At 41.9% G+C, this 266,197-nt stretch overlaps 13 protein-coding genes and 2 long non-coding RNA genes across 23 annotated transcripts in view; 7 read left to right on the top strand and 8 right to left on the bottom strand.

The window, feature by feature from the left end:
• LOC130175245 (uncharacterized) overlaps positions 1 to 2,778 on the top strand; it is a 9,907-nt gene extending 7,129 nt beyond the window's left edge. The window contains exon 5 of the long non-coding RNA XR_008828716.1: positions 674 to 2,778. This is a non-coding gene — a long non-coding RNA (uncharacterized LOC130175245). The remainder of the gene's footprint in view (positions 1 to 673) is intronic.
• Positions 2,779 to 3,362: 584 nt separating this feature from the next.
• On the top strand, positions 3,363 to 5,987 carry selenok (selenoprotein K). The gene is made up of 5 exons (XM_056385782.1): positions 3,363 to 3,469; positions 3,939 to 4,029; positions 4,532 to 4,606; positions 5,335 to 5,430; positions 5,637 to 5,987. Exons 1-5 carry the CDS (start codon positions 3,451 to 3,453, stop codon positions 5,638 to 5,640), a joined length of 285 nt encoding a protein of 94 aa, XP_056241757.1. The 5' UTR covers positions 3,363 to 3,450; the 3' UTR covers positions 5,641 to 5,987.
• Positions 5,988 to 6,306: 319 nt separating this feature from the next.
• On the bottom strand, positions 6,307 to 12,950 carry actr8 (actin related protein 8). 2 transcript variants are annotated; one of them, XM_056385778.1, is made up of 13 exons: positions 12,701 to 12,947; positions 11,791 to 11,961; positions 11,564 to 11,674; positions 11,240 to 11,344; positions 10,959 to 11,132; positions 9,448 to 9,541; positions 9,176 to 9,308; positions 8,786 to 8,939; positions 8,488 to 8,583; positions 8,092 to 8,232; positions 7,702 to 8,011; positions 6,951 to 7,114; positions 6,307 to 6,820 (listed from the first exon to the last, which is right to left on the bottom strand). In XM_056385778.1, exons 1-13 carry the CDS (start codon positions 12,833 to 12,835, stop codon positions 6,677 to 6,679), a joined length of 1,932 nt encoding a protein of 643 aa, XP_056241753.1. In that variant the 5' UTR covers positions 12,836 to 12,947; the 3' UTR covers positions 6,307 to 6,676. The 2 variants fall into 2 exon arrangements, with proteins under 2 accessions (XP_056241753.1, XP_056241754.1); XM_056385779.1 differs by lacking the exon at positions 6,307 to 6,820 and having other exon boundaries at positions 6,962 to 7,114; positions 7,635 to 8,011; positions 12,701 to 12,950.
• Positions 12,951 to 15,682: 2,732 nt separating this feature from the next.
• Positions 15,683 to 25,380, bottom strand: trappc6b (trafficking protein particle complex subunit 6B). The gene is made up of 6 exons (XM_056385759.1): positions 25,123 to 25,380; positions 24,949 to 25,016; positions 23,862 to 23,979; positions 23,591 to 23,674; positions 19,292 to 19,385; positions 15,683 to 17,064 (listed from the first exon to the last, which is right to left on the bottom strand). Exons 1-6 carry the CDS (start codon positions 25,201 to 25,203, stop codon positions 17,033 to 17,035), a joined length of 477 nt encoding a protein of 158 aa, XP_056241734.1. The 5' UTR covers positions 25,204 to 25,380; the 3' UTR covers positions 15,683 to 17,032.
• A 1,109-nt stretch (positions 25,381 to 26,489) lies between these two features.
• foxp3b (forkhead box P3b) lies at positions 26,490 to 48,041 on the bottom strand. Of its 2 annotated transcripts, none has more exons than XM_056385243.1 (12): positions 47,968 to 48,041; positions 38,104 to 38,264; positions 36,318 to 36,408; positions 35,864 to 35,996; positions 33,229 to 33,321; positions 31,106 to 31,193; positions 29,927 to 30,001; positions 29,660 to 29,813; positions 29,141 to 29,217; positions 28,357 to 28,458; positions 27,175 to 27,296; positions 26,490 to 26,886 (listed from the first exon to the last, which is right to left on the bottom strand). In XM_056385243.1, the coding sequence occupies exons 2-12, from the start codon at positions 38,260 to 38,262 to the stop codon at positions 26,829 to 26,831; spliced, it is 1,152 nt and encodes a 383-aa protein (XP_056241218.1). In that variant the 5' UTR covers positions 38,263 to 38,264; positions 47,968 to 48,041; the 3' UTR covers positions 26,490 to 26,828. The 2 variants fall into 2 exon arrangements, with proteins under 2 accessions (XP_056241218.1, XP_056241219.1); XM_056385244.1 differs by having other exon boundaries at positions 38,104 to 38,267; positions 47,968 to 48,033.
• A 44,604-nt stretch (positions 48,042 to 92,645) lies between these two features.
• Positions 92,646 to 102,767, top strand: gpr173 (G protein-coupled receptor 173). The gene is made up of 2 exons (XM_056385783.1): positions 92,646 to 95,479; positions 99,254 to 102,767. Exon 2 carries the CDS (start codon positions 99,458 to 99,460, stop codon positions 100,640 to 100,642), a length of 1,185 nt encoding a protein of 394 aa, XP_056241758.1. The 5' UTR covers positions 92,646 to 95,479; positions 99,254 to 99,457; the 3' UTR covers positions 100,643 to 102,767.
• A 12,810-nt stretch (positions 102,768 to 115,577) lies between these two features.
• On the bottom strand, positions 115,578 to 126,655 carry LOC130175407 (histone-lysine N-methyltransferase SUV39H1-like). 2 transcript variants are annotated; one of them, XM_056385866.1, is made up of 6 exons: positions 126,481 to 126,655; positions 125,192 to 125,337; positions 122,069 to 122,728; positions 120,592 to 120,738; positions 118,124 to 118,253; positions 115,578 to 117,079 (listed from the first exon to the last, which is right to left on the bottom strand). In XM_056385866.1, exons 1-6 carry the CDS (start codon positions 126,497 to 126,499, stop codon positions 116,946 to 116,948), a joined length of 1,236 nt encoding a protein of 411 aa, XP_056241841.1. In that variant the 5' UTR covers positions 126,500 to 126,655; the 3' UTR covers positions 115,578 to 116,945. The 2 variants fall into 2 exon arrangements, with proteins under 2 accessions (XP_056241841.1, XP_056241842.1); XM_056385867.1 differs by having other exon boundaries at positions 115,578 to 117,138.
• A 763-nt stretch (positions 126,656 to 127,418) lies between these two features.
• Positions 127,419 to 133,760, bottom strand: si:dkey-16n15.6 (organic solute transporter subunit alpha). 2 transcript variants are annotated; one of them, XM_056385865.1, is made up of 7 exons: positions 132,767 to 133,760; positions 131,676 to 131,827; positions 131,509 to 131,582; positions 131,263 to 131,421; positions 130,766 to 130,874; positions 129,489 to 129,741; positions 127,419 to 128,651 (listed from the first exon to the last, which is right to left on the bottom strand). In XM_056385865.1, exons 1-7 carry the CDS (start codon positions 132,837 to 132,839, stop codon positions 128,221 to 128,223), a joined length of 1,251 nt encoding a protein of 416 aa, XP_056241840.1. In that variant the 5' UTR covers positions 132,840 to 133,760; the 3' UTR covers positions 127,419 to 128,220. The 2 variants fall into 2 exon arrangements, with proteins under 2 accessions (XP_056241840.1, XP_056241839.1); XM_056385864.1 differs by having other exon boundaries at positions 127,423 to 128,651; positions 130,766 to 130,877; positions 132,767 to 133,755.
• A 319-nt stretch (positions 133,761 to 134,079) lies between these two features.
• Positions 134,080 to 146,455, bottom strand: LOC130175412 (protein-serine O-palmitoleoyltransferase porcupine-like). Of its 4 annotated transcripts, none has more exons than XM_056385878.1 (13): positions 146,127 to 146,455; positions 145,444 to 145,583; positions 144,904 to 145,096; positions 144,275 to 144,318; positions 143,842 to 144,023; positions 143,634 to 143,764; positions 141,722 to 141,847; positions 141,209 to 141,309; positions 140,653 to 140,729; positions 138,889 to 138,952; positions 138,684 to 138,769; positions 137,559 to 137,669; positions 134,080 to 135,282 (listed from the first exon to the last, which is right to left on the bottom strand). In XM_056385878.1, the coding sequence occupies exons 2-13, from the start codon at positions 145,577 to 145,579 to the stop codon at positions 135,181 to 135,183; spliced, it is 1,353 nt and encodes a 450-aa protein (XP_056241853.1). In that variant the 5' UTR covers positions 145,580 to 145,583; positions 146,127 to 146,455; the 3' UTR covers positions 134,080 to 135,180. The 4 variants fall into 4 exon arrangements, with proteins under 4 accessions (XP_056241853.1, XP_056241852.1, XP_056241851.1 ...); XM_056385877.1 differs by having other exon boundaries at positions 145,444 to 145,630; XM_056385876.1 differs by having other exon boundaries at positions 134,081 to 135,282; positions 145,444 to 145,586.
• Positions 146,456 to 150,710: 4,255 nt separating this feature from the next.
• Positions 150,711 to 182,036, top strand: myt1a (myelin transcription factor 1a). The gene is made up of 23 exons (XM_056385880.1): positions 150,711 to 150,939; positions 152,132 to 152,218; positions 152,436 to 152,490; positions 152,706 to 152,745; positions 152,833 to 152,904; positions 154,977 to 155,227; positions 156,075 to 157,136; positions 159,688 to 159,807; positions 160,188 to 160,278; positions 160,570 to 160,683; positions 160,774 to 160,991; positions 164,383 to 164,585; positions 164,666 to 164,881; positions 167,077 to 167,225; positions 167,571 to 167,633; positions 170,048 to 170,116; positions 171,261 to 171,323; positions 171,412 to 171,495; positions 172,148 to 172,369; positions 173,176 to 173,267; positions 173,459 to 173,562; positions 173,721 to 173,864; positions 181,038 to 182,036. Exons 3-23 carry the CDS (start codon positions 152,436 to 152,438, stop codon positions 181,179 to 181,181), a joined length of 3,576 nt encoding a protein of 1,191 aa, XP_056241855.1. The 5' UTR covers positions 150,711 to 150,939; positions 152,132 to 152,218; the 3' UTR covers positions 181,182 to 182,036.
• LOC130175411 (piggyBac transposable element-derived protein 3-like) lies at positions 174,911 to 177,491 on the bottom strand. Its single transcript, XM_056385875.1, has 2 exons — positions 176,314 to 177,491; positions 174,911 to 176,104 (listed from the first exon to the last, which is right to left on the bottom strand). Exons 1-2 carry the CDS (start codon positions 177,374 to 177,376, stop codon positions 175,377 to 175,379), a joined length of 1,791 nt encoding a protein of 596 aa, XP_056241850.1. The 5' UTR covers positions 177,377 to 177,491; the 3' UTR covers positions 174,911 to 175,376.
• A 1,292-nt stretch (positions 182,037 to 183,328) lies between the features above and the next one.
• On the bottom strand, positions 183,329 to 199,326 carry asxl1 (ASXL transcriptional regulator 1). 2 transcript variants are annotated; one of them, XM_056385873.1, is made up of 11 exons: positions 198,986 to 199,326; positions 195,364 to 195,447; positions 194,153 to 194,272; positions 193,651 to 193,852; positions 190,412 to 190,581; positions 190,105 to 190,189; positions 189,186 to 189,352; positions 188,743 to 188,839; positions 188,463 to 188,568; positions 186,407 to 187,379; positions 183,329 to 186,314 (listed from the first exon to the last, which is right to left on the bottom strand). In XM_056385873.1, exons 1-11 carry the CDS (start codon positions 199,040 to 199,042, stop codon positions 183,792 to 183,794), a joined length of 4,584 nt encoding a protein of 1,527 aa, XP_056241848.1. In that variant the 5' UTR covers positions 199,043 to 199,326; the 3' UTR covers positions 183,329 to 183,791. The 2 variants fall into 2 exon arrangements, with proteins under 2 accessions (XP_056241848.1, XP_056241849.1); XM_056385874.1 differs by lacking the exons at positions 183,329 to 186,314; positions 186,407 to 187,379; positions 188,463 to 188,568; ... (1 more) ...; positions 189,186 to 189,352; positions 190,105 to 190,189 and adding an exon at positions 190,213 to 190,300.
• A 10,119-nt stretch (positions 199,327 to 209,445) lies between these two features.
• LOC130175493 (zinc finger protein PLAGL2-like) lies at positions 209,446 to 221,239 on the top strand. The gene is made up of 2 exons (XM_056386017.1): positions 209,446 to 211,452; positions 216,164 to 221,239. Exon 2 carries the CDS (start codon positions 216,602 to 216,604, stop codon positions 217,889 to 217,891), a length of 1,290 nt encoding a protein of 429 aa, XP_056241992.1. The 5' UTR covers positions 209,446 to 211,452; positions 216,164 to 216,601; the 3' UTR covers positions 217,892 to 221,239.
• Positions 221,240 to 224,618: 3,379 nt separating this feature from the next.
• Positions 224,619 to 243,093, top strand: mfn2 (mitofusin 2). The gene is made up of 18 exons (XM_056385032.1): positions 224,619 to 224,991; positions 226,470 to 226,651; positions 228,157 to 228,292; positions 228,437 to 228,599; positions 228,698 to 228,822; positions 229,920 to 230,028; positions 230,138 to 230,245; positions 233,750 to 233,903; positions 234,607 to 234,674; positions 234,891 to 235,012; positions 235,107 to 235,233; positions 235,440 to 235,544; positions 236,755 to 236,857; positions 238,042 to 238,262; positions 239,038 to 239,193; positions 239,348 to 239,544; positions 239,711 to 239,845; positions 241,545 to 243,093. Exons 2-18 carry the CDS (start codon positions 226,474 to 226,476, stop codon positions 241,612 to 241,614), a joined length of 2,277 nt encoding a protein of 758 aa, XP_056241007.1. The 5' UTR covers positions 224,619 to 224,991; positions 226,470 to 226,473; the 3' UTR covers positions 241,615 to 243,093.
• A 3,699-nt stretch (positions 243,094 to 246,792) lies between these two features.
• Positions 246,793 to 255,934, top strand: LOC130174995 (uncharacterized). The gene is made up of 4 exons (XR_008828669.1): positions 246,793 to 246,946; positions 247,542 to 247,604; positions 249,768 to 251,403; positions 253,928 to 255,934. It is a non-coding gene; the product is annotated as an uncharacterized LOC130174995 (long non-coding RNA).
• Positions 255,935 to 266,197: the final 10,263 nt, after the last annotated feature.

Below are 266,197 nucleotides of genomic sequence, written 5' to 3' on the forward strand. Positions count from 1 at the left end.
TGACTCTGAAAACCTGTGTTGTTCATGGAAGCTAATCAAGCAGCTTGCTACCTGGCTAGGCTAAATTACAGCATCGAAAATGAACGTGGCATCAAGTTGTCAACAAAAACCTAACCTAAGGCTAATGAGTGCGTTCTCTAAACGTGTGTTAAACAGGGGGTGGGGATGGGGGGATTGGACATCAGTATACACTGTTAATTGTTAATTGTAACAGTGAAAAAATTAGAAGTTTTACCCAGAGGTAATGGTGTTATATCTGCTGTTAATCGTTAATTGTTATAGTGTAAATAATCATACTAATACCCATAGATACTAGTGTTATCAATACAAATAAATAATAATGATAATAATGATAATAATGAGTGTTGTAGTGGCAGATCTGGATTCTGCTGCTCCAAAAACACATACCTGTAGAATGAGGACAGAGAGGAGAAGCACAAACTACGGGAAAGAACAAATACAAAGTTGGCATGAAGTAGTACAATATAAATTGAGATAGTGCTCAGCGCATCATGGGAATCCCCCAGCAGTCTAGGTCTATAGCAGCATAACTAATTAAGATAATTTACCTTAGCATATACCTATATGCTAAGGTAAATAAGGTAAAAGGTGTTGGCGTTTGAAACATTAATTTGATTTTTTTTCTAATTGCATCTTTTTCTATCCTGTATAGGATAGAATGCAGCTCAGCCGTTGATCAGTGGATCTTTCCTGACCCTGGATCTCTCTGCCCATGCGTACACAATAATGGAAACACTATATGACAGAGGGCTCTGGATCTCCTAGTTGCAGTCATTACAGAGCCTGCTACCTGTTGGCTCCAAAAAAACACTTTTAATAGAAGTGTTCAAAGCAATATGAGTGACTTAACAGAGTTTGAAAGATGCCAAATAGTTGCTGCACGACTTTCTGGTGCATCTGTCACAAAAACTGCACAGCTCTTTAATGTGGCCAGGGGAACAGTCTCCAGAGTTATGACTGTATATATCAAACATGGAAGAACAGCATCAGCAAAGAAGAACAGTGGGCGCAAGTCAAAGCTCACCGAAAAGGACAGACAGACACTTCTCAGGATAGTTGATGAACACCCTGAGTACACAGCCTCTAAGATAACCTCCGAGTTGAACAGACACCTGTCTCACACCGTGTCAGTAAAAACTGTTCGACGCGAGCTTCACAAAGCTGGTATTTTTAGAGGAGCAGCCAATCGGAAATCAGAGACTGAGACTGATGGAAAGAACACTAAACCTGAATGTGACACACAAAACCCCAGTGAAGAGAGCACAAGACCCGAAATGCAAACTGATGTCAAAGAGTGTGGTACACAACAGCCTGTGGGAGACAAAATAATATCTGAACCCCAGGTTTGTGTGGAAGAGTCCAACACAGAAAAATCTGAAGATAGGATACAACCTGAGCTCATGTCAGCAAAGAAGAGCACAGCACACAAGCCTGGCGAAGAAAGCACAGGAGCTGAACCTCAGACCAGGGGAAAGTAATTACATGTCTGATGTGTTGTACTTCAGCCTCTCTACAGCATCTAGATTGATCATGTGAGGGGAAAACCACAGAATGCCTTCATCCCTTAATGTCTCCAACTATGAGATATGCTCATGGATTTTTAATAACATTTGAGTTTCTAGATTTGATTATTTATTTGGCATGAATGCATCATAGTGCAGTATTGAGGTTTTTACATTTTTCCTGGTTTAAAAGCAAACATTATGACTTCACTTTAGACTGTTGTGAAATAGCCAAAATAATCGACCACAGCTCTACTGCAGATGTTTAACAGTATTTTATGTCATCGTTTAATGTGAAACACTCAAGTCTGTAAACAGAACCAATTGCAAAATTCAGGGTTCGTTTTCTAATTTGTAGACCAATGTCATACTGAGATGGCACTGCTATTTTTCACCATATCTGATTATGTGAGTGGTACTGTAAAGCAAAGCCTTTTTGAGGTTATACGTATCAGAACTTGTGTAATGGTTTGAAACCAAGTTGTAACTACAATCCCGTAAGAGCCTTAAAATATACAGTAGTTCCTCTGCTGCCTCAAAAAGTCATACTGCATTGAAGTCAACATAAAGCCCTCTGTTCACAGTTGAAAACCTTCATATTGTGTCTTCTAACAGGCTTTGGTATTCAAAAACACAATATATCATGTTTAATTATGGCGATATTAAGGCTTGAAGAGAAGTGTGTGTTTTGAGGCTTGTTTCAAGGGTTTCTCTAGATTTCAGAACGCACCTTCAGAAAACTGGGAGAGTGCAGATGTGGAACTTCTGTCTACCTTTTATAAAAAGTAAAATGCGTCATTCATCTGTACATATTTATTTTGCTGCAGTAGTATGATGATAACTGATGACTCCACCATCATGTATTGAATCTAAATGATCAAATCCCCACCAAGCTTTTCTTTGTCTACTAAGTTTATCACATTTGTATAGCTTGCATGTACATAGCTGTTGCAGGGGTGGGAGTGGGACGCAGCGCATCAGACAGCACATGTGATGATTGTACCGCATATTTAAACAATACACTAAAAACTATTAAAGGTGTCTGTACTTTCAAAACCACATCAGCTAACAAATATATGCTGTGTAATACACCATGCACTCGCTAAGTATATCTTTTTCAAAGGGTGAATACTAACAAGTGGTTTCAAATGATTTCATAAAATCCTGCTGAATCTTGTTTGAGAACTCTTGAGCCAGAGAGTTGTTCCTGTGTTTGTATGAGCATTCAATAAATCATACAGCTATAATTACCATCCACTGCAGTCCTGCAGCAGCTTCCTTGTAAACAACCTTCCTCTTTAGGTCCAATGAACTGTGGTTTAAAATGATGATGTGTTCCTGTGGGGGTCTATGGGCACTGCACAAGTGACTGGTTTGAAATAACATGTTCCCATGAACCGTATGAATTGTAACATAACATCACTCTGTAAATGGGTCTGTTGTGAATAGAGTTCCATCACATGTATTCAAGTGACTGAGGTCTTAATGATTCTAATATTTTATCCACTCCATTTATATCATTTATCTCAGTATAATACATTGCAGTTCAATCGCACCACCTGCCTCCAGAAATAACCATAAAGTTGATGAACACCTGTCTCAAAGAGTTTCAACAAAAACTGACCATTAACCTTCATGAATGTTGGATTTATTGCAGGGCTGTTTGTTTTACACACCATTAGTTTTAGCTAATATCCTGTAACTGGGTTTAAGTTATCTCTAGATAAACAGCTCTTTTATTGTGGGATCCTGTATAATGTGGCGGTTTTTTTTTTTTTTTTTTTTTTTTTTAAACACACGGTTTAACAAATCTGTCATATTTTCACATTGGCTGCGCATGCGCGTCACACAATGCTGCACCAATAACGGACCAGGAAGTACAACGCCGATGTAAACAGCCGTGAAAGCTGTTGTGACTCTCTACAAGATGGTGTACGTGTCTAATGGTGAGTGGTTTCTGCTGTTTTCAACTGTTTTCTCATTAAGAATGAATATTTAGCCGTCTTATAAATATACTCGAACATTATAGTTTAAAACACACCACACCAACAGGAGTGTGTGAGAACAGCAGCCTTTTTTACTTAGCAAACTAGCTTGTTAGCTAGCCTAGCCCGGCTGGATTTACGTGGTAGGAAGAACTGCTGAATTGATCCTGCGAGTCTGCTATAGGAGGGCATCTACTACTGTTCTCCTCATATAAATTCACTGTTAACTGTAGTAGTTTATTCACTGAACGTCGTGTTGACTTGCTGTTTTCTCTCACTGGTGGCCTGTGTGCACTGATTGCCAGTTAAAGACGGAATAGAAGGATTTCTATGAGCTGGTAAACTAAGGAGGAATGTGCACACACACTCGGTTATAGATGAAACTAACACCACACTCTGTCATCCACCAACTGACACCTGCCTCCATCAGGTCAGGTCCTGGACAGCAGGACCCAGTCACCGTGGAGACTGTCGTTACTGGTCGATCTCTTCTGGGGAGCAGTGGAGTTTATCGGCCTGTTGTAAGTCCATCAAACCAAAAGGCCAACTTATTAGCAACAGTGGATATGTGACCTTTTAAACAATGTAATCCACACGTCAGTGAAGTGTTAGAAACTATTAAGAATTAAGTGTTTTACGAGGTTCATTTATAGGTTTATAATTTTGGTGACTGTTGTGTTGTCAAGTCATAATATATATGCTGTAAGTCAGCATCCTGAATGATGAGGAGCCACATACAGTATCATTGTATTTCCTCTGTCTGATATTGTTAATAATAAAACTGATGGAAAGTTGTGGAACAGTACGAAACGTACATCAGTGGCTCTGTTAGGCACAGCGCTGCCTGGAGCTAAATGTTAAAGTCAACGTGTTGATGTTTAGCAGACATAATGTTAACCAACTTGATTTAGTGCATTAACATTGTAACATCTGGCATTTCTCTGATGGTCACGGGGATACAAGTATTTTCATGTTTTTGTCACCACAACACTGTCGTCTCTCATCTTCTTTGTCCTCTCCCAGCTTTAGGACATTGGTCCACCCGGACCTGACAAGGGAGGGAAACAGTGGGTCGTCACGCTTCACTGATGGCAGAGGGTAGGTCCCTGGGGCACAGTCATTTCTCTCTCTCTCTCTCTCTCTCTCTCTCTCTCTCTCTTACACATACACACATTTCCCTCTGTCCTGAACAATCAAGGTAATGTAATCTGATGGTCAGAGTCATACTCTCTGTGGTGGCATGTACCTGTCAGACAGGTAGGAACTAGCTAAGGGCTTTCTTTGGAATGGGGTATCATGTTTAACTGAAAGGAAAAAAGCTGCTGTATATTGTGCAAGCAGCTTTGTCTAATGCAGGGGTCTCCGACAGGTGGTTCCCAAGCTCCCAGTGGCTCCCCCTGTTTCAGAGCAGATCACCCAAAGGCTCTGAGAGCATAGTCTGTGTGATATAAGACATGAGGAGCTCTCAGAGTAAAAAAGGATGGAGACCCCTGCTGTAGTGTCTGTTCCTAGTTGTGTTGTGATTTCAGATGCATATATAAAACCTTGTTATAAAAAAAGTGATAATAAAAAAAAAACTGGTTATTATAAGCTCATTTAAAGATAGTTGAGAATCCATGGAAAGTCCTGAGAGCTGCAGAGTTAAACTTATCCAGTACTGAAGTTTACTCATAACTGCACAGTAGTGAGTTGACTGCAGTGTCTGTTTCAAATGACAAAAACAATTAAAAGGAATTAATTATTACCTCTTCAAGACTTATAAAGCCTAATTTAATTTCAGACCATTGTACCTGCTCATAATTCTCATCTGTTGCTTGCTCTTGCAGTCCTCCTGGTCCCCCTGGTGGTAGAAGGCGGATGGGAAGAGTAACCCACAATGCAGGTCCTAATGCTCCACCAATGGGTGGAGGAGGATGAGGAAGGTGGGAAATATTTTTTTTCTGAATTAAATGATGCTCCTTGTTATCTCTTACCTTCTATTTCTGGAGCCTGTACCACAAACAGGCTCCACAATATCTGGTTGAAGAAGTGAAGTTGTTGAGAATGTGAACATTTTATTTCATAAATTGTTTAATTGCCCGACATGATGTGAATACATTACTTCAATGTGTAACCCCAACTTCTTCAGGTAAACGCCTACACATCCAGTGTAGGCGTGGGGCTCAGCCTGTCCGTTTGCTAACATAAAGAGAGATGGCGATGTCACGGTGCTGAAGCCCCTCCACCTCGGCTGCCGCTGCCACAAGCAGTTCCTTGACGCCTTTCTGGGAATTCTTACTTGTAGGGGCCAGAATGGCTGATACAGCAGTCAGCTGCATCATTTCCTCCCTGTTCCTGCTTCTGTCCTTCCACAGTAGTTTCTTAGAGATGTGCATCACTGACATCTCAGTGATGGTAATCCCTCCAGTGAATCATTATTTTAGATTGTCTGTGTTTTGTATCCTTCCGTTTGAATAAAAATGTACCCTGTTATAACATATTACTGAGTTTGTCTTGTTCTGTTGTTTTCACTCTTGGTAACTCTTCTCTATGTAGAGCCGGACAATACTGACAAAATGAGATGGCATACCTTTGACTCTGTATTGATGTGAAGATACAGTGTTGTACAATGTTAAATCTAAGGAGAGGGTGATTTAGTGTCTGAAAATAATGTGAATAAAGAGTAGTGCTTTAAGACTCAACTGCGCTGAGTTACTGGGTTTGGGTTGTACCATAGACCTCTGTGTTCAAATTCAATATGCCCATAATTTCAAGAAAGGTGAATTTTTTTTGTTCCAATCAAATGCAACTATTGTGAATCTGTGTGACAGGTTTATTTACACAGCTCTCCATTACCATGAGGCAGTCAATTTACATATTTACAAACTTAACATGTTAACTCACTTTCCCATTAAAGGCTGTTCAAAAGTTACAAAACAATCACACAACAACCAGCAAACAACTACAAAGAACGAACCTTTGGTGTTAGCAGTGACACAATCAATATACTTTCCCATCATGCACACAGATGTTTAACCTCTGCGTCTGGCAAAACGCTTTCAGTCAAGACGGGTTTTTATCGTTTTTCTGGCTGTTTAACTTTGGAGCAAATTATTCCTTTTCCATGCGCCGGTGTCCGTCTCTACGTGTGTCACTGTTTGTTTGTCAAAACGAGTTTGGCTCCACCCCTCACCAGACGAAGGCAGCTCTCTCACGGAGCATTCGGACACCAAAGCGCTGCCACTCCCTCTGGTGGATCCACATCTCCTGGGTGGTGTCCAGACATGCCAGCACTGCTCCACCCTTCCACGATATCAGGCGAGGGTCCATGTCCTGGAATCAATGCACATCAATGTGAAGTATTGTTCCACCAGTCTGTCCAGGACATATGAACAGTGTGCTGCTCTGCCTGGATTGCATATCTATAACTTATTCTAAGACTGTACAATGAATTCCAGGTTACCTTTGGCCGTGTGATCACTTCCACATTGTCTACCAGCCTCCTGAAGGAGGGGGGCATCTTGTTGATTATGCGGTGCAGCAGAAACTCCTGAGCACCGTGAAATATGAGCCCCCCGCCCACGACCAGGATGGAACTGTACATCTTTCGTTTAGTTTCGTCTGATGCTGTAAACAAAAAAAAATCAGATGAGGTAAAACAAGATTGATCCTCATTCTTTATTTTATGCTTCCTTGTCAATTAAATAAAAATGGTACTGTATAAAAGATGATTATATGTTTTATACGGTATTTTTTATTTTGCTTACAGTTGAGTGCAAAAGTTACTTTGAAATGACAAAAACACTAAAACAAAGAAATTAATTTTCCTCAACTTAATATTTAATGCATGTTCAGTTATTACAAATGTTCAAAGATTGTATAAAAAGTAAGTGATAGTGAAATAATGAAAATGAAATCAGTCAAAAAGTTTGCATCCCCCTTTATGAAATCTTCTCCAATACTTTGTATGTCTCCCTTTGCCTTTCTAACCCCACACTTCCATAAACGCTTTGAGGGAATAATATTTAAATCATTATGAAAGGCTAGTTTGAAGAGGAATTGTTCAATAGATGTAGATTCTTTTGATGTTTCACCCAAGGTCTGAGGGGGATACTAACTTTTGCACTCAACTATAATTCCTCAGTACTTTTTGAGTGCTGCTGTTTTTCCCTGTCGACCACTTGGTCCTTTCTTCACCCTCTGTCCGTCCTCACCACAGCAGTCGATGCTATGCAGAATAGCCTTATCCAGGCCCAGTGCTTTGCTCTCAAACTGGCTCATGATTGCAGTCTTCCTGGAGAGGTGAGCAGACAGAGGCTCATCTACCTCTCCCGTCCCCATCAGGCACTCCCCCTGGGCAGGCCCAAGCTCCATCTCCCCCTGCATCCCTCCTCCACTGCCACCACTCCCACAGCCCCTTGGCAGGTCAGAGAGCTCTCCAATCCCTCCCTGACCGCTCATCTCACCATCCAGAGCTCCACCTGGTCTGGACACGGCCTTACGCTCTGCAGCAGATTTGGACGACTGTTGGAGAGACAATGGAAGACTAAGATAAAGAAGGACAGGAAGCAGAGAGAGAGAGAGTGTGTGTGTGTGTGTGTTACCTGGTCCTGTTTACTCTGTGTGGCCAGCAGGTAGTGTTCATCATGAGGATCCTCTGTGTCACCCTGTGAACGGTACTGGAGTGATGTCATCTTCTGACCTACAATGCCAAATGTGGTCGGATAGAAAAGTCCCATGGGTGCCTAACACACACACACACCACACACACACACACACACACACACACACACACACACACACACACACACACACACACAACACACACACACACACACACACACACACACACACACACACACACACACACACACACACACACACACACACACACACACACACACAGAATAATTCTATTCCACAAGCTGGAGACAAAATAATATAAACAGCATTTAAGCTGAGTTTGTAATTACTGTTTAATGTATGTGTAATGCATGTACCTGTAATTTCTCATCCCCAAGTCGAACCTGGTAGAGCAGAGCTGGGGCTTCTGGGAAACGTGTCTGGAATTCATGATCTTGTAGTCCTGATGTGTCCTGTTGAGAACAAGTGCAGGAAAGAGATATTTTGGAATTAATCAGAATAACAGCAGATTTCTCTCTTCCATTCTTGAGAACAACTATAGTCGTTTAACCAGAAACAAACTCATTCAAACTGATGAACATACAAGCCGTGGTTCCCCAACACCCCCTCTAAACAAAAAGACACAGACCCCACCTTCCTAACAAAAACACAAACCTGGTCTAGATGGCAGAATGTCTCTTTGAGTTGTTGCAGTAGCTGACAGTCCAGTCTGCTGGACAGCTGACAGTCTCTGTAGGGTAACCCCGCCCTCTGCAGGAGCCAGAAGAAAGTCCGGGTCACATCTGAGCCCCCGTATGCCAAACACAACCTGTGGATCCCAACAGACAGAAGGGACAGTCAGTGCAATACAGAAGCAAAGTGTTGCAATAAAAGCAGGTGGTCAACACAAATCCACCAGAAAGACATTACATTTATCAAACTCTCACTATTGTGATCTAATGTACAGTATGTCACTGTTCTGGGTTCATGTATAAAGGCATCCATTATCTGCAATTACAACCTGTATAAATACGTTTTTCATGGAGATGAATTAAACAGACCGACCTGGAGTTCCGGTGGGACACTCCGTCCTCCACACAACAGAGACTGGTCTTCTGGTCACCCACATCCACGACACAAGCACTGCTCAACCCGCTGCCAAACGTGGCACACACCGACTCCTGGTGCACAATGATTGCTATAAACACACACACACACACACACACACACACACACACACACACACAATAGGACAGTAGGTGAGTTGAAGGCAAGAGGAAAAAAAGTGTACAGTGTGTGTGTGTATGTATGTATGTGTGTGTGTGTGTGTGTAATACCTGCGAAGCCCATATTAAGCAGCAGCATGTTGACAAGCTCCTTGATATGCTGCCTGTTGTAGATGTTAGGGACCAGTAGGACACATCTGTAATACTGGCAGCCAGTGCAAAAGTAAGCATTAGTGTGAGAAGATTCACCATCAGCATTCTTTGATCTCATTTCCAAGGTTTACAGAGGAGAGTTTTTATAGTTTAAGTCTCTTTAGTTAACTCTGCAGCATGTTTGTGAGTGTTGCTGATTCATCTTTGCTCTTTAACTTACTTTGTCAGATGCTTCTTCCTCTAGATGTGCTTCTACATAACAATAAAGATTCCATATGTATTAATCTTGTACTTTTCTTGTGGTTCTGGCCTGATGATATTTCCACCACTGGTGAGACAGTGCTGAGCCTCAGTCCACTGAGCCGCTCTGGTTTCCCAGTTGCTCAGGAACTGCAGGGAAAAGGAGGAGCTCTTCCAATACACTGAGCCTCGCCTCCATTACAGCAAATAAACTACTTTCATTCCATGTATAATAATTACGGAAGGAGGCAGAGGAATAACTAAACATAAGACAAATCGAGCAGAGAGAGCAGGAGAGAGGGAGGGAGAGAGAGGAGTCATCGGTAACGAGGCTTCATACTAACGACTATGACCAACTCTACAAACAGAGGGAGTTAGACATAAAGACCTGCCTCTAATAAAAGTCTGTTACGTTCTGGAGCTGAAGTAAATAAAGACTTAACTATTACCTAAACAACATCATCATTACAATGAGGAAAGCATATATATTTAAAGCTACAACTAGGCAGCAATGAAACATGGAATGTTTCAAAATGTCTTTGAAGCATAAGTGGGTTCTTGAAAAGGATGTTACTTGAAATAACAAACAGAATTTAACCTTTGGTGGGATATTTTGAGTCAGGGCGAAGGCTGGAGTTAAAAACTACCACTTCAGTCAATTAAAATCAGTTAAAGGGATGTAAACAGTATTTTTACTTTATTTTTATCTGTATATGTATTTTTGTCTGCACGTCGAATAAACGAGTTTGAGAGCGTACAAGTATATGGATAAGAAAATGCATAAGTGTATGTCCCTGTGCAAGGCATAAGTATTTGTGTTTAGATATGTGTAAATGTTTGCAAGATAAAATGTGTCTGGATATGTACTCTTTGATGCAATAACACACTTAAGATAAAATGGGAAGCTTTCTTTTTCTTTTATTTGTTTTTTCTCTCCTAATCTCTGATATCTTTTTGCACTGTTATTGTAATTTTGTATGTAACCCTTTGACCTTTGTGTAGGAAAAGAAAAAGAAAAAAAGACTGAACTATTGTGGATCCAGGTGGAGGCTGTGCTCTGTGAGAGAGACTAAATAAGAATGATAGTCTGTCTTGGGCCCGGTGGTTCATATCAAATCTCTCTCTCTCTCTCTCTCTCTCTCTCTCTCTCTCTCTCTCTCTCTCTCTCTCTCTCTCTCTCTCTCTCTCTCTCTCTCTCTGATATGAGGAGGGGAAGAAGTTTCTCCTACCTTTAAATCTTTGAGGGGGATCTCAAGATGCTTTTGAATGACGTGGCTCCAAATGGTCTCAAGGTCAGCCATGATGGCAGTCAGTGAGCCCCCAGGACCGGGGTGCACATTGAGCTGACCTCTGACTACAGGCCAGTGGATGTTGTAAGAGTCTGATGGATTCACATACAGAGCCTGCATAGTGCCAATATGGAAAAGTGAGTGAAGAGAGAGAGAAGAAAAGTGGATAAATTTCATTTGTAATAAAGGAGAAAGAGACTCATTCAGACGTATGCACTGACCTCCTCTCCCACCAGATGAGGAGGATGGTGGGCTGTGTTGGTCCACTTCACTCTGGAGCTGCTGTCTAGTACTGCTGGACGGATCTGACAGTTATATGCTCTGGCCTGCACACAAACACATAGATTCTTCTATAAGTGTTTGAAGATGCAAGCATGTACCACAAAAGCAACAGAATCCACATTAGGTGCTGATGTAAACACTTGACTAATTGTCTAAACTTTAAATCCCCATCATTCACTGTAGCACCTTTCATACAGGAGTGAATATTTCAGTGTTACATGTGTATGTATGAGCAACAATTCTCTTTTTCATGATACACACACCTGGTCAGCAGAGACAGGAGTCCGCCGCACGCCGTTGGACATCTTCTTGGACCAGATGGCCTGGTCGACCATCTTAAGGCCATTCTGCCTCTGCTCTTTACTCTCTGGTTTCTGAGAGATAGCATAAGGAGAGAATGAGGGAATAGGAAAATGACATAAGTGAGTTAACAGTGGAAGACAGAGATTAAAGGGCTTGATTGTGACTGTATCTGGTCATGAGTGCTTACATTGAGACCTTCTCTCAACAGCCAGGCGTCTTCGTATCTGGGCTGTCCACTCTGCTTGTGTCTGCGTGCTATCACATGAGGGACTGTCACTGGAAGAGTGTCTGTTGCACGGCCAATACGGAGTGTCCTTGAGCCAGGGTGGATGACAACTACAAAATTGCTCTGTATTTGCTGTAAAAGAGGAATATGATCAGAACAAATCTAATCATGTCATGCAAAACAGATAACAGAATACGCTACATAGCCAAAAGTATGTAGAGAACTGAATATGACACTTATACGTATAACTGTTGAACATTGAGTTGTAAAACCACAGGCATTAATATGTTGCTACATAGCCTGGCTGCAGTGACTTGTTCCCATCCAGCCACATTGATGCTGGGTCATAATGCCTGGCACACAGTCTGTGTTCCAGTCCATTCCCCAGCTGTTGTTACTGGGCTGAGGTCAGGACACACACTAAATGTCTCAAATAGCATTGAGATTAAGATTAATCTCAAACTATGACAAATAGCCCAGGACTCAAAAGTACTATGAAAAACCAACATCTGGAAGAACTGTTGTTGCTTTTTACCATGTTACATAAAAGGTAAACTCTTTTCAGCCGGTGGTGAAACAAAGCATCTGAAGGCAGCACTTTGGGCCTATTCACTGGTAATCGTTGAGTGTACCATATACCAAAATAACAGTAAACAGTTTAACCAAAAATGAAAATAATACACTAAAATAAATGTGTCCCCTTTCAAGTAACAACCGCCCAGGAGGGATGTGCTAAAGCTAAATATGTTAATTTATGGATATTTATTATGAACATATGAGCGTCAGACAACAGTCAAAACAACAGACTTTCAGATAACAATAAAAACACTAGACTTTCAAACAACAGCAGAAACACAGACTTCCAGCTCACCTCTTGCAGCGGCTCGGGGATGGCCGGAGGAGCGATGGGTCTTTTCACCCCGCGCTGTTGCTCCTTCTCTTTCTCTTTCTCCCGCTCCTTTTCTTTCTCCTTCCCGCTGTCCTGCTCTTTCTCAGCCTGGGTCATGGTCACCTCTTCATTCAAACATTCACAAATAATCCGTTGTGACCTTCCGTTTGTGAAGTACCTATGAAAACCGCCACGAGCGAGGACCTTCTACCTTGAATCAAACGATATTTCTGTAGCACATTCTACTTCCGCGTTTGGTCACATGATAAAAAAAAAACCCCTGCGATTTCTATTGGTCCAAAAAGTACCAAAGTAGATTGGTGGTGAGCTCACTGGATCCGTATAAACGCTGCCTCATCAAAATAACGTTTTATAAGCTCTTGGTTGCATTACATTACCTGCAGCAGATGTGTGAAGTTGTCGTAACTTCGTAAATGACAAAGAACAAGCACTTAGGAATCTCAAGGCACAGACTGACACACCACCCAGTGTCTCTGGACTCAGCCACTCAGGACAAAGTCTTAGTCTTAGGGTACATACTGTAGCTGGGCTGGTGTGTGAAGAACTTAAGAGAAACTGCCTTTTTTTTTTTTCTTAGCACAATTTAAATGTCAACGTTATTAGTACTTAAGAACCCCCCCCACACACACACACACACACACACACACAGTACTGAGTCTATAGAGGAGTTGTGTCATGTTGGCAACACATCAATCATCATAGCGTCATAGACACCTTGTCATTATTAGGACTTTGCATTTTATCAAAGGTTATATGTGCTTAAGGCACATATAAAAAATGCCAAATAAAATATATTTCCTTTGCTCTGCTGTGAATCCTATGATATATGCTATTTGGAATATTGTCCATATAAATCTTGAATGAGTTTGAGGAGGATATACTAATCACTTTAACTGAAACTCATTCAGAGATACAACAAAATGTTTGTATGTTTAACACATTCACATTTTCTATATGCTCCAAACAGAGAAGCTATGGTCAACCTAAAACTGAAGCCTTTCTACAACAGTTTACTGGTGTAGCCATCACACACACACACAGCTGATATAAAAATGATAAAACCTTTTATGATTTATGTGAACATGCGGAAGAGTCACACTGACATTTGAGTGTTTTCATGCTGAAACCATCATGTCATGAATGCTGTACAAATACTGTAGTGTGTGTGTTTCAACATGTAAATATTTGAATATATAATCATTGTCAAACATCATCAAATGTTTGCTATTTGGCTAATGGGGAAACAAGTGTAACACCAGTAGATTATGTGTCGAGTGTGTTTCAAGTTACAACCATCAGTAGAAACAGTCTATTGAAACACCTGAAGCTGATTCAGTATTTAAGAAGCTTTATGTTAATACAATGGCACTGAGGGCATATGATCTCACAGAACACGGCATTAATTCAGATGTGATTATTTTATTGAATTCATCGTCAAATCAGTCAAACAAAGGCATTGTAGGTAAAAAAAAAGGGCATAAAATAGTACTTATCAACAAGAGGGTGGTGCAGGGGGTGGAGGGACATGGAGGTCGTAATGGTACTCACTGGGTCTTCTGTGTTGTGTGGAGGGATTCAGGCTGCTGAGAGTGGGTCAATAGTAGTGCTGTGTCTTCCTGGGATGATTGATTGGTTGACGTCCACTCTAAGCTGCTCCACACAAAATAAGTCCTGCCCCGTCAAATAGTCAAACTAGTTGTGAATCTTTTTTTTTAAATTCAGTCTTTGCTTTGAAGGCATCTATTTTTTGAATGCAGTCTATGGAATAATAATCCCATAATAAGTGTAGTCCACATACAGACTTTAATGTTAACTTTAGCTTATCGTCTTACTTTAGGTAACTAATGGCAGTTTTATTAGTGAGGGGAGCTCTTACTTAAAAACACATCCTTCTCATCTGGTGAGGAGCAAACACGGCATCTCTGAAATGATTTAATATGTATATTTATTAATATTTATTTACTCAACTACTTACATATAGTAACTATTATGTTTAATTTTACAATTCTTTTTTTATACTATTGTAACATAATGAGACCTGCTTCAGGACAGGGGTTTTTTTTCAGGCACTGGTCAGATATAATATAATTTAGCACAAACAAACATGAAATTATTTTTTACCTAAAACTGTGTTTTATTGGGCAGACATGTTTTGTCCCAGATCTCAAGAATCACTGAACTACAAACCAACCAATAAGAATAAGGTCACAAATTATACTTTATACTTAGAAATCTGACAGATGTCAATACACACCTTAAGCTAGGAAGTGAGTGTTAGCATTTGCCTACCGTTAACATGCAGGTTCATTAAATCACATATGACTGCACATAAAACTAATCAAATCACACAAGACCTTGTTCCTGTTCCAACAAGGCGCTTAATTATGAAATAATGAAGACCTTTTATTTGAAAAGTCTCATATCTGTCCTTTGTCTGTGGCCCACTCATGTACAGTATAACCACTGAACTTCAAAATAAAAGACCCATAACATAAAAAAATAGAACTAACAAAATAAAAGCTTGCGGTAAGTGGTAACCTTATTAAGCCGCCACTAAACAAACACATGTGGCTGTGGGGGCTTCAGGCCCTCTGTCCCAGTTATTTCGTCCAATCAATGAGTGAGCCAGCTGATCTTTTCTCTGGATACAGAGAACAACAAAAAAGAAAACTCTGATTGGATAACTTACCAACTTTCATGGTTCTAGGACAGGAACCTTTAATTCCTGAAGCAAACTTGATAGAAAATTATTATAATTAGGGAAATTATAATTAGAGGAGAAAAAATAGAGAGAAAAGAGATTACATATAACATTTAAAATGTTGATATGTTTTGCCTTGAAGGCAATATGAGGTTTACATGAGGTTAACAGATATGCAACTTGTAGAATGATACAAGTCAAAATACAATTTGTACAAACTAAAATGATTAAAAAAAAAAGGGAACAGATTTACAGATTTTATTGAAAGAGTCTGGAGCAGAGTTGAGGCCATCAGAAGGGAGGGGGCTCTGACATATGTCTCATCTTCATATTCTTATGTCTGATTTTCCATGTAGGCTGAAGGAGAGCTCTAGAGGCTAACCCAAAGTCCAGGACCCTCATAGCAGTTGCTTGTTGATTTACTGGAGCAGAGATGAATAATGAAAAATTAAACAAAGTAGTTTTTAATTGTTTTAACATCTTTGCAGTCATAAACAGTGGCTGTGTCTCTAGCATATTATCTAGAGCACAAAAATAACAAGGAAACTTTAACTGCATAAATTTCAAATAGAACATTTCTGTCACACACCTGTGAGTCCAAGTTCAAACAAACACCTGAAATTGAAACAGTTTGGGCATTTTCATGCTTCAACAGGATTACTGATCATCATTAGTGCTACTGTGTCTTTATACAAGGCGTAACTTTTTCACTCTGAGAGCTTCTCATGTCTTATATCACTGGTCAAATGTATTCACATACCATATCAAAACAGACTGGGGCGGGCGGGGAGGGGGCACCTATTAGAGACCCCTGCTTTAAACTGATCATTCATTCACATGTTTGGCATGTCTGAAGACAGTACTGAACTTCTGTTGTGTTCTCTGAGCTGCTTAGCTGCCCTCACTTCCTCATTTTCATGTTTCAAATTAAATCGAGTTCATTTATAAAGCACATTTAAAACATCCAGGGTTGGCAAAAGTGCTGTACAATGATATACAACCAAAAACAGCTCAAATGTATGCATTGTTCTGCATATTGTTATTTTGGCATATTATGAATTGTTTACACAGAAAACAGGTTTCTGAGAAGCAATTAAACTCTAATGATCATAGAACTAGTAGGCAATATGCATGTATTAGAATGATAAACCCAAACACAATTATTGATCATTACCAATATTTTATTTTGATATCTATAAGTATCAAAGTTATTTTTTAATGGTTTAACAGTTTCTATACTGTGCATCAATTCAAACTGACACACTGAAGTTTACTTTTTACCGGCAATACACAGTCACACATTTAGTTAGTGAGAAACATGTAGACTTTATATAAAATACATAACGTTACTATATCATCATTCTCAGAAATAATCATTATGGCATTGGAAAGTGTGATATGATAATGACAATTGGTCAGACTGTTATATGGACGCTGCAAGTTTACAGTTTAAATTTTTGCAATCATCAATGTCATCTCCAAAATGCAGAGAAGTGATTGTGCTGCTGAAGATGGGTGTAATTTCCCTTTAAAGACAAAACACAATTACATATGTAGGCAAAAGAAAGAGAGAGTGTGGCCTCTGCTGGCTGCTACATTTTCTGGATCATGACCTGGAATTTACCTACAGACACAAGAGCACAAAGATAAGAGAGTTAGAGTGTGAATAAGGTGTGTTAGTCCACACTTATTTTCAAAAAAATATGTTTCCCATGTTTTCCAATTCTAATTTTTCCACCCCAACTTAAAGACAGGGCAGAATAGGATCATTGAGATCTGTGTCTAAATACAGCAGCACCGACTCTAGCCTAAATAATGACCCAGGTTTCACAAAGGCAGTGCAGAGTTGCATGTTGGGTTCATACAGTGTGTCTGTGGTCAGACTGTGCTCTTGTTCAAATGTCCTCTTAGGTTTGAAGGCTCCATCCTGTTATTAAAAGGTAACCTGTCAAATCATTTACCTCTTAGACAGCTGGTTTCTATGTACTGCTCCCAGTTTTGTTTGTCCCATGCATGCAGACACACATGAACACCCATGTACACCCATGTGCACCCATGTGCACCCATGTGCACGTTGACAATGCGATTCCCATTCCTCTCAATGGTTTCACACTATTCCACTGATTTACATTTGCCGGTAAAAAGCCAAGATACACAGTATTGCAGCAAAGAAGGCAGGAAGTCAGTTACTGACCGAGTCAGTAATGAGGAGGACAGAGTTGAAAACTGTCGTGGAACTGCTGTGAACAACCAACATCATTGTGTCCTATTATCAGTCTGTCAGCTGGTTACAGCCTAGTGTCAGTTGGTTCCAGTCTAGTGTTAGCTAGTTTCAGCTGGTTTCAGTCTAGTGTTAGCTGGTTTCAGTCTAGTATCAACTGGTTCCAGCCTAGTGTCAGTTGGTTCCAGTCTAGTGTTAGCTGGTTTCAGCTGGTTTTAGTCTAGTATCAGCTTGTTCTAGTCTAGTGTCAGCTGGTTTCAGACTAGTGTTCGCTGGTTTCAGTCTAGTGTCAGCTGGTTTCAGCCTAGTGTCAGCTGGTTCCAGTCTAGTGTTCGCTGGTTCCAGTCTAGTGTCAGCTGGTTTCAGTGTAGTGTCAGCTGGTTTCAGCCTACTGTCACCTGGTTTTAGTCTAGTGTCAGCTACTTTCAGTTTAGTATCAGATGGTTTCAGTCTAGTGTCAGCTGGTTTCAGTCTGGTGTCAGCTGGTTTCAGTCTAGTGTCAGCTGGTTTTAGTCTGATGTTAATTGGTTTCAGGTGGTTTGAGTCTAGTGTCAGCTGGTTGCAGTCTGGTATCAGATGGTTTCAGTCTAGTGTCAGCTGGTTTCAGGCTAGTAATCTGCATATGTGTAAAGAAGTGTCATCTGCATATATCTGCAGATGTATGTTATGACACTGTCAAGGGAGATCATTAACATAAAGGTTAAACAATAATGGACTGAACACTGACCCCTGTGGAACTGTACACTTCAGGAAACTGGAGTGTGCATCACAGACCGAGACACACTGCATTCTGTTTGGTAAATACGAAGACGGGACTCTCCAGAGTCACATCATGATTGACTTTAATCTAAAAATACAGTACCAACCACTCCTCCTTTATGAAGCCTGGATTTCATGTGCTCTTTTCTATGCAACGTAAAAGTTTCAATGGAATGTTTTTTTCTAAACAGAAAGAGAGTATGAGAGCGAGAGAGAGAGCGAGGTGAAGAAGGGGTTGAAAGAACCATTGCTCTGCTCACAGTTCTACCGTGAAATCAGGTTTTATCCATTTGAAATAGTGAAATATTTTGGTTCATTATAAACTGTGTTCAGACTAATCAGATTGTGTCAGAGGACGTCAGTAGAGTAGTTGGTCCTTCAATGTGGCCCAGGACGCATTTGTGTTCACACTGCTAAAAGAAAAAAGAAAACCACCTCCGAATATGGTCTGAGTGATCAGATCTAAAATGCATCCTCAATGTGTCTCAGGTGCGTTCACACCTGAACTTAGGGCCGTCCACTTGTGATCAGATCATCTAAAACGGATATTAATACGAGGTCTGAACAGGTCTGGTCTGAACAGGTCTGGACAGGTCTGAATAGGTCTGGTTTGAGCAGGTCTGGTCTGAACAGGTCTGAACAGGTCTGAGCAGGTCTGGTCTGAACAGGTCTGAACAGGTTTTAACAGGGCCAAAAATCAAAAAAGAAATTCTACTGATGAATGATGACAGAGAGATGTGGATGAAATCTCTTGAAAAAAAGTACAAGCAAGTACAAAAGTTAAAATGTTTTTTCAAATGACTTTTTCCAAGAACAAGAATACATTTTGTGAGAATGTCTCTGAATGATAGACAAGTGATGTGCATCTTACACGCAGGCATGACGGACACCTCAGCAGTCACAATACTCCTCACTCCCAGGTTGGACAGAGCTCCTCTCACCAGACCACAGGTGAAGGACAGGTACTGCAGAAAGACAAAGAGCCATGTCACATGATGAGGAGAGCCATCCTAACACACTCCATCGTTGTGTATGTGTGTGTTTGTTGTGGGTGCAGTGTGCTGTTAGTCAGACCTCTGTTAAAGTGAAACGTTGGGTCATTTACAGAGTACAGACAGTGTTTGTGTGCGTCTGTCAATGTGTGTGTGTGTGTGTAGGTAGAAACAGCTTAAGGGGTGTGTGTGTCTTGTATTTGTACTCTTCACCGAGATCAAAGAGGCTGTTAATTAAGCAATGTCACACTGAAGTAGCTACGACTGAATCACAGCTAAGTGTGACATTTTTATTTAATAGTTGTCCGAGCGCCATATTAGTTTACAGTAATAAGAAACAACAGATTATGATTTGCTTGTTATTTCATCATTGATTTGGCTACACCAACACAAATAGTTCCGCAGCTGCACTGGTTCTGCGCTGTTGCAACACAAACATTTTCCCGACCTGCACACTAGGTGCTAGCTAGCTAGAGCTAGATAGCTAGATACTTTATTCATCCCCTAGGGGAAGTTCAAATGTCCAGCAGCTCATTAGTAATAATAATAATGACAGTTAATTATAAAAAATAATAATTAAATGAGTCCACTCCTGAACCTCTCTGTTCTGCAGCGCAGTGAGATGAGACGTTTGCTGCAGCTGTAGTTGCTTCTCTGTCCTGCCAGAATGTTGTGGAGAGGATGGTTGGTATCGTCCAAGATGGCCTCCATCTTACATTGCATGTGTCTCTCCACAACAGTCCTGAGTGAGTCCAGACTCTTGCCAAGCACAGACCCAGCCTTTTTTACCAGCTTGTCCAGTCTCCTTGTGTGTACACTGTCCACCACTGACTGATAAAACATGTGGAGCACTTCACTGCAGACGTCAAAGGACCTGAGCTTCCTGAGGACAAAGAGCCGGCTCCGCCCCTTCAGGTAGATGGCATCTGTGTTCAGGGACCAGTCCAGTTTACTGTCCAGGTGCACACCTAGGTATTTATAAGTGAGCACCACCTCAATGTCCTTCCCTTGAATGTTGACTGGCTGAAGGGTGGACCTAGACCTCCGAAAGTCCATGACCATCTCCTTGGTCTTGGAGGTGTTCAGAAGGAGGCAGTTCTTGTCGCTCCATTCACTGAAGGCCATCGTCAGATCCCTGTACTCCTTTTCCTGCACGTTCCTGATACGCGCCACAATAGCTGTGTCATCCGAGTATTTCTGGATGTGGCAGGACTCAGAGTTGTATTTAAAGTCGGCTGTATACAGGGTGAACAGGAACTGAGCCAGAACAGTCCCCTGTGGAGCCCCAGTGCTGCTCATCACTGTCCCTGAGACACAGTTACCCAGCCTGACGTACTGTGGTCCAGGATGTGAAGCAGGGATCCACCCCCCTTCCTCTCTGGTGTTGTTGTGCTGCAGCTTCCTCTCTACTTTCTTTTTGTAGTCCTCCTTCGCCTGATTTAATCTCCTCTTCAACTCATGTTGCACACCTTTGTCTACATGTTACTTCAGTATGTAAATGTATCTGTATGTTTCCATTTATCGTGAAACCAGTGAGATAAGAGTCTGGTGACACTGGCGTTGATGGGTCAACAGCTGATCAGACGCTGCTCCATCGTCACTCAGTGGACGCTTTGCAGTAAATTCTTAGCGAGCTTTTAGACCTGACTGTGATTAACAGTAAAAAGAACACCTGTGATACATTTAGTTAAAAGTCCCAGTGCTGTTATACTCTTAATCAGCAATATCAGCTGTGTGCAGCTGGAAAACACACAGCTCACACACACCTGAGTGAGAGTTTGGCTCAGCGCATTTAATATAGAACCGTACCTCATATTGGTAAAATCTTCACACATCCAGCGCTACAATACCTTCCTGCACATGTCTGTGCAGTGCGGAGTCAAAAATGTGGAAAACTGAACATGTTTCAGAAAAGGGTTTTTTCAGTTTTCCTGTTAAATTCGCTCTTAATTTGTATTGCAATCTACAGCACTGTTGAGGGGTTCTCATGTTGCTCAGGGGCAGCCCGTTGAAAAACCATATGTCCTATTGTTTAAAGAATCACACTGTGTGAAACTACACAGATTTTCCTACATTCTGGGGAAAAATGATGGGTGAAAAGTTAAATGTGTGGTCATGAGGACAAGTTAAACAGACCACTTCAACACCTTATTCTCACTCTGTGTGATGTCACTCTCCTCTGCACAACCATTTTTAAAATCTAAAACTGTAAGAAAAAAAGCAGAAAACTTGAACTGAGATAAATCAAAAACTGTACAAGATACCAAAAAGCTGAACACAAGTCTAACAGCTGAAAGTCTCTGGATCCATTTAATGCTGAAATTAAGTCTCCAGTTGAAAGTATGCTGACATAGTTGAAGTTGAAAGATTTGAACATTCCCTCCATTCATTTAAATGGCAAAATTTTTCAGAAAAAGCTGAATATTTAAAAAATTACTAAAAAAGAAAAGTAATAGCAGAAATGTTCTTGAAAGGCTGAACGTTTTGATAGTTGAGGAGTGAGAGTAGTTGGTGAGCGAAAAGCGTACCGAAGCAAAAACATGGTCATTGAGAAGAACAAAAAAATCATCATTAATGTGTTTAGAAGAAGCTAAATTCATTCTTATATCAAATTAATTCTTTAGTTTCATTAAACGGCTGAAATTTGTTTTGTTACTGAAGTGAAATAACAACAGTACATGTTAATAACCAACAGAGGTTTTCATTCTCCTCCAAACTAAATAAAAAGGTTCTGTTGGGACTCAGGACCTCTTTGTTTTGTTCCAAGGACTGGGTAACGTTAACTGACTGAGCCTAACCTCTCCTAGCACAGCACAGCACAGCACAGCACAGCACAGCACAGCACAGCACAGCACAGTTAAGCAGTAGAAGTCTTAACTTCGTTAATGTACATGTTGGTTAATGTCTTGTTGTTGAAATGTTTGCTTAGGTTGTGGTCAGCCATACAGTTAATTGAGTACTTGCATGTTCACACACATACCTGTAGTACATCTCAGTTCTAGAAACCTCCTCCTCTGACCTGGTACCTTTAGATTACACGAGCTAGGCTAACAAAGAAACTCACATCTTCCCTCCCCCCACACACCAGGTGGTCTCAGCGGCCATTTTGAATCGGCCATCTTGCCACCTGTATATACTAGATTAGACATTGTATTTTTACTCTGTTCCATTGTAAATAAATGTCTTTAAGTATAACTACTGGTGTGTTTAATGTTGCACAAGTGTGAATATTGCCAAACTCTACTCAGCATCATTTCAATCCTTTAACTTTAATTTACTGTTGATATAGTGATTTGGTTATAATTATTAAGGTAATTATTAATCTGAGTTCCAGATTAATTTGAGACTGAAACAATATTGGCTATTTTGCCTTTTAGTTTAGGCTGGTGCCCCCAATGACTTTAATTCATTTTAAAGTTATTATTAGATATTATTAATTTAAATCAATATTTTCTAAATTTATGACAGGGTTGATAAATTAAATTAAATAAATATGATAAATTGATAGACAACCAAAGGTCCAACATTTATGGTGTCCTGCCTGGAGGCAGAGCTCGGACCCAACAGTTCAACGAGGGATTTCATAAGCGGATTAGGAACTGGATTCTTATTAACTAAAATGTTATTAAACCCCGTCCCTACTGAGTCTGGAGTCATGTGAAGGCCTGCTGGTTTAGGATCAGCTACCTACAGCGGCCGTGAGAGCTTAACATACTGCAACTTAAGAAAACACATATTGCAAATAGACAAAACACAAACAAAGAAAACATCTTCATCAGTTTGACAACATCCTGCAAATACTCACGACACAATGGAAGTGTTTCCAGGGGACACTAAAAAGTGATGAACCAGCTGGGACACACTTGCATGGATGTATTAATACATCCATGTGCACCTGTTCTTTTAACTTCAAAAGTCACAAAGCATTGAACAAGTTGGTTCATCACTTTCTCTGGACAAATTGAATTGAATTGTCTATTTGGTTGTGTTGTGAGTATTTGCAGCTCATGTGTCAAACTGATGAAGATGTGTTTTGATGTTGTTTGTGTTGCGTGTATTTGCATGTGTTTTCTTAAGTCACAGAGCGTTGGGCCCTCAGGGCCACCGTAGTTGCTTCAGAGCTTTATAGAACAAATCACTACATAGTCACATAATCTGATGAAATTAAGGCAGATTACCTTTGGGGCATGTTCCAGGTGCTGTTTACCAGCTGACAGCTGACTCAGCAGTCGGAACTTGTTGTCCTGGAGAACATAGATGCCCTGAAACACATGACAGACATTAGAACAGCACACAGCAGTATGGATGCTGATAGAGGACTAGACAAAGATAAGAACTGGGATGATATTTATGTACCATGAAATGTATTACATCATATTACATAAATGAATGATTTGAGTTTGTCAGAATTCTGTTAGGATGTTCTGTTAACCATCAGCTCAGTGTTACCTGGTGATTAGTTCGAAGGTTGTATATCTGCTTCTTGAACACACAGGTCCAGAAGTCTTTACAGATGAACTTCATGACGTCCAGCTCGTCTTTGAACCGTGAAGTGTCTTTAGTCAGTCTGCAGAAAAGGAAAAGGCCAGGAGCTTTAAATCTAAGCGTTATTGCCACAAAGGAATGAGACTTGATTCAAAGTGTCATGTCAGATAACAGGTGATGTTACACTGCTGGTGGACGATACAGAGACCAGCAGACGGACTCTGAGGCAGCTGAGTGAGTCTTGAGTAAACTGGCAGGTCCACAGATCTGGACCAGCAAAGAAAAACTTGTGAGTGTCTGCAGCAGTGGGACTGTGTGTGTGTGTGTGTGTGTGTGTGTGTGTGTGTGTGTGTGTGTGTGTGTGTGTGACCGAGTCTGAATAAATTATGGTGTGTTAGTTCACGGTGATGAAGGAACATGTCGTGCAATGACACAGAGACTCACTGATGTGTTTCAAACAGTGACAGAATGTAACTACATGTTGTCCTGCATCATATTGCCTCTTCTATTCATCTACCCACAATATCTATAAAATAACTTCAGGTGGCTCCAGTTTGACAAACTACGACAATAACAACCTGACCTGCATAACACATTTAAAGAAACATTTTGAATTTGACAGGCTAATCATTTTTAGCATTTTACTTTACTACTGGTTGGTGACAGATTTGGGACAAACACTGGAACTCTGTGCCACAGAGGGAAAGGAAACATCAGACTGTGGACAAACACACCATTGTTAGGATTCATTGTTGTCTTGACTCTGCACTCAACTAATCCTTTAAATATTAGAAATGATCCTGGGAGGAACGGCTTCTCTGATGTGGTATTGTGCATGATGATTTATAAATAATAATAAATATGCTGATATTGTGACTGTCCATCTGCTCCTGTTATTCCCTTTGAAAGTGAAAGAAATCCTTCTTAATATATAGATGACTCCTCCAGGACATTTAGTCATGTCTTGAACAGAACTGTTTAACAGAGAAGGTTTTCTTAATGATCACATAGTGAGACTAAACAGCCTGAGTCGCAGCAGTTTGTTAGTTACCTCTCTATTAGTCCTTGGCCGACTCTGAAGCCCATATTCTCCAGTTTGGTGATATTTCTTCCATTTTCCTGAGAGAGTATGACAGAAGAACTAGTGAACAAACAGAACTAACGAGCACCGGCTGTTCATGTCATGAAGCCGCCGTGGAGCACCTCCTGACAGACACTTTCTCACCGTCTCTCCTTTCTCAGCGGACTTGGAAATGTACTGTATCACTTCGTTATGTAGAAACTGGAACGGAGCTTCGTCCGCCATTCTTCTTCCTCTGACGACAGCGGGTCCAACCGATTCACTTACACCGGGAGCGACACCATCATCACACACTGACGGATAAAACACAGAAACACACTCATCTGAACACTATATCAACCTTTCTGTCGCTTCCGTGTTGTTTTTGTTTACCAGCGGAGGGAGGGCTGATCAGAGAGGGCACTGTTGGTACTCTACCGCCACCAGCTGGCGAGGAGGTCGAACTTTACGGAAGCTGATGAGGGCCACGTGAATTTTCTTTTTTTTTTCTTCAGAATTTTGACTTAAAGGTCAGAATTAAAAAAAAAAAAAAAAAAAAAGTCAGAATTTTAAATCCAGCCACAACCATTAGTGCACACTGTAGAATTAGTTAATTATCAGATATATATATATATATATATATATATATATAAAAACATTATGGATTACTTGACAAGATGACCACAGTACGTCAGGCTGGGTAACTGCCCAGGAGTACAGGGATCTGACGATGGCCTTCAGTGAATGGAGCGACAAGAACTGCCTCCTTCTGAACACCTCCAAGACCAAGGAGATGGTCGTGGACTTTCGGAAGTCTAGGTCCACCCTTCAGCCAGTCAACATTAGAGGGAAGGACATTGAGGTGGTGCACACTTATAAATACCTAGGTGTGCACCTGGACAGTAAACTGGACTGGTCCCTGAACACGGATGCCATCTACCTGAAGGGGCGGAGCCGGCTCTTTGTCCTCAGGAAGCTCAGGTCCTTTGACGTCTGCAGTGAAATGCTGCACTTGTTTTATCAGTCAGTGGTGGCCAGTGTAAAAACAAGCTAGTAAAAAAGGCTGGGTCTGTGCTTGGCAGGAGCCTGGACTCACTCAGGACTGTTGTGGAGAGATGCATGCAATGTAAGATGGAGGTCATGTTGGACAACACCAATCATCCAATCTTCCAAAGGAAGTGGACTCATTTAATTATTTTTTTTAATTATTAATTGTCATTATTATTATTACTATCTATCTATCTATCTATCTATCTATCTATCTATCTATCTATCTATCTATCTATCTATCTATCTATCTATCTATCTAATATAGAATATCACCAGACTGATACTTTAAAGACATCTGTATTTTTTGTGTCACTGTCTCTGTCTCTCACTGATCACGTGACAATACTGTGCGGCAATAATATACAGTGACATTTAAACTTCTTACATAGATTATTGTTGTGTGGGAGAGGGAAAGAGTTTAGGATGTTAACGACCAATTTTCACTTTGTTATTGTGAAAGTCAACGTCATAGATCTAACAAAGTGTAGGAAGATGTTCTCTGTTCAGCAGGAAGAGGGTTTCTGTGGGATGACGTGTTTGACCTGTGACCTACTGACTGAATGGAGCTACCAGTTCATGAATGGGTAAAATCAGGCAGAAGACAGGACAGCCACAAATGTTGGTTTAATTTATTTTACACTTAACTTTAATTAAAACTCAGGAATGTGAAAAAAACACATTTATGTAACAAACAGCACAACCACGTTTAACAAGCCATTTGAAAATAACAGAAAATACAAATGTCAACAAATGTTTTCAGTTCTTCATTAGCACTTCACATGGATATGATCCAGCAACTCAGTGCTGCCCCCTGCTGGTGTTCAGTGATCCTCTGGACAGTGATGGGAGTAGGATGTGAGCCACTTGACAGGACAGTCCCTGAAAACACACACAGTTCGTGTGACAGGCAAACACACACACACACACTGACTGTACTCTCACTTCACTCTTTATTTTTATCAACAGATATTTGATACTGAATTATAGTGTGCTAAATCTAAAATGGAACTGAATTTCAAATTTCTTCTTTATCTCTGTTATACCTCCTCCTTTCCTTCTTTATCCCCTCATTCACTTTCTACTTCCTCCTCTCCTTTCCTTTGGCTGAAGGAACAGACCTGATCCACATTCAAACCTTCCTAGTGTTTGTTGTGAGGATGTTTGTACCTGTGATACTTCTGTCCTTTCCTCCTCTGGTACTCGGTTTCATCCACTGTCCACACAGCTCCCTTTCCTCCCTCCACTCGTACAAAGCACTTGTGTAGGCTGAGGTTGTGACGCACTGCATTCTGGGTAGGAGAGGAAAGTTCTGTTGTCATAGAAGGTAAAAGGTGTTCTCTTCTGATAGAAACCACATTACTTTTTTTCGTTGTTGTTTTTGGTATGTTAAATTGTCTGTAATATGACCATCATTTAAATACATTACTAGGCGACAGGACAATGGCGTGTAAGAGCGTTTAAGTCACATGGGAGATACTCTGATGACCAGTTTCTGTCCTGTCTCACACACACACAGAAAGTGAGTTGTCAGGTAATGTTAATGCTTGCAAATCATTAACAAGGAGTTTTTCCCACATCTACCATCCATTCTAACCCTTCAGCTGATCAGCACTCACCTCTCTGTAGTGAGAGCCTAATAATCAGTGAGTGCCACTTTGTTTCCCTTAACTCCTTCAGTCTGACCCATTCATGTTGGATGAGTTTTGTTTTGTTTTGTCCAATCAACAGCAAATTATGTATCATTCCCAACATTTTTGGTGGAGACAGAAGCTGTGGCAGCAGTGGTCGATTGTTCGTGTTGTTATTTATGTAAATGGATATACAACAACCTGTACAGCTGCAAACATCGCATATGTGCTCATCTCCATTTTCCTGCTGCTATTTCTAATGGCTGGAGATACAACAGGTATAGCTAACTAGCTAACTATCTATGTAGCATGATTACAACTTCATTCTTCATCCGTATCTACAAAGCTGTGATTGATCAGTTGTTTCTCTTACAGCCATCAATGAGTGCTACACAGAATCCCTTCCTCCATATTGTCCTCTGCAGAACAACTGTCCTTCAATCAGCACGACTGTCCACAAAGTCAACAAAGTCAAAGCAACGATGCTGACTAACATTTCACCAAACGTGAACATGATGCAGTTTAAGATGTTAACATAAGCAAATAAAATGGACTTAATGTACAGTGAACTGTTTCTGTCATAGTTCCAATGTGTTTAAGAGAACATGTGTCACATGTACAGTGTTCATATTGTAGATGATTTAGTCATAATTCTCCAGCAGTGTAATACATATTTTTTCATCAGGAATCAGAGTGAATGTGTATTTGAGGTAAGTCAAACCTTCCAGGTGGCAGTGTTGTGTCTGAAGTAGAAGAACATGGTGGTAAACCAGGTGTAAATCTCATTCAGAGTGCGCTGTTTGTCTGGAGACTCCAAGATAGACTGTCAACAAGTCAACAAGAAAAAAGGTCAAACAAGTCAGAAAGCAAGTCAGAAAAAAAGTCACACCACAAGTCAGACAAGTCAGAAAAAAAGTCAGACAAGTCAGGCAACAAGTGAGACAGCAAGTCAGACAACAAAGCAGACAATAAGTCAGACAGTAAGTCAGAGAACAAGTCAGGAGAAAACAAGTCAGAAAAATGTTACACCACAAGTCAGACAACAAGTCAGAGAACAAGTCAGAAAACAAATCTGACACATCAGACCACAAGTCAGATAACAATTAAGACAACAAGTAGGACAAGTTAGAAAACAAGTCAGACCACAAGTCAGAGAAGTCAGAAAACAAGTCAGATATGTCAGACTGCAAGTCCACGACAAATCAGAAAACAAGTCAGACAATAAGTCAGAAAACAACACACACACACACACACACAGACACACACACACACACACACACACACACACACACAAACACACACACACACACACACACACACACACGCACACGCACACGCACACACACACACACACACACACACACACACACACACACATACACACACACCCACACACACACACACACACACACAATAATTGATTGTCAAACTACAAGAATCATAACAGACCATCTTTGCAGATAAGTGGATGGATCTTATATAAGCCACCTCTAAATGAGACTCACCCATCTGATCAAGTAGGCGTAGGTGTACGGAGGCCTGATGTTGTTGTATTTGTAACACTCGATGCTGGGGACCAAATCTGTACAACAATAGCATTTCATCAAACACACAGGACTCAGCTGATCCTCTGCCACAGTGTGGCAGTTGGTGTGATCAAATGTTCACGAGAAGCAGCAAAATGTTCATTTGTATAAACATCAGATCACAGATGAGCAGTTCCAGTGTAAACACTGAGATGACAAATTATCATAAAACTGATAAAATTACTGGTTTTAATAAAAACCTTTTCTCTGTAATCTAATAGTTTCTATTTGTCATTTTTCATCTATTGAAAATGTCACCTTTCGGTGCAGCTTTGAGGTTGGATGAAGCTTAATGAGTGAAATGAATCAATTAATGTGATGACTAATTAATGACCTGATATGATTACGTAATTCAGTTAAGTTAAACACTAAAGTCAGCAGGTGCCTTCACACAGAGAGTGGAGTTGATTGTGTTGTTGCTCTAATATTTTGTGTTACCTGGCAGAAGGTTGGCAGAAGAAGGAGCTGTGTAGCCATGCTGGGACAACTCCTCCGCATGTCTAATGCACCATTGCTGCACTCTGTCTCCATCTGACACCTGAGGCTGTGGCAGGAACAGAGGAAGGCTGTATGGCCACTGGGAAACAGCTTTCTGCACACAATGATGAGGTGGTCCTTAACCCCACAGTTTCATTTGCTTTCTTTAAATCTGAAACGCTATATGATTTAATCAAGCTGAGAGAAAAAGTGAGAGCAGAGACATACCAGATCAATGTGTTTGTGCTGAGACAGGTGGAGGTGAAGTTGCATTGCAATGAGTTTCTGTTTTTCCAGGATGAGCTGAAAAAAGAGACGTGAATTTAAAAGCTGCGATCTCACGACTCGTTTGTTAGTCCTTAGTCCTTAGGGGGAGGTTCACCTGATGGGGTCTGTGCCCTAAAATAATGCTGCCCAGATTATCTTCAGTCAGACAGAATTCACTTCCTGTCTGGGAGTGAGATGTTCAAATGGATCTCTAGAGCGGTGCATGTACATTAAAATGTCTATCCCAAATGTTACTATCCCCTCTACACGTGTCAGTGTTGTGTTTGTCTACCAGAAGTTTACCACACACTGTTAACATCTTGGATCTTGGTTTTTAACTGTATATTTAAACCAGGTGATTTTAGTCATCGAACGACTGGATCTTAAGTTATTAGAGAAACACTGATTTTTAATTGAAACTGCTTTATTCAGTGTTACTGGTTATAACCATCTGGTCAGACCTCAGTGGATAATTCAGCTCCTGGTAAAAAAACAAAACAAACCCTGAACAACTGACACTGGAGGAATCCTGTCTTTTGTAATTGTTGAGTCCTGAAATGGCAGAAAAAGTCACATACTCTGCATTTCAGTACAAAGCTAAAGAGAAAGGCCAGCACACCTCAACCCCTGACCTCATGTATTGTTAAAATTTTTCTGTGACATGTAAAATGCTCAGGGCCTGTTTATATTTGAGCATTTCTTCCATGTAGCAGCTATCTGGTATAGATACGTAGTTATGGTTAAAGTCAGGCAACTAAATCTTAGTATGAGGCAGGATGAGCTAACCACCAGCCACCATGCTGACCTTCACACCCTGACAAACAGTATTTACTGCAGTCACTAATGCAGAGTAGTTACATGAATAAACATCATCACACATTATTTTGAATTGTATAAACTACACAAATCTGTATAAACACAGCAGTCAGTGCTGCTCCTGTCATTTCTCTATTTGTATTCATTTGGAATTCAGACTAAATACAACCCTGCATTAAAGAAACTGCACTGGGGAGGGGGGGGGGGGGGTGTCACTTCCTGTACCACTGACATGATGAAACAGTTTAGGAGGTCGAGCTGAAGTCACACTAACATGACCTTTACAGTGTGGTTGAAGACCTTCCAGGTCTTTCTGATTCCCACCTGACTCTCCATGCACTGAACAATGTCCTGCTGGACCCTCCACTGAGCAATGCTCCTGTCACCATGACTGTGTTCAGAGTGGAGATGCCTACAAAACAAAAAAGGACAAAGTTATACAGGCAATAACAGATCAACAGCCTTGATCCTGATCCCGACCAGATATCTGCCATGTCAGATGTTTTTCACTTTGCTCCCAACTGCTCACAGGACACAGGTCCCCTCTGAAACAATGCTTCGGTATTTATACTCAAGTGAAAGATAAACACTCTTTTACTCCTGCTCAGAAAAACTGATTGACTGAGAGAGATCCTCAGTGACTGCAGCAACAGCCCATCAGGCCCACAGTTTCTGTTTGATCCTAACAATAATAATAAAAAACAACAACAACAACAACAATAATAATAATAATAATGATAATAATAATAATAATAATGATAATAATAATAATAATAATACAAACTGTAGAAATTTGTTTCCACCTCCCTCCAATTTTTTCCCCCTGATTTATATATTAGTACATTATAAATAAATGAATTGCTGTACATTTCCCACAATTATTCCCACACATTTGAATATCTCACACATAAAAGTTTAAAGTTTAAAAAATGATGAGTCTACAGTTCATTCAGAAAGTCTTCACATGTTTTTATGTTGCAGTTTTATGTTAAAAGCCGGGGAGAAACTTCCAGAAGGACCAGTTCTAATATTTTCTAATATTTCCTCTAGACTATTAGAATTGAGACCAAACAGTTCAGTCCTGGTTTTATCAGACCAAAGAATCTGGTTTCCCTCATTCTCAGAGTCCTATCATGTCCCAGTCAGCTGAGTTTACCACAGGCAGACTCCAGTCAAGGTGTAGATATATCTGAGAGATGATCCAGAGAAATGGAGGAACCCAAGCTACATTTAAAGAGTCATAATAGAGTGTCTGAATACTTATGTCAATGTGAAATATCAGTTTTTACTTTTCAATACATTTGAAAAACTAGAATCACCTTCTTGTGGTTGTCTGCCTCCTTCACTCAGACTAGTTTTAAGGTTATATCCCTGTTTATCCAGTCATAGAAAATATGAACCGGTCTTATTTTTTTAGCTGCATCCACTCACTAACGTTATGAGTCTAGATTGAAGAGGAGAGCAGGGGATAAAGGAGTTTGGTGCTGACACTGCAGATGTGGAGCACTGATGAACATCAATCGTCATATTGGAATTGATGCGGAGGTCGTTCTGTAAGAGTTTGGTGTCACGTTCAGACAGAATGAACTTCATATTGGCAGGAACACTATTTCATTTAATTGTGTCACGAGGTTTTTTGATTATTGCAGCAGCTTGGTTTGGTCTTGATGCTGTGTCTTTAGTAGTTAGTTAGACAACTGTTCTTATGATGATGATGCTAACTGAGGAAATCTGTTGCTTCATGTCGACTTTTACTGCACGATTCTCTGGGATATTCAATGTAGTATATAATAGTATATTGTAGCTTGCTATTTAGCTGCTGTTGTTTTTGTTGTTCTCTCTTTCTCTCTTTTTGCTCTTTTTGTTGTCGTGGTCACAGACTCTCTATACCTTGCTGCACTTGCATCTGAGTCTGATTCATTTTTCAGAAGAGAGACAAAACTCACAATGAACAAAATTAAATATGAATTTGACTGATTCATTTTTTTTTTTTTTCAAATTTTCAAAGTGGAAAAACTTAAAGTCCAAGTACCTCAAAATTGTACTTAAGTACAGTACTTAGAGTAAATGATTTACTTTCCACCACTGCCTGCACTGAGCTTTGCACTCAGTACTGTCGTCTGCTCATTTGACTCTGGTTTAGAAGGAAAAGCATATATCCTGAAATTGTTCCTTTAGTTGAGTCAAGTAAATCTTTATTTGTATAGCACCAATTCACAAGAAATTATCTCAAGGTACTTTTCAAATAGAGTAGGTCTAGACTGTCTCTTTATAATATTATTTACAGAGACCCAACAATTCCTTTACAGAGGTAAATAATAATTATTAGGTTAATATTGGATCATTCATCTCAAGGTAAAAGTGGTTCCTTAGTAATCTGTGCTGCAACACTTTGATGATGAGTGATTAAGTGAATGCGGTCCAGTACTGTTCAGTGATCTACTTACTTTAAGAAGCTGGGGAAATCTTTAGACACTGTATCACAGCCAGGCCAGCGGCAGATGCCACTCACGAACAGAGCACTGGTCTCCTCAGGGATGCTGGAGGGAACAGAAATGTCTTGATGTAGAGGTAGATGGACCTCACCAGGTACATATACCTCACCAGGTTGATCTACCTCACCAGGCAGATCTACTTCACCAGCAGGCCTACCTCACCAGGCTGATCTACATCACTCAGATCTACATCACCCAGATCCACATCACCAGGTAGACCTACATCACCAGTAGCTCTACCTCACCAGTAAATCTAATTCACCAGCAGATCTACCTCACCAGCAGGTCTACCTCACCAGCAGGTCTACCTCACCAGCAGGTCTACCTCACCAGCAGGTCTACCTCACCAGCAGGTCTACCTCACCGTCAGGTCTACATCACAAGGTAGACCTACATCACCAGTAGCTCTACCTCACCTGTAGATCTACCTCGCCAGCAGGTCTACCTCACCAGTAAATCTAATTCACCAGCAGATCTACCTCACCAGCAGGTCTACCTCACCAGCAGGTCTACATCACCAGGTAGATTGTTAAAGTAAAAAGTCAAAATAGTGTTATTACAAACACTGGCCACATTATGGACTGTATTACTCTGAGAACATGGTACACACATGGCAGTGCTGAGACAAAATGCTGGACAGAAACGAGAAACAGCGTGATGATAAATCTGGATTTTTGCAGATAAGCTGGCACAATGTGTGTAATTAGTTTACATATGTGTAGTGGAGAAGGTCACAGGTGGAGTGGGAAAGTTTGCCGTTTATTCCAACACCTCAACTTATGTTTCAGCACATGTGCAACTGCATTGTTTCTTGTCACAGGAAATATTGGCTAAAAACGACTGATGGAACTTATGGAATTAATGGAATGATGTAACTGAACTATCAAACTAAATTGCTGAACCTTCCAAAATAAAAGTGGGAGAAATGAGAATCTGTTTGGTCATTGAGTGGAATCCAATTAAAAAGCTTTCAGGTAGATGCACCAATTTCTCCGGGGAAGCGGCACACATTCTTAAAGCATAACTTAACATTGAGAAGGATGTGAACATATGTGCACTGACAAAAAAACGTGCTCGTTATATTATCCACAGTGTAAAATCTTTATCTTAAAACTAACTAGTAACTAAAGTGGTCAAGTAAATGTAATCGAGTAGAAAAGTCAAATATTTAGGAGTGGATATATAAAGTAGTACAAGTAAGTAAAATTGTACTTGTACAAATATGTACAATACTTGAGTAAATGTATTTATATCTTGTGCGATTTTAGGAGATGTCTATTGAGCTAATTACAGAAAAAAGGTAAAAGACTAACTAAACCACCACAGCCAGACAAAAAACTATAAACACAGAATAATAAACTTAGAAATGTTTCAACCCAGAGCCACGGAATGGTAACACAAGTCTTGCCTTTAACCACAGAGCTGGCAGATCAGAAAATTGTCATGTGTCATTTTGGAGGCCATTAAGGGGGCCAGATCAGAAAGGGCCCAAATGGGTCATTGTGCACAACAGTGACAAAGGACCTTTTCAGAGGACTTGTAGCTTTAGGGACAAGGTAAGGAGCCTATATATCCAGGAGGAGATTGGAGTAGAACCACTGTTCCCTCTAGTTAAAAGAAGCCAGTTGAGTCTGCACATTTAACCAGCAAACCATGCTGATTCATGACGTGAGACTGGGAGGAGACTCAGAACACACTGGAGAGAAGTTGTGTAGTATTGGAGCATCTTGGCATCACGGAGGAGGAGGAAATGGAGGATTCACATCCCCCATCTTATCTGGGTCTTAGTTGAAGTGGCAGCAAGCTTAGCAAGGTAGCCCATGTGTCCACCTCCCTATAGTCACGTTTTCCAGGTCTTCTTGGCTGACCTTATGTTCCCAGGCCAGAGAGGTATGTAATCTGTCCAATACATTCTGGGTCTGCCATGGGGTCTCCTATAAATTGGACAGGGAAGCATCCAAGTGCACTTCAACTGACACTGTGACCTAATGTTTTTGGTAACTACCCAAACCTCATGACCATAGATGATTGTTAGAATGTACTGTAGACTGGCCAGTAAATTGAGCACTTAGTGTCACATTTCTGCTGGGGACCAATCCACCTGTGAACTGAACATTCCCTCTTATTCTCATCTCTTTCACCATGGGCAGTTACAATAAACCATTTTCAGAGCACAGTTACATGACTCTAGTGCCACAGAACCACCTCGATCCACCTTGGTCACCAAACCTGACACTATTTGAATCTCTGCTGCACCAATTCTTTACATGGAAATCCCAGATTCCCCACTGATCCAAATAAAGGAATCTTAAATCCAGTATGCAGATACATACTTTTTAGCCAACTCATTAATTTGCATAATTTATCATTTATCATTCAATTCATGAATTTCCCATAAGGGATAAATAAAGTATCTATCTATCTATCTATCTATCTATCTATCTATCTATCTATCTATCTATCTATCTATCTATCTATCTATCTATCTATCTATCTATCTATCTATCTATCTATCTATCTATCTATCTATCTATCTATCTATCTAACTATCTATCTATCTATCTATCAAGATCATTGTGACAGTCACCGATCATGGAGCCTGGCCTCGATGGAGCTCTGCTTTGGACCGTCTCCCCTCAAAGGGAGCAAGTGAAGGCTTTGCATGAGAGAGGAGCTCATCTGTGGCAGAGAGGACTGGGAAAGACGGCCTGCATCCACCTCTAGAGAAAGAAAGCATTAGTTTACTTTTGACCTGTTGGAAATATATGCAACAAATTCTGCTGCCACTGCTGATGCTCTACTGCATTTAGGTAGCAAATGGCATTAAATCCCATTCAGTTCATTTACTCAGGTAAGAAATTGAAATATCACCAAGCCTCAATGCAAGAATGGCTGTTTCTAAAGTTGCTTACTTTACATTAAGCTACCTTTGTGCAAACTAGAAAAAATACAGAATCAAACCTAAAAAAGTCAGAACATATAAAATGACTGTGATGTAGAGTAAAAGATATTGCTCATGTGGAGCTGAGGTGTCTGCATACCGTGGTGTTGTCTGGAAGCTGTTTGGGAAACTTGACGCAGCACTGACGGTCTCTCTTGCTTCTGCCTTATGTCTTCCATACTGCTCCAACACTGGGAGGAAAGACACCATGTTAACTACAGCCTGTGGATGATGTGTCAAATAAAAATGAAGGCCTCAGAACATGTTTTTTTATTAAAAAGAATGATTCACCTCTCTTAACTAAACAAACTTTCATAAATGACTTGTTTCAGTCTGGTGAATACCAGTTGTTCATTAGATTTAATCATTGTAAGGCTACCTTTTCTGCTCTGTTTGTGTTTCATTGACCAATGTTCCAAAATTAAAACAGAATTCCTGCTGTTGGAAAAGTACAAAGATAACAAATTTAGCATAGCCAGTATAGATGTATCAGAGGATCCAAAACAATCAGAGAATATAGTGGAAATAATCCAAGCAGATGTTACAGATGAGGACCAGATGAAGATGTATTGACAGATTCAAATTATGAAATTATTTTAATTCTAGGCCAAACTGTTTTTAAGTTAACTGTAAGAACATAAACTTGATTATCACAGCACCACTTTGAGGTCAATAAGTGTCATTACATGTGCCTGAATAGTGGCTGGATTTTGCAACACACCTGCCAGGTTCAACACAGTCCCCCCAGTGTTGAACCCGGGACTGTGTGGTTGACAATTTGAGGTCTATGGGAGTAATTCATCTGAAGTTAGAACATTCACTAAAATCACACATTTACAGGTAAATATCTGAAAGACTGTTCACATTATTGTTCTCAAGTTTCTAAATGGACTTTTCGATTCCCTCCCTAACCCTGCCCACTGGGTCCTGAACCTGGAAGCCAGATCAACCTCAGCAGCAGAAGGCAGAGAGAGGGATGTCACCAAACCTAAAAAAATACACAGCAATTTAACTGAGATACAATTCTGAAAAAAACATCACTCATCAAACTGCTTTTCTGGAGTGTCCTGTCAAATATTTTGGTGAAATCTGTTTAAAAATAAGATGAAATAGAAAATGATGTGCATACAAGACAATACAGCAGGTTACTGCATATCACTGCGGACTCTTTGTTTGACTGATCCAAAAACCGTTTGAAAGACTTGATATCTACCTTTTATAGAAGGTCTGTGTCAGTTTTGGCAGCATGTGAATAAAGACTCTAGATAATAGTTAATAGTTAATTGATTTTGTATATTTTGCATTGTCTGTAGATAATTTATACCAAATGTCATGAGCTTTTTAGTGAAGAAAAGGGTCGCCTGTTTCATACAATAGTATTTGATGAAACTGAACTTTCAAATCCAAGCAGACACATACACAGTCATTCTGAGCAGAAAAAGCATTTTGTACACACAATATGATTTGATGATGTGTAGAAAACAATGTGCATTTCCTCTCAGAAAAATTGGTTTGTGTTGGAAACACATTAGAATCACACTGGCAGAGTTGGATTATTGTAGGCAACAGATCAGCATCTTAAATGACACATTATACAACAGAATCACTGTAGTTCTGCAGTGACCACCTAGATCATTACATGCTGTGAATATTAAAAACACCAGTCAATTTTAATTAATAATAATCCACTAGAATTCTATACATTATATAATAATAAGTCACTTTTAAAGGGACCATTCAACATAATGAGTCTCTGAGTGTAGCTGAGAATTTGAACGCTTCTTCCACCACCACCTTCAACCCAGGAAAGTATATCATGTCTGTCTGTGTTTAGGAAGTGGTAAAGTTTGTTCAAGCCTAGCTTTGTGATGTCATTTGCTGCGTACCTGACTTCCTGAGGCAGGTGGTGATACCATGTCCCTGGTCTGACGCGGAGGAGGAGGAGGAGGAGGAGGAGGAGGAGGAGGAGGATGTTTGATCTTCTCACACTGTGGTTGAGTTTGGTTCTGTCCACATCTCACACTCTCACTGATCGTCTGTGGCATTCCTGCTGTGACAAGAGACTTCACTGTTCTACTGTAGAGACTTAAAGGTTGTGTCGCCAAATTTTTTTACTTCCACAGGAACACGAGCAACACTTACTGCTGTAAAGATCAAGAATTTAAAATGTTTTAATTGCATTGCTCAGTTCTCTCTTTTAAACTACAGCTATTAATCCACTTTTAGAAAACAATATCTCCACACGAACAATGTCAGGCTCATATCTAACCTCTGTTTGAAGTACAATCATAAGACACAGTTGTTTTCTCCAGTCAGCAGTTTGAACACACCACTGACACCGCTCCTCCCATCCACCATCAGCACAGACTGGGACGTCCTGTGAGACTTTTCAACATCTACATTCCCCGTCAGCTCATCTTAAATTATTCAGCTCAAGTGATGTAAAACAATAAAATATCTCACCATAACTATGTGGATGACACACAGATTTATACGATGTTGACTATGGTTCCATACAAGCACTGAGTGGGCGTCTTCAACAGATCAGTCACTGATGAGACGTCTCCATGTAAATCAGATTCAGAGTCAGAGAGCAGCTTCAGTCTCATTAAAGACCAGTAACCAGGCCTGCTGGAGTGCTCATGGACTCAGACCTAAAATTTATCATCCACATTAAGACAATTACAGCGAGCCACTGTCACCTGAAGAAATCAGGTTCACAACACTGCTGCTGGTCCTCAGTAAGACCAGGGAAGTGGATCACATCAGTTGAGTTCTCACATCTTTACTCTGCTTCCTGTTTGTCAGAGACAGTCGCCACTGTAGCTGCAGTGTCATTTGTATTCCACTGTTTAACCTGTTTTATTCTGATTCAGCTTATTTCTGTTTCATTTGCCTGTTTAAATCCTGCTCATGTATCTTTCTATATTGTTATTTTTTTGTTTTTTTGCTTTTTCTAAATCTAAAGTGCTAGAGCTGTGCAGAGAATGACGTCCCCTCAGTGAGACACTCACAGGCTTCAACCTTCACAACTTTAAAAGACAACAACTGCAAGTTTGGAGGAGTTTCAATTTCATACCTCTGTTCATGTTACTGTACGCACCTGGTCCCCCACTGCATCTATGTGACACCACTAATTACTAGTTACTTTGCAGATAATATTTTCCATAGAAAATATATAGGTATTGTACAATGTACATACACTTTTATTCTTTTCAAAGAAACACTACTTTGTAGTTTTAATTGCGAGTGTGGCTATTGCTGTTATGTATGATGTGCTGAGTGTGTTTGTATTCTGGCAATGCAACAAAAAGATAATATTTCAAAAAAAAACATACATTCTGAGCAGAGCAGGTATCACAGGACCTGCACTTATTATCATTCAGGCTGCTGTCAGTTAGGTGCACATGCACCACTGTGTAGCATAAAGCAACGCAACAGTGAGCTGTCACATCAACTGTCTGACTCCTATTGTGTCATGTTAGGTTTTCTCAATTTTTTCACACAGACATTTAATTTAAAGGACATATTAGTAATTAAAAGGAAATATTCTTTCATTCATGTGCCCAAATGATTAATTCATATGAACTTATTGAGTCTAGATCAGTTCATTTAGGAGCACAAATCAGTAGTTTCTTCTCACTTTATTAATTCAAGAGCACATGTTCCACCCACTAATTATGACATTTTTTATGTATTGTGTTCTCACGACACATTAAGTGAGAAGTTGTTGTTTTCTCAGTTTAAGTCTTGTTAACTTTGGACAACACGACTGTGTTACATTGTGAACATGACCTTGCTCCTGCAGGGAGCAGCAGCTGGAGGCTGTTGCCTTCCACACATGATGCAGTTAGAACACAACATCAGAGCTGTGTGGTTATCTGACAATTACACACACCCCAAATGTGAAGGCTTTCCTGTACCAAGCCCTCTGACAGAAAGGCTGTGGTTCTTCACAGCAGGTGCACTGACTCGCGTACACAACCACACAAACACACATATACACACACACTTGCTCTTCTTTTGTGCAGCGTGGTGAAATGTTTCACCTGCAACCACTGGAACTAGTGTTTGTCGAAGATGCCTGGATTGTATTTCCAGATCAGATGCTATCTTTCCTGGAGTAGTACTTCACTATGTCGTCTCTTTATCAACTGCATAGAGTTGTCATTCATCACTTGATGCTCCATCTGTTGAGAACCTCACACTTTGTATTTAAAAGTCTGTAGTCCTTCACGAACAACAAAGACTGGTCAGCTCCAGTTCATGTCAGTTACAATACGTCGCATTCCGATGGTGACAGTTAGTCATGGTGGAACGCTGCATAGAAACATTCATAAAGAAGCTCCAAGGGAAGAAATGTGTTTGAAGTTTATTAATTAGTATTTGGAGCCTTTACAGTAATAGTAGCAGCACCACACTGTAAAATTTCCATCACAAGTAAAGTCAATTTTACTTGTGTTGTCAGCAAAATGTGCTTCAGTAGTAGAGAGAGAGAGTTAGCATTAGCACAACCACTAACACTGTGCCACTGCCAGTTACAAGCTATCAACAACATAAAGAAATAAATGATGCTAACTATGCTGCCTGTTCTGATCCGTCTGCTAGTCTCTGGTTCTGGTCTCAACAGACTCCTCCTCTGAGTCTGGGTCTGACTGAGGCTCAAACATGTGGCTGAGTCTCTGATGTTTCCTCCTCTAACCATCTTAATACTCTCTGCTCTTTCACCAGTCACTGAAACCTTGTCAGTACAACGAAAGAAAGTTAGCATTAGCACATCAACAAACACCATGTCAGCCACTGGCAGGTACAAGCTAACAAACAAGATAAACAAACAGATGCTAACTACACTAAGCATTCTGATACATTCGTCTCTGGTTTTGCTCGTGTATTCCACATTATTTAAACTTATATTTTGAAAGTTGCAAGGTTTTCCACATTATTTTTTATATTTATATTTTGAAAATTACAAGGTTTTCCATATTCTTTATATCTATATTGTGAAATTCCATGGTTTTTCACATTCTTTATATTTATATTTTGAAAATTACAAGGTTTTCCATGTTCTTTATTTTTATATTTTGAAAATTCTATGGTTTTCCACATTCTTTATATTTATATTTTGGACATTACATTGTTTTTCACATGCTTTATATTTATATTTGAAAATTACAAGGTTTTCAAAATTCTTAATAGTTATATTTTGAAAATTCGACTAAGGGGAACAGTGAAACATTAAAATTTATAAAAATTTGAAAAATTGATTTTGCACATTTTTCATTTGGTGTCAGATTATTTATTAAATAATGTTGATGAACACAGATTGGAGCGAGCCCCTGGCTATTTTTTAGGGCCCCAACCGACTCTGATTCGCCACTGTGCAAGACGAGCACCTTAGTTAAAATGAGTGAAAAATAATGTTGTTGATCATGTTGAGTCAGTGTGAACTATTTCTGTAATAAACCAGACCAGGATCTTTCCCTGACCTGAACCAAGTGCTGTGAGAGTCTGAATATAAACAGAAAACAGTTTAACAGTGCTGGAGTCTGTACAAGTAGAGGTTGTGCTGTAAAAACACACGCGTTCTCAGTAGTACGTGTAATATCAATGTATTTGTGAATGAAAGCAATAAGCATTTTTAATATTTTAATATTTACATTTTTAATCAAATTGAGAAATGAGTGTAGCAATGAAATAAATATATACATTATTTTGCTTCTTTAGCTTCTGTTCCTCGTTTTATGTTTGTCAGTTGATCAGTTGGTTCATTCATTCGATCATTTTCACTTTCTAGTGTTAATGACTGTCCTAGTCTAAAACAGCCCCTGGATATATTTCCAGGACATGATATCTTTCTCAAAAGCATTCAGCTATGATGCTTAATCTTGTTTATTCATGATGGGTGTAAGTCTTCAGAGGCTCTTATGAAAGCTTATGACAGGATACATCTCTCTATGAAGCGGGTGATAGTTATTGTCATGATGTACATAATAACGTATTGTGTGAAGTCTGAGAACGGGGCCCTTTCTTTCAGCTATCTCCCTGTCACATCAGAGATTTCTTTAAAGCTTTAAAGCGTGCATCTAGACAATAAACCAGAAAGCCAATACCAAATGTGTTCTGCAGATGCACACCCACAGAAACAGGAATTCAGTGGAAAGTGAGAGCACTCATGTTTGTGGCTTCTCACTGTCATCTCTCATTTTGGCTTTCCTCCTTCACTTTGTCTCCCCTAGCAGAAGCCTCAGTGTGTCTGCTTATACACAATCAGGAGAGCTTCAGTCACAACACTGAACACTCAAATGATCTGATGTGATGGTCGATATCTGGTCGGTATTTCTGTGAGTCAACATCCGTCGGCCACAAATGGTGAGGGAAGTATTTCCTGTTTGGATCTTGTAGTCAGCCACATTACAGTGTGGAAAGTTGCAGATGCCTCATACTGGAACTACTATCAAGTGTGGGTTTATTAGTTACATATCACATCACACCGATACTCTGAAATCAAAGTGTAGGAGACTTTTGTTTTCAGGTCTTTGATCTAAAATCAGCCAACAGTCAGGTTCAGGGGTTAATTATTCAAACAGAAAGAGAAATTGTCATCACATCTCATTGTCTACACACACACACACACACACACACACACACACACTCACACACACATAATTATATATATATATATATATATATATATGTATACATATACATAGATAGATAGATAGATAGATAGAGAGAGAGAGAGAGAGAGAGAGAGAATTAAATAAAGAACAAAATCTTGAATCTTATGTTTTTTAAGGCTTGAGCACCAAATGGTGCAAGGACTCTATTGAAACTATTGTGTTTATCATTTTTCTGGATGCTAGGAAATCGCTAGTAAATCGCCTTTTTGAGCCTAAACATGCTCAAAAACTCTTGAACCTTTGCACACACATCAAGCCTGATGTCTTACACATGGGTGTGGCAAAATGGCTCAATAGTGCCCCTTAGAAAATTTCAAAGAAGCACTTCCTATCCCCTTGATTTCACCTACATGTATGAAAAGCAGTAGGCACATGAAACATGCCAAGACGTACGAAAAAGCCATAGCAACCATAGTCTGATAGGTTCCAAGAGGAAGCCGCCATTTTGAATGTAATTGTCATTTTTGCAATTTAAGGGTCACAGACTTTAAAGAACTCCTCCTAGTGAATGAATCATATTTGATCAGTATAATCTTAAACCCTTTGGGATGTTAAATTGAGAACCTTTTGAATTTTCGTTGGAGTGTGGTGGAGCAGGGAATTTCAATGTTTAGCCATGAAAAGTTAAGTCCTTAACTCAAGCACACATTATCCAAACGGTCCAGAACTCCAGTTTGGTGAGAGTCCCAGCCTGAGGACATCTACATACCAACATGCATTTATAATCATAGCACCCCCTTGTGGCAACGGGAAATGTCATGTTTGTACTTCTCCAGGAGGCTTAACCACACCCACCAAAACCTTGGTTATCAAATGCTTAAGTCTTTGATGATGAATTATTGTTGAAAGTGTGAGTTTTCGTGTAACAGCCTGCCCATGGCAGCGTGGCGACTTTTGATGTTTTGCAATGAAAAAGGAAGTTGTTGTATACAGTATCAAGCACGCATTGTCCAAACTGGCACAAACTTTATGTTTGATAAGAGTCCCAGCCTGAACACATCTGCATGCCAATATTCAGTTATATTCATAGCATTACCTAATGGCAATACAAAATAGAACGTTTTACAATTTAGTATACTCCTCTTAGCAAGTTGACCACACTCAATTCAAACTTGGTCAGAAATTACTTGATGATGCTTGATTCTCAAGATTGTGAGTTTTCATTTAAGGTGGTGTGGCGAATTTCACAACAGGAAGTTGTTATAATTCTATTATATGTTGTCGAATCTTCACTGTGAAAATTATTTTGGTTGAACCGCGTGGCTCTGGTGCTGCGGCAAATATTGATGTTTCAATCAAACTTCACATGTGTGATTACAGTCTCACACATCTGCGTACTAATATGAAGTCATAGTCATTGCTCCACCTGCTGAAAACAGCAAGTAACCCTTGGGTGACAATCATCATTTGATTTACATGAAGTTTTCATGGCCTAGTTTACACTTGATACAGGAACATAATGCAGGCCCAGAGGTGTGCAACAGAGCGAGGTGTGTTGTAGTGTGTCGTAGTATGTTTTACTGTGTTGCAGTACTTTAGTTTGTTGTAATATAATGTAGTGCGTTGTAGTATTGTAGTGTGTTGCAGTATGTTGTAGTTTGTCGTAGTATTGTACTGTGTTGTAGTATTGTAGTGTGTTGTAGTATTGTAGTGTGTTGTAGTATTGTACTGTGTTGTAGTATTGTAGTGAGTTGTAGTATTGTAGTGTATTGTAGTATTGTAGCGTGTTGAAGTACATTGTGTGTTGCAGTAATGTAATGTGTTATAGTCTTGCGTAGTGTGTCGTAGTATGTTGTCCTGTGTTGTATTACTTTAGTTTGTTGTAGTATAATGTAGTGCGTTGTAGTATGTTGTAGTTTGTCGTAGTATTGTACTGTGTTGTAGTGTGTTGTAGTGTGTCATAGTGTATCATAGTATTGTAGTGTGTTGTAGTATTGTAGCGTATTGTAGTATTGTAGTGTGTTGTAGTACATTGTATGTTGTAGTATTTTAGTGTGTTGAAGTACATTGTGTGTTGTAGTAATGTAATGTGTTATAGTGTTTCATAGTGTGTTGTAGTTTTGCAGTGTGTTTTAGTATGTTGTGTGTTGTAGTGTGCCATAGTCTATCATAGTATTGTAGTGTGTCATAGTATGTTGTACTGTGTTGTAGTATTGTAGTGTGTTGTACTGTGTTGCAGTATTGTAGTGTGCTGTAGTGTGTCGTTCAGTGTTGTAGTATGTTGTGTATTGTAGTATTGTACTGTGTCGTAGTGTGTTTTTATATATTGTAGTGTGTTGTATTATTGGAGTGTGTTGTAGTATTTTAGTGTGGCATAGTATTTTGTAGTGTGTTGTAGTGTCTTATTGTATTGTAGTGTGTTGTTAAATTGTAGTACGTTGTAGTACATTGTGTTTTCTAGTACTGTATTGTGTTGTAGTATTGTAGCGTGTCGTAGTATGTTGTAGTGTGTCGTAGTATTTGTAGTATTATAGTGTGTTGTAGTACCTTGTGTGTTGTAGTTTTGTAGTGTGTCTTAGTATGTTGTAGTTTGTTGTAGTATTGTATTGTGTTGTAGTACACTGTATGTTGTAGTTTTGTAGTTTGTTGTAGTACATTGTGTGTTTAAGTACTGTGATATGTCGTAGTAAGTTTAAGTGTGTTGTAGTATGTTGTGTGGTGTAGTATTATAGTGTGTTTTAGTACATTGTGTGTTGTAGTATTGCAGTGTGTTGAAGTACATTGTAGTATTGTAGTGTGTCGTACTGTCGTGTGTTGTATTCTTTCGTAGTGTGTTGTAGAATTGTAGTGTGTTGTAGTACATTGTGTGTTGTACTATATTGTAGTATTGCAGTGTGTCGTAGTAGTTTTGTCATTGACCAAACCAAACACTGGATCAGCCAGTAGCTGTGAGCGATACAGGTAACACTGTGATACGCTGTGTGATTGACAGTGTAAGGTCACTGCATGAGTCTGCTGAGTGGTTCCTTCTGATGCTAACATGTAGATGCTAACATGTAGATGCTAACATGTAGCTATGGTGGAATGACAGATTTTTGGGAACAACAGAGTAACTGTTGTAAAGGAGAAATAAATGATGTTGTTTTTGTAAACACTGGGAACCTATTCACTACAGTCATGGAAAAGAAACTGTGGTTTGGGGGAAAATATGTGAACAACATCTCAGTTTTGTTTCCCAGGACAGTATACTGTTGTTACCAGCAGATAAAAATACCTGACGCATGTGACCAGATATAGACATTTCCCCCCATTTATGTGTGAGATGCAGTTTAGTGGCTGGAGGAGTGAATAATACTGAACTAAAATAACACAAAAAGAAAAGAGACCAAAGAGACTGTCTAAGTTACTGTGGAAACACTTGAAGTGTTGTTTTTGGGTGAAAGACGAGTGTTTGGACTGATTTTTTCCTCTACAGCCCCACTTCCTGATTTCTGCTGAGAAGATGGCTGTAGCTCTTACAGAAGCTTCCTGAGGTCTGTCCTGTCTATAACGTCCTTAACTGCAACTTCACAACAACACACACAAGCTACACAATAACACACTTCACTAGAAACCTCTCTATATATATATGTGACCGATGTCCTGGTCCACATCAACACCAGAGCCGCTTATACTGAAAGGTGGGACATATGAGTCATCTTTTTAAATGGAAGCTCTTCTTCTTTCAGAATGGAAACTGTGCTTAATCTGACATTTCCCTTCACTGTAGAACAACCAGAAGCTTGTTAACATAGATTTTTAGTAGATGAAGTAAAACTCACTAAAATTCACCAAACCACTGACATTACATCAGCCTGTATTCTGTGTGTGTGTGTGTGTGTGTGTGTGTGTGTGTGATATATATAGTATATATACACATTAGTGTTTTTAATTAAATATTGGTCAAATATATTGTGTTAGTTTGATTTGTTATATTAGAATATGGACTTTTGAAGAGTTTACATTTGTTTTAATGTATATAATGCAATTATCACAATGACAGCATTTTATTATCATTTTCGTCTACAGCAAGTGACAGAGAGTCAGCTGATTATAAATGTACAGGTGCAGATACTGTACAATTAATACGTAGGTTAAGGCTGGGACTGGACATAATTAAAAAAAATCAGTCCACAGTCCATCTACCGCCTCACATTTACAGCTCCTGGCCCTTAAAACAAAGTCTACCGTCAAAGTCTACGATCCAGAATTATTCAACAATCCATGAGAAACAAACAAAGATTAAAGTTAAATCAGAAAAAATACATCTTGTATTAATATTATATAATCTATATTATGAACTGCTCATATTCTCATGATCAGTGTCATTTATTAGTCTTTGAAATTTGATGCATCAGGGACAAATGGGACTTAATATTTGCAGATGGTGCTGATGCTGGGTCAGAGGTCAGAGGTCAGAGGTCAAAGGATCGGACATTACTCCCTCAGGAGGGGGCTGTCTTTTACATGTTTTGGCAAATTACAGCTGACATTCAAAATGAAGAGTCAGAGGTTTTTAAAAATGTTAAACACAAACATGTTGTTCCATAAAACATGGTCAGAGTTCACTTTGACACGAGTAGATTTATAATGATGCCCAGACACAATGAGTCAGATTTCAGGGGTCAGTGTCAGTGTCTAACTGTCATCAAATACCACTGTAAAACCTTGATAAGTGTTTCACCTCTATTAAAACATATTTTGCAGATGAATAAAAAATAGAAAATGTAACTCCACTGTACTGAGCATACAGATTTACAACTTTAGAATTGTTTTTAAAAACCTCCATGTGTATGAAGATGTGTGTTAAGTTTAAATATAATCCAAAAGTGTTGTTGTGTTCTTTACTCTCAAAGCTTTCCACACTGTTGTTGTGTGTTTTGTGAAATATAGTCGTGAACTGAAATATTGGGACATACGTTGACTTCAGACAGACCACACTGACGACGTGAAAAACCCTCTCTGATCCTCTCTGACCCTCTCTGAATCTACACTCATCCTCAGGCTTCTCCATGTGGTCTGAGCTGATCTCCATCCTGATCCCAGGTGGGTTTTGAAGTTCTGATGCAAAACAGTGAATGTTGTTCTTACCGTATCACCTGCGTGCAGAACCTGCTGCCTGCCTCTGTCTTCCTTCTCTCAGGTTCTTCAGCGGAGACACTCTGCAATGATTCAGGGGAGTTATTCCACAGGAAATATGGTTTTTGACTTCAGATCACAGTCTGAAGAAGACACAAAAGAAACAAAAGAAAAAAGGAACAAAAAAAAGTCTACTGTAAAGTGCCTTGAGATAATGAAATTGGCACTATATAAATAAAATTGAATTGAAATGAATTGAGCTGCTGCACTTCACAGTGAAATCTGGACTATGCCATGAGAAAGTTTGCATTTATACCTTTAGTTTAAGTTCAGTTGTTTGAAAGAAAAACTTATTTAAATCTAAATGTGAAGATATTTCCATCTTAGAGGCTTGTTTATGGTGCTGGATGGTAGCAACAAAGATGCACACTCACCTGACGGCAGTCTCAGAGGAAGGGGACATCAGAGCTGCGAGTCATCCACTCAGTATTTATACGCATCTGGAGACGGAGCAAAACTGAAGCCTGTGAGCTCAGCAAATCACAACACAACCAGAAATTTAACACAAACACGGCTGTGGCAACCTCAACAGATGTGTCTCTTGGAAAGTACAAAGAGAATAAACACGTTATCGCTCTGAGACCTTCACACAGCTCAGAGAGGGTTTTTTAAATGTGAATATCAGGGATGTATTTAATGAGAATAAGATGCATTCTCTTCATCTGAATGAACCACTGACATTAATTAAGTTGTATCTTTACATTCACTTCTGTTCACATGAACTGACTCAGGTCAAAACTGCCTGTGATCACATTCATATAAAGGGTTGGTCCACCAACATCACAAACACATGTCTGAACTGTTCAATCCATCAGACAACAGTACGGTGGAAATACCTGTTCTAGGTCCATCTCACAAACACTGTCCCACTCACTCAGGACAATCTACTGTTTTCAGATGTGGACAGAGGGACTCTCTAGTAATCAGATTACACACACACAGATTACACTCACGTACTGTGTGTGTGTGTGTGTGTGTGTGTGTGTGTGTGTGTGTGTGTGTGTGTTGTGTGTCCATACAAGGACTTGACTTGTCGTTATTGGGACAAAAAGCATCTAAACATAAATCATTCAATTTGAAGATGTAGACATGTTTAAGGTTAGAGTGAGGTTAGGTTTATAATATAATATGATATAATATAATTCAATATATTTTGATATAATTTAATATAATATAAACTCTATGTATTAATTACTTTAAAATATATTGAAAGTAAAGATGTGACTTTTGTAATAACTGAAGAATCCATTAATAGAAACATCATAAGCATGAATCCTTCTCAGCTGCCTTTACATTTCGTTAACAACATGGTGTGTGTGTTGCAGATCAACAGGACAAACACTGGACAGCATTTGTAAAGTGGAACATGATAAAAATGATACAAGAAAAAAACTTCAAGGTTGAAAGTGTTATTTCAAAACTTTGATTTAGTCTTTAATTTTTGGTTTATCATTGTTTTTAATATTCAATTGAACATTTACATTAGGATCTAAAACACTTATATAACCTCATATATAGTATATTTATATATATATATATATATATATATATATATTTATAAATATAGATATATATTTATACATATATATATATATTTATAAATATAGATATATATTTATAGATTTATATACATATAAATATACATATATTATACATATACATATATTATAAGAAATATATCAGATATTATGTATTATAAATTATATATTATACATATATTATATTTACTGATGTCTTACAAGACACAAACTGGCAGGACAAAGAGACATGGTTGCTCCTATGATGGTGTAAGTTGATGTAACCAGCAGTGTCCAGTCAGGTTCTGAAATCCTCCAATCATCTAAACTGCTGTATTTACTGAGCTATCACAACCACTGAGGCCTTTTTCACAGCTCACAGTTTGGCTTGTATTGACAGCACATGTGTTAATATTAACAGTTGCTCTGTTACATGCGTGACAGATAACGAGCAGGAACAACAGCCAGACTCTGAAACTGAATCTCTGTAAAAAGGACTATTCATGTTGAGTTCCACACACTTAGATTTCTGCCGTCCTCATTCTAAATTCGTAGCTCTTCACAAAGACACTGTAGGAGATTTGAAACAGACAGACGGCAGCAGTGTCAGGACTCGTTCATTCACTCACTCACTTTTAAATCTTCCGATGTTCTGTTTGTTTTGATCAGTTGTCAGAAAGAGGTGATTTGGATGCTGGAAACAGTTCATCATGTCAGCACGTGCAGCTCAGTGCTGCGTGTCTGTGAGAACCATATTCTTGTGTGAATATCAGTAATAGTGTGAGAACAGCTCTGACAATGTACTTTCTGATCCCTGAGCACACAATGATGAGGTGACAGTTCTGTGTGATTCTTGCTGACAAGATTCTGGGAGACTTCTGTGTGTACTGTAAATGATGTGTGGCTTCTCACTTTGCGTGATTCAGAGTGAAAACTATATTGTCTATATGCCATGATTCACTCCTTCCTTTACTGAGGTGCTGGGCTGACTCAGCTGATTCAGCCCAGAGTGGGTGTCGAATTTGTTTCATTAGAGGTCAGAGTCTCCCGCTGCTAATGACATTTTATAGTGAAAGTCCTGAATTCTGAATTTCAAAGCACGCTAGCGTTTTCATCTTCCTCTTTATGTTAATTCCAGCTGTGATGTGAATGTGGTGAGAAGCTTCACTGATTTATGGACCTGAACAGACTGACTCTTCAGTCACCACAGACCTGTTCTTCTTTACAGACCTGTTTCTATTTGAAACCTTAGTCCCTCCTCTGCAGCTCTGTGTGACAGTTAGACTGTTGGGACGTGGCTATATTTACACCTTCACCGGATTATCTCACGGTTTCTCTTTGTCTGTGAGAACACATCAATTTTTTAGCTTCACAACCCACAACAACCTTCATGTTAATCCATTGAACATCCATTATTATTATTATTGACTAATAAACCAATCACTGTCTATTGATTTCTCACATTTTTCACTGTAAAGTTTTGTGGGTTTTTGTATTTAATACCAGTGACATCTAGATGCATGGGGTGTTTTGTGCTGCTGGATCACAGGAGTTAGTGACAGGGCCCCTGGTTGTTCACCCAGGACACCCTGTTCTGATGATTTTACATTTTACTTTACATATTTTTGGCCATTTATTATTTATAACTACTCACACAAAGCCAACAGCTTATCCACATGACACTATTTAAACCCCTTTAGTCTGAGGACAAATTAAAAGTGAGAAGAAGCGTGTGTGTGTGTGTGTGTGTGTGTGTGTGTGTGTGTGTGGTGTAATTTAGGTAACTGGCAGTAAGTATTTAGGAAAACCCCCCAAGGCTAGGTAGCTAACTTTGGGGGGTTTTCGTAGCGTTATGTTACTACAGCACCAATTGACCAGCGACATGTCTTCATGGAACTATATTCGTTATCTATAGACCACATGAACTGTAGAATACAGCACATGAGAATAGAACATGCTGAAGACCATGTTTCCAAATAATAAATGTTAAGATAACATGCTATTCACCAAAGTAACCTTTGAGGTCAAACAGGGTAAGAAAGTCAAGCAGCCAGACAATGATCCATCTGAACTGTTTTTAACAAAGTCGCACCTTAGATTTACATTACTGGTGTTACTGTTAGTAGCAAGGATAGCCAAAATGTTTCTATGCAGCTGATTCAATCTTGTGCTCTTCTCCACCTCAAGACGAGTCTAGACTTCCTCAGACTTCTCTGCAGAATCTCAAACTTGTACTGAATAATGATAAAACTAAACAAAGCCATGTTTTTATCTGCCATCTTCCTGTCACCTCGACACGTAAAGGTACTGAAACTGAAGCTGCTCCATCTTGTAAATATCTGGAACTTTGCATCAAGTCTGACTATTAAAGCTTGTGTGGCTCAGACTGAAGAGAAAAAAAGTTTCCTTTCATCCCTTCTATCAGAAATAGCAGGTTTCTCACTGGAGGGCAGTTGTCAAGCATCGTGTTTCTGTATAGATTCTGCACCTTAAAACAACAGTATGCAGTTTACCACGCTAATGTCAACACAACAGGTAAAAGTCATACTCGGATCAGGTTCAGGACTACACATCAGTGCATCACTTTATCACATCTCCTCTAAGACTGAAAACTGCATTTCCCAGGACAGTTAATTCTTGATGCCCCACCAGTAAACACTGAGCCAGAGCAGACTGCTGCCAGTACTTTACACCATACAAATGAATGAATTCTAAATGAAATCAAAACATGAAAGTCTCATTACACTAGATCAATTGATTGAACTTGATGATGAACACTGAACAGAGTGTGTGATTCCTTCTGATGCTGTCGCCACGTGTTTGTGTGTGACTGACATTTCTGCTGCAGTACTCGGGTCTCTTGAGCCCGGTGAGACATGATTAAAAGAAAGTTTTAGTAATCCATAATTTTCTTTTAAAACCTGACTTCTTTATAGTGATGCCAGCAGTTAGCATAGTGATACAACAGTTTATCTTGTACAGTACAGCACAGTGTTTCAGCACTTGTTTTTCATCATGGATTCTTGATGTCTGTGTACTGTGCATATTTAATATTTAAAATGAAGCTATGCAATCCACTCAAAACACTTTCTTTGAGACGTTTGGAGCTGGGAACTTCAGTGAAAGCTCAGTTTTGAATCTTTCTGTGAAGTATTTTAAGTTTTAAGACAAGATGCTTTTTAATGAATGTCTCATTATTGTCTGAATCTCCTCGGAAATATTATTTCTGGTGTCAGAGTGATTGTTCTGTGTAAACTCATCATCTCAGTCATTTTCAGTATCAACAACCTCAAATGGTACACCAATACATTTCAGAGGAGGAAGCATTAACTGCAGTGAGCGGGGGGAAGCCCAGTAACATGCTGTATGACATTCTAACAGGTGTAAACAGCTCGTTCTGAGGTTATTTTCTGTGTTGTCAAAGGTCATCTCACCTAACAGAATGCCACTGAGGCACAGCGGAAGCCTGAGGCCTTTAAATCTCGATTTCCTCCTGAAAGTTCTGCCTTTATTATTAACCTTATTAGGTAACCTTTGTTTTCAGACTCAAGACGATCACTGCACTTTTTTTTTTTTTTTTTTTTTTACTGTGTGTGAGATGTTTGGCTGCACAGTTAATCAGATACAGGTTAAAACTGCGTAGACTAAATGAACACATTTGATGGAGGTATGTGCTCTCTGAACATATTAAAAATACTCCATTATTTCTTTGTTCAGTATGGTGAGGCTGCTCTGAATGAGTTTTCACAACAGGTTTCAATATGAAACATTTTTGAGGCAGATCCAATGTCTTGTCATATTAGCATGTTTCAGTGCCTATAACTAAATATACATGACTCATGCAATGCAACATGTGTCTGCAAAAAAATTCTATAGAGCAGGATTACAACATAATTACTAATTACGTACCATGTTTCCCATTGCTTTGATGACATCACAGAGTGCATCAGTTCACACAGTTAGTGGTGATGAACAAGAAACAAGAAAATATGGTGGTCAGTCTGTTTACTGCAGACTGTCCTTCTGTTAAAAACAAGCCGTTTATTTACGACCCACAGTTACGTTCTGCTGTCAGGCGACCTCTAATGGCCAAAGTGATTATGACGGGACAAAGGTGGAGGTCGGATAGTGTGTAGAGGGAAAAAGGTGGATGTGGTGAATGGATGGGTTGACACAACACAGGACCTTCACACAGCTCTTAGTTTTCCGCTTGATAGTCGTCATCGTTTCTTTTAACCATGACCGCTCACAACTTTCGCTGTGTCTTTATTACCTGTTTGTATTTGAGTGTGTTTTTGTTGTCCTTCCTCTCTGTCTGTGGGTGGCACTTTTCACCTGTTCTGTGTTGCTTGAGTTGTAGGCAGTTGCTGATGGAGAGCTGCAGGAATGATCCTAAAACCAGGAAATTAGTCGCATTTTGGTTTTGAATGTGTTTTTGGTTAACGACCTTCACAGCCTCGTCGAGCGCATTGCAGCCACTTTGAATTGGCTGAGGGATGTTTGGAGCTCGTTGCGTCAGTGTAAAATGGTGGTGAAAGCTCAGGAGGAGTGTGCCACCCTGTCCTGTGCTGAAGAAACAGTAACAGTCTAAGAGTAAAAACCCTTCAGCTGCAGGTCTGATCCAATGTGAGTCAGTCAGTTGTTAGACAGCAGTGGCAATGAGGTGGACGGGATTCTGATTACCATTCTGTGAGATAACGGTGTGAGGTATTCTGTGGCTCCACCGTGGCCTGTACCTTTTTCTGTCTAGTAGTACTGTGGGTCTGATCTATTGGTGTGTTTTCCATGCGCCACTTCACACTTACTCTCGTCTCCTTGAGTGTCTGGCACAGTGGGAGTGGGTGCACGAGATCAGCTGTCTGTTGCAGGGATCGATCTTATAGTCTGGAATGATTTGGCTGGAGATCAGGTGTTTCCTGCTGTTCTCAAGGTCACTGAAACTCCTACTGCTGATGTGCTGTGTAGTGATTCACTGGATCTGTTTGAATCTTTTCTTGCGTCTATGACCCGGTCAGCCCCCTCCCTGAACTGAAAAGTGAACCCCTTTTCTGTTGATGTGTTACCGACAGAGGCAGATTTGTGTTTGGCAGCAGACAGAAATCAGCTGATCAAAGACCTGCAGTCTTTATTCATAAGCTGTCTGTCTGCCTAAAGAATAAAACAATGTTACAAAGCCTGTAACAGACCTGTTTGATGAAGGAGTTTGATGAGTACATGGTCTCTGGTATCTGGGGTGTGTGTGATGTGGTTACTCAGGTAGTTGTGCCCACAGTTTTGTCTCCAAGTGCTTAGTTTATAATCACAGTCTGCTATTTGAAGATCAAGAAAACTTATCGAGTGCTCAGGTATTTTTTCTGGCCAGGGTTTAAATCTGATGTTACCATGTCACATCTGCCAAATACCTGAAAAACCTAACCAAGTTATTCCTCCGGCTCCTCTACATCCAATCCCGGTAAAACCCTTTGAGCATGTCATAATCGACTTTGTTGGTTCCCTCACGGGTCACCAGTATCTGCTCAACATGATGTCTGCCATGTGTTTTCCTGAGGCCCTTAAAGGTTAAAGCAGTGGTGAAAGCCTTGGTTAAAGTTGCCAAAATGCACCCAAACTGATCAAGGGTCTAACTTCTGTCCAGGATTTTTGCACAGGTTATGTCAAAGTTGTCTGTTAAGCATCAGGTATCCAGTGCATATCACCAGATGCCACAATTCAAGCTTCTTACATATTGAGAAACCACATAGTCATCTATTGGTTTTAGTCTGGTGGAGCTGGTGTTCGGGCGCACTGTGCGCAGCCTGCTGTTGTTGCTGCGAGAGGTGTGGCTGAAAGACAAACTCCTGCTTGTGTACTCACATCATGTTGGACTGTGAGTTAGTTCAGGGAGGTTGCACACAACTTGTGAGCTGGCGCACAGTTCCCCTTCCCCCGCACAGTCTAAAATTTAGAAAAAAATATGACAAAAGAACACACAGTCGACATTTCCAACCAGGTGAGCGTGTGTTAGTCTTGTTAGCTGTTGCTGGTTCCAGTCTCCGGGTGAAGTTCAGTGGTTACGAGGTTGAACGGAAAGTGAGTGACACAGATTATGTCATCACAACAGCGCAGAGCGATGTGTGTGTCATGTCAATACGCTGAAACAATATTTGATCTGTGATGACTCTGAAGCTTCTGTGACCCGCGTCCTGTGTCTCCCCTGTGGGACTGTCTTACTGTCTTGAGGAGGACGAGAGGTATACCTGCTATCGACCAAGATTGTCGCTGATTGGACAGACACATTGTCCGTCTTTTTACAGTTTTTCTCTGTCGCTTTGGTACATTTCTCAGATCAGAATTGAAATTCTCAAAACTACTTGTTCAATCTTCACATCATTGTGTCACTTGTGCACATCAAAAAAGCAGTTTCTCATTTCTTCAACATCATCAGGCAATGGTTTGCGACCCACAACAGGATGCTGATGGAGTTCCTCTCACCCTACTCCCCATTCCTTAACCCCATTGAGGAATTTTTCTCAGCATGGAGATGGAAAGTTAATGATCGCCAGCCACATACACAGATTTACCCTTCTGTCCGCCATGGATGCAGCGTGTGATGACATCACAGCAGACGCCTGCAGAGGCTGGATAAGACACTCTAAAAGATTCTTTCCTCGCTGCATCGCAAGAGAAGATATTCGTTGTGATGTGGATGAGAATTGGAGGCCCAACAGACAGGAACGTCAGGAGGTGTAGGAAGACTGCACTGTAATTCCTACAGCGCTGCATGTACAGTTTTCCCTAGAGATTGTCCTATCTTCACATTTCTACTTTTGTTTTTTTGTTTTTTTCTTTGTGCTATGCGGTGCTGTCTGTTTCTTTTCTGTATCGCAATGACATGGTCTGTCAAACAAATTACAGTACAAACAGTAAAAGCGTAAATGTGAATCTTGTCCAGTCTCTTGCAATCAATCTCCCACATACACTAAGGTGTAACTTACAATTTACAATAATTGTCATCGAAACTTTAGCTATAGTTTACATCAGAACATCCCTCCAGAGTAAACTGTTATATTGACAACACGACTAAGCAATTTGACTGTCTTATCCGTACACAATAACACAAGGACTTTTCATCTGATGGCAGTGACATGTTCATTGACACAGATATTTACTTTTGAGAGATGAACTAAGGATTTTGAGCAAGAGACTGGCTTTTGCAGGTAATCCATGGTGTTTTGCTATTTGTACGAATTGTTTTGAGAAACTCACTTACTGTTTTACAAATGTCGAGGATGATTCGAGAAATGTACCAAAGCGACTGAGAAAAACTGTAATAATAGGACTGCCAGCATTCTAGCACCCCCTAAAGCCGCCACAACGGTCTCCCAGACTGTCATATGTAGGCTATTTTATTTTATTATAATTGTTTGGGTTCACAGGCAGCTCTTGAAGTGGAAAGAATAAGTGTTATTACCTCTCTTTCTTCATATAATGTCGTGTTGGGGGTTGGGGGGTGAGGGTGGTGGGTAGATTACGTTAGAAAATGATTGAATAATAGTGACAACACGGCACCACCTGATGCAATTATGGTACACATCTGCATCTGGAGACGTGTGTGCGCTCTCATGTCAAGAGCCGCTGTTCGCTATGAGATTTATTAGATTGTTATTGTTTATTATAAACTGCCAGAGGTTTTTTACAATCATTCCACCTGGAGCTGATGTACCTACAGGCTCTCACAGAGTGTGGCATGTGGAGCCTACTGGACTGGACAGCTGAGATTTATTAGTGTATTTATTGTGCTTTATAATTCTTTATTTGTTATAAATGAGGATGATGTTAGATGTTGCTTAATGTTTATAGCCTATAGGCGACTATTTACAAAATCAAGATCTGGTTTACTCATAAAATAAAGTTTGTGAAGTGGCTGCGTCTGGAGCGGACATATATGACCACTTTGGTGGTCAGGGGAATAAATGCTCAGAAATCTTGTGTTTTAATTTTAATACCTTCTAGGCTTCAGAAAACATCAAAAACATATCGGCTATTCAGGAAAAGTCATGGACTGAGAGACTGAGCGGTACTAGTGGGAAGCAGGAAGCAAATGCTTTCACATGTAAACATTTACATTTAAAATCCAAATGTAATCCGTCTGAATCTTCACTTGCTTGTTCATAAAACTGCTTCAAATACTCAAACAAACTGGTTTCAGCAGTAGTCAATGTGTCTGTACCATGGATGTATTATTAGAACTGGATGCGGCGCCACCGCTCTGCCTTGCAGCCAACTTTTCCCAGTGGCCACTCACGGTATTGCAGCAAAAAATCTCCTGTGTCCCAAAAAGCATTTTTCCCATATACCACAATAGTAAAAGAGACACCTGTAAAAAATATTTACAGGACACTTCCGGCAGTAAACACACTCAATTTTTTTTATCATTATTAATCTTTGTATTGTATATTTTCAAGCCATGGACTTTTAATTTTTGTAAAAATTTTCCAAAGCCAACAAAAAGCTCCCCAAATTTTTTTTCTTTTCTGGAGGACGTCACCACTGTGTACGTGCACTTTCCACACAGTTGAGCTGTGTCTCGGAAACGAGGATACTTGCTAGGTTGATGCAAACGCCTTATGGAAAAGTTAGTTGGAAAACTGAATTAATTAACAATATAAAGGTGAGTCTTTGTTTTCACACATCAAGAAATGTCAGCTTGTCAGCCTTTGTTCTCGAATGTAATTGCTTTTAATCTGTATATTAGCTAATATATTAGCCGCGTAATGACTGGATTCACTGATATGACATTGTAAGTGATTTTTCATAACTACCCCATAACTTTTTTCTTCAGTGAATTTCAATTTGGTAAGTCATTTACCTGATAGGTGATCGTTCCTGTGATCTGTGTGCCAGCAGTGTCTCATCCTGACTGAAGTTCACCAGCCTGTCTTCTGCTCACAACAACCACATTCATTTAGTTTATGGCTTAAACTCTCTCAGTGTGGTAAAATTATAACTGAAAATTAAATTCTAACTAACTGGGCTGGCGCTGGTGGCCTGAGATGGTGCAACCTGCTCCCCTTCTCCCACTGGTCCCTGAGGGGAAGAACCATCCTGGACGTCTTCATCGTCGTCTCTCTTACTCCCCATGTCGTCATTGTGTGTTCAGTATACAGTAGGCTAAATGTTCAATGGCATTCACTATCATTTAAATTAAATATTTCTAAAAAAAATGATTTGATTTATTTTATCTTTTTCTTTAATGTACTTAATGAAAATACCTGGGTTCTGTGACAGCTACATTTGTGGACATTGAAATTCTGCAGTGTTGTATTGTATTGTATTGAACTAATTCATAACAAAGAGTCACACCATGCAGCCTGGCACTAACTTTATGTATACAATATGAAATAACAGTGACTTAATTAATAAATATATACCAGTAAAACGGAAAAGGTTTTGGTGGATCAAAGTGGTCAGACGATGAAAAACACATCATCATGGACAAAATCTCAGTGTAAAAAATGACTAAAATCAACACATTTTACTTGATATAAATTAGTAGTAGGCCTATAAGAATACAAAAGACGTGCTATATGAATATATATCAATATAAAAAGGTAAGAAAGTAAAGCCCTCGGGATCATTTTATCTGACAAGTTTTAATATCTCACATGCAGCATCAATTTCTAATAAAAGTGCAAAAAAACTGGTCAAACTAAATATTTTTGTGCGATTATGATTTATTGTGTTGAATCCAAAGTGATTTTAAGCTCTAAAACTTTCAACTGAATGACTTGTTTTCCCTCTAACATCACAATTAACTGTCAACAGGAATCTTCTGTGATATCAACGATCGTAGGTTTAACTCCATCTTACTTTTAAGAACATAATCTTAATTGTTTGTTGCTGTTGTCATTTGTATAAATTGATGATTTCAAGCCCCGAGCAAGTCCTGTAGTAGTCTTATTACTACTGAAGGCTTCCTCAAAAAATCTGTAACTATGTTTTGTGAAATGAAACTACTAATCTTAGAGTGTCCTTTTATTGTGATCAGTCTGAGGCTTACCTGTGCAATAATCACACTGTGTTAAAAAAACGATAAACTTGTGATGTGATTTAGATAGAGCTCTGTTCATATTTGCCACTATTGCCACTAGAGGTCACTGCAGTCTGTGGAAGGTATACGTGTTACAGTGAAGAAGGGACTTCTAGGTAACATTAGCAGTTTTTTGTATGTTCTGAGCATAGACTGTATATAAAAATGGACATCGATTCCGGGTCTGGAAATTTAAGCCAATGCGGAAGTGCCTTAAATGTGCATTCTATTGAATGACCATCAGGGGGCGACTCCACTTGTTGCAAAAAGAAGTCAGATTGTATTGAAGTCTGTGGGAAAATGGCTCGATTTGTCACTTGATTTCTTAACTCACTTACTGTTTTACAAATGTCGAGGATGATTCGAGAAATGTACCAAAGCGACTGAGAAAAACTGTAATAATAGGACTGCCAGCATTCTAGCACCCCCTAAAGCCGCCACAACGGTCTCCCAGACTGTCATATGTAGGCTATTTTATTTTATTATAATTGTTTGGGTTCACAGGCAGCTCTTGAAGTGGAAAGAATAAGTGTTATTACCTCTCTTTCTTCATATAATGTCGTGTTGGGGGTTGGGGGTTGGGGGTGGTGGGTAGATTACGTTAGAAAATGATTGAATAATAGTGACAACACGGCACCACCTGATGCAATTATGGTACACATCTGCATCTGGAGACGTGTGTGCGCTCTCATGTCAAGAGCCGCTGTTCGCTCTGAGATTTATTGGATTGTTATTGTTTATTATAAACTGCCAGAGGTTTTTTACAATCATTCCACCTGGAGCTGATGTACCTACAGGCTCTCACAGAGTGTGGCATGTGGAGCCTACTGGACTGGACAGCTGAGATTTATTAGTGTATTTATTGTGCTTTATAATTCTTTATTTGTTATAAATGAGGATGATGTTAGATGTTGCTTAATGTTTACAGCCTATAGGCGACTATTTACAAAATCAAGATCTGGTTTACTCATAAAATAAAGTTTGTGAAGTGGCTGCGTCTGGAGCGGACATATATGACCACTTTGGTGGTCAGGGGAATAAATGCTCAGAAATCTTGTGTTTTAATTTTAATACCTTCTAGGCTTCATAAAACATCACCAACATATCGGCTATTCAGGAAAAGTCATGGACTGAGAGACTGAGCGGTACTAGTGGGAAGCAGGAAGCAAATGCTTTCACATGTAAACATTTACATTTAAAATCCAAATGTAATCCGTCTGAATCTTCACTTGCTTGTTCATAAAACTGCTTCAAATACTCAAACAAACTGGTTTCAGCAGTAGTCAATGTGTCTGTACCATGGATGTATTATTAGAACTGGATGCGGCGCCACCGCTCTGCCTTGCAGCCAACTTTTCCCAGTGGCCACTCACGGTATTGCAGCAAAAAATCTCCTGTGTCCCAAAAAGCATTTTTCCCATATACCACAATAGTAAAAGAGACACCTGTAAAAAATATTTACAGGACACTTCCGGCAGTAAACACACTCAATTTTTTTTATCATTATTAATCTTTGTATTGTATATTTTCAAGCCTTGGACTTTTAATTTTTGTAAAAATTTTCCAAAGCCAACAAAAAGCTCCCCAAATTTTTTTTCTTTTCTGGAGGACGTCACCACTGTGTACGTGCACTTTCCACACAGTTGAGCTGTGTCTCGGAAACGAGGATACTTGCTAGGTTGATGCAAACGCCTTATGGAAAAGTTAGTTGGAAAACTGAATTAATTAACAATATAAAGGTGAGTCTTTGTTTTCACACATCAAGAAATGTCAGCTTGTCAGCCTTTGTTCTCGAATGTAATTGCTTTTAATCTGTATATTAGCTAATATATTAGCCGCGTAATGACTGGATTCACTGATATGACATTGTAAGTGATTTTTCATAACTACCCCATAACTTTTTTCTTCAGTGAATTTCAATTTGGTAAGTCATTTACCTGATAGGTGATCGTTCCTGTGATCTGTGTGCCAGCAGTGTCTCATCCTGACTGAAGTTCACCAGCCTGTCTTCTGCTCACAACAACCACATTCATTTAGTTTATGGCTTAAACTCTCTCAGTGTGGTAAAATTATAACTGAAAATTAAATTCTAACTAACTGGGCTGGCGCTGGTGGCCTGAGATGGTGCAACCTGCTCCCCTTCTCCCACTGGTCCCTGAGGGGAAGAACCGTCCTGGACGTCTTCATCGTCGTCTCTCTTACTCCTCATGTCGTCATTGTGTGTTCAGTATTCAGTAGGCTAAATGTTCAATGGCATTCACTATCATTTAAATTAAATCTTTCTAAAAAAAATGATTTGATTTATTTGATCTTTTTCTTTAATGTACTTAATGAAAATACCTGGGTTCTGTGACAGCTACATTTGTGGACATTGAAATTCTGCAGTGTTGTATTGTATTGTATTGTATTGAACTAATTCATAACAAAGTGTCACACCATGCAGCCTGGCACTAACTTTATGTATACAATATGAAATAACAGTGACTTAATTAATAAATATATACCAGTAAAACGGAAAAGGTTTTGGTGGATCAAAGTGGTCAGACGATGAAAAACACATCATCATGGACAAAATCTCAGTGTAAAAAATGACTAAAATCAACACATTTTACTTGATATAAATTAGTAGTAGGCCTATAAGAATACATAAGACGTGCTATATGAATATATATCAATATAAAAAGGTAAGAAAGTAAAGCCCTCGGGATCATTTTATCTGACAAGTTTTAATATCTCACATGCAGCATCAATTTCTAATAAAAGTGCAAAAAAAATGGTCAAACTAAATATTTTTGTGCGATTATGATTTATTGTGTTGAATCCAAAGTGATTTTAAGCTCTAAAGCTTTCAACTGAATGACTTGTTTTCCCTCTAACATCACAATTAACTGTCAACACGAATTTTCTGTGATATCAACGATCGTAGGTTTAACGCCATCTTACTTTTAAGAACATAATCTTAATTGTTTGTTGCTGTTGTCATTTGTATAAATTGATGATTTCAAGCCCCGAGCAAGTCCTGTAGTAGTCTTATTACAACTGAAGGCTTCCTCAAAAAATCTGTAACTATGTTTTGTGAAATGAAACTACTAATCTTAGAGTGTCCTTTTATTGTGATCAGTCTGAGGCTTACCTGTGCAATAATCACACTGTGTTAAAAAAACGATAAACTTGTGATGTGATTTAGATAGAGCTCTGTTCATGTTTGCCACTACTGCCACTAGAGGTCACTGCAGTCTGTGGAAGGTATACGTGTTACAGTGAAGAAGGGACTTCTAGGTAACATTAGCAGTTTTTTGTATGTTCTGAGCATAGACTGTATATAAAAATGGACATCGATTCCGGGTCTGGAAATTTAAGCCAATGCGGAAGTGCCTTAAATGTGCATTCTATCGAATGACCATCAGGGGGCGACTCCACTTGTTGCAAAAAGAAGTCAGATTGTATTGAAGTCTGTGGGAAAATGGCTCGATTTGTCACTTGATTTCTTACCTCAGTTAACGTTTTCATTATGTGTTTATGGTCTTTCAAATTATGGTCCTATTTAAAAGAAAATATACATTAAAGCAAGCAAATGGACACATGGATTTCCTCTAGGGGATAAATAAAGTATGTATGTATGTATGTATGTATGTATGTTTGTATGTATGTATGTATCTATCTATCTCTCTATCTAGCTACAATTTACAGTCAACTGTAACTATTTAAAATTAAAAATTAAAAAATACAGTTGTGGATGAAGTTAAAGCTGAATTTCACGGTCATATGTAAGTTTGTATAACAAAAAGAGGTAGTTGAATCAACAGTGCAACAACATTTCTAGTAACAAGTATAATCATTAATCATCATGAGTCCTAATGTGTGAGACAGTTAATATTTATTTGCTCCAGTTACAATCTCTGTCTAAATAAGTGATGCTGTTAGAACAGCACACTGATACTAACTTTTATGGCTGAGGACTATAAAATATGAACTCTAACGGTTTAAACTATTGACAATTTGTTACAGCTACAGTGGAGTCCAAAAGTCATCTGATTGTATGTCTGACATGGGGCAGAGAGTGTAATATGACACTGAGGTTGTAGGGAAGAAGGAAGAGCATAGCTGACAAGACTGAACAATGTTATAGCCAAATGTGTTACTTTAAAAAATACTATATTATCATATAAGACACTGTATCTATGTTTTGGAAGAGAAGATCTTCATATGTTGACACCGCAGGTGGAGGTGGTGCAGGGCCTCCATCATTGCTGCAAGAGGTTGTAGGTGTCCATAAAAATCCAGACCTTGGCTGGATGGGAAAAAAACATTATAATGGAGAGAAATCATATTAATAATAAAATACATTATTTTTGGCTTAGTTGTAATAAACAGCCTGCCTAACTGTTTACAGTTGCACATGTCATGACGGTTCTCAGCTCTCAGTGATGTTCTTTATTCTGAAACAGAGACAGAATCATTCCAACAGATGTTTTGACTCCTGTCATCAATAATGAAATTAACTAGTGCTGAAAACTAGCCGACTAACACTGAACCAAACTTAATATGAACAAACACGACACACACGTCAGCTGCTCTGCTCTTTATCAGCACGTCCAGACACAACTGTAATAACGTTATCGTTTAAATATCAAGAACCCGAGTACCCAGCCCGGAGGGACACGGGGGCCCCACCCTGGAGCCAGGCCTGGGGTTGGGGCCCGTGGGCGAACGCCTGGCGGCCGGGCCCAGCCCGAACCGGCTACATGGGTTCGTCTGCCAGTGGGCTCACCACCTGCAGGAAGAGTCAGCGGGATCCGGTGCAGTGTGGATTGGGCAGCAGACCAAGGCGAGGGCCTTGGCGATCTGATCCTCGATTACGGAAACTGGTTTTTGGAACATTGAACATCACCTCTCTGGCGGGGAAGGAGCGGGAGCTTGTGGAAGAGGTTGAGCGATACCGGCTAGATATAATCGGCCTCACCTCGACACATAGCGTCGGCTCCGGAACCCAAGTCCTTGAGAGGGGCTGGTCTCTCCTCTTTGCTGGAGTTGCTCCGGGTGAGAGGCAGAGGGCCGGGGTGGGCTTTTTGGTGTCCCCCAGGCTCTCTGCCTGTATGTTGGAGTTTACCCCAGTGGACGAAAGGGTTGCGTCCCTGCGCCTTCGGGTCGGGGATCGGGTTCTGACTGTTGTCGGTGCCTATGCACCGAACAGCAGTTCAGACTACCCGCCTTTTTTGGAGTCCTTGGGAAAGGTGCTGGAAAGTGCCCCAAAAGGGGACTCCATTGTCCTATTGGGAGACTTCAACACTCACGTGGGCAATGACAGCGTGACCTGGAAGGGTGTGGTGGGGAGGAACTGCCTGCCCGATCTGAACCCAAGCGGCGTTCAATTATTGGACTTCTGTGCTAGTCACAGCTTGGCCATAACTAACACCATGTTCAAGCATAAGGACATCCATAGGTGCACATGGCACCAGGACACCCTAGGTCGCCGGTCTATGATCGACTTTGTAGTCGTATCATGAGACCGGCCGCATGTTTTGGACACTCGGGTGAAGAGAGGAGCAGAGTTGTCAACCGACCACCACCTGTTGATGAGTTGGATCAGATGGCGGGAGAAGACGCCGCGCAGACTTGGCAGGCCCAAACGGGTTGTGAGGGTTTGCTGGGAAGATGCGTATAATGGAGGCAACCGTTGACCGCCTCAAATTGGGCTGCCCTCTTTCACCAGCCTCTCTTAGTGAAAGACCGTGGTTGATTACATGGTCAATGATAGTGGCACGAATTTCATCACTGACTACTGTTCTTGCAGCCCTTGGAATGCCACCACCATGCATTCTTACACCTTTACCATGCCCTCTCCTTGGGCCTGCTCTTCTCCCTGGCCCTGCTCCTCTCACTGCTCCTGCACCTCTCACTGCTCCTGCTCCTCTCACTGCTCCTGCTCTTCTCACTGCTCCTGCTCCTCTCACTGCACCTGCTCCTCTCACTGCTCCTGCTCTTCTCACTGCTCCTGCTCCTCTCACTGCTCCTGCTCCTCTCACTGCACCTGCTCCTCTCACTGCTCCTGCTCCTCTCACTACTCCTGCTCCTCTCACTGCTCCTGCACCTCTCACTGCACCTGCTCCTCTCACTGCTCCTGCTCCTCTCACTGCTCCTGCTCCTCTCACTGCTCCTGCTCCTCTCACTGCACCTGCTCCTCTCACTGCACCTGCTCCTCTCACTGCTCCTGCTCCTCTCACTGCTCCTGCACCTCTCACTGCACCTGCTCCTCTCACTGCTCCTGCACCTCTCACTGCATCTGCTCCTCTCACTGCTCCTGCACCTCTCACTGCACCTGCTCCTCTCACTGCTCCTGCTCCTCTCACTGCTCCTGCTCCTCTCACTGCACCTGCTCCTCTCACTGCTCCTGCTCCTCTCACTGCTCCTGCACCTCTCACTGCATCTCTCACTGGGCCTGCTCTTCTCCCTGGGCCCCTTGCTCTTACTCTTCCTCGTCCAGACATTACAGTGTTTGTCTTTTTCTGTTTCTGTTTCCAAAAACATCAATCCTCAAAGTCCTCCTTTTACTTTATAAGTGTCAATGTAATAGAAAAAATATAACCCCTGCCACTGAGTCTAAGCCAGACTGGAATCAGCTGTGGTTGGCCCAATTTACCCAACATAAATCAGCTGTGTGTCAATTATTCAATTGTTTGTTTATTATCAGCTGAGATATATTGTTTTTATACTGATATCATTGCAGAAGCAGAGGTTTTTATACTGTATCTAAGGTTTGGAATATTGTTTTTGCTATTGTGGGATGTTGTGTGTTAACATTCGTATATAATACAAAAACAATCCATAATTTTGTTGGGAGGTATAGCTTGTCTGTTAAGAAAATGTAAGCATTGTGGAAATGTGTTCACTGACTGCATATTGTGTGAAAGCGACATGAAATGTGTGAATGGTATGGCCACAAAAGACCGATGCTGTGCTAATTGTGTTTAGAGTTTTGAAAATGTGACAACTTGACCAGTAACAGAATCTGACTGGAGATAGGACACCACGCTGACATCAGCACGTCAGCACATGAACGGCATCACTAGTATTAATGAAAAGACATCAGTAGAAGTAAATCACTGTGTAAAATGTTTTAGTAAACGTGTTACTGCATTATATTTGAAAATGGGGAGGGAGGGGTAAAACATGTTATAGGGTGGCTTTATTATTATTACTATGACTTAATTTATTTATATTAAAACTATAAAATGAAAGAACATCTTTACGGTTACCAGATATATGAGTTCCCAGGTTAGAACGAAATCAACCAATTCATTGCAGTTAGTCACTTTGGAGCCTGAGCATACACCTGATAATTACTAACATACTCAGTTGGCAATTTATTGTTAAAATAGTTTTAGACAGTTTTTGATTCAGTTGGTCATTGTGGAGGATGTAGTGTATATTACATTATACAGAGGTGTTTCTGTTATTTAGTCTGCCTTAAGTGATAAAAATGTGGTGGTGAGGGTGGGGGTGGTGATTGTGAGTGTGTGTGTGTGTGTGTGTGTGTGTGTGTGTGTAATGGAGGGGGGGGTCAATAGAGTCCGATTAGCCAATAAGAATCAGCTTTGTCCATTTCTGCCCGGATACTGTGTTAGTAGCACCTGCTGAGATCTGAGACCTGCTGTTTGTTTTCAGCTTCTGAATTTGTATTGCAATCTATGGGAGAAAGCCATATACACACACACAAAGAACCACACATCAACACGCACACACAAGTACATGCAAATACATGCAAATACACCATGTTAATTTATCTTACGGTTAGTCTCATACCTGAGTTAAAAGGGCTAAGAATTAATGAGTTTAATTAGCCAATCAGAATCAGCCATGCCCATTTCTGCCCAGTAACACCTGCTCCTGAATTTGTATCGCAGTCAGTGGGAGAGGTGGAGGGTACTCCCATCACTTCCTCAAAAACCAATGATCGAGATGTCAGAATGAGACCAAAAATGGGTGATGCAGGACAAAAGAAAATCTCTGCTTGACTCTGTGATAACAGCAAGAAAGAAAACAGCAATATAAACTGTGTTCAGACAGAGCAGCAATAAACTCTACCAGTTACCAGTGGCGGCTGGTGAAAAATATTCTAGGTGGGGCTGTATGTGCCAGAAGCTTTCGGTAACTATCCCAATAAAAGAACCCAAACCAAAAGATACCATTGTTTTAGGGATAAAAAATAATTATTTAATATCCCTTTAGAAATCAAAAGTTTGACAGATAATGACAATGATATGAGATGTATATTAGTGAATACTCTTAATACAAAATTAAAGTTCTTGAGAGACAGTTACAGTTGAATGATGATTAAAAATAACTATATACAAAGAAAAATATTTACAGGTGGATGCTGATTAAAGTTAACTATACACAGAAAAACTGGCATAGGAACATAAAATGTACCAATTGGAGTCTAACCAGCATTTATGTCTTACTCCCTTGAAACCTGGGGACTGTGTGCAAATACTGAGTTGTATATGTGTGTGTGTTTTTTTTGTGTGATTGAGTGAGTGAGTGAGTGAGTGAGTGAGTGAGTGAGTGAGTGAGTGAGTGAGTGAGTGTGTGTGTGTGTGTGTGAGTGAGTGAGTGAGTGAGTGAGTGTGTTGGTGAGTGTATGAGTGTGTTGGTGAGTGAGTGTGAGTGAGTGTGTTTGTGAGTGAGTGAGTGAGTGAGTATGTTTGTGAGTGAGTAAGTGTATGTGTGTGTGAGTGTATGTGTGTTTGTGAGTGAGTGTGAGTGTGTTTGGGAGTGAGTGTATGTGTGAGTGAGTGAGTTTGAAAGTGTGTGTGTGAGTGAGTGAGTGAGTGCTCTTATTTGAACATGAACTTTGCTCTTCTGTCTTTCTGAGTAGCAAACTTGTCAATGACTTTGGTGTTAAAGTCAGGAATGTTATGTATCAGGTTTTTCTCCATGGAGAACATAGCCAGTGCGTTCAGACGGTCTTGTGCCATGGTTCTCCTAAGGAATGTTTTTATCCTCTTTAAAGTAGAGAAGCACCTCTCTGATTCTGCTGTAGTCATCGGTGTGGTGATGACAATCTTAAGAAGACTTACAGTCTCGCTGAATGTGTCCTGGAGGTTGTTTTCCATGAAAACCTGGAAGAGAGCCAGTGCACCACTGCAAGCCTTGAACTCTTCATTTTCATTGACCAGGGACAATTGTGTCTTCAGTTTGGCCTTGTCCAGTGTGGGGTAGGCTTCCACAGTGGTTTCCAGCGCTGAATCCGGGAACTTTACAGTGTGTTGGGGGAAGAAGTCTCCTTGCAGCAGAGTGGCACTGATGAGGTGTTTGGTGAAAGAGAACCTGTCCTTGGCATGCCTCACAATGGTATCACATACCTATGAAATGATGCATCATTTTAAAAAAAGGTCACTACACATAATAAACAGTAGAATTAAATGTTCATATCTCACCATGTAAATATCATTAGTATCTCCTTACAAGCTGACCATATAATTGTATGAAAAACAAGTAGAAGATATTGTTAAATATCATAAATATGAAAAAACTACATCTAAACATTTCAGCGTGTTTGCTTTCTTCAGTAGCTGTGTGGTGAATAGTTCAAAATATTAAAATGCGTAGACTAACTGTTATAATTATACAGGAATTGAAGACCAATAAGGATGCCGAAGGTAAAACACTTCATGTCCTGTATATAGAACAATGTTACAGCTTACCTCTGTAGCTAACCGGCGCTGCTCCTCTTGGCTTAGTGCCTTCCGTTTCTTTGTGGATGGCTTCTGCACAGATGGAGGAACGGAGTCCCTGATACAAAACAGAAGATACACAAGTCACTGTGCACAATTACAGCTTCAGAAACCAACCTGCTGGAGATATAAAATTAGTCCAGCACTGTGTATTGTCACTACATTAATACATTTCTACTAGCTCATCCCAACTGGATTCATTGTATTTAAAACTGTGAAAAATGGCTTAGTTATGATTATTAAAATTATGAGTTATTTTACTGTGTTCAGACATGTAATTTATGTCTGTTCTTTTCATAAACATTATATCAGTCAATGTGAAAAATAACATAGCCTACCTGATAGCTTGCATGCTGTTGGTGAACCTCTGAATGACTCCTGTGATGTAGCAAGAGTCGATGTTCCTCTTCTGCAGCTGGTTAAACAGCATGTCTACATGTACCATTATCTTGTGAAAAAATGCCAGGAAAAAACAAAAATCTTCATCTTCCAGCATTCTCTCAAAACCCCCAGCCTCTCTCACAGTTGTTGCATCAAATTCATGCTCCTCTAACACACCGTCCAGCGAGGCCACAAGGTCGACTAATCCTCGTAAAATGCCAAGGTTGTCAGACAATGCTGTCTCATCGTGGCCTTGCAATGCCAACTTGAAAGCTCCACAGAATTTCACACAATCAATGATCTTCGATAAAATATGTCTATTTTTATCCACCTCTTCATTGTGTTTTCTCACCACAATCCTGTGTCCTTCATCCAGCTGCGCAGCTATGCTAGTCCTGCCTAGCATGGCTAGCTTGACAGCATTGTTCATGTGCACCTTTCTAGAATTCATGTTTTTTAATCCGCTCTGATAAATGTTTTACGTCTCTAACTCCTCACAGTCCATGTAATATCTGTCCCCGGCATTTTAAACAGTAAACACGGGAAGCAGAATACTGCATTTGCAAAACTTCCTGTCATACCAGTTCAGAGAGAATCTCCTCTGGTGAGTTTTACCTTTCTCCTGTGTCTGCTGTGTTAAATTCAGACCGGGCTTCTCAGGTCCAAGTTCTTTAACACAAAGTTTTTCCCTAAAGTTCTCCTTTCAAAGTGGTTTAACAAGAGCGATTTTACAGAATTTACGGGTAGCTGAAGCCCTGTGTGTTCTTGTTCTTGTCTACTTGACGACGCCATCTCGATTTCCCACACTTGTTTCTGGTTGCTAGGATACTTATAGGCTTGGGGCGATATTTTCAGCGCCCTAAGCTTATCAAATTTGATGACGCTAATTGGCTAAATTACCCGTAGCTATGTGTTTTTTTTATCTCAGCAACAGTCTACCATTGGCTGAACTGCTGCAGTGCTGGGGCGACTTTTCTAGCGCCCCAGGAGAGAGGGGAAATGACCGTGGACAGAAATTACCCCGTAAATAATGGTTTATATTATATATATGGCTTGTCTTCATAATTCAAAACACATTTATATGTAGAATAAGCAGTAATTATTTATTTTAAATGATTATTTAGGAAAAAATAAAAAAAATAAAAAAATTTAAAAATCACTTTCCATCAGGGAGGGCGGTGCCCTAGCGCCCCCTATTGGCCAGTCGCCACTGCCAGTAACAGAACCTGAAATCGGACACCACACTGACATCGGCACATCAACACGTGAACAGCATCACTAGTATTAGTGAAAATACTCAGTAGAAGAAAATCACTGTGTAAAAATGTTCTCAGATAAAAGAACAAAATAAGTCAGTTAAAATGTTTCTGAGTAAATGTTACTGTTACATTTGAAAATGGGGAGAGAGTGGTTAAGCATGTTTTAGGGTGATAATAATAATATATGATAAAACTATAAAATGAAAGAACATCTTTAGGTTACCAGATATCAGTTCCCAGGTGAGAACAGCAACGAAATCAACCAACTAATGTGTCTAATTTACCAATAAGAATCAGCTTTGTCCATTTCTCCCCAGACACTGCGTTAATAGAGTGTGTGTGTGTGTGTGTGTGTGTGTGTATGTGTGTGTGTGTGTGTGTGTGTGTGTGTGATGTCTACTGCAGTTACAACAACCACACTGAGCGAGTGAGAGGGAGGGAGAGGGAGAAAAGCTAGTGCTAACTGCTAAGTTAAAGTAACTATCAGATCTGAACAGCATGTAAAAAACTGTTGAGTTTGTGAAAGTCACTAAAAGGAGCAGAGAGCTCTGAGTGCTGGAGCAGAACTAGTGTAAGTTTAAATGTACAGCAGATAGATACAGACACTGTGATGAAGAAAACAGCAACATTAACTGTGTTCAGACAGAGAAGCAATAAACTCTACCAGTAACAGAATTTGACTGGAGATGAGACACCACACTGACATCAGCACGTCAGCATATGAACGGTGTCACTAGTATTAGTGAAAAGACATCAGTAGAAGTAAATCACTGTGTAAAAATTTTCTCAAATAAAAGAACTAAGTAAGTCAGTTAAAATGTTTTTGAGTAAACGTGTTACTGCGTTATATCTGAAAATGGGGAAAATATACATAAAATATATTATAAGGTGATAATAATAATATATGATAAAAACGATAAAATTCTTTTAGGTACTGTTTTGTACATTTTGTGCATTTTTGTACAGTTTTGTGCAGTTCTTTACACTTTCCAACAACAACTTAGGCCTGATTCAACAATATCATACCATTCAACCTCCAGCTTACAATTTCATCTTTAGGTTACCAGATATATGTCATGGTTTGCTATGGCAGACACTTTTTCTTAGTTTTGTTTTGGACTTTCTCACTTCCTGTTTTATTTTGTAATAAGGTTTCCTTGTGTGTCTCAGTGTTTTGCTTCCTGTCTTGGTCTTGTTTGTGTGGTGATTGTCTGCCCCGCCCCAATGTGTTTCACCTGTGTTCAATCACCCTTGCCTCCCTTGTTTATGTAGTCTTTGTGCTTCCCTTTGTCTGTGTTGGTTCGTCTGTTTATTTCTGGGTTCGTCCTCATCAGTTCACGTCGTCTGTTCGTGTCTGGTTCGTCTCCAAGCTGTTCACGTCCTGTTCATCTCCGGGTTTGTCCTTGTTCTGTTCTTGTTGCCTGTTGTCTCTCTGTTGTTCTCTGGTTCTTGTGTTAAATAAACCTGTCTGCACCGTCCCCAATGTGTTGGCTGTATTTGGGTCCTACTTACCACTAACCCTGACAATATATCAGTTTCCAGGTGAAAACAGCAACCCGTTAATTGTAGTTAGGCACTTTGGAGCCTGGGCATAAGCCTGATAATTACTAATATACTCAGCTGTCAATTTATTATTAAAATAGTTGTATACAGTTGTTGTTTTCATTGCTGATTCATCACTGTGGAGGATGTAGTGTATGTTGCATTATAAAGAGGTTTTTCTGTTATTTAGCCTGCTTTCAGGCATAAAAAATGGGGCAGTGGGGGTGAAGGGTGGTGATGGTGGTGGTGGTGGTGGTGGTTGGTGTGTGTGTGTGTGTGTATTGCAGTCTGTGGGAGGGCTACAATGATGGCTGAACAGTTCCTGTAGCTCAAACCTCAAAGTAAATTCAATGTCTGCTGCTTTATTTGCTGTTTTACTGTCCAGTCTGAACTGTAATCTGTCTATGCGCACTAATTTGTGTGTGTGTGTGTGTGTGTGTGTGTGTGTGTGTGAGATCAATCAGGCTGTTAACGAGCATCACCTGTGTGCAGCTGGAAGACACAGCTCAGATGAACATGTTACATGAACACACTCGCATACATGCTCTCATTCTTGAGTAATAAGGGTAAGAGTTAATGAGTCTAATTAGCCAATAAGAATTATCTTTATTCATTTCTGCCAGGATACTGCATTTATAGCACTTGTCTGTTTGAAAACTCTAAAGCAGTTTTCACAAGTGCTGGTGGAAAGCTTGTTTGTAAAGGCAAATTTCTGGCCAGGTGTGTGAGGCACGGACAGAAATACACGTTCTGGATATATGTGATGAAAGGCTCATTTACCACTAATCTACTTGGAGGAAAAATAGCAACTAAAATGGGTATGCAGAGTGGATGGACTTGAGTTATTTGAAGATATTTTTGGAGACACTGGACTATTAAACTGTCATCCTGTGAAAGTAGAGCCAAGCCTTACAGTATCACCACACTTTGACACAGTCCTTTTCCTATCCTGCCTCAGGTGGAAGAGGAACTGAAATGGTTAAAGTCTCTGGGCATTATTGAGGAGGTGAAAGAAGCCACCGACTGGTAAGCTCCCATGGTGCCTGTGATTAAAAAGAATAAGAAACCCGGAATCTGCGTTGGCCTAACTAAGCTCAACAAAGCTGTGAAACAAGAAATGTTTATTTTACCCACACTAGAGGACATCGCACCAAAACTCTCAGGCACAACAGTTTTCTCTACTGTTGATGCCTAAATGCCTCAATTTTGGCAAATACCACTTGATATTGACAACAGGAAGCTCACAACTTTCATCACACCAATGGGTTCTTTCTGTTTCCAGAGGCTTCCTTTTGGTATTACATGTGCTCTGGAAATATTCCAGCAAAAGATGAACAAACTTTTGAGAGACCACGCAGGCACTGTGGCGGTGATGGATGACATCCTAGTGTTTGGCAAGGACAGACCCCTACCATAACCTGTAATGCAAACCATTAAAGCTTCAGGACTGAAACTGAATGAGGCCAAGTGTCAGTTTGAGAAATCTGAAATCCAGTATTTCCGACGCATCATTGGGAAAGATGGTATCAAACCTGACACTGAAAAGGTCACAGCCAACACAGAACTGCCCACCCCCACCATGTTATAAAGTTACGCCAGAGGATTGGGATAATCAAGTACCTGGGCAAGATCCTCACTGATTTTTCATCTGTCATGCACCCCATTAACAGCCTCTTAAAGAACGATGTTGTATGGATATGAGGAGAGGCACAGGAGCAAGCATTTAAACAAGTGAAAGCCATGTTGACTACTGCACCAGTTCATCAGTCTTGGCATATCATGATGCAAACAAGCCAACAGTGGTTAGTGCAGATGTAAGTAACTATGGTGTGGGAGGTGCTCTGTACCTGAAGCAGGGAGATGGACTCCAGCCAGTAGCCTTTTGTTCACGAATACTCACTGAGACAGAGCAGCGGTAAAAAGAGTGCAAGTGTTTGGGCATGTGAGTGGTTTTTGAGGTTCTTACAAGGAAAAGTTCTGCTCCAAACAGACCATAAGCCATTGGTTCTACTGATAAACTCATATGACCTAGACAAAGCACCTGTGAGATGACAGTGGTTGTTAATGTGTCTGATGAAGTTCAGCGTCACAGCTGTTCACGTCCCAGGAAAGCAGCTCATCATGGCTGACACTGTCTCACAATCCTCTGCAGCAAAGTGGTGTGTCCGACACAGATGTGCAGGAAATGATATCCACAAGACCAATAAGAGGTAACAGATTGGAGGCTATCAGAGAGGCTACTAGCCAGGATGCTGACCTTTAGACAGTTTCTCACTATACCAACATGGGCTGGCCTTTAGAGGAATAACAAATACCACACACACTGTTGAAATTTCACACTGCCAGAGCTCACCTATCAGAAGATAAGTGACTCCTTTTGTATGATGATAGGATTGTTATTCCCCTCTCGCAGAAGAACAATGTACTATCTCAGATACATGAGGATTCATCAGGGCCTCACCAAGTGTTGTAGGATAGCAAACATGTCTATTTGGTGGCCAGGGATTGGCTGAGACATCACTGGGATGGTAAAAACATGTGAGTTCTGCCTGAGAGCAGACAAACCTACTCAGATGAGAGAGACATTAATGACCACACATCTGCCACGGTCCATGGCAGAAAATTGCAGCTGACATTTGTGAACAAGATGGTAAACAATACCTCATAGTAGTAATTGCACACCTGCCCACCACGAGCAGTCACCAAGTCATTCCTCACTTGAAAAGCATGTTTGCCAGGTGAGGAATCCCATTGGAGCTGGTAACAGACAACAGTAGCCAACAGAACTTTGGACATATAATGTCCAGCCCTCACTGTCTTCAGGCAAATGGTTCAGCTGAAAGGAGTGTCGCCACAGCTAAACGAATTCTGCACCAGCCTCTGATGAGCTACTGAGCCACCCTGATCACTGCGACATGTCTGAGTCCTGCCCAGTAATGATCGCTCAACAGATTAAGACAACAGTCCTGATTCTACCTGAGCAGCTACAGCCCAGTCCTGTTGATTACACAACTGTCAGGCTGAAGGATCAGCACAGCAAAACTGCCCAATGCTTCTCTTACAACAGACATCACTCTGCACAACCTTTGCCTGCAGCAGAGTCAGAGTGTTAATGTCAAACTGGATGGAGAAAAAGGCTGGAACACTCCTTCAAAAGTCATTGCCTAGACACCAGAGCCCAGATCCTATTATGTGCAGACAGAACAGGGCGTAGTTTATTGCAGGAATAGGAGACATATCCAGGAAGTGCCAGAGTCATCGGTGCAGCAAAAGAGAGCAGTGAACTGAGATATGGCTCTCCTTGTGAAACGGGTTCCCCTTCTGTTTCCCCAGGTACCCGTCTCTCCAGTTCCCACAGTAACTCTCAACACAAGGTCTACTCCAAAGAGGACCTCAGCAGGGAGAGTGGGACTGTTTCTCCAATGCCATATAAGTATGACATTCAGGATATTTGTTATGGATAAATGTCACAACGGTCCCCAGGCTTTAGTGTTTTATGTCTGTCTTGTCATTTCCTGTTTTATTTTGGTAGTTTCCCTCTTGTGTCTTTACTCCCTCCCGTGTGATGACCTGCCTTCTCCCTAATGTGTTTCACCTGTGTCTCATTATTCCCAACAGTATTTATGCCCTGTGTGTCCCTTTGCACTTTGCCAGTTTGTTTTCTTCCCCAGTGAGTTACTTACCAGCGTTTTCCTGACCGCCATTCGGAGAGAGACCGTTTCTGTTTCCCGTTTCCTGCAATCTGCCTGTTCCCTGTCGGTACCGTTGCCTTCTTCTGCCTGTCTGTGTTTCGACCCTGCCCGCATGACCACGTCACTCAGTTTTTCCCCCCATTGGATTCCTCGCCTGTTTCCTTTGGGCTTGCCAGTTTTTCTGGAACGCTGTTGTCAGGATTCATTGATTTAGATCAATAAACTGCCTTATTGTTAACTGCCTCTCTGGTCGTGCTTTTGGGTTCAAGCTTTGTGTCCTGAGCCTGACAGATAAATAGGTTAAAAGAGAGAGGGAAAAGAACATGTGGAATGTGTTTGTAAAATGGTATCTTGTTTCGTTTTAAAATATGGCAATGACAGGCAATAAACATTTTATTTAGCACTGAAATATTTGTTGGTTGTATATGTGTTTGTGCGGAATACCAACCAAAATGGGGAGATTTGATGTGATTTAGATTTAGCTGTGTTGCTGTCTGCCACTAGAGGTCACTGCAGTCTGTGGAAGGTATATGTGTTAGAGTGAAGAAGTGGCTTCTGGGTAACGTTAGCAGTTTGTTGTATGTACTCAGTTAAGCTAGGTCATAGGAGCTAAAGTGATGAGTGCTAGTCTGCTAATGACTGTGAAATTGAATAAAAGTTCAACAGCATGAGTTAGTTAACTTCATGACACCCAACCAGAACAGAAACCAACCCCAACCAGACTAAACCACCCCTGACCAACCCCATCCAGACTCAACCAGCCCCAACCAACCCCAACCAGACTCAACCAGCCCCAACCAGACTCAACCAACTTCAACCAACGCCAACCAGACTCAACCAGCCCCAACCAGACCCAATAAGCCCCAACCAGACTCAGCCAACCCCAATCAGCCCTAACAAGCCCCAACCAAACTCAACCAGCCCAAATTAGCCCCAACCAGACTCCCCCAGCCTCAACCAGCCCCAACAAGCCCCAACCAACCCCAACCAGACTCAACCAACCTAAACCAACGCCAGCCAGACTCAACCACCCCCAACCAGCCTCAACCAGCCCCAACCAGCCCCAACCAGACTCAACCAACCTCAACCAACACCAACCAGACTCAACCAACCCAAACCAGACTCAGCCATCCCCAACCAACCCCAACCAGACTCAATCAGCCCGACCAACCCCAACCAGCCCCAACCAGACTCAACCAACCTAAACCAATGCCAACTAGACTTAAACAGCCCAGCCAACCTCAACCAGCCCCAATACTAAAATGATTAAAATTCTGTTCAATGTTGTGATAAATTTTTCCTCATTTGATACAGATGTTTGGATTTGAATGATGATTGCATTATAGTAATCATAACCAGGTGTCCATTAAAATGTCAGTTTATTTAGTTTTTGAGATTTGCCTCCCTTGTTCTGTTTTAAGCTGTGTAGAAATAACACTGATGAAGGATTGTGTAACCATTATGTTAGGTGTCCACATGTTCAGCGCTGTGTCACATTAGGTGGTTTTCAAAGTGTGTCATTTGAATAAATGAATCATGGAGAAACAAGATAAAATCAGGTACATTTGCATTTTAATTCCATAACTTCGTCATTGAAACTTTAGGTCAGAATACTTACGTTAACTAACTTTTTATTATTTCGAAATGATCTGTTGTTAAATGGAACATCATTTAAATTCTGCTACATCTGTCACAGATGTAACATTTATGTCGCTGTATAACAGTGAGTAAGGTTGAAGCTACCTGACCAGGTCTAGGTTCAGATAAGTGGATGAACACGTTTAGAAACCTTTAAATGAAATAACAGCACTTTACTGAAGTAAAACCATAGACTGTATGTAAAAATGGAAATTGACCTTGGCGCTGAAAAGTGAAGCCAATGCAGAAGTGCCTTGGAAGTGCAATACCATCAAGGGCCACTATGTCTGGCTCCAAAAACCTCTAGTTCCAATAGACTCCCATTCAAAAAAACATCAGCTCCTCTAATGAAATACCTCCTTATGGTGTCTTTGGTTATATTCAGACCTCCTAATCAGTGATCTGGGGTGGAACTGAAAATAATCATCTTTTTTTTCTTTACTGCAAATTTGATTGCATATTTATTCAAATTAAAAAGCATACAGTTCCCTGGAAATTGTACATAAAGTGCTTTTTGTTAGCAGGGTGTCAGTAGTCTATAGTCAGCATACACATAAACAAACATGAAGGGAACAGACCATTTTTTTCCATGAGAAAAAGTAAAACATTGAGAACCTAGAACAGGTTTAGGAAAAATCAGGTTCCGGGACGACAACCAGACTCTTTGTCCTATCCGGTTTTGGGGGGTAGCAGTGCGGTGGCGGTCTGCCTGATCTTTTTGGTGGCCTGAAGCTCGCAGGAGTTGGGCACGAGCTTGTTGCCAGGTCCGGTGACACCTGCGGACGTAAGCCTGGGCAGAAGGCACCAGGGTCTCAGATTCCTGTGAGGGAAACAATGGGGGTTGATAACCAAAACAGACTTGGAATGGAGAGAGTCCCGTAGAGGAGACAGGCAGTGAATTGTGGGCATATTCCACCCAGGGAAGGACTCCAGGTGCACGGGTTCTGGCTGACGATGCAGCGGAGGGTGGTCTCCAGGTGCTGATTGGCCCTCTCATTTTGCCCACTGGTCTGCGGATGGATGCCCGATGACAGGTCCACTGTGGCCCCTACGAGAGTACAGAAGGCTTTCCAGAACCGAGAGGTAAATTGTGGGCCTCTGTCGGAGACCACTGAGGTCGGCAGGCCATGTATCCTGAAAACATGTTGTACAAGGAGCTGAGCAGTCTCCTTAGCTGTGGGCAGTTTGGGCAGAGGGATGTAGTGCACAGATTTTGAAAATCGATCTACCACAGTAAGGACGACTGTGTTACCTTCAGAATCCGGGAGACCAGTGATGAAGTCCAGGGCTATGTGAGACCAGGGCCGGCGAGGAATGGGCAGAGGTTGCAGATGGCCCGCCGGAGGACGGTTGTAGGGCTTCCCCTGGGCGCAGTCTGGACAGGCAGCTACGTACTCCAACACGTCTTTCTGCATTTGGGGCCACCAAAACCTCTGTTGAAGATTGGCCAAGGTGCGCTGGGCCCCCGGTGGCAGGCGATTCTGGAGGCATGAGCCCATTGAAGAACCTGGGAGCGGACAGACACTGGAACAATCAGCTTCTACCTCAACCACAAACTGAAGCCGAGGGTCAGGCGTGACTAGTATGGAAGCCGAGGTGAAGGCCTCTTCTGCCACAACCGACCAGGAAAAGGGAACCTTGGGAGAGGTTAGAGCAGTTAGTGGGGCAGCCACAGAACTGTAACTGCGTATGAACCTCCTGTAAAAGTTAGCAAGCCCCAAAAACCTTTGAAGCTCCTTCCGAGTAGTGGGCTAGGGCCATTCCAGCACAGATTTGACCTTGGCAAAATCCATCTCCAAACTCCCAGTAGACAATACTGTTGGGACTCAGTCATTCAATAGACCAAATGTTTCTTTGCTCCACTGGACAAAGGAATTCACACCCCACAGTTCCTCACGGTTCACACCTGGGGATGACCCTTCCCCCCCACGGACCCCACTGGCCAGCCAGTGTGGGCCAGCGTGTGACATGTGACCCCCAAGGGTGTCACCAAACAAAACCAGTCTTCTAGACCCCTTCTCCCTCTCTTCCCTTCTTGGCTTGCTCTGGAGAGCAGCTCCAGCCCTCTCCTCTCGGTTCTTCAAAGGGCAACAAGGCCCCAGCCCAGGTCAGCTCTGCTACCTGAGAAACTAGCTCTCTCGCCGGCCTGCAACCAGCAGCCTGCAAACACTCTTCTCCTCCACAACAGCGACCTGCTTCGGATTAACTGTGAGTGAACCAAATCCTCTTCAGAATCAGCGGCTACAACACAAGGTCAGCTGATTTTCCAAGCAACAGGAGTCGTAGCAGAGTTAGCATGGAACAGCTAACTCTGTGAGGAGAACAAAGGAGATACCAGCAAGCAACACAGCCAGACAGGACTTTATTCCACCAGGAAACCCCCCAAACTCACTGGATTTTACAAACCACTGGAAAGGACCTCTTTGCTTGTTCCAAGGATCGGGTAACGTTAACGGACTGGGCCTAACCTCTCCCAGCACAGCATAGCACAGCACAGCATAGCTAATCAGCAGAAGCCTTAACTTGTTAATGTACTTGTTGATTGATGTCTTGTTGTTGTAATGTTTGCTTAGGTTGTGGTCAGTCATACAGTTAATCGAGTACTCGTATGTTCACACACATAGCAGTACGTCTCAGTCCTAGAACCTGCATGAAGCTAACCTTCCCCCTCTAACCTGGTACCTTTAGATTACATGAGCTAGGCTAACAAAGAAACTCACACCTCCCCTCTCACACACACTAGGTGGTCTCAGCGGCCATTTTAGTAGTTTCTTTGTTTACCGCCATCTTTGTAGTCTTCTTTGTTCAGGTCATGTGGTCACAGTGACCACTTTGAGTCGGCCATCTTGCCTTTGTCTGTGTCCCCACAGACACACACACACACACACACACACACACACACACACACACACAGACACACCCACACACACCTGTATATGCTAGATTAGACATTGTACTTTACTCTGCTCCATTGTAAATAAATGCCTTTTTAAGTATAACTACTGGTGTGTTTAATGTTGCACAAGCGTGAATATTGCCAACCTCTACTCGGTAGAATTCCAATCCTTCAACTGTAACTTACTATTGATTTGGTAATTTGGTTATAGTTAGTAAGCTAATGATTAATCAGAGTTCCAGAATAATTGTAATAAATTGAGACTAAAAGCATATTGGCTATTTTGCCTATTAGTTTAGGCTGGTGCCCCGTGAACTTTAATTCATTTTAAAGTTATTCTTTAATATTAATATTTTTAATATTAATATTTTCTTAATTTGTGATAGCCAATAAATTGATAAACAACCGAAATCTAACACATTTGGTGTCCAGCTCATGAGGTAGAGTACTGTTAACATAATGGTGCCGCCCGTGTGAGGCCGAGTACTAATGATTTCCAGTTACTAATAGAGCTCAGACCCAACATAATGGTGCCCCCGTGTGAGGCCGAGTAATATTGGCAAATATTCATAATTGTGCAATATTAAATTCATAATTTGGCCAAAACCGCAAAGGTTGAAAAAATTTTTTTAGTCCACCACAGGAGTAAACGTCCAGGTGTACTTACAAACAAGTGCACTGTGGTGAGAATTGGTTTACTAATTTTACCTTAAGTAATATTAGACGTCCTCCAGTTATTAATAGCTAACACTTAAGCCTTAGTATCAAGAGCCTGCTATTGTTGCTAACAATTCCAGTTGAGTTTAGTCTGTAGGAAATGTAAGAACCTCAGTTCAGCATCTGAATACCACGTGTTCAATGCTATCTAGTAAAGCTGTCAGAATTGCTGCTCCCTTTAACATTAAACACTGTGTGCCGACAGCCCTGTGTAACACAGAGAGCTTATACCTGGCTGTTACTGCCAAGCATTTCAGCCTGAGTAAGAAATAGAGCCTGAGATAGAGCCACAGCGTGCTACCAGCCCTGTGAAACCCAAGTTCTGCACCTAGCTGTTACTGCCTTGCATTACAGCCTGAGTCAACTTGAAGAGATAATCTTTGGACTGTTACTGCCTTGCATCTCAGTCATTGCTTTTGAAACATTTCTTAAGCAGACAGTAAACCTGCACTTGCCTTTACTGTCCCTAATCTTTATGCCCACTAGTGTAGCTACCCCTCCTCCACAGGAAGCTACCCCCCATAGTGTAGGCCACTGCATTGTTTAGTTAGGCTAGTGTACTGCCAAACTACACTACAAGGTGTCTGCCAGCGCAACACCACAGCCAACTACATTGCCTTCTTGTTTTGTGAAAAATTGTTTAACCTCCCTCTTTCCCAGACACAACAATGGAGAACTCCTGTGTAGAGCAGTTTATTTCTTCCCTAGCACAGAGCCTGAAGCCTGGCTACCTAGAATTTATCAGCAAGTTAAATTCCAGTGAGTGCAGTAAAGAAATAGACTTGCTACTCAGTGACAAAGGTGATGCTCAGACTGCATCCAAAGGCCCATTGTTAAGATGTGTACTGTTGAACTTCCACAGGCAAACCAGCATTTCACTTCAGAGCCAAGCAGCCCTAGAGGAGGAGGTAAAATCGCTTAGAGCTCAAAATGCTTTTCTCCTCCAGGAAGTTAAGGAAGCTAACAAGAAAGCCATGCGCTACTTAGGAGACCTGCATGCAGCAGAGGTAGACCTCTGTTCACACAAGGAAGAATTGTTAAGGGTTAAATCAGAATGCTTTGCTCCACCACGATCGGTCAGTGCTTGTGATTCTGGTTTCTCTGCTTCACACTCTTCCCTTAATGACAGGTTAACTCCGCCTCCACTCAGAGGATGGGACAAATTCCCAACTGACCCTGAGTCCTGGGAAATGAAGTCAGCTCCTCAACCTCCACTGAGAGACAGAGGTTACACCCACCTGACTTCCCATCTTCCTGAAACTGACAATGAAGAGACAGGTAGTTTATCCGGTAGAGGATATTCATGTTCCCATCAGCCACTGATGCATAACAGTTTCACCTGTGCTCACCCCTCCAACAGAAGGACCAAAACTTTTCCGGACTGGTCAGCCTCCTCTCTGCACCTCCATGAGAGTGATGACCGCTGTTCAGCTCCTTCCTCTAGTCCAGCTAGCATAGTCTCGCCTTCATCAGTAGGGACCTCACAGTGCCCCCGCCTCGAAGCGCTTGAGTTATTAGCAAAGGACATTGAACATTTTGATCCAGACAGCTCTGATCAACATATTGAAAACTACTTTAGGGAGTTAGATCACAACCTAATTGATTTGCCCCATGCAACCCAAAGGGAGAAAACTAAACTTGTGTGGAAGACCAGCTCAAAAGCAGTCCACAAGTTTATGCAATCACTGCCTCCCAGTGTCAGAGATGACTACAAAGAGCTCTGTCAAGCACTGACAGAAGAATTCTCTCCTGCTGCGGATGAGATAGAATCTTTGGTTGCAGCCTCACAAATCAAACACTCCCGCCATGAACATCCCAATGACTTTTACCAACGTTTGAGGCATGCATATTTTCAGGGTAGGAACACACCAGGCTTAGAGGAGAACTCCACCTTCAAGTCTTTGTTCCTACGAAACCTCCATCCCTGTGTACGCACTCATGTTACACTGATGACGCATCAAGGTAAGCCCACCATGCAGGAAATAAAGAAAATGACAAAAATGGCTTGGGAAACCATGGTCAATTCCAAGGCAAGGGGGAAAACAACTGAGCCTAGCAACTCAAACACCTTAGCGTCACACAGACATGTAACCTCAAAAGATCACCCTCAGAACAGATCGAAGGGGGGTGATAAAAGGCCACATATGGGTGCTGAGCGTAACCGCCACGCCCACCAAGTGAGTAGAGATAGGCACTCCCACAACAGGAGCAGGAGACGGCCTTACGCAGAAATTCTGGCTCAGACACAGGACCAGTCAACACATGGATCAGACAATGACCACGTCATCTCTGACCATGTTAATTCAGACAGTGACAATGCCTCTGAATGTTCTTCCTTCAGCTACTCAAAGTGCTACAGCTTTGTGCCACAGGTTAAAGAAAACTTAAAGCACCGGCGCTCCAGAGTTCGCCGCACTGAGTACTGACAGTAAGTAGGCTCAGGGTACCCTACACTCTTCCAGATGGACACAATGGGTTTGTCAGCAGCAGCAGCAGCAGCAAACTAAATTCTGAATCAAGTCAGATACAAGTTTAGGACACTGCATATACATGGCACACTCACCCAGACACTCCAAATCTTGTCATTCTAGGTGCCACCCTCTATATCTCACCTTAACAAACTAACATCACTGACTTTCCTGTCCTCACTAACACCATGAGTAACTAGGAAACATGTTAGTTGTTTTACACTATTCGATCATTGTGGTTATTATCTGAACTCTGCTTTGTAACCTGATTGTTCTTGCTTATCCAAGATAGATAGTGCTGACAAATGCCCGGATGTTACCCGTTGAATGAACTGACAAATGGACTATACATTATGCTCTCAGGATGACACGTCAGGTGGCATCCTGACAACAAAGGGGGGACTGTTGGGACTCAGTCATTCAATAGACCAAATGTTTCTTTGCTCCACTGGACAAAGGAATTCACACCCCACAGTTCCTCACGGTTCACACCTGGGGATGACCCTTCCCCCCCACGGACCCCACTGGCCAGCCAGTGTGGGCCAGCGTGTGACATGTGACCCCCAAGGGTGTCACCAAACAAAACCAGTCTTCTAGACCCCTTCTCCCTCTCTTCCCTTCTTGGCTTGCTCTGGAGAGCAGCTCCAGCCCTCTCCTCTCGGTTCTTCAAAGGGCAACAAGGCCCCAGCCCAGGTCAGCTCTGCTACCTGAGAAACTAGCTCTCTCGCCGGCCTGCAACCAGCAGCCTGCAAACACTCTTCTCCTCCACAACAGCGACCTGCTTCGGATTAACTGTGAGTGAACCAAATCCTCTTCAGAATCAGCGGCTACAACACAAGGTCAGCTGATTTTCCAAGCAACAGGAGTCGTAGCAGAGTTAGCATGGAACAGCTAACTCTGTGAGGAGAACAAAGGAGATACCAGCAAGCAACACAGCCAGACAGGACTTTATTCCACCAGGAAACCCCCCAAACTCACTGGATTTTACAAACCACTGGAAAGGACCTCTTTGCTTGTTCCAAGGATCGGGTAACGTTAACGGACTGGGCCTAACCTCTCCCAGCACAGCATAGCACAGCACAGCATAGCTAATCAGCAGAAGCCTTAACTTGTTAATGTACTTGTTGATTGATGTCTTGTTGTTGTAATGTTTGCTTAGGTTGTGGTCAGTCATACAGTTAATCGAGTACTCGTATGTTCACACACATAGCAGTACGTCTCAGTCCTAGAACCTGCATGAAGCTAACCTTCCCCCTCTAACCTGGTACCTTTAGATTACATGAGCTAGGCTAACAAAGAAACTCACACCTCCCCTCTCACACACACTAGGTGGTCTCAGCGGCCATTTTAGTAGTTTCTTTGTTTACCGCCATCTTTGTAGTCTTCTTTGTTCAGGTCATGTGGTCACAGTGACCACTTTGAGTCGGCCATCTTGCCTTTGTCTGTGTCCCCACAGACACACACACACACACACACACACACACACACACACACACACACACAGACACACCCACACACACCTGTATATGCTAGATTAGACATTGTACTTTACTCTGCTCCATTGTAAATAAATGCCTTTTTAAGTATAACTACTGGTGTGTTTAATGTTGCACAAGCGTGAATATTGCCAACCTCTACTCGGTAGAATTCCAATCCTTCAACTGTAACTTACTATTGATTTGGTAATTTGGTTATAGTTAGTAAGCTAATGATTAATCAGAGTTCCAGAATAATTGTAATAAATTGAGACTAAAAGCATATTGGCTATTTTGCCTATTAGTTTAGGCTGGTGCCCCGTGAACTTTAATTCATTTTAAAGTTATTCTTTAATATTAATATTTTTAATATTAATATTTTCTTAATTTGTGATAGCCAATAAATTGATAAACAACCGAAATCTAACACATTTGGTGTCCAGCTCATGAGGTAGAGTACTGTTAACATAATGGTGCCGCCCGTGTGAGGCCGAGTACTAATGATTTCCAGTTACTAATAGAGCTCAGACCCAACAATACAAATCCCAAGAAGGACACTGTGTCCCGCTGAAACTCACACTTCTCAGCCTTGACATATAGCTGATTCTCCAATAGGCGCTGCAGAACCCGTCTCACGTGCTGCACATGCTCCTGGGGGGACTTGGAGAATATCAATATATCATCCAGGTATACATAGACAAAGTTATTAACCATGTCCCACAGCACATCATTCACTAGGGCCTGAAAGACAGCAGGAGCATTAGTCAAGCCAAAAGGCATTACCAGATACTCGTAGTGTCCGCTGGGTGTATTGAAGGCCGTTTTCCACTCGTCTCCCTCCCGTATACGCACCAGGTGATACGCATTGCGGAGGTCCAGTTTGGAGAAGATGGTGGCTCCCTGCAAGTTTTCAAAAGCTGCAGAGATTAGTGGCAATGGGTAATGGTTCTAATGGTAATATTATTCAGACCCCGGTAGTCAATGCAAGGCCGAAGAGAACTGTCCTTCTTTTCCACAAAGAAGAACCCTGTGCCTGCTGGAGAGGAGGCTGGCAGAATAATGGAGGAGGACAAGGCTGAACAGAGGCAATGCGACAGACAGAACGTGCTCCATCCCATAATATTCTTGTTAGCCCAGTCAATTTGGGGGTTATGTTTTACTAACCAAGGGTAGCCCAATATTACAGGAACTTGAGGAGTGTCAATCACATGCAGAAAAATCTCTTCATAATGGTTGCCAGAAAGCAGAACAGTGACAGGTTCAGTAACATATTTTACCTGTGTAAGGGGCTGGACATTGAGGACGATGGCTTGTCTGGCTTGGGGTAGCATCCGTACCCGGATGCTACCCCAAGCTTTGACCAGCGCGGTGCCCATCATGCTCTCATCCGCACCGGAGTCTAGCAGTACAGCCACCTCCAGCCGCTGATCTCTCCACTGTAGGATGGCAGTTAGTAAGGAGCGTTTGACAGGAGTTTCAGGAAATGGGAAGACGCTCACCAGTAACTCCCTCTCTACTGGCGAGCATTGTCTTTTGACGGGCAGGAAGCAACTTAGTGTCCAGACTCCCCGCAGTACAGGCAGGAGCGAGTGGTGATGCGCCGTTGTCGTTCAGCTGGAGACAACCGGGTCCGGTCCACCTGCATGGGCTCTGGTTCTGAGGGGCTGGAAGCTAGCTCTGTTGCCGGTGATCTGTGGAGAGACAGCTGAGGGCGCCTCATTAGCCTTTCCCTCTGCCTCTGTGTTAGCCGGCTATCTATACGGATGGCTAGGTCGATGAGTGAATCTAGCGTGGCAGGCAATTCACATGTAGCTAGCTCTTTATAGTCTCTGAGAGCCCATTCAAAAAGGCATCGTACTGAGCGTCCATATTCCACGAACACTTAGCCGCTAATGTGCGAAAATCAATGGCGTAATCTGAGACTGACCTCCTCTCTTGGCGTGCTTGCAGAAGAACTCGTGCTGCCTCTCTGCCACTGACGGACCTGTCGAACACCTTCCTCATCTCCTGAATGAAACCCGCCAAGGTAGCACAGAATTGGTCTCCCAGACCGAAGTTTCCCATTCCCTCGCTCTCCCATCCAAGAGAGTGATAATGTAGGCAACTCTGGAGCGATCGGATGGAAAGGTGGAAGGCTGCAGTTCAAACACAAGGGCACATTGCGATAAAAAAGAACGGAGGAGGCAAGCGTGGTTCATGGACTGGGTTTGGTGCTGGTGGAACAGACGGCAGCGCTGGGGAAGGCGTAGCTTGGCTAGCCGGAACTGTGATTTGAAGCTGTTGTAGACGAGTCGAGAGGTGCTCCATGCTGCTAGACAGTACTTGCAGATGTTGTGTCACCGTTGCCATCTCCTTACGTTGTGTGTGGAGAGTCGAGCCCTGTTATTCCACCAGCGCGCAGAGGTGTTGGAATTCTGCTGGATCCATTCGTGGTCAGATCATTCTGTCACACACCAGAGAGGATCCACACGCAGAATCAACAGGCAGAGGCGGACGTAAGGCAAACAGAAAAACTTTACTGAGTATTTGTGGAGCAAAATACAGTCAGTGTCCAGAAACCAAAAGTGATCAGGCAGAGGTACCGAGGGGTCAGGCAAAAACACAATTCCGAGAAACAGGCACAGGTCAAAAATCCAGAGGTCAAGAACACGAAAACAGGCGGGATACGAAGCAGGCATTAGCTGAAACAACGATCTGACAACAACAGAGAGAAACTGACTGGTATAAGTACTGAAGGGATAATGAGTCAATGCAGAACAGGTGTGTGGAGGCAGAGCAGGCTGGTAATGATAGGAGGATGAGTAGAGGGGTGTTAGCAGGAGGAGCAGCAGGAGGGAGGGGCTATGAAGCTCCGGCAGAGTCCATGACAGGGGGATTAGACACCGGGGGGTCAGACACCATTGAGCTGGAGTTGTATGTGGATCGTTTTGACTCAGTTATGTTAAATTTCTGTTATTTTCTCTTTATTTGTTGGTGGAGTAGAGACATTCCACTTACCGCTTAGATAATTTTCCATTTTTGGTGCTAACATGACATGGGGGGACCATATTCTCATGAGAACTTTCCTGCACCATGGGCATGAAGGTGTGTGTGTGTCTGTGTGTGTGTGTGCGATTAATTAATTCTAATTTAAAAGTTTGGCCTGATGGTGGCACTAGACGACAGGTAAACTCACTGATAGGTTTCATTTTGAAGGGGCTATTTATGTATTCAACAAATAAACAAAGTGCCTGACACAAAAACTTGGTCAACAATTTCCTGTAAATTTTTTTCTGGAGGCAAATATCCCTGGGGTCAGATTTACCCCAAGGGTAAAATGTGTTAGTAATATTTGAGGATAATAGGAGGGTTAAATCAAGCCTCTAGCTAAAAGTATGCTGAAGCAGTTGAGTTTCAAAGACGAGAAAGTTTCCAAGCATTTGAACATTCTCTCCATTCATCTTAATAGGAAATTTTGCAGACAAAACCTTTAATATTTCAGAAATTATGAGACATATCACTTAGATAATTAATCCCACCTATCTACTGATTGAGACGCACATTTGAACATTTGGAAGGATATCCTATGACAAATGCGGGACTAGTAGCTGGTCCAAATACTGGGTGGAAGAAAAGTAACAATAAACAGAATTTTGCAACCTGACAACAACATATAGTTGGGATTGCTCTTTCAGCAATCCCACCGAAATAACAACATATCCTCCTTGTTAATTAAAATTAATTACATTTCCTACAGAAGCCATCTGTTATTGCAATATAGGTGTATATAAAGGTATTTTTTCTCTCTTCTATATTTATAAAACAGTTGTAAACTTTCTCCTATCAACACAGAGAGAGCTGTAATAAGTAGATGATGCAGTTCAGAGGATCAGAAAGGAAACATGCTCATTTGTTCTTGAACAATATCAAATCACATTTAGCTCCTCAGGATGCAGATGTTGGAGAAGTTGCTTGTAATTGAAGGGTAAATGAGTAAACATAGGCTGTTGCTCAAGGTTCCTGGATATGTACTATACACCAGTGAAAATCAAATATGGATCAACTACAGTCCATGTGTTTATATTAAGTCTAAGTACAGGGAAGTGGTAGAGCTTGTTAATTCAGCTAAACACCACTACTGATGAATGATTTCCTGCTGCAGGATACTCTGTTCCTCAGTTAATGGATTTGAGCTGTCATCATGTGACCTACACTGTAAAAAAAATGGTTATATTCTGGCGGCTGGGGCGCCAGAAAAATACTGGAAAATAACGGAAAATAAATATCTCATAAAAATACAGTAATTTTCCGTAATTAAAATGCAGTTTATAGCTTTAATTTTACATGAGATTGTCTGTATTTTCAGGGCTTTTTAATGTTTAATAAAACACAAAAACATTTGATTTCTCTTTCAAAAAAGTCCAAAAACAGTTGAAAACCTCGGTAGGGGGTTTAAAATTGCAACAATTTACTGTTAATAAAAGACACCAGATGTTTCTTTGCTCCACGGGAAAAAGGAACTCACACTCCACAGTTCCTCACTGTTCACACCTGGGGATGACCCTTCCCCTCATGGACCTTACTGGCCAGCTAGTGTGGGTCAGCGTGTGACATGTGACCCCCAAGGGTGTCACCAAACAAAACCAGATCTCTAGTCCCTCTTCTCTCTCTCTTCTCTTCTTGGCTTGCTCTGGAGAGCAGCTCCTGCTCTCGCCTCTCGGCTCCTCAAAGGGCAACAAGGCCCCAGCCCAGGTCAGCTCTGCTACCTGAGAAACCAGCTCTCTCACCCGCCTGCTCACAGCAGCCTGCAAACGCTCTTCTGCTCAACAGCAGCGACCTGCTTCGGATTAACTCAGAGTGAACCAAGCTCTCTTCAGAATCAGCAGCTACGATACAAGGCCAGCTGATTTTCCAAGCAACAGGAGTCATAGCAGAGTTAGCGTGGAACAGCTAACTCTTTGAGGAGAACAAAGGATATAACAGCAAAGCAACACAGCCAGACAGGACTTTACTCCACCAGGGAACCTCCCAACTCACTGGACTTTACAACAACACTGGAAAGGACCTCTTTGTTTGTTCCAAGGACTGGGTAACGTTAACTGACTGGGCCTAACCTTTCCCAGCACAATACAGCACAGCACAGCATAGCTAAGCAGCAGAAGTCTTAACTTTGATAATGTACTTGTTGATTGATGTCTTGTTGTGTTGTTGTAATGTTGGCTTAGGTTGTGGTCAGTTGAATCGGCCATCTTGCCTTTGTTTGTGTCCCCACAGACACACACACATACCCCTACACACACACATACACACACCTGTATTTACTAGATTAGACATTGTGTTTTACTCTGCTCCATTGTATATAAATGCCTTTAAGTATAACTACTGGTGTGTTTAATGTTGCACAAGCGTGAATATTGCCAACCTCTACTTTGTAGAATTCCGATCCTTCAACTTTAACTTACTGTTGATATGGTAATTTGGTTATAGTTAGTAAGCTAATGGTTAATCAGAGTTCCAGATTAATAAATTGAGACTAAAACCATATTGGCTATTTTGCCTATTAGATTAGGCTGGTGCCCCGAGGACTTTAATCAATTTAAAATTTATTATTTAATATTAATATATTAAATTTTTGACCATTTCATGTGTTTTTATTAGCTCTCTACATGACATACACTTGATTGAAGATCAGATTTTATATATAAAGTTGACGATAACATGCGTCCGATTGAGCTTCTTCTTCCCCTTGAGTTTATAAAATCTGAAATGTGTCCAAACGCTGCTTCAGTGAAGTTGGAGTAGGTTGAATTACTTTTTCCTTTATGTTTTCCATCACTCACACTACACTTTCTTCTCTTTCATGCCACAGAGGAATACCTGGGCAGAAACTGACACACTAAACTCATCAGGAAAAATGTGAACCAGCTGTTACAAGACTGAAAAACATGAATCGATTTTTTGGAATTTGAGTTGATTTTGAAGTGGTAGATACAGAATGCTGATGTGACCCCTAGTGACCCCTGTCTCTGTCTATTTAATCCTTTTCATTGTCCAGTGATTCCTGGCCAATGGCCTTTGAGCTCTTCCTATAGGGTGTTGTGAATATTGGTCTGTTTCACTGAGACATGAAATCATCTTGAATACAACAAGTTTCTCTCCTAAAGAGCTGCTTCACTCTACGAATAATGATGTCAGCCGGTTGTGCAGAGCACTACATCTGCTTTATTCCAGAGCAGAGTAGCTGTGGTTAGCATTTTACAGAGTCCAGCTTCCAGCTGAGCAGACAGCTGTTGAGGCATAAACCCCTACTACACAAACACACAATTGAGTGGCCATGATGAAGGCAGTGGTCCAGGCCACACTGTGAAGCTTTTCATGTCATCACCACTGCCACATGTTCCTGTGACCTCTGCTCACTCCAGCCCAGTGGCCTGCAGAGGCAGATCTGACTACGCTGCATGACTGCCATTAGAATACATGGAGCCCCACTGCAGCTGCCTCATTATTAAAACCTGTTCATCATCATCATCACCATCAATGATACAGTACCATACATTCATGTACTGAGGGTGGGACTGTAAAGATACGTTGACTCCATGTATTCTTCTTCTTACATTGATCATTGGACACATTTGCAACTATTGGATCCTTGATTATTATAAATCTGTGTTTTACATATTACATCAAAGACATGAGAGAAAATAAAGACAACATAAAAGGACACATACACAAAGGATTTAAAAAGAAAGGAAAATGCTCACGTCTGTGTTTAGCTCTAGGTTGAAGGATGTAGTTAGCAGCCACTGCCTCCATCTGACAGTCACACCTTTTGTGCTGGTGCTGGTCCTGCTCACTAATTCTTATTGACAGTGTCATTGCAGTTTCATAACAGTGTCATTACAGTCTCATTACAGTTTCATTACAGTTTCATTACAGTGTGACTACAGTGTCAGGACAGTTTGATTACAGTTTGATTACAGTGTTATAACAGTGTCATAACAGCGTCATTACAGTTTCATGACAGTTTCATTACAGTGTGACTACAGTGTCAGGACAGTTTCATTACAGTGTTACAACAGTGTCATTACAGTCTCATGACAGTTTCATAACAGTGTCATAACAGTGTCATTACAGTCTCATGACAATTTCATTACAGTTTCATTACAGTCTCATGACAGTTTCATAACAGTGTCATAACAGTGTCATTACAGTCTCATGACAATTTCATTACAGTTTCATTACAGTGTTATAACAGTGTCATTACAGTGTCATGACAGTGTCATTACAGTCTCATGACAATTTCATTACAGTTTCATTACACTGTCATAACCGTGTCATTACAGTCTCATTGCAGTACATTTTACTGGCTTTGTTCACAGCTCTGAGAAGCTGTACTTAGCCACAGTGGTACTTTAGCATGCTAAAACGTGAACACAATAACAATGTTAACATGTTGATGTAAAGCAAGTGTAACGTTTACCACATTCATCAGAGTAAAGTGTATTAGCATGCTAAGATTTGCTAATTAAAAACAAGCTGCAGCTGAGACTACTGGGAATGTAATTAGTTCTGCTTGCTTAGTGTAAATGAAAAAATAAAATTTTGACCTGATGATGGCACTAAGGATCACAAAGGTTATGACAGGTCATCTGGATGGGAACATGACTGTCTTGACCAAATTTTCAATCCATCCAACAGTTATTGAGATATGTCACCGAGTCACAAATGTCAACCTCATGGTGGCAGGTGAAAGGTCAGGGCTAACACAAGTCAGGAGGTTTCATCCTCTGGGAACCTTGAATATCTGCACAAAACAACATTCCTTCCTAAAACAGTGTAGACAGAGGCAAATATTGGAAACACAGCCAAGTAATCAGTTGCATCTGCAAATCCATGTGGCCATTTGTCTGCGTACCGCAGTAGAACTAAAGTTACAGATACAAACATAAATATACAACGTTAATACACTGTTGCTCATAAAGTTGGAATAAAATATTTTTGACCTCTTTCCATGAAATGATTGTGACAATGTGATTTATTTCATTTCACCTGGGTAATTGGGACACATAATGTAATCATTGCACCTGGTAAAAAGTGATTACTGGTGCATTTAAATGGGAATAAACAGAGGATTGTGTCTGAAAACAAAATTATTCCAACTTTATGGGCGACAGTATATATTACCTTAATATCAACATAAATATACACCTTTTAATATTCCATACTGTAAATTCACTTCTCTGCGGACGAGGATTAGAGCCACAGGAGAATGTTTTTAATTTTCTTTTATTTCGGAATTCTGGGATTAAAGTCATAATTCTAAAACAAGTAAAAAAATGTGGCCCTAATCCTCTTCCGTACTTCTCCATGGTCAAACTGACAGTACATTAATTGGAAGATTAACAAAAGTCACATATAAAAAGGAGCCAACCTTAGTTTTAACTGGTGACTTGAGCAAAATATTTTTCATTCATTAACATTATCTCATTCATTTTCTACATATTTACAGATTTGATAACATCCACAGATTCTGAATACTCATTTGCAGATTCCTGTACACATTAACATATCTCAGTGTGCATTTAGAGATTTTTCTCATTTACAGATTCAGATACAGTTACACAACTTTCTGCTCACATTTGTTTTTAGGTTTGCTATAATAACCCATGTCCCCATTATTTCACTCCACACACCTGTCTGAGTGGAGACAGCTGCCTAGCCAGCATCTACTGTCTAAATGTGAGGAGTTTATGGAAGCTCAGTAAATTGCAGCATCTACCAATCTGTAAATTGCAGCTGCAGAAAATAACCTAGGTTACATTATCCCGTCTAAACTGCATGTTCATCGGCCACACCTACCACTCTCATTCTCAGCCCTTGATGTTGCATATTAACATGTTGTTCTCATCTGCTGTTTGCGCGCGTGTGTGTGTGTGTGTGTGTGTGTGTGTGATTGTGTGCATGGTGTTTTTGTTTTTTTTAATAAATCCTAATCATGTTTGGGGGCAGGGAGGGCAGGAGAGGCTGTCTGTATATGTCTATATATATATAGTTATATTATAAATGATGAAGTTATGTATCATATCATATTGACAAAAATATGACATAATATTCAAATACATAGGCTACTAATAAAATAAGTCTAGACTTCATTATACAGACTGGTTTATTAAATTTAATTTGATGATACCTGCACGAACCCTGGTTTATGGTGGGGATAGGGGGAAGGTTCTGCCCACACCCCCCACAGAGCTTCGGACCGGCCCTGTCTATGGGACATTCAGACGGGATTAAATCAGTGTTGCCTACCAGCAGGAGTTGCCTGCTCCAACCACTGGATGCTGCGCTTATTCGCGCCCAGCAGCCTGTCTCCTCCAGACACAGCCGCGCTTCCACCTGCCAGCCACAGCGTCGCATTCAGGCTGTTTCCCCACCAGATTTCGCCCCGTGTACCGGCCTGTCGGTGAGACGCTGGGCCGCTGACGGGCTGCGGGATAGAATGGGGATCGACAGCCTGCCTGCCCGGGCTTCTCTAGCCTCAGTGCGGTAGCTAGCGAACAGACTTGTGTCTGACCAGGGCCCTCGAGTTACTTAGACATGCTGAAGGATTTCACCAACAACAAACGTGGGCTCTCCCTCGTCTTGACCGGGACAATGCGAAAGGAAGACTATGAGCAGGAGCAGTTTCACAGGGCGTCTGCTGGTAGTTCACTGATGCTGCTACAGGACGGAGCCGCCTGCGGTCTGTGAGCCGGACTGGACTCAGTGAGCCTGAGAGGACAGGGATGAATCCATATTCTGTGCTGTCTCTGGGGCTGGGGATCTACTGGCACGAGCTTGTGTGGAAAACACGGAGACATGACATGCACAAGAAAAAAGAGGAAACGCAGCTGAGCTTTTATTAAAGCCTTTGTCTTTTGAAGGAGTCCGCAACAAGCTTCCCTCCCCCGTCCACAGAGACCTGGACCTGGACACAGTCGGATGCTGCTCTCCCTGATTCACCACTTGTTTCCGGTTATTCATTTTTCTGTGGAACAGAGACTGCAACGGCCGGCCTGCCCGCCTCAGCCCGGAGGACAAGCAGCCCACCGCAGGTGAGCAGCACAACACGACTACCATTTTGTATTTCCTACAGAGCGTCACGCTGACTGCTCTGCATCCCTGCATCAGTCTATCCCCATGTAGTGAGCCTGTGTCCGGCAGCCTCCTGCAGGCCCGGACATCAGGAGCCTGTTGTCTGCCTCAGCCTCTGATCATGTCATGAGGGGCCGCATTATGCAGAGCAGTGTCCCGGTATGTGATGCACCACAGCAGCGTCAGTGGTCAGTGTGACTCTGTATGATTCTGTGAGACTCTGTGAGACTCTGTGTGTTGGTGAGAGATAGTGCAGGTTTCCAGCAGCTCCGGGGCCTGTTCAGCTGCCCAGTGATTTATTATCATGAGGTGTGATGTTCCCTGTATAGAGCATAGCGCCACCTGCTGAAGGACTACAGGTTGTATGGTGCGTGATTTAAACCGGACTGCAGCAGCTGGTGGCTCTCCAGTCCTCATCAGACCTGTATGCTCCATGTGAGGAGGCCTGACTCTGGGCCCCACTGTCAGAGAGTGACTCTGTCTATGTCTCATCCAGTGAGCTTTGTTGCCTCCTCCCACCAACATCGAGCCAGAGGTATTGGGCTGCTGTTGCTACCCAGTTCCTGACAGTGACTCTGCCCTCCACCGCCAACCAACTTCCAGCTTCACAAAGCCCCTCCTTCAAGACACACAGCCTTTCAGCTCCCCTCAGCTCCTTATAGCTCCTCACAGCTCCTAGTGTGTGGAGCTCCACAAATGACCTGATCAAAACAGCTCAATGACTTACACAGTAGATTTGATCTGTGTTCTTCATCACACTCATCATCCAGTGTTTTCACTCATCCAGTAAAGCAGCAGAGTGATTTCCTACATGAAATTTCCTAGTCACAAACAGCTGATATGACACTTTACCAACCAGTGTCAATATAATGATTCGTTAAATGATTCATTAATTCATTGTCCTTCTTCAAAATCATCTGTGCTGACAAAACAACAGTCACCCTGGTTTACCTTCATGTCTTTTTATGTTTCAGCCTGTGGTCTGAAACAGAGACTGTGCGGACTTTCCTCTGGATCATCATCTAGACAGAATCTGTTATTACCTGTCATTTTCATTTTTAATGATGATGAGCCTAACCGATTGAATAGCATTTCATTTTCAGATCTAATTGACATGGACAGAAGTGACAGAAACACAGCGGCCTTCAAGCCTAAACAGGGAAATACAAATGATGTAATTTTACAGAATTAGACCATTACGATTAAAATATGAACAAACTATTCACAATAAATGAAAATGAATCAACTGACCTGCTGCAGCCTGTGAACTCAGACCTCTCTACTGGCCTGCATGGACTCAGACTGGGTGCTCACATTGGCAGTTTGCTGCAGAGGTGATTGTCATCAGGTTTTGTGTCTTTGCCTCAGTCAACTTCTCATGGCTGCACCTGAGACCAGATGATGGTTATCGATGGTGTTGCGTGTGAATTACTTAACGTTATGGTAGATCGGGCTCATTGTTTTGTCAATATTACGGACAGCCTTCAGATTTTTTTCCATCATTGTCAAAAGATTCAGTAAATGACAGAAAATATTCATTGAACGTGACCCCTGTTCTCAAAGGGCTGTCTCACCCACATGCTAACATGCTCACAATGGCATTTTGTGTGTGTGTGTGTGTTAACATGCTAACATTTGCTAATTAGTAACATCAATCAGTGACATTGGTTTGTTAAAACACAAATGTCTGTAACTACGAGAACATGTTTCTGTAGTTTGGGTGAACTGACCCTTTAAAGTGTTAGTTGGGGTTATTTGATGTGGGGTTTGTGAGGTGCTGATCTATAGTCAGTGTGTTACCTGCAGCAGATTCAGATCAGCATGCTGCCAGTTCAGAGAAACAGCAGGAGCACTGGTACAGAAGCAGAGCAATGTGCTGCTGTGGGAGGGGCGAGCAGAAAACACCTTTTAAGGTTTTAATTTTGCCCCTTTTAGTCCGGTTAAAACAAACCCTGGTTGGTTTTCTCCCTCAGTACGATTCGTTTGTGCAGGTGTGAAAACAGTGATCATACTCGGGTGTGGACCAGAACGATCGCACCAAGACCCTTTCGAGGACGTGGTCTTGGTCCGATCCCAAACAAACTGAACTGGATCTGTCCCCACTAGCAAGTGAACTCACAAGTTTGAGCTCAATGGATCCTGTAACCTTCTACCTGTGTTTACTTTCCTGCTCCAGACAATCTGACCAATAAGAGAAGGAAGGTTCTCACCTGGTTTGTAATGAAGCATTTTGGTTCACTTAAATTTTTCTCTGTTTACAAACTCATCAACTGAATCGGACCAGAGCAAACCAACTGTAGGTTAGTGAAAGTTTAGTGAAAGGTTAGTGAAAACGCCCTTAGACACTTTTAAAGACGCCCACTGAAACAATCCAGTATCTGTTTCATGTAGGATATTTTCCCCTCTTTATCTTCCTGTCAAAACAAAGCTCTCTCTGATTCACTCAGCTGACTTGTGGCTGCAGCCACCGTATCCCTACGCTTGTGCGTAGGAATAACTGAATCTACTGCAGGTAACACACTGACTATACATGACTACCTCACACAACCCCTCGACAAATAACTACAACTATCACTTTAAGGTTGAACCACCATCTTTAATTCCTGCTACCCACCTGAGTTCATCAGTATCCTCCAAACAATACACTGGAGTTCTATCCACTAACCAATGTTTGGCTTGTTTAAAGATTAGGAAATGACTGTGGTGCCGTCAACAGAGAACAACAGTTACAGTTTAATGGAGATGTGTCTGTTAGACATGAGTTAGTGAGAAGCAACAGATAACTAAGTTAACCTGCTTCGTGTCATCTTAAGGCATGGACAGGCTCATGGTGTTAAAGAAATCTGAATGATAGATTTCAGGTTCTCAACTGAGACAGGGACACAACACCAGAGGTCAGACAGCTGGGCTGAGACACATGGAGACAGCTAGTGGTCTCCTAAAAAAGAAAAGACTTAACACACCTCTGTTTTAACTCTTCAACTCAAAGTCACTTATGTGTGTTACCATGGTTATAGGAGTATCTTACATAAATACACATGCAAGCACTGTCTAGAGAACACCTGTCCCCCTGCTTATTCATGCAGTTATCCAATCAGCCAATCATGTGGAAGCAGTGAATATAACACTGCAGATCCAGGTGAGGAGCTTCAGGTAATGTTCACATCAAATGTCAGAATGAGGAGAAATGTGACTCTGTGACTTTGGCTGTGACATGATTGTTGGTGTCAGACGCTGGTTTGAGTGTTTCTCAAACTGCTGATCTCCTGACGTATATGAACCACACTACGACAACAGAAGACCATGTCAGGTTCCACTTCCTGTCACCAAGACCAGAAACCTGAAGCTGCAGCAGACACAGACCCACCAACACTGGACAGTTGAAGGCAGCAGATGGTAGGGTCAGAGTCTGAATGCATGGAGCCAAACTGTCCAGGCTGGTGGTGGAGTCATGATGGTGTGGGGAATGTTTTCTTCTTAATAACAATCAATCATGGTCTGAATGTCACAGTCTATATGGGTACTGTTGCTGACCATGTTCATCCTTTCGAGGCCACAGTTCACCAACTTCTAATGGCTCCTTCCAGCAGGATAATGCTCCATGTCTCAAACTGGTTTCATCAACATGACAGTGAATTCAGTGAACTTCAGGTAGTATGTATGTAGTAGTATATGTGTACTACCTGGATGCAGGAGTCCCTCCAAACTCATGATTCTTTGTTTTTTCTGGTTAGTTTCAGGCTCCTGGAGAGGATCAGGAGGTGAGGCCACTAATACACCAATAAAGGGACCCTGCTCGACATGGGGCAATGTGGATTAAGGTGTTCCTATTCCTTGTGAACTGCAAAAGAGGAAGCAACCACGAGGACGAAGGAACAACCAGCAGACGGAGGAGGTGGTGGGGGAGTGGTGGCTTTGGTGCTTGAAGAAACGGTGGTATGGGTGGGGGGGCATTCAGGATGGGAAATGGAAACGAGAGCAGCGAAGGGCCTGCTGGGCCAATGGCAGCAGTGGCAGCTACAGCAGGAGACATGGTAGCAGAGAGTCCGTCCTCAGCTGTCTCTACCTACATCAAACTGGTACTGCTGGGGCTGATCATCTGCATCAGCCTCGTGGGTAACCTGGTGGTGTCTCTGCTCGTACTGCGAGATCGCGCCCTGCACAAGGCACCTTATTACTTCCTGCTGGACTTGTGCCTGGCAGACACCATCCGTTCAGCCATCTGCTTCCCCTTTGTGCTGGTTTCTATAAAGAACGGTTCAGCCTGGACCTACAGTGTGCTGAGCTGCAAGGTGGTGGCCTTCATGGCAGTGCTCTTCTGCTTCCATGCCGCCTTCATGCTGTTCTGCATCAGCGTGACACGCTACATGGCCATTGCGCACCACCGCTTTTACTCAAAGCGCATGACATTCTGGACATGTGTGGCAGTGGTGTGCATGGTGTGGACGCTGTCTGTGGCCATGGCTTTCCCACCTGTTTTTGATGTGGGCACCTACAAGTTCATTCGTGAAGAGGACCAGTGCATCTTTGAGCATCGCTACTTCAAGGCCAATGACACGCTGGGCTTTATGTTAATGCTTGCTGTGCTCATTTTAGCCACACACGTGGTCTACATGAAGTTACTCCTCTTTGAATACAAGCACCGCAAAATGAAGCCGGTCCAGATGGTGCCGGCCATCAGTCAGAACTGGACCTTCCACGGGCCAGGGGCCACTGGTCAAGCGGCAGCCAACTGGATTGCAGGCTTTGGCAGGGGCCCGATGCCCCCCACATTGCTGGGAATCCGGCAGAACTTGCACAACCAGAACCGGCGCCTGTTAGGCATGGAGGAGTTCAAGGCAGAGAAGCAGCTCGGCAGGATGTTCTATGTGATCACTCTGCTGTTCCTGGTGCTCTGGTCTCCCTACATAGTGGCTTGCTATTGGAGGGTGTTTGTCAAGGCTTGCACAATACCACACCGGTACCTCTCCACCACCGTGTGGATGAGTTTCGCTCAAGCCGGGGTCAACCCCATTGTCTGTTTCTTCCTTAACAAAGACTTGAAGAAAGGGCTCCTTTCCAATCTACCAGCCTGCTGCAGGACTAAACCTCATCTGCCACGAGAGCCTTACTGCGTCATGTAAGCAGAGAAGATGATGTAAACCAAGGGCCAATCAACTGATGTGTTGTGGGAGTGTTTTCTTAAGTTATTGTGGTATTTGATTCTACACAAGCTACTTTCAAGCAATGGGTGTAAACTAGTGAGTGTCATGGTAAAAACACTGGAGTGGTAAGCATGTATCTCCATCTACCAACCCATTTTCACTCAGAACTACAGAATATGTGGAATCAGACTTTTGATAACCAGAATACTATATTAGCAGAACATGCAAATAATAACGCTCATTGTGGAAACCAAGCCAGACAAACAACCACCAACAAATTACATAAGCTGCTTCATAAAGAATGTCAAAGTGGATTGATAAGGATGTCGTCATGGTGATGTGGAGAATCTTTAAGAGGCTGGATTAGTTAGATAATGTTGTTTGTATGGCGACAGAGGAGAGACGAGGAAAGGAGGTAGAGAAATGCAACAAAGATTCCCAGAGTTGAACTTGAGACACTGCCGTTCATGGTGCCCTCACAAACCTGTTTTATTGGTCCTTAATTTTTCAGCTCTAGACACCATCATTTGATTCCAGGGATCCGTGACCTTAACTTTTTAACATTGAATCCATAGACACTCTCTTTTTGTTCAATTATTCACCCACATAGACACAAAGAATCAAGTTTTTACTATCAGTTCTCTTAACAATTTTACAGTCAGTAGTCAGGTGAAATTACAAAAGACATTATGTCATATGAGGCTTTAAAATCAAATCATAGAAGCTGGGAGAAGTCAGGTTTGTGAGAACCATGCTGGGGTCCTTCTACTCATGGACCAGGGAGATGGTTTAACCTGATCCAACATGATGTGACTGTTTGTTTTGTTTGAAGTGAACACATCAGTGACAGGAAAATTTTCATGTGTGTGATGTATTTTCTTTGTTGACCAGTTATCCATGTCTACTGTCTCAGACTGCGTCCACACTGCTATGTTTTCATTTTAAAACTTCCTACGTTTTCTCCTCCGTCCACACAACTCCAGAGTTTTCAAGCACTGAAAACGAAGACATTTGGAAACACTGACGTTTTATTTTGAAAACTCTAGGGTTGTGTTAGAAAACTGATCTTTGGAAACGATGGCGCCTCCTGATTGGCTCTCATCAGCCTCAACTACCAGTGGTGAACACAACATGATAATGAATTACAGTGTTACTGACCTTGTTGTCTTTCCTAGCAGCTGTTGTTCACTTACATTCTCTATTTTAATGCTACAGCTGTCTTCGCTGTTCCTCCTTCAGAGGATTCACCGTAACTAACCAAGTGCAAAATAGTCAATGTACTTCCTGTTTACACCGGCTCGCACATGCTCATTGTAGGTGAATGGTCATGATATGGAGCTAAAATGGTCAATTTGGTCTTAAAACTGCTTTTTCAAATGATAGTGTCATGGTGTGGACGCAGCGTCAGTCTGTCACTCATTGATGCTTCAGCTGACAGCAGAAATACTGTAACTGTGTGAGACCTGATCAGCTCAGTTCATAGTGAGCAGCAGCTTGTTACAGTGACAGTGTGAGTCTGAACACAGGTGCATGAGATGTTTAATTTTCCTCACCTGCCTGTTGGAGCTGCGGCAGCTGCAGAAAGTCACAGATGGAGGATGTTGGAAATCACTTCTCATTGGCTGCTGAGTGAACTTTATTTACTTTATGCTGTTTTTAATGTCCAAATGCATTGAGTATCATGTAATTCCCTCAAACTGATGATCCCAGAGCAGAGATTTGTTAAATATCCAGTAAGTCAGTACCCTGAATGTCCAGCAGAGGCAGCATTTGCTGGACAATTTACTAGTAAATGTCCAAAAGACCTTTAGAGCCCACTGTGAGAACAGGAGAAAGACTGTTGATACTCACTGTTCAGCAGGCTGCACCCAGGTATCAATGCCACGAACATATAGCTGCAGTGTGTCTGTTACCACACTGATCATATGTTCATATTCCTGTAATTAACACAAACATTGGCAAAGCAGTTCAGCAGGAGGGTCACAGTGACTGAGCCTCATTGTTCCTTCAGAGATCATCAACAGTTTTGTACTTCACACGTCAGACAGTCTGAAACACTTTATAACACATTATAACCTGCACTGGAAAACATGGTGTTAACAGCCGAAGTGTCCAGTGGTTGTTCCTGGTAGTTTTATCTACTGAACCTGCACTGTGTCAGTGTTCATCAGAAGTTCAGCTCATTAGTCTGAGACTGAACTGTATGTAGATTCTGCTGTGACTGGGCCTCCAGTCTCTAAACATCACTTCCTGTCTGAAATCTCACTCCACACAGAGAATCAAGTGTTCATATGTATGACTGAGTGAATGAAGCATTGATTTCCAACAGTCCAGTTCCTATTTCTGTGGTTGGACGTGTCAGAGGAGAAACATCATGTTTGATCAATCAGCCAAAGTAAAACAGAGAAAAAAAAGAAAGAGGTGTGACAGACATGACAGAGCTGCAGGACTTCCTGTTTTAGTCTTCTGTTTGCAGTTTGTTGTCAATAAACCTGACTGAACATGATCTGTCCAGGATTCTTTCTGACGGACAAACCAGGAGGTAAAGGTGTAAAACTCAAGGGAAGTCATGTTAGATCAGACAGTTTCTCAGTGGAGATATGAAGTGGGACTCTGTCCCCCAGCTTCAGCTTCAGGACCCTCCTCGTCCTCAGTCCAGCTATTGATCCGGCTGTTACTTCACCTGTTCACAGCAGACACCTGCGCATGTCTGTCCATTTCAAATTCACCAGGTTTTGTCACACTGATTGCAAATTCAGTCAAAATCATGACATCTATCCGAACCTGAATGAATCATGAGGACAGAGAGGTGAGGTAAACAGGAGAACCCGAGCAGGCAAAAGGGTAGTCAGTGTCGCAAAGTAAACCTGGGTGGAGTTAGATTTAAATCATCATGTGAAGGGACATGTTTTGCTTCCTGTTCACACAAATCTACAGACATGATGATACACTGAGCTCCTGTCTGCTCTCTCTGAACATGATCTGTGGATGGAGGTGGAGGTGAAGGTGAGGGTGAAGATGGAAGTGAAGGTGGAGGTGATGGTGGACGGGGAGGTGAAGATTGTATTTTGTCAGTGAATGTCTGAAAACAGGATCCGTAGTGTGAGGGGCCCCTGTGTCTGTGGCCCCCAGCAGCAGCAGCGGAGCCACTCATGTTGTTTTTATTTCCTGAATTATGGCCTTACTCCATAAGAACATCCAACCAATGCACCAGAGCAGAGACAGGAGTCTCTGCTGAAGGACAACACTGTGTAGAGACGAGTCTCTGCTCCATCAGCAGCTGCAGGACTGAGGACGTGATGGCAGACGAGAACGACAGTCACAGCGAGTCTGAGGACGAGAGTGGAGCCGCTCTGGATCTGTGTTTTTCTCTGACATCATCAGAGACACGTGGTCCATAGCCGACGCTGAGCCCTGAGGAGCTTTTTCAGTTTCACATGATCTTTTGTAAATTGACTGTGACCTCTGTATTTAGTGTGTATTATACTGACAGCAAACTAACTTTGAAATGCAACAAAGAGTTCCTGATCATTGTATTTCTACTGTGACTCTGTTTGTGTGTGTGTGTGTGCGTGTGTGTGTGTGTGTCAGTTACAGAGGGAAAGTCCTGAACAGATACATCACCCCTGTTTCCTCAGTGTTTCTGTCTCTGATACCAAGAGCTGAATGTTTTCAACCAATGACGTTTACTAGAAGTCCCTTTTTAAACAACATGATAGATTATTATTATTGTTATTAATTGGAGGATTTTTGTACATATTTAGGGACAATGAAGGTAAAAGAGCTTGAGATAACGGAGAGCCATCACTGACATCAAACTACAAAGTTCATGCAGCTGACAGCTTCAATCAGCAGGACATCACATGGTTCATTCTGGGTCGTCTCCACTATAACGACAACACTGTCCTGAGACCTGTGACCTCAGTGACATCACAGTGTGAGGGTCAGGTGAGCAGTCAGGTCTGTTGTAAACATCGACCTGTGACCCAGCTGACCACAGTTTATTGACTCTGACCTCCACGTCCAGTGGTTCAGATAAATGCTGAATCATCTGCTGGTTTCCTTTCTCACACCTTGTCGTCGTCGTTTTCTAAAACATGAACATAAACATGATTGTTCAAATTACAAAGAAATTAATTATAATTAGCTAGGATATCCTTTCATTTTTCCTTCTGTCTCAGAGTAAAGCTACAGTCAGACCAGAGGTCAGAGTGAAGCGTCAGTCAGACCAGAGGAGACCTGTCTCGACAGTTTCAGCTCGGTGTTGTGTCACAGTGGATGAAGGAACCCACACAGTCTAACCCTGAGAATCACTTGTGCTTAAGATTTTAAAAAGCATCATTATTTTGAAGCTTCGTGAGGAAGCGCTCTCCATGCTGGACTAGAAATTGTTCAGTCAAAGACAGAAAGTGGTTCTTGATTCCATTAGAAGGAAACAGAGGTCAGTGAAGTGTCTGTTGGAGGCTGCAGCAGTAAATGAACCAGACACAAGTTAGACATGGATCAGCTGTGTCACAGTGCGTCTTCAGATGACAGTGTTTCATTGAACTTTCTAGTAGTAAACATCTCAGTTCGGTGCTTCCTGAGGTCAGAGGTCAAACAGGTTTGAAGGATGAGAGAGGAACTCTCCACTTTCCCTCCGCTCCGTGTTCTGTTCAAACGTGGTCGAGCTGTTACGCATGTATCTGCCAATTCATGATTTCTGTTGTGGGTTTTGCAATGAAAATAAATTTCCTTTGAAATGATCAGAAGATTATTATGAGTGTGGCAGGATCTCCCAGAATTCCTCGGTGGTGGTGTCGCAGATAACATGTATAAGAGAATGATGATGATGATGATGATGATACAAACTAAATAATAACAGATTAGATGCTGTTTACAAAAGTAGGGCATTCTCCAAAATGCATCTGTATGATGAGGTTTGTGTCGACCCGGGAGAATTTAATTTTAATATAAAAACTTTTTACATTTAATTCACTCAATGGAAAAAAATAAGAAGAATAAAAAAAAAAAAAAAAAAAAAAATATATATATATATATCATAGACTACCTAACTTAACCTATTAGCCACCTGTGTGAGAAGCTGTGCTTTACATGGATATCCACTGCCCCCCCCACCCCCAGGTGACATCCAGCTGGAATATGATCCTTACAAACAACTGATCAGGTCATTTTCCATTCAGATCCATGAATCGTGTGTAGATCAAGGACACTATACAACAATGTCTACAACCGTACAGGCAGCATCAATACAACCTGTGTGTTGATGGTGTGATGTTTTTTTCTTCGTCTTAGGATGGTACAATAATTTTTACATGAGTTCCATCTCTGGTACTGACCACAGCGGTCAGACCAACCATGAAGCTGCTTTATTTCCCTGTAGCTGTTGAACATCTAAAGTAATTGGTATGAATTGTCCTATGATGTCGGGTCAGAGACATTTATTGACAGTGGTCCTTTATGATTATTTGTGATTTGGTCTTAGTGAGTTAGGAGTCCTCTAAGCTACTACTAAAATAAGGAGTCCTAAAGTTAGGACTGGCAGCCATTATTTTTAGCAGTTTCTCCTAAAACTTTGTGAATAGCAAACATTAAAAATCTTAACTTGTTGATCATGCAGCGTTTGAAAAGGGTTAGCGACACCTTACAGACAAACATGGGGCCTGCATGGAGAGTAACCTGTTTCCATGCGGGAAATATGTTTGTTGACTTTGGAGTGTTTTTCACACTCGAGGGTTTGACACTGATTTAACACATTTAGACTGAAGCCTCATTTTAGCCTCAACTCAACTGTTAGCAGAAGGATTTCTTTACAGCCAGTATAAAGAAGGGAGAGATCACAGACACCAAAGTCCTTCACTTCACATATGAGTAAACCTGAATCTCTCCTTAAACTTTTTCATCCTCACTAAATGGGTCCTAGAATCAGACAGCATAGAATTTCCTCTATGCTGTCTGATTCTAGGACCCATTTAGTGAGCTTCCTTTGACCCAGACACCAGCCATCTGCCTTATTTACCTTTCAGTGACACCAACCACCTGTGTCTCTTCACCTGGAGCTCATGAAGTCCTGATCCTCCACAAATCCACTTAATCCGATGCAATCCCTGTCACACAAGGTGAGGGAGACAAACTCATGGTGAGATGTTCTTATTGAGAACACACTGTGAACTCATGACCCCTCCCTCTGTCATGCTAATTCACCTTTCTGTTATTTAACTCCAAATATCCTCATTCAACACACACACACACACACACACACACACACACACACACACGCACGCACGCACGCACACACACACACACATCTAACTTCACTACCCCTAACCCCATCACTCATAGCTCTCCTTCTTTTAGGGATTTTCTTGCTAACCCCAGAGTTGTTTACTGTTCAGCTCTGCTAGCTACATTAGCATAGCGATTGCTGCTCTGTCTCATGTTCAGTTACTCCTCTGCCTCCTTCAGTGATAATGGTACATGTAATCAATGTAGTTTATTTGCTGTAGGCTGAGGGAGGCGTGGTTCGCATTGCGGAAACAGAATCATTAGCTGCTGGAATTAGCAAATGACACCTGGTTACACCAATCAGATGTCACTTAGATTGCATCTGCAAAGACAATGACTGACTGACTGACTGACTGAGTGATAGAGTTGAGTGATGAAGTTACACCATTGAACTTTTCCCATTTGACATTGTCAGTGTTGCATCATCAGTGGGGCATTTACAGCAGATCTACAACCATGTTTCCTCCAACAAAGACCAGGGCCTCTCTTTACCTTTGTACCTGCTGAAGGTACCAGATCTCCACCTCAGACTCCTTCTGTCCGATATGTGTAGTTTGTCAGTATTTTAGAGGATGCCTCATTTTGATCCGCTCATGTTTGCCCTGTTGAAGTCATTGCTTTAGGCATCAACAGAAACTCAACACTTCCTGCAACCATGTCAAATTAAAAGCCCTCTAGCCTTTCAGTGGACCGAAACCTATTACTTCTTAACAGGGCCTTTATTGCTGTGCTGTAAGAGTATTATATATAGGACGTTTTTTTCACAATCACACCCTACACACACACACACACACACACACACACACACACACACACACACACACACACAGCCCAGCCACATACCAGATTTGTACATCCTTTTGTTAGATACTAAGTGTATGATTCTACCAGCTATGTGTGAACAATTACCAAGAGGTGAGCTTCAGTGTCTCAGCCTCTGCTGGTCGATCTACACTCTGCCGGTGTAACACTGGAAGGTGTCCGCCTCCATGTCTGATCCCTGTTTAACAACTGCTGCAGCTCTCAGCCTCTCTCACTTTGTTTTCTGAGTCACCGCCTCCATTCTCCACAGGAACAACATGTAGATCCAGTCCTGCCCATTCTTCTGTGCTTCATCTGTTCTCTATTACATCATCTCTATTTTCATCAAGTTTGAATAAAGAGGCGGATGGGTTGACTAAACTAAGCAGAGCAGACTGAGATTGTACAGAGTTTGTTTTAACATTCATCTGTTTGTCTGTCATCTAAAATCTCAGTCCAGCACCTGGACATATGAGCTTTACTTGGTGACATCACAACTAGTTTGAAAACCAATCATGATCCATTATGCAGCTTACACAGGTGTGACATGGAAACTTGAAACTTCCAGGTCACATTTGTAGTCTGAGAGTGGTCAGTATGACATGATTTATCTGAACAATATTTACATGTTCACCGATTCTGACGGAGAGGACAGGGACATCAGGTGATTAAACAATGTTTATTACAACCCTGTTTGCAAAAAAGTTGGGACACTGTGTAAAACGTATATAGAAACAGAATATGATTTTAATTTATTTAAACCCCATATTTAATTTAACATAGCACAAAGACAACATATCAAATGTTAAAACGTTTTGAATTTGATGCCAGCGACAGCATTCAAAAAAGTTGGGACAGTGGCAACAAACACCTGGTGGAACAGCTCACAATTAATAAGGTTAACTGGCAACAGGTTAGTAACATGACTAAACTAGAAAAATTGCTCACTCATTGCACTTATGCCATGATGAAGACTGTGCGTCAAAACACGTTGGCATATCCATATATTAATAAAGGATCTTTAGTTTCACATCTACAATCAGAGTGCCCCGGATATTTTTTTCTGACTGCCATTGTACAGTTTCAACTCTTATAAGACTTATTACACTGGACAGTTGTTTTTTTCTAGTTTATCTGACCACTGGCCTCATCCTGGAAGAGCACCTGATTTTTTTCTTTACATTCTCCACAATACCTTTTTGACCCTGTGCAGCACTCTCCTGTTTTTCTGCATTATCAGGTTAGTAACATGATTAGGTATAAAAAAGACAAGACAAGACAAGTCTTTCTTAAGTAAAGATGGGGAGGGGTTCACCACTCAGTGAAAAACTTTGCGGGCAAATAGTGCAACAATTTAAGAATAATGTTTCTCAATGTAAAATTGAAAAGAATTTGGAGATTTCATTGTGTAGAGTACATAATATTATTAAAAGATTCAGAGAATCTGAAGAAATCTCTGTAGGTAAGGGACAAGGCTGAAAACCAATATTGGATGGCTGTGGTCTTTGGGCCCTCAGACGACACTGCATTAAAAACAGATAAAATTTTGTAGTGGACATCACTGCATGGACTCAGGATCACTTCCAAAAACCATTGCCTGTTAACACAGTTCCTCGCTGCATTCACAAATGCAAATTGAAACCTTACCATTTAAGTATAGAAATCAGATCCAGCAACGCAGCCGCCTTCTCTGGTCCCGAGCTCATTTAAGATGGACTGAAGTGGAAAACTGTTCTGTGGTCTGACGAGTCAAAATTTGAAATTTTGAAAATTTGTTTTTGGAAATCATGGATGCCCTGTCCTCCAGGCTGAAGCGGAGAAGGACCATCGCGCTTAACAGTGCACAGTTCAAAAGCCAGCATCCGTGATGGTATGCAGGTGCGTTAGTGCACATAGCATGGGTAACCTGCTCATTTGTGAAGGCACCATTAATGCTGAAAGATATATACAGGTTTAGAGCAACATATGCTGCCAACTATATGACCTCTTTTTCAGGGAAGACCTTGCTTATTTCAGCAAAACAATGTAAACCACAGCATGGCTCCATAGTAAAAGAGTCCGGGTGCTAAACTGGCCTTCCTGCAGTCCTGACTTGTCACCCAATTGAAAATGTTTGGCGCATTATGAAATGTAAAATACAACCAAGGAGACTCCAAACGGTTGAGCAGCTGAAATTGTAGGCTACATCAAGCAATAATGGGAAAACATTCCACTTTAAAAATTATAGCAGTTGGTCTCCTCAGTTCCCAAATGCTTAGTGTTGTTAAAGGAAGAGGTGATGCAACAGAGTTAAACATGACCCTGTCCCAAATTTTTTGGAAAGTGTTGCTGGCATCAATTTCAAAAAGGGCATATAATTTTCAGAAAACAATGAAACTCCAACATTTGATATGTTGTCTTTGTGCTATTTTCAATTAAATATGGGGTTTCAATGTTTTGCAAATCATCGCATTTGGTTTCTTTTTACGTTTTACGCAGCGCACCAACTTTTTTAGAAGCAGGCTTGTATTGGTATTCACAGCTGAGTATTTTTATATCTTAAAACATGTGGAGGGATCTTTGACTGGACATGAATGCAACGCTGGATTTCAATGTCGACTTTCTAAGAAAAGGATCAAAACCATAAACATAAAGTGTCAAGTGTATAGCAAACACAGTATAGAATGGAGAAGGTTGTGGATTGGTGGTTTATAATTTACCTGTTTCAATTTACCTGTTTCAGTTTCATTTTTCATCGGTTTCATGTCAGCATCAGCTCCAGTATGAAGAGCTGACGCTCCATCAGCACTGAAACTGGAAAATTACATTAGATATGATGATTTTCATTTTTATATTAGTTTTATAAAGGGTGCTTTGTGTAAGTAGTTCATATATTTCTAATATAAAGTAGATTTGTGGGGCGTTGTTATAACAGAGGACTCAGAGTGCTAGAGGCACCATCTAGTGGTGACATGTTGTATAATTCAAAGGTGAGGTTTAAAATACACTGAGCCCTATTTAAACTACAACAATAAAGACATGAAAACACATTTTATTATATTATATTATATTATATTTTAGGTGTGTCTTTCTTCAGTGGGCAGACCCCCCTCTAAAATGTTCTGGGGGTTTCCCCGAGCAGGACAACACATCAGCGAAAAAAAAATGTATAATGAAACCCTAAATGAAAATGTATCTACCCAATTTCAAAAACCTCCATTGGAGGAAGGAGGAGAGGTAAAAGGAGGGAGCGGCTGGCTGTCTGCTGCGTGGGTCCCCGATTGTGGCGCTGGGTGGTTGGACTGGGGACCCCTTGCCCCTCTGATGCTCTGGCGTGGCTTCTCCCCCACCCTTAGATAGATAGATAGATATTTTGTATACTTAATACATGAATATGATAATTACCATCCCAATTATCATTATAATACATGATCACATTATTATTGTATTATATTATCATAATTATGCTGTCTGTATATATATGTGCATACGTACATTGCCGCTATTACCACATTACCATTAATATACATTATTCTTAGCATTATTTTATTACCAATATCATTGTAAACAATTGCCAACTTTCTGATCTTCACCTGTGGGGACAACCCTTTCTAAAGGTTCTAGAAGAAAAAAATCTGGTACATTCACAATAGTTTCGTTACCTTAAACACGACTTCAAACAGCTGAATTGATGAAGTATTGACTGGACCATGCTAAATGGGGACTTAAGAAATATCTATTGGACATGGCTGATGGGGACCTCATTAACATATAATTTGCCTATTTCACACAAAGTCTCTTGTGATTAGTGGGGACCAACAATAAGCATATTGCTAATCACATATGACATGCATCTACATCAAACATATTCTCAGATTATTGACTTTGTTTAAAGAATGATTGAATCTGCAATGAAGTAGAATTAAAAGAAACAGTACTAGTATATAAATTTAGCTTACTTCTTCATAGATAATATAGAGATGCAACATGAGGCTTTCAAATGGGGTTGCGGCAAGCTTTCGGACTCTGGTAGATGTCAGTGACTTGGGACACTTTGCACCACACATCTTTGCAAAGCCGCGGATGCAGTCTGAACCTCGGAAATGTGTCATAGCTTCTGGTCTTGCAAACATGTAACCATTGTCCTTTAGAACTCTCTGCTTAACAAGGAGTTCTAACGCACACAGCATTTTTGGAGCCAGAACGATTGGAACTGGGCGACCACGTTTTCCCCTGATAATAATTCTTGTGAAGTGTCTGCAGAGCTTTTTTTTCTAGTTCAGAGAGTACCCAGTCCACATCCTCATGGGGATCAGAGGTATCTCTTGCAGAAAATGCAGACAAGGGCATGCTTGCCACTTCTCCTTCCCTACGCCAGTTAAAGAGAATGGTCTGCACCAGACAAACCTTTGCAAGCTCCATACAGGATTTTGTGGAGGGACTTTCAGAGAGTGAATTGTAGTACTCATCTTGCACTTTATTGAGATATGCATGCATTTTTTGGACATCTTCAGTAAAGGGCATGAGACTGGGCACATTCCACTTTGCTTCCCTGTTGTTCCTCAGTGCTCGTTCCACGTTTCCTGATGGACATCTTGAAACTCACTGGCATTCTTGACCATTTCTTGGTTGTTTGAGATTAAACCCTGAGCTTTTAAGAGTCTGCTTACTTTAACAAGGGCATTACCAAGTTTGTTTGCTAGTGATGGAATCAAGAACTTGTTTGTTTCACTGTCATACCCACATGTAACCTTGACAGCTTTGACAGTCTCCAAGTACTTATTTGGATTTATGAGATCTTCCTTCTTTATTTTTTTAAGTGGTGACTCTCCTGGCATTCTGAATCAGCCTTCCCATTTCTCACATTTTCTCCCGGACACACTGTTTATTCTTATCTGACATCCCACCTTTGTTCAATAAGAGCTGCCCTACATCAATAAGAGCTTGGTCATTTCTTATTATGTCTGTGACTGGGTCTGGATTCATGACGCTGATTACTCCCCACATTTGTTTACTTACGTTTGAAGGCACAGGCGCTGTGTATGTGCACATGGACTGAACACGATTCTTCCCTGGTTTGGGGGCAACTGATCCAGGTTTAAGGCTACAAGTGCGCATATGTCGCCACAGGACCTTTCTTGTAAACAGTCCTTGACAATATGCACAGTGCATGAAGTCATTGCTTTGGGCTTCTTTTGGTGGCCGTTTAAATGGCACTAGTTCACCCTTTCCTGACTCCATAACAGCAGTGTTGTGAGCATAGTTTCCTCTGTTGCGAATATAATCAAGGTGTTTTTTTTCTCTCTTTGGAACCCTTTGAAAAGCTCAGAGCTTTAGCCACATCAGATTTGTCTTGATGTGCACACTCTAGATGCCTTGCAATTTTAGCATATGGTTTAGAGCAGTATAAGCAATAATGTCGCTTGTCATAAACTCTACTCCCACCTCTTTTCTGACATGCACTAACAACTATGCTATCATTAATGTTCTGACTTGAACACGGTCCTTCTTCTTCTCCAATGGCCTCAGATGTAGAGCTGTCAAAGGTCATGTTGTCTGGCATTGTGGAATCACAGATAGGGGAACTCTTTGAGCCCGAGACATCCAGTGTATCATAAAGAGGCTGACGTTTTGTCCTTGTGTCAAGGCTGACACCACTGTCACTTTCAGAGGTGGAGTTTGGAATATATTCATCTCCACTCTCTGATGCCGAATCATATAGATCACCAGAATCTTCAAAATCTTTCATCTATAAAATGAAAAATAGAAACATTAATAAATAGTAAGAAATAATTTAATAATAAACTAAATATTTTGGGGCTTTGGACATTTGATCTGAAAAAAAAAAGAACTCAACTGATGACATTATCTTCAAAATGAAATGGTGTGATTTAAAGTGATGGTTATGTTATACACCAAATGATTTATCATTTTAGAATATAAGCAAATGAATTATTGAAAATGAAAATAATTGTTGATTGCACCCCTTGATATAATCCCAGGTTAGTAGACTACAAAATGTACATTTCATTTATGTTGTTTGCCAAGTAAATGACTTACTATGATGCTTTTAGTCTGTTTTAGTCTTGAGACAATACTCTCAATTTCACTTTGACATTCATTCTGTGAATAAAAAGTGTGAACAGAATTTTCATCATTATAATATCTGCTCATGAACAAAAATAGTTGAATGGACATCAGATGCTGGTTATCTGTAAACACATATTGTACAATTAAAATATTTCAGAATATGAGAACATAAGGTACAAATTGTCACTTTGATGTAAATACTAATAGACTGACCACTTGTTCGGACAAAATCTCTAAAATGAGATGCATCCCATCATACACCAGAATTAAAGAACAAAATCCAAATTCGTAGTAAAATAGTTCCTCCTGCACAGCAAAGTTCTGTCTGCGCTCACACATTTTAATCAAACAGGCTTCGTGGGAACCTTTCACAGTGTTCAAGTTCCCTGTGGGTTAGAGTTGTGTCCAACTTTTCACACAGTTTCTACTCAAACACTGAACATGTGCTGTGGGGACGTCGTGAGTGTCCAGAACAGGCTGATAATTAACCGAGAAAAAAAGTCAATGAGCAGGTTAAAATGTGCCCAAAACATCCCACTAGCACTAACCTTCTACATGCATTAGCCCTTGAACTGTAATGTGGACCGATTCACACTAGATTACCATCACAATACATGTTCTTCAGTTTTAGCTGCTTCAAATAACAAAAACATGACAAAGAGAGACTGTAGAATTATCCGTGGTGGCATTTCAAACGGCACGGAAATGTAAAAAAAGAGGTTTGCATTCGACTCAGTGACAGTTTGAGGTCTTTAAAATTATTAATTGTATAATACTTTTACAAACTCTCATGCTCATATATTTCAAAAGCAAAGGAATTGCAGGGGACTCAAAAGGAAAACAGTATGTACGTAAACACCAGGGTAGTAACTCACTTTTTTCATTCAGTCTCTAATTTCTCACATGCAGAATCTGTAGAATTGTATTTTAAATGTCTCTGTGAGGCGCTTTGGTCAAAACCAGTGTTTTGTACATGTATGCAATCAATTCACTTAAATGTAACACTTGAAATATTGATCCTGAATTTCTCATGGCAAAATACAAATCACATTTACATTTATAAAAGGTGGAATATTATAAAAGGAATCATTTTGACCACATAAGCCTACCGTCTGAGAGCAAACAATTAGCTAATCTAAAGATTTAGTTGTGTTTGGTTTGCATAAACTCATGTACGCTAAAATGCATGCAACTAGTTGGAAAAATGTAGGAAAACATTTCAGAATCACATTCAGAATCAGATAAAGTCAAATGTTTGAAGCCTCTGTAGTCAATCGGAGCCACCTAGCTAACCTGCTAAATAATTAAAGCAAATTAACTTAATTTTAGGGTTGATCAATGGTTATATTGGTTTGGTTCTTAACTCTTTAGATGGCATCTGCTGCAAATAATCTTCTTACTCGTCCACCGTATTGATTGCCACCTGTAACACTGAAAATGTATTTGCTGCTAAAATCCTTCTTAATGAGGACCAGGAAGTGGGCAGTACCCAAAAAAAAAAAAAAAAAAAAAAAACACACAGGCACCTTCAGAAAAGCTCCTGTATTCATTTAAAAGGGTTTTCCTCATGGGGACCTGATTTTTTGTCCCCACTCTGCAAGAGGTCACCATGACGTGACTGTGTACACAGATTGTTGTCCCCATAATGTGATTACCAGAACACACACACACACACACACACACACACACACATATCTCGTTTTCTGTTTCCTGTGTCACTTTGTTTAAAAAAAAAAAAAAAGACATGAAAACATCAGTCCACTGTATAATCATTTATTTACATTGTTTTTGTTCTCCACCTAAAACACACTGAAAAAATACTGAGTTAAAATGTTGAAATATATACACTTTAAAATCATCAGCTATTTGACCACAAAACAGACAGTCATTGAAGTGACAGAAGGTAAAGCTGAGTTAAAGCTGAGTCCAGGTGTAAAAATATATTATATGTTACATATGTTAACTCAGCTGACAGTAGCTCCATGCTACATGCTGACTGGGAGCTGTGGGCTGGTTACTGGTAAAGATGCTGGTGGTTGTCAGATGGGCAGACTGGTGGAGGGTCAGAGAGGCAGTGGGGTGAAGGAGAAGAACATGGCAGCAGGTGTTTCACCGTGCCTTCAAGTGAACATTCACAACAGGGCAACACAATGTGTGAACCGGCTCTTACCGAGACCTGAACTGTTCATCAGCTGCACATCAGGAGCATGATGAAACACAAGCGACAAAACTCAAGGCAGAAGAACCAAAACACAAATTATATAAGAGTAAAAAATGTAATTGGGCCAGGTGTGTGAGGTGATGACAGGATAAGATCAGGATCCAAACCAAACACTGCCTCGGCTGGTTGGTTCCATTAGAACATGGCGACTTTTGTCTGTGACCATTTAATTAAAATGGAAGTAACAAAATACAACAGACTGAGACTATCGGACCTCTGTCCATCACTTCTACCAGACAACACTAAACAATTAGACACACCAGGTCAACCTCACACTCATTATACTACAGCAGGTACACTAGGTCAAAGGTCAATCAGGAGGAGGCTCTGTGAACTGTGATGGAGGTTTGTGATATCTTCACTTCCACAGGTTTATCTACTGTTGATCATAGTTCGTCTTTTAGTGATATGGCTCAGGTGTTCTGGATCTCAGGATGTTCTCAGATCTCAGGTGGTCTTGGTGAGTACAGTGGTGACACTGGTAGAAATTATGGACTGTTTTAACAAAGCATTTATCATTGAGCAGTCATGAGAAGGCCGGGGCACACACCTGTCATGTAAAGAATCCCAGAACATGTTTTAGTCACATAATAACAGGACAGTCATTCTTGTTCTGCACTTGGGCTGAGCTGATACACGGACTCATCTGTTTTTATCATGGACGGAGAGATATATTTAAAATAATTACAGAAACAACCCACTGACGCAGGCTTTAGTTTAGTGGAAACCAGAAGCTCTACATTCTGTTACATCACAGATATGAAACTGGATTGTGTTTTTTTTTTGTTTTGTCTGTCATGGTCAAATGTTGATGGTGGATTTCAGCTTTCATAAACAAAAGGAAAATAATAATTCATTTAAAAGTCTGTACAATTTTCCACATCTTTACAGAATGACAGTTTGTCATCAGAACAGGTACTTTCTACAAGAGTCTGATCCACACCGACACTCCACTCGAATCCTCTTCTTGGGAGAGCTGGGGAGCCCCGCTAGACTGAAACTGGAGTCCATTTTGGTGCTTTCTGTGTCGACAGGATCAACTGGAAACAACCAGAAGCCGGATCAGGGACAGTAGGACAGTAGAGACTGCTAGAAAATGCTGGGACAGAGAGCAGGGGAATGACAAAAAGCCAAGAGACTGGCCAGCTCAGGACATCTGCGCCCTCTTGCTATGTGCCCTAACCACTCGCGCATCGGCTTGCCCCATTCACACGGTCGTGGATGTGGACAGATGGCGATTGCTAGGTAATAAGGTAATTTTGAGCATTATTGTTCACATTTTGATATGTTTATACAGGACTGGACATATCCGGGAAGAAAACAAAAAATTAATAGAAGAAAACAAGGTTTTACAATTCGTGTCCCAGGAAAGAATATTAATTTTCCAGGACAGTCTCTCAAAAAAGGGAACAATCCCGTGAAAACTGCCAAGCACAAGTGATGAGGTCACACTCACTATACCCTTTTACTGGCTCCTATTCAGGTGACCCCAGTCTGTAAAATACATTTCAAACACATGATCAGCTTCAACTATTGTAGGAGAATGACATATTTGCTAAACGAATGATCAAAAAATGATTCCACTTGCTGGAACCCTTTTGCTTTTGTTCTGATTACTAGGGGAGCAAGATGTAGGCTTGGGGCAACATGCCTACATCTGCTGGTATTATTTTAATGGCACAGGTGTTTATTCTCAGGGCCTGAGCACTGAGGGAGCCAGTAAGTTTATGTGCAATTCACCCAGGGACTAGAAGAGAGAACTGAAGTCCTCGACTTTGCTCTTGTTTTCTCCATCGGGCTTGCTCAGCAGGATAGAACAGGAGAATCAGTCTCGATCTACTTCCCTTTTCTTATTCCAGACTTATCCAGACCTGGAAAATGGAGAGATGCTGCACTGTAGGCAGCAGATAAGCACTAGAAAGTTGACTGAGTTCAGTAAGACAAGAACAGATAACAGTCCATTAAAACCTTTAGGATCAGGTCTGTTGTTGTTGGTGAGACCTGTTTGTTGACTAACCACAGAAAGTAGAGCTGGATGATGATCAGTTCATTCCTCTCACTGTCCCTTACTTAATGAGACTTACTTTGCATTTTGTAGTCGAAGGTGAGCTCCTCTCCTGCACGAATGGCCCGTGTTGAAAACAAAGCGATTCTCGGGAGTCTCTCATCGATGTTGTCAATGAACACGTTGAAGACCTGAAGGTTGGGGTTACACTGCAAAAACAACACAATATGAGTCAGAAGATTCTTTCTCACCCCCTGACCCCCCCCCCCACACACACACACACACACACATACAGGGTGGTGTTAAGGAGAATGCTGCAAGTCATCCCGAAACCCAACAGGATCATCTACTTAAGGAGACATTAAGAGTCTGAGGGTGAGCGAGATACAAATTTCATCATCTGACCAAGATTCAGCATCAATCCACAGGCTGCCCAGTATCTGAGACTGCACAGACGGTCTGTACTACAAGTGGGAGAGCAGTAAGCACAACAAGAGCACACCAGGGACTGAGAGACAGCAACACAGACCAGGACCTGCAGAACCACTACATCCATATGTTGTGGACCTGATGAGGTAGACTTCCCACTAGTATTACATAATTGAGGTTGTGAGTTATGCATCCTGCAGCGCCGTCACTGTTTTGATTGTGGGCAACGGACGGACACATATTTGTATTTTGTATGTATTTAGATATATATATATTTATTATATTATTCTTTATTATTTGAACTGTTCACATGTGCACAAACGCACAATCTGAAGTCCTTCTGAAAAACTGAGTGTCCAATGTCTCACTTTTCATTGGCCTGGTCGATAATAGGATTCAATTATCAGCATTTTATGGGGATAAATGTGTTTCCACAGCTGGGCGACTGTGCTGCTTGCCAAGGAGCTGTGAAGCAGGAGTTGAAACACGCCCCCTAACTGCTGAGCACAGTACCACATGACACGGCCTCTGATGTTGTCTGGACCAAGTGCTGTGCTTTCTTTGGTCGTCTTGAGTAGTGATGCCCCAATTGATCGGCCGCCAATCATAATCAGCCGATTTTCATTAAAAATACATAATCAGTAAATCACCGTTCACCTCGAAACAGTTCACCTGTGGTTAACACTCTGGTGTCTGTGTCACAGAAGCACTGTGTGCTGTGTAGTGTAGCCCCACCTCCCAGTGACAGGCCGGCTGAGGGCAGAATCTCGGGCTTTGAGTAAGGAGATGGTTGCCTCCAGCTGGGTTTTTTAACGATTTGTCAGCTGAGCAGTGATTAAAATCACCTTGATTGAATTTGTCTAATGTTCTCTTGATATGTGCTGTGGCTGCATTAGCTCTGAGGTGAATGTAAACCAGAATGAAACCGAGGGAATTCCCTGGGGAGATAGAAGGGGTGAAGAGTTGGATGCCAGTGGTGCACAGTTCCTCTGTAACCGTTGAGCACCAGCGTGTGTTTACATAGAGACACACACCGCCGCCATGTTGTTTTCCTGTGAGCTCATTATCTTGGTCAAGTCTTAGGGGGCACATAGCCATCTGTGCAGTATGTCATTGTCATTGTTCTTATTTAACCACATTTCAGTGGATGCAAGAAAGGAGGCAGTCATTAACCACATACATGTGATTAATGTTGGCTTGTAGTTTGTCTGTTTTATTGCGGAGGGAGCGCACATTAGCCAAGATGACTGAGGGGAGCGGTCGTTGTTTACTCTTGTTTAAGTGTGGCTTTAATCCCACCCTTTCTCTTTCCCCTTCTAGTTACCTTCTTTTTGCTGTGAGAAGAATCCTCTTGGTTGGAGGAGTTCTTGTGTAGTATTTCCTCTGGAAACATGTCTGTGGTAATGGTTTGGGGGATGAAGTCTTAGCTGCAGCAATAAGTCTCTGGAGTATGTGATTTGCAGGCCATTGGGGAGATTGCGTCCATTAGCTGAGACAAATTCCAAAAATGCTAAACTGCAGAAATATCAGTGCCCACATGAGTCTTGTGCTATCAATGGCGCTGGTCAATATTCCCAAAAACTACAGTGTATTGTAATCCAGCAGTGAGTGACCACGATTAGCCACACGAGAAGCTACCCAGAACAAGTTTTTATCATGTATTCTAGTGTGTGTGTGTGTGTGTGTGTGTGTATGTGTGCGTGTTTGGAATGTGTCTGTTTACACATACGCCTGACTGTAGTACGTATAGAAACACATGCAAGTCAGCAGAGAACTGGGTCGGCCCAGAAGTTCAGGGCTTCATATAGAGCTCATCATACTAAAACCAATTCAAACTAGAACACTTCAAGAGAAATGGAGGAACTTGAGACAAAGTGTCTGAATACTTCTGTCAATGTTATATTTCAGTTTTTACTTTTTAATACATTTACAGAAATTCAGTTCTGTTTGTCATTATGAAGTACAGAGTGTAGACTGATTTAAATTATTTCTACACAACAACATGTGAATAAAGTCATGGTCTGCAGACTTTCTGAATGACCTGCATACACAGAGTGTAGGCCCAACCTTTGACCCGAGCTACCTGCAGTATGTTCTATACAGTTTGAAGACACTCACGCTGTGGTTGACAAAGTGGGAGATGTTGCCGAGATGAGCAGCATCCACTGTATACACGTCCTCCACGTAGTCCAGGTCAAACAGGTATGTAGAGCCTTGGCGGTCGTATATGTGACCCCTCCTCTCTGCTTCATCTGTTGTGATGATCTGGAGGAAACCAGACAGGATGGACAGAACCAGTGCTGCGATGCAACATGTCATTTTCAATAAAACACAAACATGACCATTACTTAAAAAACTCAAAGAGACATGTATGATTTTTCCTAATAGTTTCAATATCAGTACACACAAGCTCAGCCACAAACAATTTTCTGTTTTTAAGATTCTTTTTGGCATTTTTGCTTCATTAAATAAAGTAGAGAGAAGACGGGGAAGCGAGAGGGGCATTCAGCAAAGGGATCAGGCTGGATTCAAAATCAGGATGCTGAGGTTAAGGCCTCAGCCACAAACAATTGTATACATTTTCAAAACCTGTTGAGCACAGCAGATAAAAGAACAAGTAGAGGTGGCAGCAGAAACAGCCCTAAATTTATAAAGTGGAAAAAAAATAGAACTCACTATTGAATCTAAGTCCAGTCCACACTACTACGTTTTCATTTTAAAACGCATCTGTTTCTACCTTTCCTCCTCCATCCACTACTCCAGTTTTCGAGCCATGAAAACAGACTTTTGGAAACTGTCAGCCCCATTTAATTTTGAAAACTCAGGGGTTTTGTTTTACTTTGAAAAATCTGGGGTTGTGTTTTATTTTGAAAACTCTGACCTTTGGAAATGATGACAGAGACCCCCACGGTCTCTCCTGATTAGCTCTCATCAGCCTGGACACCAGCAGTGAATACAACATGATAATGAATTACAGTGTTACTGACCTTGTTGTCTTTGCTAGCAGCTGTTGTTCATTTACAATCACTTGCACATGCTCAGTGCAGGCGATTGCTCAGGTATATGTGTTTTCAGGTAGGATAGTCTGGAAGCAGATGGTTTTAATTCGAAAGCTACGTTTTAAAATGAAATGTAGTCATGTGGACAGTCTTTTTTAAAACTTTTTCAAAATGTTCTAAAATTCTGTTTTCTCTTTGTCATTATGAGGGATTGAGTGTAGATTGATGAGGGAGAAAGGGTCTGAAGACTTTCTAAATGAATTGTAAAACACAGGCTATTTTTCAATGCTAGCCAAAATGAATCATCACAAGCCTTACTGCAGCGCTGTGTCATCTAGTTTCAGCAGTAAGCCTGTTTCTCACGTGAGGCGTTTGGTTCTCAGCAAAAAAAGACGGAAAAGATTTAATGATGTCATACTGACATACAAACATCACATGACAATGACACCTTTCACTAAAGTTTCAATGACACAGATGTTACTTTTGACCATTTCAGCAATGACATGTTATGAAAGGAGAAAGTGTCTTTGATGATTAGAAAGACACTTTACACAAACAGACTTTCCTGATGATGAAAGTCTTGGACCAGGTCTTACCTCTCCTACGTACTCCATGACGAATGTGTTCTTCTTGATATGCTGCAGGGTGCGGACACCCCATCCCCTGCCATTCTCCGTCTTAAAGATGCACAGGTCAAACTGGATGCCCTTCTGCACCACTCTGTTGGGACAATCAAGGCCACAGTTGCATCGAGAGTTGCACTCGTAAATGGGCTGTCCCGCCCGGATCCGAACCTGCCCCCTATTGTTGTAGGCCATACGGTGAAAGGAGGCCCCGGGGCAGCACCCATTCACTGGCTCGTCTAAACAGTTCTTACATTCACAGCCAACAGCCATCTCATCCAACACTATGCCCTGGCCTACTTTGTAGTTGTTGATGTAGGTGAAGTTTTTTGGGGGGCCCTCGAGGTCCACTTCATTCATGACAAAAATGCGACCTGGGTGGTTGCGAGTGTGGTTCAAATGGGCCTCCCAGCGCTGCAGACTCTGACGGAGTTTGGCTTTCTGGATAAGGACTGAGGTCAACTCCTTATCAAGCTTTTTAGGGATGCAGCGTCTCTTGTGGCGCCTCAGCTCCTGATCAAGGTCCAGGTGGAACTGCTTCATCAGTTTGGGGCATCTGAGGTTCCTCTTGGGTTCCCATGTGTTGTCCGACTCGGGGAACCCCCTCCACTTCACCAAGTAGAACTCCTCCTCCTGAAACACACAACTTGAATTAGGAGGAGACATCATTTACTATGTCAACACTGACCAGACTTTAAGGTTTAAGGTTTGATTTATGTCTGTACTGGACTAATTCACTTTTTCTCATTATATAATAAATTCTCAGCATCTGGTCTTTCTTTGCCTGTTAGTCTCATAGTCTTAAACCTCAGCAGCAAAAAGTCTCCACCCATGAATACCAGTTACAGCTCTGTCAACCTGCAGAGTAACAAGACTACAGGAGACTTCAGACTGTAGCAGCAGGTGGTTTATAATTGTCTTAGGCCTGGGGAAAGCAATGTCGATAAAACTGAACATTTTATGGAAAATTAAATACACAACAATCCAGGGTTCTTCAGCAAAATATGAAAAACATCCACTCTCATCATAAAGTAGCCCGACTCCTGCTTGACCTACAATGAGCTGGAATGATCTGCAATGACCCGCATAGCTCACAATGGTCTAATACAAGCAGAAATATTACAGTGATTATCACCATAGTATATACAGTCTGGAAAATAGTGTATTGTCTCAGAGGATGTTAAGACTGTTATTTGGAACAATGTGAAATTGTTATAAAAAAACACAGCATTGGGTTTGATAAAAAGCATATAGTGGGTTTTCAATACATTCTGACTGTGTTTATCTCTGTGCAGCCATTTTGATTTGTGTGCGTCACAATGAAACAGAGAGTCTGTGTAGTAAGTGTTTCAGTTTCACTTTCCTGTTGTTCAAATATTATTTGTTGTGTTGTATTCAAACTGGCTCTTAACTAACAGATAGTTTTGGGTTGAAATGGCTTGGAAGTTAACATGTAATCTTAATGCGCCCCTTATTAAAAAGTCTCCTAAGTATTCCTGGGATATTACATGTCAAAGAAATGTACCAATATTCAACATCTTACACAGGCAAAAGAAAAACACTTGTTCATTATAATGATTTAATAGAACAGCTGTACAATAGCATATCAATGCAAACTTTTACCCTTCAGATACTTTGACTTTAGACAAAAGGTCTCTAAGGGACAACAGATAAGACTCGTGTAGAACTGTTGTGTACTTATAAACATGGCTTGAAAGATGCTTAAGCCACTTCCCACTAATGAGTTGGAAGTTTATTTGTTTATAAAAACAAATGTGTTGGAGAATGTGTGCACCTGTAGACAACTGTGACCCAGGTCGGTCAAACATTAATCAGACTGTATACTCACTTTGTCGTAAACACTTGTGTGTATGTATGTATGTGGTGTGTATGCCAGCAATTATTCTATACACACCTCTCCATTTTAAAAGACACAGGTCAACCCAAATCTGAACTGTTTACACCTGTGATTTATTACTGTTGCTTAGAGTCCACAGGTCTGCCCTATCAACCACATTAACTCGTGAACTGAGTATCATCACATATGGAAATCAAAGACTGTATCAAATAGAACTGGAGAACAGTGCGATGATAAACATATCTTTTTTACAACATCTTTAAATCATGTCCATTTTCCACTGAGGGCAATTTGAATTAGTTTTTGATGAGTTTTTGGAGCAAAAAGTGCAGAGAGCACATTGGAGCTGCACCTCCTCCAGTCAGCTCCTCCATCATGTCATCACCTCCTGCCCAGATATCTAGTGTGAGAATCACACTTAGTTCATATGGAGTATCTGTTTGGACTGCGCTCTTACTTATCTATAAGGTGCTATACGGAAGTACATTAATTTGAAAGTTCAGTTGCTGCTGACCAGCTAGCCCAGTCTCATCCCGCCTCGTGTTGCTCCCCGCTTCTTGTCCCATTACCGGATTCCAACTCCACCGTCTTGGACAGCAGCAACTGAACTTTTAAGATTAAATATCTAAATACATCACATTTTAATGACATGATCTGTATGATTCATCTGAAAAGTAGATCATGTGTGCCTGTGTCCTCACCAGTCCAGACGCTGCAGTGTGCAGCAGCTCAGACCATTTACAATAGAAGGCCTGAGCATTAATTTCTTTTTCTTCTCAAGATACAAAAAGTACCGAAAAGAGAACTGTTAAAGCACTGGATCGATAAGTGGTATCGATAAAAGTAGTAGTACCTTTAAAATCTAATTTTTGGCAAAGGCACATTGACTTACCGTATAGATCCTTGTCTACAGTTTAATTAATGAGGCCACAGAAATGATATTTTGCACACGACAGAGCAGGATAAGACAGCAAAGAGGCATTAACAAGAACTAGAAGAACCAGTTTCCAGCCTCAGTCTCATTTCTGAATGATACCGTGGTTTTAGCTAGAATAACTAACCAGCTGCTACATTCATATCATTACCTTCAACTGACTCCATGTTTTTCAGTCCTCACCAGAATAATAGAACCTCAGGTACGTCTACAGTGTACTGGCTATGTACTGTGTACTTCCTAATACTTCCACCACAGGTGAGTAGAGCTGTAAACAGTCATGTGTTTTTCAGTGACACTTTACCTTACTCTTCTTGTAGTCACAGAGGAACTCCACCTCATACTCATTGGCGTTGGCTCTGTTCACTCCGAGCTCTTTACAGTGAAGCCTCTCTCTGCGACACAGGGCCTCCAGCTCCTCCCAAGACATCTTACAGGGCACACTGCAATCTGACACAGCAACTTGCTTTGACTGAGTTAGCATCAAATGCAATGAGGCTACAGCAAGCTCCACTTTAAAGACATTCAATTTACACTGTCTGGATGCATGGCTGATTTCAGCGTTTTATCTCAATAAAAAAAATATTTTCAATCTGATAATTTCACTTCCTACCACACACACAGCAGCATTGAGACAGTACGTTACCAGCACAAAGCTTACTTGGTTAAGTGGTGCACAGTACATTTGTGTAAACCAAAAGAAAACTACTTGCTCTCTTAACTCCAAATTAAAAATTAGTGTTTAATATGTAGCACCTCCTGATGAAAATGTCCTCTCCTGAGGAAACCAAGGCAAGAACCAGTATTATGAGTAGATCTGTCACATAAATACCCCTCATAGAAACATAAGTGAAGACTACTGAGAGTCAATATTGCTGTTATTTAGTTATTAATACTAGTAATGACATCAACTCCTTCCCACAGCTGACACAAATGTGACAGACTTAGAGTCAACTGTAGCTAGTTTATATTTAGACTGCTTCTGTACTGTAGCTTTTAACTTCAATAGTTTTGTCATCTAAACCTGTTACTGTTATTATTACTTATAACATTATTACACCTGTAGGTATCACTGTTATTATCACAATAACAATGCTTGTATATATCAGTATACACAGCTATTCCTGCTCTCTCCCCCTCCCTTCTCTTTCTATTCTCTCCCTCATTTGTCTTTAAACGTTTCGTGGCTCTGCATGGCGCGAGGGGCTTGTCGGATAGTTTTGCCCGCTAAACCTTCGCAGCCTGCTGCTGTGCACAGACTGCAGTAGACCTTCACTAACTGCTTCATTTCTGCTTCCTACGGCAGACTGAACTCTTCTCCTCAGCTTTAATCAGTCACTGAATCACACGCGGTGAGTTTGGTCATTAAAGAGCCTCGGTTAAACTGCACCAGGAGCTAACGACACTTCCGACAACTAACTTAGCTTCACCATGATACACAACCCACCGCGGTCTTAACGCTGTGTGACCTGAACGACAGGAGAGCGCGGATATTTGATGTCTTTAAAGTGACTGTACCGAGACTAATCCGAATAACAATAGTAAATAGACGTACAATGTTGTATAAAGTCATATATAGACCTCTTGAATTACCTTTCAAATTTTCCGCCATGTTTCTGCACAGCCGCCAAAATAGGAGAATCTACACTGGTGGGAGGATCGTGCTGCAGAACACACTGAAGCGGCTGCTGATTGGATGAGCGTCACTTATCGACCCTCTCATTGGCTCAGGGGGGTCGGCCGGAAGACAATAGATATCGTGCAGAGCGGGTCCTATTCACCAAGAAGTTACGCAGCTCCGTACTAACGTCAGTACGACCATTGTTTCACCGACACACCACACCACAGAAGTGGTTAAAGATTGCCGAAGACCTGGTTCACGTCCTTCATCGTGATCAACAAATCCTCTACAAACGCCTCAGTACTAATGCCAGACAACACAAGTTAATGTGTTAATGAGTCACAAGGAAGTGCAATGATAGAGACTAGACTGTAACTAGCCACGTTACCCACGTACTGTGCTTAGGTAGCTACGTTTTAAAGTACTCCTTGTCTGGCCCTGATTGGACAATAAAACATTACACAGTCACCCTACTGTCCAAAATATTTCATAGTTTCTCACATCTTTTCATCTTTAGACTTTGTCTAGAATGAGTGGCTACAGTAAAATTCTATACATAATTATACACTATTAACATGTCAGTAATATACAGTCTCAAAGTACTTGACCTTTTCCTGTGAATATGATATTAAATTTTAGGTTGTGAAATAAAAATCAAAAGTATATTTCTTAAAAGTTCTCTGTCCTCACTGAAATGATTACACAGGAAAATTGCTGAATCATATGGAAGAGTAATGCCTTAAAAGAAAAGATTAACAAGATAATTATCTCATTAATTCACAAAAAAAGGATCTTTTTCTGTTTCATTTAAGAAAAAATTCTCAGAATTTTGAGTTAATTATGTTGTTAATTCAGTGAACGCATTATGCTTCAATAGAATCATTTCCTCCTCTGTCCCTCAGATCAGCCAGTTTCAGTAAATGAGTCAAACTCACATTGTGGTTGTTCTTTCTGTTTCTGTTGTCGTTAGCTCAACAAATACAACATGTGATCATAAATATAACCTGACAACCAAGTGGGATACAAGTGATGGCTGACGTCAGCAGGTGAACATGTTCGGGGAAATGCACATATTTTTAAACATAAACATATTTTCATTCACACTAAAACAGGGGGACAACATTTTCAGATTCAATAACCTGGAAGCTTTTTGAAAAAGCTTCTGGATTTGAAAAATGTGGCTGGAGGGTGGAAGAAGTTGTCCAAGTTCAAAGAGAGAAGCAGCCACGTTCTCACTGGTGAGGGCAAATATAAAATGTAAATTCATCTATTCTCTGTCCTGAGAGAAGACCACGTGTGATTTGCACAACAGATGTGTGTGTGTGCTGCAGCAAATATAGATGTTAAAGACAGAACTGTTATCTATTATTATTATTATAACACTTCAGTCCAAAGCTCTGTGTGTAAATGTGGTACGATCCAAGCCCCTGGAGATGAGTGCTGCAGTGTTCAACAGCTGCAAAACAATTAACATATAAAATACATCTGGAAGTTTACAAGTGAGAAGCAGCAACATTTCTCCTGTTGTTTACATTGATGAACATTTTCTGCAGTGTTAAAATGTGAGCTAAAGGGAGGTTCCAGTGGCTCAGCTGGTGGAGCACATAACAAGGCTCAGTCTTTTCTACAGTGGCCCCAGGTTCAGATCCAGTCTGGGCCCTTGGCAGCAGTGAGGATGCTGGTCCTGGTTTATGTAGTGTTTTGTTTGTTGGTCAAACCACAGTGACATCCTTACAGTCCTGATAGTTGATATCAGCTCTGACAGTGATGTGGGTCAGCTCTACACCTGGGTCCTCTGCAGACCTGGGCTCCACTGGATGTGGTCTGCCTGGCTGCTGACCTCGGGCCTGAGGGAAGGGGAAACCATCAAGAGGAGCGTGCTCTATCCTGCACAGACTGTCTTCGCTGTAGCTTGGATTGGAAGTGCTGACGAGGCGGCGGCCAGGCCGAGCGTCCTCTGAGAACACACCACGGTTCTGATGCACAGTCTGAACATCATCTGTCTGAATGCCTTTGTCCATCTGCCACACACCGATGGGCCCCTCCACCTCCTCCACCATGCTCGGTTCCACCTTACGGAAAGTGTGGCGGGCGTACAGGCCAATGCAGAACATCTCCACAATCACACAGTAGTGGTAGATCACTGAGATGGGACAGAGAACACAGGACATAGGTCAGTGATTATCACTGCGATCACATGAGAAGATCAGTGTACTGAAACACAGACATTTCATTAATAAAGCAAACAGCATCATTTGTTTTTATTCATATAGAATTAGCTTCGGCTGAGTGATTAAAGATGCCACCATCTCTTAGAAAACATAACAGTTTAGTACCTGAGGATTTGATGATGGCGGAAGAGGATTAGGGCTACGTGAATTTTATTTTATTTTTTCAAATTCTGACTTTTTTCTCAGAATTAGAAAAAAAAAAAAAAAAGAAATTATGACTTTTTAAAGTCAGAATGCTAAAAAGTCTGTCTTCTAAAAAGTCTTCCGTAGATGATCTTGTTCCACTTTATAAACCTGAAACTTTAAGTTTCATTTACTTCCCAGAGTAAAAAAAAAATGTTCTTCATTATGTGCCTGTTCCCACAGAGGTTAATACGAGCTGCTGTGTGAATGCAGGTGTGTGTGTCCATAAAGGTGTGCGACCTTTTAATTGGTACTTTACACATATGTTTATATACTATATACATATATAGATTTTTTATCATCTTTTTAATCTGCTCTACACGCTTTATCATCAGCAGATGCTGGGGTTATCATGTGACCTGCTGGTTGTTTAAAGATGGTCTCAGATGTTCATATAAAGGGCCTCTGCAATCTTTGTCCAGCTGATGAAGACCATGGGACACAGTTGAAAGCCAGTAAGTGTCTTTCTGAAACTAGAATGTGAGGTCGATAGAACACCTGGGAAAGGCCAGATACTGAACTACAGATGGAGAGGTTGGGTTGAGGCCAGATGTGCTGTGACTTACACTGGGACCTGGCCAGGACGGAGAAGGGTGGTGTGCAGGGGATCACCTCCAGAGCACCCATGGTCTCTAAAATGCCGCTCTGCAGGCCACACAGCACCAACACCACAATGATGCAGATGAACTTGGCTCTCAGTCCATATCCAGGTAGAGCTCTCTTAGTGGCTTTGTAAAAGAGGAGGTGGCCGTAGAAAGACACGAAGGTGGACACACATATGATGCCATTCACATACAGGTTAGGGTTGACTGGATCCCCCTGGAAAACAAGAAGATTGTAGCCACTGATTTTATCTTTCAACTTATCTGAGGATGTTTGGAGGAAGGTAACCTGAACCCTGACCTCCAGAGGTCATCTGTCATACTGAGTAGTAAATTATGAGTGCTCAAGCCTGACTGAATCATGATTTTTGTCTGATATGAGTTTCACATGTTTTTGGATGTTGAATTTTGATGACTTGTTAGATTATGTAATTGATCTCATTTGCTTTCGATCAGTTTGAGTGTTTTGATGTGAATAAATGTGACCAGTGATATAAGACACGAGGAGCTCTCAGCCCCTTTGATTTAGTCAATGTGCTCTCAGGGGGAAAGGGTGGAGACCCCTGATGTACATGGATATCAGTGACATCAGAGGAGGACAGACAAACAGTGGTTATAGAGGTTGGAGGGATGGTCGCCTGAAGAGTTCATGGTAAGCAGGTGAATTCGGTTGTTGTCAGTTTCAATGAGCCATGTAGCTTCAGTGAAACTCCAGCTGACATGTTCTCCCCCTGCCCTCATGTTCTCCTTCTGCCCTCATGTTCTCCTCCAGCAGACATTTTCTCCTCCTGCCTTCATGTTCTCATCCTGCCCTCATGTTCTCCTCCTGCCCTCATGTTCTCCTCCTGCCCTATTTCTATGATCTACTCATACAGAGCTGAACACCTTCTGTTAGACAGCTGGCCAATCACTATATGTGACTGTTAAACAGCCTTCTTCCTGACGGTTTCCCTTCCTGACTTTTTTCTTCCTGACTGTTTTTTCTTCCTGACCCTTTCAGTCTTGTTCATGGAAACATCTTTTTCACTAGTCAATAAAGGAGAAGAGAAACAAGCAGGTTGTTGTGGTTCTTTCATCATGTGGTTTTACTTTCACAGTTTGGTAACTTCTGATATTTTGACAATGTTTTAAATATTGATTCAGTTCACCTTCATCCCTCCATTATGAGTCACATGACAGCACAGTCCTTAACACATGGTGCTCAGGTCGAGCTCAGGGCCAGGTCTGAGTAAATGACTCACATCACCGTAGGCGTAGCGCTCGTCTGTCCACAGTACCAGAGTGACGAAGAACAGGATGCTGCGGACCACAGAGAGCTGCAGCACGGCCGCCATCATCCAGCCACGGCTGCTGCTGCATAACAGAGGAGAAGCTTCAGCGTCCACACACCACAGACCACCACAGACTTCACACACATATAATATCAATATATATGTAATATATATAATATAATATCAGATTCAACCTGAAAACACAACCTGTACACCTCTGCTTCATGTTGATACTGTCACCCTCTGTAAACTAGTCCATGTAGGTGCATAACTGTCTACACTGTGCTGCTGCCTGACACAGACAGGTGGCCAACCTGCCAACATCACAACTTACAGCACTCTGGAGATGCAGTACCCATGACGTCCACTAGATGTTATCTCCAAAAAATCTTTTTGAATCTATTCAAAACACTAGAAAAAGTGCAGTTTGTGAGTCTCATGTTAGTGTGGTGTGTACAGGTGTGCACCTGTTGATGGCCACCATTGGGAGACAGCAGCAGCAGCAGCAGCATGGGAAAGGGTCTGGAGACACCTGCTGTCCAGACAGAGCGGACAACATACGAGCTTTCCCTCCAAAGAAGTCTGTGATCAGCCCCATGAACTTCAGCAAGGTCACAGAGTGATACCTGCACACACGCACACACACAATGTGGAGACCAGTGTAGACGTGACGGTGTGTCAGTACAAGGTTCATATGAGGATGGTTCACTCACAGAGAAGCGATGAAGTTACACAGCGAGGAGGAACGTGGCACATACAGCGCTATCAGGGAGGTGAAGGCAAACACCTGAAACAACAGTCACACACTGAGACACATGGAACCAGGACTCAGTCAACACTGTAGAGTCCCAGAGCAGGAGTGTGTGTGTGTCTGTGTTACCGGGTACATTCCTAGGATCCATAAGTAGAGGCATTTCTGTCTGGACGAGGGGACGTGACGCAGAAAGAAGCCCACCTCCTCCAGAAACACCCCCAGCATGATAACAGCCAGGCCCGCCGGGATGAGGAAGAGCCATAGGTCATCCTCAATGGCTGAGAGAAGACAGTCACACAGTATGATCAACACACACTGTCACACTGTGAGGGGTCGACTGTATTCACCAGGGGCCAGTTTCACAGACATATCTCAGACTGGTCTGTATACATATACATACATACACACACATATTTATATATATATATATATATGTGTGTATTTTGTTTGGCTCATAGATCAGTCTAATGTTAGTCAGACTGTTTCACTATAATAAAGACTGACTCATTTTAAGACAAAAACAGTAGACACCTTACCCCCAGACTAACTCAGGCCTAAGAAGACCAATTTTACCATGATAACAATCAATCACCTGTGCCGACCAGTAGCACCCAACAACAAAAAACAGGAAAACATGGAACTCCAGGAAAATTGTTTTTAGAGACCTTAGTAGTTCTGGATTATAGTTTTAAAAAAAGCTGCTGCATTTATATGTGTGTAAAACTGTGTGTATTTAAAAGCCTGACAGTAGATGATCTGAGAGCTGGTGAAGGATTATAAAACCACAGAGTCTGCAGTGTGAGTCCCAAACCGTGAAGAACTTTAAAAACATGTACAAGAACCTTAAGATCTGTTCTAAAAGACACTGTGAGTCAGTGAAGCTGAAACCAGGTGATGTGATCTCACTTCCTGGTTTTAGTTTAGAGTCCAGCAGTTAACTTCTGAATAAACTGGAGTCTTTCCGTTGACAGCTTCAAAAGAAAAGTAAAACTTCAATAATCAGATTTTTGAAATAAAAGCATTAAAAATTTCTTCAGCATCTTTATGCATCAGGGACGGGCAGACTTTGGTGATAAAAAACTTCTTTATGTGTGAGTAAAGTTCGATTCAGAGTCTAAAATAATGTTAACAGAAAAACACACAGGTTCAAAATTGAAAGAATATTTGTATATTGTTGATTATATTGAGCTGCTGGATGAGCAGAGACCTTTACTTACCACTGAAGATCTGTGAGGACAGAGGGATCTCAGGCCTGATCCAGCTACAGTTGGCCCCTTTTCCAGGTCTCATTGTGATGCTGCGCTGCTCTGTGTCCACCTGATGGACAGGAACACATTAGTCAGTCAGCGAGAAGAGGTGAATGAACAGCACCACATGAAGCCGCCATGTCCCTGGATCAGACGATCCTCAGACTTTGGTCCTGTGGTTTCCGTGTTGGTCGGAGCCACGGAGATATTAATGATTGACTAGATAGGTGAGAGGAGTGGGGTCCAAGTCCATTCGAGGAGGCCAGGAATCCATCTCATTAAAACACACACACAGAAGAAATAAGATGTTTATGCAGCGTGGGTAACATCATTACATTTACACCTGATCACTTTATTAGGAACACCTGCTTGACACTGGATAGTTCCTCAGTTCTTCATGGATCCTCGAGATGTTGAAACCTTCCTCTGAGACTCTGCTCCAAGTTGACATTTCATTATCTCCTGTTCTACCACATCCAGAGGTTCTACTTGATCCAGGTCTAGATTCAAAGACTGTAAAAACGTTGTGGAATGATTTAAGACTAAGAGTAGATGTTTTCTTAATTTAAATATTTGATGCTGTTGGTGCAGACTTGCATCTAAACCTTCTTCACTGCTTCAGTTCAGTCTTCATCCCTTTTCTCCTTCTCTTCAAATGACTTCCCCTGCTCCATCATGTTTCCGGTTATTCAGAGTTCAGAGATGTTAAAAATCACCTCACAGAAACATTCTCCAGTTACTCATCACATCTGATGGTTCATGGCTAAAGAAATAAAAGGACAGAGGACAGGAAGGAGGACAGAGGAGAGGAAGGAAAACAGAGGATAGTCGAGAGGACAGAGGAAAGGAAGGAGGACAGAGGATAGGAAGGAGAACAGAGGATAGTCGAGAGGACAGAGGACAGGAAGGAGGACAGAGGATAGGAAGGAGAACAGAGGATAGTCGAGAGGACAGAGGACAGGAAGGAGGACAGAGGATAGGAAGGAGAACAGAGGACAGTCAAGAGGACAGAGGACAGGAAGGAGAACAGAGGATTGGAAGGAGAACAGAGGATAGGAAGGTCAGAGGAAAGGAGGGAGGAAAGACAGAGGACAGGAGGGAGGACAGAGGATAGCAAGGACAGAGGACGGGAGGGAGGACAGAAGATAGGAAGGAGGACAGGAAAGACAGAGGACAAGAGGGAGGACAGAGGATAGCAAGGACAGAGGACAGGCAGGAGGACAGAGGATAGGAAGGACAGAGGACAGGAGGGAGGACAGGAAGGACAGAGGACAGGAGGGAGGACAGAAAGGTCAGAGGACAGGAGGGAGGACGGGCAGAGGACTGCATGTATCTTGATGTCAGATAAATGTTTTATTACACTGACAGTTCAGATATGTTGAGTTGATAGTGACTTTGTTAATCCTGGTCTTTACAAAAACCCAAATCTAATGAAAAACAAGATATTAACATAATCCTAACAACCCGTCCGAATCTTATTATTTTATAACTGACAGAAAAGTGAAGATGACTTCATGTATGTCTCTTCAGCAGCAGAGTTAATATCTGAACATAGAGCAGAGTCTGAGCTGTTTCAACAGTGTCAATTAGACTTATCGACTCATCAGTAAAATAGTCAATAGATTAATTGATAAGTAATATTCGTTAGCTCTAATACATTCATGTGGTCACTGATTTTCAGGTGCTTTTCATCAGGTTTTTATTATTGATCACCACCTCTGTGCTGTGTGTGTTCTACTGTCGCCCCATGTCCCTATGGAAACAGATTATAATGACATATATACATTATAATAATCATCATCATCAATGAATCTAATGATTATTCAGTTATTGAATAATATTGTTTATTGGAGGTAGGTAAAACACACACTCTCACACACTCACACACACTCTCTCACACACACACACTCTCACACTCACACACTCTCTCACACACACTCTCACACACACACACACACACACACACACACACACACACACACACACACACACACACACACACACACACACACACACACACACACACACACACACACACACACACACACACACACACACACACACACAAATATATATACTTAAACCTGCTGAAATGTTTTTGGACACCGACTAATACAGTAGACAGCTTGAAGCTCACATGTGTCCACAGGCCTCAGTGAAGGTTGAGTACAGTAGGAGGTCTCACAGGATCAGATTTTAACACATCAGTTTGGAGTGATGCTTGGTTCAGTAAACGACTGTCTCTCTACATATTTCCTCCTGAACTGACTCACAGCTCTGGACACGTGTGTTCAGTCCTCTGCACTAGAGCAGATCCTCGTCCTTCAGTCCCATCAGATCCACTGTATCAGTCCTATGAAGTCCTCCTCTGTGTCTGCTCCACGTCACTGAATTAAACGGTAGAAGACCCAGCAGCCAAACACCACCCAGTGGCTGGCCCAGCTCAGGTCAGACCACCTTTGGATGGTGTGGATCGCTGCGTAACCCTGCAACCAGGAGACAGACACATACAACTGGATCAAACATGTGACACCACACACCCTCTCTCCTGTGTCATGTGTCTCTACAAACAGTGACCTGAGCTGGAGGCTGAAAGTTTTTACTTCTCTTCAGGAGCTGAAGAACAGATCATCTGTCCTCCACTTCAGGTCTGAGCTTCTCAAAGGGGCAGTTCAGTTTATTAGATGTGAGGTTCCCATCAAAACAGCACTTTCCTTTGGCGCTACATTTTTTCAACTGCTGAATCACCGTACTCCTACACACAAGCACACCTACAGTGCACACTGAATTACGCCACAGCCACAGGTCAGCTGAGTGAATCAGAAAGACCTACACTGTACTTTGTTTTGACAGGAAGATGAATATGCGAAAATATTCTACATGAAGCTTCATTTAAGGAGATATTGGATTGTTTCGGTGGGCGTCTTTTAAAAATGTCTAATACATGTTTTTCTGCTGGCCCCGCCTACAGCAGCTGATCACTGATAGTGTTCCTGCTGCATCTCCTCACTGAATCTACTGCAGGTAACACACCGATTATACATGACTACCTCACACAACCCCACGTCAAATACCTACAACTATCTGAAAACTTGATGATGATCTGATCTGTGTGTGTAGCCTCAGGGTCACATGCTCACAGCACTGTGTGAGTCAGTAGCTATGAACGACCAGGTGGAAGAGGCACACAGCCATCGATGGGCTGCAGTGGTGGTGGCACCAAGGCAACGACTGCTGGTTGTATGTACATGTTTTATGTCACACTAATGTTTTACTCATTTATTCAGCAAACACTCAAGTGTTTCCTGTGAATGTGTCACCAAAGCCTCGTCCAGCTCAGACTGCACTGATTGATTTAATGATGTTAGCCTCAGCAGCTCTGGACATATTAATATTTCAAGCTCTTTGTTTTAAAGGTCTGCTCCTTTCCACCTCTCAGTCCTCATGTATCACACCTGTGGTAAAGGCTGAGACGGACCGACAACATTCAGCTGTCTGTATTTAGCTTAGCATCACTGATATCAGCTGTTTACAGTCAACTGTGGTCAACTTGTACATTTTAATACGTCACCTTAGATCCAGTGGGTCAGTGTGATTTCAATCAAGTCTGTCTGTGTGTTGTAGTCTGTGTGTAAACTGTTGTAGTCTGTGTGTAAACTGTCGTAGTCTGTGTGTAAACTGTTGTAGTCTGTGTGTAAACTGTTGTAGTCTGTCTGTAAACTGTTGTAGTCTGTGTGTAAACTGTCGTAGTCTGTGTGTAAACTGTCGTAGTCTGTGTAAACTGTTGTAGTCTGTGTAAACTGTTGTAGTCTGTGTGTAAACTGTTGTAGTCTGTGTGTAAACTGTTGTAGTCTGTGTGTAAACTGTCGTAGTCTGTGTGTAAACTGTCGTAGTCTGTGTGTAAACTGTTGTAGTCTGTGTGTAAACTGTCGTAGTCTGTGTGTAAACTGTCGTAGTCTGTGTGTAAACTGTTGTAGTCTGTGTAAACTGTTGTAGTCTGTGTAAACTGTTGTAGTCTGTGTGTAAACTGTTGTAGTCTGTGTGTAAACTGTCGTAGTCTGTGTGTAAACTGTTGTAGTCTGTGTAAACTGTTGTAGTCTGTGTGTAAACTGTTGTAGTCTGTCTGTAAACTGTTGTAGTCTGTGTGTAAACTGTTGTAGTCTGTCTGTAAACTGTTGTAGTCTGTGTGTAAACTGTCGTAGTCTGTGTGTAAACTGTCGTAGTCTGTGTGTAAACTGTTGTAGTCTGTGTAAACTGTCGTAGTCTGTGTGTAAACTGTCGTAGTCTGTGTGTAAACTGTTGTAGTCTGTGTGTAAACTGTCGTAGTCTGTGTGTAAACTGTCGTAGTCTGTGTGTAAACTGTTGTAGTCTGTGTAAACTGTTGTAGTCTGTGTAAACTGTTGTAGTCTGTGTGTAAACTGTTGTAGTCTGTGTGTAAACTGTTGTAGTCTGTGTGTAAACTGTTGTAGTCTGTGTAAACTGTTGTAGTCTGTGTGTAAACTGTTGTAGTCTGTCTGTAAACTGTTGTAGTCTGTGTGTAAACTGTTGTAGTCTGTGTAAACTGTTGTAGTCTGTGTGTAAACTGCTGTAGTCTGTGTGTAAACTGCTGTAGTCTGTGTGTAAACTGTTGTAGTCTGTGTGTAAACTGTTGTAGTCTGTGTGTAAACTGTTGTAGTCTGTGTGTAAACTGCTGTAGTCTGTGTGTAAACTGCTGTAGTCTGTGTAAAGGGACAGACAGATGACGTCCTTCCTTTCTTCTTACCTCTTCTACTTCCCGTTCATCAACTCCAGGGTCAAACATAGAGCCCAGGTAGGTGAGGTGGAAGACGGCCAGGAAGCTGAAAACCAGGTTCAGCACCACCACCCAAAACCCCTACAGACCAAGACACAAGAACATCTTCTGAACCCTGATATACTTTCAGTATATCGCATAATAATAAAAGAAAAATGAGTGGACTCACACACCCAGAGTTTCTCCTAAATCTGCAAGTTAGGAGCTACTTTTAGTTTTAAGATGCTTTGTGAATACGGGCCATGGGTTTATACTGTTGTGTCTTTTTTCTTGTAATGCCAACATTAGTGTTAGCTCCTTTCATGCTAGTTTGTTAACTTTTTTCCTTCTATCTTATAATTTTTTCTGTTTTATGGCTACTGTTTACCGTATTTTATGCTACCGGGTGACCCTTGGTAACCCTGTGTTTAATGTCACAACACTATGAACTTTGGTAATTCCCTCAAGCAAAGTCTGAAGAAATGTGAAATTGTGCAAAGTGTGAATAAAGGGCTCAAAATGTCTGATAGAGAGACTCGTGTCCTTGATGGTTTGACAGTGGGACAGTCCTGAGACCTCATGGACTGACCGGTAACAAAGTCTGTGAGGTGGACACTGGGCTTGGGCCTTCTGGTAGAACCATGATATGGAGACTGAGAACCTTTACAGACCTCTCATCACCTGGACCAAGTCTCTATCTGAATTTACTGCAGCTAATACAAACATCCTGAAGCTACATGACAGAAGTCAGAATACGGAACACTTACTGTTTTCTGTAACTTTGAATCAATACACACCGACTGAGCACTTCACTACAACACCTGTTCACCGGCTTAATCATGCTACTGTCCAATCAGCTAATCATGTGGCAGCAGCAGATCCAGGTGAGGCGCTTCAGGTAATGTTCACATCAAACATCAGAATGAGGAGAAATGTGACTGTTGGTGTCAGTATATGGACCACACTACAACAGGTACCTGAGCACTGATCCTCCTTCTGAATATGATGCTGGTTATTTTCATAACTGCATTACTAACAGAGACAAAGACTTTCATGGAGGTTACCATCTTAAAACATGTGTGTATGTTCTGCTTAGAACTCCAGATGAAGTTTTACCTTCTTGTGCTTGTGGCTGCAGCCGGAGTTACAGGGTCTTGACAGGACACAGGCGCTGAAGATGGAGGCAAGCCTCTTCCTCATAACTGGAGAGAAAGAAGAAAACACACTAACACTATCACAGTAGCTCTACAGTTCATGTTCATGTGTATGCAGCTCTACACTAAAATACTTTACAAAGTATGAGCAGAATTGTTATTCATACCATGTTCAACATATGTGATGAATCCCAGAGACAGCAGAACAGCCCCGAGGTGAAAACTCAGACCCTGAACAAAACAAGCAGGACATTTAGTTCAAATAGTGACAGATATCTAGAACCACTTTCATTTTCAATGATCCACATACACAGATGATCTGCCTGCATGCTAAACCTGAACAGACTGGAGTTTATCATCATCATCAGACCAAGAGAAAGTTCCACCAAAAAATACAACTGATGTGCTTTCAGAAAGTCAGTGCTCATCTCGTCAATAAAAATATTTGTCAACTGAAGCTGAAAAGATGTCAACTATGAGGAAATGTGACGTTTTCCATCAACAAATAACAGTGATGATGTCAAAGATTGACAAATGGACATATTCAACAACCTGCATGAATTTCAGGAACCACACTCTGTAGCTGCTGAGCAGTAAAACTGTAAAGCTCCAGGTTGATGCAGCTGTTTGATCGGTTTCATTTCTTGTTAAGAAGAAGTATCTGACACTCAGTAACATTAGTGTTATCTGACATAGGGCAGTTAGCCAGAATACTACTAACGCAACATTTACAACCTCTTAGCCACCTCATCTTGCTCGTGTTGATTAATTCAGTTCATACCTTCTCCAATGCCGCGTTCATGAACTGTCCCCTTAAAGAAATACTACCTCTGTTCAGTCACGTGGCTCCATCCAGTTAAACTAACGTTAGTCCACATTCTCTCAAAGTGAAACTGCTGATGTGGACAACAGAAACTAAAACGTTTACTCCTGCTGTCCACACGACTCCAGAGTTTTAGAGCCTCTAAAACAGAGACTTCTGGAAACGCTGCTGGACACATTTTATTTTGAAAACTCCGGGGTTGTGACTTTTAGAAACCATGACACCAGCCTCACCTCCTGATTGGCTCTTATCAGTCATGACTACCACACAGTGGTGAAGGCAACATGGATAGTGACCAAAGGTAACGCCACTAACCACTAATTAGTTTAATCACTTGGACACAATCACACTGCTGAATATGAAGAGAGCATGACTCTAAACAGGAGAGAGGGAGAGAATTGTAATTGTTTAACTCGAACACCAGCATTTCATCATACTTATTTTAATGTAATTATATTTATTCAAATTAATTCTGTATTTTATACTTTGTACTTGCATTTTATCTTTTACTGTGTGTTGTAAGGTGTCTTATTAATAAAATGTATTATTAATTGTAATCGAGGTAAAAATGAAATAATGGTGACATTGATTTGAAGTCATATCTGTTCCATGGACTAGATTCATCTCCTGAGAATTAGACAGCTGAAGCAAACTATGATCACAATAAGCTAACATAACGTTATCAATTGCTGTGAATGTAACATTAGTTCCTGTCAGTTGGCCATCTTTCCTTTTGCTATCAGAGCAAGTGAGTAAATTCTAGGATGAGATGTTCACTAAAGAAATATTATGATGTTATCCATTGATTTAGCGGCTCCTCTCACGTTAATCAGGTTCTGGACGAGTCCATAGATGAGAGTGACACCTGCAACCACGGCAACTGTACATGACAACAACCACAACAGCTGTAACCTCAAAATGTGTCGACAGTAAAATTAAACATGTGTGAAGAATGAGACTGAAGAAAACTGGACTGAAACATGTTATTAACCTACTGTTGACTGAAGCTGGAGTAAAACTAACACACATGCAGTGACTGAAATATGACTGAATCCAGACTAAACTGAACCTGGATCAGTTCTGTGGACAGAGGAGTGTGTGGTCTCACGTGCAGTATGGCGCTGGCTGTGTATGTCACCAGGATGGCTGGAAAAGTCCCCAGTTTCATGGCATTTTTAAACACATCTGAAGAACATGAAGGACAGAGCACATTATGACAACATATAAACATGACCACAACATGGTACCAGCCAAACACAGTAAAGACCAACAGGGCTGCAACTAATCATTGGCATTATCCAGTTATATGGTGATTATTTTCTCAGTTCAACATTTAGTACAAACAAAAAATTAATTGTGATATCATCACGGCATTTGTTCTGTCTGACCTTAAATATTTGATTTACTGTTATGTAAGAAACACTTCACATTCAAGAAGCTGAAACAGCTGATCTTCACCATGGTTTCTATTGGTGGACTGAGCTCAAAATCTCCCACTCAGCAGTTACACACAGAACCGATCGAGTCATTCAGCCCTGACACCTAGAAGGTTGTAGGTTGTATCAAAACACAATAGGACATATTAGCAACAGCCAGTTGTTTTAGAGATAGTATTGGATGGACCAGTGAAGTCAGATGGTCTGTGGACTGTGTCTCAGACTCACAGGTTTTGAGCCATCGGGACATGGGGATGTTCCAGGACGTGACCACCAGCACCATGGAGCGAGGCATCTCCACACTGAGAGGCTTCACCACACTCAGGTCCCTGCACAGAACACACACACAGATCAGACTTTATGTTTGATAGAGACAGTGTAGGACACAGGACTGAGGACGTCCTCTCTCTACACTCAACACACATCAGGCTGCTCTTTGCAGCAGGTGGATTATTGGACTATAGATGACTGCTTTCCGATGATTAGTTAACTTCACTGTGTGGAGTCTATAACTCCTGAACCTGGACTCATTTTTATTCTTTCATTCATTTTCTCTTCCTTTAAGATCAATGTTTTCCAGTTCTGCACAGTTTCATCTGTTTTTTTTTAATCCAGGAAAAGAAGAATCAACTGAAGCAGAAAACTAAATATGTAATTTGCCAAGAGTGTAACATGTTGGGTACATGTGTTATTATAATCATTGGTGTATTATAACACAGGTGCAGTCCAGGCTGAACATACCATCTGATGTGTTCCTTCTCTTCAGTGAAGCCGGCTCCAGCCAGCATGCTGGTGCCTTCACTGAGGTGACCCACAAAGTAGTTACTGAAGTGGAACGACACAGCATTCTCATAGGCGCGCAGCCATCTGTTCAACACACCACACAAACACACACCCATTATCTTCAATCAGCTCCAGCTGAACAGAGACTCTAAACTAAGTGCTCTTCTGCTTCACATTACTGACAGGCACCCAAGTAATCTGATTACTCCCACTTTCTGCATTGACATAAGTCCACATGGAGAGGAACTTTAGTCCCATGACAACAGCCATATACAGTCATGTTACTACTGAGATGAGGGACCATACCAGTGGCTTCGTATGTTCAAGATAAATACCTCTGCTGCTGTCAGTCATGTCAGAGTGTAGCGCTGGACTTTAGCTTTAGTTTCAGAACATGAAACAATCCAGTTGTATTGGATGAGTAACACATGTCCCACCTATGAGGACTCCACATTTCTCAACAGCAGCTTCAACATGTCCCACTCATTCATGCTGCTGTCACGTGGTTCACCTCCACCAGCAGCTGCAGAGGCTTGTGTTCTGGTTGATGTGATGATGTCATTGTCTCCTCATCTTTTCTCTGTTCACCTCAGCATCATTTCCTCCTCAGACGTTCTGTGGTCTGATCCTCTACTCACCCACTAGCCCTGTTCATTACAACTAAGAGTCGAATTCAGAATGTGTGATTGTCATGTCTGATAATTACCTTGATTTCCTGTTGACTTTCATAGCTTATTAATGCAGCTGAACGTTGAAATGAAACACTGAGCAGTATGAGTGTTGTTTGTTTGCTTTTTACTGTGTGTAAGATGCTTCTGCAATCAAACCTGGAATTCAACTAGCTCTGCTGAAAAACTAAGAGTAAATCACTTTTTCTCCACTAGGGCGCTGCCATTTTTGAAGATGCCAGATGTGACGTCACCGGTTCTCTGTTTGTCTCTGTGGTTGTTGTTGGATGTTCACTACTAGGAGGTGTCAGTAAATATCCCAACTGATATTTATTGGAGAAGAGAGTAAAGGACACAGCAGAAGACGAGGAGGGTTCTTTGTATTGGCCTTGGATGCTCACATGAATAATGCATTCATTCAAACATGAGTAGAATTAATATAGAAGTCAGCGCTCTCTGTGTTATGGGCTCATTAGGATCACAGTGGAAATAAGTGGACAGATGCAGTTGTGTTTCTGACTCGGTTTGTGGGTCAGAACTTTAAAACTCCACTGTACCAACCTCCACTGCGTCACTGCTCTGAGATATTGTTGTACTAATAAACAAACCGTTCTCATGTCAACCGTGACAAAAACAAAGATGGCAGCACACTAGGTTATAAATACAACGTAAAGGTGTGTTAATAAGAGAAAAGGTTTATTTTTTATCAAGTTGTGTTTTTTGTGGTAAATAATTAATCGATGCTTTAACAGCTGATTATTTCTCCATTTCATCTCTGTAATGGTGCAGCTCTGTCATCTGCAACAGGAACAATTCACTGTACAAAACCACTGGTATGCTCCACACTGAGGTCACAACATGATACCTGAACCATCTCCATGACAACAAAAACTATGAGATGAGCTGAGAATGTTTTGTCAAAGTACCAGATATTGGATCACTGTAGCATCGTACCACTAACGAAGAATGAACACAGCACTGATGGGAGCAGATCTCCTGTTCAGCTGTCATTGTAAACACACTGCAACAGACTGTAGGAGGAAGCTGTCACTTCTAACTGAAAACAAGCCTTACCTTTTTCAAATGTGTCTTGGAAGCAGGGGAAGAAAGACAGACAGTCTGTTCTCAAACCAGTGAAAGGTGTTGTACTGGCAAAACTTCTTAAGTTCCAGGAAGCAAATTGAAATGAAAAATTGTCTTACTTGTCTGTGACTGTGTTTCCATAGATGGGGATGAACAGAGGGAAGAGGTAAGGGGCGATGCAGGTGGAGACCAGCAGACAGAGCTGACTCTTCAGGAGGCTGATGGAGGAACTCCACAGCCACATCCAGCTCTGAGGAACAAACCACCTCATTACCACCACAGCACCACACAGGAAGACACAGGAAACCACAAATATCATGTACTCACCAGTTCTCTGCCTTCAATGGCGTTCTTATAACTGGAGAAGCTGATCCAAGGACCAAACACAACAGTGCCCACAAAGAGAACATAGCCCAGGAACTCAGCTGGGGAGGGCAGGCCTGCCACTGCTGCTCTGTCCAGGTCAAAGGCCAGAGAGATGGCCTTCATTGCCACCACCATCTGAGAGCCTGACACACACACACACACACACACACACACACACACACACACACACACACATATGAAAAAGCAGACTCTACCCATGACACAAGTCTCCATGTGTAGATGTGTATTCAGTTTAATAAAAAATGCACATGTCCCAGATATAAAGTAGCAGCTGTGGAAAACTGCAAAATTGTAGAACATTTATAAAATCAGGGAGCGTAACTAAGAAAGAAAAACTTCCATAGCAGTACAAACAATGTGATGGAATATTTACCTCTTATTTTATGCCAGGTCACCATGTCAATTAAATGCAACTCTCTAAAATGAAAAGGTAGAAAAATAATATTACAACTTAACACCAGAAACTACAAGGTTTCAAATAAGATTTAAATCAGGAAATGAACCAAACAAGATGTGACATCACTGATCTGATGTGGACAGTCAATAAATACTGAACAGATTAGGAACTCTGAGTAACTATGAGAGTGTATGTATGTATGTATGTATGTATGTATGTATGTTTTTATTTTATTTTTAGAATTCTGTCTTTTATCTCAGAATTCTGAGTTTAAAGTCAGAATTCTAGAAAAAAAAAAAAAGAAAAAAGAAAGAAATTCACATGTGGCCCTAATCCTGCTCCGTAGTTTTCTGACATATCTGCTGCCAGGAAACACCAACACAGCTGCTAAACCAGGTCTCATTCACTATGAATAGCAGTGGTCACTGTCCCAGATTTTTGAATCCACATGTAAAGGCATCAATGGAGCACAGGGTGTGGGAATTTCCTGTAGTCACCACTATTTGAATATTTGCATATTGCTACAATAGGCATTTGGTTTGGACTGTTTTCAGTTGAAAGCTGCAGTTTCCAGGACACTATGTGTTTTTGCAGTGATATCTCACCCAACAAGGAGGTAGACGAGGATAACAGCCGAAAGGAAGAGGCCTCTGGTACTGGAGTGTTGAGTGAGCAGCAGAACGAGGTAACAGAGAGCACTGAACAACAGCACCCACAGCATCTGCAACTCAAAGAACAGGAAGAGGCTGTACATCCCAGCCAACACTGACACTACATGCTTCAGGGTGGACACACCTCCTGAGGAACACAAGCAGGACAAAACTTTGATTTATAGTCACAAGTCCAGCAGCATCCAACAGCATCCAGCAGCATCCTACAGCATCCAAACATTAATATGGTTGGACTTGGGTTGATTATAGACAAATTGTAATAAATGTATCTAAATACATTTCATTGTCACTTTGAGTGACAAGACAGAAAAGCATCAGAATACAGTGGTGTTGAAAATAAGGAACATTACAAGTGTGTCACTAAAGACAGCATCCACATTTTCTTCCAACTACGACAATATCAAAGACAGTGCAGACGAGTCTTCCTTTGAAGGCTCCTACTTGCTGACATGCAGGTACTGTAGTCCAGCTCACCCAGTCTAAAGCAGAGTCTGCAGATCAGGCAGAGCAGCAGTAGAGTCCAGACCTGCTGGAGACCCTGCTGGACCGTGATGAGACCACAGTTCTCAGCCAGCTGTTGCCAAACCTCCAGTCTGCTGGATATGTCCATCCTGCTGCTGCACCCACACAAACACAGGGAGTCTTCTGAAGTTTACGACACCTTTCATCAACATATGACAATCAAACAAAGTCAGATTCATTATTTTACATGTGAAGGTCCATCTGGTCCAAAGCTACACACCACTGAGCAGAGTGTGCAGAGCATCATGGAAACACTGGATTTGAAGAACATCAGCTTCAATGTGATAGAGTTAAGTTGTTGTGTATTGTTCCAGTTACTTTAGATAAGACTAAGTTTTCTTATGATTATTGATCAACTGGATGATTATGTCCTCGTGTTACTGAAAAAAGGAAAAATATCTATCACAATTCAAATCATCCAAAGAGCAACGTCTCTGGCCTCTACACACTCACCTGACTACAGCAGCACTCACTTATTGACATATAATATCAACTAACTAACGTTAGTCAGGTAGGAAACTTTAAGCTAACTTTAACTTTCCGGACTTTGTAAACTCTGAAACATGGACTAAATGAACCAGCTTAACCTCAGATGCTGTCAGAGATGCCGCTTGCTAACTTTACCGTCAACTTACTTAAACTAGTCTTGTTGGGCGGACGTTAGCCCTGTAAAATAATCACAGATGTGGCGGAGCCTGATGGTCCTGGTTCAGCTGCTGTCTGAACCGAACCGAACCGAATCGAACCGAACCGAACCAAGTCGTGTAGATAGTTAGCTCTGGAGCTAAACTGGTCTGTGGATCAGCAGGCGGCAGGTCCAGACCTGATAAAAGCCTCCGTGACTGTAAACTTAACGATGAACCGCGAAACAGCTGCTTCTTCTTCTTCGTCTTTTTTTTTTTTTTTTTTTTTCTTCTTCTTCTTCTTCTTCTTCTTCTTCTTCTTCTGCTGCTGCTGCTGCTGCTGCTGCTGCTGCTGCTGCTGCTTCTTCTTCTTCTTCTTCTTCTTTGGCTGTCCCTTTCTTCTTCTCTTCTTCTCCCCTTCCTGCTCTTGTTTCTGTGGCGGAGGAAAAACCAGGTTAACTGCGAATTACCGTCCTCTGCTGGACACAAATGTGTAATAACACCAGAGGCTGACTGACGTCCTACCCATCAGGAAACCCGGGACTGGATTAACTGGATTAACTGGGCAAAACGGGGATTGCACCCTAAATGCCCCATGTTTCCCATGTATCCTCCATTTTGTTTCTGACTACATCATTTCATCAGTCTCTAACTTGCTAGAAATTTTCACCATTTGAAGCACAAGGCCCGAAAATATTAAATTTACTTTCATTGAAAAATGTACTGTGCTGCATTGTTTGTGAAATGTTGTTACTTTGTGTTTTGTATTGCTCAGTGTTGCTCAGTGTGTCCACTGCACTACAACATGCTGCCATGTTACGCAACATTACGTTGAGAGGTAGGATGTGATGTAATTAGATTGTGCTGCCAATATAAATACTGATGTGCATCATATGTTCTACAACTAGAGAGTTATGGTTCAATAGTATGATTAAAATGGTTTAGTTAGGATGTGAAAATCAGGGCTTCACTTCAGGTAAATCTCCCAACAGTAATTAAAGATATTGAAAAAGACCAGTCACGTTTCTGAAATAGAAACAAGATATTTAATGCAAGATATTTAATGCAAACAAACTTCAAGTTCCTATTGCAAACTGTTAGTAGGGGGCTTGTTGAACCTCCAAGTTCCAGATGTTACTCATGTACATTACTTTGTGGTCATTTTATTTATTGGGCCATGTGAGCGTAATATAACTGAACTAAAACAATAAAGTACATGCCTGGATTTTGACTCAAAGACTATCTGCAATACAGGACCCCAAAGTCAGGTAGCAACACAGAACCCACCTTAGATACTGGTTACTGAACATCAGTGGTTCAAATTTGCAACATTAGTGACACATTTTCACTGGTTGAGGAAGTAATCACATCCTTCACTGAAGTAAGAGCAACACTCAACTACAAGTAAAATGACTGCATTTAAAATGTGACCCAAGTAAAAGTACAAAGTCCACATTATGCAAGTTGTCCCATTTCAGAGTGTATGGTATATACAGTAGTATATTGTATTATTGTATGTTAACAGCATTTTAATGTCATAGCTGGTCCAGGTGGAGCTCATTTGAACTATTTCATATACATACTCTTATATAAACATACAATTAATCGTCATTTATAGTCACATTATAAAAAATATTTTAGGAGGAGATTTATATATAAAATATTAATCTGCAAAGTACCAATGGTTGTCATATAAAACTGGCAGCACAATATTTACCTCTAAAATGAAGTGTGTAGCCTATAAAATATTGTTGAATGGAAGTAATTTATTGAAATTTGCCACTCCAAAAAACAGTTAACAAGCAGTGAATCTGAGGCGGCCCTTGAGGGTCTGAGGCACTATACTTGTTTGGTGTTCCAGGTTTACAAAATTGCTGACTTGAATAACCAAAATTTCAAAATTTTCTATGCTTCAGTGATTTCTTAAAATTAAATACCAGTCAGTGGTCTTATATTAGAATAATTTGACATCTTGTGTTCAAACAAAATAATGAAACAATTGTACATTTCCACTTATTCTTCTTCCATTGCAACTTTGAAATGTGGATGTCGTTCTGATATTAGTGTTGTCTGTTGTGTGAACCGAAACGTGGAACAGAACATGAGCTTTAATGGCATTCTTCTTTAATTCAGAGTATGACCTGTAGCAGAAATCACAGTTATAGAATTATATAGCGTAGAGCAGGTGTGGTTGTAACACTTGTTACTTCACCACCTGTAACTCACAGAATTTTTGAGCTACAGTTTTCCAACCTTTATACAAAGTATCCACATTTGTTTTCTACAAATGGCACCAATTCAAACTTCTGCAAGAATATCACAGATGTTGAAAGTTGATGTCAAATACATGGGGTTTCTTTGTCACAATCAACCCGACCACAGGGGTAGGTAACACTTTCTGGGGTAAGTAGTAACAGTTAGTCAAACAGAGGCCAGACCATGCGTTGTGCTTCAAAAAGAGGTTCTTTGAAATAAAAAAAACAATCCAAAACAATTTCTCTGTGAACCAGTCAAGCCCCGCCATCTGATCCTTGGCCCATATCAAGCTGAGTTCCCTAATATTAGAAAACTGTCACTTGTGTCAGAGTCATATCTGACCAGGAGGATCTATACTCTGGCTCCAGTAATAAAGTGATGTTGTTATGTGATGACATGTGATGTGACATCATCATGAAACAAAGGGATGTGTTTGCGTAGTAGTTGTACTGCTCGCAGTGCAGCTGTTACCATGATTACAACTACCAGTCATATGGCCTTTATTTCTACTGCAGCCATAACAGAGCTACTCACAAAGCTACTGAACTGTTACCACGGAAACATGGTGTTGTGTAGTTATGTAATAGATGGATGAATGATGGGTGATTGGATGAATGGATAAATGGATGGATGGATTGATGATGGATGGATGGATGGATGGATGATGGATGGATGATGGCTGGATGATGGATGGATGATGGATGGATGATGGATGAATGAATTAATGATGGATGGATGAATGATTGATGGGTGGATGGATGGATGGATGGTTGATTGGATGGATGTATGGTGTATGATTGGATGGATGGATGGATGGATGATGGATGGATAAATGATGGATGGATAGATGGATGGATGGATGAATGAGTGATTGATGGATGGATGATGGATGATGGATGGATGGATGAATGGATGAATGATGGATGATGGATGGATGGATGGATGGATGAGCGATTGATGCATGGATGGATGGATGACGGATATATGAATGATGGATGGATGAATTAATTAATGATGGATGGAGGAATGATTGATGGATGGATGGATGGATGATGATGAATGATGGATGAATGGATGGATAGATGGATGGATGGATGGATGGATGAATGATGGTTGGATGAATAGATGGATGAGTGATTGATGGATGGATGAATGATGGATGGATGAATTAATTAATGATGGATGGATGGATGATGATTGATTAATGATGGATGGATGAATGAATTAATGATGGATGGATGAATGATTGATGGATGGATGATGGATGGATGGAAAAAATGATGGATTGATTAATGGATGGATGGATGGATGGATGGATGAATGATGGATGGATGGATGAATTAATTAATGATGGATGGATTAATGATTGATGGATGGATGGATGATTGATTGATGGATGGATGGATGGATGGATTAATAATGGATTGATTAATGATTGATGGATGGATGGATGGATGGATGGATGGATGGATGAATGATGGATGGAGTTAGCACTGTCCTCCCAACTCCCCCAAAAAACTAATTATATAAAAAAGACTATTGATACAATCCTACCATTACAATATGTGGTGTGTGTGTGTGTGTGTGTGTGTGTGTGTGTGTGTGTGAGAGAGAGAGAGAGAGGGAGATAGAGGGAGAGAGAGCTCTACCATTTGAAGTAGTTTCTGTAACACATGCTAGTGCTCAGAACCTGGAGGGAACATGTTGTCACCTGGAGGCAGGACCGAAGAAGTAAAATACAGTAGATCCAGAGCACGATGAGAAGAGAGGACACAATTTTTACACGTTGAATCAGTATTTTAAATATCTCAGGATCAAGCAGAGATGACAACTAATGCACATATTATTTTTGTTTATATCTGTTGATAAAGGTACATTTCATATTTCAAAAAATGTAAATAACAGATATGTTAAATTTGTTTTCCATTGATCTATTTTTTGATCTGATTGATCTGAATCTAATTCTTTTTAGATTTTTGCTTGTTTATTTGTTTGTTTGTTTGTTTGACTGGTCTGGGACACAGGAACAAAGGTGCTGTCTGGTGGCTGCTCTGCAGTGCAGAGTTTGTTCCAGAGATGAAGATTCCAATGATGTAAACAGTTGGATAATTTAGTTTGGCTCCAGCTGCTATAGTAACGTGAAACACCACCACCACTACAACCTGCTGCTGTTAGTAACTACAGCCTCCTCTGCCGGTTTAAAGTTTCTGGGTGTTTTACATCAGGACTGGGCTCAGGACTGGCTCAGTCTTCCTCCTCCAGACCCCGTCCTCCAGCTGTTTGGCGGTCTTGCCTTCCGTGAGCCGCGGCGGCCTGCAGCTCTCCTGAGCTCCTGCAGGAGGCAGTGCAGCGGGGCTTCTGTCCATGGTGCTGAAGATTCGTCCGGCCCTGTCCGAGGTGCTGAACGGCTCAGGGGTGCTGAGCTCAGTCTGACGCCGCCGTGACACCGCTGCAGACCCTCTGCTGTGGGTCCGGAGGTGGATTGTGGTTGTAGTCATCGTGGTTTGTTCCAGTGAACGTGTGTTTGAGCCGGCGCTGTCTGAACGGAGGGGGAGGGGATGGCATTAAGGTAAGGCTTTATGTGTCTGACAAAGAGCACGAAGCGCTTTCTCCTGTCGGTGTTGTCGTCGGCCCGGCTGCAGGCCTTACGGTGGTCTACACCGGGCAGGCGGCACGGGACGAGGCGGTATTTCACTTCGCTCGTCGCGGAGTAAGTGCGCTTTCTGTAGGGTTTCCCTTCGTGGAGGATCAATTCAGATCGGTCAAATGTGTCAGGCTTTAACCCGATTATTATTGTGGCTCGTTATTTCTGGCCCTTACAATGGCGGCCGGTGTCGACACGGTGAGGTTAGTGAAAAGATGAACCGATGACCGCGGGTTGACTGAGGCGTCTTGTTTGTGTGTGTATGTCAGTGTAGATAGGACAGAGGCCTCGCTGGTTCACAGGCCGGCCTACATCCTGCTGTCAGCGGGGAGCCGTCACTCCGTCCTTAGTACTCCATGTTGGTTCGGTTCACTGTTCTACCTGCTCAAATGTAGTGGTAAATACACATTTAGACGGAGGCCGTGGACTGGAGCAGGTAAACAGTCACCTGCTTTGGCCTGTGACCCTGTTCCCAAACTATCAGGACCACAGTCTGTCAGTCTGTCGTCATACCTGCAGGAGCACAGAGAAACCTCAAAATACATTATATATTCAGTATATATAAGTTGTGTATGTTGTATGCAATTATTATCATTACTGAATATCTTCTAATAAAACTGATTGTTTCGGATTGTTTATATGATATTTAATTATATGTTTTTATTATGGTCTTAAAATCTGGATTGGAATCTTAGACCAGTAGAAAAAACCCATCCCTCCCTTCTGTCTGTCAGGATCATACTGTGCAGCTGTTAGTTCCCTCTTCCACCCTCAAATATACCTGCTGTCTTCGGACACATATTTCTGTAGTACAATTACTGCTGCCTCTTCTCAGGAGGTGTATTGGTCTAACAGGGTAAGAGCGGTCAACATGGAAGCAGCAGAGACAGAGAGTATGAGTCAAGCCTCAGAAATGCAGGATCCTTCATTTCCCACAATGCAACCAACCTTTTCATTAGACTCTCCCTGCCTGGTAAATGTCTACATCTGTCATACTCCTGTACGTCCCCAGACTGTAATATAGAAGACCTTATACAACAGACTGAGTGGTTGTGAGCTGAAACAGAAAATGTTCTTTTTTTTCTACTGACTGTGACGTGTTTGTTTCATCCAACAGAAAATGAGTTCAAAGGTCAGAGACTGAGTCAGCAGTGGACCAAGAGAGAGCCAATTAACCAGAGAGGACACGCCTCAAAATATCAAAGTATCTATCAAATCAAAGTAGCTATCTATCTTTTATCTATCTATCTATCTATCTATCTATCTATCTATCTATCTATCTATCTATCTATCTATCTATCTATCTATCTATCTATCTATCTGTCTATCTATCGATCTATCTATCTATCTATCTATCTATAGCTATCTATATATCCATCCATCCATCCATCTATTTATCTAATGTCTCTCTGTTTATTCAGATGAGCCAAGACGTTACAGAGACAAGAACACGAACCCGCTCCAAAGGCATCCGGGGTCAGTATACACACACACACACACACACACACACACACACACACACACACACACACACACACACACACACACACACACACACACACACACACACACACACACACACACACACACACACACACACACTACACAATAAAAGCATCAATGCTCTTTTACACTGATAGTTCTGACTTTTATTTTTGCATTTATTGATTCTCCTGCTTCTTCACTCTCAGTGTCGGAGCCTGTGGGACAAGAGATGAAGCAGGACTTGAGGTAGGTGATCTGATGCCTCAGCTGAAGACTGTCAGTGTGTATACAGCAGGTGTTGTGTGTATGAAGTGTGTGTTTGTCTTGCTGCAGCTGTAGCAGCTGTCCCACCCCTGGATGTGACGGCAAAGGCCACGTCAGTGGAAGATACTCACGACACCGAAGGTAGGATTCAAACTCTCTGTACAACAGTAAGTTAGCTTGTTAGCATGAACACATAGCAATGGCTTCATGCTATCACCCAGACTGAGATAAGATGTCAGCAAATGAATCACAGATTTAGGTTTGTTTTACCTACCTATTAGGTTTGTTTTACTTACCTTTCTGTTTGATTTTTCATATTTTCTGTTTTTATTCAAAACCATCTGGATCTTTGAAAGGTTCTTTCGCAGACTGTTGTCATGACGTCACAAGCTCTTGTACAGTATGTCCTACACACTAAGCTAGAGCTAATATCCACCTCCCTTCACTGGAACTAAACAGACTGAAAGTTCACTTCTTATGTGGACAGATGTGTCAATGTGTTTTTGGCCATGTATTATAATGATAAGGACATGAAATGAGGACATGAAATGAATGAATGAGGACATGAAAATATGTAGCCAACATACAGACAGTGACAAATTAAAGGAGACACCAACATCAAGTGTCTCAGTCAGGTGTTGTTCCACCAAGAGTATCCAGCTTCAACTCTACTGGAGGATGAACCTTTCTTCATAAACATGTTCCCTCATGTGGTGTTTAGATGATGGTGGAGGAGAGCTCTGTCTAACATGTCGTTCCAACTGCCATAGTTCACCTGGACTGAGATCAGGGGACCGCGAAGGTCGCATGATCTTCATTCTCATCAGACCCTCAGTGACCCTGTGACCTGAGGATGAATACAATATAAACACACTTCATGTTATAATATGAATACTGTATATAATAACATAATACTGTCATTATAATTCCTCATATGTGGATATATGTGAGATAAGTAAATTATTGGATGTTGTCCCGTTCAACAACAATCAGAATTTCAGTGAAACCAGTATTTTGACCTTAATGATAGAATAGTCTAACTGCACATTCACATTCACCCACAGTTGCACCATAACTCCACTGTGTCTTTGTTGAATTCTTTATTTTTTATGTGTCTGAAAATGTCAGAAAATAATGTGAAGACTTATCTTCATCTGAGTTACAATAAAGAAGAAATACAATCTTTTTGATTTAATAACACAAATCATTGTGTTGTTTTCGGCCATATTGAAAACATGATTCAAACATTCTCAGACTGTGAACCCTCATCAACAGAAGCCACTGGAGTCAGGAGGTACCAGACCTGGAGTCAAGAGATATTAGACCTGGAGTCAAGAGGTATCAGGTCTGGAATCAGGAGGTATCAGGTCTGGAATCAGGAGGTATCAGACCTGGAGCCAGGAGGTATCAGACCTGGAGTCAGGAGGTATCAGACCTGGAGTCAGGAGATATCAGGCCTGGAGTCAGGAGGTACTAGACCTGGAGTCAGGAGGTATTAGACCTGGAGTCAGGAGGTATTAACCTGGAGTCAGGAGATATCAGACCTGGAGTCAGGAGGTATCAGGTCTGGAGTCAAGAGGTATCAGGTCTGGAGTCAAGAGGTATCAGGTCTGGAGTCAGGAGGTACTAGACCTGGAGTCAGGAGGTATTAGACCTGGAGTCAGGAGGTATTAACCTGGAATCAAGATGTATCAGACCTGGAGTCAGGCGGTATCAGGTCTGGAGTCAGGAGGTATCAGGTCTGGAGTCAGGAGGGATCAGGTCTGGAGTCAGGAGGGATCAGGTCTGGAGTCAGGAGGTATCAGACCTGGAGTCAGGAGGGATCAGGTCTGGAGTCAGGAGGGATCAGGTCTGGAGTCAGGAGGTATCAGACCTGGAGTCAGGAGGTATCAGACCTGGAGTCAGGAGGTATCAGACCTGGAGTCAGGAGCAGTCAGATGAAGGTTTAAATGAATCACTGGAGCTTGTTCACATCTCTGTTAATGTTTAATGGCTGTGTTCAATAAAGAAAACTTTGTGTTGTTAGCTGAAGCACATGGAGGTTTCTATGAAGGTTGGGTCAGACCAGGTTAGACTGTGTACAGTGCTGCTGTCAGGGTTATCTGTTCCACCTCACAGTGTAACAATGACAAACACACACTATCAGCGGTGCTGTTTTATGTTAGCATGTTGGACGTTAGTATTAATGTACACACCCACCCTCCTCTCCTCAGCGTCCTGGGATGTCCTATTGTGAAGAAGAGGAAGCTGGAGGAGGCCGAGGCTGAGGCCGAGGCCGAGGAGAACCAGTCTGCTCCCAAAAGGAGGAACCAGCCTGTCAAACAGGCAACCGATGATGGCTTTACCGCAGACAGTGATGCAGCAGAGGAGGATGAGGAGCAGAAGGAGGAGGAAGAGGAGGAAGAGGAAGACCTTAAAGAGAAGAAGAAAAACAAAACAAAAAGCAGACCAGAGTCAATACAAAGTGAGTGAAACAAAACCAGAACAGTACAGCTCCAGTGTAGAGACCAGATATAACAAGTCCTTAAGGTTGAGGCAGAGGTAAAGGTCAGAGGTTAAAGGCTAAAGAACAGTAAAGCAGGAATACCAACACTGGAGGAGATGATCAGGGAGATCAGGGAGTGGGATCTGAAACCACAGGAGAGGTAACAAAAGTAAAACAGGAAATACCTCAATTATGAAAAAGAAAGAAAGAAAAAGAAAAAAAGAAAGATGGGACAGTAGTGAATCTAATTATTCACGAAAAAAGCAGACATAGAAATGTCAGAGAAAGCTAGAACAGTGTTTTTCTGAGGTCGTCAGCTGAGGGTGAAAATTAAACAATGTTTATTATTTTCATGGACTGACTCACAGCAATGTTATCTGCTCTTAATGCTGCTGTGAACTAAATGCTAAAATCCGCATGTTAACATGCTAACAATGACGATGTCAACATGCTCATGTTTACCTTGGTCACCATAGACAGATTGGCGTGTTATTACAGTATTATTTTAACAGTTTAGTGATTTATCATGCTAACCATAGCCAGTTAGCACTACACAGCACAGCTGAGGCTGATGGGAGTCATTAACAGTATTGTACAAATGTAAATGTGTCTGGACAGTGAGGGTCTGACTGACGGTGTGAGAACTTCACCATCTTAGAAAAGGGTGGTGTGGATCTATGTTACAGGGAGGAGGTTGTAACCTGAGTGAAGCAAGCAGACACAGGCTCACTCCATTACTGCATCATCATCAGTCAGATAAGGTCACTATAGGTCAGTCACAATTTCCAGAGTTATAAGCTATATCTTTTCTACTTTGACTCCACAGCAGACTGCTCACCAGAGACAACAGAGGTAAAGGACACGGCAGAGACGGCAGCTCGTCCTTCAGCTGAAGACAACAAGAACCAAACTGAACATGAGGAAACTGCTGAGGAAGTGAAGGTGGAAACGCTCTCCGACCATCATCAGCAGGAGGAAACAGAGACGCAGGGGGAAGAGGAAGGTCAGTTGGAGACACAGGACCAACAATTAGACAAACCTGAAGAAGACAAGGGGGTCACAGAGCTGAACGAGTCAAAAGAAGAGGAGGAAGAGGAAGAAGAGGAGGAAGACAAGGAAAAGGAAAAGCAGCAAGAAAGACAAGAGAATCCTGTAGAGGAGAGGGAGGTGGAAAGACAGATGATCGGCCAAGAAAACTCTGACCACCAGTACTCCAGTGGCGATTACCACCATCAGGCCAAAGAGGAGCAGAGAAAGAGGGTGGAACAAGAGCAGGAGGAGGAGGGGGAGGAGGACGAGGAAGAGGAAGAAGGGGAGGAGGAAAATGAGGGAGAAGAGAGGGAGGTCCACCACGAGGTTGACACTCCTTACACTTTGAGTCCACGCACTCAGGGATCAGAAGCCGAGGTGTCACTCAGGGAAGAAAAGGTCAGCACCCCCATGACTGAGGAAGAGGATGAAGAGCAGGAGGAGAGAGAGGAAGAGGGGGACGAGAGGCAGGGTAAGGAAGCAGGTGAGGTAGTGGAGGAGGAAGAGGAGGACCAAGCCTCTCCTACCACAGTGGTTATAGAAGTCCATTCTGAGGAGGATGATGACGAGGATGAGGAGGAGGATGAGGAGGAGGAAGAGGAGGAGGAGGAGGAGGAGGAGGAGGAAGGAGAGGAGCAGGACCGTGTCTCAGAGGGCTCAGGAATCACAGATGACTCAGAGAACTGGGACATGACCCGAGGGAACCTGGGGCTGCTGGAGCAGGCCATCGCCCTGAAGGCGGAGGAGGTGAAGGGGGGTCAGGAGGTCCGCAGCTCCCCAGAGTACCAACCATATGGCTCCTCCAGCAAGAGCTGTGAGCCTGCTGCTGTGTCCCGCCGCACCCCCCACTACAGCAAAGGTACGTACATGTCTCTGCAGCCAACAGACACCAGGTCCTCGTCCTTACACTGTGTAGTCCAGGACTGGAGCCTGTTCATCACAGCTAACACTGAGTCCTGTGTCTGGTTAGAACATATATCAGCTTAAAACATTATATTCATCACCAACATCTAGCTGTTTGAGTTGGATGATAAGTCCGCTCTAACAATTTTTCTGAATCACTTTGATGAAGTTCTCTCTTCAGAAACATCATCCTCAACTCTCTTAATGCAGCTCTCAGAACAGTTCATCAGCATTTCTCATTGTGTTTGTATCCACGCATAGTTCACTACTGAAGACGTGTTCTCACTGTCTTGATGCATTTCTCATGAAAACAATTTGTACCTTCATCAGATAGAATCACAGACCTCTCTGTCACTGTGATACTGTCCTGCAGCATCAGTGTTTTCAATCAAATCACTTTCAACTTTCTTAAATATCTGAAAGAGCAACACCAGTCACACACACACACACACACACACACACACAGATATATATCTATATATGTAGATATATATGTAGATATATATGTGCAGTGTTGTGCCAGTTCACACTTAAAAAGAACTAGTTTAAAGTTTAGTTCATACGGATGAAAATGAACTAGTTCACGTTCATAGTTCATTTTTAAAAACAAAAAACTTGTTTGTGTTCATTTGTTCCCTTTTTTTTTTTTTTTTATATAAATAGACTGCTATCCTTTTTCAATAGAACCGTCTTCTACCCATCCATCACCAGCCCCAAATCACTGCCACTCCCAAACCAAATGAATTATTCTACACCACTGAAAAATCTCAGACATTTAAAACTCGTATATAAATATAATCCGTCTGCGTCTTCACTTGTTTGTTCCTAAAATTGCTTCAAATGCTCAAACAAACTGGCTTCAGCAGTAGTATTTGCATCTGTACCGTCTGTACCGCTAGCACCAGCCATGCTGGGCCATGTCTATGGAGACGTCATGCAGCGTATGTATGTCCCATATATATGTCCCATACATCTAAGTTTGATAGCATATTTTTCTTTATATATTTTCCAATGCATAGTTCCATGTTCACCATTTTTCTATCCTCAGTTACTCAGTTACAGAAGTTATATTCTGGTTTTTACAACTGTGCCACAAATCTGCTGCAAAATGAGACAAAAATTCTAAAACTCAAGTATTTGCATCAAATGCCAAACACTTTTTTCATTATAGTAAATCTTTGGAAAAACCATGTTCTAAATCTAAAGATCCTCTGTCTTTCAGAAGCTTGTATATACATTTCTATACAGTGTTGTAAAGTGAGAGGACAGTGATCTGCTGAGACGTTGACATGTTCACAGTACAGTAAACACTAGTGCAATGTTGGAACAGAACATAGGTATTTTTCCAACATGTTACTGTTGTAACTGTAGTTCAGTTTGTGTCTGAACATTTTTACTCTGTATTTTCAAAGATTCTGTTTTTCTAAAGTCAGTCAGGTTTTTATTAAAACATTTAGAGTCTAAGTCTGAAGCTCTGGAGAAAAGGTTTAATTCACTGATGACAATGTTGATTCATCTTCCATCTTCACTGCACAGCGACTCTCTACGCTGCAGGAACAGCATGTTGAATCTTTTTATTTATAAGTCTAAACATACTTCGATCAAAATGTCCTCATTATGGATGTAAGCTAAAGTCTGCCTGCCCTGTCACAGGCACCCATTCGCTGGTCATGTGACTACTGGTACTATTTGAGGGTTGAGTCAGTGATACCTGAAGTATCAATACTACAGATATTATAGATGTTGTTCCAAGTATTGAGACGAGCACGAGTTCAATACCAGAGAGATGGACACATCTGACAGTAGATCCTCTGGACACATGAACTCTCTGTTACAGGCAGTGATCACATTCTAGTTCAGAGAGTTACCTTTTTATTCCTCCACGACAGTCAGAGACAGAGACATGTTGTCTTCAGGTTGTCCGTACGTCTGTCCATACATCTGTCCCATTCTCGTGCGCACGATATCTCAGTAACACCTTGAAGGAATTTATTATTATGAACAAATATGGCATAAACATTCACTTGGACTCAAGGATGAACTGAGTGACTTTAGTGGTCAAAGGTCAAGGTCAGTGTGACCTCAGAAACCCATTTTTTAGCCATTACTCAAAACTTCACAGCAATTATCACAGGATTTCACACAAATGGTTCATATTTTCTCTGACTCTGAATAAACAGGGATGTAACCTGGAACTAGTCTGAGCGGAGGAGGAGCTGATTCTAGTGGTTATTTGTTTTTTTATTATTTATCATTAATTTGTTATTTTAGATGTAAAAAGCTGCATCTAATGACATCATCAATAGATGCCTAATGTTTGGCAAATCACAAAGTGTAACCAGGAGCCGTTTAATGATGTATGAACTAATTAAACATCTTAGTAATAATTATCTATAGTATCCACAACTGATTGGTCATTCTGGGCCTGATGATCAGGTCCTCGTTCTAATTAATGATGTGCTTCATTTATTCTCTCTGCCATCGAAACCACACCCTCCTCTATTCAGAGAAGAAGGAAGTGAAGTGTCCTACCCCAGGGTGTGATGGGACAGGTCATGTGACTGGGCTGTACCCTCACCATCGCAGTCTGTCTGGATGTCCTCACAAAGACCGAATCCCTCCAGAGAGTGAGTTCACCTTATCCTTAACAGCACGTAGACCACCTGTAGACCACCTGTAGACCACCTGTAGACCAATGGACTCTCCTGAAGCAGGTTCTGTCACTGTGGTGGTTACTCAGCTCTGAGACTAACTCTCTATGTAACATAGGCCGGTTTGATTGAGATGTTAAACAGCTTGGAGAGTGAAGATCTGACTAGATATAGTTTCTATTTTTACTACCAGTTCTAACCCCTTCTGTCATACAACTAATAGTTCTGCTGTCATTACCATTACTGCTTTTACAGCTACTGTTTATGTTGAACAACTTCATACCACTGTCAGTGATGTGAACCCATCAGTGAACTAAACACACTGACCTGAGTCTGTGTCTGCTGTGTGTCTGTAGTCCTGGCCATGCATGAGAACGTCCTGAAGTGTCCGACTCCTGGATGCACAGGCCAAGGTCACGTCAACAGCAACCGCAACACACACCGCAGGTCAATACACACACACACACACACACACACACACACACACACACACACACACACACACACACACACACTCACACACACACACACACACACAAACATGAACACACACACGCACACATACACACACAGCTGTATAGATTATGGAAATGATCAGAAACAAATATAAAAGAATAACCAGTCTCATCTAATCGTACTAACACATACTCACACCGTCTGTAGAAGACTAATCAATAAACAAACTCCTGTCTAAAGTCTAAATGTTGACTTCTTCTTCTGGCTGTATCCCCCTGTCAGTCTGTCTGGCTGCCCCATCGCAGCAGCTGCTAAACTCAACAAGAACCAGGACAAGCAGGTTCACTTACAGGCCTCAGCCAGTGAACCATCCTCCAACTCTGACAGAGTGCTCAGGTCAGACGTGCTTCTCTCTTTGTTTTAAGTACATTCAGCTGTGACCGTTTCAGTGCAAGGGTTAAACATGACTCATGACCTTTCCTCCAGGCCCATGTGTTTTGTGAAACAGCTGGAGATCCCTCAGTATGGCAGCTACCGGCCCAACACGGTGACCACCACGCCGCGAGCTAACCTGGCCAAGGAGCTGGAGAAATACTCCAAGGTGTCTTTTGACTATGCAAGCTTTGATGTCCAGGTGTTTGGAAAGCGCATGCTGATCCCAAAGACACCCAGCTCCGCTGAAACATCACCCAAAGCCTTCAAAAGTAAGACATCACCTCACTGCTCCGCTGTTACTGTCACCTGACATGAGTTCAAATGCAAAACCAAGTGGAAACAGGTGGAGATGAACTTTTAATTTCAGTGGATTTCTTCAGCTTTTACAGATTTTCGCAATCACTTTGATGCAGTTCTTCTTCAGAAAGAGACATGTTCTCACTGTGTTGATGCATTTCTCATGAAAACAATTTGTACCTTCATCAGATAGAATCACAGACCTCTCTCTCACTGTGATACTGTCCTGCAGCATCAGTGTTTTCAATCAAATCACTTTAAACTTTCTTCTAATATGTATGAAAGGGCAAGACTAACCCTAACACACACACACACACACACACACACACACACACACACACACAGACACACACACACACACACACACACACACACACACACACACACACAAACATGAACACACACACGCACACATACACACACAGCTGTATAGATTATGGAAATGATCAGAAACAAATATAAAAGAATAACCAGTCTCATCTAATCGTACTAACACATACTCACACCGTCTGTAGAAGACTAATCAATAAACAAACTCCTGTCTAAAGTCTAAATGTTGACTTCTTCTTCTGGCTGTATCCCCCTGTCAGTCTGTCTGGCTGCCCCATCGCAGCAGCTGCTAAACTCAACAAGAACCAGGACAAGCAGGTTCACTTACAGGCCTCAGCCAGTGAACCATCCTCCAACTCTGACAGAGTGCTCAGGTCAGACGTGCTTCTCTCTTTGTTTTAAGTACATTCAGCTGTGACCGTTTCAGTGCAAGGGTTAAACATGACTCATGACCTTTCCTCCAGGCCCATGTGTTTTGTGAAACAGCTGGAGATCCCTCAGTATGGCAGCTACCGGCCCAACACGGTGACCACCACGCCGCGAGCTAACCTGGCCAAGGAGCTGGAGAAATACTCCAAGGTGTCTTTTGACTATGCAAGCTTTGATGTCCAGGTGTTTGGAAAGCGCATGCTGATCCCAAAGACACCCAGCTCCGCTGAAACATCACCCAAAGCCTTCAAAAGTAAGACATCACCTCACTGCTCCGCTGTTACTGTCACCTGACATGAGTTCAAATGCAAAACCAAGTGGAAACAGGTGGAGATGAACTTTTAATTTCAGTGGATTTCTTCAGCTTTTACAGATTTTCGCAATCACTTTGATGCAGTTCTTCTTCAGAAAGAGACATGTTCTCACTGTGTTGATGCATTTCTCATGAAAACAATTTGTACCTTCATCAGATAGAATCACAGACCTCTCTCTCACTGTGATACTGTCCTGCAGCATCAGTGTTTTCAATCAAATCACTTTAAACTTTCTTCTAATATGTATGAAAGGGCAAGACTAACCCTAACACACACACACACACACACACACACACACACACACACACAGACACACACACACACACACACACACATAGACACTGCCTTCCCATGTGTTCTAAACCAGGTCTCATTTTCTTTTAAAACACACAAATACAAAAATCACACACACAATATGCAAAGTGCCACAAATCTGCTGCAAAATGAATCAAAAAATATAAAAATCAAGTATTTGCATTTTTTTCATTATAGTAAATCTTTGGAAAAACCATGTTCTACATCTAAAGATCCTCTGTCTTCCATAGGTTTAGACTTCTGATGAGTGAATTGCATCAAAGCGATTGAGAAAAAGAGGTCTTTTTAACCTCAGTGTTGAGTCTCTATAACCTCAGTCTTGTGTATGTATAACCTCAGTCTTGTCTCTATAACCTCAGTGTTGAGTCTCTATAACCTCAGTCTTGTCTCTATAACCTCAGTGTTGAGTCTCTATAACCTCAGTCTTGTCTCTATAACCTCAGTGTTGTGTCTATAACCTCAGTGTTGAGTCTCTATGACCTCAGTCTTGTCTCTATAACCTCTGTGTTGTGTCTCTATAACCTCAGTGTTGAGTCTCTATGACCTCAGTGTTGAGTCTCTATGACCTCAGTCTTGTGTCTGCATAACCTCAGTGTTGAGTCTCTATGACCTCAGTGTTGTGTCTCTATGACCTCAGTGTTGTGTCTATAACTTCAGTGTTGAGTCTCTATGACCTCAGTGTTGTGTCTATGACCTCAGTGTTGTGTCTCTATAACCTCAGTGTTGTGTCTTTATAACCTCAGTGTTGTGTCTATAACCTCAGTGTTGAGTCTCTATGACCTCAGTGTTGTGTCTCTATAACCTCAGTGTTGTGTCTCTATAACTTCAGTGTTGTGTCTATATAACCTCAGTGTTGTGTCTATGACATCAGTGTTGTGTCTCTATAACCTCAGTGTTGTGTCTATGACCTCAGTGTTGTGTCTATAACCTCAGTGTTGAGTCTCTATGACCTCAGTGTTGTGTCTCTATAACCTCAGTGTTGTGTCTATAACCTCAGCGTTGTGTCTCTAGTAATGATTTATAGTATCTTCCAATATTAATTTTCTATTATATTCAATATTTATGGTCGCTAGCTGCTTAAGTTAAATTCATATTTAGTGAATAATAATGAATCATTTGGGTGCATGAATAAACTGAACATACATTTAAACAATAGTTGGCATTTGAGATAAAGAAAACACAACTTTGTTCATCATGCAGAAGAAAAAAATCAATTTAGTCTGTTCCTCCTCTTCATGGTTGAAATAGGCTGATCAATATTTTAATATTACATGTCACAGTTCACAGTCTTTCTGAACAATGTCTAACAAAAAAAGAAAAGAGAAACATGCCACAGACATGCTTTTGAGAGGCAGAGAAGGAAACAGGCATCGTAGACAGTTGCCTAAAAATGCAAGAGAACATTAAAGAATAAAGAGGACAGATCAGCTGTTCTGACTGGATCTCACAGTTTGTTTTCATCTGTCAGTAAAAATGTGGATCTAGGCAGATGGCTGCCATGAGCCCGGCTCTGTTCCAGGTTTCTACCAGTTTAATCACTTCTTTCCTCTCCACTGTCCTCAGCTGCTGCTCATGTTGGATTTGTTGGGTCTGTCAACAATACTGTATTACACAGAGTCTAGACCCACTCTGTTTGAAAAGATCCCTGAGAGAACTGTGCTATATTAATAAAACTGAATTAGATATAATTCACACTGAACCTTGAATATATTTTACATAATTCATAATTCAACAATCCATAATTTTTGTAATGTCAGAGTATAAACTCATAATTCTTGTGCATGATTAAACTGGAGAGCAGGAACCAGGCTCATTACTGTGTGGTCACCTTCTTAATGAACACTGACATGATTTCTCTGGTACAATACAAACCAACCACACACCTGATCCGACAGCAGCTGTATTAACAACATTTAGTCATGTCAGACTGCTCTGCTCTGGTTCCTGTCCCAGTAACTTCCCTCCTCTCCCACAGCTAAATCATTCCCTAAGGCCTCCTCCCCCAGCCACAGTGTGTCTGGAGGATTCTCCAAGAGCGCCTCATCCTCCAGTGGTTATGACTATAGCCAAGATGCAGAGGCAGCCCACATGGCAGCAACAGCCATCCTCAACCTGTCCACCCGCTGCTGGGAGAGACCAGAGACTCTCAGCACCAAGCCCAGGGAGCCCTGCGCAAAGGTACACACTCATTCTTCCTGGGACCAGATCTGACTAGATCAATCACATACACACTCACCGTCTTTATCTGAACTCTGTAGGAGTCGGACATTGAAGTGGATGAAAACGGCACTTTGGACCTCAGCATGAAGAAAACTAAGAGGGAGGGCATGCAGTCTCCAGAGCCTTCATCCTCCTCGTCTTCATCCTCTCAGCACGTTGGAGCCACCTTGTCTCAGGGCCAAACTCAGCCAGAGTGGGAGGGGCCACTGGACTTCACCAAACCAAGTGGAGTCAAAGAAGAGGACCATGAGGAGGTATGGTACACATCCAGACCAGGGGCCTCATCAGTGCGTAGGATTCATAATAAAAGTGTACGTTTGCACAAAAGCTGAAATAACGCGCCAGTGTATCCATCATGCAGCATTATGCATGAGTGTCACCACTGTATTTACAGGTGAAACTCAAAAAATTAGAATATTGTTCAAAAGTTCATTCAAGTCAGCAATTCAACTTCAAATGTGAAACTAACACGTGATATAAACTCAGTACATGCAAAGTGAGATATGTCAAGGCTTTATTTGTTATAATCTTGATGATCATGGCTTACAGTTTTTGAAAACCCCAAATTCCAAATCTCAGAAAATTAGAATATTTGGAAAAGGTTCAATACTATAGGCTCAAAGTGTCACACGCTCATCAGCTAATTAATTCAAAACACCTGTGAAGGGTTCCTGAGTCTTTAAATGGTCTCTCAGTCTGGTTCAGTAGAATTCACAATCATGGGGAAGACTGCTGACCTGACAGTTGTGCAGAAAACCATCATTGACACCCTCCACAAGGAGGGAAAGCCTCAAAAGGTAATTGCAAAAGAAGTTGGATGTTCTCAAAGTGCTGTATCAAAGCACATTAATAGAAAGTTAGCTGGAAGGGAAAAGTGTGGAAGAAAAAGGTGCACAAGCCGCAGGGATGACCGGAGTCTGGAGAGGATTGTCAGGAAAAGGCCATTCAAAAGTGTGGGGGAACTTCACAAGGAGTGGACCGAGGCTGGAGTTAGTGCATCAAGAGCCACCACACACACACGGATCCTGCAAATGGGCTTCAAATGTCGTATTCCTCTTATCAAGCCGCTCCTGAACAACAAACAACGTCAGAAGCGTCTTACCTGGGCTAAAGACAAAAAGAACTGGTCTGTTGCTCAGTGGTCCAAAGTCCTCTTTTCCGATGAGAGCAAATTTTGCATCTCATTTGGAAACCAAGGTCCCAGAGTCTGGAGGAAGAATGGAGATGCACACAATCCAAGATGCATGAAGTCCAGTGTGAAGTTTCCTCAGTCTGTGTTGGTTTGGGGAGCCATGTCATCTGCTGGTGTTGGTCCACTGTGCTTTGAGTCCAGAATCAACGCAGCTGTCTATCAGGAGATTTTAGAACACTTCATGGTTCCTTCAGCAGACAAGCTTTATGGAGATGCTGACTTCATTTTCCAACAGGACTTGGCACCTGCCCACACTGCCAAAAGTACCAAAACCTGGTTAAATAACCATCAGATAACGGTGCTTGATTGGCCAGCAAACTCGCCAGACCTGAACCCCATAGAGAATTTATGGGGCATTGCCAAGAGAAAGATGAGAGACATGAGACCGAACAATGCAGCAGAGCTGAAGGCCGCTATCAAAGCATCCTGGTCTTCCATAACACCTGAGCAGTGCCACAGGCTGATAGCATCCATGCCATGCCGCATTGAGGCAGTAATTCATGCAAAAGGGGCCCAAACCAAGTACTAAGTACATATGCAAGATTAAACCTTTCAGAGGGCCAATATTTCTCTGTTTAAAATCCCCTTTCTATTAATTGTATGTGATATTCTAATTTTTTGAGATTTTCAATTTGAGGTTTTCATAAGTTGTAAGCCATAATCATCAAAATTATATCAAATGAAGGCTTGAAATATCTTGAGTTGCATGTTATGAACCTATGTTATACATTAGTTTCACCTTGTAAATCTAATTGCTGGAATAAATGAACCTTTGCACGATATTCTAATTTTTTGAGTTTCACCTGTATATGTTTGCAGCCATCAGGCTGATTAATTCATATCTTGCCAAATTGATTGCAGCAATCAGTGGTAGACCATCACACACCCTGGGATAACATTAGAAATAGGGAATTTCGTAGGTGAACACAATTTATTTATTTAAGTGGTGTGTCTGGTGCGCTCTGTGCATCTGACTCACTGCAACTGTTCATTGTTCAATTCACCACCTTACCATCTGTGTCGCCAATTTCCCCTGTCTCCAAAATGTTTGTACACATGAGACAGACTTAGCATACATGTGCGCACATTTTACTGTCAGGTTTGTTTTTATAGAGCCCTATCTTTGCGTGGGAAATGGCGTATGCATCTCTCAGGCCATGTTTTGTGCATACACAATGGTTATAAATGAGGCCCCAGGAGAGTGAGCCATGATGATGACATGCCATCATGATTACCTGTGTTCTCACCTTTGTTCAGGTGGAGTATACGGCTCCCTCATACACCTCATCTGATGGGGAGGAAGAGGACCAGGAGAACCTGGAGGACAGGAAGTACCCCGGTGAAGTCACCACCAGCAGCTTCAAGGTCAAGTTTCAGCCCAAAGACAGCAAAAAAGAGGTTCTGGTGTAAGTAACAACCTTTCACACAACATGGTTCCACTTTCACTGTAGCGTGTATCTGCTGATCACAATGAAACACCTTCTGTACAGTCAGAACATCATAAAACTGTCTCTCTGTAAACCTTCTGCTGTGTTCATGTCATATGAGAGATTCTATGGAGACCATTTTTAACAACATTCAGGTAACAGTTAGACCTGAGAAAAGTATCTGACTTTGTAACTGACTTGGCACAAGAGTTGAGTTGTTGTTTCCTCATCTCTAACATCTGATAGGACCTGAACAAATTCAACATTAACAGCTTACTGTGATACTGTAGTATTTCATATAAGAATCATGTGTCTTTGTCTTAGATGTCCCACCCCGGGCTGTGATGGCAGTGGACACATTACTGGAAACTACGCATCCCATCGAAGGTGAGACCTGCTCTCTGACTGGGACATGAGGAGTGTTTCTGCTTTATTAATCTGTGGTGTTTGTACCTTAAAAGGGTTGAAGTATGATTTCATTCTGTCATTGAATCATTTCATAAAGAGAAGCAGAGTGATGGTAAATCTGACAAAAGTCAGACCATGTCCCTGTCTTGTCTCTCCGTTCCCTCAGTGTAGCTACAGTAGGTATGTAGGTGTCGTTATTGTGACTACTGGATCATGACTGGTTGCTGTTCTGTAACAGCCCGCAAATGACTGTGTAATTATTTTGTGTATAATAACAATAACAACGATAAAATATCTATTGGGTACCAATGTGGCTGTCAACCACTGTTACCCCCTGTTTCCACCTGTTACCCCCTGTTACCCCTGTCCCCCGTTACCTCCCGTCACCCCTTGTTACCCACTGCCATTCCTGTTACCCCCTGTCACCCCCTGTTACCCCTGTCACTCTTGTTATCTTTTCACTCCTTGTTACCCTGTTATCCCGTCACTCACTGTTACCCCGTTACCCCTGTCATTCCCTATCACCCCTTGTTACCCTGTCGCCCCTTGTTACCCTCTGTTACCCCATCATTCCCTGTTCCCTCCTGTTATCCCTGTCACTCCCTGTTAACCCTGTTACCCCTATGCAAGTTCTTAAATTAGTATTTATTATTGATATAGTTATTCATAATATTTTTAATGTATTTTTATGTTATTGTTGTTGCCCCCTAAACTCTAATGTGTTGCCTCCTTGTTTTCTGTATCCTACTTCATCATGTAGAGGTGGTCCTCCTCACCTGTAGGATACTGATCCAGGTGAAGAGGTAGGGGTGGTCTTACCTCCTCACCTGTAGAATACTAATACACATGAACCTCTTCACCTGGACTAACACCCAGTAAATGTTTCCACAGTCATTTGAGGGCTTTAATGTAAAGGTTTCTCCAGTCAATGATCCACGAGGAAGGGAATATGCAGCTGTGGAAGCTGCAGTCTCTACAGACAGAGGAGTTGGGAGGACTCAGGGTTTTAATATAATGTAGCACATTAATTACTGTTTGTGTTTCATGTTAGAGATGAATCAGATGAGCACATTAATGAATCACAGAAATACTTTCCTCTTATGTTTAACCTCATTAAAAATCAGAAGGAGCAGCTCACACACGCACACCTTCATTCGTCATTATTTTTCCACTATTACTTTTCTGTTAAGATTAGTAGTTCTGTCCTGGCTCTGTAGTCCAATTAAGGTCCTGGCTCTGTAGTCCAGCTCAGGTTCTGGCTCTATAGTCAAGTTCTGTCCTGGCTCTGTAGTCAAGTTCTGTTCTTGCTCTGTAGTCCAGTTCAGGTTCTGGCTCTGTGGTCCAGCTCAGGTTCTGGCTCTGTAGCCCAGTTCTGTCCTGACTCTGTAGCCCAGTTCTGTTCTGGCTCTGAAGTCCAGCTCCAGCTCTGGCTCTGTAGCCCAGTTCAGAGTCTGGCTCTGTAGTCCAGTTCTGTTCTGTAGTCCAGTTCACGTCCTGGCTCTGTAGTCCAGCTCAGGTTCTGGCTCTGTAGCCCAGTTCAGAGTCTGGCTCTGTAGTCCAGTTCAGATTCTGGCTCCATGGTCCAGTTCAGGTCCTGGCTCTGTCGCCCAGTTCAGGTTTTGGCTCCATGGTCCAGTTCAGGTTCTGGCTCTATAGCCCAGTTCAAGTTCTGGTTCTGTAGTCCAGTTCTGTTCTGGCTCTGTAGTCCAGTTCAGGTCCTGGCTTTGTAGCCCAGTTCAGGTCCTGGTTCTGTAGTCCAGTTCTGTTCTGGCTCTGTAGTCCAGTTCAAGTCCTGGTTCTGTAGTCCAGTTCTGTCCTGGCTCTGTAGCTGAGTTCAGTCCTGGCTCTGTAGTCCAGTTCAAGTTCTGGCTCTGTAGCCCAGTTCAGGTTCTGGCTCTGTAGTCTAGGTTCTGTCCTGGCTCTGTAGCCGAGTTCAGTCCTGGCTCTGTAGTCCAGTTCAAGTTCTGGCTCTGTAGTCCAGTTCTGTCCTGGCTCTGTAGTCCAGTTCAAGTTCTGGCTCTGTAGTCTAGTTCTGTTCTGGCTCTGTAGTCAGTTCAGGTCCTGGCTCTGTAGTCCAGTTCTCCCTGGCTCTGTAGTCCAGTTCTGTCCTGGCTCTATAGCCCAGTTCAGTCCTGGCTCTGAAGTTCAGTTCCGTTCTGGCTCTGAAGTCAGTTCAAGTCCTGGCCCTATAGCCAAGTTCTGTCAAGGGCTCTGTAGTCAGTTCATGTCTCTGGCTCTGTAGTCCAGCTCTGTCCTGGCTCTGTAGTCAGTTCATGTCTCTGGCTCTGTAGTCCAGTTCTGTCCTGGCTCTTTAGTCAGTTCAGGTCTCTGTCTCTGTAGTCCAGTTCAGGTCTCTGGTTTCCTGACGGTCTCTCTCTCTCTGTATCTTCCAGTCTGTCTGGCTGTCCTCTTGCTGATAAGTCACTTCGGACCCTCATGGCTGCCCACACAGCTGAACTGAAGTATGTCTTCCTCTGTTGCTGTCTCCTCATGTCCAGCTCTGTCCCTGCTCTGCTCTCAACACAGACACAACTCACTGAGGTCTACAAACACGTGTATTAATGATACAGGGTTGAAACTGCGTGCCTGCACCAACATACTTGATCTTTTATGGAACAGTAATATTTCTATAATATCATATTTAACTGAAGTAACCCTCCATAATAAGTGTCTGGGTTTCTTATTTCTTACAGCTTTATAAAACAGCTGCCATTACACCAGTTTGTTCATAAATAAAGAGTTCATTCATAAAAAAAGACCTAATTACAACGAGCACTGAAGTTAAAGCTCCATATAGTATAAAGGAAGATGTCCATGTGTTTGATTATAGATCAGGTCTAGGTTCTATATTAATACTGTGAAAGTATCAAAGCCTCAGTCCACAGAGAAATGCACACAGCCTGTATTCAGAAACTGAGCCTTAAAACCAGCCGTCAGGACTTCTGGAACTTTGTGATGTCACAACAAAGCAGTCATCAAGCCCCGCCCACCTGGACCCACCATCCAAACCTTGCAGGATTTGGTTTCTCTGAGTGTTTTAACTGAAATCTGCTATATTTTTATTGGATCAATCAGAAAACAGTCAGCCAATCAGAAGAGAGGCTCAGAGCCTCCTCTCTTCTGATTGGCTCACCGAACTGCTGTTACTAGAGCTCCAGAGAGAGGACGTGTAAAACTACACTGAGATGAACTACTATATATCTTCTTATGGATCAACAGTTCAAATAAAACACTGGACAAGAGCAAAATATGGAGCTTTAAATGATTATTATTATTATTATTATTATTTAATATTATTGTTGGCAGGCTTCACAATTGCCTTTATTGTGAAAGTTTTTGTATCATGTAACATTAATATTATGTAATATTAGACATATATGTATGTGTCTAATGATTTTCTGCTTGTATTAAGACAGTGACTTTTCTGGTTGATTATGATTTATTCAACAGATTGGAAACAGTAAAATATTGTATTACTCCCTATTGCTGGGTTCTGGTATCCAGCTGTTTGAACAGAGCCTTGCTGCAGCATGGCAGCAGCAGAGTGTCTACACTGTCAGTATATACAGGTCAGGCCTGCAGAGTGACAGAGTGTCTGTGTCTCAGGTGTCCGACTCCAGGCTGTGATGGATCAGGCCACATCACTGGAAACTATGCTTCACATAGAAGGTAGGAGCTCTCCTCCTCATCTGCCTACTGCACCATCAGTCACTCTGCTGACAGATGCTGTGACTCTCCCTCTGTTCCTCTCTGCCAGTCTGTCCGGGTGCCCCAGAGCCAAGAAGAGCGGGGTCAAATCAGTCCCCACCAAAGATGACAAGGAAGACTCTGAGCTGCTGAGGTGAGCAAAAGGACCTGAGAGGCAGAGTCTGAAATATACTGAATTATAATTCATGAGATTAACATGTTCTGAAAGTGAGACATGGTTTTTAGTTTAATACTAATTTATCCTCCAGTGCAACAGGACAGACCTCACATCTCAACCCTACCACATGCAGCTCTAACCAAACCTAAAACATTGTTTCATATAATCACACAAATTGTGATAGACTAAAGTTTCCTTTAGTTTGCGTCAGTATATTACACAAACTTTTGTACTATCCATGCAGTTACACATTATTCTCATACACTCTGTATATGGAGGAGAAACCACGTCAAATGAAAAATTGATCAAAGAGACATTTGTACAGAGGATATGTGAGGAGAGTCAGTCACAAATAAAATAAGCTTATATTTAATTGACTGAAGGATCTAATTGAAGGTTTACTGAGGCCTTTTTACAGTCCATTTAAAATATTGAATGCAGCCTCATGTTTATGTAATTACACATTTCATTCACACATTTGATGTTGTGACATTTGTATTTTCTGGGACGTTTAGAAGTGGTTGCCAAATAAATTCTGAACCTGAAGGACCAAATCTGGATCCTTGAGTCCCTCTGTTGCTGCACCTCCTCTCTCTCAGTGAGTCTATTCAGTGTTTTCTGCCTCCAGGTGTCCAGTTCCCGGCTGCGACAGTCTGGGCCACATCAGTGGGAAGTACGCCACTCATCGTAGCGCCTACGGCTGTCCGCTGGCAGCACGTCGGCAGAAGGAAGGTCTTCTTAATGGCACCCCCTTCTCCTGGAAGGCCTTCAAGACTGAAGGCCCGACCTGCCCAACGCCAGGCTGCGACGGCTCCGGCCACGCTAACGGCAGTTTCCTGACTCACCGCAGGTATCGTTTAGAGAGCAGCTCAGCATACACCTTCATCTCAGAGTACATTCATACAAGTCCCCCTCCCCAGGTCTGACCTGAGACCCTGACAGTGACAGTTCATCATCTGATACAAAGGTGGAGGTGAATGATCTCTGATCATTGGCTACACAGAGCCTGGACTTGTTTCATAGCTTCCTCTGGAAGATGCCCAATCGACCTTTTGTATTACAGAAAACACAAATTTCTGATTGGTTCATAGTGGTTAGTCCAAGGTTCTCAATCAGGATCAATGAAACATAGAAAAGTTTTTTAGCTGTATTCACATTCAGTTGTCAGCAGTGCAGCTCAGGGTGCACTTTATTACCCTTTAAGCTCTTTTACATGATTCACTTTCCCACACTTTGAAAACCCGATTTAGACAAATACTGCTCATTTCCTTTGGTAATTCACCATGAAGTAGAGTCACATGGACCAAGGTTAGATCACCAACTGATCTGGGGATCCAAACTTTGAGGGATCCCAAGGTTCTGAAGCTTGAAGTTCATTATATGTGAGATGGTTTACAGTAAATTCAGTAAGGTCGCATTCAGCCCTGTAATTCATTTCAACACAGAGGGGTCCAGCAAAAAGTCACTGGGTCACTCAGCAACTAAATTCCACTTGAATCTAGATCAGTTTGGAAACAGGCACCACTTCATCAGATAATCAGAAATGATAAAGGTCTTAAGGTGGTTAATATTATTATTATATTAATGTTGAGAAACTTACTGCCAATTTCGAAATCTAAGTATTGACTCATAGAACTGATCAGCTGCTCATCTCAGTCTGTCAGGTTGTCCCAGAGCGTCAGCCAACAAGAAGAGAGCCAAGTTCCCTGGAGACGAGTACATTACTGCAAAGTTCAGAGCCAGTGACGGTAAGAGTTAGTCCCTCTGTCTAACAGTATATCTCAAATTGTGTCTGCTGCTGTTATCACTAACACATAGAGACAACAACATAGAAAGAGCACAGACTCAGAGGGGTAATGTTCTCTACAGCTGAACACACTGCAGCACCACAGGGTTAGCAGGGGTCTTGATTTTGTGTTTGCTAACTGTGTTCACACAGTTCTGGACAACGATGAGGACATCAAACAGCTCAACAAGGAGATCAATGAGCTGAATGAGTCCAACTCAGAGATGGAGACTGACATGATGAACCTGCACACTCAGGTGAGGAAATACATTCAGGAGGCAATGCCTGTTGATTTGGCATTGATCAGAGACAATAAAGACAGTAGAGACTGCAGGATGCTGCAGAAACTAATTTCACTGATGCATTAGTAAAGCTCTGTGTGTTGCTGCTTGTTGTGTGTCTGTCTCTGCTTCAGATCTCTTCAATGGAGAAGAACCTGAAGAGCATGGAGGAGGAGAATAAACAGATTGAGGAAAGGAATGAGGCTTTGTTCCTGGAGTTATCTGGTCTGAGTCAGGCCCTGATCCAAAGCCTGGCCAACATCCGCCTACCCACCATGGTGAGTATACACAATGCATTTTGAATTCTTTTAAAAGAAGAAACTAATTCTATATATAGTTTGTTTTAGTTTCTATTAGTATGTGTGTGTATGTATGTATGTATGTATGTATGTATGTATGTATGTATGTATATATAATCATCCTATTTCATATAGGCTGCACCCTCTAAGAGCTGTCGCTATTGGGTTTATCCCTTGCACATGCACAGCGGTGAAGGTCTTTTTTCAGGTCTGGATCTAACACCTGCACAACCTTTTTTTCACCTGCAAAAGATAATAATAATAATAATAATAATAATAAAATAAATCAAACGTGGCCATTGAGGTATTTTAAATATTTAGTAATGAGTCTATTTCCCCGTTAAATGTTCAGTCAGTGATGAAATGTTCAAACCTGCTTTGGAAGTACTCCCCTTTCCCTGGCTGAAAGTAAAAATCTCCAGTTCGTTTGGCGAGTTGGGCTTCCTGGACAAGGCATCAACACTTGCATTGTGACGACCTGGCCTGTGCTGGATGGTGTAATTGAAGTTTGCCAGACAACTTAAAATATCTATAATTGGATTGATAACTTTCACTCAAAGGAAGGCTTTGGCTTGTATAAGCAATTACTCTCTCCTTACCATCTAGATGCTGGCAGAGTACAGCTACTAGGCCTTGGTTTCAGGCATCTGTGTATAGGTGAAAAGGGAGAGCAAAGTCTGCAAAAGCCAGGATTTGGGTGCTGTTGAGTTGTTCTTTTTGGGTGTGGAAGGCTTGTTCACATTCATCTGTCCATTCCCAGAGACGTGCCCTTTTGGGGCCAGTACCATTCAGCAGCTGATTTAACCCATAAAGACCCGGACCCATTTCTACCGCAAGGAAAATTATGGGGGGCATAAAACAGATTAAATAGAGCACATAGAACACATTTCTCAAAAAATTTTCAAAATTCTGCCACTAGGTGGCAAAGATCTCAAAAGTGACTTAGATGTCACTTCGGGCGTAAAATAGTTAAATTATATGTTACACCTTAATCTGAAATTTTTTTAAATAAATCAGCCTGAGAATGTATTTCTTTGTCTTTTTATTTGTATATCCTCAGATCAACATCCAACAACATAAATAACATCTTAATAATGAAAAAAAAAACTCTTTGTAGGTTTAGTCTAGGCATTTTCTCAGATCAACAACAAGAAAAGTACCATCTGAACAATGAAAAAAACATGATGCCTCATAGAGTAGGTTTAGCTGCTTATCTTAATAATTATGGAAGGAAATGATATCAATAACACTGTCCCTGCCTTCCACTTCACACCACTGATCACTATTGATCCTTTTCTACTCTCTAACAGGTTGTCAAAGCTCACCAGAATAATAACATTTGTAATTCCACAATGAATAACCTAAAAGCTCAACAACTTTTGTGGAATTTGTAACAGATTTGTTTCTGGACAAAGTAGAAATATAGGGATGAAGGCCAGAGCTTGAACTACTGGTGGATTACCTATTTAGCAGAGGGGTTTGGGTGTGTGCCTAGGCAAAATGGTATGTTTTGAAACAGTTTCTCTCTTCAGTGAAGCAGAGACGCACGTCACATTTCTCGCAGACGGTGGTGGTTGCATTGGTTTTGCAGATTTTGCAGCGGCCACGCTTGGCACATTTCACAGGCCAGTGTGCAACCTGGTCCAGACGAACATCATCAGGAACTCCGACACGGACTCTCTTGGGAGGTGCTGGTGGAGATGGGGTTTTGCTGTCGAGTGATGGGCGCCCCCTTTCTGCCTGGATGAGGATGAGGCTAGTTGCCACCTCTGCCTGGAATCTTCTTTGATTTAGTGGCCTCTGACCAAGCAGCTTGCAGTCACGGCGGTAGGTCAGCCACGCGTTGACCAGGGCTAGCATGATGCTGTGCCAGAACAGGTAGATGTACCACCTCCGTGACCTCATGTTGTATTTGTACCTGGCAATACATCCATCGATGAGGTCAACCCCCCCCATGAAGGTGTTGTACTCTTTGACGATGTGTGGCCGGTTGACGTCAAGGAATGCTTTCTCTTGTTTGCTCCAGCGGTGAGCTTTGTCCTGTGGTTCCACTGCTGTGTGAGAGGAGATCAAGGTGACCGATCTGTTGTCATGCCACTTTACAATGGCCATGGATCCCTCTTTCTCCACCCTGGCATCGAAAGATCCTCTGCCTCTCTTGGCAAGACTCTTGTCATCCTCAAGCTGACATCCAGACAAGCGATTGCTGCGGAGTGTTCCTGTAATACATAAACAATAAGACAAAATGAGTGACAAAACTAGAAACAAAAACAAGAGAGGATACAGGAGAATAAGACAAAAGTGAGAATAGGACAATAGTGAAAGATGATAATTGTTTATGTTGTTAATACCTGTGTGTGTCAGTGTATGTCAGTGTGCATATGTGTGTCAGTATGTGTGTGTGTGTGTGTGTGTGTGTGTCTGTTACCTGTGTAGAAGATCTGCCGCTGAAGAAGCTCAAGCACCAGTGGTGCTGAAGAGAACAGGTTGTCAGCGAACACTTTGTAGTTCTGGCCTGGTGGAAGAGTTTCACACAGCTTGAGCACCACGTCTCCTCCCATGCCAAATGTGGTTCTTTTCCCAGTGCCACCTTCATACACCTGAAAATCACAGAGGATTCCTGTGGAAGTGCAACGGGCCCAGATCTTGAATCCCCAGGGGTGGGGCTTGCTCTTGACATACTGCCTTATTGGGCTGCGCGTTCCTCTGAAAGACACCATTTGCTCATCGATAGAGTTGTACTCTTCTGGGGTGATCTCAAGACATTGTTTGCGGAACATATCAAGCCATGGACGGATCTTCCAGCATTTGTCCCCTTCTTGCCTGTTTGATGAATCCGTATTGTCAGCGAAGTGGAGAGATGCGAGGAGGGTCTGAAAACGGTTGCGTGACATGTTATCAGCTACCATGGCACACCTTGTGTTGTTTTCCCAGTAGGTACGGTTTCCTGGAAGCTGGCAAAGACCCATGCGCAGGTACATGCCAATTAGGATTTCCAGCTCCTTGACTGTGGTGTTCACATTCTTGAGCGTGTCAGTGGTTTGGACACTGTACAGATTGGTTTGCTCCATCAATGACTCTATCATCTCTTCTGTAATGAACCTCCTGAAGTACTGCAGGGGAGTGGGAAGCTCGTCTGGAGGTGTGACACTCTCTCCTTTGAACGTGCAGTCAGGGGCTTCAAAAGGTTTCTTTCTCCAAGAGAACTTATTTTCTTGGCCAGTAGGATGTTTCTTGGTTGAGGTACTTGGTTGAGGTACTTCTCTTGGTTGAGACACTTCCCCTTCTGGTTGAGGTATTTCCTCTTCTGACTCACATTCAGACTCACTTGACTCCTGATTCAAGGGAGTGTAATCTGGATCTTCGACAGGATCGTCTTCATCTGAGCTGGTACCACCAAATCCCTCAATCTCACTTTCATCTCCATTCTGAATCATGTCCAGAATGAACTGGCTATGCTTATCCCAATCCCATCTCTTTTCCCTGTTCATCTAGAGAGAAAAAATGGTAAATATTCATGCCTTGCCTGATGTCATGATGTAGTCCCAGACCTGCCATTTTAGTAGCTAGCTACTTGGTGCCCAACAGGTCTTATTGCAACCCATGAATAAAATTATATAACTGATATTGGTTCAATTAAGCTAGAATAAACAATATATAACTAAATATAATTGATTCAGCCAAGTAAACTGATCAGATCATGATTAGTTTTCTTATTGTGACACATAAGTCACAACAATTTTTTTCAACCGTTTTTAGGCTAATTGCCCGATGTGACATTTGTGTCACACCAATATTTACTTGATCGTTTTATACAAAGTTCTTCAAGAAATGTGTAAACAATAGTTTATTTTTAACAAACAGCATGATATTTAAACATTGCAATTCTTGAATTGGATAAATCTTACCTTTTAGCCTCTGAAAGAGCAGCTTCAAATTAGCTAGGTAGCTGGTTTTTCCAAATGCAACTTTCAGTCAAGTTCAGTCGGTTGGTATGGAAACACATGATCACCCCACTGGTCACATGACCTATCATAAATGCGCTATAGGTGTTACTCTGGGACTTCATGAGTGAAAAATCAAGGATTAACTTAACATGGAACCATCCTGAGCATTAATAGGGCGTGAGACAACCGTGTCACCGTGGGTCCTTATGGGTTAAAAGCTTTACGTGAGAAATTCTTTATGAACCTCTGGTAGTAGCAGATGAAGCCTAGGAAAGAGTGCAGTTCAGTGGCAGTTTTTGGTGTTTTCCACTCAGGTACAGCCTTGCTCTTCTCGGGGTCCAGGATCACCAGAGTCAACCCTTTTGAGTACACTATCACATCATCCAGGGACATGAGCAATGCCTCAGAATTTACTCAAATTTAGTCTCCCTGACAACTTTCCATAAGTCTCTGGAAAGTTGTTGGGGAATAGGTTAACCCACACACGGCATGCAGTCAAACTTGTAAAGCCCCATTGGTGTGGTGAAAGTTTTTTTTCCCCCATCTTTCGAGTGCAGCTGTACTTATCAGTACCTTGAGGCCAGATCCATTGTGGAGAGCCACATGGCATTGAACATGGAGGTCAGTGATTCCTCTACCCATGGACGAGGGTAAGTGTACATCCTGCTCACTGCATTCAGCTTCCTGTGATCTAAACAGACAAGTAGGGAACCATCCTTTTTAAGGAAAAGCACAATGAGTGACGCTCAAGGACGGCTCCCTTTTGTACAATCCTAGAATCTAGAACTCCCATAGTATTGACCTCATTTTGTGGAAGAGTTCAGGAGAGATTTATACCTTTTACGGATGAGTGGGACCTTCTCTGTGGGTATGGTATGTTTCACTGCCTTTGTCCACCCAAAATCCTCAGAGTGATTTGCAAAGACACCATAGGAGCAGGTCTCAGAGCTGGTGATGCTGGTTTTCTCTCAGGCTTTCTGTGGAGAGGTTGACTGGGTTGGGTGTATCAGCTGCTTTTGTTTGGGCAACACAGGCAGAGTGGGCACTCACTTACATATTCTGTTCTGTAAGACTGTGAGGTCTACCAAGTTGATGACCACAGCTGCTGTGAGTATGTGAGCTGTGGTCATCAACTTGGTAGACCTCTCCCAGCTTCTGATAGCGATGCAAGAAGACAGGTGTCTGGCCACAGTTTCTTACCTGAGCTGGAATTCTACCTCCCTGTTCCATTGCCACTGTGCTTTTGGTGGAATCCAAGCAGCTCCAACACTGCCTGATAATCCTGACCATGCAGTCCAGCCCTTGTGTGGTAAATAAATGATCTGCTCACTCTGTGTAGGGATTCAGATTCAGTTCTTGATCATAAGGCGGACAAAACCCAGTCTTCCATCTGCAGCGGCAAACAGTTTTTCCCTTTAACACTGTTGTACGGCTCAGCACCACGCTTGTCAACCTGTGGTGGAGGCAGAGAAATCACTTGAGTGATACCTTCTATTTTTACATCAATAGTAGGACTTTCTCCAGGTAAGTGAGCCTGGTCAATGTGGGTGTCACTTTTTCTTGCTGGGCAGCTCTCTACAGCTGGACCCTCTAATTCTGGTTGCTGTGGATGCTTATCCCCTCTTTTTACAGTAATTACATACCAGGTTGGACTATTTCTGCCATCTTCCATTTTGCCTTGAACCACTGTACTCACCCTTCCTTGGCTACTGGTGATTGCGCTGCTGAACCCTGCTGGAGGTAGTAAGAGGGACTATCAGAAAGCCAAAACTTTCCCCAGTGTCTTTGTTGACTCTGCTCACCATATTCTTTCCTCCTGTGCTGAAATGCAACACAGGGCTCATGAGGATTGATGTTGGGTGTCTAGCTCTCTGGGGCTGACTTCTGTTGTTCTTTCACCTCCTGGATCAGCTCTCGAGATCGAGAAGTAAACTGCTCTGGAAACTCATGCATCAATTCCTTCATCTGCTGCAAATCCATGACCATGCATTTTTCCTGTTGGGGGACATAAGACTGAACACGATAGTAAGGCCATGGAGCCGCATCAGGCTGAACAAGGGGTTATTTTTTTCAGACAGCGTAAGTCTGAGCAGGAATTTCTTCCTTCCTATAACCCTCTACAAAGGCCAGCACTTCCTGTATCACCTGGGCAAAGGTTAGGTATTCTTGTACCAACAGCTTTGTGTGTAACTCATGTCTGAGTGTAGTTTCCTGAAGGCCACCTAAAGGACAGGGTAGTCTCCCTAACTTTCTGGGTGCAGCTGAAGTATAAAGAGTGCAGAACCGAGGTAGGCGCCCTATCCCCATACAACTCCTCAAGTTTGTCAAAAATCTATTTGGCTGTTACAATATGGGTATTTCTCTCTTTGCCTCCCCCTCTAGGCACTTAACTCTAGATCTACTTGGTGGGTCTGAGAAATATATTGAACAATCACCATCATTTGTAAGGCAGCTTTCCATTCAGATATAATAATGGCAGATGTCTTACCTGAAAGCTTATGTGTACCTGGAGCCACAGAAAAAAGGGTACAAACTGATGTGACAATGGGAGTATTAGGAACAGCATCAGCACTTTCATTACTGTTTGTCATGATGAAGGGAACGTACTCACCAACCAGCGTAAAATACTCCTGATACTGCCAACAATGCCAAAATAGGTGTAGCTGCAGGTTGGTATTTAAACAAAATCAAACATCTAGCACTCAGTTGGTCTGAGGAAGGAGGTGATGTCATGAGGAGCACCTGCTGTCACTTTATTAATCAAATGGTTTCAGTTATATTTGGATCATTTTGTCTGGACAGTTTGAATTGAATACATTTAATTCTAACAGCTAAAAGCGTGTCAAATGAGTCAATGTAAATTAAATGCTGTGTCTAAAAACATATCGTTCTCTGACAGAAATGTTCAGATGAAGCTTCTCAGTCTAACTGTAAACCTTAATTAACATAATACCTGTACTTACACAAATACACTACACCTGTGCATACGGTGTCTGTGGGGTGTTGGGATCTGCTGGACCTGGTCTCACAGGTGGGACAAGACTGGTGACCAGTCTGTTGTTTCCCTGCTGACAGGGAGCTCTAACGCAGACTGAATGATATGCAGCTCAGAATCATTGTTATTCTGTATGAAGAGTCACAAGTCCAGGTTTACGACGCTGACTCAGACGTACAAGACTTGACCTTTGACCTTGTGTGTGTTCAGCAGGAGCCGCTGTCCGAGCAGAACTTCGATAGCTACGTGGACACCCTGACCCACATGTTTACTAATAAAGACTGCTACCAGAACCCTGAGAACCGGGCCCTGCTCGAGTCCATCAATCAGGCTGTGAAAGGCATCGAGGTGTGACGGAGCAGGGCCACGGTCCCCACAGCAACACTCTTTCTTTCCATACCTTTAGATACTGTATGTAATTAATTCTTCTAATTTGGAACTTTGTCATCTGTTGTTTGCGTTTGTTTCCTGTTTGCATGTTGCTTTATGATGGTGTGAGTGTGAAGAGACGAGGGTGTGGATCAAACTGTGACTGTGCACACAGAGCAGTGAACAGATTAGTTAGTGAACATATCCCATTACACAATAATGTTGATAGTATCTATAAGAGCATAGTGATGTTGCACCTCCAGGACTAGTTTGTAGATTCATTCTTACAATTGCTGTGTAACTATTTAAGTCCTTTGCAAATGTTGGTTTAATAACAACTTATTTACTCATGTCTGCTGTATTATTTTTGTGTTGGCTTATTTATGAAACATTATCTATTTATTCAGTTTTTTTTATTTATTTGAAAATGCTACCTGAGAAGATTTTAACCAGTAACCAAGAGAAGGTGATCGTTTCCTCTGCACTGTTGAACAAAGAGGAAATATTTTAAGATATCAACTATGAATTGTTTTATAAATCTTATTATTTATTTAAAATACAGGATCTTTTTAAGTGCAAATATTTTGTAACTGAAAGTTTTTAATAATTTTCTAAAATATTTTTTGGTGCTTATGTTTATATGATTTTCCTTTTTATTTCCACAAACTATTTTCAGTACATTGCAATACACTGTGAATATTGAGCTGCACATATTTGTTATTTATTTGGTGATGAAGAACAAAGTGATGGTGAATATTTATTTTGTATCGTCTGTGTTAATGATGGCTGTGTCAGGATTAGTCTTTAAGTTGCTCTTGAAATAAAGGTTAACCCACAGTGCATGTGGATGAGTGGCCTCTGTTTTTCTAAACAACAAACTACTCCTCACAGTCAAACACATCGTTTATTGTTGTAGAAAGAGTCTCATGATTTCTCCTGTTGGTTTATGTTGTGTTGAAGTTTGTCTTGAGCGTCTCCTTGGAATAAAGACACAGGGGAGCAGCAGGGGAACAGATCAGTGAGAACACGTCGTCGTTTAGAGCCTCAACATCTCTACACCTTCTTCATCACATCCTTTAGCCACTGATGGTCATGTGACCAATACACTCATATATATCTCATATACCCTCAAACACTATAACATCTTTGTCACATGTATGAGGCACTGCCACCCTTTAGACTCCAGACCAGGGGCCAGTTTCACACAGACAGACTTTGACTGAGGCTTATGTATAACAAACAGTCAGACTTCAGATCGACTGAGTCTGAATTCATCTGCTACACAAAGCAGTTCAGTTCTTGACTATATTAAGTCAGACTGTGGTAAAATAAATTCTGGGTAAATTTAAAAAATGCCAGACAGAAAATCTGAGTTGGTTTAAAAACTCTTTCTCTTCGCTCTCTTAACAATAACAGTGTTAGCAAAACACAAATTATCAGCCATGTTTTCCTGTTTTTTTGTCATTGGGTGCTCTGGTCAGCGCAGGTGTCATCGTTACCATGGTAACATTGGTCTTAGGCCTAAATTAGTCTGGGGGTAAGGTGCCTAATGTTTTTCACTTAAAATGAGTCAGCCTTTATTTTTCTGACTAACAGACTGATCTATGAGCAACATGAAGACTAGACCAACACTATACACACATATGAATGTATGCATGTATGTATATGTATATATATACATATATACACACACACACATACATACATATATACATATGTGTGTATGTAGACAAGTCTGTGAAACTGGACCCAGGTGTGGACCAGATGTTTCTGTGCTGTTCAGTCTTCTGACAGTCTGTGTCCCATTCTTCATTTAGTGATCAACAGCAGCCATATCAACACTGCTGACAGTCAGTTGTTTCCTGTGCCAGAATCATTAGCATCAACATGATCACACACAATAAACATGAAGCATTAAAGAGACGCTACATGTTCATTAAATCATTGGTGGATTTGGAAACATTCAGAAGTTCATCAGCTGCCTCAGTATCAGTCCTTGTAATCCTGGTCCTGGTGTTACATGGTCCTGAATTAGGGTTGACAGTGGACTGTGATGGAGGATCTCTACAGTCAGGTGTGTGGGGGGGGTCAAGGTTCTGTTGACACAGGTATGAAGGATTCAAAAAGCCTTGGACCACTCACTGATCATTTTATTTTCAGACTGGAGCTGAAGTGAACGAGTCAAACACAAACAAACTTTTACTCATTTTAATGGTTAAAAAAATACTTCTTCTGCGCAAAGAGACAACAAGTCCCAGTCTGCTGAGGAGACAGGGACCAAAACAAACATGGCCACCGAGTGATGAGAGGTGGAACGAGATAAGATGAGGTAAATGTTTTTGAGGAGAGAAAAAAAAAAGGCACAATTTACAATCAATCATGCCCCAAATTCACAATAGTAATAATAATAATAATAATAATAATAATAATAATAATAATAATAACAATAATAACAATATATCAGTACAACTAAAAAATCTGAAAATCTGTAACAACAAAAAATACAGACCAGTTATATTATACAAGTCCTGCCTGTCAGGCCCCCCCTCCTTCAGAGCGCCCCAGTCCTGATCCTGTACACACACAGTCACCATGCTATCTGACCACCAGACACGACACGCAGAGTTTGGAGGGCCCGATGCAGTCGTCGTGGCAGAAGGCGCCGCAGCCCTGGCACATGATCATGGCTTTGAGGCGACATGAGCACTTGAGCGCCACCTCCTCTGTCGTGCTGTCGGTGAAGGCCTGGATGCTCAGGGTCTGACCGGAGGCCAGGCGGGGGTGCAGCTGCAGCACGCCGTCTGCCATGCTCCGCGAGAAGCCGCCATTGTCCATGACTGACACGTTGGCTGTGTAGCTCACGGCGCCCACACCTCCGCCCGGCTTGGGCAGCTTCCCATACAGCTGGAAAGGGAGAGAGGAGGCAGAGGAGGAGGGGGAAGGAGAGGAGGAGGTGGAGGGGGAGCCAGAGGAGTAGGGAGCTTTAATGTGCTCCTTTTTTGCCATCCTGGCTAAAGTCATCTCCATGTTAAGGAGCCCCTCCATTGCCCCCCCACTCAGGTAGCTGTCCATAGAGCTCAATGGCTCCTTTTTGGTGACACTCATGGGCACGATGGGAGAGGATTTGGCCAGAGCCTGGCAGGAGGGGCGCATCACTGCTTCATTTTTTATGGTGGGTGCAGGAGAGAGCTGCTGTTGGTGAGGGTGGGGGAGCTGAGACTGGGGGGGGCGCCAGTTAATCTTAATAGTAGGCAGCATCTCCGTGGGACAGGTGTCTGCGTGGGGAGGAGACGGGCCGTTAGGCATGGTCCGGTGGGCTGGCTGGGGCCGGTCCGGAGTCGCCCCAGGGGAGGGCTGGGGGCCACGAGACTCTTTGATGACGGCCGACTCCACAGCACTCTGGTAGTTGGGCTCTGACTTACTCCTGGAGGAGGAGGAGGGGGGCAGGGGGGTGATGACCGGCACAGCCCCGGGGGCTTGCTGGGACTGATACTGTGACACTGCTGGGGCCTCCATCACACACGACACCGGGCGGCCTGTTGGAGACTTGATGTGGAGCTGAGAGACCATGTTCAGTTCTGGACTAGAAGACTGGGCAGAGGTGTCAGGCCTGTGGCGAGGCCCTGGGGTCCTTGGTGGCAGCGGTCTGGATTGGGGTCCTGGCAGTCGGCTGATCTCCAGCCTGTTGGCAGAGTGTGGGGGTAGGACCTTCTCCAGGGGCAGGCTGCCCTGCAGCAGCTGGGTGACCAGAGGGTTGTTGGCCTCCACGCTGGACACGGGTCTGGAGGAGCTGGACGGTCTCCTGGAGGACACCGAGGACTTCACGCCTCCACGACAATCCTCCTCAGCAGAACTCTGTCTGGGGGCTCGACCGTCGTCCACTGGTTCCAATTTGACCACGACGCTAGGGTCCTTGAGCCCATGAGTGTGAGACTGCTGGTCCACAGAATGGGGGCGGGGCAAACTGTTGGGGAAGCAGGGCTGAATGACGGTCTGACCTTGGCGGCTGGACACGTGGGCCTGGATGACTGGCTGCTGGTTCTGAGAGCTGCATATGACCAGCTGGCTGTTTCTCTGGGTGCTGAGGAGGGGGCCCCAGTCCTGGTCCGGCTGCTGCTGCTCATCGTCCTGACTCTCGTTCTCACAGTCTGAGGCGGTTTCCGTGGAGTCGCTGTGAGTACCCGCCTCGTCTTCCTTCTCTGCTCCGGACACAGAGTCCACACCTGTTGTCTCTGCAGCTGAGTGAGGGAGGGGCTCCTGGGGGTCCATGTGATGGGAGCCATGCTGGATGACACCCCCCTGCCCGGCCTCTTTCCCTTGTTCCTTGGAGCTGGCCAGCGTCTGAATAACATCCACACCCTGAGCCCCGAACCTGGGGAGGGAATCAGGGATTGAAGTCGGGGCCAGTGAGGGTTTTTCACAGACTTGGTCTGGCCTCTCTGAGGGGGCTGCCACCGACTCTGGCACCTGGCTTTTCCTGGTGGGCTGGGGGGCCACAGACTCGGCTACAGTGTCGGGCTCTGGCGAGTCAGCAGCCTTGTCTGTGATCCCGTTGGGGGGGCTCTGAACTCCGGTGGATGTAGCTTCTATTTCCTCTACAGACTCTGGCCCCCCAACTGCCTCCTCTCGAGGGGGGCTGGGTGTCTGCGAGGGCTCCAGGGACATGGAGGTGGAGGTAGTGGACAGGGAGGGGGAGGGCTGGGGTGTGGGATCTACACTGAGAAGCAGTAGTTGTGTTCCAGACGAATTAGCGCCTGAAGACGATCCCTGCTCCTCCATCCCACTATCTCCTCCTCCTCCTCCTCCTCCTCCTCCTCCTCCGGGCTCGATAGGTCCCGGATGCTCTCGTGCTCTTCTTCCACTGCTGCTATCCGGTAGCCCAGCAGCAGGCCGCAACCGGACCCCGGCCGACCCCGCCCCGTCGCCAGAGGCTGCAACAGCAGCAGCGGCCTCGCGCTGGGCCCGGGCTTGCTGGGCGCGGGCTTTGATGTCTGCCAAGGTGCGTGCGCCCCCCGTCCCCGACCGCCGCGAGCCCTCGCCGGGGGGCACGATCCGGGGGCAGATCTGGTAGGTTGGGTGGCCCTTGACCCAGGGAGGTTTGATTCTGGACAGTTGAATCTGGGACAGAGACACAGGGACAGTGAGTGAAAGGGTTACCTGAACAACAGGTGAATGATTGGTGTGTGCAGGTGTGTGCAGCTTAGTCTTACCCTGATAGGCGGCACCTTGGGCTCTTCTGTTGTCGGCTGCGGCTTCTCCGAACGGACACCGTCGATTGTGGTACGAAAGGACTGACGGTCGTCGAGCCGCGGCCTCTTTTCGGGGAAGCTGGAGAAGGCCTGAGTCTCCTCTGGCCTCCTCTTCTGCTCCTTGAGCTGGGCGCTGGGGGCTGGGGTGCTGGCTGGGCTGGCGGAGGGGCTGCTCTCTCGGCTGCTGGTGACAGTGCCGCCTGTGACGGATGTGACCACAGAGGCGGTGTCGTCCAGGGGATCGGCCGCCACTGCGGCGCTGGAAGATGCTGAGGAGGATGAAGATGAGTCCAGGCCAGCAGCAAAAGCTCCCTGTCTATCAGAAGGTGAGGAGGGTGAGGAGGCGGGCGAGGAGGCAGACGAGACAGAGGAGGAGGAGGACGGGGAGGAGGTGGAGGTCAGGACAGGTGCAGCCTCCTCGGGGAGTAGGCGGGCTGTCACCTCGGGCTCCTCGTTTGCACTGGTGGATGCTGGGCTGGGGCTGGGGCTGGGAGTTGGGGTGGGGGTGGGGGTGGAGGCCGGTAACGTGACCGGCTCCGGGTCGGGGGAGGGCTTTGGCTCCATGGAGGCGCTCTCGGCTGGGAGCTCCACGCCACACTCGGCCTGCAGCACAACCTCGCCCTGAACCACGGTGGCATCGGACACAGGTGAGCCAACAGAAACCGTTGACATGTCGACTGCAGCGCTGGCCTCAGCTGTGTCTGCAGACTGAAGGGCTGCAGCAGGGGCCTTACAGAGGGTCCTGCGGGCCCTGCGACGCAGGTCAGCTCGCGTGCGCCTCCTCATCCTGCCGTCTCTCCTCCGCCGACCCACGCTGCGTCTCTTGGGGGCACCGCTCGTCACCACTGCCACATCACTGTCCAGCACACTGGCTCCAACTTCACTGGCTTCACTCATGGTGAGTTTCAGAGACTCCTCTCGTGTTAGACCGGACCTGCAGCCAAACACACCACAGTTCAGATGCACACTCGTCTAGACCACGTGGAGTTCAGGAGCCATAAACAACTTCAAGTTAATCTGTAACTTCACCACATTGAAATCTCTAAAAACTAGACCTGTGCTCTAAATGTTGTTGAATTGTGTTCTTACATTATCCCAAATGTTTCCATCAATTCTCAAACTAGAGAAATCTGTGATTTTAATCATGGTAACGATTCATTGATCGCTTGTCCGTGACATCATATCCTCTATGATCATGTGTCAGTGTGTTTGTCTGACAGAAGCTCAACACTGACTTTTATCTAGTTTTAAGCCACATACACTTTTTACACCTTGGTGGTTTTCAGCTTTATATTTGAACCAGATGAAAGATTTTAGTCGTCGGACGTCTGGATCTGAAGTTATCAGAGAAACAAGCTGAGGAAATGTTAGACAGCTCAGCTCCCAGCTGCTGGAGACGTCCTGTCCTGTGTCACTGAAGAGCGTCGGTGAATCTATGAATTTTAAAGTGAAACAGCTTTATGGGTGTTTCTACTGGTTTTAACCTCCTGATGTGTTTGTTATGGAGAGGAGGACACCTCTGTGGATAATTCAGCTGCTGGTAAAAACCTGCTGAACGTCTGGTTCATAAGTTATCAGAGAAACAATCAGAACAAATGTTAGAATCAAACTCAGCTCCAACTCTTCCCAGAGTCTCTGCTCTGTACAACGTCGCTCAAACACTGACTTTAAATGTCAGACTGCTTTATTCAGTGTTGTTCACGGTTGTAATCAAAAGGTCGGTTTGATTTCCTGAACCACTGACACTGAAGGAATCTCTCAACTCCCATGATCCGACGCTATTTCAAGACGTCACTGAACGTCTTTTGTTATAGTTTATATTGAGAGGCCCCTAGAGGCAGAAGTTAGACTGTGTGTTTAAAACACTGGGTCAAACACAAATGTCTACAACACACTATTGATTCTTGATGTAAACAATGTTCAGTCAATAAACACGAACAATACTCTGACCTGTAAACCACCCACCCCACAGTATGACAGAGCAGATTCAGATGTGGAGAAATGGCTTCACTCTTACTTTTGACCGTGGTATTCTTCAAAAAACTTCTCCTTCCACACCTCCACCTTCTTCTCTTTCTCCATCTCCTGTCGGAAACGCACCTGCATCTCATGAGTGAACTCACCTGAACAGGTCAAACACAGGTGAAGGGTTAACAGAGTGGCAGCCAGTAGAAGCAGATCATGCATCAGTGTGTTTTGCCTCCTTTCATTCAACTCCAACCTTCACCACAGAGATCAATACATTCCTATCAGGTGAAATCTGATCTGATGTTTGTTGATGACTGAACAGTCCTTACCCTCAGCCAGCCTCTCCTTCCAGCTCTGGGAGGCATGGGTGAAGAACTCGTTGTTGAGAGCTGAGCTGCTCAGTCTGGCCATCCCATCAGGTCCGATCTGCAATGAGAGCAGTGAACACGTCTGCCTCACATGCTTTAAACTGACTGTAAACAACAGAACGAGGCCTGAGTTTCATGACGTGTAACTGAGCTTCACATTTCATTCATGCAAAAGAAAAAAGAAAATCTGTTTGATGGTAAAACAGATCTGAAAATGAGGTTGTTATTGTACAATTTACAAACTGTAGATCCACATTCATATCATTAACTGTATTATCAACAGATGAAACAGATGTAGTTCAGTGGTTCATGATGTTGTCCTTGATTTCCTGCTGTGTGATAGTTACTGTCCACCAGGCTGTGTAATATCACTGCAGACAAACTGAAGACAGAAAACCACACACCTGTCGGTCGACTTCTGGCAGCAGCTGAAGCAGCTGCTGCTGAGAGTGTGTGGGAAAGGCTGAAAAGGTCCGCACATTGATGAGAGCTCTGATGTTGGTGTTGACCAGGATGGATCCAGGTGTTTCAAAGTCAACATCCACCCCTCCTCGACTCCTCTTCATGGGCCCTGCAGCAGCAAAGAACGCAGCTTTAACCTGATGCTGAACCTGCTGCTTCCTTAGCGCAGCCTGCTGCTACGTTAGCACAGATTTAACCTGATGCTGAACCTGCTGCCTCCTTAGCGCAGCCTGCTGCTACGTTTACGCAGGTCCGGCCAGATGCTGAACCTGCTGCTTCATTAGCACATGTTAGCCTGATACTGAACCTGATGCTTCATTATCGCAGTTTTAGCCTGATGCTGAACCTGCTGCTTCATTAGCGCGGTTTTAGCCTGATGCTGAACCTGCTGTTTCATTAGCACATGTTAGCCTGATGCTGAACCTGCTGCTTCTTTAGCGCAGCCCGCTGCTTAGTTAGTGCAGGTCTAGCCTGATGCTGAACCTGCTGCTACGTTTGCGCAGTTTTAGCCTGATGCTGAACCTGCTGCTTCCTTAGTGCAGCCTGCTGTTGCATTTGCACAGGTCCGGCCTGATGCTGCACCTACTGCTACGTTAGCACAGGTTTAGCCTGATGCTGAACCTGCTGCTACGTTTGCGCAGGTCCGGCCTGATGCTGAACCTGCTGCTACGTTTGCGCAGGTCCGGCCTGATGCTGAACCTGCTGCTACGTTTGCGCAGGTCCAGCCTGATGCTGAACCTGCTGTTACGTTAGCGCAGGTTTAGCCTGATGCTGAACCTGCTGCTACATTAGCGCAGGTTTAGCCTGATGCTCAACCTGCTGCCAGGTTACTGCTGTGCTGTTAATGGGAGAGGTACTTACCTGAAGGGACATGCTCTCCATTCACTTTCAGAGGCGTGAGGACAACACGAGGCATCATGACTGCTTTCTTCCTCTGCCTCCCTGACTGTAACACACATGATGTGATGGGCAGGTGATGGCAGGTGGAGACAGCAGACAGTTCTACAGTTAGTATGTTGAGCTCATGAAGACAGTCCTGCAGCAGTTACACTTCATTCTGTAAAAAACAACTAGTGCTGTGACTGACTCTACAGACATGCTCTCAAACCCTGGACCAAAGAGCACATGTTATCACTTCCACTTGCACATGAAGCAGCAGGTGTCTCACCTGTCTGGAGCGGCTCAGTCTGGTTTGGGCGTGTTGGGTGTGCTGGGTCTGCTGTGCGTCTGTACGTCCCTGCTGTCCTGCTGCCCTGCTGAGACGGGTCTGGGGCTGGGAGCTGGGAGCCTGCAGCTCTGTGGAGCAGGAGGCACTGGACGAGCTCTCATCCACTGAGGCTTCAAGTCAGGGAAAAACACACTTAGAGCTCCACTCATTACATCCTTTTGGATATCAAATGTCATCACTTTTGTCCTGTTAAACATTTTTTGTCATAATCAGTGTATGAATTCATGAGTTCTGTGTTTCAGTCGTTTTAAATTCACAGTTCAGTTTGTTTTCAGTACAGTGAAGAAAAAAAGACATGAACATTACATTCAATTTACTTAACTTTAAAAAGGAAAGTGTCATGAACTTGAACCCAGTGACAAACTGGACATAATTTTAAACTGGACGACTGTTGCTTCTTCAAGAAATGAACATAAAGGACGTTTCTTTTAAAAATTAAAAATAAAAACATTGGTCAACAGTCATCTACATACTATTTATGTTGCTGCAATCTACTAACAAGACTTAAAGTGCTTCAGAAGGTTTTCAAATAAATAAGAAATAAATATTATAATAATAAACTTAAGATCTATGAAAGTGCAGGATGTAAAAAATTATTGATAAATAAAGATTAGCATTTAGGATATAAAATCCTCTCAAACACTTGTATGATTTTATTCCTTGACACATCGTAGACCGACGTTCATGGTTAAAGCTGGATTATATTCATCTGGACCACAACACAAACTGAACTAGACATCCTGTACTGAACAGCACAGTACAGGACAGTCTTCGTCAGTCCTGGACTGAAACCATTCTCTGATGTACCCAAAAATATTTATTTAAAATATTTAAATGAATACAAGCATCTGACAACACGTCGACTCATGACTTGAATCTTTGGGGGCAGTCCTAGAAATAACTGGTGTAGTTCTGTTCTTCCTCTCTCTCTCTCTGCAGGTCTTTCTGCCTCTGGACCTACACAGTCTGTATTTGTGACAGCAGACAACCTTCTGCCTACTCTTATTATTATTATTAGGGCACAAGCACTGAGTGTGCCAGGGCACAACAGTCCATGTGCCAGGAACCTATTGTTTTTGGAAGGATTATTATTATTCTGCTGGAATAATTGATTTTTGAGGGCCTTAACATATTCAAAGACTCACGAAAATTGGCACAGGCCTCCAGGCCATCAAAAATCGCAAAATTCAACAGCAATCAGGCTGGGGCGTGGCCGGCGGGCTCCATACCGCCCCCAAACGTCGAGTCATGTCGGGACAAAGGTCTTTTGGATGTTGACGAAATTCAGTAATCCATTTTTTTCCCTGCCAGACCAGAAGTGGGCTTTTTTAGGGGCATGGCAAAACGGCTCAAGGGCACCCCCTACAATATTTCAACTAAGTAGCTCTCGCAGTACATTTAACCTAGAGGTATGAAGATTGGTAGGCTGGTGTATTGTATTGAGATCTACAAAAAAGCCTCTTGGACCCATAAGCTAAACCCAACCGGAAGTCCGCCATATTGAATTTAGCAACTTTGGGCGCGTTTTCTCGCCATTTTCAGGCATCGTACAAACACCTCCTAGAGTTTTAATCATATCAACTCCAAATTTGGTCCATACCATTTTAAGACCTTTTAGATGTTAAATTGCGAAGCTATATCAGGGTCATTGAACAGCGTGTCCATGGCGGCACGGCAAACATCGATGTTTCGACATGACAGACGAATGTCATGTTTCACAGTAGCCCACACAGCAGGATTCACCTAGATGTAAGAAAATTGGGAGGCATATGTATACCATGGAAATCTACAAAAAAGCCTCTTGGACCCATGCGCTAAACCTAACTGGAAGTCTGCCATTTTGCTTTTAGTGTACAATTTTGGTGCATTTTTCCCCATTTCCAGGTGTAATACTTTAACAAATTCCTCCGAGACAATTAATCAGATCGACATCATATTTGGTCAGTCTAATCTAAAGACCTTTGCGATGCTAAATTGCAAATATTTTGAGTTTTTGTAGGAGGACCTGCCCGTGGCAGCATGGCAAATTTCAATGATTTGCCATGAAAGAGGAAGTTGCTATAACTCCAACACATATTATCAAAACTGCCCCAAACTTTATATGTTTTATCCCACACTGAAGACATCTGCATGGTAATATGAAGTCATAGTCATAGCGCCACCATACATACAGGGAATAACCCTTGAGAGACAATCATCATTTGATGTACATGAGATTTTCATGGTCTTGTCTGCACTTCGTCAGCAGCAAGATAACGCATGTTAGGTGCATCTTGCATGTAATACACCCAGTCTTCCGCCACACAGCGCATGAGGGAAATCTTACTTGTGTGCGTAGAGTCATTTGGTTGTGACAATGCAAGGCGGCTTTAACCGGCCTCCTCCCGACGCCCCTGGCATCTGCAAGAGTGTAAGGGCCCGCTCAACGCTGCTTGCAGCTTTAATGATCTTTTTATTATTACTTATTATTATAATACAATCTTCATGTGGAAGCTGTTGTTTTTCCTGATGCTCTCTCTCTTCCTCTGGTTGACAGTTGTCCACCAACAGTCTGGCCCTGTTTGAGGTTCTACCGGTTAAAGATGCTACTCATAGAGGACATTGGGTCTGTAATAATAATCTGGGACAGTCTGGACCTGCTCTGTATGAAAAGTCCATCCATCCATTATCTAGAACCGCTTGTCTCCAAGCGGCCCCCCCGTGACCCTTGTAGGGGAGCCAATCCCAGCTGACATTCAGTGAGGGCGAGTACACCCTGGACAGGTCACCAGTCTACCACAGGGCTGACATATAGAGACAAACAACCACTTGCACACAAATTCACACCTATGGGCACTTTAGAATCACCAGTTAACCTAATGTGCATGTTTTTGGACTGTGGGAGGAAGCTGGAGCACCTGGAGAGAACCCAAGCAGGCACTGGGAGAACATGCAAACTCCACACAGAAAGGACACAGGCCAGGTTCAAACCCAGAACCTTCTCGCTGTGAGGCGACAGTGCTAACCACTGTACCACCGTGTCGCCCCTGTATGAAAAGTGCCCTGAGATAACTTCTGTTGTGATTTGAGGCGGTATAAATACAGCTGACTTGAATTGGCCTTTACTGCAGCACCACACAGTAACAGAACGACTCTGCAGCAGAGGATGATGGGAGGTCACTGGTGTGTGCTGGTGTTACCGTCATTGTCTCCACTGGCAGCAGCGGTGGTCTCAGTGGAGTCACAGCTCTCCTGCTCTGTGGCCTCAGTGGGACCGACTGGGACCACGGCCGAGCCTGCTGCAGGGCCGCCGCTGCTCGAAGCCTGGTGGCCAGTACTGCCCGCCACTTCGGCCAGCGTCTCCGACTCTGAAGTCGTCTTTGTCCACTGGAGGGCATTCTTCTACAGAGAGACCAGTACAGAGTTAGCAGGTCCCTGTCCATCATTTATCAAATCCACTGCTACACTGAAGCATCATGCAACTCATGTTTACCCTGCAGTGTGTTTATACATGTGATTCATTACAATAATAATGTAATACGTCCTGTGATGCTCATGTGATGATGTGAACTGACTGGTTGAGAGATCACTGACTGAACACAGTTCATGAACTTTAATGTTTATAGAGATGTTCTTCTGACCCCAGTGATGACAGTCACATGAGCTAAGGTACATGTACAGGTGAGTGAGGAGGGTCCTCACCTTCAGGGTGAACAGACTCATCCGTCCAGGCAGCTTGAAGAAGATGCTGTTCTTCACTCGGTCTCCTCTCACCTGGGAGTGCAGCATGGTGACCAGGCACGCCAAGGGAGCTGTCCCACTGTCCACACGCGCACGCACGCACACACACACACACACACACACACACACACACACACACACACACACACACATATCAGACTGAGATGACCACCCCTCTGTCTCTTAAACACTTGTGACTATCACGTGATCTGGGAAATATTACAGCTCAATCAGGAGATTGTTAATTGGTAATATTGGAATCAGTGTGATGAAGTACTTTGTCTGATCCAGTTAACTGCAGCATCATGTTCCATCCTGTTTAGTTTATCAATAAACAGTTTAATAACATTTTCCATATCTAATACACATGGATTGTGATTTGGTTTCTGGGGGGTGGGGTGGGCTGATTTTGATACTGAACCAAAACAGAAGATGGACTGTGTGTTTTAGATCCAGTGTGTTACATCACTTTTCCTCTGATCAAGAGAAGCTGAAATCTTCTAGTTAAATGTTTAAACAGGAAAAGATTAAACTTGAGCAGCATCTATTTATTTTATATAATAATACAGTCTATGACAGTATTTGTGTGTATTTACATGTTTATTTTGGAAGGAGCCCAAAATGAAAAGATCACCTATCACTCCTCACTGGTAATTGTTGTAATACATTCATTTTATTTTTTGTTGTGTCCATCAGTTGGTGTGAACAAGATAAAAAAATTAAAACAGGCTGAATAATTCAGCCTGATTAAATCCATCTCATTTACCTTAATGTAAACACAATGTAGAGGCAACACTTGGACAAGATAAAGGAAGATGACACAGAGGAGAGTAATGAGTGTGAGCACCTACCTCCTGTTGGGCAGCGACACGTCAGGTGGTCCAGACAGAGTAAAAGAAAACATAACAGAGTTAGAACCAGACTGACACATTCTGTTGATGTGTGTACTGTGTGATGAGTTCACTGACCACAACAAATACTGGACAGGATAGTACAGATACAACAGATCACCCATTCCAACATGGGAACAAATGTTAGAATGCACAACAACACAGTGTGGAACAATTCAAGTGTCACTCATCATAACTATGATAAGATATCATGGTGTGTGTGGGTGTGTGTGTGTGTGTGTGTGTGTGTGTGTGTGTGTGTGTGTGTGTGTGTGTGTGTGACCTCATTTCCTTCAGCCCCTTGGTCTGGATGACATGGAGGATTTGTTTGGGGGTCATGGGAGCATCAGAGAAGTTCTCCAACACCTGGAAAACACACACACTGTTTTTACCTGACACACACACATCCAGACCTCTGAACACAGGACAGAACCAGATCAATCCAGACATAATCCACTACCTAAGAGATGGAGTGAGGCTCGTTTAAAAAAATTAAAACCATCAGACAAACTGTTTTTCATCCTTCCTGAGGCTACAACCGTACTACTATGTTTTCGTTTTAAAAATCATCTCTTTTCCTACGTTTCCTCCTCTGTCCACACGACTTCAGAGTTTTCAAGCCCTGAAAACTGAGACTTTCAGAAACGCTGCTGAACCCGTTTTATTTTGAAAACTCTGGGGTTGTCTTGTAGTCCTGACAGAGAAACGGAGACCTTTGGAAACGATGACATAGACACCCACGGTCTCTCCTTATTGGCTCTCATCAGCCTAAACTACCAGTGGTGAATACAACATGATAATGAATTACAGTGTTACTGACCTCGTTGTCTTTGCTAGCAGCTGTTGTTCACTTACATTCTCTATTTTAATGCTACAACTGTCTATGCTGTTCAACGCTTGACTGGATGGAGATGGTATTTGCTTTATATCATAACTTAGTGGTGTGGACGCAGCCTGAGAAAGAGGCCATGGTTCATGTCTGGAGTAATACAAAGCTATAGAGACCATTTACAGTCCTAACACAGGTTAAAACAACAGCAATTATTACCATAGTTTAAACAGTAAACTTTAACTAAAAATAAAATGAGCATAAAAACTACAAACAACACAAACTAAAACACAGTAAGGTTAATGTAATAGAATAAGAGTCAAACATATTTGAAAAGTGTCTTTAATTACTACTGCTCTGTTGTTTCTGTCTGTTCTATACAAAAGAAGCTTTTTCCGGATCTCTGAATTTCTTGTTTCTAACTGGGCAACACAAAGTGGAGTCTAAAGTGTGTGCTGACAGTGATCTGCCCACTGTCTCCATCAGCACTTTTTCATCCACGTTAGGCAAAGTCATTTTAAAAACACAACCAACCACATTAACCAGCTTCAATTATAAAACAACATTTTCTCTGTTTCACCTGTTAAAACTAATGTCATCCAACAGCACAGCCATAAATTCTACCTTTTGATTTATTTATCCAGATGTTTGTTACTGGTGGTTGCATTTTTAGTTTAAGTTGACTCCATCATATTAGTACGTGTGTTTAATGTCATTCGCATTTTGCTCACTTTGTTATCGCCACAAAGGAGGTCATATTTTCACCTGAGCCTGTAGGTTGTTTGTCAGCGGGATTACCAACGGTTCTGAACCCATGTTTTTCTAAACAAACCTTTTCATTACAGTAGCAGCAGAAAATCTCTCTTAAACTCAGGCCTGTTCTGTCTCATGATTTCTGTCTTTCCTGCATCTTCTGCTCTCTGTCTGGACTTCTTCACTTCTCTCCTTCCTGGCTAAATGACAGTAAACGTATGAAATGTCCAGTATAGAGGAAAAATATCTAAAAATCACTGCTATGAAAAAAATTTACCATTAACTGACAATGACTCACTCCAGTGACAGAATCCTGTATTTAGCTGCCTCAGTGTTGTCAACCTTCCTGGCTAAGAGTCTGTAGTTGAAGCTCAGAGGAGACGTGGGAACTTGAGGAGTCGTAGCTATAGCACAAACATCTATAACTGCATATACATCACACTGTAGGTTCAGAGCTAAAGAGCTAACTCTCTGCTCCGGTCACCAGCACACAATCTAAGTATTGATGTACTTCTGAAGCTGCTCTACTCCTGTTACAATGTTCTGTCTAAAACTTACAGCAGATCTCACACAAAGATGATGAATCAGTGTGATTGATGGCACACCACCGCTCTCTACCATAAACACCTGACTGATGGAGAGCTGCTGAGGTGCTTCCAGCAGCTTCTCCATCCCTGCGGAGGACGTCTGAAGCTCTGTAACAGTGACCACTGGGTTCGTGGTCTCATCCTTGACCCATCGATCTATGTCTCACCACAGTTTGCCACAGAGGTCTAGAGAGAGTTCACTGGACTTCATTGCTTAGTTTCTGTCCAGTGAAGTGTGGGACCTTTAAATATATGTGTGAGCCTTTCTAAACTGTATCCAGTTCAATTTGCCACAGTCAAGTTCTGGACACATCATGGATACCTAGAACCACCAAAGCCAGACATTTTCTCCCACCACATCCAGATTATGATCTGGAGCTACACTAAAATGTACAAATTCATAGATCTCAACGCCATGAATTTAGATGATTTTTTTACATTAACATCCAAACATTATTTCCTGAGAAATTGATGAAAATGTCCAAAAATGTTAATGCAATGTTAACGAAAGTGACAAAAAAAATCCCTGGATCCGCCCCTTTAACTGGATCCTGGACTATGTCCCATCCACCAGTACTTTTATCATAATCCTGCTGACAAACAAACAAACAAAAATGACCTCCATGGTGGAGGTAATTAAAGCAAAGAGGGTGCAGCTGACCACAATCTGGAGCCACAGCAAACAGCCTGAAGACTTTTTAATGACAGTTTAGTTTCTGATTCCTAAAGAATTAGGAAAAATTCATTTTTTTCTTTGTCACTGTGGATTATTGAGTGTAGATTGATGAGAAAAAGCAAATCAAATTAAATTTGTGCAAGCATGTAAGAAGTGAAGGGATCAGAATACATCCTGGAGCTGCTGCTTCTTTTAGTATGTGTGTAAATGTGCAGAGCTGACAGTGAATGTGGTTCTCATTAAAATGATTTTCACTTAGGTTCACTGTGATTGTTTCTATCATATAGCAGCTGTGTCTGAGCCATGGCCCTCACACACAGATAAACACTGAAGACTGTACCTGACCATGGTGATGATGATGAACTTATCTGACATTAAGTAATGAAACAGATACATTTGCAACTCACGCTTATTTAACTATTAAAGCTACTCGACCTTCGATAAAACCAGGTTAATTTACCATTCGTGCTAATGCAGATTCATAAGACAGCTGAGTTGGTGGGTCACGTTAGCTTTTAGCTTTGTTAGCGTGCATTTCAGTCAACAACCATAGCTAGCTACTGTTACACCACGTTAGCCGTTACTGTAAGACCACTGGTTTCACAGCGACACTTTTTACTGACTGGTTTGTTCACACTAAGTGTGTAAACTGATCATAGAGCCTGTATATGTCCTGGGTTACACGGGTTGCTCAGATGATAATTAGCGTAGCACTAGCTAATTTGCTGCCTAGCAAACAAAGAGCTCAAACAGCAGATGTAGTTGTAAGCGTGCTAACCAGCATCGACGTCCAGCGCTGCGTAGCTTTTTATGTTAGCAGCCTGAAAGACAAGCAGCAAATGTAAAATGTGACCTCCCGGTAACATTTAAACAGCGTGTCGGCTGTCCAGGCTAGCACTGCGAGGTTAGTAGCTAGCTGCTGCTAACGCTACAGCAGAGCTCAGGCTGTGGTCGTGAGGAGAATGTTCAAACACAACAACACATCTGGATCCATTACTTCACATGTAAACATACATCACCTACATGCAGCTGGTTTAATGCGCAAAAGAGAGTGTTTACCATGCGAGCCGCCTCAGCCCAGGTCCGCTCCTTCTTTCTCTTTTGTTTGTCCTTCATTTCCTCTGCACTGGTGTCTGCGGCTAGCCTGCTGTGTGTCTACAAAGCAACCTCAATACGATGGCGGTTTAGCTGCTTAGCAAAATGGCTAACTACGTTCTGGTTTAACTATGCAGACCCAAGACAAGGCGGTCCAGTTAGCTTAGGGACGATTCTCTGGTGTCTACTCGTCTCTGACGGTTCTCTACTGTGTCCAGTGCTTTGTCTAAACGAGCTCAGCACACATCGTCTCTCTGTAGCGTAGCAGCAGTGTGAGTGCAGCGCTGGCTGTGGTGCAGCTGCAGAACAAGCCTCTCTGGAATGCAACAACCAGGTCAAAGGTCAAACGCTCCGCAGGAATGCAACAAAACAACGTCCAGCCCTCCGCATACAAACACTATATAATCTGCTTCCCATATATATATATATATATATATATATATATATATATGTGTGTGTGTGTGTGTGTGTGTGTGTGTGTGTGTGTCTGTGTCTGTGTCTGTGTGTGTGTATACATTGGCTGTTACTTATTGTCCTACTCACTGATGCATTATGTATTATGTTATAATAATTCTGGTATTTATCCATGCAGATTTTTGTTTTTCTTCGTCTAGGTGGAGGAGACAGGTGTCTGTTAGATTTCTGCAGTTGAACCAAAGACTTCTGTGGATTACACTGAGTAACAGAGTAACCAGGGCCTTTGAGAAAAACAGTTTAAGGCTGTTTCCTGTGTAATTCTGCAACAGCAGCACAAATCAAACTCCAGTTGCCTCCTTTGTGTTTGGGTGGATGCATTATCTTAACATGCACAACCACAACAGCATGAATAATGTGATGTTGGTTTAATGCATTCAATCAAAACAACAGCATCTCCTGAAGAAAAAGCAATGTGATTGCTGACAGCTCTTGCAGCTTGCTTGCAGCCACTTAAACGGCTCCAGCTCTCTCTCTCAGCTCGTTCTCGGCTCTTTCTCAGCTCTCTCCCAGCTCTCTCAGCTCTATCTCAGCTCTTTCTCATAATTACAATTACATTTACAGATTTTTTAAAATACAGGAAAATATTAATAAAATTACAAAAAATAGACTGTGATTTAACATGTCAAATGTAAAATAACATGAAAACACCGTAACTGTGAATAACGATGAAATTTCCATTTTTTAAAGAAAATGTATTGTTTTGACAATTAACAGTTAAAGAAGTATTTGTTCTGTAATTTTACTGAGATTTGTTTGGTAATTTACAAATATCTTTTAATATAATGTAATTTTTGCATGTCATTGTTAAGTTTACTAACCGTGTGTTGATAACAGATATATGCCGTAATATATTACAGCTAACACTATAAATTTTGCATTTATTTTTTGAAAAAAAATATTTACAGTTTGTGGCCGTTAAATGTAGGCTACTCTGTTTTCCTAATAATCAACTCTTCACAGTTCGTCACTCGTCACACACATTTTGTGAAGTGCAACTAAACAGTCTTGAAATAATACCTGTTCTCTGTCTGTATTTTCTGATTTTTTCCCCATTACCGTTTAAGGTAAAGTCAATGTTTGGAAAACGGGTTGTAATAAATATATGCATTTCAAATTTGAGTACAGACCCTAGACAGAAAGGCGCCTAATTCAAATATTAACATTTGCATCTTTCCAATCAGTGCATGGCAATCAGCCTCACCTCCTCGACCTCACTGCATTCTGCTCTACTCCAAAACTCATGGGCTATCTTGTTCACCAATTCAAAATCAAGTTTAACAAGGTAAAAACATTTTATGACTGGAATTATTTAGATTATCAGGTGTTGTTTTCAATTGCTACTGAAGGGTAAATTGATTAGCATTTTAGCTGCGTCCAGATAAGTTACCATTAGGCTAACGTTAGCTCTAAAGTAACTTATAGCTGGTTCTGTCAGTTGATTGTTTGGTTCATAGACTAACGTATCGCCATTCTGTGGACAATATTTTTTTCTCCAACATTTGACAGCCACAGGTGCTGCTGAGGTTGAAATTTGCTGTGGAAGTCAATGTTATGGTTGCAGCAACTCCCATTTTTTTCCTCCTCTTTGGAGTGACATCGCCTGTGCAGTGGCTCTTGAGTGTTGTGAGAAAAACGCGGTGCCTGATTTTGCATGCTAGGACGTATTGCATTCAAGGCCAAAGTGTCATAGTTACATTAGTTAAGTTATACTGTTCATGATCTTTTTGGTCATTGAAATATTACATACAACTTTTGCCTTGTATGTATTTTTCATTGACGTTTTTATTAGTGTAAGATAGTGTTCTATAACCAAAGGTCTTTGGGTTTTTACCAAAACAGGCTAAGATACTCCTAATAAAATACTTTATTAACATTAAAGGTCTGTAAAATATCCAAGAAATCAATGTAAAATTACATTTAAAAACTCAATTTATGTTTGATATGACTGAAAATTAACTGGATTGTTGCAATTTTAACCTGCTACCTTGTTTTTCAACAGTTGAACATAAATCACGTTTTTATGTGAGGTATCAAATGTGATTTAATAGTTTAGTAAAAGTTTTTTATGTAAAATGATATCATAAAAACCAACTAATAACAGTAACTTTCTGTTATTTTAAGCCTTATTATTTGAATTATAACAATGTTCGACCACATTTGGAGGTAATTTCACTGTTTTTACATGTGTAAATATTCCATATAAAACATTAAAAAGCCAAAGAAATATGGAAACTCTCATGTAAAATTAAAGCTATAAACTGTATTTTAATTATGGAAATTTACTGTATTTTCATGAAATAGTTATTTTCTGTTATTTTCCAGTATTTTCTTTTTCTTTTTTTTTTACAGTGCAGCTCTCTCTCAGCTGTTGAAGCAGGCAGCGGCCTGTACATTTAACCACAGTACAGTGAATTGGAAGTGTGTTGGTGGCTGAAAGTCATGGACACTGCTGGAGCTTCTTGCTCCTCTTAAACTCCACCCACCTGCTGCTTCTCCTGCATACACCCCTCTGCTCATTCTCTAGTCAGCACCTGCAAGCCTTTCCCACCAGTACACCGTCCAAGCCCACTGGCACTCCCCTTGTATTATCTGGCAGCCTATCAGCTGCCAGCCTGCTCATTCTGCCACACGCCTGTTGCTTGTTTGCTCATTTACCCCTCTGTACTTATACCAGTAAGTTTACCTTTGTTGTTTGCCAGATTGTATGTATTCCCTTTTTGGATTTTTGACCTATGCCTGTTTAACTGATTTTAGCCTTTGGCTGATGCCTCTGTATCTCTGCCTGATTGTCTGGATTTTTGGTTTTGACCTTGGGAAAGGACTGTACTCTGATCTGCCTGAAAACTTCAGTATATGTGTGGGTCTTCTCTGATTTGTGACAGTAGGATAAGGAGAGCACCACTGCAATATGGCTGGAGAACCTCAGCTGCCATTTAGTTTAATGTTAGTATTCAGTTTTTTAATGTTTCAATGTTGTAGAATACTTAATAGTGGTGCTTTGTAGCATGCAAGTGTGGACAATTGTCAAATTACTGTCTCTGTTAAAAGAAACTCTGGATTATAAATTTATAGCTGATAATATCAAATTATTGTCATTCTGCTTTCTGATTATTTATACATCTATTTTCTATTGAACATAAAACAACAAAAACAGAACATTTACATGTAACAGAAAAATAATTAAAAACATCATTTCATATCATGTCAAATGATTAAAAATAATAAACGTTGACAGAATTGAAAGTTATGGGTCCCTGGGCACAAAGATGTGAAAGCCCCCCACACCTCCTACATAAGACTGAAGCATCTGTTTTTACTTGTTGTTTTCTCTCTGTAGTCTGGACTATCTGGACCCAGATGAACCCAAGGTGTCCTACATGTGACCTCATTGTTTACATACAGACCAACCATGCAGGCAGTAGAAACCAAGGCAACACCTGCTACATGACAACACCCTTCACAATAGATCCAACCCCTACCCAGAACCGCTGGACCTCTGTCTGAATGCCACCTTCTTCCAGTGCAACAGGGGCTCTACAGACTGAAGCGTGGCAGTGATGTGGGCTCATTGTGGCAAACATCTACATGGAGGAACAAGGAAGCAGAACCCTGAACTATTTCAGAGGAACAGGAACTGGGTCAGACATGTGGAAGACACATAGGTCAGAATGAAACTCCAGGAAGTTTGAGTCTTCACAGACCACATCAACTCAGTGGACAGAAACATTTCAAACGAGAGGTCGTCAGAAACAGCAGCTTGTCTTTTGCAGATTGTGCCGTTTATTACATTGCATCGTCATCACTAATGTTATCATATATACCTGGCTTGAATATTGTGATTAAAATACTTGTTTGGAAACTTGCTGTGTCTGACTTGTTGTAAAGTATAATGATGAAGTCATGAGGAACTTTTCAGTAACAACTCTGTCAGATTTATCACTTTACTGACTTCAGTTTCACTTCAGTTTACGATAGTTCTGTTGTAATGGGTCGCAAATTACCCTCTAAGACAGTCTATAAGAATCTATTCAGCGTCTAATAGGTGTCTAATTGGTGTTGAATAAGAGTCTGACAGTGGGAAATAAAGATGCAAAATGTTGGCAGCTTCAATAGCCTAATGTTTGGGATTTATAGTAGTAGAAATGATCACTACCTACAATCTGCACGGGACTGTGGACAACGCTCAATCTACAATGGACGGGTGAAGGAGCGCCCAGATGTGACCCGATGTGCTTTGACTTAAGTTTACAGTATAGTTTTCTTCTAATGAGCAACAAATGATTGGTAAGAAAGTGAAACGATAAAGACCAAATAATATATGCCTGATATAATATGGCCTTACATTCCTTTAATTAAAGCTGTCTAATGAAGCTACCATAGGTCCATGATGGAAGTATTCAACAGCATCATTTGTAGAATAGCATCTAACTAGCATATTTTGAATTGGATATGACATTGTATTTTATTTCTCATTAGACAATGATCTTGTGAAACGGTGTCTAATAGTATATTTATTAATTAGAGTAGAATTTTGTGTAATAGTGTCTAAGTATTGTTTATTTTGGATCTACTATGGAATTATATGTTGTTTCTAATTACACCATAATTTACGTGTAGCTTATGGTGTCTAATTGGGATATAACAATGTTTGTTTACTGTCCAACAAAGAACATATTATTTCTAGTTCAGTCTAACTTCATATAAAGGTCTTGTTACACCTTATTAGTCTACAGTAAAATAAAGTGTGAACAAGATTTGCATATGTAAAAAGAAAAACGCCTTTGTGAATAAAACTGAACAAATGACATTAGAGGTGAGGTACAAAGACACTGAAGGTGTGCTCTGTACCGATACAGAGCAGAAAACTGTAAAACTTGGTGCTCCAAAATCCCACAATGTGAGACAGTGCAATCACAGACAGAAGCCCGATCAGAGAGCATGTGGCTCTGTTGCCTTTATCTGCGCGCAGATCCTTAAAGCTGTAGCAGATTTTCAAGATGGACGCCAGCAGCAGCAGCAGAGATTAAGGTAACAGCAACCACCTGCCCTCTGATTGGACTGTCATTGTCTAATCAGATTCAGGTTTCAAAAAAGGTCAAAATTAGTACTTATAACTTCAGTGTCACAAACTGTGTGGGAACTTTGAGCACTGAGTTTTACACAGAGTTTTCTCGTCTGTATCTGAACACAGACGTTGACAAAAGCTCTTCTTTCAGTGTCTGATATCATTCAACAAAAATATTACTTTCAGGGATTCAGAAACAGCAAAAATTTAGTTAAATTTATCTGGGATCTCAAATTTGTGCTGAGTAACAGGAAATAAAACAAGATCAATGTTTTAGAGTAAACTCAAAACCTCAGACGCTGGCAGACTTACCTCTGGTACCAGGTAGTTGATTTGGGCAGAGAAATTTGGTGCTCTGTCAAGTTTTGCCGCTTTGTCTCATGGACACACAGGAAAGGAAAGAGTAAACCAGCAAAAATGGAGTCCACAAAATTTATAGACTTCAGAGTGAAGGAACGTTCAAAATGAATAAGCTGCAGCTCAAATCCATGAACTGCAGCAGAAAGTGAAGGTAAAATTCCAACAGCAGCTGTGCATGAAGTTCAAGATACTAATAAATAATAATCACAACATTCATGAACATGCAGTTTATTCATTTGAAAGCAATTTAGATTAAATAAAAGGCTTTAATGTCACATATGTTATGCATGTGCCCAAGGACAGTTAAGTCTCTATTATCCGTCTTAAAGCTAGAAATCAGAGAATCCCCAAATCCTCCATACACAACACAAGGATTGCTGATTTTGTTCTGTGTCAACAGTTGTGTTTTCCATTAGAATATCAATTAAATGCCATTATGAAAATGTGGAATGCACTTTTTAATTGAACCCCCCACATTAGAGCTAGTAAGTGCAAATGATGAACTAATACAGTAGAACATAAAACAACATACAACAAAACAACATGAAACAAATTCTGGAAGTGTAGGCTTGCCAATGTCGTATTCTAAAAAAGCCAGAGGCTTGTTTTCATCAGTCAGGCTACTGAAGCTCAAATTACATTGAGCCCTGGGAGAAATTAATTAACCTCACTTACCCCATAATCCACAGTAGCTGTGTAGCCTGTGGGTCAGCATGTCTACATCAGAGCTGTTCTGCTTCGTTTCCCTCACAGTGAACTGAATATGTCCGACCTCAGCTTCTATCAGGATTACTTCATAACATACTGAAATTATACATGAAACATCTTTCACTTGAATGAGTCATCTATGGGATGGTGAGATGACAAAATACAAAACAAAGTCATCCCTGTTCAATGAGTGTTGAATTAGTTCTTGGCGTATTAACGCTGCTGAAATTCATGAATATTGGTTTATTTATTTTGAATGACGCAGAGATTATGACAAAAAACAAGACAAAGAATTAATATGTTTATACAGTGACTGTAGATAAACTCCCCTAATCATCCAGTAAACTAAAAGACACTGTTTAAATCAGAGTATCATGAATCAAGTGAAAATTGTATTTAAATGAAACAAAATTAAAGATTGTTTTTTATTATAATCAGGACTCAGTGCTTTGAATGTTTTTACTTCCGGTTTACAATTGTTTGTGTTAACATTATGCATCTTGTCACACTTACATACACAGTCTATAATAATTTATTGTTCATTTTTCAGTAACAACTTGGAAAGTAAAATCCAGCATCATCTACGTCTTTCACTTATGATCAAACCATGTTTCTCTGTGAAAGCCAGATTCAAAATGGCTGAATTACTGTCTCCAGACTGAAATATAATATATGAGACCATATGGACATAATTCTCTAGGGCAGTATTACTGTAACCTGTCGGGGGTGATGAGGGGAGTTGTAGTCCAGTGTCCTGTTGTCCAAGGTTTTACATGTTTTTATGGTGGCGTGGATGACGTCACTGTAGCTGAGTCAGCGTGGGCAGAGGGAGGGATGTATACTGCTATTGCGATAGCTTGTGACAAATTCCCTTGTTAGGTTGTAAGGCCTCATGCTAACAGCTAGCAGCTCCATGTCCTTACTGCCCGTGTCCAGGGTTGCACCATCATCAGCCCAGTTAGTCATGTCTTTGCTACACTCTCTGTAATCCCTCTAGTGTTGGGTTAGTGTCGCCAGCTGATCTCTGGTGTAAACAATGGCTGCATGGCTGAACACCAGCTGCCCTGACCACAGTGCAAAACAGTCCAGATAGTAGCAAGAAAGCCACAAGTTTGATGTTCATCTTGTTGAGACAGTGTGGAAACATGATTTTAAAAGTGTGCACACATAGTGAACTGAACAGCTGTGGGGAAAAAACAGGAAAACTAGCTGACACTTGTGTTGTGCCATCTTGAAAATGGTCTCTACTCCAAGATTTTAAGTTACACAAACAAAAAAATGGAAGTTGCACTCAACATTCAAATTTAACATTTCTTTGACAAATTTGTACTAAAGTATGTCAGTGATGTGTGTAGAGTGAACTACAACACAGACAGTTGTGGCAATTCTATGTTCAGACTGTAAAACATTTTGTGTTCAGCTTAACTTCATTTTTCTAACTCTGTGTTTGCGTTTTGTAAAGTAAACAGACTTTTTTAGTGACTTTTTAAACAAACATTAAACAACTAAGTAGATATTTTAAGTTCAAATAACTATAACATGTATACATATGTGCACAATCATTGAGCTTAACAATTATGCTATTTTAACATTAAATATTGAAGATCAACCTAAAAATGTAGTTAGTTTGATTAGTCAGGCTGCAGAGCCTTTTCCTATCAGGCCCCTCTGCTCTGGAACAACCTCCCTGCTGATGTCAGACTGTCTGACTCCATTCAGGCTTTCAAATCTAAACTTAAAATATGTTTTTATGCCTTAACTTTCAGTTAGCTTCTTACTCTTTTACAAACTCAGGCTTTACCTGTTGCCATCCAACCACTGGCGGTTGGGCCTCAGTCTCAATAAACCAGTAAACTCAGTACAGTATAGTCCAGGTTGTCCTGCCGACGACATCCCTGTAAACTTTCTGAAAACCACTGCATCACTCTAACAGTTTGTTTTTTCCCCTCAACCACATGAAGCGCCGAGGCTGTGTGCCTCTCTCTCTCCTTCCTCTTCCTCTCTGCAGGTCCTCCCTCCTCCAGAGCTGCAGCTGTAGAATCTGGATCTGCAACTGCAAACCACCTACTGCCCCATGATCCTGTTCAACAGCTGCTGCTAAACCTGCTCAAATTTACTATGATTAATAATGATAATTATTAATTATCAGCTGTCATAACTATTTTATCAGTAGGAGCACTAGTTGTCATTACATTACTGTTGCTGATACTGCCGCTACTATCTCTATTATTAATATTGCTATCATTGTAAGTTTCTGCCTCTTAAAAGGAAGTCTTTCCTTGCCACTGTCGCCTGCTGCTGCTCCTGCTGGGAACTGTTGGGTCTCTGTATATGATATTATAAAGAGAAGGTCTAGACCTGCTCTATTTTGAAAGTGCCTTGAGATAATGTATGTTGTGAAGTATCCAGGCTTCTTCCCTTCATCCTCTGACGACCAGACATCATTTGATTCAAATGTTATTTCTGGAAATATTTTCATCTTTGCAAAGTTTGTTACAATCTAAGAGACATAACGAACGTTAATGTGACACTGATTAATGGTTAATAGAACATCTGTAAATCCGAGTGATACATAGTTAGAAGTCCCTGTGCTGTTGTACTCTATATCAGCACTCATGGCATGCCTCTCGTCCAATCACATTACTTGGTTGGAACTAACTGTTGTATAGTCAACTATTTAAATATAAGCAAAGTGCACAATGTGCGTGTTGTTAATGGGCCTAGAAATGTTTAGGGTATATAGACTTTATGAATTTAAGTAAATTTAACTCAAAAATAAAAAAAATGGTTGATTTAACATAAAACAATTATGTCAAGCTCACAAAGGACAGAAGCTCAGGCTCCCTCCACACTACACATTTTCAAAACTCATCTCTTTTACTATGTTTCCTCCTCCGTCCACATGACTCTGGAGTTTTTGAGCACTGAAAACAGAGACTTTTGGAAACACTCATGTCCCCGTTATAGTTTGAAGACTCCGGGGTTGTGTGGCGACATGGATAATGAATTACAAGTGTTACTGACCTTGTTGTCTTTGTAGCAGCTGTTGTTCAGTTAAATTCCGCATTTTAAAATTGCAGCTGTCTTTGCTCTTTCCTCGTTTGTAGTATTTTTTGCAACTAATCAACTGCAGAGTAGACAATCTACTCTCTGTTTACAGCAGCTCACTCATGCTCAGTGTATGTGATTGTTCAGGTATGTGTGTGTGGTGTGATACATAGTGTCAGCTTGTGAACAGGAAGGCAACTGCTTGGGGCCACAGGCTATTACCCTGAGGGCTGATAAACTTTACTCCACAGCAATGCCTCAAAATACGACTCTTACCCCTTTAAACAACACGATGGACAAACAATGGAGGATTTGCAGTGACATCTGGAGGAAACCTCCCTAAAGGGGCCCCATTTAGAAAAAAAAGAAGCTCACTCACATCTTTGTCTGACTGAGGATTGATCGACTGAACATGCTGCTGCTCTGCCCCCCCCCCACTCCCCCCACCAGGTCTGTCTGTCCAAAAAGTCACATGATATGTCTTCACCTGCTTTAATGAAAAAAGTACCTGAAGGTTTTTTACATTGTCCCCAAATCTAAAGAGAGAATCTGTAAGCTGCCAACACGCTCAGAAGGAAACCTTCCTATTGGGCTTTATGTGTTGACGAGCACTGGCCTTATATGATGTGGGTTATTTACAATGTGACAACGTAGAAGTTAGTTAGTTTAGTTATTTATTTAGGTTTTTATGGTTCATTTGGAATATTATAAAAGTTGTACATTTTTCACAGGTGTCAGATTATTTATTACACAATAATATTAAAACAATAATAACTTTTATTACATAGCAATCCAAACCAGATAAAAGAGAAGGCCAAAGAGCCTGAGCATAATAGAACAGCATTAAAAACATATATCAACATTATGCAAAAGGATCTGACAATAAGTGAAGAGAGGCAATAAAAAATGTGAAAACAATAATCAGGGATAAAATAATATCAATAAAACACTTTATCAAAGGCTAGGTAAAGAACAGATTTAAAAGAAGTAAATGAGTTACAATGTCTGATCTCAGCCAGGAGAGAGTTCCAGAGAGTAGTGGGATCTAATCAAAAGCCTGGTCACAAACCTTGACCTTGGGATGACCAGCAGACCTCCTTCCACAAATCTAAATTCTTGGTTGGGCACATACTATGTCAATAAATCTGATATGTAACTGGGGGTAAAGCCATTTAAAGCCTTAAAATGGAGATGAATGCTGATAGGAAGAGTCCCCTGACAATGTTTTGCCTAGGGCCACACCGGGCTCCAGAATCGCCCCTTACAAGGGATGAATTTTATGTAATTTTAACAGTCCTTTTATGTAATTCTAACAGTCCAGTGGACTTTACAAAACTTGGTGATGGATTGTTGTTTATAAGTGTAATTGTAAAGTTGTGGAAAACTGGAGATTTTGAACATCCTTTATGAGAAAAATATCAGAAAAACAGAATATGAAATATATCAAAAAACTGAATACATCCAATAATTCTATAATTTAGCCGAACATTTTTAAAGTTTGAATTTCTTTTGTTGAAGCACCTTGAAGGAGATACGAGTCAAAAAATTGTGGAATAATAAGAATTGTTTTACCTGAGAAGAACAGTAGTGGGATTGAGTTTGCAGTAATCCAACAAACTCCATGTGATAAAGTTTAGCTTTATCCATATGAGAATGACCACATGAAGAACAGATATTGTCTATACTGTGATCTTTTGCACATCCTGCTCAGCAGTTTTGTCAACACTTTTGTACATAGTTTTTTTTCATTGTTTTATCTTTTCAATATGTGTATCTATGTGTGTTTATCTTTTTGACTGTTGCAGTATTTTACCTTTTTATTGTTATTTCCTATTAATATGTTTATTGGATACTTCACCAAACACCAAGCCAAATATCTTTTAATTAAAAACCTACCTGACAATAAACCTTATTCTCTGATTCTGCCTTTGTGATGATGTCATCATCCCTTCCTCATGCTGCTGTAGCCTGACACCCATGTGTCATGCAGTATCCCCTTACCTTCACATTTTTATAGGTAAATAAAAACATACTGTTTGCATTACAAGTATTCATAATTAGTTTCAGTGCTTTCAACTATTTTAACTATCAACAATAAATGCATATGTAAATAATAAATTATAAGGAACATGGGGAAACAATATAATTAACTGGACAGGGGAGAAGAGGTGAAATGCTGCCCCCTATGGAGGTGGAGCTAGTAGCACATACTTACACATTATACTTTTAAAGTCAGAATTCTAAAAAAAAGTTCACACATGGCCCATATCCTCTTCCTTCTTCTACATCAGTACCACTCCAGTACCATGTCTCCAGGTTATTTTTTTTCTGCTACTGTCACGATACAACCTGCCTGTGTATGAGTTGGCAGAGTTTTTGTATTTGCTGTAAAAATACATATGTAGGATCAACACAATATTATCCCACCAAGTCAAGTAAAACACTTAATGAAGCACATCATGTTAGTGCGCCTTCATTCTGTGGTCTGAAAACATTGGAAAACTAAATAATACTCTGCCAAATACCCCATACACAATAGTACTACATAGTAATAGTAATACATCCATGCAAGCAGCGCTCCAACATCCCGACACTGCTGCTGGAGTTCCTCTGAGCCCGGGGTGTGACGTCACTCTCCCAGAATGCATGGCTTCCAGCGCGGCGCCCAGTAGTCCAGGCCCACACTCCAGTAAACATCTTTAAAATTTGTTAAAAAATGTCGATGTGGAGATGGAATGGAGGCCGGACGAAGAGAGGGACCGAGGCACAATCGGTAGGTAGCTTCTACTCCGTGTGAGCCGGCCCGTGCCGGAGTGTAACCCTGCTCGGTGAAAGACAGGAGTTAGCTCCCGTAACAAACTCCGACACAACTTAGTGAACCGCTCATCTTTTGTTTTTTAAACAGCACGTTGGCTCGACTAACTATCTAACTCCAACCAGCGCCAGTCCGCCGCTGCTCAGCCGCTTTCCTCGATGTAAAACCAGGGTAGTACTCTCTACACTACAGGCTCGAAACCCGGTTTCACCTCCGCTGCCGAATTTTGTGGACGCAGCCAAGCTAGCAGTAAAATGTAGCCCGGTCTAGTAGGGACCATGTCCCACCAGTTTCTACCAGTTTAGACCTCGTCACTTCAGCCGAGTACCACCAGCCTGCTGGAGTTTCTCCCTCTCCTTATCCTACAAAACGTTTTTCCTCCGTCACTTCACTCAAAGCAAAGTTCACGCAGAGTAAGGGGGTATTAAAGTTTAATGGCAGATCCATGCTGCGGACCCACAAGATGGCACTACCAGCTCCATCCACCTCACCCTGTAGTAACCGTGTTGCTTCTGCTGCTTTCTGCTTTAATGGCACGGAAACTTCCAGCGGTGGTGAATGTGTTTAAACAGTGAATATACTAACCACAGTAGAAGAACAGGCCACCTTAAAGTAAAAGTCTTCTATGTAAATATTATTAAAGTCAAATTATGCTAATTAAAACAACTGTTGAAAGTACAGGTCCTCGCTCTGAAGCATGGCCCGGTTCAGAGTTACATTTTAAATGGAAGCAGTAAATACCTGATGTTCTCTCTGGACTAAAATGTTGATGTGATGAGCCTAATTTGTATTTAATGAGCAAATCAGTTTAATCTCTACAGAGAGAATTACACCAGCTGAACCATTTGAGCTGGCAGGTTAAATGTAGTTAAAAGGACAAACTAGTACTGTGTGTGCATAAAAGCCTGATTCCTGTGAGCCACACAGCTCCATTGTATTAAAGCACAGCAATGATTGGCTGACATGTTACTTCATAACCATGAACTATTGAATACTAACCAGAGCAACACATGTGGATTAACAAATTCATTATAGAGAGACGTGTTTTAGTAAATATGGCTGACTAACATGAAAGGAAGTAAATAACAATAATACATTCTCTCAGGGGGTTGATGTTCTCGTACGTTCCGTAATCACAAAGGTTAATGTTATTTTTACACTCCAGCAGCAGTGAACCATGTGGAGAGTTGATGGTTTGGTGAATCTGGCAAAATCACTTTGTCCTATATTAATTGTGTCAATTGTGTGTTAAAAGTGTCAACAGTGTGTTAGAGCCAAAAATATGTTGCTGGAGGGGGGGGGGGTAATATTCTGAGGAGAAAGTTTGTTTTGGTCACTCACAGACCGTAGATTCCTGACGTGCTCTGCCCTGTTCTGCTGATATTTTATTGTTTCTCTAAATGAGCATGTAGTTTGTAGATGTTATCACTCAGTCTGAGAACTCTGCTGTTTCACAAACAACATGTAAACTAGAATCTTACATGTGGTCTACTCTTAGCTTATGGTGCAGTATTGATTATAGCCCAGAATGAGAGTGTCCATGTGTTTCCCACTCTTTGATCCTCTCCTCGTACTATAACTACTGGTTCTAATGAGCTGGACGAAGTGTGTTCATGTGAAAGAGGTGGAGTTGTTAATTATGAGCAACATCGTCAGAGTAATAGTAGTATAAGTTAATTAAATAAATTCTGTTATAGGGACATCAAAAAGTCACATTCAACAAGATCAAATGTAAACAATATGATCACGTGACTAGAATAAAAAAAACACTAGAAATAAGTTATAATTATTAAGGTCAGACTGAGGATATATTGTAAATAAGAACATGAATTATCGTTAAATTCTTACTGAGTATTTTCGCTCTTCAGTCTGATGATGAACAAACTGTTATGAACATGTGAAGCAGATAAAAGTTAAAGTTAATGTCAGACTGTTTCTGCTGAAGAGAGGAGAGAAAGAAAAGAGGAGAGAAGTAGCTGATGTCTGATGAGTCAGTCTGACTGAAATGTTCATTTATAATGATGGAAATAATTAACAATCTGTGAATCATTGTTGGTTTAGTTTTATTTTTAATGTTATTCTGAGCTGCAGTGATGATGAAGAGAGTAAAAGCTTCATCATTCAGGAATCCTGTCGGTTCAAGAATCTATGTTCAGGTCAAATGAAGCTAGAATAGTTATTATGTAGTTCTTTAGTGATAAACTCTACTGTTTGTTAGAGGCTCTGTTTTAAAACCAAAGTTGAAACATGGAAAGACGCAAACAGGAAAATAATTCCAATGATTTATATAAATATCTACTGCTCATTATTATTTATCACTTAATTGTTCAGTCTTTTGTCCCTGTCAGGATCCCGTAGAATTGATGACTTAATGTTTCCAGGTATCTGATTGGTCAGTAGTTTGGCTGTTGACAGGTTTTGATCTGATCCAGAGCAGGTTAGGAGTTCAGCATCAGTTACCATGGTGATTTACCCCAGTAACAAGTGAACTGCAGTCGTAGGACTGAAAACACAGAGTTAAACCTAAAGAATTTCTGAGTTTTTTTCTCAGAATATCACCCCACCTCCCCCAGCTCCATATTTCTTTTTACCTATAACAGCTCTAATATGCCATCGTACAGGGTCAAGTAAACAGTGTTTCATACATCAACCACAGACCAGCACCAGCATTTAGAAATGAAACCCCTGAATCTGTATTCATGCATCTATAAATATATATAGCCTGATTTGTAAGAAAACTTCACCTCCATGTTTAATTAATAAAATGGTTAATATGTTCATTAGACATTTAGAAGACAACATGTATGTGTTGTAAAAGTCATGTACAGTCGTTATAAAGTCCATGATCTGGGAGTTAGCCTCGTCAGGCCTAATGCTGCTGGGGTATTGATTTATTTATTTAAAGCATCATTATTGATTTGAACTGGTTTTAAACATTAACATTCTCCAACATTAAATCCAGTTAAATCCATAAATGTTATATTTATGTGTGTATAAATGCTCCTGATGCTCCTGGATATATATTTATTTATATATATATATATATATATATATCTCCAGGAGCATCAGGCTTCAATCATATGCATCAAATCTGATTTTGGTTTTTACATTAAGAGACATTAAATAAAAGTAAAATGTTCAGTTTCTATTGTGTGAAAACAGTTTTCAGTGTTAATGATAATTATCAGAGCGACAGAAGAACAAGAAACTGCAGATAAACAGCTCATGTGCAGTGTCCCTGTTCAATGAAGAAGATATGAAATATGAATCATATATGTAACAGGCATGTAAGGGATAACAGCTGTATGTTCCATTATTGTAATCTGATACAATCATCCATGTGGATCCTGTTTATACCATGACGCCAACATACGCCATATGAAATAAAACACAAAATATCTGACACATACAACAGATTCTGATCTGAGGTTACTGTTTTAAACATCATAGATTATAGTGAGGGGTTCACAGCAAAGATGTAGGTTTGCATATGGACGGTAGGGACATGTCCCTACCAATATGTTGGGAGGACAGAAATGTCCCTACAAATATTTGAGTGAATTTGTTCGCACTGTTTGGATTGAAGTCACATTAGATCATTACAATGTGCCCTCCAAGAGGCTACGTCTCCAAGACAGTTAATTTAGGCATGCTAGCATTTGATTGGCTAAAAGGGCTGGGGCTATCTGAAGGCTCACGTCATGTGAGAATATCAGTGGTACCTGATGCCACCAGAAAATTGTCAAGTGATGTTATTTAACCATGTTAGCTAGCGTTAACTAGCAAGCTAACTCTGGCTCCTGTCCTCTGTAGGCTAGCAGTCAGGTTGCTAGGAGTCAGGTTGCTGCAGGAGTAAATATAAAATGGTGGATAAGTCGATGTATAAGTTGAATTTCAGGACAGGTGAATCTATGTAACCATAGTGACATTAAACTTGATGTTAACTTGTAAGTTATTATAACACAGGATCATTTCTTAAAGTTTTAGTTCTTTTGTACATAGTTTGATTTAAATGTAAATACATTTCTGAATGTAAATTCAGATCTTATATGTTAATACACCATTAGGTTGACAGCATTAAAAAGTAAATCTCTTTATTTTGGAGGGAGGCGGAGCTACCAACATTGAGACCACAGGGTCCAGGTTTGACACCCCTGAAGGTTTAAAACCTTCTGTTCTGTCAATCTCAGGAACAGAGAACAGTGATGCCCCCCCCCCCCCCCCCCCCCCCCCATATCTCTGTCTATCTCTCTGTCAATTCAATTCAACAGGCCAAAGCACAATTATGAATGGAATTAAATGGAGAAAAGTTTTATTGAACTTAAAAAAAAAACTGTCTTTTTAACAGTGGACTTTCTTGAACTTTAAATCTAAGAGAAAAACAAATAAAAAGATTAATTTAAAAAACTTAGCTAACCAGCTAGACAGATGGATAGATGGATAGATATTTTCTCATCGTAATAATAATTTCACAAAGCATGTTTATGTAATGTTTTAGAAAAGCTAGTGTGCAGTAAGACATCGACCCTGGCAGCAGCTTGTTGATAGTGAAGAGAAAACATAAAATAAAAAAACAAAAGCGCTGTGTCTGTAGTTTTTCCAGTTATGATATGGTGGTTGTTGTTGTTGTTGCGCAGTGCGCAGAGTGACGGTGTGTTCTGGTCTGCAGGTCTGCGGAGATGCTGAGCTGCTGCTGTGATTCAGCTGCTGTGACTGAGGCTTTCAGGGTCTGTGAATACTGAAGCTGACTGAATCCACACAAGACCTCTCCTCAGAAACACACAGGTCCACTCAGAGTCTCCGGAGCTCCTCATCACTGCTCCCCTTGTGGGGTTGCTATGGCACCTGCTGTCACAGAAACCAAGTGCTGGAAACAGGCTTGCCCCAGTGAGGCAGGACAGACCACGAGTCATCGCCATCAGAAACCATCCAGCAGTCAACAAGCAGCACTTAGCACTGATTTTAGTCCTTTGAGTTAAGGAGCAGAGGTCTGCAGGCTGATGGTGAGCTCTCTGACAACACTCATGAGTCTTGTCTGTGTGCTCTCAGGCTCTCAGCCAGAGTCCCTGTGCAGCAGCAGAGCCAGCACTGTCCCTTCTGCCAGACCATGTTCCACCAGCAGGACCCTCTGAAGACCCCCCAGCAGGAGAGCCACGCAGCCAGCAGGCAGCTCTTCCACTGCCACCAGTGTGGGAAGCAGTATAACACCCAGCTGGGTTACAGACGCCACCTGGTGGCAGCCCACAGCGCCGCAGCAGGCCTGCCCTGCCCAGAGGGGGCGTCGTCACTGCTGGAGCACCTGGGCAGCCATATAGACCGGCCAGCTCCATTAGAGGGCAACACGAACGCCACAGTGCCAGTGAGAGAGAGGAAGTACTCGTGTGAGCGGTGTGACCGCCGCTTCTACACCCGTAAGGATGTGCGGCGTCATGCTGTGGTGCACACTGGGCGCCGTGACTTCCTATGCCCGCGCTGTGCTCAACGCTTTGGCCGCAGAGATCACCTGACCCGCCACTTGAAGAAGAGCCACGCCCAGGAGTCAGGGTTGATGCCACCTTGTGCTCCCAGTACCCCTGTCGCTACGCCGACCCCCGCCACGCAGTGCACCGTGAAGGAGGAGCCCAGCCCTGTGACCTCTGACCTGGTCCCCGTCTCCAAGGAGCCCTTGGAGACATTCTCCAGGGACATGTACAACTCCTACCCCATGGCCAGTCCTGTCCCTGGGATGGGCCACCCTCATGGCCTCATGCAGGGCTCCTTGTCCTCAGGCATGGGTGTGGGTCGCCACATGCCCCCCCAATCTTCTCACCACCATCACCTGCAGCCTCCAGGAGCGGCACAGCAGCAGTCCTACAGCAACATGACAAGGTACCAGCACGGATCTACCTCATATCCTCGCTCCGACGTGGACAGCTTCCTGCTGGACCTGCAGAGTGCCCCCCCACCTCACCTGAGTGCAGTCAATTCCTCTACCTCTACTTCTGCCTCCCCCCAGAGGGAGGTGCTGGGTGAAGGCGTGGGCTCTGGCGGCGAGTCCCACCTGCTGTGCCGGAGTCCTGCTGTGTCCTCAGCCGAGCTGTCCTGCTCCACCAACATGGACCTGGGACCTCTGCTGGGGTTCCTGCCTTTCAGCCTGCCACCCTACAGCCCCCACATGGGGATGGGAGGGTTAGTGATGAGCTATCCACCCACCACCACCACCACTTCCTCTCCATCTTCCAACACTGGGCTGTCCTCCCAGGCCCCGGGGCCTTTCACCTTCTTCCAGCCTCCCCAGGTTCACGTACCCCAGGGCCCTGGAGCCCACAACCACAGCCAACTACCTCAGGCCTACAGCAGTCCTGCTATGAGCACTTCCAGCTCCCTACCTCACTACTACCAGGCTTTTCAGCAGTGAGCAGCTCTGTCCCACAAACACTCATGTTTCATGAAAAGGGCAAAACATCTGTATTGTAAACCAGATGTGTAACTTTAGCCTGTCTGTGTTTTTTATGCTAATCTTAGGAGTTTTTTGTTAAACACAACAGATCACCTCATCAGTATTACCTCATTACTTTAAAAGGAAGGTTGAACATTTGAGGAAATGTAGAGGGTCTCACTACAACCAAAACACTTACCTGTTCTTGTCAGACCTGTTTCCAACAGTGGACGCACTTCACACACGTCACACGTCTCAGGTGCTGAGTCATTCAGGTTTAGCTCGTCATAGAAACACTGTTATTTCCCCCCTTGAAGAAAAGGTGACCCTCCTTACCAAAGCTGACTGACTGGAGCATAAACAGCCTCACACAGAGGGGAGGGGCTGCTCAGTCACTGTCATTGAGTGTCAGCGTGATGACACATGCAGTGAAGAGCCCCCCAGTCATGATGTGTCCCAGTGCAGCAGCTGGACACATCAAACAACATGTACAGAATCAGACCTGTAAATGTGTGAAGGTGCAGTCAGCACCAGTTACACTGTTAACCTGTACATGTAATATAGGTACCTTTTGTCTTTTTGCTATATTCTGTAGCATCAGTAGATTAGAAAGCACTTAAGTTTCCCTCTCAGCATCGTAGCTCATTACAGGTCAAAGTCAGTCACAGAGGCAGGAAGCTGGAGTTCAGACAGAGATGCTGCTGACACCACGTGTCCCTGAACTCCACACACTGAATGAAATCTATGAGGTATTATTCATATTCATACAATTTAGTTGAGACACACACACACACACACACACACAGACACACACACAGACACACACACACACACACACACACAAGTTCCCCTCCCACACATGATAGACACGAGCTGTGATGTCCCTGTCTCACACTCACTCAGGTGTGTTGTCACCTGGTCGTAGGTCATCTGTTCAGTGACTAACTGTCCATGTTCCTGAAATCAGAGACTCAGCATCATGCTTCTCTGAACATACTGTAAATTTCCCCACAGATCTATGCAGAGAAAGGTGTTATGGGTAACTAGGTCGCAGAGGAGCCAACGTGCACACTGCAGATGCGCATGTCTATCTGACCAGATGAAAACAAATGTAAATGTTCTACAAGTGTAAAACAAAAATGTTAGATCACCTGCAGCCAAAACCTGAAGTGCTAACTGTCACTGCCATCATTGTTTTCCAGCTCACCTGTCCACCTGTCTGCTCACACCTTGTGTCATAGTGAGGAACATACAAGCACTTTGCAAATGTTTATCTATACATTCATACATTTCATACATACATACATACACACACACACACACACACACATATATATATATATATATATATATATATATATATATATATATCCAGTCATGTCCTATTCCATATGTCCCACAGTTGCAGCCCTGGTCACATGAACTGACCCAGGGCTCTTGGGACATCATTAAAATATGAGCAGCAGGTGTAACTGACCGACCTACTTTGAATGCAGCATGAATTCAGTGAAGGCCTTCCAGAGCACTTGTATCTGTGTCCTTTTACTGCTGGTGTTGACCACAGGAGCTTCTGATGGGGGTGGGACCGAGTAGGACTGAGAGTGGACCCCCCCTCATGTCCCAGCTCAGGAGAGGAGCAGCTGGTCCTTTAACAGTCTCAGTGCAGCATGACAAGAATGACACCAGCAGCCTTCACTGATGGACGCTCCACTCCTGAAGGTGGTCACTGTGAGTGATGTCAGATGTTTAGAGAGAGCTGGTCATGTGACACTCTCTCTCCCGCCTTAATTCCACAAAGTGTTGCCTCAGTGTTGCACCAATGTCTTAAAATGCTACTGTCGTGCCTCTCTAAGAGCATCTGATCTCTGGACTGGGTTTAAGCACTTATGACATTTTTAAAAAGGATGAATCTGATCTGTACCTCACACATGCAGAAATGTGGGTTTCTGTGATTTCTATTTGCTTTTAGTTATTTTGGCTCTTACTTGTGCCATTAGATTTAAACTATAAAGGTAGATTTTGTGAATCTAAACTCTTTATCTAGTGGCAGACATTGACATGATAATTCAGTAAAACTTTCTACCTCTACCTTGTCATATATCTTTCTGCAAAAATCATTAGAAATAGTTTTAACCAGTTAGGCAGTTTGTACCACTGAAGATTGGGCTGTGTTCGAAATTGAGCTCTGAAGGACCAGGTTCACACTCCAGGTCCTGGTTTTGTGTTCCAGAGTCAAACATAGTCCTCTGTACTTGCCTTTAATGATATTTCTACTTATTTACTACCTCAGAGAAGAGACAGGAGACTGTCTGTCTAACTGCAGAGAAGATGACTGTGTATAGTTTATTTTTGTCAGGACAAGCACATGTACTTTGTAGCTCTATAGTTTTTACTGAGGTTAGCTCACAGCATAACCAAGTCTAGCTCAACAAGAACCACGTGTGATGTTGTGTTGTGGTGCTGCGCCTCTGCCTCTCCAGTCTGGAATGTGTGTGGTGTTAATGTACAGGTGTGTTCAGGTACTGTCCTCCTCACTGCTCTAATCACGGTCCTGTTCTTATGATGTGTTTTTATGAAGAACTTCTCCTCTGCTTCTTTACATATCATTGTAACATGTTTACTTCAGTCAGACAAGAGAAGCAGTGTGAGCACATCAGTTTACAGAACAGTGAATAGAGAAGAACTAACTCAGCCTCCACTCCTGTCTGATCATCAGTGATCAGCTGCTGCAGCGTCTGGACACACCTGGCTCAGGGAACATCAGCTGGGACCTCCCCTCTGTTGTAGTATCACAGCTACACTATCAGACTTTTGGGCCCCTCGCTGCCCCACAGTCTGATAGTGTAGCTGTGATGGTGGGTCATTTGGTTCATTATAAACTGAATAATCAGATCACATGACTACAAACACAGGGTGGGTGGGGCAGACAGCAGGAGTGTGACCAATAGCAGGCCTCCTTGTTTTCAGTGACTCAGGGACCTTCACTCATTTACATGTTACATCATTATGTTGGGACATGTCTGCTGTTGTGATGTGTGTACACCACCTAGCACCAGGTGAAGCATCCCAGACTGACCACAGAGAGGCGGAGCAGGTGGAGGACACAGGTTCACTTGATGATCTGTCAGTACTGTCTGTTCCCTGCAGGAGGCTCGGCTCAGAGAACCGCCACCACTCAGGTTTCATCAGCTGTAACGTAGACACGTTTTGCTTTAGCTGTTTGTATTATCACTTAATAGACTAGAGTACAGTGAAAAGAAAAGGAGTTGTCGTTTTCTAATTATCTGAACATAAAGTAATACAAAATAAATAAATCTTTAGATTTCACTGTGTCTCTGAGTTTTACTGTGGTGGAGGGTGGTCAGACATGAACCAAAGTTAGGCTATACTAACCTCCAGGATCCTGACAAACCAGCATACATTCATTACAGTGTCACCAGGACATGACCCATTGTGGGGATTTGTTTAGTTTTGACTTGATCATGATACTGACTGAAAAGCCTCTTTACAACTTGACCAGAGATGGTGGGAAGAGAAACTGATGTTGGTGTGAGACAGACAAAATCTGGCTGTTGCTGACATGGAGCTCACTCAGCAGAGAGACATTAATAAAGTGGATGTGGAGCAGGAACTTTACGAAGATGTGCACGACAAACTGGGGCTGCAGTCAGAGACATACAAGTCTGTCAGCACCTGCAGGGCAGCTTATAGCTGTTATGATGCTGCTTTGGAATGGTTAGAAGATAACACTAATAATGCACCATCACGTCTGATATTTGTCAGCACTCATACCTGTGAAATAATTTAGACGAGCTTCTGTTTGAAGTTCAGTTTAATATACAGTCTGCACAGTAAAGGGTTCCTGCACATGGAAAGGAAGATGTCGATATATAAACAGTCAGATCACAAGTAAACATGGAAATTCTGCAGACTAAAGCCGAAGGTAAAAGTATGTCAAGAATAGTGGGACATAAAGGACACAGGAAGTCCACTCTGTCTCAGGATTTGACATATGTGACTCAGTCAGACACTACACAACATGGTGGACAGTCACACTGTGGTTGTCCTGAATCTGCTCAGCATGTGCTGATGGGATGAAGACAGGAAGGAAGTGACATCAGCATTGAAGGAGGCTTTAGGAATCTCCTTGGAGATGCTTTATGGGGAATACACCGTCACATAGTGATGTATCTCAAGGAAACAGGATTATTACAGAGAATTCAGTTGTTTTTTCCACACTCCAGTGTGGTAGGTGGCAATAATGCACGTGCAAGCTGGTTGCCAACCGCCAATCAAACAAGAAGAAGAAGACACAGAAGCAGACCATTGAGAACAATCATTCGCTCAGATTCAAGTTCACCACTTCCTATCTTACAGTTCAAACAGAACAGATATCTTGTTAGAAGCAAAACAAACACTACAGAATTCACATGATGGAGCTTACAGTGACATTTTATGGATACCAGCTCTCATGGGCATTACAGCGAATTAAATGGTGGCAAAGGAGGCAAAACGACATAATCTCATCCATTAAGAAGTTAAAAGGTAAAAAAAAAATGGTAAAAGCAATGGGAGGAAGAAAGAAAAGGATTATGTTACAAAATCTAGAGGAGAGTGGGAGATGTTGGGTTTGCAAGAAGGGACAGAAGTGATGAAACAATAATCAGGAACCAGACACTGGACTGAACACCACACTTTACAAAATCAGCAAACGCAATACAGGCAAATGTGAATACTGTGGACAAGAGCAAACAGTGGAGTGTGTTTTGTTTCATTGTGAACAATATCAAACAGACAGAATGCACATGATTCAAAATTTGAGAAATATAATAATAAAATTTGATCTAATTGATGTTCTGCAAAAGAACTCAAAGGAATGCTTTCAGATCTTATTCCAGTATGATTAAGCGGATATGAGTTTAGTTTAGTTTAACTAGACTTCCTGATCCACACTCCATTCCAGTTGGTGGCGGTAATGCACCTATAAGCTGGTTTGCCAACCGCCAAGAAGAAGAAGAAGAAGAAGAAGGAAAAAGAAGCAGCAGCAGCAGCAGAAACTGAGACGCTTCATTACCGTTTATTTCCTATCTGTGTCACATGAGTTTCTCCACCTCCCCGCCCCTTTAGGAGACTGGAAGCAGGTCTGAGTGTATTTTTTATTTTATTTATATATTTATTTATTATTAATAATTACATTACATTCAAAGTAAGGCACAAAAGAAGTAGCCCAACATAATTAACAAAGACAGACAACAAAAATGCACAGCGCCAGGGGTTATAAACAGAGTTTATAACACAATCAAAGACAGATTTTTTTTAAAGTATACTACAAATGATATTAATATTTTAAAATTCGGAGGGTTTTCACAGCTTTACTATTACATGAGGTAGATAATGTTCTGATATCGGACTCTGCTTCCTTCTTAAAAGTACATTTCAATGGACGAAGTGAACAAATTCACAGATTGTGACAGATTCTTTCACTCCATAGTCACCGAAATAAATATTGGACTCATTTTTCGAAAATGTAGTAAAGTCGAAAATGTAGGTTTAACTAACATACAGTGCAGTCCAACAGTCCCTTCTTCAGCCTTTCCTACATGGTTATTTCATATATCATTAGTCATTTAAACTTGCAGCAGCAATTAAAGAGGAAATCCAAACAGGCATATGCTGGGAGTATAGCACAAAATTACATTGAACAGCACTATGGGGATAAATTATTGGTATTCACAGATGGGTCAAAAGATCCTGAGACTGGACACACAGGAGTTGCAACTTTCATCCCACAGTTCAGGGTTGCAATAAAGGAAAGACCCACAGATCGTTTATCAGTATATGCAGTTGAACTTGATGCTAATCTGATAGCATTCAAATGGTTAGAGGAGAACAACAAAACAAATACATTAATTGCATCTGATAGTTTGGCAGCACTCACAAGCATTAAATCTGTGAAATCATGTAGACAAGATATTTTATTTGAAATTCATCATGTAATACGCAGGATGTACAATAAGGGCTTGAGTGTCTGTTTTGTTTGGGTTCCTGCCCATGTAGGAGTAGAAGGAAACGGGGATGCTAACATACTGGCAAAACAATCACTTTATTTGCAAACAGTAAACATTAAAATCCAGTTAAGTAAAGCAGAAGGTAAAACAATCATAAAGAGTCAAATGCAAAAAATATGACAAGAATATTGGGACATGAATGACACAGGAAGACATTTTTATAGCATCCAGAATCATGTGGGTTTGGGAAGGAGGGTGTGCAGGAACTGAAAGGAAGAGGCAGTCGTTACTCGTCTCAGGATAGGACATACTGGAATACATCAGACACTACACAAAATATGTAAACATCCAACTGGTAGATGTGCACATTGTGGAGATTCAACATCAGTTAAGCATGTGCTGTTACAATGTAGGGGATATGAGGAAGAAAGAAAGGCTCTAAGAGCAGCATTATTCAAGGTTAGGAACCTACTCAGAGAAACATCAGGGATAATGTTTACTCATCTAATCATGTATCTCAAAACACAGGGTTGATAAACAGAATGTAGTCCTTTTTCCTTTTCTTTTTTTAATTATTATTTTCCTGCCATTCTAATGCTCCACACTCCAGTCCGGTAGGTGGCGGTAATGCACCTGAAAGCTGGTTGCCAACCACCAATCCAGGCAAAAGAAGAAGACAATATAGAGGCTCTTTGGTAGCAATAGAAGAAGAAGTAGTGGGTGGGTCTGTACCGTGATGTAATGGCTGTATGTACCTGCAGGCCGCTGCTGATACTATCTTCGTTGTGCTTCGTAGACGACATGGTGTCTGATAAAGAGAGAAACCTCCGGTTTGTTGAGGTGTCTGTATGAGTCACTGACCGTGCTGCTGTTGACCACAGGGAGAAAACAGCTCGTCATTAAGCCTGAGCTCGGTGAAGCGCTCGGTGCCGCCCCCTCTGCTAGCACAGCTAACGCTCTTACCGACATACACTCCGGGACAACGTTAGCAGTTGGTTAGCTTGTAGAGGTTTTAACAGCACCGGTGCCAGGATGCAAGAGGAGTATTTGTGAAGACCGCCCCCATCTACGGTAAGTCCCAAAACTGGAACATGAAACAGTCTGTTATTCGGTTAGCTAGTGTAGAAGCTAAGTGAATGCAGTTAACTTGACAGGCTATGTAGCTTGATGATTAGCATGTGTCCCCAGTTAACGCGCTAACATGTTATCAGGCCTGAGGAAGTTACAGCAAACTGATTGACAACACAAAGACCGGCAGTCAGACCTGTGACTGATTCAACAGAGTTTACGACGATATGTGACGCAATAGGCCAAACGTTAGACAGCTGAACGACCTGCTAGCAGAGGCTGCTATTTAACTTTATTCAGCTGGATCTTCCTGAGTCGGGTTGTGCTGATGGTTCATGTAGTTTCATTATCCGGTGACAGAGGACATCGTGACATTTACCCGCGTTACCTTCAGACTGTGTGAAAGGTCACAGCTGGGTACCGGCCTTCACACACAGGCCTACAGGTAACAACTGATTCACCTGCAGCTCCAGCTTTGTGCTTTGTCAAGTCACGAGGCCGCAGTTTGTTGTCTGTGTTGGAACATAGTGGGAGGCGGTCCTGGTGTTTTGTGCAGTTACTGACCAACATGTAGGAGTCAGGTCATGTCAGATACCGAGGAGAAGGACAACAATCTCAAATACCTGATATTTACATTTCAAACCTAGACAAGCATCTGAAATACAGAAGGTAAAGATCTTTTTGATATGAGTTACTGACCAACAACTGACCGTCTGAATTATAGAAAATAAAGATCTTTTCAATATTACCAACAATGAACAGGCTCCTCCCTCAGATTTCATGTACCACTGGAAAGTGCAGATGAGAGCTGATGTTGTTGAGACTGTTTCAGGGAGTGAATGAGAACAGATTGTCATGTTGTAGTTATTTACCATACAAACAGCCTGTAAAGTTATAAAATTATTTTCCAAATCATGTTATTTCCTCAAATCCCAGTGGCCATCCTCTTTAACCTGTGTATCTCTGTATTTACATATTTGTAGTCCATGACCTTCTTCATGTTAGAGACTATGTTAATGAGCCACCTCTACATTTTTATAATCTGCAGTAAGATGATTTTATTAATTAAATTTCAGTCAGCAGTAAATATCACCAGTGAACATGTTTGCTCACAAGTAAGTAGCTGCCTCATCTGGACTAGAGAACTCTGGCAGTCTTCACTTCGTATCCCTGTCCTTGAGCGCTGCTTCCACATCAACAGAGAAAAACTTTGGTTATGTCCATACAACTGTGTTTTAATTTTAAAACAGTGTTTTCAAACTAAAACAATGACACACACACAACAGTCACAGAGTCAGTGACAGCAGAAACATTCAAACTCCACACCACACGTACTGTGGGAACTTGTTTGTCAAAGAGCCTGAATGTAACAGATTATATTTAAAACATAAATACCACATATGTAAATGTTTTTGGATTTCAACGAAACATTTTCCAGACCTTCTTCTCAGGCTGTTTTTGATGTCTCACTCTGTGTCTAGTGCCATGTCTCTGGTTTTCTCACGGCCCAACACCAACGCAGTCCATAGCAAGAAGGACAAGAGACTGATGGCAGAAGTGAACGCATCGCCGCTCAAACACTTTGTCACAGCAAAGAAGAAGATCAATGGGATCTTTGAACAGTTGGGGGCCTACATCAAGGAGAGCGCTTCCTTTCTGGAAGGTACCCATTCTCCTCTGAAGGCACTTCAACATGTTGTACCACATAAACACCAGGGGCCAGAGTCATAACTGATGTGTACACACAAAAACCATGAGGATGCCATTTCCTGCTCATAAACTGGTCTTTATAAACACAGTCTGTGTCACCTCACACATTCCTTTCACCATGTGAACATACAATTTTCAAAGAGATCCAAGTTACAGCAAAGTGGAAATACAAAATAAGATGAGACACGAAGTTTAACTTGAAACAAAATAACCAACTTCACGGAGCTTCATTCATTATCATCGTAAGTTTTAGAACTTTACATAAACAGAAATAATTGCGTTTAATGTCCTGAGGAAGAATATACACAGTCTTCAGTGTAGACTTGCTGAGACCTAGGAACAACTCTATAACCCCACTGAGTTGGCCACTTGATCCTTTGATCAAGGAGATACTACTTACTTTATCAACCACCGTCTGTCCCTGTATAACACCCCTTCTTCCCTCTTACATAACCAACGCTTCATCGTCATAACAACATCTTCAGTCTAGGGGCCTTCCTGCCCTACCTATGGATATGCTGATCCAGCCTAAGAGCCCCTCCTACCCTCCTGATCACTTGAACCAAGGTGTTACACTGCAAGACCTCTAGAGAACATTACTTTTTGTTTCTAACTTCCTTTCCCGTCTGACCAAATGTCTGTAACCCCAGGTCTATGCAAATACAGTTGTCCATCCCATTGTCTTCAACTGTATAAGTGTCCCCCTGCCCTACACTGTGTGTCAGTCTACTGCCTCAGACCCGCTCTGTGTCAGTTGGCTCACCGTATCCTGGGATACCAATAAACTTGCATCACTACAGCAAACTTGAAACTAAGGACTTGAGTGAATTTTCTTCAACAGTCCTTATTATTTATTGTGAGTCATTTTGTAAACTGTTGGATACAATTTTGATATTGACTAACCACAGTGTTAGAGACTGTCCTGAGCCTCATTAAGACTCTCTAGTCCCAATAAATGAAGATCAGAGTAAAACAGGACTTTAGATTAGTGTAGTTGTACTAAAGCAAACTGATGCAGGTTTTTACCTCAGTTTCACAATTCACAATCAGTAAAAATGTTCTTCTGTCTCATCTTTCTTCTCTGTGTCTGATCACTTGTGGTGGAGACAGTGTTCTTATACAAACTGATAAAGGGAGTTTTCATCTATTTATGGAAGGAGTGGAAATGATGCTCATGCAGATGTGAGTGATTTTTCTAATGCTGAACCATGTGAACGCACAGCTTTATACATCTGCTGAAAAGAATCTGTATCATGAATATGTCTGGTTTTGTGCGGCACATAGTTTTAGTTATGAATCTACAGAGTTTTATGGATCTGACGTTAGCTTGTTTCTTATGTGTGGACACCTGTCATGGAATGAGAATAATGATCAGGACATACACGTGCCAAACATGATGCAGTCTTCATGCTGCCAGGTGAATTAAGAGGCTGTCTGTGGAAACTTCTCTCTGATCAGATACTCACAAAAATGAGGAGCTGGACCCGGTCACCACAGAGGAGCAGGTCCAGGATGTCCGTGGTTACCTCACAAAGGTGGCAGGGATTGGAGAAGTGCTCGCCCGCAGGCACATGAAGGTGGTCTTCTTTGGGAGGTATGTACATCTGGTTCTTTCCCAGTCTAGTTCTTCTTCATCTTTGTTCCTTGTTTTCTGTTGAGCTGGACCTGAAGTGGAAACCTGTGCAGAGCGTGCAGGTTGTGTGGGCTAAGGCTGACAGGTTTGTGGTTTGTTTCACAGGACCAGTAATGGGAAGAGCTCAGTGATCAATGCCATGCTCTGTGATAAGGTGCTGCCGTCTGGAATAGGACACACCACCAACTGCTTCCTGAGGGTGGAGGGCACCGATGGCAACGAGGCCTTCCTCCTCACTGAAGGCTCAGAGGAGAAGAAGAGCATAAAGGTGAGCAGAGCTCGCTGACAGGTGTCTCCGCCTCCACACCTCCAGTCCGAATGTGTAACATGTCGTCCTGTAAACAGCTGATGTGTTTTTGTTGACAGACGGTGAACCAGCTGGCCCACGCTCTCCACCAGGATGAGGACCTGGACGCCGGCAGCTTGGTCTGTGTCATGTGGCCGAAAGCCAAGTGTGCTCTGCTGAGGGATGACCTGGTGCTGGTGGACAGGTCAGACACAAGTAAACACTAACACCAGGAAAACACTGGCTGTGTGGCGTGTGCGTTGCATCTGTGGAATGTATTGGTTCTCATTTTGGCGCCCACGTTAATGAGTTAGAGCGACACACTGCCTCATGACTGTGTGGCATAATCTGGAGGTTTGGCGTCTCACCTCTTTTTCACATGCCCAGCAACATCACAAAAAACGGACTTATTTCATTATAGCTTCAATGTCCAGGCTATGACACAGACGTGAAAAAAATTATATATATTTTTTTACCGTTTTAGCAGTTGCATGTGGAGCCAGAGATGTTTTCTGTCAAAAATAAATCTGAAATTAATTCATAATGAAGTTTTCCAACATTCAGTAACCTGTAAACTCTATGTAGAGCAGTAGAGCTGCAACAGCAGAGACACAGCAGGGGTGAACACACACACAGCACAGGCAGTGTGTTCCTGTCGTAATGATTAAAGTTGTTAAATAAAAATATGTCATTCATATCAATTCATGCATCATCTAATTTCATCATGACAAATAGGCCTGTCCTACAGGAAAGAACAGTTCATGGTTAATCTATCTAATATTGTGTTAGTCATAATATACAATGATTTATTGCTTGTGTTTGTTGAATAATACAGAAGATAAGGAACTTAAAAAAATAATGCATATTAAATCCTAATCGTAATGTTGGTAAAAAAAAAAAATTGCAATTCGATTATTTTCCCAAATTGTTCAGCCCTAGGTGGCCTGGAGGTTCATCTTGTGATAAAATATACATGTCACAAGTCTTAACAAATTTGGTCTGTTATGCAAAATGCTACAAACACGAGAAAATGTGGGCTGAGATTCACGCTGTTGCTCTACTTGTGCGCATCCAGAGTAATCAGTACTGATCACCTGTGTCATAGGAATCAGTGCAATCATCATCCTGGGTAAAAACTGTAACTGGCTGTACCTTGGTAAAGGTTTCCACCATAATGAGGCTGTATCATTCTAACAAGGCAGAGGTGGGACCCTGCTTGTTGTGGTAGCCATGATTAAAATGATGATGATGATGTTTGGCAATCTTTGCAGCTGACTCACTCACCTCCTGTTCTTCCTCCAGCCCAGGTATCGATGTCACCACAGAGCTGGACAGCTGGATCGACAAGTTCTGCCTGGATGCTGATGTGTTTGTTCTGGTGGCGAACTCTGAGTCCACACTGATGCAGACGGTGAGACGTGACAGCTGAGTCAGCATGTTGACAATGAAAAACACAGAAACATGTGGACTGTTTATGATGAGATCTTTACATGACATCAGTGTATGACGTGTGTCCACAGGAGAAGTCCTTTTTTCACAAGGTCAACGAGCGGCTCTCCAGTCCGAACATCTTCATCCTCAACAACCGCTGGGACGCTTCCGCCTCAGAGCCTGAGTACATGGAGGAGGTCAGCAAAAATAGACTGAGAATGTTAGAATATGGTGGAAGGTTTTAAACTTTGTATAGTGTCTACAGCCTAATGCTGCAGGTAGTAGTAGGATGTCTAGAGGAAGCAGTTTGTTGTCTTGTCATGATATTCATGTGTATCCATGAATCAATAATTTTATAGGTTGGAGTGACCTGAAAGATGACGGAGCTTCTTTAAGTGTTAATTGACACCAAGAGAGCAAATGCAGTGAAACTGACTGCTGTGTCTGATAAATGATTCTGATCACATCCTGTACTGACTTGGTGTGTCAGGAGTGGAGCGTTACACTGCAGTCCTCTGCATTAATGTAACACATCTGGCAAACAGACAGTGTCTGGTATATTGTGAGGAAACAAATATAAAAAGCAAAATGAGTGTGATGCCCTGATCACGTTTTTTGCCACTGATCATCTGTGAGTGAGACGGGCTGATCCACGGTCGATGCCGATGATTTTTGGCAGACATTGCAGGGCTCCAAACTGCAACGCATATGCGACTATATTTGTGAGTGTGAGTTAAAATGACACGTGGTCCTTGCATGATCATCAGAATGCAGGTGCAGCCGGGAACAGACAGTGACAGGGAGCTAACTCAGCACCCGTGATCACGGTATGAGGGCAATGTTGTGTGTAGTGTAACGAAGTGGCCAGTTCAGTGTAGACACTTGTAGACAACTTGTTACCAAGTCAACGCAGTTTAAGCTTGAACTCCTGAAATTTAAGCACCAAGCCTGCTGGGACTGAGCCCCTCCCCTCTTCTTTTCAAAGGGAGAACAAAATGGTCATTGGATTTAACTTTGCCTGTAACAGAGCCAGGGGTTAAACTGCCCGGTGAAGTAAACCTAATAGCATGTGAATAGCATACACAGTCTCTAACAGCGCAAATAGCACAATTAGACAGTGGGTAAAATCATTTTGCTCTGTGGTCGGTTTCTGTTGCTGCGTGGTAAGGTGCTGACAGCAGGGATAGACAAGACCGAGAAAGAAAGAATTCCTCAGACCGTCAGGGCAAAGTGAGAAATATCCAATAAATCAGTTTTTGTCATTTATTCCCATGATGCTCCTCTCAGGCCGTGTGCATGCAGGCAGGTGTGTGAGTGAGTTACTATGGTTACCGCAGCGCTGTGTGTTTTTGTTGCTCTGAAACTTTCAGAAAGATTCAGTAACAGTTTTTGGGTCTGTATAGTTTTACAAAAATCATGAATGTTATAGTACCTCATTACTGAAATCTAGTGACATAATTTTACATTTTTATTAAACATAATTAAAGAGGAGGAAGCCTCAGAGCCTCCTTCATGAAGAAATAGGCAATGTTTAAAAAAGGGGCGACCAAATCATGGCTGCAACCAGTGAAAAAGTTCGTCTGGAGCCCTGCATGACAGATGGTGTACGTTATATCAGTCTCACACACTTTGTAAAAGTTCCACACGGCTGACATGTTGTTTGTTTCTGGTGGCCTGTCGCACGCCAACACAATGAACAAAGTGGGACGGGACTACACTACACAACACAGGGCTTCTCTCAGCCTCAACCACAGGTGATCTGTTGTAAGGTGATCGTTGACTAAAGCATTTATTCTGATCCACCAATCACGTATTTTTTAATGAAATTGGCCGAAATTGATCAGCGGCCGATCAATTGGGGCATCCCTAGTTGGCACCAGCAGCAGGTAGTCAGTGTGCAGAAATCATGTTCTTCTGTCTGTACATCCTTCCTCTGAATGTGATATCTGAAGCTGTTTGTTCTCCTCTCCAAATATCCAATCAGGAATTATTTAGATAAACTGATTAGGGCTGCACCTAAAGATTATTTGTTTATTGATTAATCTATCCATTATTTTTTCAATTAATCTAACTATTATTTTTAATTACTTGATTAATATAACAACGAATTTACCCAAAATAAATTTTAAAAACTTTAACATTTGTATTTCAATATTTTTGCTCTTTAATACCTTTGTGTTTTTCCTGATAAAATTGTCATTTTTAACAGTTTCACCAAGTGCTGCACATATTTAGAATCAGCATAACCTCAGCTAATAATGTCACTCAATAAAGACTTCAGTGCAGTATAATAGGTTAATAGCCCATAAAACGAAAGAAAACTAACATGGAATTTTTCCTTATTTTATAGATAAAAACACTAAACCATAATAAAGAAGGAAAAATTCAACAGAGAAAATTGTATTTATTTGTTTGAGTTGTTCCAGAGGTGATTTGAAGTTTCTATCTTTATCTGTTCATGAGATAAGCTCATTCTCTGGAGCAGTATTTATGGGCATTATTTGTCTGCTCCTTGAAAAATCAGCTCCAAATCCTCCGCTGCATTAATATCTGACTGTCACATCCTTCTGTCTGTTTTCTGTCACTTCGATAAACTCTAAACAACTTTTCACTTTGATATCAGAGTAAAACAGCACTGCTCACGTTCAGTCTGGGTATTATGCTTATGCGAAGGCAGGCCAAGCCTCTGAATCAGACACTCTGATTGGCTGTGGCCTCAATAATTGGTGCCTATAGGAATGTCTGATTCAGTCACGTGACGCTAAATGTCACTGGCAAAGAATGCCTTAACACACAGACAGAAAGCAGCAATGTGCCAGAAAAACTACTCCAAATATTCAGAAACTTTCAATGTAAGTTTCTCGATCTAAGTCAGTGAAAACGCACGGACCATCAGGGGCTTGGTAGAAAGCACCGATCGTCTAGTTTAAGGAGAGAAAAACGACACGTCTCTAGCGCAAACGGTCGCGGAGCAATGGCGCTCTACAGACAATGTGAAATTTGGAAGCGTATACGCTCCCATGGGCCTTTAGGGTTAAAACAAACAATTATGAGAAAGTGTGCACTGTAGGGCATTATTCCCCAGCAAGCTACAGTTCATCCATGTTCATGTCTGTGTCATATTCATGTAAAGTCCACACAATGAAACTATTAACTAGTGAAAGGTGTTATGGTATCATATCAGTATGACTATCAACAAATGTTTCCCAGTTTATTTCTGCTTAAATCATGCATTTATCAAGTTCTATAGAGGAGATTTAAAAAATCGCAATATATTTTGTGTATCGTGATATAGCCTAAAAATATCGTGACATTACTTATAGGGCATATCGACCACACCTACCTCAGAAAACACTATTTAGCCATTACTCAAGACTTCACACAGTAATTATGACAAAATTTCACACAAATCATATTTCATAGTTCATATTTTCTATGACTCTGGATAAACAGGGATGTAACCTGAAACTAGTGGAGGAGGTGGTTCTAGTTTCTTAATGTTACACACCTGTCACTGTGAATGTGTTAAATGATAAGGGAACCAGCAGAACCAGTTTTCTGCACCCTGACCTTCATCTCCTAGGTTGGTGGTCAGGTGATTATGTCACTGTGTCACTGGGCCAACATCACTGTCAAAAGCTGTGTCCCTTCCATTACTTGTTGTAGTTTGTGTTCTATAAAGTGTACTGTTGTTGTGTCAGGTTCGCAGGCAGCACATGGACCGCTGCACCAACTTCCTGGTGGATGAGCTGGCTGTGGTAGACCGGAACCAGGCCAGTGACCGCATCTTCTTCGTCTCTGCCAAGGAAGTGCTCCAGGCTCGAGTACAGAAGGCTCAAGGGATGCCTGAAGCAGGTGAGCATGGTGGTCAAACCTGGAAAAGCCATGGAATTTGAACATTGTGTTTTCCTGGGGTGGTTTTGGAAAGTGGAACCACAGGAGGTTCTGTTTGTTTTATGAATATACCTTCATACAAAGTAATCAAATAGATTTTCAATGCACTTAACTGTTCCACTGTTGTGTATCAGACCAAACATCAAATTTTAAACGTTTGAGCATTCTGTTTTTAATTTTCAGAACAACAAAATCATTAATTTAGGCAGAAACAAGGAAAAGACCATGATCATTTCCTTCTAATAAGCCTCCGCTGATAAAGATACTGAGTTATCACCCAGGCTGACTCTGTATTTAAGTGTCTTCATCCATCACAGAAGGTTCAGGCATGAAACTGGTTGATGGATTTGAGGAAATCCAGTTTTATTTTGTGTCGCTGTGATCAGAGATTTACTTTTATCAATTCTAGAACTAAACAGCTGTACGACTGGTTGATACAGTATATTTAATTAAATACCATTACTGAGGTACCAACTGAAATGTGCTGATGCTTTCATTTGATACATAAAACAGAAACACTCTGTGAGTAGAGACTTGCTGATTTAAATCTAATATTTTTTTTTATTCTAATATTTTTTACATTAATTTCTCAGTTATGTTCTAAAGATTATATTTGTGTGTTGAGTGGGTTAGTACAGGGTTACATGGTGTGGTCCTGTTTCAGGTGGAGCCCTGGCTGAGGGATTTCAGGCCAGAATGTTTGAGTTCCAGAACTTTGAGCGGAGATTCGAGGTGAGATCCTGATCCACGAACAGTTGGAACCAGATTTAAATAATCAGATACATTCATCAATGGTGGATGTTTATCCAGTTTATTGATCACCGTGACTTTAAAAAAAAGTTTACAGCTGACTGCATGAGCCACATCACATCAGTATCTGTCGGAAGGAGGCTTCCTGTCTGCACTGGACACACACATAACTTTTCCTGTGTGTGTGTGTGTGTGTAGGAGTGTATCTCTCAGTCTGCGGTGAAGACCAAGTTTGAGCAGCACACAGTGAGGGCCAAGCAGATCTCTGAGGCTCTGCGTCACATCATGGACTCTGTTCACGTTGCTGCACAAGAGCAGAGGTGAGTCGAGGGTTAACTGTGTGAAGACACATTCACACTGTTGCACACTGTGTGGACAGCGGGTTGTCAGTTAGTTCTTGTGTGTGTGTTTCAGGGTCTACTGTCTTGAGACCAAAGAGGACCGTCAGGACCGGTTGGAGTTTATAGATAAGCAGCTGGACCTGTTGACCATGGACTGTAAGGCCAGGATCAAGAAGATCACTGAGGAGGTGGAGAGACAGGTGAACCCCATCATGATATCATAACTCACCTGAGCTTTAAGCTTTCTCCTGTGTCTTAGTAGTGATGTGATGTGCTTGTGGGATCAATTTATTTCCTCAGTTAGCAAAATTAAAGTCAGAAGTAGGTCAGTAAAAACACAGATGTAAAACTGAGGTGAACGCCTCAACAGGAAGTAGTTTTCACCCCGCTCTGTGCTCATGCTCAGGTGTCTAATGCCATGGCCGAGGAGATCAGGAAGCTTCATGTGCTGGTGGATGACTTCCACATGGACTTCCACCCTTCATCAGTGGTGCTCAAGGTCTATAAGAACGTGAGTTTAAAACATATACAACACCTCTCTTACTCGTGAACTTGATTGGGCTGGAATGAGCTGGACAACATTCATCATAGTGACTGAAACTGAGGAAACAAACCTTTCATTAGCATATTCCACCACAGGTACACTCACCTGTGCACACACCTGTCCATACTGTCATATCTGGGTGTTGCATGCCAACAGCAGGTTGAGTCAGTTGTCTATGAGCACATGCATTTGGCTCAAGCCTACAAACAGTCAAACATTTGTCCTTCATCCAAAGCACAAAGAATCATGGGTATTAGTACTGCTGTTGAGTTCTTTGAGGTGTTAAGCTGCGTTTCGACCAAAACTTTCTTCAGGAGCTAAAAGGTTCCTGTGGCCCATTGTTGTCTGCGTTTCCACCGCGGCCATAAGTCCCGGGAAGATTATGCAAAATTATTACTTGACATTACATTATTCAAAGCACTTTGAGGAGATAACATGAACGAAAATACGGGACAAATTGCTTCCTGTATATATTCAATAGCCTACAGGACGCGGTATTTTATTTTCAAATATGGGACGATCCCGTATTATACGTAATGGTTGGCAACCTCAGTCACTCCGGTTGTTGTGGTCCTTTATTTTCTTGAAGTCCTGTTTCAGTTTTTTTTTACCTTTAAACATTGCGGGTGAAATAAAATGCAGCGAGTACTCAACCAGAAATGTTCAGCACTGCAGACCCCATCCCCCAAAGTTCCTGAACCTTTGGAAAGTACTACCCCCCCCCCGACCAGGGACCTTTTTGGGGGTCTATCAGTTACCCTGGAACAAAATTTAGACCCTGGGTTCTGTAGTGGAAACGCGCATAGTTCCTCAAAGTTCCTGATTCCTGGGGAAAGTTCCTGCGGTGGAAACGTGGCTTTAGTTAATGACCGGACAATCCCTGCTCTGTCGGCAGTCAGCTGTGTGTCAGCTTCAAATTTGATGCAAACATTCACTAGGATTCAAGGAAGAACTGATTAGATTTTGGTGGTCAAAGGTCAAGGTCAGTGTGACCACACAGAACACTCCTTAGCTATTATGTAAGACTTCAGAATAGTTATGACAAATGGTTAATATTTTATGACTTTTATGACTCTGGATAAACAGGGATGTAAGCTGAAACTACTGAGTGGAGGAGGTGATTCTGGTTGTTTTCATTGGTTCTCGTTGTGGTTATTTTTGTTTTCTTTTGTTGTAGGAGCTCCATCGGCACATAGAAGAGGGTCTGGGCAAGAACATGTCAGAGAGGTGTTCCACCTCCATCACCAGCGCCCTGCAGGGCACACAGACCGACATGATTGGTAACACTGTTCACAACCACCCAGTCTACTATCGCTGCACAGACCACAGTCTGCTGTAATGATTTTAACTATGAGCACGATACTGAAAAGATTTTCTGCTGAATAATGATGTTGGCCCAGCTGCGTAGAGCAGACTACGTAGCCAGTCTGCAGCACGCTCCCTGTTTCCTCCATTGTACTCTTACATTTCTAGACTTTACTGCTGAAGGATTGAGTTTATATGCTGATGAGAAGTCGTCAGTTTTATTAATATATCTCCACATCATAACAGAGCACGTCTAGACCGGAGTCTCTATAATACTATTTGCAGAACCAACATCCCCTATGAGCAGCACCTGTTGACAGTGAGTGGAACTAGGCTCAGGTTGCACGAGGTTGATGATTTAATTAAAGTTGACTGTGTATTTAAAATATGTGACTGAGAGAAAAAGAAAACCAGACTCTCAGATGTTTCTAAATCATTCATCATAGACAGACATCAGATCAGTGGCTGAGCTCCACAGATCCTGTGTAGAGATGGAGAAGCTTCCAGAAGGAAGGACAACCATCAAATCTGTTTCCTACAGACTCTGAGAACTGAGACCAAACAGTACAGTCCTGGTCTCATCAGACCAGAGAATCTGGTTTCTCTCAGAGTCCTTTAGCTGCTTCTTTACAAACTGTCCCTGAGGAGAAGCTTCATCTGGACTCTGACATGAAGACCAGATCAGTGGAGAGCAATGATGGTTGTTTCTGGAGGTTTCTCTGGAATTTATCTTTATTGACTGATGTCAGTGTGATAATTCTGTTTTTCCTTTTCAACACATTTGAGATAGACAGATAGATATGTACTTTATTTATCCCCTAGTGGAAATTCATATAATTGCGTACAACAATATTGCATATTGTCTTAAAGTTTTTGCTTTGTGATGATGGAGTATTGAGTGTAGACTATGGGGGAAAAGAAATTAAAGCATGAGATGGTAACAATTTGTGAACAAACTGAAGCGTCTGAAGGTAAAATGTTAGAATCAGAGAAGAAAACAAACGAGCCACAGAGTCGTTCCTCTAGAATTACTGTAGCTTCACATCCCACACTGATAGCTGTCTAACATTACCATGGAGTTAAATACTGCAAAGCTGTTCACCATGAACTGACTAATACTCATGTAACTGTGTGTGTGTGTGTGTGTGTGTGTGTGTAGAGGGTCTGAAGCCTCTCTTGCCCAGCCCAGTCAGAGAGCAGGTAGACAAGCTGGTTCCTCGTCAGTGCTTCAGCCTCAGCTATGACCTGGCCTGTGACAAGCTGTGCAGTGACTTTCAGGAGGACATCAGCTTCCATTTCTCTCTGGGCTGGACAATGCTGGTCAACCGCTTCCTGGGGCCCAAGAACACCCGGAGGGCCCTGATGGGCTACAACGACCAGGTAACGCCCCCTCTCCCCGCCCACTGCTGAAGCACCTGGATGTTTATTTGGATGTTGCTGCTGTCCTCAACTCTGACTGAAATCTTAACTGAACCGTCTGTGATGTCGCCTGCTTTATTTAATATGACCTTGCATCGTGAAACCTCTCAGAAACCAGTAGAATAGCACTCCTTCACTTCACAACAAAAACAATGAAAGGTGAAGTTAGTGATGCTCTTGCTCCTCTGTCATATTACTGTGTTATTGATGCAGGTTGATCATGAAACTATATTACGTTAGTTAATGTTTAACGTTTGCACAAGCCAGGGAACTGATTTTTCACCTGACAACTTTAGTAGCGCTAACACTTACATTTATGTTCATTACAAACTTCAGGTTTGCTAGACTAGCATTAGCTTCCAGTGTTTCCAGTGTGGGTTGCTCTTACCTTCAACATCGTGGATGTAAGATTCAATCTAGTTGCTGTTTCCTTTTTTTTTTTAAATCCGCTTGTGGATCCTCGCAAATTCATCTGCCCATTAATCAGTTCGGTCGAATAAAAGTGAAGAAAATAAGTTCAGTTTCAGTTCCCACAGGATTTTTCTCCAAGAGGTTTCCCACCCTCAGCGTGACGTCAGAGGAAAATGGCCGCCGTGTGAATATGGTCTAGGGACTCAGAGATCACAGATTAGTACTGTTACATAAAAAAAAGAACAAAGTTCTCATTAATCATAAGAACACACTGTAGCATCATGTTTGATCTCTGAGCCGGTTCTCTGCTGTGGTCTCCCTGCAGGTCCCTCGGCCCATGGCCCTAACTCCAGTCAGCACCAGCATGCCTCCATTCCCACAGAGCTCCATGACCCAGGAAGAGCTGATGGTCTCCATGGTGACAGGTCTGGCCTCCCTCACCTCCCGTACCTCCATGGGTGTCCTTGTGGTTGGTGGCGTGGTAAGGAGACACACACACACACACACAGAGTCATGACTGTTACCATGGTAATCCTGGTTTGACGTGTGTAAAAAAATTTGTCATCGGGATCACGTTCACCATCATGTTTCTGCTCAGTGTGTTTAAGCCTCATGGTGCGTGTGTGTGTGCGTAGATCTGGAAGGCGGTCGGCTGGCGTCTGATCGCCCTGTCGGTGGGCCTCTACGGGCTTCTCTACATCTATGAGCGGCTCACCTGGACCACCAAGGCCAAGGAGAGAGCTTTCAAGAGACAGTTTGTGGACTACGCCAGCGAGAAGCTGCAGCTCATCGTCAGCTACACTGGATCCAACTGCAGCCACCAAGTCCAGCAGTGAGCCTGCCAACTAACCACACACTGACTGTCACCTGAGAGCAGCGTGGTGCTTTGTTTAGTCACTGATGTGACGAACCTGCTGTGATCTCAGTCTAATTAATATCAACCACAGTCTTTGTTGTTGTGTTTCTGACTGTGTGTGTGTTGCTGCTGTGGTTCCCAGGGAGCTGGCTGGTGTGTTTGCTCAGCTGTGCCAGCAGGTGGATGTGACCCGTCAGAACCTGGAGGATGAGATCACTGACATGAACAGGAAGATCGAGCTGCTGGACGGTCTGCAGAGCAAGGCCAAGCTGCTGCGGTAAGCACCTCACCACAGTGTAGCACACACAGCTGGACAGCAGGACAGGTGTGAAGATATTGCACCTGTTCATATTACAGACAATAATTTGTCTTGTATTTGACTAGTGAAGGATGTCTCACACTGTCCTCACTATCACCTTAGAAACAGCTGGTCCAGGGGTGATGTCACCACTCAGCTCATGTAAAAGACATTCTGAATCAAGACATTTCAAGTAGAACATGAAGCTCTGAAATAAACACACTGCCTGTGTTGTGTGTCTCTGCCGCTGCAGCTCTATCTTTCTACATAGAGTTTACAGTTACTGAATGTTGGATTAAATTTCTGATTTATTTTTAACAGAAAACGTCAATAAAATGTGTCTGTCTCCACCTGCAGCGGCTACAACATATATTTATATTTTTCATGTCTGTGTTGTATTCAGATTCAACCTAGACATAGAAACTATAGTGAAGGTGTCGGTTTTATGTAATGTTGCTGGTATGATGTCACTACGACATCATCAGGTCTTATCTCTGTCTGTTTCTGCTGGAGAAGTGTCACACGTGAAAATAGGCGAGAGGCCAAATCTTTAGATCACATGACACAGCCGTGAGGCGTGAGATGCAGTGAGTCCTCTCTAAGCTGTTAACAGTGAAGCTGAAAACCAAGGCGTTCTGCAGCCGCCACACATCAGCGTACTCCTGCTCTTACACTGAGGCAGCAGCATCAAACACCTCAGTCTTTCACATTAACACTGTGCTGCTTTCAATCTTTGGTCAGCTAATCAGCTTCCTTCATACTCTGCACTCTGTCTTGTTGTTGTTGAAGGCAGACTTCACACTGTCCACTTCCAAGGTTATAATATCAGTGGAAACGTCTCCATCGACCTCTGACATGTCTACAGGTGGTCAGTACAGATCAGTAATTGTACAGACTGAAATACATGTGTCCACTCTTTGTGTGAGCTGGCTGCTGGTTTTTATTTTCTTCTACTCTTTATTTTTGTTTTTGTTGAGTTGTAAAAAAGGGAAAAAGTGCCACTCGTTCTTTGAAAACACAGTAAAAAATGTAAGAAGTGGTGTTGAGTCTGTTCTGACCTTCACCCATACTGAACTGTACAACAAAGACAGGGCTCCTGTCTTTCATTTAAATACAGCCTGTTTCTTCATGAAGAACGCTCTCAGCTTCCTCTTCTTTAATGATCTTAAACAACAATGTAAAATCATCTCACTAGATTTGTGCTGAGCACAATTACATTCATGATTGTTATAAAAGCACTAACCTGAAAACCTGTTATTGAAAGATGAGAAAGTTGCAGAGCCACAGACACACACCTGCCTGCGTGCACACGGCGTGAGAGGAGCATCATGGGAATAAATGACAATAACAGATTTATGGATATTTCTGTCTGAATAACTCGCTGTTTCTCTCTCTCTGAGTCTAATCACGCAGAGACCATGAAGCAAACTGATTTTACAACAGGCCATATTCTTACACTGGCTCTTACACTACACTGAGCTCAGTGTCTCTGTCTGTCCCTGTCCGCACCTGTCGGTCTCAGCGCTCCGTAGTGTGGAGACTCTGTCCTCGTGTTGTCATGGAGACTGGTGGTGGTGAAGTGGAGAAGCTGTATTTTGAATCAGTAGAGCTGTTTCCTTAACCTGTAGATCTGAATGTTCACATGTGGACATTATTTGTGTTTGTGTGTGTGTCTCAGGAACAAGGCGGGCTGGCTGGACAGTGAGCTCAACATGTTCACTCAGCAGTACCTCCACCACAGCAAGTGAAGACAGACTGAACTGCTGCTGCTGCTTCTGAACTGTAGGATGAAGAGAGGAACCAACATCACTGTCGTCAGAGGGACAGGACAGTCTGTACATCTGACGTGAGTGGAGGGAGACCCTGAGTGGAGGAGGTCTGGTTCTGTACACATGTTACTGTTGTATAAAACCAGAACTACATGTCCTGTCAGTCTGTGTCCCGGTCTCTCCAGAACTACATGTCCCCCCCAGTCTGTGTCCCGGTCTCTCCAGAACTACATGTCCCCCCCAGTCTGCGTCCTGGTATTTCCAGAACTACATGTCCCCCCCAGTCTGTGTCCTGGTATCTCCAGAACAACATGTGTCCTGGTCTCTCCAGAACTACATGTCCCCCCCAGTCTGTGTCATGGTATCTCCAGAACAACATGTGTCCTGGTCCCTCCAGAACTACATGTCCCCCCCAGTCTGTGTCCTGGTATCTCCATAACAACGTGTGTCCTGGTCTCTCCAGAACTACATGTCCCCTCAGTCCCTCCACTCTGAGTCCTCGAGCTGCAACAACACTGGTTCCTACTGAAGACATAGATCTTTAAAACACCTCTCAGATATAGAATATGTTCATCCTTAAAACCTGCAGCTGCACTTCAGTCTTCATGAGTTCAACAGAAGACGTGCTTTGGTTGGGGACTATTTTCTGTTGCGTTTGTTCCTGGCCGAACTCAGAGGAAGAACACGTGTCAGGACACACGATAAGAAACATAAAGATGAACTCATGGTTTTAGTCAGGTGTAATATTTAGAGCACTGAAGTTGATTTTACACTGATCTTTAATAACCTCATGTACCAGAGATGTTAGTATGAAATGAAGGCTGTGACTCAGCTGACGTGTCATCATCATCATCATCACCACATTATCTGCTTTGACGCTGACAGATGTTTTCATGTGTAAAACATCTGTGTTAGAGAAGACTTTGTGTGTATCATCTCTGCTTCCTCCTGTTAAACTCTCACACTTCTTCTTTTTGTTGCACTGAATGTGTGTGTGGTTAGGAAACCGCCGCTACATGTGATATTAATAATGATAATTATAGCCACATATGTTGGAGATGTGCGCGTGGCCAACAACAACAGTCCGCTTCTGAGGCGTGTATATAATGTAATTTAATAATCTGCCTTTCAATTGGAAACAAGGACACGTCAGACTGGATGGTCTGGGTCCTGGTCCTGGTCCTGGGTCTGAGTGAGTCCTGGTTGATTGAAACTATAGACTGTTGCTATGTGAACGGGTGGGTCTGCTGCCACACGACCCTTCATCAGAGTGAAGACGTGCACTTTACTGAGCTGCTGCTGCTTTAGATTCTTTCTTCTTCATAAAGGTTATAGACGATGCTGGAGGTGGAGGTGCCTGCATGCAGTGATTGTTGTAGATTGTTCACCTGTTGAAATGTTCAAACGTGTGTATGTAAAAAAATAAAATAAAATAAAGGTGACACAACCATTAAACAAGTGTGTTTACAGTGTGTTAAACCACAGGCTGAGGCCTATCACAGGCACTGAGTGAGGTTTCATCAGTTGTCATCATAAGTGGATATGTTGCATAATATTCTGAAAATTTTCTTTATGTTCATGTTAAAAACTGTTTGAACAGCCCCCTCTCCCCCAATCACCAGAGTCGAGGCCCCGCCCACAGCTCCCCACACTGACAGCAGAGGACCTGCTTATAGGTAGAGACAGATATACTGAATTCAGTGCTCTCTCTTTACAAGTAAGACATATTTGGGTTTCCTATATGATACAATGTTCCGAGAACTCTCCTACATTAGTTACCAATGATATATGTTAACAGGAAAATATGATTTCCTTGTCAAAATGGTCAAATGTGAGTGCAGCCTCCTGAAAGTTACAAAATAAAACTTTTTTGGTACTAACAAACTCACCAGGTGAGTCTGTTGAACCATCCCACTCAAACAAGTGTAATTGGCTGACGAAGTGGTACTTAACCCAATCAATTGCTCTCAGACTTAATGCTGACAACAATGGCACCACATGGGAGAGCACTGTCTGGAGACTTGAGAAACAGAATTATTTCATTGCACAGAAAAGGGCATGGGTACAAGAGGATTAGCAAATCAATGTTATTAAGTCTGGACACAGTAGCAAAAGTGATACAGAAATTCAAAAAGGATGGAAACGTCCCGGTTGTCGTAAGCTTTCACCTCGAGATGAGCAAGTTTTGTTGAGAAAAATGCAAGAGAATCGGCAAGCAAGTGCCTCAGACCAAACTGGAGTGACTGTTTCATCTCACACAGTAAGACGCACCCCACACAGAAGTGGAATGCATGGCTGTCGTGCACGCAGGAAGCCACTGCTGAAGCCAGAGCACAAGAAAGCCTGTTTAGCCTTTGCCCATATTGACAAAGGTGGAGACTTTTGGAATCTATACTCTGGTCTGATGAGACCAAAGTCAATCCTCTTCGATCTGATGGCATCCAAAATGTATGGTGTCTCAAGGGGGACGATTACAGTGAGAAGTGCATGGTTCCCACAGTGAAGTATGGAGGTGGTAAAGTTCTTATATGGGGACAATATGTTGTGAACTTGTACATTCCATACCAAGAAGGGTCAGTTCAGTTCTTAAAAGTAATGGAGGACATACCGAGTACTAAAATATTACAGCGGTGTACTCATCAAGAAACCCTAGATTTATGCAAAGCTGCCTAATTTAATTATTTCTTTTCTCATTTAGGAAAAAAACATTTTCTTCATGTTCAGAGGAGGTGTACTCATTTATGCTGTGTACTGTACATGCTGGGATCCAAAAGACTAAGTCCACATTCCCATTCATTTCAATGGGACACTATAGGATGCACTGACTGTGCACTGAGGCAAAGATACTGAAGTACAGAGCTTTAATAAACACATGTGAGCTCCCACCTCTGTACACTTTACCTTTCACTGTTTCCAGGAACTTTGCCTCATGTGGCCATTTGACCAGCAGGTGGCAGAATGACATCACCGACTTCTGAGCACAGTCACCTGTGTTAAGAGTCCAGATTCAGGTCCAGGTCCAGGTTTGTAGCAGCTACAGCTGACAACAGTTCAAGGTCCTACAAAGAGTTAATATTGACCTGTAGATCTGAAGGATCAGGTCCAGGTCTGTCCTCAGTCTTTTGGGATGAACCAGTGGTGGAGTCCAGAACCTCCTAACTGACTGAGTTGAAGTGACATCTTCAGTTCTACCTGAACTCACTGTGAACACACACATTTACATTATATATTTAATGGAACTGGGGAACATGTTTATTTCCTGTGTGTGATATGATTGTGATTGGTTGTGATAGTGTCATCCACACCTGCAGCAGAGGAAATCCCCATCGCAACCTTTCACATGGTAGATGACACAAAGATTAAACCAGAATTTTCGGTGAAAAACGAGACGCTGCTGATGCTCTGTAAAATGACATCACTGCTACATTAAAATATATTTTACAGAAAAAAAACAGTCACAACACTACTTGTTAATCTGAGTAATTGATGATAATTCTTTATTCTTTATTTACAAGGAGAGCCCCTTGAGATGTCCCATCTCATTTTCGAGGGGGTCCTTACAGATGATACAAAACGAAACACAAAAACGACATCATAGTAGGAAATCATAATAAAGGTAAATACAACACAAGACTATACAAGACAATTACACGCAAAGACAACCACACTCATACACACGTACACTCAAACTTTGATGCATATTCTTCCCTTTAAAAGTAAAGATTTCATCAAATTTGACTTTAGCTTAAAAACTGGCAAATGTTTGAGATCACAGTGACAACACTGAATAATAGATCAATAGTGGATCTTTAGTTTACATTGAGCAGCATTACACATCATCATAAAATGTATCCATATACGACGTACAGACGTACAGTGGATATAAAGTCTACACACCACTGTTAAAATGCCAGGTTTCTGTGATGTAAAAAAAAATTAGAGCAAGATAAGTCATTTCAGAACATTTTCCACTTTTACTGTGACCTATAACCTGTACAATTCAATTGAAAACAAACTGAAATCATTTAGGGGGGAAAAAAATCGGGGATGAGGCTGTGTTCAGAATGACATTCAAACTCATGCTGAATAGTAATCAGTACACTGCCATCAATTAAAGTGACCCCCGAATAAAGTTCAGCTGTTCTGTGGATTTTCCTGACACTTACTCAGTTGAATCTCACAGAAAAAGCCATGGTCCACAAAGAGCACAGAGAGCATCAAAGGATCTCATTGTTTAGAGGTATCTGTCAGGAGAAGGGTACAAAAGAGTTTCCAAGGCATCAGATATACCATGGAACACAGTGAAGACAGTCATCAACAATTGGAGAAAATATGGCAGTGACATTACCAAGAACTGGATGTCCCTCCATAACTGATGAAAAGACAAGAAGAGAACTGGTGAGGGAGGCTGCCAAGAGGCTACAGCAGTGTTAACCCAGCAAACATACCGTGTGTAGGTTAGGGTTTAGTGTGGGGCAGTGTGGGCAGGGCAAACCCACACATATCCCACATGGGCCCCATGTGGTATAGCCCATGCGGGGTCCAGAGCAGTTTTGATCTTTGGGGCCCCTAAATGGGCGTTCTGTGGGCAAACCACTGGGGTCTTGCCCACTGAAAGCTCACATAGGTGCCCTATGCTTCGTATGGATACTCAAACTTTTTTATTTATGGTCTGTGTTAATGTTGCTGGAATGTTGGTTGTAGGTTGAGTTTTTGGCTCATCATGTTTGGGCCAGAAATAGCTGATATTCAATTTCAAGAAAGTTCACCTGTAGAATGAAAAAGAACATACTGTATATTCTGAACATACTATATTTAAGAATGAACGTGAAGGAAGTATTGTAGCGGGCTATGGTTGAGAAGCCACTAAATAAAATAAATAAATTGAAAAAAAATTGCCAATCCAATTATACAATCAATATTGTAATTAAGATAGAAGGTTGACTGTAAGTAAATGGAAAACAACACACACCGACAAGTTGCTGAATCCTGAGTACAGATATATGACTGATTCACTTAAATAGACATTGGAGTGTGTGTTTCTATTATTGTGTGTGTACAGAGAATAGTGTACAGAGATGCCGAGCTCACTACTTTTGATTGGTGAACATAAAGTATGTGCCAAACGTCTAGAGTTAGCAATGACTGGATGTTGGACTTTCACATTCACAAAGCTAACTATAATACCCATGGATGTGTTAGGTTAAACAACTCACATCCCTGGCACTCACAGGCCTCTCAACTCACGACTTCTTAGAAATATAACTGAAGCAGACAGAAGTGAAGGAAGTTGAAGCAGACAGATTCAAGGGTAAGTTAAAATTTAAACTGGAGTTCCATGTCAGTTGACAAAACGTTAGCTTTAGTATGCTAACGTTAGTATGCTAGCGTTAGCTAACGTTTACATTAGCTAACTTATTTCACTTTGTATTGGTTTGCAGATAATACGGTTAACTAGCACATTGCATCTACCATTTCACCGTAAATGAGTTATTTCGCCCTTTTAATGGGGTGGGGTGGTGTGGGGGGTAAAGGGGAGGCTGGCCTAGCTAGCCACTTAAAGTTTTGTCTTCACTATCTTAACTATCTTCACTATCTAATGTAAATTTGTAATGTAAACTGTTGTCGATTGTAAACTGTTGTAAATTGTAATGTAAAAATGATGGTGCTTGTAGCTTGCTGGCTAGCCTTGCTAATGTTAGCTAATCACTCTGTCAGGTTGTAAAAATGAAAGGAGTGATAGTGGTGGATTATATGGTACAGGAAACACTGACATGTTACACAGTTTAATTATTTGTGTGTAGCCATCCCTTGGGTGCTGGACATAAAGCTAATGTGAAATTGACTTAGTTTGTCTTATCTCTTAGTCAACTATTTCATCTTCACTCTGCTTACTTTTTTTTCAGACGATGACACGCTTGATAGTGGTTCCACAGAGAGGACAATTGTGTGCTATTGTGCTAAGGCAGGTAAAATTTGATCAATTTGTGTTGCTAATAAAACTGACTGAGAGAGAGTCACTAATAACACTGACTGAGAGGGAGTCACTAATAACACTGACTGAGAGGAGTCACTAATAACACTGACTGAGAGGGAGTCACTAATAACACTGACTGAGAGGGAGTCACTAATAACACTGACTGAGAGGGAGTCACTAATAACACTGACTGAGTATGTGCCTCTAGAGGAGTGGCAGCATCTACTTCTTCAGTTGTTTAATCTTGGCATGAGTGACCAACTTGAAGTGTAAGAGTACTGCTATCAAAACTTGCTGTAGTTATTATTGCCTAGACAGCAGTTAATATTTAGGGCTGACATTGTTGTCTTAATGCCACCCAAACTTTCATAGCTGACCTATTACAAGGAAAACTAGTCACACTTTCTTTGGATATACCGCCTACACAGTTTACAGAGTATTTGTAACATATAAACAGGTTATTAGCTGAGATTCAACAGTGTCCCGAGTGTTGAATATTTTTATGTATATGATTATTGAAATGTCACAAATACTCCTCCTCTTTCTTCCCATTAGCACTAAGCATTATTGGGGAGGTTCCATCCTTCATTGTGGTTCATGTGAAGGTCTTGCATAGCCAGTTCAAGAGGATGCAACCATGATTGTATGAGACTGTATCAAACAAGTCTTTGCATGGCGGCAAAAGGACATTGCAGATAGCATGACTGTAGAGGTCACAGTACAGAACTGGGGAAAGTGAAAATGTATCTTAAAGTGATTATTGGCATTAACCCTAACCCATATACCCATAGTGTACTTGTTGCTCTATGCAAGTGTAATATAGCCACCAAGTTTGGTCCATGAAATCCTTCCCTTTCACAAGGACGAAAGTGTCACTGTGAGTGTACTGCTTCCAAACGAATGAAATAGATAAAGACAGGAAAACAACCTGATCTAAACTTTATAGTTCATGTTATAGGATGCACAATAACACACATTTGTATTAGTTTAATTTGGAAAGCTCTTTTCAGCAGGGTTTCCAAGGGTCTGAAAAAGTCTAGGCCTTGAAAAGTCTTAAAAACGTCAAGGTTTTACATACCAGGTCTTAAATAGCTTACGTATAGCATACGTCTCGATTGAGCACTTGTGATCGGATCTCTCTTCCCTGCTTTATATGCAAATAAACAGGTATGCATTGTTGTTCCTAGCCTATTGACAGACGGGTCTGTTGTCAATATGCTTTTGTGTATGTGTGCGTGTGAGTGAGTGAGTGAATGAGAAAGAGGGAGCGAGCGAAAGAGATAGAGAGTGAGTGGGGCACGGAGAGGTTGAGCAAATAATGTGCTGTGCACAGGTCAACAACTGTAGAATCAATAGGGAAGTCTGTAATTCCAATTTTGGAGGGTAATATGCATGTTGTGTCCCCTCAGTACTTCCTATATTAGTTCCTGCCAGGTGACACTGGTTTGCAGTCGCAACCATTGTCTGTTCGATAGATATTCTTTGTTTTTGTATTTATAATATTAATATATCACAGAAAGTGATATGAAACTGATCATAGATCACATGTAACCATTTTTAAACATTTTCCACTACACAAAGTGATGAGTATTCAATGATCAAGTATCTGTTCAATGTACAGTCAAATTTTGTGGATTTGCAGATTTTTTCAATTCCACAGCTTGAGTTACAAGTAACTGTATTATAGTAGTATTGGTTCTTCTTTTCAGATCATTTTCTTGTTGTATTCTGTTGTCTTCATTTGGCTGAAGGGTATTTCTCAATATTGCTTTGTACATATTTTATAAGTGATGGAAAATACATCCTCTTACAATGAAAGATATTGCTAATTTGTAAGCAGTAAATTGTAAAGGCCATATTATCTGATAATTTCTGGGGATAATCTGACGTTTGGAGTCCTGTCTGAATGCTTAGTTTGTTTTTAATATAATAAACAACACCAGGAACAATTCTCCAGGAACTCATACTCATCTCACGTCTTCTAGTCAAAATGCAGGTTTAGTTCCTGTGTTCATCAAATGATTCTTGGTGCCCTGGGGAACATCCTGAGGTAGAAATGCTATACAAGTAGGGAAAACACAACTGTATACTTTGCATTTGACCACCCTTTTTTTTTTGTTTTTACATTTCAGTTGTTGTTTTCTTTCTCACTTAGATGCTGTGAAAAGCAGCCTAGCTGAGGATCTGAAGTGGGACCTTTGATTAAAATGTGGCTCCACAATGCTGGAGACCGGGATGGGGAAGGGACGAAAGGACCAGAAGGTGGGTCCTGAATCCTGAGGGGATTGATTTCTAATGTACTTATTGTGTCATAATAATGTACCTATGTGACTGTTGTTCTGTGAAACATTTTATTCATATTTATTCATTTTATTCACATAGTGTGTCCATAGTGGGCCATGCTGTGGCAGCAGCATGCTTTGGGGCTGTTTTTCTTCAGCTGGAACTGGGGCTTTAATCAAGGTGGAGGGAATGATGAACAGTTCCAAATAACAGTCAGTTTTGGCACAAAACCTTCAGGCGTCTGCTCAAAAGCTGGAGAGGAATATGAATTTTATTTTGCTGATAGACTCCTACACAAAAAGATTTTTTATTTTTATTTCCCCCCCCCTGAAAACATTTCAGTTTGTTTTGAAATTGAATTGGACAGGTTATAGGTCACATAAATTCTGAATTTGTTTTTTTCTTGCTCTCATTTTTTTACCACACAAAAGCGTGGCATTCACAGGGCTGTGTAGACTTTTTTTTATATCCACTGTACGTCTGCAGGTACAGTGGATATAAAAGTAGTAAATAAATAATAAATTTACAAACTTTTTTTTGCTGAATTACACTCACCTACATGTTTAATTTTTTACAGTGTACAAAATTTTACCTTCTACATTGTTTAAAAGATTTGACACCCTGATCATTCATATGGGAAAACTGGTTGAAAAAAGAGTAGGCTAATACCTGAGGAGGATTTGTGCTAAATGTAGTAAAAGCGTACTTGTATCCACTGAAGCAGTTACCAAACTCCAACATATACATATACCAAAAATCACAAACAAACATGTATTAAGATACAAACATTGTAATTAAATGAATGAAAAGGCCTTTATTTGTGTTTGCTGAGCTGAATGAACATTTGTGTTTGTGGTCATCAAAGTGGACGACCGTGCTGGTGCATGTACACGCGAAAGATAGTGAGTCACCCTTATTATAAAAGACTATTATATATTCATGTCAGAAACTGGCTCAGTGCATGTGACAAAGAGAAGGTGATTAATGTTTCATTGGAAATAAAACAGCAAAGCGTCTGAATACTTTTGTCCATCAGTAGTGAAGGTCAGTGTTCCTGTTGAACACAGCAGAAATGTCAAAACAAACCTAAAGAACATTATATGATATTATTATATGCTATACACTGCTCATAATGTGACTCATTAGTGTGTATGGCCTTCACATGCACTCCCGACATCTGGGCATGCTGCTGATGAGTGGGCGGATGGTGTCCTGGGGGATCTCCTCCCAGAACTGGATCAGGGCATCAGTGAGCTCCTGGACGGTCTGCGGTGGTACTTGGCGACGTCAGATGCACCGATACATAACGTCCCATAGGTGCTCAATTGGATTCAGGTCAGGGGAACGTGAGGGCCAGTCAATGGCATCAATGCCTTCGTCATCCAGGAAGTGCCTACACACTCTGGCCACATGAGGCTGGGCGTTGTCCTGCACCAGGAGGAACCCAGGGCCCACTGCACCAGCATGAGGTCCGACAGTCGCTCTGAGGATTTCATCCCAGTACCCAGGTGAAATTGATTCACAAACACTTGTGCTTCCTAAATGGACAGATTGATATCCCTGAAGTTTAACCGACTTGCTGTTACACTGTAATGATTAAGTGTTCCCTTCATTTTTTGAGCAGTGTATGAGTGTTATATAAGACTGACAGATGAAGTCAAATTAATAGAAACAATACACTGACACAGTGGTCTAGTGGGGGTGTTAGACCAGATTTCTTCCTACCATTGTTGGGGGGCTCCTGTGGTTTTGTGGTACCTGAAAGACTTAAGTGTTTGACTCCATGAAAACCAACAACAACAACTGTGCAGAATCAGATACATCAGTGCTCTCATCACAAGAAAATCCTTTTTCTTTATCCATGATTTGCTCACAGATGTCTTCAGCCATGTCCTCGTGTGTCCAGACCAGCTGATTCAGGAGACAGTTTGCACCTGATCAGGACTCGTAGTCTCAGCAGCCAGTCAGACTCTACATGTAGAAGCTCATCCACTCCTCTCAGTCAGTGCAGATCTGCTGATGATGGCTGCAACTAAGTGATTTAGACAGTTCAGTTTAGTCAGCAGGTCATGTGATGACAGATATTATATTATATTACAGCCACTCTGAAAATGAGTTTTCTTTTATGTTTGCCCCAACCTCTCTGTCTTGACTGATTCCAAGTCAGTGACGTAAGATACAACCCCCCCCCCCCACACACACACACACTGAGACATCAGCCACACTAAGAGAGGAGACCAAGAACCTGATGGTGAGCTGAGCTCCAGAGATCCTGTGTGGAGAAGGACAACCATCAAATGTGTTTCCTACAGACTCTGAGAACTGAGACCAAACAGTACAGTCCTGGTCTCATCAGACCAGAGAACCTGGTTTCTATCAGTCTCAGAGTCCTTTAGCTGCTTCTTTACAAACTGTCCCTGAGGAGAAGCTTCATCTGGACTCTGACATGAAGACCAGATCAGTGGAGAGCAATGATGGTTGTTTCTGGAGGTTTCTCTGACGCTCAGCTCACCATCAGGTTCTTGGTCTCCTCTTTTCTCCCTGATGTTTCGGTTAGTTCAGGTCCAGGTCTACAAGAGTCCTGGTTGTTCCAGAGTTGTTCCAGACGACTGCTCTTCTTGAACCTTCAATTTTCTCTTTGTCACCATGGAGAGTTGAGTGAAGACTGATGAGGAGAAAAATTAATTTAAAAGATTTAACATAAAACTTCAACATGTGAAGACTTTCAGAATGAACTGAATTAACATTATTAATTCATCTGAATAATAAGAATAAGAAAACAGATGAAAAGTAGCTGCCGTGTCTTTCACAGACAGTCAGTCCTGGTCCTTCAGAAGTCCATGATGATGAAGATACAGAAAAGTAGAAATGCATGGCAGTAATAGCACATTGTCAGTTTTTAACAGCCCCCCCCCCCCAAACATTCACAAATCATTTTTCCAGGGGAGCTCATATCATGTTTAGAGGAGCAGAGAACAGTCCTGAGGGTCTGGGGGCCGTCAGCTGCTTCAAACTAAGCTGCACTCAAAAGTAAAGGGGCAGCAAGAGAAACGACTCAGCAGGTGAAAGCTGCTCGTTAGTTTCTACATAGTGTTTGTTCTTGTCGTGAAATAATATAATATTAAAGTTCAGTCCTTAATTAGTATAATACAAACATTGTACCAAAGGGATCTCGTGCAGACTGAAGATATTATTCAACATCATCATCATCATCATCATCATCATCATCATCATCATCATGCTGTCCACTTTTACTCCTGTGAAAAATTGCTCCATGAATAGGCGCTTCACACAGCTCTTTAGCAAACGAAATGCATCTTGCATGGTGGATCTGATCCACAAAATGGCAACATTGATCCTGGAGGTTTCTCTGAGCCTCATGAAGGTCCCATGCTCTGCTGGTGTGAGAGCCCGGCTTGTTCTTGCTGTAATGGCCTGTGAAAAAACAAGTTAGCGATGCTTTGGCCGGAGCCGTAACACGCCAGCCGACAGTAAAAAATACCAAACCATAAGAAATTGGCTATGTCTCCAGAGCCGGATTTGAGTTCTGAGATGTTTGAGTTTGTGTTTGTGTCTTGGCTCAGTGTGACTGATGATGATGATGATGATGATGATGATGCTAAATATGGTCATATCACTAGAGGGACAATGAAATGCGGCATATAAACACTAACTGCAGACAGCTGGTCACCTCAGCCTCCTCTGGTCCTCAGTGTTCTCCAGGACGAGGATCCGGTGGTGTGTCCTCCGGGGCCTCCGGGGCCCGGTGACATGTTACCTATGGAGTGTGGTTCCTGACCATGTGAACTCCAGTGTGTCAGCTCCGCTGCAGTTTTGTTTGGTTCAGCTCACACACCATGTCTCTGTATCAAATACTACTCATAATCTTAATTAGTGAGGTTTGGCCACGGTGGCCAGAACAGTCAGTGGCCCCTCACAACTCAAAATGGATGTTCAAATTGTATGGAAATAATTCCCTCCATTAGAAATCGGATTAGTGTTTGAGCTAACGTTTGTGTTTCACTTGTTTAGTGAGACCTCCATGCTTTCTGATCCAGAAGAAAAACAGCTGCTCATTTAGAGGAGATGAGATGAGGTGACAAGGAGAGGAGAGGAGAGGAGAAAAGGAGAGGAAATAAGGAGATGAGAGGAGAGAGGAGAGGAGAGGAGATGAGAGGAGAGGAAACGAGAGAGGAGAGGAGAGGAAATGAGGAGAGGAAACAAGGAGAGGAGAGGAGGCCCCTGGTCTCGCAGTTCGGGGCCACATATAGAAGAACCACACGCTGCTCATAGACCAGGAGCTGGTTCAGAGACCAGGAGCTGGTTCAGAGACCAGGAGCAACTCTTAGACCAGGAGCTGGTTCAGAGACCAGGAGCTGGTTCAGAGACCAGGAGCAACTCATAGACCAGGAGCTGGTTCAGAGACCAGGAGCAACTCATAGACCAGGAGCTGGTTCAGAGACCAGGAGCTGGTTCAGAGACCAGGAGCAGCTCATAGAACAGGATCTGGTTCAGAGACCAGGAGCTGGTTCAGAGACCAGGAGCAACTCATAGACCAGGAGCAGCTCATAGACCAGGAGCTAGTTCAGAGACCAGGAGCAGCTCATAGACCAGGAGCAGCTCATAGACCAGGAGCTGGTTCAGAGACCAGGAGCAACTCATAGACCAGGAGCAGCTCATAGACCAGGAGCTAGTTCAGAGACCAGGAGCAGCTCATACACCAGGAGCTGGTTCAGATGTGGTCAGACACTGGTCTGCTGCTGTAAATAACTGTTGTTGTTGCTGAGTTTCTCGGGAGGAGGTGGAGGTCATGTTGTTTGCAGCAGACTCTTGTGGGACTTTCGCTGTGGTGAACTGGGGCATTGTGGGGCATCAGACTGTTCATGGCTCAGTCACCAAGATCGATTAAGTGAAACCAATCGACATACAGCGTGTGAAATGGGGGCTGCTACTTTCAAGTGTCTCACACTGACTCTTTGTGAAGATGAGGCTGATCTAACTGATTAATACACAAACAAGCAGCCAGCCCGTCACATGATGCTGAGGCTGCAGGACAATGTGTGTCAGTGAGGACGGGTTGGACACGGACTTTCATCAGTGCTGAATGTCTCTGTCTGAACTCTGTCCTCCCACTGGGACCAGCAACAGTCTAGGTCTGGGTTTCTTTCTCTCACTGTGTCTTTAGTACCTGCAGTGGAGTCCAGTGGGGCCCCTCTTGGCCGGGGCCCTTAAACTGGAACATAGCGTAGCTGTGAGCCAATGTCAACAGTTACGTTCACCTGTGACTACTGAGTAAGCTAGTTAGTTAACCAACAAGAGATTATCAGCTGTTTTGAAGGAGTAAGTGACAAAACTAAAGCAACTGTCACAAACTGTCACAGACTGTGACTGAGGAGAGCCTTCGTCTGGACCCTCGGACATAAAGAGCACATCAGCTGCAGTGATGCTTTTTTCTGGAGGTTTCTAATACGTTATCCTGATGAGACTGACGAGGAGAAAATGAATTTAGATGATTTTATGTGAAGTGAATGAACCGCGGTCTGTGGTTGGTTCCACAGTGTTAATGAGAATTGATTTTACATGTCAGATTAAATCACGTTTCTCCAGATGTTCCAGGCAGTTGAGTTAAGTGAAGGTATGAATGCACATGAAAACACAGTTTAATGTGCAGTCACAGGTAGCTACAGGTACGACCATATAACTGCTGAAGCCTCTTCATCCTGGAGGCCATGTTGTTGTTTAGTAGCAATGATTACTTATTGAGTTTGGACCCCTGCCGATAACTTTTCTTTTGTTTTTTACTGTTGTTTTCTTTTTTTCTTTCCTTTTTTCTTTTCTTTCTTTCTTTTTTTCTGTTCACTTTGTAATGGTAATATGTTACAGTGCATGTTGTAAATGATTAAATAAATGAATAAAGGTCCAGGTTTTCATAGGGACAGCTGGACAACTTCAGACATGTTGCTGTTGATATCAGCCAACCTCCTGAGGCCCTCAGCTCTGAGTATGCTGTAAAGTCTGTGGGCAGTCATTTCACATATGGCTGCTTTCCTCCTTTATAGACAACACGAACAAGGTTGTTAATACTTCACTTTTGTCTGTGTCAGCACTGACTGGCTTTGTACACTCTTACAGTACCAGTGCAGCTGAACTCTTTGAGTTCCCTGGATGGTGGGGGTCTATGTCAGACACATTTTCTCCCGTTAAATGTAGAATGTCTGTTTAAGGATCTGGGAAAACGACTGTAGGAGTCTCCTTTTTGATTTCACTCACTGTGGGTGGAGACAGTTTGAAATGACCCATCCGTCCTCCCAGCAGGATCACTGTCTGTTCTGCTGTAAATACTCTGACCTGACACCACTGTGGTGAAGCTTTGGTTAGGTTTGATAAAACGATTCCAGGTCCTCTCACAGTCCTCTTACGAGCCTTTTACGGGGCTTTCAGCCATATTACAATGTGTCACATGATTGCAAGTCAACATAATACGTCTTTTTATGTCGCTATCATTTCAGGTGAGAACTCCAGGTGAGAACATCTAATTTCACTTTGAGATACTGAAAAAAATCTAATGGTGCATCTCTGAGTTCTAATATTTGACCATCGTTGAGCAAGATGGAACAGAATTGGCAAATACAAATAAAATAGTGGGACACAGGCAGTCAGTTTCAGATGCACATCAGTTTGTTATGTTGTTCAGTATTAATATATTTAATACATGTTGCTTTACAGCCCATATTTTAAGAAGAAAAGAAAAGTCCACCACTTTTTTAACTGGTCAAAATGTCTGGAGTGACTCTTGCAGTAGTTGGGGTATAATTGCACGATACAGACAGCACACCTTTAATATATACATATACAGTATATGTATGTGTGTGTACATAACAAATGCATATGCTTCCACACATTGTCAGAACCAAGCAAAGTGAAGCAGCTTTTAGTTTATGCTCCTCACCTGTGGAACAAACTTCCTGAACACCTGAGCTCTGCTGAAACTGTCGGCTCAGTTAAATAAAAAAAAAATCTCTGTTCACTGTCAGCAGAGACTCAACTACAAGAACCACCTCAACTGGCATCTTTTCATCTTTAAAGTTATAATCGGTAACTTTTCCACAGTAAAATGTCTAGAAACAAAGTAGACCTGTGCTTATCCCAAATGTTTCCATTAATTCTCAAACCAGAGAAATCTGTGATTTTAATCATGGTAAAATTTCATTGGTCATGTGTCGGTGTGTTTGTCTGCCAGAAGCTCAACATTGACTTTTATCTAGTTTTAAGCGACATACAATTTTTACACCTTGGTGGTTTTCAGCTCTATATTTGAACCAGATGAAGGATTTTAGTCGTCGGACGTCTGGATCTGAAGTTATCAGAGAAACAAACTGAGGAAATGTTGGACAGCTCAGCTCCCAGCTGCTGGAGACATCCTGTCCTGTGTCTCTGAAGAGCGTCGGTGAATCTCTGAAGTTTAAAGTGAAACTGCTTTCTGGGTGTTTCTATTGGTTTTAACCTCCTGGTGTGTTTGTTATGGAGAGGAGGACACCTCTGTGGATAATTCAGCTGCTGGTAAAAACCTGCTGAACATCTGGTTCATAAGTTATCAATCAGAACAAATGTTAGAATAAATCTCAGCTCCAACTCTTCCCTGAGTCTCTGTCCTCCGTACAGCGTCGCTCAAACACTGACTTTAAATGTCAAACTGCTTTATTCAGTGTTTTTAACAGTTTGAATCACCAGGTCTGTTTGATTTCCTGAACCACTGACATTGAAGGAATCCAAACCGGGAGGAGCTTATGGTGATGGTGTTGAAGACAACAACTCCCATTATCCCACGCTATTTCATGACATCACCCAATACCGTCTTTTGTTTCTTTTGTTTGTAGGTAAAAGCAAAAACAATATGATAAAAACTAAACCAATAGGTAAAAGATACCCCTAGAGGTAGTTTCATACTCTGTGTTTAAGTATTGAGCTTCTTCTTTTTTTGCATTTGCTTGTTTTAATGTCTTTATCTCTGCAGCACTTGATGTCAGTGCTAATTAATTTGCAAGAAAGACTGTGGTGTTTGTGTGTGTGTCACCCTCCCCAGCACCATCAAAAAGGGTGGTTATTTCTGGGGCAGCATGGGATTATGTCCAGTGCAGATAAAACTGACAGAGATACAGTAGACCTGTAGGGAAAATGTTGTGGAGCAGCAGAAGGAGGCTGAACCTGGTGTGATCAGAACCTGTGGTGTCAGGAACAGAGGTTGTGTAGAGTTGGTTGCCTCAGAGCCAAGGTGCTGTTTAGCAGAAAGATTAACACTGAAATTGTGAAAAAAAAAATAATTTTGGCTTAAAGAGAAAGCTTCTTACCTGATTTTACGTAAATCTTAATATGTCTTATTTAATTTTTTAATTTGTTTTGATTGTGTTTAAAGTTGCTCCAGGCAAGTGTTTAAAAATCCTTTGCTGTGATTGTTATTTTGTTTAACATGGTTTTCACACATACACTCATTCACTCATCAACTCTTACTTCCTCATGAGAAATGTGGATCAGGCCTTGAGCCCCACCACCTGCTTGCTTCAGGCGGACAGGTGAAAGAGCAGAGGAGTGTGTTGAGACCAGAATCAGAGATTAGCAGACGTATCAGAACGGTTAACATAGTTAGCATCTTTTATTTTTTATGTCGTTTGTTAGCTTGTAACTGACACTAGAATATGGATGGATGGCAAACGCACACACTTAAAAACACTTGGACCTGCTGATTGTCACTGAAGCACTTGTGTGTAGGTGCTGCGCTGTGATCAAACAAAGCGGAAGACATCGACAGACAGACAGAGGCCTTAGTTCCATCTCTTACCTGCTGCTTTATAAGGTTGTAAATACAACTTTGGGACAGTGAGAGAGAGAGAGAGAGAGAGAGAGAGAGAGAGAGAGAGAGAGAGAGAGATGAAATGAACAGCTGATTCTACATGCATCCTCTTGCTGACTGAATATTGCTATAATATAATAATATAATATTGCTTGAGTGAATATTGAATAGTGAATTAATTAATGCTTTATTTGTGATGACAATTTTGTTTTAACAGCACAGTATCCGAGGAAGTGTGAGAGAGAATGGTGAGCAAAACAGAACACACTCACTCTTTGGTTACTTTCTTTGGAGCAACGCAGATCTTAGACATATATTAGACTTATATACATCTACATTTCATAAACCATCATTTGCCATCCATCCATATTCTACTGCTTATCCGTGTGTGGGTCGCAGGGGCAGCAGTCTGTGCAAGGCTGCCCTGACGTCCGTCTCCCGCACTCATCTTTGCCAACTATCAGAGAGCCTCTCTGTTTGGAGAGTGAGCCGCTAGCCGCCATGCAGACTGCTGGTAAAACGGATCCGTTGCATCTCATCTGCAGGTTGGTGCTCCTGTTAGTGCTGGAGCTCCGGTAAACATTGGTAAATGTGTGTTTTTAAAACGTATTTAACGCTCTGACACCGCAGCTAAAGGTAGTTAGAATGGCTTCGGTGGTTAAACCCCTTTCACAGTGGACCGGGAGGCACAGCATGATGACGTTACATGAAGTGGGTGTAACTTCAAGTATTGCAGCCTACCAGTCTTCAGGCAGATCCCTCTCCTTCAAAAAGAAAAAGCAAAAGCAATAAGGGAAAAACAAAAGCAATATGGTTAAAGCAAAAGCAATAGAGGAAGAGCAGAAGCAATACGGTAAAGGAAAAGCAATAGATGAAAGCAAAAGCAATAGGTAAAAGCCAAAGCAATGCGGTTAAAGCTAACAATACGATAAAAGCAAATGGAATAATGGAGCAATAGGGGAAAGTCAAAAGCAAAAACAATGCAGTAAAAGCAAAAGAAATAGTTAAAAGCAAAAGCAAAAACAATATGTAAAGCAAAAACAATTGATGAAAGCAAAAGCAATAGGTAAAAGCAAAAGCAATATATAAAATCTACTTACTTATTCTTTTACAGATGTATTGTTTTTTATGGCAGCGGTCCCCAACCCCCGGGCCCCGGACCGGTACCAGTCCGTGGGTCGTTTGGTACCGAGCCGCACAGAAAGAATAAATAACTTACATTATTTCCGTTTTATTTATTATCCAAGTCTGAACAATGTTTTATTTTGTTGTATTCATCCGCCACACCTTAAAGGCCGGTCCGTGAAAATATTGTCTGACATTAAACCGGTCCGTGGCGCAAAAAAGGTTGGGGACCGCTGTTTTATGGTACTCCTATGACTCCATAGACTAGCATGCTTGGCACTATACAACGCTAACAGTGCACTGATAACCTTCATCAAAAAGTCACTGCAGCTGTGGAAAACAACACTGGAAGTCAACTCCAAGGTCATCACACAGGTCACCGCCAAGTGCAGTATATGCCAAGGTGATGTTCTGCATAGGCCTGAAACCCCTCAGCCAGATCATTGCAAATAGTGGATATGGATACAGATTCAGAAGTGGAGTGACCATCAGCTACCTCCTATTCATGTGTTGTTGTGAACATTTTGTGTAATTTTTGACATAGTTGAAGGTACTAGTGTTGATTGTTGGGGACTGGCCAGGCATTAGAGTACTGATTGAATTTCACACATAGGAAGAAACTGTTAAGTTCATCAACAAGGGTGCTGCTTCCTGTGTTTTTTTTTTTTTTTTTTTAAATTAGCATAGTTAGACAATTTTGGTTCATTTTTCTTTTTAGGATAGAAATTGAGTTTTTCAACTCCCTTCAGGTAGAGTCCTATTTTGGTTATATTCTGTTTTTTTTTTTTAATTTAAGCAGCATCCATTTTGCCCTGTACCCCTCCTTTAGTTATCCTCACCTTTTTGGTACTGTAGTTTACTTATTTAATCCTCCTGATTACTTGTTGCCTCCTTTTTTCTCTAACTGGGTCGTAACATAAATGAGGGCTCATCCGCTCATCTGTAAAAATGCCCGGTACCAAATGCATTGTAGTTTGAAGGTTTTTGTGTGAAGGTTTTCTTTAGTGAAAAAAAAGAATTGTTTGTTTAGGTGAGTTAATTTGATTCATGTCTTCTTCGATCTGGACCAGTTTTTAGACAATCCCTCTTTTAGTTTGATTGAAACCTGTCGTAAGGATGATTTGGCACAAATTGCAAATTACTTCAGCCTTACATACCCGAAACAAATACTCAAGAAAGAGCTTATGACTCTCTAAGTTGTTGGAACGGGAGGCTATCGTGTTGCCAGCGCAATCAGTACCAGAGCTTGCTGTGCTTTAAGATGGCACCCCGACTGAAGAGACGGGCAGGGAAAAGGTTGAGGGTGAACCTCACTGTGATCGAGCAGCCAGAGTGCAGATTGGTGAGAGAGATGGGCGGGTGAAAACACAAGTTGCACTATGATCCCATGTCTTGTATCAGTGCTGTGTCGTAAGAAGAGGCTAAAATTAAAGTCCGCCCCACTCATCTCCAGGTGGAGGTCCAGGAAAAAGCACCGAACAGACAAAGGCTGAAAATTGAAGCTGACGTAGCCATAAGACTGCGTATGTAGATGAGTATGTACTGAAACACAGTTTTTTCATCAGTCTCTGTTGAGAAGCTGCGTCATGCTCTACAAAATACTACCATTCTTAACTACTAAGTCCAAAGGCAAAAGGTTAAAAGGTGCAATGTCGAAGATCTGGCTAGAATTTTAGTTGATCAAAAAATTAACTAACACTGTCAACAGTTTGTGAATTGAGTCACAGTGAGATGTCATGACCAAGGCCTCCATCTACTGTATTTCAGAGATAGTTAATGAAATTAGCTTGCTATCCAGCCAGCCCTGACCCACCCCCTATTGTAATACCACTTTGTGACCCTAGATGCTGTGTGAGTCAGTGTAGTGTGTAGTCTGCCCTCAGTCCCACTACAGCTCCCGACTAGCATCACAGAAACACAGAGATGGCTGAAGCTCCATCCCAAAGGACCACTCAAGACGACAGGAAACCACGTTCAATGGTAAAGAAAAGAAGAAAACACTAGTAAATCTTGGTGTGTCTTCCCACTGCTGGAGACAGCTTTTGCTGAATAAAGAAATGCGGTGTGATGTTAACTTTTCTTTTAGAAACAGACGTTTTAGCGGTTCAGTAGAACTGAGCCTGTTCCTGTTAGCTGTTGTCTAGCTAGTTACGTCAGTAACTTTAGGCTTATTCTATAATGACTGTACATTGAGATTGTATAGATGCAGTAGACAGAGTCAATACATGTTGATTGGTTCATAAACACTTTACATTACTATTATGAGATCAGGCAGGATTGAAAGTTCACTAGGCCTTTACATTTTTCTGAGGAGATTTCAGCATCCCCTTGTCTTTCTCAGGACCTGAGCCAGTACAGACACCGCCTCCACCTGTCCCACCAACACCAACGGCAGAGAGTGTACAGACACATTGAGGAGGGTCCAGGTGAATCTATCATTCACTTTTACAAGTCAGACAAAGACACTGATCCAGAACCAGCGGGTTCAGGATCTGCTTCTTCCCCTCAGCTGTCACCCTGCTCCACGCTGCACCACTTGTCTATACCACTGTGATTATATCAGAGCCACATTGTATACATGTTCATACTGCTGATTCAGAAAAATTAATAATTATACCACAGTTGCACTGCCTATGTGGTTATTCATTTTACAGTATATACATATTGGTAATACTATCTATTGTTTATTGGTTATATAGTGTGTACATTAAATTCTCATCATACCACTTGTTGTTTACTCTTCATTTCCTTACATTTACATTTCATAATATTCATACTGTTACTCGTGTTCACATTGTGTATATCTCAGCGTATGCATGCCAATATTCATACTGTATTTATTTTAGCATATTCATATCTATCCTCACTATTTATTATACACACACAACACACCTAACATGATGGAATATAAAGAACCTTTATGATCTAAACAAATTGTCCTATCACGTTAGTCTGTACGGAGCCGTTTCTTGCTATATGAGCACTATACAGATGCATAGGGCCCCCGGCCACTAGGGGGCCCCCAACCTGCAAGTTCAGCCTCATTATATTTGGGGAGAATTACATTTACCTGTCTTTATTTGTAGCCAGCCAAGCTGTGGCTTGTGTTTGTGGGGTAATCAAGTCAAAAGCAATAATGTTTAATGTTTAAAATTTTTCTGTCTGCTACTTTTCCCCTGCTGGCTAGCTTAGCAAGGCTAGTCTCAGCTAAATTGATAAGTTGGCTAGCTCAGCTAGCTGGCTATGATTGTTTGTATGCAAATAAACCCAGCTTTATACACTGTGCGCTTTTATGAAAGGGCTAAAATAAAATTGTCATTTGAATGGACTGTGCTTTGGGACTGATTGACTGAAGAGACACCCGTTGTCAGATTATAGCAGGCTGCAGTGCGTTTAGTTGCGGCAGCTTGGTAACATTAGGGAGGGTGTTTTGTTGGGCAAGCAGCTTGGATGTCGTCGTCCAGTGGGTGTCGCCGCTCAGTCATAGACCTCCTATGCTGTTGAATATTTGCCACGGTAACATTACTTTAGGATTGTTTTTATGATTAATGTATTTTTTTTTATTATTGTATAAGCTTAGTGTGTTGTCTTTTTATAGGCTTATAATGTGAAGTTTGCTTTATTAATAAAACTTATTATTGTTAGTAGTAGTAGCTGTATAGCAGTGGATTATTCATATAGCACTATGAATTTTGAATGATCCTTGTGTTAAAGATTGTCCTATTCTCTCTCCTATTGTTTTTTTTTCTGGGGGGGGGGCTTTTTTTGTGCCTTTATTGGACAGGACAGTAGAGAGAGACAGGAAATGGGGAGGCAGAGAGAGGGGGAATGACATGCAGCAAAGGCCGCCAATGCAGGACTTGAACCGGGGCCGACTGCAGCGAGGACTGTAGCCTCTACACATGGGGCGCCTGCTTAGACCACTACACCACACGACGATCGATCTCCTATTGCATTTTGTATATACTGTATATTTTGTGGTTGCTTGACAGTTCTGCTGATTTAGTTGCAGTCTTTGCCACATTTATTACAATATTTATTGTGACAATGTTGTTTGCTAGTTGGAACAAACCTGCCTCTATTCCTTCAATAGAGATAAGTTTTTGAAGAATCATAATAACACAAATGAAAGTAAATTGAATGTATGCTATACTGTATATGACTGCTAGTTCTGCCCTCAGTAAGAACACAAGGTAAGACCATATCATCAGTTAGATACAAGTTGTCCACTTTGTCATGCCCTGCAAAACATAGGTAAAAATATTCCCTCTATATCATATAGCGCTCATCACTAATTTACCATCGTTTGTGTTCAGATGAGAGCAGAAAAAGCCTGAAAGTGGCAACATAACTGAAATTGTATAATATGAATATTTTCTTACGATCAATTTCGCTTGGTAACCTAAGGAGCTTTGTCTTTGCAGGTGCAAAGATGATGACATCATTGACGACTTTGCTTTTAAAAAAGCCAGGAAGCAGAAGTTTTGAGGAAGATAATGAAAACATAAGACAGATCATACAGATCATGATCACAAAGTAGTGTGATCATGTTATACAGTTACATATGGTTCATTTCAAACTACAGTTATTATTCTTACTGTTGTTTTTTTTATTTATATTATTTGCACTTTAAAATAGATGCTGGTTTATTACATTATTATTCTAGGTAATAGCCAATTTTATTTTCTGTTCAACTTGTGCAATGGCCTAAAACATCAAACTGTGATTATACAGATCACGATCACAGAAACAGATCTAAAATGGTCATGAAGGGGTTGTAGTGTTACATGTAGTGTTACCTTACTACCTGCAACAGTAGTATATTATTGATATGGATGCTGGTTCATTGTATTTTTATTACCGAACAGACTTATTAAGTAATAGCCTAATTTATATTCTGTTCATCTGGGAAATGGCCCAATTTATTTATTTATTTGACTGTTTTAGGTGGGAGGGGAGAGAATTTTTATGTTGAGTTATGTTTTTTGTTTAAGAACTTTGTTCATAAAATTTAAAATAAACATTTTTGAGTAAACTGCTGCATCTGTTGCATTTATTGACATAGAGGAGCCTCATCATTTACCTTTTATCATCATTTTCTGTAGGTTTAAATTGCTTGGGTCAACTCCAGATGTTTAATTGAGAGAGTTTTTTCACAAATTTAGCCTTTTTCCTATTAAAGTGTAACAGATTGATGGATCTCCATGGATCATCTTAAAGGGTTTGGAATCCCCCCATCGTAGTTTGAGAAAATAGGGGCCCCCAAACAACATCTTGCATAGGTCCCCCAAAAAGCTAGAAATTGTCCTTCGTCTGTATCAGGACCAGAATTACAGTCCAATCATCACGGACCAGCACCTGCTTTTTCTTCTGTATCCTCATCAACCACCACCAACAACATAACAGTAACACCTTATTGTCCCTGCACAGAACAGATATTGTCTATACTGTCATCTATTGCACATCCCCTAATCAATACCTTGATTGAGTTTGTCATTCTAAAGCACTTTTTGTTCAGTATCTTTTTCATTGTTTAATTTTTTTACATATGTACATATTTATCTTTTTGACTGTTGCAGTATTTTACATTTTTATTGTTATTTCCTGTTAATATGTTTATCGGATACTTCACCAAACACCGAGCCAGATATCTTGTAAGTAAAAACCTACCTGACAATAAACCTTATTCTCTGATTCTGCCTTTGTGATGATGTCATCATCCCTTCCTCATGCTGCTGTAGCCTGACACCCATGTGTCATGCAGTGTCCCTTTACCTTCATATTTTTATAGGTAAATAAAAACATACTGTATAACAAGTACTCATAAATTGTTTCAGTGCTGTCAACAATTTTAGCTATCAACAAGAAACACACATATAAATAATAAATTATAAGGAACATAGGGAAAACAGCAAAATGATTAACTGGACTGGGGTAGAGGAGGTGAAATGTTGCCCCCTAGAGAGGTGGATTGATAGCATGATCTTATACATTACACCTTTAAAACCAGTTCTAAGTCACAATTCTGAGTTTAAAGTCAAAACTCTAAATGTAGAGTCAGAATTGTAGATAAAGGATATGGAGTTCAACATCCCATACCAGCTGAGCTGAAGAAGCCGCACTGTGGATGCAGAGGCAGGACTAAGCTAAAGGCTAGGAGATGGAGATATAAGTCTTTTCTACCATCGATCCTCATGGCAAATATATCAACTCCCTGGCTAACAAGTGTGATGAACTGGAGGCACTTGTGAAGAACCAGCGAGCATATTGTGAGTGTCATAGGACGGCCAACACTGAGAACTTGAGTTTTTATGGGCCCATACAGCTGA

The sequence above is a fragment of the Seriola aureovittata genome, chromosome 9 (genome assembly GCF_021018895.1).
Source record: "Seriola aureovittata isolate HTS-2021-v1 ecotype China chromosome 9, ASM2101889v1, whole genome shotgun sequence".
NCBI lineage: Eukaryota > Metazoa > Chordata > Actinopteri > Carangiformes > Carangidae > Seriola > Seriola aureovittata.

Excerpts from the sequence above, each read along its gene's own strand:
- actr8 (XM_056385778.1), bottom strand. The coding sequence starts at position 12,835 with ATGACCCAGGCTGAGAAAGAGCAGGACAGCGGGAAGGAGAAAGAAAAG. Across the intron at positions 9,542-10,958 it reads TCCCCCTCAAAGATTTAAAG|TATTACAGATGTGTCCTACT; the intron begins GTAGGAGAAACT and ends ACTGGCTGCCAG. Across the intron at positions 8,940-9,175 it reads GTGTCCCACCGGAACTCCAG|GTTGTGTTTGGCATACGGGG; the intron begins GTCGGTCTGTTT and ends TGGGATCCACAG.
- LOC130175411 (XM_056385875.1), bottom strand. The coding sequence starts at position 177,376 with ATGAACAGGGAAAAGAGATGGGATTGGGATAAGCATAGCCAGTTCATT. Across the intron at positions 176,105-176,313 it reads GCGGCAGATCTTCTACACAG|GAACACTCCGCAGCAATCGC; the intron begins GTAACAGACACA and ends TATGTATTACAG.
- gpr173 (XM_056385783.1), top strand. The coding sequence starts at position 99,458 with ATGGGTGGGGGGGCATTCAGGATGGGAAATGGAAACGAGAGCAGCGAA.
- mfn2 (XM_056385032.1), top strand. The coding sequence starts at position 226,474 with ATGTCTCTGGTTTTCTCACGGCCCAACACCAACGCAGTCCATAGCAAG. Across the intron at positions 228,600-228,697 it reads AGGAGAAGAAGAGCATAAAG|ACGGTGAACCAGCTGGCCCA; the intron begins GTGAGCAGAGCT and ends TTTTGTTGACAG. Across the intron at positions 235,545-236,754 it reads TGCTCAAGGTCTATAAGAAC|GAGCTCCATCGGCACATAGA; the intron begins GTGAGTTTAAAA and ends CTTTTGTTGTAG.
- myt1a (XM_056385880.1), top strand. The coding sequence starts at position 152,436 with ATGAGCCAAGACGTTACAGAGACAAGAACACGAACCCGCTCCAAAGGC. Across the intron at positions 157,137-159,687 it reads CACCCCCCACTACAGCAAAG|AGAAGAAGGAAGTGAAGTGT; the intron begins GTACGTACATGT and ends TCCTCTATTCAG. Across the intron at positions 171,324-171,411 it reads AACTATGCTTCACATAGAAG|TCTGTCCGGGTGCCCCAGAG; the intron begins GTAGGAGCTCTC and ends CCTCTCTGCCAG.
- LOC130175407 (XM_056385866.1), bottom strand. Across the intron at positions 120,739-122,068 it reads TCATGGAGTACGTAGGAGAG|ATCATCACAACAGATGAAGC; the intron begins GTAAGACCTGGT and ends GGTTTCCTCCAG. Across the intron at positions 118,254-120,591 it reads CCCACTTTGTCAACCACAGC|TGTAACCCCAACCTTCAGGT; the intron begins GTGAGTGTCTTC and ends TTGTTTTTGCAG.
- trappc6b (XM_056385759.1), bottom strand. The coding sequence starts at position 25,203 with ATGGCGGACGAAGCTCCGTTCCAGTTTCTACATAACGAAGTGATACAG. Across the intron at positions 19,386-23,590 it reads ACCTGGAACATGCCCCAAAG|TACCTGTCCTTCACCTGTGG; the intron begins GTAATCTGCCTT and ends GTCTTTCTGCAG. Across the intron at positions 17,065-19,291 it reads GGTGTCCGTCATGCCTGCGT|GTAAATTCCAGGTCATGATC; the intron begins GTAAGATGCACA and ends TTGTGTCTGTAG.
- si:dkey-16n15.6 (XM_056385864.1), bottom strand. The coding sequence starts at position 132,839 with ATGAGACCTGGAAAAGGGGCCAACTGTAGCTGGATCAGGCCTGAGATC. Across the intron at positions 131,422-131,508 it reads TGTAACTTCATCGCTTCTCT|GTATCACTCTGTGACCTTGC; the intron begins GTGAGTGAACCA and ends GCGTGTGTGCAG. Across the intron at positions 129,742-130,765 it reads AGCGCTACGCCTACGGTGAT|GGGGATCCAGTCAACCCTAA; the intron begins GTGAGTCATTTA and ends CTTGTTTTCCAG.
- LOC130175412 (XM_056385878.1), bottom strand. The coding sequence starts at position 145,579 with ATGGACATATCCAGCAGACTGGAGGTTTGGCAACAGCTGGCTGAGAAC. Across the intron at positions 138,953-140,652 it reads CAGCCAGCGCCATACTGCAC|GGTCTGAGTTTTCACCTCGG; the intron begins GTGAGACCACAC and ends TGTTTTGTTCAG. Across the intron at positions 135,283-137,558 it reads ATGAACGGGAAGTAGAAGAG|GGTTACGCAGCGATCCACAC; the intron begins GTAAGAAGAAAG and ends TCCTGGTTGCAG.
- LOC130175493 (XM_056386017.1), top strand. The coding sequence starts at position 216,602 with ATGTTCCACCAGCAGGACCCTCTGAAGACCCCCCAGCAGGAGAGCCAC.
- foxp3b (XM_056385243.1), bottom strand. The coding sequence starts at position 38,262 with ATGCCACAGACGATCAGTGAGAGTGTGAGATGTGGACAGAACCAAACT. Across the intron at positions 35,997-36,317 it reads AGCTTCCAGACAACACCACG|AGGTGGATGCAGGCCGTCTT; the intron begins GTATGCAGACAC and ends TTCTTTCTCTAG. Across the intron at positions 29,814-29,926 it reads AGCACAAACACATTGATCTG|AAAGCTGTTTCCCAGTGGCC; the intron begins GTATGTCTCTGC and ends CATTGTGTGCAG.
- asxl1 (XM_056385873.1), bottom strand. The coding sequence starts at position 199,042 with ATGAAGGACAAACAAAAGAGAAAGAAGGAGCGGACCTGGGCTGAGGCG. Across the intron at positions 195,448-198,985 it reads GGGCTGAGGCGGCTCGCATG|GTGTTGGAGAACTTCTCTGA; the intron begins GTAAACACTCTC and ends TGTGTTTTCCAG. Across the intron at positions 190,582-193,650 it reads TGCCAGTGGAGACAATGACG|CCTCAGTGGATGAGAGCTCG; the intron begins GTAACACCAGCA and ends CCTGACTTGAAG.